Source organism: Panthera tigris, chromosome X, assembly GCF_018350195.1.
Source record: "Panthera tigris isolate Pti1 chromosome X, P.tigris_Pti1_mat1.1, whole genome shotgun sequence".
Classification (NCBI taxonomy): Eukaryota; Metazoa; Chordata; class Mammalia; order Carnivora; family Felidae; genus Panthera; species Panthera tigris.
The window spans coordinates 96,885,050-97,171,910 of record NC_056677.1 but is presented as its reverse complement, the minus strand read 5'-3'; the positions used below and the strand labels follow the sequence as shown (position 1 = coordinate 97,171,910).

Below are 286,861 nucleotides of genomic sequence, written 5' to 3'. Positions count from 1 at the left end.
TTTGAGGCCTTAGGGTCTTGCCATTACTTTCGGGTCCGCGCAACTCTTGTCCTTTAAGTTTTACCATTGTCTGAAAAACTATAGTGGTCCAATGTGGACCACCTAGGTTGGGGAAACTCCTGTAAGAGGCAGAGAGGAAACATTTGGGTTTGGGGAAGCTCACAGGTGAAATCGGGACCATTATGTAGGTACTTACATAACAAGACAAAAAACACATTTCCACAAATATTTGATTGTTGAAATTAAAAATATAATAGTAACTGGGGTGCCTGGGTGGCTCAGTGGGTTAAGCGGGTGGCTCAGTGGATTAAGCAGGTGACTCTTGATCACAGTTGAGGTCATGACCTCACAATTGGTGAGATCAAGCCCCAGGTCTGGCTCTGCTCAGAGCCTGCCTGGGATTCTCTCCCTCTCTCCCTTTCTCTCTGACCCTCCCCTGTTTGTGCACTCTCTCTCTCAAATAAATAAGCTTAAAAAATATAATAACAAATTGCATACAGTTTTTTTTTTTTATCATAAAGGCCTATTAATGAGAAGAACGGAGTTCTTTTGGGAGAATAACATTTTGTTTAATGGGGGTTCACAGTGTTGTAGAGTTACACCAGTGAGTCCCCATTCACAGATGCCTAGGACTCATGGCTTGCCCTAGTTCACGGTCTAGAGAGGCAGCAGACACTTGGACACCGATGACACAGGTGACAAGTGCTAAACCAGGGATAAACACAAAGTGCTATGGGAATACGGGAGAAAGAATGCTTAAGTGGCGAGGGCGAGGGGAAGAGATTGGGGCCTGAGAAAATGCTCGACAGGAAGCATTTCACCTGGATTCTGAAAGATCCTTAGATTACCTAGTAAGGAAGGGATAGCAAGGAAGGGATAAGGAGGGAGGTCACTGTAGGTAAAGGAAACAGCATCGATAGTACAAGAGATGTGTGTGTGTGTGTGTGTACCTGTCTAGGGAATGAAATGGCTCCAGCATGGGCAGAGTGGCAGAACACTGACACTGGGAGGGCCTGGCTTCCAGAGGTCTGGCTTCCAGAGGCCCTCTGTGGGCCACCCCGTCCCCTCTCACCTAGCACAGTGCCTCCCGGCCTCCTCACCTCCTACCCAAACTGATCAGCTGTATTCATTAAATCATGCATTTACACATCGATGTATTGGGTGCCTTCCAATGTACCAGGGCTGTGTCTCACTGGAACTCTCATTTGTACCTGTTCTGGTTTGACACATGAGACACAAAGACGGCGGACCTGTCCATGGTCCCCATCCCAGAGCCTCGCATCACTCCTGCGCCCCTCTAGGGGGTTTGGCTAAGACTTCTGGAAGCCAGGCCCTCCCAGTGTCGGTGTTCTGATATCTTTGCCAAGACTCTGTTTATACTCAGTCATATCCTCTCTGGTTGGCTCCTTTACTCATCAGCGCGGTCGAAACATGAGATGATGACCTACCATTGATCGTGAAGTCTCCGGTGAAGAAGTGGGCACCTGGAACCTCTTCTCTGCCCAGAGCAGAGGACCAGGGCACTAGGGATGCCATAGGGTGGGCTGCTGTTAATGAAAACCTAGGGCTATGAAATGACAGGAGTGAGGAGGACCCTGGAAGAGACGGCCCTTTTACGGTGGCAGCAAACCATCCCCCAGGTGGTCGGGGTTGGCTCTGAGTCTGCGAGGGGTGGGGGGTGGGGGAGAATAATTAACGCCAGCAAACAATGGAGACAGGAAAAAGCTGGGCAGATGTGCGTTCAGCAAATACCCAAAGCAAAGCTGGGGGAGAGTGTCCTCCCAGCTCCGACAATGAGGCTCTCTTCATGACAAGTACATGGCCCAAGAAGTCCTTGGGACAGTCTAGGGCCTCGGTCATCTTCCTGAGGCTTCCCGGGGGTGCAAACCCATCTAGGGAGTCAGAATCCCTATCTCTGACCCCTGTAGCTGGTGCCTGACCTCCATCTCTAGCCATCCACCCATGATGTCTGATCTTCTCCAAGCCAGGAAATTAGCACAACCCAGGATTTCAGATTTCCTTGGGGAAAGGTATCCTTTTTGCCCACTCAACTCCCCCTGTCGATCAACAGAAGTGGCCAAGTCCTTTCCATTGGCAGACCTGTCTCCAGGGTCAGGGTGGGACAGGGGGAAGGCCCCAAGGCCCCAACAGCTTGAAGGAGTCTCTATTTAATGTCAGGCATGGCAAGGGACACTCCCCGAAGACCAATCCAGAGGTTTCCTTTACAGCCTGGTCCAAAACTCACCGCCTCCAGGCGGCCTTCTTTTCTGTGTCTGCTCCCCGCCCCGCCCCACCCCCACAGCCTCTCCTGAATTACAGTGCCCCGTGTAGACACTGTTTAGCTCCCCTATGAAAGCACAGGCCGTTGAGGGGGAACGTCCGGACCTTCAAGTTTGTAACAGCCTTGGTGTCTTTGCACAGGCAGGTGTCTGACAAACGTTTGTTGACTGAATCCCAAGAGCTTTGTAGTCACTGCCACCATCAATGGCGTCTCTCTTCTACCTGCCGAGGGCTGGGCTGTCTGCAGAGGGCCTCACCCCCTCTTCCTTTCTCTGGATCCTCTCCCCCCATGGCCTCCCGTGAGGTTTCTGCCCTTGTGGCCGGTGTGGGGCCCGTAGGGCCGTGATGCTGGGTACAGTGAGGGGTTACGGCCCCCAGGACAGACCCTGCCCGCGCCCCACACAGGGAACGACTCTGCCTGTCACCGGCGTCCTCGTCCACCGTGTCACAGCCAGACTGGGCTGTGGGTGCTCGCCAAAGAGAAGCACCCGCACGGGAGTGCCGTCTCCCTACGGGAGCCTGAAGCCCTCAGGTGAAGGTGCTCCAGGCCAGCACCCTCTCTGTTCACAGAAGCCCTGGGAGGGGCAGGGGACCTCCAGGAGCGCCGGCCTCTGGGGACTAGACCTTGCCTCCCCCGTCCCAACGGGGGTCCTTGCACAGGCCTGTGACCTGAGCCCAGCCCCTGGGAGAGGGCTGGGATGTGGGGGCTCCTCCTTTCCCGTCAAGCAGGAACCGCTGCCCTGCCGGGCCCTGGTCCTGGGCGAGCTGACACGGCCGGAGGCTCTTCTCCACTCGAAGGCTCACCTGGCTTGTGGGGTTTATGTCTCACCCTCCCAGACTCAGTTGTCCTCCCTAAACTGAAGCTCATTCATCATCCTTGGTGATCCTAACATCCACATGGGCCACTTATTCTTCACCCTGGACTTTCACCTCCATGACTTCCTTATCTGGACTTTTCTACAACCTTACGTCACACATTCATCTCAGCGATACGATCCTACGCTAGCCTGTTTGTTTGTTTTTATCACCGGAAACTGCCATTGAAATGACTTCTACTCTAGTTCCAGTTTTTCAGTCCCGTCAGATACTTCTCCAGTCCGTTTTCCATCCCAGTCTCTCCCTCTTCGTGTGCCTACCATTTTCTCCGTTTGCCCCCTTACCCAGCGTAGCGTCCCCCCACTGGCTTTTGTTATAATCGCTCTTTGGTAGGCAGGATGTTGGCCCCTGCAAAGACGTCCACACCCTAATCCCTGGGAGCCTGGGACTATGCTAGATGACATGGCAAAGGGGAACTAAGGTTGCAGAAGTAATTAAGGTCGCTAGTATTGGAGGGCTCAGCGTGCTCCCTCTAGTAGATCCTGTGCACAGCAACCAGCGTGATTTTATAATATATAAGGGGTGCCCGGCTGGCTCAGTCAGTTAAGCGTCTGACTTCAGCTCAGGTCACGATCTCGCAGGTCGTGAGTTCGAGCCCCGCGCCAGACTCTGTGCTGTCAGCGCGGAGCCTGCTTCAGATCCTCTGTCCCCCTTCTCGCTCTGCCTCTCTCCTGGTTGTGCACTCTCTCTCTCTCAAAAGTAAATAAACATTAATAAAATTATGTGTGTGTGTGTGTGTGTGTGTGTGTATTTCCCAGATTCTTTCACTCCTGCTTAACTACCTTCACTGGCCTCGCGTGGATTAAATGAGATACTAACCCCTTATTCTACCCCATAAGGCCCTGCGTGATCTGGCCTCTGCCTGCCACTGGTGTCATGGTTTCTAGAACACACGAAATACTCTCCCGCACGTGCTGTTCCAGCTGCTTGACGTGGGCCGTGGGAAGAGTTGAAGCAGGGTCCTTACCCTCTAGTCCCACGTACGATGGCACGGCTTGCTTTCGACACAAGGGTACCCAGCTGAGTCCCATGGTGCCCTGAGGTGGAGCCCACGGTCTGCCCTTGGAGCTCTGTGCCCAGTTGTGGGGCCGTGACCGTCTGGAGGAAGAAGATCTCTCGACCCCCAAGTGCCAGTGAGCACTCAGCTCGGGTCAAAGTAGACATTGGCTTGCCTGTCGTTCTCCCCGCAAGCCCCGTGAGCGCAGGGCGGGTTTGTCTCCTGCAGTAACGTACGTCTCAGCTCTGGCTGCACAGTCGCTCACCGAGAGGTGGCAGTTGCTGAGACGGAAGGAAGGGCCGGAGGAGAGAATGTATGGGCAACACAGCCGCTCCTCGCCACCACTTCAAGGTCCCATTCAGTCTGGGTGGCTCCGAAGGACAGCCCAGGTGCAGTGTCGAGACGCTGCCACTGGGTGGAGAGGTGTGACCGTGTTTTGGAGCAGAGGCCGCGCTTTGGGGCAAGGCGGAGAAGACACGTTGGGTTTTTTGTGGTTTGGGGGTTTTGTGGCTGTTGTTCCATTTTTGTTTGTTTGGCCACTCGGACCTCAGATGTCATTACTCCTTCTGCCACGTTCACGATAAAAGGACACCCGCCTAAAGCTTCCCTCACCTCTCCTAAGCGCCCCCCACAAAGCTCAGCCACCATTTTCTCACCTCTGGTGGACCTCTTTCCCTTTCTCCCCCCCCCCCCAGCTTTATCGAGATACAATTGAAATATAACACTGTGCAATGTCAAGGCCTCCAATGCGATGATTTAATACACATATATATATTGTGAAATGATCACATTCATTCATGTTAACTAACAGTTAACACTACCAACATGCCACATAATTGCCACGTTTTCTAGGGAAAACCTTTAAGATATACTCTCTTAGCGACTTTCAAGCGGATAATGCAGGATTGTTTTTTGTTTGTTTATTTTAGAGCGAGAGAGAGCGGGGTGTGGGGAGAGGGGCAGAGGGAGAGAGAGAGAGAGAGAGGGAGAGAGAGAATCTTAAGCAGACTCCACGCTCAGCATGGAGCCCGATGCGGGGCTCAATCCCACGACCCTGGGATCATGACCTGAGCCAGAATCAAGGGTCAGACACTCAACCGACCGAGCCACCCAGGCGCCACTATAATGCATTATGGTTAACTCTGGTCACCGTGCTGTATATTGGATCCACAGAACGTATTCATCTTAAACTGAAAGCTTGTGCCCTTTGACCAACATCTTTCCATTTCCCCAGCCCCTCCCCCGGCTCCCCAGTAATCACCATTCGACTCGCTTGATGAGTTCAGCTTTTTTAGATTCCACACGTAAGTGAGCTCATACAGTCATTTGTCTCTCTCTGACTCATTTCACTTAGCATAATGCCCTTAAGAGCCATTCGTGTTGTCACAGCCGGGAGGATGTCCTTATTTTTTTTTTATGGCCAAATAATATTCCATTGTATATACACCACATTGTCTTTATCCACTCATCTGCCGATGGGCACTTAGTTATTTTCAGGTCTGAGCACGGGAGTGCAGATTGTCTTTGAGATGGTGATTTTACTTCTTCAGATATATACCCAGAAGTAGGATTGCTGGGTCACAGGGTAGTTCTCTTCTTAATTTTTTGACGAACCTCCATCCTGTTTTCCAGAGTGGCTGCACCAGTTTGCATTCCCACCAGCAACGCAAAAGGTTCCCCTTTCTCCGCATCCTCGCCAACATCCGTTGTTGCCTGAGCTGTGAATGTGAGCCATTCTGACGGGTGTGAGGTGATATCTCCTCGTGGTTTTGATTTGTATTTCTCTGATGATGGGTGATGTCGAGCATCTTTTCATGTGCCTGTTGGCCATTTGTATGTCTGCCCTGGAAAAATGTCGAGTCGGGTCCTCTGGCCACTTTTAAATTAGATTTTTCTTTCTGTTTTTATTGAGTTGTATGAGCTCCCTATGTATTTTGAATATTAACTCCTTACCAGATAGATGGTTTTCAAATGCTTTCTCCCATCCCAGACGGTTGCCTTGTCATTTCTCAATTGTTTCTTTTACCGTGCAGAAGCACAGACGCACTGAAAGGTTTGACGTGGTCCCACTTGTTGATTTTTGCTTTTGTCGTTTGTACTTTTGATTCATATCCAAAAGCTCATTGCCAAGACCAATGTCAAGGAGGGGATCTAATTTCATTCTTTGGCATGTGAATATCTAGTTTTCCTAATACAGTGAAACCTTGGTTTGCATGCGTAATTCATTCCGGAAACGTGCCTGTCATCCAGAGCACTTATATCAAAGTGAATTTCCCCATAAGAAATGATGGAAATTCAGATGATTCGTCTCACAACCCAAAAATATTCATATAAAAATGATTATACTTTTGGGATGAGCACTGGGTGTTGTATGGAAACCAATTTGACACTAAACTTCATTTATTGAAAAAAATGATTATAATACAGTAATGTAATACAGAATAATAAAGAAAATGCAAAATATAAGGAAAAATAAATTAACCTGCACTTTGAAAACTTTTGTGGCTGGTGTCAGGGAGACCAGAGAGAAGAGGTTTATTGTGTAGGACGACTTTCACAATCACTAACGGGATCACTGCTATCTATTGGCTCAATGGAATCTTGTTCCGCATGGGGGCCATTGTAGACGCTCGCACGGATGTTGACTACAGTACAGTGTTAATACTCTGGTCCTATGCTGTATTTAATGTAACTGGCAATAAGGCAGCAGAGGAAAGGGCTATATCTGCCGGCAGCCTGACCTAGAATGAAACAAAGCATTCCGATGCTTCCTCTTGTCTGGAGAAGCAAAGGACTGTCCAGAGGTGCTGTGAAGTGACAAAAAATACACTAGTGTGGGTTGTGGGCACCTTCCAGCGTTCTGAAAGATCACTGATTTCTGCCAAACACCGTGGCCTGAGACCGAGCATCTGAGCATGGGAGAGGATCACGCACCCACAATCCCACAGAGAGAGAGAAAGAGAGAGAAGAACCATTGGCTCAGCTGTGATCATGTGATCTTCGGCATCACATACTACTCACATCGCAAGACATTGTTCGTTTATCAAGTTAAAATTTATTAGAAATGTTTGCTCATCTTGCGGAACTCCCACAAGAGCAAGTTACTCGCGATGCAAGGTTTTACTGTAACTGTTGTCGAAAAAATTATCCTTTCCTGATTGAATATTCTCGGCTCCTTTGCCAAATATTATATGACCATATATGGGTGGGTTTATTTCCGGGTCTTGATTCTGTTCCGATGGTCTATGTGTCTCTTTTATGCCAGTACCATATTGTTCTGTTCACTGTGTGCAGTACAGTTTGAGATCGGGAAGTGCGATACCTACGGCTTCGCTTTTCTTTCTCAGGATTGCTTTGGCTCTCCGGGGTCTTTTACAGTTTCATGCGTATTATAGGATTGTTTATTCTGTTTCCGCGAAAAATGCTATTGGGCTCTTAATAGGATTGCATCGGATCTGTAGCCCCACTTTCCTTTCTCTCCTCTTTTACTGCTTGATCTTGTGTTCCTCTTTTCCTGGGAGCCACTCTGGGCCTTGGTTTCCCTACCTGTACAGTGAGGACCAGGATAGCCTCGTGAGAGTCTAAGGAGATACTACATGCCAAATCTCATTGATCTACCTTGGCATAGAGTACGTTCATAGACTTTCCTCTCTCTCCCTGCCCCTCCCCCACTCGCGCTCTTGTCTGTCTCCCTCCCTCAAAAATCAATAAACATTTTTAAAAAATTTAGAAAACGAATGCCTATTTTCAAGAACCTGTGTTCCGTAAAGTGGGTTATACGTGAGGAGTGTTAGGGGAGAAAACCACTCCCTGCCTGTTGCCGTCCATCATGAGCCAGCCTCTGACTATACCGGACGGGCACGGGGCAGAAGGGGTAACAGAAAGGGCTAGGAAGAGGCGTTTTGCCTTTATCTGCAAATGGAGATCATCGCAGTACTTACTTCACAGGCTTGTTGTGAGTATTAAATACAAAACCTTAGAGGGGAGCCTGGGACATCCGTGAGCTCTCAGCACAGAGTTCCCGCCCTCAAGGAACTGGAGGTTCAGTTGGAGAGGTTAAGACTCACGCGGTAAACGGCAATTAACAGATTGCGCGTCGTGTTGGGCCCTAAGCCATGGTAGTGAGCCAGACAGTCTCGGTAGAACCCGAAAGGGCCCACGAAATAGAGCAAACAACAAAGTCTTTGGCAGTGGAACGGTCAGAGATAGCTTCGTGGAAGAGGCAGGACTTGGGGTAGGCCAGACGGAAATGCCTGTGGGGTGGACAGGGAGGTCAGATTTATTTGAAATGCACGTAAAGAAGAGCTGGGGCACCCGGGGCGGGGGGGGCTCAGTCGGTTGAGCGTCCGACTGCGGCTCAGGCCACGACCTCGTGGTTCCTGACTCTGAGCCCCGAGTCAGGCTCTGTGCTGACAGCTCGGAGCCCGGAGCCTGCCTCAGATTCTGTCTTTGGCTCTCTCTGTCCCTCCCCTGCCCGCGCGCACTCTCTCTCGCTTTCAAAAATAACTAGACATTAAAAAATAAGTCAATAAAAATACTGAAAACACACTAAACTGAGAAAGAGGAGAGCATCTCTTGACATCCAGGAGCTAGCCTGATACGGTCAGCCAAGCCTCGGTGTTGCAAGGAGGCAACCCGGCACCAGCAGTGACCCTAAACTAGGGCTCGATGGGCTGTTGAGCATACAGAATTTCACAGGACACTCGTATCAGACCAGGCGCCTCTAGAACTATGATGGTTCAAGACAAAACTAACAAGACTACCCCTCAGTGTCTGAACCCAAACAAAATATGAGTACTGTCCAAACCACAGAAATGGCTGAATCTCTCTCTCCCCGCCCCTCCCCCCGTCTCTCTCAGATAACACGAGTGACCACTGCTCCTCTACCAATCGTGGCTTCTGCTTCGCTTACGTCTGCCCTCCCCCACCCCAGATAAAATGTACAGAAATAACAATAACAAATAATACCAATCACAGGATCGTTCTGCTTTCAGACAGCCCCCGGCCTAGAGTGAACCACCGTTGCCCTTGACCTTCGCCCAAGTCACCCAACCGAAGCTTGAATCCTAACACCATACGGCATATTGATACTTTTTCCTTTTTTTCTTTTTTTTCTTTTTTAGGGAGAGAGAGCACGAGCAGGGGAGAGGGGGCAGAGAGAGAGAGAGAGAGAGAGAGAGAATCCCAAGCAGGCTTCACACTTTAGCCGCAGGGCCAGCCTCGGGGCTCGACCCCACGACCCTGGGATCATGACCTGAGTCGAAATCAAGAGTCGGATGCTCAACCGACAGAGCCACCCAGGCGCGCAATACCTCTTCCTTGAGCTGCCTCATAGTTCTCCACGGTGTACGTTCTCTCTCACTGCAGCAAGAGACAAACCCAGGTCGATCTGGCTAGGGAACATCTGGCTAGGGTCGATCTGGCCAGGTCTGTGGCTAGGGCACATCGACATTATCGCTACCATGAGTGAGGGCTACGGGTGCAGACCTACCACCCCGTCGGAGTTCAGAAATGCCCACAAACAACCGAAGAAGCGTCTGAAACGAAAGCGGCCCCACCGCACGCGACACGGCGTGGTTAACGAAACGACAGGGACAGTCACAGGTGCTGCAGGGACAGAAGGGCAGAAAGACGGAAATGTTGGTAGCAACACATGACAACCGCATGATCCCCTGGGCCTAGTGCTTTCCTTTTATCCTGACCGTGCCCCAGTTCTATTCCTACACCAACACCCGGGACAGTGCCTTCCCACTTCCCAACAAGACATTCATCCGAGGCTGGGTTTTCTCTAATCGCTGGCTAAGGGCCCAGGGGAGATGGGGCCAAGCTTCAGGCTGGTTAAATACAGAGCCCAACGTGATTCTCTTCTGGTCTTAACATTAGGAGAAAATTGCAATTAACGTGCACGCAAGATCCCTCCTCTAGCTATTTTTTTAAAATGCTTTATAGGGACAGAGACATTATGTTTAAGCCCGTTTTAATTGTTTTGAGAGAGAGAGCGCGTGCGCGCCAGCGGGGGAGGGGCAGTGAGAGAATCCCAAGCGGGCTCCACGCCGTCAGCCCAGAGCCAGACTCGGGGCTCAAACTCACCAACTGGGAGATGGTGACCTGAGCCGAAATCAAGAGTCTAGGAAAGCTTTGTGGAGGAAGAAGCCGGGGCGGTAAAATACAATTTAGATCAAAGACTTTTGGGGCGGGGTGGTGAAGAAGAATGTTACGCTTTGATTTATTTTTAGTATAAAGAGAAGCGGGATAATTTTGAGGGGATCATACACTGCTCCCTTAGGACCTCTGGAACCAACCTGGGATGTGCTAGAAATGTCCCCTTTTAATTGCGATCCCAGCTCTCCTGGGAAATGTTGCCAAGCAGCTCTCTGCACATTTCATCAAATATCAGTTTTCTCACGTTTGGAAAAATCATAGACTCATAGAATCACAAGCATGTAAAGGCCTGCAAGGTGTGTGGTCATATGCTTATTTTTATTTATAACATTTCATATACTTTGTCCCCATGCGGTTCTCTGTGGTTTCATTTTTTCAATACATTATACGCAGGATTCCATACAGTGTGATTTTTAAAATGCCTTTCTGAGGACAGTGTAATTTTATTTTTCGGGGTGTTATTTCCTTTTTTTTAACGTTTATTTATTATTGAGAGACAGAGAGACACAGAGCATGAGCAGGGGAGGGGCAGAGAGAGAGGGAGACACAGAATCTGAAACAGCCTCCAGGCTCTGAGCTGTCAGCACAGAGCCCGACGTGGGGCTCGAACTCACAGACCAGAGATCATGACCTGAGCCGAAGTTGGACGCTCAACCGACTGAGCCACCCAGGCGCCCCTATTTCCTTTTTTGATTGAAGTATAATTAACATGCAATGTCATATTCGTTTCAGGTGTACCACCTATTGATTCAATAATTCTGTACCTTAGGGACCCTGGCGGGCTCAGCTGGTAAGAGAATGTGACTCTTGATCTCGAGGTTGTGAGTTTCAGCCCTACGTTGGGCACGGACATTACTTAAAAATAAAATCTTTAAAAATAAATAAATAAATCTACACATTACCCAGTGCTTACCACAATGAGGGCAGTCACCATCTGTCACCATACAACGTTATGACAATATTATCGACAATATTCCCTATGCTGTACTTTTCATCCCCACGACTTACTCTGTAACTTTGCTTTAGTTATACTAATGGCATATCTTAAGTGAAACAAAAGTGAAAACTTTTCTCTCCAGCTTGGCTGTTGCAATCATTTTTGTAGTTTTTTTTTTAAATTTTATTTAATTGTGATAAGAATTCAACACGGGATCTACCTTCTTCACTTGCTAAGTGTAGAATACGTTATTGTCAACTATAGGTTGATCTCTACAGTTTATTCACCTTACTTAGCGGAAACCTTATGCCCCTTGATTAGCAACTTCTCGATGTCCCCCTGCCCCCTGGCAACCACCATGCCCCTCTTTGTATGGAATTGACTATTTTAGATACCTCATATAAGTGGAATCATGCAGTGTCCGTCTTTGTGGCTGGTTTATTTCACTTAGCATAGTGTCCCGTAGGTTCATCCGTGTTGCTGCCTAATGCAGAATTTTTCTTTCTTTCTTTCTTTCTTTCTTTCTTTCTTTCTTTCTTCCTTTCTTTTTTTTGAGGCTGAATAGTGTTCCACTGTATGCTATATGCCACATTTTTTGGTTGTTGATCATTCACCCAGCCTCTGTGTTTTTACTATTAATGTCATTCTCGATCTATGTTTTTATCTTCAGTTTCTTGGGCTACAGTCCTCTTGAGAGAGAAAGGGAAGAGTTGTGTGTTTGTCAGTTCCAATATGTATGTCTAAATGGTCCCACAACATTTGAACGGCTTAACATGTCCGCCGCCTGTGAAAACCAGCTCCTATTTGGCTATGCAGTTAAGAGTTATTGGCTTTGTAAATGTATTGCTGGAAGGTGCATTAATTCCTACTGTTAGGGTTTTGCTTCTCCTGTAAGTATAGGACACTTATATTACGTTGTAGATGCGGCATGCTTCTCGTTTTCCTTTTCATTTTTTTCCTTTTTATTTATTATTTTGATGTTTATTCATTTTTGAGACAGAAAGAGCACAAGCAGGGGAGGGGCAGAGAGAGGGGGAGAGAGAATTTGAAGCAGGCTCTGCGCTGTGAACCCGCAAACCGTGAGATCATGACCTGAGCCAACATCACATGCTTAACTGATCGAGCCACCCAGGTGTACCCACCCCCTGCCGACCATTTTGCTTTTTCAAAGATTACAAATATATATGCAAAGAAAAAAGACTAGAAAAGGTAATGATGGTTTCTGGGTAGTGGGGCTGTGGGGAACTTTAATTTTCTTCTTTGTAAGTTCCAATTTTAACTTTCGAGAATGAGTATATATAACTTTGAAAATCAGAAAAATATATCATTAAGGGAAACTCCGTTTAATATACAGGGAAGAGCATATCACATAGTAAGTGTTGATTTATGCTTCCTGAAACTAAAAGATAAAATATTTCGCACATTTTATAGATTTTCCTTTCTTTGGTTGTAAAAGGTAGGGTCAAGTTCTATTTCTCTTTTTATGCATGTATATTTCATATTTGACTTTTTAACTTCATTTAACTTTAATGTCATTTCTTTTCAGTATGATACTCATCATGGGGTGTCATGAGGTGCCTGAGTGGCTCAGTCGGTTGAGCGTCCGACTTTGGCTCAGGTCACGATCTCACGGTTTGTGAGTTCGAGCCCCGCGTCGGGCTCTGTGCTGACAGCTCGGAGCCTGGAGCCCGTTTCATATTCTGTGTCTCCCCCTCTCTCTCTCTCTCTGTCCCTCCCCCACTTGTGCTCTGTCTCTCTGTGTCTCTCAAAAATAAATAAATGTAAAAGATAATAATGTTGGGGCACCGGGGTGGCTCAGTTGGTTAAGCGTCCGACTCTGGATTTTGGCTCAGGTCATGAGCCCCGCGTCAGGCTTTGCACTGACAGCGTGAAGCCTGCTTGGGATTCTCTCTCTTTGTCTCTCTTTGACCCTCCCCGCCTCAGGCTCCCTCTGTCTCTCTCACAAAATAAATAAACATTAAAAAAAAACAAGATTAGAATGTCAAGTGTTTGAAATACACTTAATGGTAATTATTAAACTGTGACATGGGAAGAACATTCCTGTATAAGACTGGGAAATTCTGTGCCCCAATTTGAGCCGTGAGAATTTTAACATTTTTAAAGCAAGTAACTCTGATTATAGCTATTAAACGTATTTTCTTTTAAAAATATTCTGTAACATTTGGATGCATCATCTTTTCAATTAATAACACAGTGATTTTTTTCCTAAAACTGGTTATAGTATTTCCTGAGTTACGAATAGATCACAGACCCACAATAACAAATTCAGATTCATGCTCCTGTACCAATTATCTCCGAAACTTCAAATTTAGATTCCTACTTGAACAGAAGCAGCCCATTCACTGTAGCAACAGTTACAGGAAGGTCTGTGTGCCGTGATTTTAGACACTTTTGAAATATGTTCAGTGTTCTTAGTATTATCTTTCTCCCATTAATGAGTTATTAACAGAAAGCCAGTTCTTTTCTTTTTAATTTTTTAATGTTTTTTTAAATTTATTTTTGAGAGAGAGAGAGAGAGAGAGAGAGACAGAGCATGAGCAAGGAAGAAGCAGGGAGAGGGGAGAGAGAGAGAATCCCAAGCAGGCTGCGTGCCAAAACAAAAACCAACAAACGATGGGGGCACGACGAAAGGACACCGGAGCCAATCTGAAAGAGTTTCCAGTGAACAAAGCTGGAACAAATAGGCAATGCTAGTATCGGATTATAACCCAAAGTATAAAATAAATATCTATGTGTCCCCACTGACAGAAACAAATGAGCGAATAAATAAATACATGTGAGAGGAGAGAGACAAATCTCCCGTGCAGAAGGGTTCCAAATAATGTATGTCGATCTTCTGCCCTTAGAGAGGTGGCACAAAGCTCCCCACTGTTCAAGTGTGGGCTGGGCATAGTGCTAGAGAGTGTCGTATGAAAAGGGAGGGTGGGGAAGGGTGAAGACAGCTGATAAACACTCCCTCCAGCCAGGTGACCGAAGTCAACGTCAACAGCGATAAGTTACGTTGATAGCGTGTACCCTTGATAGGATGTGATGAGAAGGGCACTTGACCTCTGTGGGTTTCCTCTCCCCACACCCTTTTATAAACTCATGTTAAAAAACACCAGATGTGGGGCGCCCTGGTGGCTCAGTCGGTTAAACATCCGACTCTTGATTTCGGGTCAGGTCATGATCTCTTGGTGCGTGAGTTCGAGCCCCTAGTCAGGCTCTGTGCTGACAGTGAAGAGCCTGAATGGGATTCTCTCTCTTCCTCTCTCTCTGCCCTTCCCTCTGCCCTCGAACAAACATTTGAAAAACAAAAACAAAAACAAATCAGATGTAAATCCAATGCAATTCCAACAAAATTTTTCCTTCAAAAGCTAATTGTAAAATTTGTACTAAAAAATAAAAGGCCAAGAGTAGCCAGGATAACACCAACTGATAATAATACTAATGATAAATGCAGGATTTACCACCCCCCATGATACCAAGACTTATTATAAAGCTATGGTTATTTTCAATTTTTTATTGAACACATTTGACGTAACGTTGTGTGGGGAAAAAAAAAAAAAACCCATCAGGGGCACCTGGGTGGCTCTTGGTTTCGGCTCAGGTCATGATCTACTGGTTTGTGAGTTCAAGCCCCACATCGGGCTCTGTGCCGACAGCACGGAGCCTGCTTGGGATTCTCTCTCTCCCTCTCTCTCTGTCCCTCCACCACTCCCCCCCCCCAACACACACACTCAAAATAAATAAACATTAAAAAATAATAATATGCCAATATTGGTTCTCTAATTGTCACACATGCCCCATACGAGTGTGCCATGGTAACAGTGGGAGAAATCTCTGTCCTCTGCAACATTTTCTCAACTCGGAAACCCTTCTAAAATTAAAAGTTTATTTAAATAATGAATTGTTTGTTTGGCACGTGCTTAGTTTTTAGTGTGGTTTAGGCATGGGGGGGAAACACGGTCATGAATGAAATGGACACACACAAAAAAATCCCTGCCTCATGAACCTGACATTCGAGTGGGGGCTGGGGAGACAACGAACAAATCATGTCCCATATTAGCTGACGGTAAGTGATATGGAGACACATAGGCAAAAGAGGTGTGGGTAATGGGGAGCTGAGATGTTTTAGACAGGCGGTCTGCTCTAAGGGAGTCTTCACCGAGGAAAGCATCACTATTAGGACAAAGGCATACCTTTTAGAAGGAAATTTTTTAAGGGCCAAAACATGGTAAATGATACAATCTCTCCTCCCCTCCATTAATCAGAACAGGGAGCCCGTAGGCATTTCAGTGCTTGGTTTCCCTACACTGTGCAAAGTGGGGTGTGTGTCTTCTACCCATTTGGGTTCTCTTTCCCCCAAGTTTGTGTGGGTACCAGGTAAGAGCAAAAGAGAATTGCACGAATACAAAGCAAGTTGCGATTACCTCAAACTATTTTAGGATTCTCTTCACTTTTATTTAATGGTGAGCTTAGGAAAGTAAGTAAATGTGCCTTCAACAGAACTAAAAAGATCGGATAACTCCTGAGCTGGCAAATCTGCTTTCACACCCCCTTTATTACTTTTTTTTTTTTTAGGGTTTATTTATTTTTGAGAGACAGAGAGACCATGAGTGGGGGGGGTGCAGAGAGAGACAGAGAGGGGACAGAAGATCCGAAGCAGGCTCCACACTGACAGCTGAGAGCCTGATGCGGGGCTCCGACTCCCGACCCCCGAGATCATGACCTGAGCCAAAGTCAGATGCTCAACCGACCGAGCCACGCAAGCGCCCCTGTCCCCTTTATTTCTAAGGACATCTGTGGCCTTATTTAAATATAGCTTTTGCCCTCAGTTGGCGAAAACATTCTTAGGCATAATCAGATCAAGCCAGTGATAATAAAATGGGCATTTTCTATTTCTGTATGTTATTCACGAAACGCAGAGTAACTCGATTAGATGGCTGGAGATCCGTGTCTTCTAAATTAAGAAGCCGCAGGCTCCAACGTATTAGTTTTCAAATTTTAGAAAAGGGACGACAGAAGGTCTAAAATAAATCAATAAACAAAATCAATCTGTGTAAGAGCACGTGAATACATAATCAAGGAAAAAAATAACCAGCCCCCATATCCTTGATGAGAATAAGACGCTTGAAAAGCGATGTGTTTGGAAATCAAGCAAGCCAATCTGTCAGTTCAGCACGGCCTCAAAGCATGCTGGGGCAGCTGGAAAGGCCCGTGTGCCCGTAGGAGGAGGCAGGCTCACCTACCTAGGAGGTGAGCGCTGGCACTCAGCCGTGTCTCACTGCAGGGTATTGCTACTTCTCTGTGCATTTCTGGGTCTGTTGTACCCTCTCTGTGTATGCCCGCCTTCACGTGTACCCACGAAGACTGTGGGCTCTTAATTCTTTATGACTTTGACATCTTGGTATCCTCTGGCACACAATAGATTCTCTTTCTCCTTCCTTCCTTCCTTCCTTCCTTCCAACTTTCTTTCCTTTCTCGGTCTCTCTCTCTCTCTGTTTCCAAATTACATACACGTATATATGTTTCATTAAATGGTAGTGAAAGGTAGAAGTCTTAGCATTCTGTGACCTTATGAGTAATGAAAGGCTAACAGCTCAGCAGGAATCCTGAGATGGCTATGAAAACTATTGAGCGGGGAGGACAGACTAAGATTAAGAACTAAAATTCGAGGGGCGCCTGGCTGGCTCAGTCAGTTAAGCATCCACCTTCGGCTCAAATGATGATCTCATGGGTTGTGAGTTTGAGCCCCACGTTGGGCTCTGTGCTGACAGGGTGGAGCCTGCTTGGGATTCTCTCTCTCTCTCTCTCTCTCTCTCTCTCTCTCTGCCTCTCCCCTGCTCTCATCTGCGTGAGCTCTCTCTCTCAAAATAAATAAACATTTAAAAAAAAATGAAAGTTCGAAAGTTTACACTAACTAAAAATTGTAGCGCTTCAAAGATAAAAGGGGATGGGGGAGAGAGCCAAATCAGAAGAGACTCTTAAAAACTGAGGATAAACTGAGGGTTGATGGGGGGTGGGGGGAGGGGAGGGTGGGTGAGGGGCATGGAGGAGGGCACCTGTTGGGATGAGCCCTGGGTGTTGTATGGAAACCAATTTGACAATAAATTTCATATTTTAAAAAAAAGAGCTGGGGGAAAAATCCTATGGGGGGGGGAGGCTCTTAGTTCAAGGTGAATTCCTTTCAACTCTGAATTGTCGGTGCCAGCTGCTGCCTGGCTGTGGCAAAGCAGACATGAGCCATGATCTGAAGGCATTTAAGTTTAATTATGGGCATAAGACACTGACCTATTACTACAAGTTAGAATGTCTGCTCATTGGGGCGTCTGGGTGGCCCAGTTGCTTAAGTGTCGGACTTCAGTTCAGGTCATGATCTTACGGCTCATGGGTTCGAGCCTCGGAGCCTGGAGCCTGCTTCGGATTCCGTGTCTCACTCTCTCTGCCCCTTTCCCACTCACGCTCTCTTTCTCTCAGAAATAAATAAATGTTGAAAAAAAAATTTTTTAAAAAGAATGTCCGTTGAGAAGCGAATGGAAATGAATTTCAGGAGCTGGGTGAGATTTCCATAGAGAAATGGGAGGGAGTCAGCTGAGATTGAACGAACGCACAGAAGGAGGAAAGTGCAGGTGATAATCGGGGTTTACTAAGATGTGGCTGGAGGCTGGGATATGTGTAGAACAGTGGTGAGAAGCAGGGCAGGTGGGAGGAGCCACGGGAGGCCTTTTAGAAAACATATTTATTTATGTATAATTCGCATGCCACACAATTCACCTGCTGCAAGTGTGCCATCGAGTGTTTTTATATCTACTGACTTGTGCATCCGTCAACACTTTCTCAGTTCTATAAGTTCTTTATGTATTCTGGCCACAAGTACCTTACCGGAAATACGATTTCCAAATATTTTCTCCCATTCTGTGGGTTGCTTTCCACCTTCTTTAAGATATCCTTTGAAGCACGAAATATTTTAATTATGGTGACATCCAATTGATCTATTGTTTCTTTGGTTGCCTGTGTATTTGGTGTCATACCTAATAAACCATTGCCTAACCAAGGTCACAAAGATTTATGCCTCTATATTTTTCTGACAGTTTTATAGTTTTAGCTATGACATTTAGATCTTGGATCCATTTTAAGCTAATGTTTATATATGGCGTGAGGTAAAGACTCAACTTCATTCTTTTTTTTTATTTTTAATGTGAAATTTATTGTCAAGTCGGTTTCCATGCAACATCCAGTGCTCGTCCCAACAGGTGCCCTCCTCAATACCCATCACCCACCCGCCCCTCCCTCTCACCCCCCATCAACCCTCAGTTTATCTTCAGTTTTTAAGAGTCTCTTATGGTTTGGCTCCCTCCCTCTCTTTTTTTTTTTTCCCTTCCCCTCCCCCATGGTCTTCTGTTAAGCTTCTCAGGATCCACATAAGAGTGAAAACATATGGTATCTGTCTTTCTCTGTAGGACTTATTTCACTTAGCTTAACACTCTCCAGTTCCACCCACATTGCTACAAAAGGCCATATTTCATTCTTTCTCATTGCCAAGTAGTATTCCATTGTGTATATAAACCACATCTTCTTTATCCACTCATCGGTTGATGGGCATTTAGGCTCTTTCCATAATTTGGCTATTGTTGAAAGTGCTGCTATGAACATTGGGGTACAAGTGCCCCTATGCATCAGCACTCCTGTATCCCTTGGGTAAATTCCTAGCAGTGCTATTGCTGAGTCATAGGGTAGATCTATTTTTAATGTTTTGAGGAACCTCCACACTGTTTTCCAGAGTGGCTGCACCAATTTGCATTCCCACCAACAGTGCAAGAGGGTTCCCGTTTCTCCACATTCTCCAGCATCTATAGTCTCCTGATTTGTTCATTTTAGCCACTCTGACTGGCATGAGGTGGTATCTCAGTGTGGTTTTGATTTGTATTCTTTTACATGTGGATATCCAGTTGTCCCAGCATCATTTGTTGAAGAGCATATTCTTGAATTATCTTGGTACCCTTGTCAACAATCAACTAACCATAGATGTATGAATTCATTTCTGGACTCCAATATAATAGAATTGTCTCCATTTTGTCTATATATATGTTAGTATCACACTGTATAGATTACTGTAGCTTAGTAGTGAGATTTGCAATTGGGAAGTGAGCATCTTCTGAATTGTTCTTCTTTTTCAAGATTGAGCTATCTAGGGTCCCTTGCCATTTCCATATGAATTTTAGAATCATATTGTCTATTTCTGTCCAAAAAAATACAGCCAGGATTTTGATAGAGATTGTCTTGAATCTGTAGATCAGTTTGGGAAGGATGCCACTGAACAATATGAAGTCTCCCAATCCGTGAACATAGGGTATCTTTCCATTTATTTAGGGTTTCTTTAGTTTCTTTCAGACATGTTTTGTAGTTCTCACTGTACAAGTCATATACCCCCTTGGTTAAAGGCACTCCTGAGTATTATATTATTTTTAATATAATTGTACATAGAATTATTTTCTTAATTTCATTTTTGGAACGCCCATTGCTAGTATAGAGAAATACAACTGATTTTTGCATGTTAATCTTAATTCTGCTGTGGAACGCTTTTGACTAGGTGCCTGACTTCTTACTATGTAACTCAGAAAGCATCGTATCAGACCTTAGTCTAGATAATCTCTAGGTTTCCTTCCACGTCCTGTGCTTCTACAGATAACGAGTTCTTGAAATCGGAACAGTCGAAGTGACGAGGAAGAAGTGTTTGTGAGAGAACTTTGGTTTTATTGTTTAAGAGATTTTCTGCACGTATCTCCTTTTTTCCACCCTCAGCACTGCTGCCTCAATCTCAGCCCTTATGATCTTTCCTTTGCAGTTGGAGTAACAGTGATTTTCTTTTTTTTTTTCCAATATATGAAATTTATTGTCAAATTGGTTTCCATACAACACCCAGTGCTCATCCCAAAAGGTGCCCTCCTCCATACCCATCACCCACCCTCCCCTCCCTCCCACCCCCCATCAACCCTCAGTTTGTTCTCAGTTTTTAAGAGTCTCTTATGCTTTGGCTCTCTCCCACTCTAACCTCTTTTTTTTTTTCCTTCCCCTCCCCCATGGGTTTCTGTTAAGTTTCTCAGGATCCACATAAGGGTGAAAACATATGGTATCTGTCTTTCTCTGTATGGCTTATTTCACTTAGCATCACACTCTCCAGTTCCATCCACGTTGCTACAAAGGGCCATATTTCATTCTTTCTCATTGCCACGTAGTACTCCATTGTGTATATAAACCACAATTTCTTTATCCATTCATCAGTTGATGGACATTTAGGCTCTTTCCATAATTTGGCTATTGTTGAGTGTGCTGCTATAAACATTGGGGTACAAGTGCCCCTATGCATCAGTACTCCTGTATCCCTTGGGTAAGTTCCTAGCAGTGCTATTGCTGGGTCATAGGGTAGATCTAGTTTTAATTTTCTGAGGAACCTCCACACTGCTTTCCAGAGTGGCCGCACCAGTTTGCATTCCCACCAACAGTGCAAGAGGGTTCCCGTTTCTCCACATCCTCTCCAGCATCTATAGTCTCCTGATTTGTTCATTTTGGCCACTCTGACTGGCGTGAGGCGATATCTGAGTGTGGTTTTGATTTGTATTTCCCTGATGAGGAGCGACGTTGAACATCTTTTCATGTGCCTGTTGGCCATCCGCATGTCTTCATCAGTGATTTTCTAACAATGATTTTCTAACGTTTCCAATCCTACTACCATCTCCTGCCCACTCAATACTCACACCAACACTAGAGTGATCTTTTTTTTAAAAAGTTTATTATTTATTTTGAGAGAAGGAGGCCAGCAGGGAGGGCACAGAGAGAGGGAGGGAGAGAGAGAGAGAGAGAGAGAGAGAGAGAGAATCCCAAGCAGGCTCTACACTGTCGGCATGGAGCCCAATGCGGGGCTCGAACTCACGAACCGTGACATCATGACCCGAGCTGAAATCGAGAGTTGGACGCTCAACTGACTGAACCACCCAGGCGCCCCTAGAGTGATCGTTTATAAATCTGATGTATCACCAAATCTAGTAACCACTCTCCATCATTTACCTTCTAGCAACATTCAACATGCTTGACCGTACTTTCCTTCATGAAACCCTCTCCTCACTTTACTCTGGAAAAGCACTCTCCTGATATTCTTTCTACTTCACCAACCCTTTCTTCTAAGTTTCTTTTGCAGGATCCCATTACTCTGCTCACTTTCTAAGTGTTGGAGTGCCCAGGGACTCTTGTTCTCCACAAATTCTCTCTAGCAATCTCCTCCAGTCCTATGGCTTTAAATCCTGCTGCTGCCGATGATTCTCAAAATTTTACCTCCAGAACTGACTTTTTTCCACGAACTCCAGACTTGTATATCTAGGTCTCCACTTGTATGGCATATCCCAAACCTAATATGTCCCAAACGGTAATTCTGATTCTCTTGGAGCTCCAATTCCCTTTTTAGTGCCAAGCTGCTCAAGCTAAAAGCCTAACGGTCATCCTTGTTCCCTTCCGTTGTTTTACCCCCACCTGCAATATCTTTGCAAGTGCTATTTTCTCTACCTTCAAAACATACCCCAAATCCATCCGCTTATCTCCATCTCAATGACTACCGCGTTAGGCCAAGCCACCATCATTTTCTTTTCCTTTCCTTTTTTGTTTTTTAGAACTTAAAATGCTTTTATTGTTTTTTATATTAAATATAATTTATCGTCAGATCGGTTTCCATACAACACCCAGTGCTCATCCCAACAGGTGCCCTCCTCCAGGCCCATCGCCCCCTTTCCCCTCTCCTCCACCCCCCATCCACCCTCAGTCTGTGCTCAGTATTTAAGTCTCTTATGGTTTGCCTCCCTCCCTCTCTGTAACTTTTTCCTTCCCCTTCCCCTCCCCCGTGGTCTTCTGTTAAGTTTCTCAGGATCCACATACGAGATATATATCTATACCTACATTGAGAGAGAACGAGAGAGATGATAGATTTCTTGCAACCAATTGGCTCACATGATCATGGAGGCTGACGAGACGCAAATCGGCAGGGTGAGTTGGCAAGGTGAAACCCCAGGAGAGCCAGTGGTATGTTTCCAGTCCGAAGGCAGGAGAAAACTGATGTCCTAGCTCACAGATAGGCAGGAAGAAGTCTTTCTTACTTAGGGGAAGGTCAACGTTTTCGGTCTATTCAGCCTTCAATCGGATAAGGCCCACCCACGTTAGGGAGGGCGATCTGCTTTACTCTATCCACTGATTCAAAATTTTTTAAATACTTATTTAGTTTTGAAAGAGAGAAAGAGACAGAGTGTGAGCAAAGGAGAGGCAGAGAGAGAGAGGGAGAGAAAGAATCTCAAGCAGGCTCCAGGCTCCGAGCCGTCAGCACAGAGCCCGACGCGGGGCTCGAACTCACAGACTGTGAGATCATGACTTGAGCCGAAGTCGGACGTTTAGCCTAGTGAGCCACCCAGGCGCCCCCTGTCCACTGTTGCAAATGTTAATCTCATCCAGAAACACCCCCACAGACACCCCGAGAATAATGTTTGATCAAATATCTGGGCACCCTGTGGTCCAGTCAAGTCGCCACATAAAGTTAACCATCACAAATGATAACTTGCATTTGTAAAATTTGTCATTTTTCAAGGAACATTCTCAAATTTCCCCACATTGCCTTGATAGCCACTCTGCATGTTGGAAAAGGAGGTCTTGAATCTAGGGAGAACTGAGCCTCCGAAAGGATTGCTGAGACTAGAGTCTAACTCTATAGACTACCAACTCCATCTGTTAGCTCAAACTCCACTTTGAAAGAACAGTGGAATGTCTACACGGTCTCACGGAAATAAGAGGGACTGAAGCGATCCAAATGGGTACCAAAGAAGGTATTCCCTAAATGACCAGACAGGTCCTCATAACCTGTACATTCTAGCATTGTCTCTCTCGTGGCTTTCGCCCGAATGTGGGATTAAATGAGTTGCTTCAAAGTGTTGCCTTACGGTTTACCTGGGTGACATAGAGGGCACCCAGTGCTTAACTGCAGAGGAGGAAGAGAGTGGGAGGTGTGTGTGAAGGAATTTGGGGGGGGGGTTGGAATAGGAAATAAAACAGAGGCTAGATCCATTACCTCAAGTGGCTTTCATTCAAGTGGCTTTACTGAAATTCAGTGGGAGGAGATTTATGAATAACTGGGAAGAACGAATGGAATACAAAGATGTGGCCTTTCCAAACGGTCCAGGATACCCTGTCTATTCAGTCAATGTGTTTTTTTTTTTAATGTTCATTTATTTGTTCATTTTGAGAGACAGCATGAGTGGGGGAGGGGCAGAGAGAGAGAGAGAGAGAGAGAGAATCCCAAGCGGGCTCTTCACTGTCGGCGCAGAGCCTGACGTGGGGCTCGAACTCATGATCTGTGAGATCACAAACTGAACCGAAATGAAGAGTCAGATGCTTAACCAACTGAGCCACCCAGGCGCCCTAATTCAGTCAACGTTTTAATTCTTTAATCTCTACCTTTCCGCTCTTAATTCCAACCTGTGCGTACCTGCTATGGCTCATCATGTTACCATTCCTAAACACGGTGTAGCGGTGAGTGTCGATGAGAGCATTCAGAAGGGGGAAGAACCTCCCAGAAAAAGACTTGTATGGTTTTTTTGTTTAATTTTTAAATGTTTTTATTTATTTTTGAGACAGAGACAGACAGAGCATGAGCAGGGGAGGGGCAGAGAGGGAGGGAGACACAGAATCCGAACCAGGCTCCAGGCTCTGAGTCTCTTATCTCTTCATCTATAAAATGGGGGAGGGGCGCCTGGGTAGCTCAGTGGGTTGAGCGACTGACATGTTCCGCTCAGGTCATGATCCCAAGGTTTGTGGAATCGAGCCCCGTGTCAGGCATGAAGCCTGCCTAAGATTCTCTCTCCCTCAGGATGCCTGGGTGGCTTAGGTCATGTTGTAATGGTTCAAGATTGAGCCCCCATCAGGCTCTGCGCTGACAGCACGGAGCCTGCTTCAGATTCTCTGTTCCCCTCCCTCTCTCTGCCGTTCCCCCTTCTCTCTCCCTCCCTCTGTCCCTCTCCCCTGCTTGTGCGAGTGGGCTCTCTCTCTCTAAAAAAATTAAAAAAAAATAGGGGCGCCTGGGTGGCTCAGTTAAACGTCTGACTTCAGCTCAGGTCATGATCTCACGGTCCGTGGGTTCGAGCCCCGCGTCGGGCTCTGTGCTGACAGCTCGGAGCCTGGAGCTGCTTCGGATTCCGTGTCTCCCTCTCTCTCTGCCCCTCCCCAGCTCACACTCTGTCTCTGTCTCTCTCTCTCTCTCAAAAGTAATTAAACATTTAAAAAAAAAATTTTTTTTAAATGAATAATAGCAAAATGGGGGAACTATAAGTCCCCACCTCTTAGCATTATGTGGTGGACAAAATATGATAATGCCCTTTAGTGCTGAGCACACGTCCTGGCACATGGGGAGTGGTCCGTAATATTAGCTGTTATTGTTTAAGGTCAAACAAATGCCATTGCAGAGGAAAGCAGCAGACTTCCAGTTATAAAATAAATCAGTCACGGGGATGAAACATAGAGCACAGGGAGCAGAGTCAATAACACTGCAATAATTTTGGATGGGGACGGCTCGCCGCGGCAAGCGCTGAGTAACGTATAGGAGTGTCGAATCACTAGGTTGTACACCTGAAACGAATGTGACGTTGTGTGCTAATTATATACTACATTTTAAGAACACGTCCGTGAGGTTATCAGAGGAAACCTGTACAGGCTCCCGAGCAGCCCTTTCCAGCCCTTGGCTGTCGTCTGCTATGAGAGGTGGCGGCCCGCAGGGCTCCTGCAGTAACCCTTCGGAGAAGGTTAGCACCTGTGCACCAGTGGTCATTTGGTCATTTGCCTGCCGCACGAGGCCACTGAGCCCACGCCTTATCCACACTTATGCGCCGCTCCTCTGCATTTGGAACACAAGGGGGTGCTTCAGAGGCGCCCACACAATAGTCCTTTGATGACTGATTCTGGGGCAATTAAAACATCCGCACTGATCTTGCCTTTGGCTGTGTGTGTGTGTGTGTGTGTGAACCAATACGGAAGCTTTGTTCCTGGGGGGCGGGGGGGTGGGGGGAAGCTGCCTTTGGAGGCTGGAAGCCTGTCAATTTCTTATGACTGCAATCTGGGATTGAAAGGCTATGGGACAAATTGGTCATCTTGCTTTGGGGGGGGGGGTATTAAAAGCACAACCAGCCCCGATATTGGCTTTCTGAACCTGCTGTGGGAAAGACTTAGCAACACTTCATGGAAACTCACTTGCAGACTTTTCTTTCTCTGGAGGAAAAAATGAATGAAGGAAAGCAAGAAAGAAAGAAAGGGAGAGAGGGAGAAAGAGAGAGAGAGAATGGGAGAAAGAAAGGAAGGAGGAAAGAAGGAAGGAAGGAAGAAGTTCAGTAAGAAATATCTTGATTCCTGTGCTATTTCCAGAGAAAGAAACTAGCAAAATAGCCTTCAACTTGAGGACTGGCCAGTTTCACAAGTTGAGTGTGTCAGAGAGAGAGAGAGAGAGAGAGAGAGACAGCCGAGCAGGGGGAGGGGCAAAGAGAGAGAGGGAGACCCAGAACCTGAAGCAGGCTCCAGGCTCCGAGCTGTCAACACAGAGCCTGACGCGGGGCTCGAACTCACGAACTGCGAGATCATGACCTGAGCTGAAGTCGGACGCTTAACTGACTGAGCCACCCAGATGCCCTTCAACACCATTTTTTCTAAATGGATTGGACAAACCATTCCATTAGCATAAGTGTGGAGAACCCTGGGATACGCTGGGATATCTCTGCCCTTATCAGAGGTCTCACAAGCAGAAGGTAGGTAAAGCCTAGGCCACTCCTTCCCATGCACAGGGGAGGGACGGAGAGAAGCCCATTTTCACGCATAGCTTTGTGGGATATGTGCCCTTTGATGTGATCTACACATGCTTAGGGTTGGTCCGTAGCTTTTTTTTAAAAAAAAAAAAATTATTTATTTTAAGAAATCTCTATACCCAACGTGGGGCTCGAACTCACGACCCTGAGATCAAGAGCTGCATGCTCTTCCTACTGAGCCAGCCAGGTGCCCTGGTCCTTAGTTTTTAAGGTGCAGAAACCAGATCGGGTCTCTGCCTCCTCTTCCAGGGTGATGAGATTCTGAAGAAATAATTCTCACTGACCAAGCTCATCACCGACGGGTTTCCAAAAAGATTTCCAAAATAATTTGGGGGAATGACTTAATAGTGACTCCCAATCTCTGGGTACTTACTAGGCGACCGGGACTCTGAACAAATGCTTCACAGGACCGATTTCATTTAAACTTCACAATAATCCCGTGGTATAGCATGAGGCACTGTCTTATCCCCTCATTGTGGGTAAGGAAATTAAGCCGCAGACGGAGGAAGTAATCTAACGATGGCAAATGACAGATCTGTGTGACTCCAAACCCGTTCTAGAAATTCATGTCATAAGAGGAATGGAAGACGCAGCCCCTTCCTCAAGTGACTAGGAGGAATGTGGGAGGAGATAAGGAAGAAGGTTTATAAGTGGAAAAGACAGCCTCTCTCCTACTGCCTATGACTCAGCTGCAGCTGTGACTCACAGAAGACTGAAGGTCACTGAGCAAGCTGGAAATGACCCTGGACTTCAGTATTAGAGCCAACGCCTGAGTGCGGTAGCTCTGTTAGCCGCGACTGATGCCTCTCACTGGCACTCCTACAAAGTTAACCATTTCTCAGTCTTCACCCCTACCTTCGCTCGGACAAATGTGATCACGGACAACACAGGAGGTGCCCGAGCGAGCGTGCTGTGTGCGGGGTGGGGAGGGCAGAGGCGGGTCCTGAGACGCAAGGGCAAGTTGGCAAAGACACAACTTCCCAGGGTCCGGGAAGTGGTCTCGGCCTCGGCGTGGTTGGCGAGACTGGGGACTCCGGCCCCTTTGATGGGGCTGATGTTGATCAGGTGACAGACTTTCCTCCCACAGGATGCTGAGGAAATAGAGTGTGTGTGTGTGCGTGTGTGTGTGCGCGCGTGCGCGTCTCCTTCATCGTATAACCCAGGCTGGAAACAAGTGTCTCTAAGTCCAATCCTGTTCTTATCAGCAGGAGCAAAATCAAACAGCTGCCTTATATAAGGCTCTGCAATTGCCCACGCTAAGCCAAAGCGGGTTGATTCATCTATTTACATCTGGTTTGCTGAGGTGTCGCCACGATAAAAGAAACTAATGGTGGGTATTCATTTCTAGAAGTCTCTGTATTAATCATCGAGGGTTTTTTTCCCCCCAAATGTCTATTTCTTTATTAATTTTTTTTAACTTTATTTATCTTAAGAGGGAGAGAGCACAAGCTGGAGAGGGGCAGAGAGAAGGAGAGACAGAATCCTAGGCAGGCTCCCTGCCATCAGCACAGAGCCTGATGGGGGGCTCAAACCCACCAACCGTGAGATCACGATCTGAGCCGAGATCAAGAGTCGGATGATTAACCGACTGCGTCACCCAGGTGCTCCTTTAACTTTTCTTTGAAGTTTATTTTTGAGAGAGAGCACGCGCGAGAACACGGGGGAGGAGCAGAGAGCGAGGGAGACACAGAATCCGAAGCAGGTTCCAGGCTCCGAGCTGTCCACACAGAGCCGGACGCGGGGCTCGAACCCATCAACCGCGAGATCGTGACCTGAGCCGAAGTTGGACGCTTCACCGACTGAGCCACCCAGGCGCCACAGTCATCGGTTTTCTACCTGACACTTGTAGGCCTAATGGGACCTTATGGCTGTTGTCACAGGTCGTGGAATGGGGGAGAATGAGGGCAGCAAGGGATGCGTCACTGGACAGATTAGCCCTTTTAACCTTGCTCAACCCTCAGGTCCCCTAGGTTTGGTTTTGGTTTGTGGGTTTTTTGTGTGCCTACCAGCTCCTACATCCTGGCCTTCCAGTGCTTTCTTGCCCACACGTGTCCTCATCTGCCTCCCTCACCTCGAAAACAAAGAGGCCCGCCCGACTCTTACCCGGGTAGCAGATCGTCAGGGAAAATCACCGAGTCCAACCAAGTAGCACCAGGCTTTCCAGACTCAAGCCTTAGCCCTTCTGCTTGCTCGGGATTTATTCTTCTGTTCTTTAGGGCACCCCTCCCGCCGCCCCCCATCCCGAAGACACACACACAGCACAAGATAATCCCAGTCCCCGCAGCCTTCCCCCAGTCGCAGGCCCTCCCAGCAGCAGGACGGGACGCACAGAGCCTCAGGCATTTGTAAATGCCTCCTCGCCTCCTCATTGGTGAGCGGCCTTAGCCTCCACTTATTCCAGTTAGAGAACCACTGGTCAGCCAATTCCCATAAGGCTCTTCTCTGACCTACTTGTACCTCGTAATGTAACGATTCCATAGGTTACAAGAGGTATGGCGGCCAGGGTGCTATAGAAACCTTTGCTTTACTGACCTTCCCCCCCACCCCCCCAGTAAAAAGAGTTTTGTTTTGGTTTTTTTTTTTAAGTTAAATTATTCCATGAGGGATTGGGTAAACTCTAAGGAGCATGTGCTCTCTAGCACTGGGGAATGCTCCAAAGTCTTCTATCCCAGACGCATTCGATTTGTCTCCCGGGTTTTTTGCGCTGTTTTGTATTTTTTACAGTTCTTCGGCCCCATACTCCCACTGAGTTCCCCAACAGGAGAAATAATCCAGGAATGACCCCTTCGCTGTACCTGCTGTTGCTCAAGGACTCACTTTCTTGTCGTGCCTGGACACTCCGCAGGCTGGAACGAGGCGAGGAAGGCCGAGGAACCGATCAGACGTGGCAAAGGAAGGTTGCAGGTAGCGGACATGGGACAAGCCTGAGGTCACGTGAAAAACCTCGCAGTTAAGGACTAGGCTCTCGGCCCAAGGGTTGAGGCCACAAAAGCTGCCCCTGTGTCTCAGCTTCCAAGTAATAGAGAATCAAAATTTACACAGAAATGATGTCATATTATGATTATCCATCAGTCCTCGAAGCTGAGTACAGGAAGGGCTGGATGGCGGGGTGGGGTGGGGGTGCATCCTGGGGCGGCTTTCGTTCCCAAGGGAAGCCAGACTGAGCCGGGCTCACAGCTCCCATCCTCCCAAGGGCCCCACTTAGGGCTGAACAGCGTCTGTGGAGCTTAGCGGCCTAGTCAAAGCATGAGTGGGCCCAAGGCTGAGGAATAAAAAAGAAGGACCCGAAAGAGGAGGACAAGGGGAAGGAGGGAAGGCAAAAGGAAAAAACATCTCACTCAGGGCGGGTGTTCCCCTTGGTAGCACCTTCCACGGCCGGAGCACTGCTCAAATTGCCTGAGTCCTGAGATCCTTGAGGCCACCTCCCTTCCAACTTTGTCCCTGACGCTTCGTCGTCGTATTTGTAGTCGAGTTACTCTCGGGATACGGATGTAGGCCTGAAATCATAGTGGTTTCCAGTCTCGATTAGAAGCCCCGGAAACCATCTTTAACCGATTAAGGGAGAAAATGTATTTATTTAAAGGTTCTAAGAAGCTCCCAGGGTCCCTGGGGGACCTAGGGAGCCAAGCCCAGGCCAGCGCCAGGTAGAATGACGACCAGCACGTGACAGAACTAGCCCGCTCGGGACAGCTGTCGCCGCTGGGCACCCAACATGACCACCTGCCCCCTAGACACCCTCATCACTGAACTGGAAACTCCACCTTGATGCCCGCCATTGCTGCAGCTAGCCAGGCCTTGCCTCCCACCAATATTCGTCCGTGGAGACTTCTCCAAGTCCCCCAAGAAGGCGGTTTGGAGTCTGGGAAGTAAAAGAGAGGGACCGAGTATACTTGCCAAGGTTGCCATGACAAAATAACACAGTCCTGAAGGCTGGAAGTCCAAGATCAAGGTCAGATTTCTCCTGCCTCTCTCCTTGGCTTGCAGACGGTTGCCTTCTCACTGCGACCTCACGTGGCCCTTCCTCTTACAAGGACACCGGTCAGATGGGATGGGTGCCACCTCTGACAGCCTCATTTTACTTTAATCACCTCTTTAGACGCCATATCTCCAAATACAGTCGCATCCGGAGGTACTGGGGGTGAGGCTTTGCACATACGAATTTTGCAGGGGACACAGTTCAGCCCACAACAGGAACAAATGTTTATTTCCCCAGGTCTGCTACCCTGCCTTGGGCACTATCGGCTTGACGTGGCGCTCGACTCTTCTCTACCAGTTCTCTACCGAGGTCCCAGCATGCTTTGCGGTGGCACGTCCCCAAATTAAGACACCCGGAGTTCGTAAACCTCCTGATCGTATGGTCTTCTAGATGAGCTATTAGATTCCAAATGGGCACATCTAATGGCACCTTGTTCCTGCACAAGTATCAACTCGTGCCCCAAGGACCAGATGGGCGAAGATATTTGGGAACGTTCGACTATCGTGTTCCTCAAGACAAGCTCTGGAGAAAATAATTCAGAATGTGGTCCCCACCACCCTTGAAAACGAGCCCAGTGTATATGCTCCACTGTTGATCTAAAAAGGCTGGGTACAGATGTCATGTTTTCATGATCAGAAATACGCTATTTCCTTCTCGCAATGTACTTTTAGGTCGACGAGGAATATTAACCCAAGAGTTACCTAGCTCTCATTTTGCCAGTGTCCGTAGTCCTGTTATGTAACTTGATAGCCCTTCATTTCCCCCCAATGCATGGCTGTCGGAAGACCTGACCTAGCTAAAACGCTGTTTGAAAAGAATCAAATGAGGCTATTTTGTTTACGAGCCCCCACATACACACCCCCGGGCTCAATCTGATGACCTCCTTTCCTTTAGCCAAGTAGACGGAACGTTCTATTCTTTAGCTCCACGGCTTTGGGGGTGGGAGAGGTCGGGAGACATGCTCCCAGCAGCGGAGGGGTGTTGAATGGGGGAAACCAGCGCATGACAGGACGCTAGTCAGACTAGGCTTTAAAAATGTATCAACGTGGCTTCCTGAGTTGTGGGGTTTTATATCTATCTATCTATCTATCTAATGTTTGTTTGTTTATTTATTTACTTTAGAGAGAGAGAGAGAGAGCACGAGCAGCAGGGAGGGGCAGAGGGAGAGAGAGACAAAATCCCAGGCAGGCTTCATGCTCAGCACAGAGCCCAACGCAGGGCACGATCGTGCGACCCTGGGATCATGACCTGAGCCGAAATCCAGGGTCAGACGCTTCTCTGAGCCACCCAGGCGCCCCGCTGAGTTGTGGGTTCTTTTAAAGAAAACTTCCTCTTGAACTATAGCTGACGTACAAGGTTATATTCGTTTGAGGTGTGCAACAGAGTGATTTGACGGTTGTACACATTGTGCGACGCTCGCCCAGGCAAGCGTGGTCTCCGTTGTGGGTTTTGTCTTTGTTGTGGCAAAGCTGAGATCTAGGGGAATCATAATCTAAATGCACATGTATGTTGAAAAGCCACAGTGAAATTCTTCGGGAGACTAAGGCACAGCCTATTTGTGGGAAATGCTGGGCCAGGCAGAGGCTTCGGGGGTTGGGGGTGGGGGTGCGGGGGGAGGGGAGCCGAGACCAAAAGAACGGAGAAGTGTCGCACAAGCCTCAGGAAAATAACAGCTAAAGGACCAAGGCAGGGAAACCGGTGGAAATAGGATTAGGGATCCGAGACAGGAGGGCTCCCGTGTAGTGACACAGGGACAGAGGCTTCCAGATGCATAAAACAGGAAGTGAATGTCCAATTGGTCGTAGTCTAGAGTCAGAGAAAGACTGTTTCCAAGAAGGGCCCAGGTCCGAAGCGAGAGAGCAAATAGGGCATGGCGGACGATGGACGCGAGCCAAGGGGCTGGGAGGCCCCCAGATATACGTGCCCATGTGTAGGGCTTTTAGCTGATTCGCAAAGGCAGAACAATTTATACACGTTTTCTCTTTACGCAGAGCGGCCCCGGGGAGATTTGCTGAGTCTCCGCATTTGTTTGTGTGCTAGATGATTCTAGCAACAGCCGACCCACCAGGGAGACTAAGTCAGAGGAAGGTGGGGGAGCGGTCCTCAAGCTTGTCAAACTGAGCAAGTTGGGAGTTTGGGTCAAGTACAGACTTAGCATATTGTCCTGATGTGCTAACCACCACCAGGTCACTAGAAAATGATGGGCTCTCGTGGTAAACTCGGTGGCCTCAAACAATTTTGGCTTAGAACTTCCTGTTAAAGACTGTGGACTTTAGTGCGTAGCAAGTTCTTATACAGAGAATACGCGAATGGACTTCCTTGGTTCGGAGGTCTGTGAACGGTATGCAAAGTGTATTCAAAATAGCGTGTGTGTGTGTGTGTGTGTGTGTGCGCGCGCGCTCAGGCCTGCGCCTTTTTCTAGACAGCAGATACATAATGTTCCACATTTTTGTGTGACACGATCGTGGTGACAACCCACTGAGGCGCAGCAATATAAAGAATGATGAGGGGCGCCTGGGTGGCTCAGTCCGTTAAGGTCCGACTTCGGCTCAGGTCATGATCTCACGGTCCGTGAGTTCGAGCCCCGCATCGGGCTCTGTGCTGACAGCTTGGAGCCTGGAACCCCTTCGGATTCTGTGTCTTTGTCTCTCTCTGCCCCTGCCCCACTCGTGCTCTCTCTCAAAACTAAATAAACATTAAAAAAATTAAAAAAAAAAAAAAAAAGAATGATGAAATAAGTTTCAACCATCTGCTCAGATGACCAGATGTCAGGACAACGTTGCCTTGGCCTGGAAGGTCCTTCAAGCTTGTGCTGCTTCTGTGGAAGCTAGAGTGAGAGCCAGAGCCCCGAAACCGAGTGGACTGACCATGAATTGAGGGACCCTCCACTCCCCGAAGCCTTACGTCGGAGCGCGATACACGGATGGGGCAGCTAAGAAAGCCATTCATCAAGGCCCTACACTCACGAAGGGCCTTGATGTGGCCGGTTATCTTGCAACAAGACTATTTTTCACACATTCACAGAGGTTCACCCACCGGACCAGCCAAAACCACTCATCCTTCAACGTAAAGCTCACGTTCCCTTTCCAGAGCATTTCGCGCAGAGCTCGGTACAAACGAATTGCTACGTAAATCCTGGGTTTATCTTGTAACTAGTAAAAATACACTGTATTAAATTTTTTTTTAACGTTTATTTATTTTTGAGACAGAGAGAGACAGAGCATGAACAGGGGAGGGGCAGAGAGAGAGGGAGACACAGAATCTGAAGCGGGCTCCAGGCTCTGAGCTGTCAGCACAGAGCCCGACGCGGGGCTCGAACTCACGGACCGTGAGATCATGACCTGAGCCGAAGTCGGACGCTTAACCGACCGAGCCACCCAGGCGCCCCAAAACTACACTGTATTAAACTGCTCTGTTTAGCTCTGCACTGTCAGCGCAAAGCTGGTCGAGGGGTGAGGCTCGATCCCACGAACCGTGAGATCGTGACCTGAGCCGAAGTCGGACGCTCAACCGCCTGAGCTGCCCAGGCGCCCCTCGTCTTAACCATCTTTGTGTAAAGTTCTGTAGTATTAGTGTAGTCACATTCTTGAATATTCACAACAGATCTCTAGAACTCTTCTCTGGCAAAACTGAAACTCTATCTTCATTGAACAACGCCCTATTTCTCTTGTGAATCGCAAAATTCCATTGCATTAAACTGCTCTGCATTAAATGTTTGTATTATCACAAATTCTGTGAACTTATCTTTGGCATTTCCTCGTTTGTTTTAGTACATTAGAAGGATCAGGGGTGCCTGGGTGGCTCAGTCGGTTAAGCGTCCCACTTCGGCTCAGGTCGTGATCTCGCGGTTCGTGAGTTCGAGCCCCGCCTCGGGCTTGGGTGCTGACAACTCAGAGCCTGAAGCCTGCTTCGGACTCTGGGTCTCCCTCTCTCCGCCCCTCCCCCGCTCACACTCTGCCTCTGAAAAATAAATAAAAATGTTTAAAAAAATTAATAGAAATACATTGGAAGGATCATACGATGGCAATGATCGGGGACTTTCTCAGCTTCTGTGATTTCCTCATGTAACAGTCAAGTTCAGCCTTACAGCTAAGCCCCTATGAGTGTCACCACGAAATGGACAGGGAGAAAGAACAAGCTGGTCAGAGAGAGCATGGGATGAGCCCAAGCTAAGCCATGGGAAGGGCCATGAGGACAGCTCTGATGGGAGACGGCTCCCTGCCATGGTGAGAAGTGAGAGTTCTGGAAGCAGACCAACTGCCTGCATTCATATCTCCCTCCAGTGCTCGATTGCTCGGTGCCTTTCAGCAAGTTCCTTAACCTCTCTGAGCCTCAGTTTCCTCGTCTATAAAATGAGGGCGGGGGCACTTGGGTAGGCTCGGTCGGGTAATTGTTCAACTTCAAGGTAGCTCAGGTCATGGTCGCATGGTTTGTGGGTTCCAGCCCCACAAATCGGGCTCTGCACTGACTGCTTGGGGTTCTCTCTTTCTCTCTCTCTCAAAATAAATAAATAAACTTAAAAATAAATAAATAAATAAATAAAACAAGGACGGTAATAGTACTTGCCTTATAGAACTGCTGTGAGTGGTAAGGTACATAGTAAGCACTCAATTTATATCAGCTGCTGCTATTATTATTATTATTAATCTTTGTGTAGTGGTGGTGGAAGGAAACTTCTCTAGCTGGGAGTTCCCGGCTGGGGACAAAATGTAAATCCATTTTGTCACGACCTCAGTGGGGTGAGTGGGATTCAGCTGCTTAATTCCACTGAAATCCTCGGCAAGAGGACTAGTTTCAGCCTTGTGGTTTGAAGGGGTGGGTGACCTTAGGCAGAAGCATAGGAGATCGTAGTCTGTCATGTATATTTCACCAGCCTCTGAAAAGTCGGGTCTAAAAAGTATCTCTCACTCGTATCTTCGTGGTGCCTCCAGAAGACTTCTGCTGAAAGAACAAACCACCTACGAGCCCAACCCAGAAATCTGGACTCCTGGCACTTCGCGCGTCCACGTGAATTTGTTTCCAGGATTGTTCTTTCCTGAAAACAGCTACTGGCGATGGAAGGAAGCGTAGAGAGGGAGGGAGGAGGGAAGGCCCAGAGCCGGCGGGGTGCTCGTAAAAATGTAGCCAACAGCGCTCCGGGAGGGGAGCCGTAATTTCTAGGGGGGTACAAATACTCCCACCCTGGCTGAGTGCTGCTACCAACCTGACGTCCCCGAACGTGGACTTGGGAAGGGTGCTCAGCGACATGCCATTATATGGCGTTTTGACCCTGCAGACGCAGTAGGACCTAAATAACTTCAAGAGCATAGCGTAAGAGGAAAAAGTAGTACGATAATCAGGATGTGACAAGCTTTGGGTATTCACTACTTTGCGTCTAATGTAATTTATTTCATTGTAAGTTTACACAACTTGCTCTTTAAATAAAGGCTGTGTTGAACGACTGGCTTGTAAAATTTCTGAAATCTTAGAAGTTGGCTCTCGTGACCGCCGATCGCTCTTTCTCTTCCTCCGGTCCAAACCCTGCGGGGGCTGCTGGGCTCGGCACCGGGAGTCAGGCTGTGCCGACAGGCCTCCCATGGCGGTTACGCGGAGAATCCCGACTCGGTCAGCCAGCCGGGCTCTCCTTTGCCCCAAAGCCTGCCGCGCAGGCCTCCCAGGAGACCAGCCGGTGGCCTCCATCAGGATAAAACAAAAGCGAGAGAAACTGGGCCCTGCTTCGCCGTCAAGCCTTCAGCCCCGTGCTCTGCTAGGCTGGGTTGCTCGCAATATTCCCTATGAGTGGCCAGTACTTTCCCTATGGGCCACCAGATATTTTCCCCTTGTTTCTTCTGCCTGGAATGTCCTCCAACCCCTTTCCATTCTTTCATCTGGAAAACTTCTTATCCTTCATGAGTCAGCTCCTGCACACCTCCTCCAGGAAGCCTTCCCTGAACCCCTCCCCGGGCAACATTAGGTCCTTTCCTCTGACGGGCCACCAATGGTCTGTGTGATGCTGTATGCTTCCCTCCCCAGGCTGTGAGCCCCTCGACGGCACGGACGGTGTTGCGCTCGTCTCTGCAGCCCCACGCCCAGCGTAGAATATGTGTCCCGTAAACACTTGCGCCCTTAATAAGTGAATGGATTGGAGGTATTACAGCCTGCGGAGGGGCCTGAACTAGGAACCGCCATGGCAGCTGAGCCTCTATTTTCCTGGCAGTTCCTACAGGTGGAAAGGCCTCCGGTGAACACCCCGGCATCTGAACTTGGAGGCGGACGCGAGCGCCAGAAGACTCTTTTCCCACTTTGCTGATTTATTTTTTGAACACGTGTTACAGTTTTTGTTTACCTCATGAATTAATGAGGGAGCCAGCAAGACGTCACGACCTGCTCCAAGGAAAACGCAAAGCACTTTTTCCCACCGTGAAAACTCCTTCGTCTGTGGCCTTCTAGCCCTGTACTGCTGATGGCCGACAAAACCCCTCCCCTTCGGGCATCTGGCCTCGGGCAGGAAGGACTGGGTTGAGAGCCTTCTTGGGGAAGCTGCTTCATTCAGGGGCTTTAAGAACATGGAGGAAAGATGGAGACAGACCAGGCACTGGATGAGATCATCGGACCTGAGCTGAAATCAAGAGTCAGACGCTCAGCCAACTGAGCCACCCAGGAGCCCCTATAGGAAGCCTTCTGATGTCCTGCCCCAGGAAGGCCATATTTGGACAAAGGAAAATGAGGAGAGGAAACCATTAATCACCTGCTAGGTCACATGTGTAGTAAGTGGCAGGGGGCAAGATTCTAACCTAAATAGTTTGACTCTAGGGTCTGTGTTCTCAGCCACTATACTTTACTAACATCTGATCCCCAAATCTGATTTCATTCGTGGCTGGGATATGGACCTCAACTCCTTCGTGATCGTCTAAATGGCTGCAAGTGGAGGGGTGTCTGAACTGGCAGACGTGCTTCTGGAGGATTCCTCTTGCCCAGCCTAAAGCAGCCTGACTCAGACCCACCGAACCCAAACTTCTGTGGGTGGGGTGGAAGTTTCTCCCAAGCAGCAGGTTGTGGGAGAGAAAAGCTCCTTGAGCGGAGAAGCAATCTGAAGAGAAGAGGCGAGGCAGTGGGGTGGTAGGGGTGGGGGGAACCACAGAGAGAGAGAGAGAGAGAGAGAGAGAGAGAATAATTCCCAAAGGGGCCTTACCAAATAGGATGTAGCTGCTTAAAAACAAAATTCTTTGGGGGCACCTGGGTGGCTCAGTCGGTTGAGCATCCAACTCTTGATTTTGGCTCAGGTCATGATCCCAGGGTCGTGGGATCGAGCCCCGTGTCGGGCTCCGTGCTGAGCGTGGAGGCTGCTTCAGAGTCTCTCTCTCTCCCTCTGCCCCTCTCCCCTGCTCACGTGCTCTTTCCCAAATAAATAATAAATCAATCCCTTGTTCTTCCCAGTGAAAGTTCCATGTCCAGGCCGCCCCCCATCCGAACATCCATGGGGTGAGGGGGGCAGCTGGGAGCGCTCCCTAGTGTGTAGAGCGTGGATCAAATATGTTGGCTACTGCCTCACGGACAACAATACCGGCTGAGGCCGGAAACTGAGCTACATTCCTTAAGGCCTCTGTCGGCTCTGAGATGTATGACTCTAGAAGTGTGGGGTTGCAGCATTTGAAGTTTCTCATTTCATTTTACCTTTTGAATCTCCAGATCTTTGTTTATACTTTGGTGACAGAATATTCCAAGCCGCCACGGGAGCGGGTAGGGTAGGGGGAAGAGGTAGCTGGGCAAGCCTTGTTGACAACTGGGGCACCCCTTGAGTGTGTGGTCACTAGGGAGACAGGCCTTCCATAGAGGAGGGCTCCAAAGCCAGAAGAGGGGCAGTCTTGGGGGGACTAGACTAGAATACTCTAGAACAGAGGAATCAAGGCCTGCCACTCTCCTCCTTGTGGCTCAGAAAGAGAAAGCAATTTGTGGAAGGCCACGAGGCCAGGGAGGAGGGAGGCCGGGCTCGGAATCCAGGCTGTCTGACCCCACAGTGTGCTCCCCACTGAAGGGCGGGGGGGGGGGGCGGGTAACGATGGCGTCTGCCTCGGGACTGAATAAGAACGCGCTCAACGCAGTGGCCGGCGCATAGCTCGCATTCAACAGATGGGAGCTGCTATGGCTGCTGCTTTGTTGTCATTATTATTGGAAGCTCCCCCCTGGGTAGCCACGAGCTGAGTCCCTCTCCTGGGTCTGTGCCACTGCATGATGGGTGACTCAGAGTAGCAGTTAAGAGTGTGGGCTCTGGAATCAGACTGCCCAGGGCTTAATCCATGTGACCAAAGGCAAGTCACATAACCGCCCTGTGCTGCAGTTAGTCACTTATAACATGGGAATAGGGGTCTACTTTGTAGATTATGGTGTAGAATGAAAAGCTAAATGTTAAAAAAAAACAAAAACAAAAACAAAAACAAAAACCAACTAGAAAAGGGCCTGGCATGCAGTGAACAGTCGGTGGACATTGGCTTTTGGATGCCCCAGGGTGGAAGAACAGGGCCCATGTTTCCCGAGCACATGCGGCGTCCCCCTTCGGGATGGGAGGCCAAATCCAGCCACTTTGAGAGGATGCGTGGAGTTCTGCCCAGAGGGAGGTGAAAAGATAGCAACTTCAGTCGCCACGATTAGCCATTTCCAAGTGAACGCATCCCTGCAGACGGCCTGCACAGAAGAGCTCGGTGCCGTGTGTGGGCACGATGTCCCCCCACCCCCCGCCAACCGTAACCGCTGGTCCTCTCATGTAAGAGCTCGTTTGGGCTTGTAGGAGGAGCAGAAAATGTATGCTGGGAGTGGCAACAGGTATCCCGATGGGCCAAAGGGGCAGTGATCCCTCCCCGTCCCCATGATTCTGCTGCATATTCCCGTAACGTTCCCTCTAAAATGTGAGAGAAGCAAGATTTTTAGAGCAAAGCTGGACTTAGGGCGAGCGGGCTATTTCAGGACTTAAAATTTTGTTGCGCTTGTGGCATCCAGAAATCGTTGAAGTTGACTTACGAGAAGGTAGGCAGAAAGGGTTCCTTGGGGCTTTCTAACGCAACAGCGACACTTGCTAATCCGTGTGTATAAAAGCGGACGGTAAACGTGGATGGCCAGTCAATGCGAGCAGAGGCCGAGATGGGGAAGTCAGCAACAGAAAACCGGAAAGGGGAGGAGAAAGGGGCTCAGAGATCCAGAGGCAGGGCTCCTTGGGGCCTGCACTCTCCTGCCTTGACCAGCGCATGCCTTCACGTGGGGCTGAACGCGGACAAGTCCAGCAGGGGCATTTCTGCATTACCTGGAAGAAGCCAACGTGGGCGGTACGGACACCGGCCCTTTCCCATCCCCCCTCAGCCCCTCCTGGGGATGATGAAGTCATGGGAGGAAGGGAAAGTTGAAATTATCTGGTAGCCTGTGGGTCTAGGCCATTTGCTCTTTCCTTCTCTTGCTCTGACCTCATTTTGAGACTGGGGGCTCCTTCCAGGGAGACATCTCTGGCCTGAGAGAACTCACAGGAGCGGAGCCAGGCTGGATCCCAGAGAGGAAGCAGAAAGTGTCAGCTTCGGCTTCGCTCAAGGCCTGCAGGGTGGTTCAGAGTCGTGCAGGCCTTCTGGGCAGGACCGCCTGGGAGGGGAGGGTGTGCCTCTGGCCGAGGTGGGCTTTGTCTCTCGACCACCAGAGAGTGGCGGCCTGGGCACACAAGTCCAACGGGGCCAGGCATTTCCTCTGGGACCTACTCGGTCAGGAGTTCTCATTTTTCTCAGTGACCCAAAGGACCCTGTTACACAAAGGCCAGGCCCAAGTGGAATTTGCTATCCTTTTATCTTAATTGTCCCGCTCCGCTTGGATTTTTTTCCCCCCCAGGGGCAGAACAGAACTTGTATAAAGTCACCGATGGCAGGAGACTACAACAGGTACTGAGAAGACGAGGCATTGCTGACTCTCTCTTGCTGGACTCCGCTCGGTCAGCACCGCTCCCTGCCCCCGTCAATTTTACCAGTGTTCCTGTCAAAAGGTTCACGCGTTGGGCCTGAGCTACAGCCCATCGTTGAGAAACAGTTTAACTGAAATAAAAACAACGTCATTTACTTTCACCAATGTTTTATAATGCCAAAGAAAACACAGTAGGTAGCGCGTTCCGCTGTAAGCAAACCCAACATCCGAATGGACTTAACAAGTAAACTAGGGGCGGATTATTGGCAAGATGCTTCGACAAAATTCTGTAAATAACAAGATTTTCTGGTGCATTTTTTAAAACCGTTTGTGGCAAGGTTTTCAGAACACATCAGTCACATTAATTAGCTCGCGCCGGCCTCACTGTCAAGTACATAAGAGCTTACTTAGTGTCTAAGTGCAAGGCTACTTGGACCAGAGGTCTTCCGGTCAAACGTATTATAAGCAACGGGAACGAGATCAAGTTAAATGGTCCGATAGCTTTCCTTTCTATTCGGCTTCCAAAACACGATACCTATTTGGGTAATCCTTGCCCTAAGGTTACGGGTAGAATTCTGTTAGATGCAAAGTGAGACAACGGGAAACATTCCTAATGAACACACAGCTTTCACAGAGACTGTCTATATCACATTGTTATGACAACGCAGAAGAGCTGAAATCTTGCTTTTGTACAGATTTGGAGGGAAGAAAACCCTAAAGAGAAACCAAGCATATAGAGGTAGTTGAACAGCAATATGGGGGGGAAGAAAAAGCATTATCTTAATTCCCCTTTCAGTTTATTACAGTGCAAGAGTAAAATGGCTGCTTAACAAACAACTGGAATAACAAATACACAGACACATTTGCCACTGTTTGAATGCCTTGCTTGATATTTTAATCCGGGCATTACTGAGGACTGCATACAATGATGGAACTAGTTTATCTCAGATAAGCCTATGATGCCACATTGACCTACTTGCTCTCCTTTTATTTTGTTGTTGTTGTCTATTGTTGCTGCTTTTACATTAGCTAAACGTTAGGCAACTTTTAACGTAACACATAAGCTACAGTGCCGCTTTGTAAACTTCTGTCAATCACATTTGCTGCGACAAGTTTTTAAACGGCTACAGAGTCATGAAGCGAAAGCTTTAAAATGACACCAGGAACAGAGATTACAGGCACTTCTCTCTCAAGGTGAACGTAGCGCGTTGCAAAATACCTATTTGTAAGCGAAAACGTCTTCATTCCGACTCTGGATGTGCTCCACCCAGATTATTAAACAGTTGGACAGCGGGAGCTATCATTCTAAGAGGAACTGAATGTGTACATCTTACATGACTCCATTTCCTTCTTTCTCTCTGCACTAAGGAAGGGCCCCAAGCTGTAGCCCCGTGCAGCTGGCTGCTTTTCAGAACTGTTTTCAATCGTCAATCAACCTCATCCCTCAGGCCCCAGATGGGCTGAAAGATCTATTCTTTTCCGCTATGGGGGCTGCCTTCCATTTGCATCCTTGCCCCAACCCCTCTGCTATGATTCTGCCTTGATAAAAGGAAACGGATGCAAAGTCAACATGTTGGGAACTCAAGGAACGAGTCCCTGAATAAAACTCCCATCTTGGAAATGGAGTTTGGCAAGGGGCACGCTGTCCCCAGTGGATTCTGGCCCATCAACAGCGTGCAGGCTGTGGACAGTACGAGACCTCTGGGTGCTGTGAGCCAGCCTCAGGAGCTCCGCGACTCCGACGGCCAGTCACAGGGGATTATCTGAGCCCAGGCCAGCCCCGCAGGCAGAGCTGGAAGCGCCACACACACGCAGCGACTCGACTGGCCCCACGGGGCGGGAAGCAGTCGGCTTTCAGAAAAGGCAAATTCTTGACATAGTCAGTTCTCTGCCCCCATTAAGTCAGGGGCAAGCACTCTTTTCTCCAGGTTGTCTATAGAAAATTAGCTTTATCCTTTTTCATTTTCTACATTTTGCTGGTTATTAGCTAGCAGTGGTAGTACAGTACAAAGCAGAAAGGCATAGTATCTGCCTGGTACCTAATGTGTACACACACACACACACACACACACACATATATACATATATATATATATACACACACACACACACAAACACATATACATACATATATATATATATATATATATACACACACATACACAGAAAAAATAATCTAGGTCATGATAGGAAAATTAACCAAATAAATGGCACTATCTACCAAGGGGGAAGTCTTGTACTTCTGGCCTAGATTTAGCTTTATGTCTCTTCTCCGTATTCTCTTCAAACCCAAGCTCTGCAGCAAAATCAATTCATAAGTGGCGAAAATGGCCACATTCAACTGACTGCCCCATTCAGGTACATCCCACAGAAAGCCAAGGCTTAGCCTTGCACCCTGCCTCCCACCACTGCTGAAACCAGAGCTTGCTATAAAATAACCCAAACGCGTATTTAGGCCACTGAACGTACAGGGGAACTCTGTTCCAGCCAAGATCTACGTTTGCTGGAGTTAGGTGCTCACTTACCGACATGGAACATTCTAGGATGTGGAACTTTATTTAAAGAAAAAAAAAATCAAACTTCCCTTTCTACCGAGAATAAGTAGAAATGTGTGTGAGGTAACTGAATTTTATTGAGCCTGCAGCTTCCATCTGAGCTGTGAGCTTCTGGGGAGCTTTGGTGACTCAGTTGCCATGCCTGTTTAATAAAATTACGTGCAACACAAACTGTTTCAAATGTTAAACATAGGCAAAGGAAGGGGTTCAACGTCAATCTTGGCTATGCTAGTAACTGCTTAACTGTGCTATCTGGACAAAGTATTTAACATCGCAGAACCTCAGCCTTCTCATCTGTGATATTGGGCGTGATAACTGATCTCACAGGGCTGCTGTGCAGAATAAGTGACTTAATGAGCTCACATATGTGAAATCGCCTGGCTCAGTACCTGGTACACAGCAGGTTCAAAATAAATTTGTTGGGCAGCATAAGGAAATCCCATGAACTAAGCACAGAAGTCAGACTGTGAAACCTGTTCACCCCGGCACGGCCAAGATTTTTAATACTTTTTGGAGAGCAAGGAGGGATGAGCTGGTTATTCTAATGGAGCTACAACTTAAGGCTTCCATTATATTGGGAATTCTAGACCTGCAGACAGCACTGCTTTTTAATCTTATTGGAACAGGGAAAACTGGCTGGCCCAGAAGCCTCCTTTGTCTCTGACCCTCATCTCTTCTCGAGTCTTTTCGTTTTCCCAAACAGACGTGGCTCCAAAAGGAATTAACTGTAAAGCATCAAGTTATGGTCCGAAAATCAGTGGTGGGGATCTCCCCAACCGAGTTTAAAGGGGCAGATACGGGTACTGCATGGAAAGGCAGTGTTTTATGCAAGTGTGGGCCCCTGATGATACTCCGTAACTATGAACAATCTAATCACAGCTATTATTTTTTGGATGTCTCCTAGGTGCTAGGCACTGTGCTAAGCGATTTACGTATGTTACCTCATATAATGTCCGTTAACATCCCCACACGGGGCATTGGTCACTACCCTTTGCTAGATGAGGAAACTGGGGCCCAGAAAAAGTTCAATCACAAGGGAAAACATCTACCAAGCGCAGATGTTTACGACCTTTCCTCTGCTGCATTTACACGAGACGACAGGAAACTATTTCACGAGGACTGTGCTCTGACCTTCTGGCTGGCTGGGCACCGAGCCGGAAGAGGAACGCTTAATTCCCTGCTCCCCGAGCCCTGCAGAGCTTGCTTGGGCAGTAACCACGCCTATACGTCCATTCTTTGCCGGCCCAGTCTGGCTGCGAACATCAAACCTGGTAACACAACACAACGCTCTGACAACCCAGCACCCATTTAGCAAGTTCAGAAGGGATCATCTGGTTTCAGCTTACGTGGATCACGTCATTCTCTCTCCTCCGTTTCTGGCTGCAGGTAGTGGGAAGAAGTCAGGTCGATTCCCTGAGGCACTCGCCTCTCCTCGAAGGAGTAGATGGGCTGCGCTGGGTCCGTCCAAGGATCACGTGGGGGGATAGTTTGCACGATGGTACAGATGCGTGATTCACTTCTCGCCTGCCCTAATCTCCTCACGCCGTCGTTGGGACACCCCCCCCCCACAGTCTTTTTCAGGTTCTCCTGGCACTGACAGAACCACACTAGCACTAAGCAAGCTAAACAAGGGCTCCCTCTTACATTCTTACCCACTGTTCTTCCCCTACGTTGAAATCTTTGGCCCGCGGCAGCTAGGAGGGAAGGCAGCGTTTAGCTAAAACCACGGGTTCGTCGCCTGTTTCCTTTAAAAAGATGTACAAACCCGAAAGACAGCGTGTCTGTGTTTTTAAGGGTTCTACTGTCTCTACTGGCTTCTTTCCGCCTTCAGTGACCGGCAGGCAGCCCTTCATCATGTGTTTTCATACGCGCCAGCCAGGTAACTAACCCTGGGGAGAAGGGAGAGACCCTTCTGACTAGATTGCTGAAAATAAACGCCTAAACCAGATCACTCACAAACGATGCCCCTCTGAGTCACCTCTTCATTCAAGAGCAATCATTCCTTCGGCCCTGCTGGGCGTCCCACCCAGAAAATGGATTGTTTTCCTTCACCCTGGCCTATTCCATAACGCCTGCCAAATCGCTTAGGTCTTTTGTATTGTTGGATTCCAAACGAAAGCAACATGGAACCCGTGACGAGCGGTGGTCTCAGCCTGATCCCGAACCTCCTTTACACATCCAATGGGACAGATACAAAAACGGTTCTCGAACCGGGATCAAACACAGCAGAATGTGGTTAAAGCAGAAACGGCACGTTGCTAGCACTGCTCCTTCCCCCTGGGTAGATGGCAAACCGCGTTAATAAATAAAGCAACTGGCTCTTCAGTAACGTACACTTAAACAGTTACAAACAGACAGGTAGAAAAAAGGGATACGGTGGTGCCAAAAAAATAAATTATGAAAACGGAAAGGATGAACATTCTTTTCTACACAATGCCGTATAAAACCCGAGCCATCTGGAATGAGAACCCAAGTCCGTGAAAATAACGCAGCAGCGTTACCAGAATGTGTGCTTCACATTTCAACTACACATTTATCTGTGCAAGAAAGAAAATGAAAGCAAAACCATTTTAAACTTCCAGAAAACTGGATGTCAAAAATCAAATGAATTTTTTTTTTTTTTCTGGGCTCTTAAACACCTCTGCTGAGCATGTAGTTGTGCAGCATGTCAAGAAGCATCTCCAGCCAGGAAGTTTCAAACAGGCCCCGTGCTTCTGGCCTTTCTACACGATTCCTCTCTGCTATCAACAGCAGGGAAATGCCTGTTTGATACTTCCTTCTGTTAAGATGTTATTGCAGTTAGATATATTTACAAGATGACTCCCCCAAGCCGGCAGGGAGGGTGGGGGCTTCTCCTCAGCGATCCACTCTCGCTAGTTTTGGTTCCGGGATATAAAGGCCAGGACTCGCCGAATCCCATTCAGTCTGTCCTTCAAGGACCTCATCGCTAGGAACGGGAGCTGAGCTCGGCTTTCCAGTGGAAGAACCGCTAATGTCCACCAGCACCAGGCTGGACCGTTCGGGCTCACCTACAACAGAGAAACACACGGCTTCACCCCACTCCCGCAGAAGTGAGATCGGCCTGCAGGTTTCCCAAGCTGCAAGGCAAACATCCCAGGCGGAACTGCTTCTGTGTCGGGCAGACGGCTAGTTACCCCCACGTCTACTTCCCCCCTTCTCTGAGCTGGGCATACAGCCACCCAGAAGACAGAGACTGCGCGGCAGCGAGGGGCGGCCACGAGACAAAGTTCCGGCTAATGAGATGTAAAGGGAAGGGACGTCCGAAACCTCAGGGCCATGCTCTGGGAAGGGGGCATGTGCCTACCGCCTCACTCTTTCTCTCTTGCCCCTAGCTGGCGCGCGAGCACGGTGGTGACCGGCCTTCTTCTATCAGGAAGACAGGGGTAACATTCTAAGGATGGTAGAGCTTTGTCATGAAGGAGACTGGGTCGCCGAATGATCTCATGGGACAGAGCTGCCCTAGCCCTCTACCTGGCTCAAGCTACGGCCATGTTTAGTAGTTGTTGAAGCAAACAGATCGGTGTCCTAACAGATACGCTACACTTCCCAGCCGGTGGGAGTCTGCGAGCTAGAGTACCCACTGCTCAGTCTGGTCCACTTCCAAGATTCTGTTCAGGTTCTCGGGACGGACACCTAACAGCATATGGGCCTTCGATTCCCATGATCCCTTGGGCTTGGCAGGTCTCTTAACGCCCTGTATTTCCCTGCTTCTGGCCGTAGGCAACACAGGCCACATACGCCGTGTCGCTGTACAAGGCCACAGCGAGCCTCTCCTCTGAAACCGGAGCCTGTGGCCCACAGCCCCAAAGCACAGCAACCCCCCTTTGCAAACATCCCAGTTTGAGAACACATTCATGTCAGAAATGTATCACGTCCCCAGGTTTCCTTCTAATGAGGAGCTTTCCCATCCCACAGGAATCCTTCACCGAAATTCTGTCTGTCAGCAGCTTCCCAGCCACACGTTTTAAGACACTGGTGACTTACTTCCTATGGAGCCTGAAACAATCACAACTTCCGGAGGGTTGGTTTAGGACTGTGGAGAACCACCTTCTGGTCAGACCACCTACACAGGGGATTATCTGCCTCCAAATGGGTTCACCTGGTTCTTCCCAAACCTTGCCATCTTCTTGGCTTCTCTGTGCCTATAGCTTCATTTGAATCCTTTTTTCCCCTCACTGTGATCTGTAACAGGCTCTCCCTCCTATTATTAGTTCTGAATATGAAACTGACATATTCTAAACTTTCTTTCCCAGGGCCATTAACAAAGATATTTAAGCTGATGTTAACACTTGTGGCTGCTTCTGAGAAGCCTCCTTCTGAGGCTTAGAACATTCTTATTAATGGCACCGCTGGGGCTGCAGCACTGACTGGATCAAACTGGATGATTTTTTTTTTTTTTTTTTTTTTTTTTTTGCGCAACTGCTGCCAAAGCAACGTGAGAACAGTTCTAATAAGAAAGGAAATGAACCAAGATTTCAACTTTCTGTGTCATCGAGCCCTTATGAATCACTCTGTGGCATCTGTGTTTTCTCTTATGAAAGCTGCTGTATCATTGCTGATCGTTACCTTCTGCCTGACTGAGGGAGAATGCTCTCCAGAAGGTGAAGGGGAACATTAAACTTGATCATGAGCTTGCTCAGAGCTCTGATGTAGTCCTGAGTCATAGTGGCCCAGAGCCAGGAGCTGGGTCACTGGGAAGCACTGACTGGCCTTGCTCCCTTCAACATTCACGATGCCTTTGCACGGAGGCAAAGGAGCCACCTTTGCGGTCTGGAGAGAGTGAGACATTTCAGCCCCTCAGGGAACAGACTGGTGTTCTGTAGCCACAGATGCAAGAGGAAGAGGGGACGTTAGAGACCGCCTCATCCACCTCCCTCATTCCAGAGCTGGGAGACAAGTTGGGAAAGGGGCGGGTCTTACCCAAGGCCACACAGCTAGAGCGGTAAGGATCAGTCTGTTGGCAGCGGAATCAGAACATACACATTCTTACTACTGTGACAGAGTCAGGAATGAGTGTAAGTAAAGAATCAAGGAAGTCACGGAGGTGATGATGTAGGGGAGCCAGCTCAGAATGCAGGAAGGGCGACGGCGGGCAAATACTTGACTAAGTTATCTCCAGCCTCGTCCTAGAGAGACAGTATTGTCCGATTTATCAGGAAACCAAAGTTGAGCTGGTGAAACTCAACTATCTCCACTTTCCTGAAGAGCTTCCGATCTGCAGCTTGATCTCTCAAGTGGGCCTGTCCCCCCAGGAAACAGACTTGACCCAGTAGCACCTAATCAACTGCTTTCTAGTGTAACTCGGCAAAGGGCAAATTTAAAGATTGGGTCTGTTTGCTCAGGACCTGCTCACCCCTGATGAGGACAATGACAAGGGTCTACATCTGCGGGGCTAAGCAGGGAGGGACCCAGAGATGAGAAGGTGCTGCGGTCTGGCAGCTGGAATCCTGTAAGGTGACTGGTGCCGTCTCCTAGCTCCTGCAGCAATGGGGGTGACGGTTATGAAATAGAAGCCTTTAGTCTCAGCTCCCGGGATACCCTTCTCTTAAACTGGGCCTTTGTGTGAATCTTGTCACCCCAACACATTACCACGGTGTGAATCTGGACTCCCACTGAAGGTTCTTTGGTGGATGGTGTCTATGTTCCCAATCTCTCACCTGACTTATGTCTCAAAGCCTGTCTGGGATCCAAGTTCCTACTGCTTTCCTTTATCACTCCAATTCTGACTTCAGATCCTTGAGTCTTACCCCTGATGCCCACTGCCCGGTGAAACAGTACCAGATTGGATCTATCTCCCCCTCTGCACTCGATCTGCTGAATGGCAACCATGCACCCACCCAATCCCAGACCCTGGGCTCTCTCATCTGGTGGGGGCAGCCCATTACAGAGAGACATTTTTATATACCTGAGGATCAGCATCTTTCTCTGGCATTGGACCAAAGTGATTGAGTATCCGATTCTTCAGAGAGGTTTTGAGCGAATGAAACCATGATGACGCTTGCTCATAGACACAGTTATGTAATCCCATGAGCTCAGCCTGATCCTCTCCTTGAACCTGAAAGTATCAAAGTGGAAATGAAGCACTCTGTCCCTTCTCCATCACTCCCAAAGCTTCTGCTGACACCAGACTCCCTTTGGGCATCCGGCCTGCGTCCCTAGGAAGGTTCGCCCACCCAGCTTTCTCCTGTGTGGTGTGTGAAAGGCTCCTCAGCCAGAGGGTGGGCTGTGTGTGACTACTGCTGAGTGCGGAGGAAGAAGAACGTTTCCGCCGGGCGCATCAGCTGAAACAGCGAGACAGACTGAAAACCAGAGATGCGAACTGGCCTGAGTGGAGGCGTGCTGTTGAGCTCGCTTATGCTAGCTTATGCCTCTCTCCTTTTCACGTTTCATATCTGCTTTCCCAGTGTCCACTGGGAAGAGGGACACAGGTGTGTCTGTTTCTCACTGTGTAAGTCTATTTCCTAAGTCCAATACCTTCATTCGTCGCCCGAACATTTACTAACCTTATCCTATGTGGTGAATGTAAATATAAACGAACGTGGGATTATTTACTTCTTGTTCTTCCAATTAGTCCAGAAAACCGAGGATGAACTGGACACGTTATCTTTCTCCTTGATGGGATGACGCGTTATAGGGAAGAACCCTTAGCCGGGTCGCGCATTTAAAAATACAAACGTACGTGTGAATCTACAATCATCTCAAAATGAAACGTTTGAAAACATAAACGAATTGATACATAAAATACGTGGGTGTAGATATCACTCCCGGATCTATCCCTTGGTATCTCTGGCAGAAACCAAACCCCTGGGCTGAACGGGCCCCAGGGTTGTTGATCTGGCCTGGCGTTTCTTATGCAGGAATACAACTCAGCAACTAAACAGGGGGAAAGCCAGGGCACGGGGTGCTCCTGGTGCCATCCTACAATCGAACGGCGAGCCGGCGGCATTCGATGTCGCTGCAGCCATTTGGTGAGAAATCCCAAGGCCCCCCGACAGCGCTGAGCAATTCTTCTGCAAACACCTTTGCCCGCCAAGCTACAGGGATAGCCTGGCCCTGGGATTCTTGGCACGGGCCACCCTCACCTTTTGGTCTTCAATGTATTCAATGTCGGCTGTATTGTAACCATCTCGCTGGCCCTGATGGAGGACCCTGAAGCGCCTCTTGCCTACGCTGTCCACCACCGAGCGGCCATCAGCAAAGAATTGAACATTTCTGATCTCTAGGATGCAGCCATATTCCGCAAACCTGCTTATCGGGAATGCGTAAGAAAGTAAATTTTTGGTGAGTTGTTTCTGCGGCCTGGCTCCCCAGCCGTTTCTGTAACCCCGGGCTGTGCCTCCAGGGACTTCTGCCTATTTGCCTGTCCCGGGGGCTACAGCTGCAACTACACCACAGGCAGCGCCTGTGCCAAGAAAAATCTTCCTGTAATAATGTAACTGCTCCCATTCATTGAGCATATACTGCGTGTGGTGTGCTCAGTGCTTTACGTGCATTAACGCACCAATCTTCCCAACACGCCCGCTATCATTGTACCCACTTTACCAACCAGGAAACCGAGTCGCAGAAAGGTTAAGTGACTTGCCCAAAGGCAAACTTGCTTCAGGGTTGGAGCCGGAACATGAACCCACGCACGGTGACTCCAGGTCCCGCGGTCTTACAGTAAAACAAGTTTTATGGTATATACCACTCGTTTAACAAAAGATTAATCCTTGGGGTTCCTTTAAATAGGCAGCCTGTTACATGGTAAACCAGGGGCCAGAGAGACCCCGGTCTCTATGGGTGCTCACGGTCGTGAGCTGGCTAAATCTCAGGAGCTGTGCCTCCCTATCTCCTGGGGGCACCCCAAATAAGCCCAAATCCCTCTCTACCCAACCTCCCTTTACTCACGTAGCTCCTCACTTACCCTTTGACAGGATCTCCAAGGCACATGCCAAACTGTCTTGTACCTGTTTCGATGCATCTACGGATCATCAGACGGTAACAAGGCTCAAAAATGTGCAGGGGACAAGGGACCGTGGGGTAGGCCATAGTGCACACGAAAATAGGCACGTTCTTGTTCAAGCTGTCAGGAAGAGCAAATGACAGATTTCTCAAAGCCGTGAAGCAGAACACAAAAAGGTTGGTCAAATGTCACTTTGTGGTTCCCCCACAGTAAGGCCAGGGGACCTCAGGTTTTGATGGCTGATTAAAAAAAAAAAAATACTGAGATGCAACCAACACTATGGGCTAAGTCCCATTACTGGTGCAGAGGTTAGCCTAAGAGCTAAGAGATTGAAACTGACATTCTGTACATTCCAATTTGGCTTAAAAAACGTCCTCTAGTACCTTCACATTGTGGGTGATAGTTAAACCTCATAGTTCTTTCTTCCTCTCGTGCCCTCTACTCAGAACAATCTCTTCAGGTGTCCTGCTGGCAGTAAAAGCGGACCCAGCTCTCCAGGGGGATGGTGGGAAAATCTCTGCAAGGTCTCATCAGCATTGCAAATTTGCAAAGCCCCCAGAAGGTCTGCTCGGCAGGCAGGCCCCGGCCCGGCCCGGCCCGGCCGGGAGGAGGAGGGAGCAACAAGAGAGGCAAGTGTCCTCTAGCCCAGTGACGTTCCCATGCGTCAGAATCACTGGGGGCCCTTAAATCCAGACAACTGGGCTGCATCGGCCCAGAGACACTGGGATATAAGCTCTGGAGCCGGGACCCAGGGGTCTACCCTTCGAGTGTCCATGAAGAAGCAGGCACACAGCCTGATGGGAAACCACGCCAATGGGGCCAGCTCCTCCTGGATCACTGTTCTCCTCTTTGATAAATCCAATACTGGAACTTATCAGTGGATACAAGACCATCTGCCCAAATCCCCCAGAGGATTCAGTTTAGGATTTCTTTAAAGAGAAATCCCTCTTGGCATATTCCAGTGTTTATTAATAAAGCATTAAATGATATTTGAGACAAGGGCTCAGAGAGACTCGCGGTGAATTTAAGAATCAGAAGTAAAAATAAAGATGCCCTGACTAGATCTACTGTAAGTCAATGAGAACAAGAGGATTTAGTTTCTAGCTTCTCAGGAAAACACAGCGTTCGAAGCGAGAGGCCCACTCAAACGAACCAGTGGCAGTTTAGAAATGTGCTCTACAGGGCGGGCAGAAAACCAGAGCAGCTTTTGCGATCGGGAACCCGGCCCCCAGAATGCTGCGAGGACCCTACCGGGGGGATCCGGAGGTGGGAGGGCAGCGGTATGAGACGCAGAAGTGAGAGAACGCCTCCTGCTGTTTCTGCTAGGTGGTCTGTCCTTCCAGCCAGGCAGAGAGCTTGGAGCCCGACAGCCACAAATGTGCATGGCAGAGGACGCGTGTAACAAGCAGCAGCCTTACTCTTTCCACGTATTGAGTGCTTCCTGTGCACTGGCTCATGTGATCTTCCACATGAGGTAAGGACTTAACTATTCCCAAGCTACAGATGAGGAAACTGAGGCCCAGAGAGGTCAAGTGACCTGCCTAAGGTCCTGAAGGATACTCGCTTTGTGGCAAAACTGGGTCACGAGCCCAGGTCTGGCTGACACCAAGGTTCTTAACCTCCCAACACTTTCTGAGGTTTCTGCAAACAACCTTCCGTGCGCTGTGTAAGTTCCCCTGATCTAGCTGCTTCGGTTTGCTCCTACCAGTGACACCCAGTTACTAGCGCCAAGACGTGACCTGGTCAGTGGTTTGGCTTATGCGTCTTCAGGGGCGTGCTGGCAACTGCCGAACAACTGGCTGTCGGCGGGTGGAAAGCTCCGGCTCATAGCGATTGCCAATTCCTATATCGTGTAGATACGCCCACCGAGGCCAACATCAAGCTACCAGCACGATATCGCTAAGTGAGCAGTTAGGGAGAAACGTGCACATTCAGTTCTACGAGCTGCTATGAGTGAAACTGAAAAGAGATGCATATACGTACTTAGAAAGTTCTTCCATTTCTTCCTCATAAAGCCGCCTGCGTTCCTTGAATTCTTCTGGCAGGAATTTAGCTATTAGCTCTTCCATTATGACATTTTTGCTATATTTTCTGGATGCCAAGCACTATAGAGGCAACAGGGCACCGAGACATTATGCAGCCATCAGAAAACCACAAAGCACTTCTCATGTAATCAGCAGAACAGCTGAATCAACCACACATTGAGAGTAATTTGGACCCACACATTAGCAGCTGGTAACATCATCATGCACGTATTCTCTGGATGTTACATGCGATTACTTTTGTAATTAGAAAAAAATACTTTAACAAGGGGAAAAGACCCGCATTGAAGTTTCAAAAGTTTAGCTTTCCCAAAACACTCAAGTTGAGATTATGTTCTTGTCAAAAAAGGGGGGAAACCCTTCCTTTTCCTTTTATTGGTCACTGCATTTACAAGCTGGCAAAAATGGTCTCCATCTGGGATATGCAGGAAGTCTGTGGTCTAAAGGTTCAGGGAACGAGAAAGCCACTGTCCATCACTGATCTTTTCCTGACCTGTCCCACCCCCGCCCCGCCCCGCCCCACCTCAATGCTTGGCTTCTGGATAAAGCCACTGTCCATCACTGATCTTTTCCTGACCTGTCCCACTCCCGCCCCGCCCCGCCCCACCTCAATGCTTGGCTTCTGGATATTGCCAGTCTAAATATTTTTCCCCCTCTAACTTTAGCTGAAAACAAAACAAAACAGCTAAATACTGGGGATTGTGTCTATTTGTTTTTTAAATATACCATCTGGGTATCACTGAAATTATGTTATAAACCATGAATTCAGAACCGAACTCAGGCCCAAGTGTCACTATTAGTATCCTCCCAAACACCCCTAACTAACTTCATGCATATCCAGGGATCCGTAGGTAGAGGGAATTGAGCTGTGTGAACCAGACCATGGGAGTTAAAACATCTGCGAATTGTTTGCTACGGACACTACCCACACAGACCCAGCAGGGGGAGCTCCTGAGTATAAAATTGCTGGTTCGAGACTATTTTTCCTTTCCCAGTATGGGCTGTGTGTGTCTATTCCGCAGTGAACGCGATTAGAGTAAAATATTTATCTCTCTTGGAAATGGTGTAAGTGCGACCCTGTGTGAACACGCAGAGATAGACGAGAATATTTTCTGGGACCCCACAGCATCTGCTTCTAGGATGCCTTCTCAGCCACTGCCATAGCCTGGCTGCAGAAGATCCACTGCTTTGCCCCGTCCCAGTCTTTGGAGAAAAGCAATGACTCGGGAGGTAGCTAATCCATGGAGGAGGTGACTCCCCCACTGATGCTAAAACAAAAACCCAGGACAGGCACACAGTAAAATGTTAATGGTGGTCTTCTCCAGGTGCTGAGCATACGGGTAGGTTTTTCTTCTTTCTGCTTATTTGGATGTTGGAGTGTTACCACAACACAGATGTATATTTAAGTATAAGGACCGTGGGCCTCTCCCCCACAATCAGGCCAGGAAAATCCCACCCCTTGATCGAGGCAAGGGATGGCAGGGACCCTCCCCTCCAACCCAATACACACCCCAGGGTCGTCCTGGATGATCATTTTACTCCATTCTCTTAGTTTAAACGTTCAGGTGTTGGGAAAACTCAACATGTGACTTCACTGGACCTACATTCACCTAGAGGGTGTCCTGCATCGCTGAGCTCTCCTCAGGGATGACAAGGGCCAAGGAACATTAACACTGGCTGTAATGTGTGCCACACAAGTCCTTGGGGGAGGGAAAGCAAGGTGGGTTCCCGGGCATTCCTGTGCTATAGGAAATTCCATTGGGCCCACCTGAAAAACGATGGTGGCAGTCCGTGTGGTTCATCTGAAAGGACTTGGAAGCCCCAGAGCTTTCCAAGTAGCTAAATATCTGCTAATAAGTACAGCAGCTCCGGGGGGGTGGGGGTGGGGGCGGGGCAAGGACCTCGCTGAAGGTCTGCGAGGTTTTTCTGGGGAGCTGGGAGTGATCTCTGCAAACCACAGAACAAACATGGATGATAAGAAGATTTCAGAGCTCCTCTAGTCCAATCCCAGAGAGGACAGAGGATTCACCCAAGATGGCAGTGAACCAGGTGCCATGATGGATGGGCTTAGCACCAGGATCCATGTCTACCATCGATTTAATACTTTTGTTTCCAACACAAATTAATTTCACTGTTGACAGTTCATAAAAAGCTGGATGTCGCCTCATTTTCCTGAAGGGCTTTGCAAAGAGGGGAGGGGTAGCCGTAAGACGGGAAAGATAGACAGGTGGCGTGAGAGGGTATTTTTCCCTAGCACAGTGCACTGGCTTAGGAGCGAACAGGACACCATTTTAGTATCCGATTCCAAATAATCTAACCTAATCAAGAAAGAAATAATATTTTACCTGTGAAAGACCATCTTTGCACAGCGGACACTTTGCATTGTGATCTAGGCATCTTTCAAGGCATTTTAAACAAAACGTATGGCCACAAGGTGTTGTGACTGGCTCGTAGAATAATCTGAAATTTAGGAATCAAGATGGAAGAAAAATGATGCAATCAGACAAAAAAAATAAAAGAGCTACTCAACGTTAAGGTTCTACAGTGTTATTCGGAAAATTCCGTGTGTATAAGGGTGGGGGAGGGTCCTTTCTTTTTTACCAGAATTCCCTGCAGTTGCTGTGCTTCAGAAAAGCATTTGCTTTTTATTTCTGAGCTGGATTTGAAAATAATGCATTTATCAACATTTCTGATATAGCTAGATCATTCTGTAACATTAGTTCTAGTCAGCCTCTTCCGACTGGCATCCAGATTGTTTTTCCCTGTCGGGTCTCAGAAAAAGCGAGATTAATGCCCAGAGGGTCTAAGTAGATTACATTCTAAAATATTTAGCCAACCTGCTCGCCTGAAGATATGTAAACACAGAGACAGATAAGCACACACACAGACACACACACCCCGTCTCACACATTTATTCATTTAAGTACCTTATATCATATACACAACGGAAAAAAGACTTGGCTTATTTGCTAACCTTCATTCCATTTTTACCTAAGCAATGTTTACTGCCTGAAGGATCCCGAAATTGTGCCTGCAACAAACACGTAGCTGCCTTTTGTATGAACGGACCATTTTCTTGGGAGCGGTAGAGTAATTCTGTTAGTGTGCTTACTGATGAACACATACATATAAACATATGTAGGTATGCACACATGCACTTCAATTAGATCCTATTTTAATCCCTTTACAGGAGCCGGATAATTTCAAAGCAACGTGGGGAACCTTTTTAAAAGCTGTTCTACCCATTCAGAGATTCACAGATTTGCTTTGCTTTTGGAAAAAGAAAGGCTCACCTGCAGCAGGACCACCGGGTGGGGGCAGCTGACGACGGTGGTTCAGAAGCGGGGCTGGCGCTCACCGAGAGGACAGACAAAAGGGAAAGACAGACGCCTGACCAGCCTGTTTTGACCTCACGAGTGTTCAGTTGCGAGGAAGAGGCCGCCAGCTGCACAGCCCCCTCGTGTGGCCGGGAGGTGTACCAACAGCCTGGCCCACACGGCCAGGCTGAGCAGAATCAAAATGTCAGAGCTGAAAAGTACTGGAGAGAAAAACCGAACCCACCGACCAGAATGAAACTGAGCTCCAGAGGGGACAAAGCGGCTCATCTGTTGGCACATGAAGGTCTATCCAACTTCCACTAGCAGTCGTGTGCTCTTTCTCTTAAAACCGCGACTCTCGACCCTATCGGTGTGTGAGAATCACCTGGGGTGCTTTTTCTTTAAACAGCTTTACTGATGTCTAATTGACGTGCCATAAACGGCACGTACTTACGGTGTACAACCTGATAAGTTTTAACATACGTACACACCTACGAAACTATCTCCGCAACCAAGGTCACGAACACACCCATCGCCCCCAGACATCTCCTCGTGTGCCTTTGTAAACCCTACCTCCTGCTCCTCCCCGTGTGCCCCACCATCACCTGCAGAACTTTGAAAAACTTACAGGTGCCAGGACCACGCCTGCAGAGGTTCGGGTCAGTCGGTCCAGGGCAAAGGCCAGGCATCAGGATTTTTTTTTTTTTTTCTTTTAAAGCTCCTTGGTGGTTTGAATGTGCAGCCAGGATTGCGAATGACTGTATTTCACAATCCTACTAATCTCCGCATGGGCAAATCCTCCGTACAGGTCTCCAAACCTAATTACCAAATCTACCAAGGAAAAGACTAGCAGCGGCTGGCACATTCCCCTCTTTCTTGATTTAAAAAAAAAAAAAATTCCAGTGGAATTTGAGGGGAAAGCATCTTGTGGGAGAGGAAAGAACAGTTTCTTAAGAGAAATCAATTTCGATTTAGCAAGCTCTCCACCAAACAGATTCTCGCTTGTCCGCTCAGCAAAAGTGCTCCGGGTGCCTACTGCGTGCTGACGCGGAGCTAGGCGCTGGCACGTGACAGGGACAGGGTGCACCGGACTTGTAGGAGGCGAGAGGACAGACGTCGAACAGGACGTCGGAAAGGTGAGGTTTCGCAAGTACACGCCTGTACGAATAAAACTTGCTAAAATGTTGAAATTAAGCCAATGAAGGTTTGGAGTAGGAGGGAGGCTTTTCATATATTCACTTTTCCTCCTTTTTGAATGTTTCAATCCTGTTTTAAGAAGCAGTTAATTTGCGCCGCCAGTTATTAAGTCGGCCAAAAACTAAAATTAATTTTCAAAAGCACTCTTTATGATGGAGGTCCTAACCAGCGTACTAAGGCGAGAAGAAAAATAGAGAAGTACGAGGACTAGGATGGAAAAAACCAAATCTGTCCCTATTCACGCACGGTGCGACGGTGGACTGGGAAAGTCTAAAGGGATCTGCAGGATGAGTCTTAGAATCCGTAAGAACTGCTAGTATGAGCAAGGATGTCAGTTACGTATACACACGCCCACAACTGTGTTCCATACACCAGCGAAGCGACATGAGAAAATACATTTTTAAACACGGTAACATTGACAACTGCTTTCAACAATCAAGCACCCGGGAATAAACCCAACAAAAGTTGTACGAGCCCTCTGTAGGGGAAAAACTATAAACGCCTCACTGAAAGGAAGCAGAGAAGACCTAGTCGAGTCCCGATGAAAATCCCGGCGGCTTATTTCACGCGTTTGTTTTTGCGGGACTTGACAAGTTGATTTCTAAACTGTGTGAGGCAAGGCAAAGGGTCAAGAGGATCCAGGACACCTCTACGAGCAGCAGTGTGGGAGGCCTTGCTCTACCAGACGTGAGACCTTATTATAAAGCAGCAGTGATGGAAACGGTGTAGGGCTAGCACGAGGACACATAGATCCGTAGATAGAATAGAAAGCCCAGGAAAAGACCCAGATCCAGATTCTTCATTTATGACAACTGTGGCACTTCAAAGCAGAGCGCGGGATTTTCAGTAGATAAATAGCATCCTCAATAAATGCTATTTGGGGTAGTGGGCTATCCATATGGGGAAATGGAAGTTGGACTGTCTGTCACACCGCGCGCAAAAAATCACTTCCATGTGGGCTGGAAAGAGGAACGTGAGACAGTAAAGCTTTTAGAAGATACAACAGAATACGTTTACGACCTCCGGGTAAAAGAAAAAAAGATTTTTAGGCAAGGTAGGCACCAAAAAAAAAAAAAAAAAAAAAAAAAGCAAACAAAACCCACTAACTATAAATGAAAGGATTGATCATTTTCATTAAAACCGAGAACTTGTAAGTTCATCCGAAGATGCCACTGAGAGAGCAGAGAGGCAAGCCGCAAGTGGCAGAAGGTATTTCCAGCACACGTGACTAACAGAGGCCTGGTATCTAGAACATACGTAGAGCTCCTATAAGTCCGTAAGAAAAAGAGAGAGAACCCACTCAAAAATGGGCAAAGATTTAAATGCACGAGCATACATAAAAACTGCTCATGGCAATGCTACCCGCAGTAACCCCAAACTAGAGACAGCCCAAATATCCCTCTACCATAGAACTGGTAAAGAAACTGTGCGGTAGGTTCATACAATGGGATGCTATACACTAATGAAAACAAACAAACTTCACCGATGCGCAGCGACATGAATAAATAAACCTTAATACTCTGGTAAAGAAGCCAGAACAAAAAGAAACAGGACAATTCGATTTATGTAAAGTTTTTTAGAAATAGGTAAAGCTAAATTACCCCACTTAGAGACGCATACATGGGTGGTAAAACTATTTTTAAACAGAGGAGACAAGGGGGAACCCAGGTGGCTCAGTCGGTTAAGCGTCCAACTCTTGATTTCAGCTCAGGTCACGACGTCACGGTTGGTGAGTTTGAGCCCCATGCCGGGCTCTGCGCTGGCAGTGCGGAGCCTACTTGGGATTCTCTCTCTCTCTCTCTCTCTCTCTCTCAAAATAAATAAATCAACTTAAAAAGATAAAAAGAAGAGACAAAAGTCAAGGTAGCGGTTTCGGTGGGCAGGGGGCAAGGAGTCGTGATTTGGAAGCGGCACACGGAAGGCTTCTGGGGTCCTGGCCGTGTTTTAGTTCTTGAACTGAGAAAGGCTGACTGAGTATCCTCTTTACAATATTTTGTTAAGAGAATACGTTTTTAATTTTTATGTACTTGTCCAAAGTGTTTATTTCACATTTTGCCATGTCTCTCAAAAGTGTGATTGGCAATAGGGCGCCTGGGTGGCTCGGTCGGTTGAGCGTCTGACTTCGGCTCAGGTCACGATCTCACGGTCCGTGAGTTCGAGCCCCTCATCGGGCTCTGTGCTGACAGCTCAGAGCCTGGAGCCTGTTTCAGATTCTGTGTCTCCCTCTCTCTCTGACCTTCCCCCGTTCATGCTCTGTCTCTCTCTGTCTCAAAAATAAATAAACGTTAAAAAAAAATTGGCAGGCTGATTTGGAAACCACTGCTGTGATCTACTAGAATGGCCAAACAAGAAAGTCTCACAACCCGCAGTAATCTGAATCCTATGAATCCGAATACTTGTTGTACATTAGTCGATGACGTTAATGGTGGCAACGACTGAGGAGTCTGTACCTGCAAAACTGTTTTTCCCAAGAATTTCAAAATTGGGCCTTTTGTCAAACAACGATATCGCTGGCTAGTTAACTGCAGTAAATCCTGACACTTCATGAGCAGATGGGTGAAACAGACACCGAAGGAAACGGCAACTCTTAGCAAGAACTGCGAGCAAAACGCCCTGATCGAGGGGTCACAGACAAGAATGCTGCCACAGATGTGGTATAATGATTGCCTTGAAATAACTCAAAGTTCAGATGCTTCGAATGTATCACCTTTCAGGACGCAATTCGCTTCTAGCTTCGGAGCTGCTCCGCTCCTCTAGAAAGGCCGGTGGAGTAAAGTGGCAAGGAACAGGTGGAGTAGATTTCACTTGCTATTCTGGGTGCCTGTCAAACTGTTTCTCATATAAATTAACTTTGTACATTGATAGGCGGTAACGAGGATTCGTTCCGCTCTACTATTGAGGAAATTAAGACTCAGGTTAGATGACTTGCCCAAGGTCACACAGCTAGGAAGCGGCAGGGCTTGGGAGGTACAGTCACATCTGATTCCCTCTGCACTCCGTGACACGGCTGTGAGCATGTGCACATCTGGAACAGACATCATCTATCCGTGTGTACCTGCACGTACTCACAATATAGTTTTCTCTGTCCCTCTCTGTCTCTCTCCCTCCCCTCTCTCCCCACTCCAGAGAGAGAGAGAACTCCATAGAGAGAGAGCTCGAAATAGGAATATACTCGAATTCCTCTCCCTTTGATTTGCCGCTTTAGGTAATGATTTCAGAAAACACGTCAGGGAGGCATTTGTAAATCAGAGTAGAGCCGGATTTTCTCACAAGAAAGCATTTTACATTGTCACAGCGGTGGAGTAAACAATAGTAATAATAAATGCTTTCAGTTAGATGTCAGCCCGGATAAAATGCTTGGCTTGTCTGGAAATAGCTATCTTTGCCCACCAGTTACATCCTTGTATTGTGTTCTTTTGGTGCTATCAAATGAGAGTGAAGAAGGAATAAGAAGGAGGGGGTGGAGAGAGGGAAAGAGAGAGAGAGAGAGAGAGGGAGGGAGGGAGGGCAGGAAGGAGAGAGACGGTGAGGGGGTGGGGAACCGGCTGCTTAACGCCCAGCTATTCGAGTGGCTAAAACGAGGTTAAATACAAAGTTTTCATTGCGATTGACAAAGAGGTCACTGGGCCATTAGGTAACTGGTTCAAAAATCACACATGCTTGCTCCACATCTCGAAATAGCCTTGTCACCCCAAAGGCGCTGTTCCACACCAGCCCCAGAGGTGCCCCCCCCCCCACCCCAGCGGCGAGAGGCTCCCACCTCCGTAGATCTCAAGGGAGGGGTTTCGGTCACTAAAGACTGAGGAGCAGAGTTCTGAGGCGTTGGAATTAGGAAGCAGCCTCCCTCGACGGAGCTCTCCCAATCCAGCCAGCGGGACTCGGAGATTATCAAGTGTCTCATTAACGCACGCTCCAGTTACCGTTCCATTCGTCTTTTCCGCCCCTTTCCCTGCGAGACACGGAAGCCGCTCCCGAGTGTCTCTCCAGAGCCAGGCCGGCTTCACGCTCCAACTTGTCTTCTACCGATGCGGTGCCGCGGGACTGGATTTCGTTCTAGAAACTTGCGCAGGAGGTGCAAATGTCTAGTTTCGTGAGCCAGCAGATGGTCTGAAGATATCTCAACCCTTAGCCGCCCTCTCCCCCTGCCAAAGACAAGTGAGGGTCGTGCTAGAACCCGGTACGGATCCCAATGACAATAAAAAGGGAAAAAAACACTAGGGGGTTGGAAGCAGGAAGTCTGTCAGGGCTGTGTTCAGACCAAGCCATGTCTGTGAAACAGCCTTGTCAACATCTGATTTCCGCCATGCAGACAAACCCTGCGGGAGGGGGAACTACGTGCTTCTGACCAAGGGCTAGGGCCTTCAGAGCCTCGAGGTCACAAACGCTCTCCGGACTTGGCAGGTTTCTCGGCACCCTAAAGCGGCTGGAGTCCCCCTATAACTTCCTAGGCCTATCCGACAGTTGCCCCCAGACAAAGATGGGCTTTTGTTCTGAAGCCTCACTCAGAGCAGAGGGGCAGGATAAGGGAAGTGATGGCTTTTAAACTCAGGGCGAGCAAACCAGAAGGGGGGCGTCTCATCCTCCTGGTGTTTATTTCTCGGAGCAAATTTCTAACCCTTCTCCGAAGCTCCCTGTTGAGATCGGGGACAAACAAGACGGAAGGGAGAGAGCGGAGGAACCAGAACAAAAGAACTCCAACCTCGGGGTTGTGAGTCCTCAGCGAAAACACAAACAGGACGAGTCTGTGTGTTTGGTTTTGCTGGCTTCGCTGGATGTCGGGAGGAGCGTGAAGAGGAGGGTGAGTCCGGCGAGGACTCGGGCTCTCTGAGCAAGCTGAACCAAGTCTGTCGAAGTCTGACACCCGGAAGACCGCGGCTCACATCGCAGGCTTAGAGCCTCGATGGCAAAGGCCCATTTCTCTGCTTGGCCAGGACCCGCCTACTGCTTTGTTGTGATGGGGAGAGGGAGATGGCAAAAGGGAACCGGTTACATAGCCCACCTCACTCTCGCCCCCTCCACCCAAACCTCCCGTATTATATCCAGAAGGCTCTCCTTGGGTGCTGCTGCGTTCCATCTGCCGAACTGGTCATTTTCAGGTCTGCCTGATCCCAGGAGCAAGTCTGACAACTCAATTTTTTTGACATGTTTATTTATTTTATTTTTTTTTATTTATTTATTTTTTAATTTATTGTTGGGACAGAGAGAGACAGAGCATGAACGGGGGAGGGGCAGAGAGAGAGGGAGACACAGAATCGGAAACAGGCTCCAGGCTCCGAGCCATCAGCCCAGAGCCTGACGCGGGGCTCGAACTCACGGACCGCGAGATCGTGACCTGGCTGAAGTCGGACGCTTAACCGACTGCGCCACCCAGGCGCCCCTGTTTATTTATTTTTGAGAGAGAGAGAGACGCAGAGAGTGAGTGGGGGGGGGCAGAGAGAGAGGAAGAGAGAGAGAGTCTGAAGCAGGCTCCGGGCTCCGAGCTGTCAGCACAGAGCCCGACGCGGGGCTCGAACTCACGAACGGTGAGATCAGACCTGAGCCGGAGTTGGACGCTTAACCGGCTGAGCCGCCCAGGCGCCCCGCAATTTTTTTTTTTAAGAGAGAAAAAGTACATGTCCAGGCAATGGCGGCCTTACTCGTTTGTATGCAAACAAGAAAAGTCCTTCCGAATACAAATGCACGTGATTGATATGGAAGGCATCGTGCTCGCAAAGGGCAAGAAAACATCTCAGGATCCTTGGTTGGCTGGATCCCAGTGTGTGGTAGACCACGAGATTTTTCTTGACATCTCTTGGGTCAACCATCTTAACAACTTTTGTGCAAATGTCTCAGTCTTCTTTTAATGCTATGTTGAAAAAAAAAAAACAACCCACATTTGAGAATCTACTGAATTCTGTGGACCTTGCTCTGGAAACACACACCCACCCACCCACCCACACACACACACATACCCACACACACACACACACACACACACACACACACATTTTTACATACAACTTGAGGCAATTCATAGATCTATTAGAATCCACACATAGAACTTCCTCAGGGGTCCGGGGGCCTAAAGTTGAAGAATTTCTGGCCTAGGGAAGAAGTTCCCATTTATGGAGTATTTACTCTATGTCAAGCACTATTCTAATAAGAGAACTGAGAGTCTCTCAATCATGACAATCTCACAGGGTAGGTAATACTCTTCCCTATTTACTGACGAGAAAACAGTGGCAGAGAAGATCACTTGCTCCAGGCCGAACAGCCAGTAAACGCCAGAGCCAGGGCTCAGGCCCACCCTGTCTGGCTTTGGAGCTCATCCTCTTAGCCACAAAGTCACAGCTGTGAAATGAAACAGATGGACGTAATTTTTTGCACGCAGACCATGCTTCTACCGGCTTCCTTTTTTTTTTTTGAGGGGAGGGGTGGGCAGGTGTGTGCATAACCTGCCCCCCCACTGGGTAGAGAAGAGATGCCAGGCCGAGTAGTACGTGCCTAGTACTAACACTGTTCGAAACAAAAACCAGTTGGGCCCTCTACTTGACTGCCAAAGAACAGGCCCATGGCATCGACATTAGCCCCTGAGCTTCGAGATCTTGATCGAGCAGTTGCGATTCGTTCCACGGTCAGGAACTCAACTACCTACGAGGTGCCAGGAAAGTAATGCAAATATGAGACACAGGCTGGTACTGTCAGGCGGCGGGGGGAGAGGGGAGCCATGGCCCAAGTGGAGAGCGTGTGTCCTGCCTCGGAGCATTCACATTTAACAACAACCAAAAAACTCCCGTGAAGGCCACACTAATGACATTCAGCCTGTGGCCATCAGTTTGCGACTCTGAGTGGACCGTTTCCTCCCCACTGTCTAGGTATTTCCCAGTCAGGAGTGCAGGGAATGTAATCTGTAAGCAAGGGACACAAGCCGGCCCGCGTGACAACCAACAGGGAGATTTTCATTTTGTTAGAACCATGCTTTTCTGTGCTAACCAACCAAACGGTAGGTCACTGGCTGAAAGGTCCAGAATCCCCCCAGAAAAAGCAGCTTCAGGCAGTAAGCGATAGTACCCTTCACATACCTCATACACAGGGAGCATTCAAGGTCAGATGCATCAAAGGACGGGAGTGGAGCACTGACCGCAGCTCTGGCCCCCTGGTCGGCGGGAGGATCTGTGATTCAGAAAGCAGCATGTCAGAGGCAGACCAAGCTGACTTGCACAGTCAGCACTTCTGAGGCAGAACCACCCCACTAGATTTTCAGCTTTCCACCCTCAGCGCCTCCCAGAGGGTTGATTCGGTGGCCACCCGAGCCACTGGGAGTGGGGTCCCCTGAGGGAGGCCCTGGTAGGTTTCCAGCAGGCCCACGGGAAGAGAGATGCGAACCAGGGAACGTCCGGGAGCCCTGGGGACTTCACTCCAATGCAACAGGCACCTCACCCTACAGAGGCAGCGGTTCCCTGGGCCGAGCGAGGCCTTCAAAGCCGACACCGAACCTCGGCACCGCCAGCCTCTCTCGGAAAGACGCCGGGCTGTGGCTGCTGCTTCTCAACTGCCTACCTGCGGGCGGCCAGCTGGGAAGGATGAGCGTGAAGCCTGATCACGCCTCCCTGCCCCTACATTCCTGGAACGGAGAGGAGGGTAGGGACAGGTTGGCCTGGAAGGCGACACCATCAAGGGTACGAGGTGTCACTACTCGATACGGGGCTTGACCTCAGGCCTCGGCTTTCCGTTATTAGCGAGCCCCGGCAGTATGCTAGCAAACCGTGCGCTCTCACAGAAGCTTCACCGTGACCTGAGGCGGCACAGCTAAGTGCCAGAGCCGGGCCGCACACCCAGAGCCCAGGGAGCCCGCGGAGCCCCTGGATGGAGGCTAAGGAACCCGCATATGCCGGTGAGCCCAGGCACCTCCTTCAAGCCCCTTGGTCCCTGGGTAGAGTCAGTACCTGGCTTTCTGGCTTTAGTAGGCACCTCTGGGTCTTGGGGTCCAAATTGACAACGTTTCCTTTTCTTTTCTTGGCATTTGCCAGCCTTGGCAGAGGCAGCATCCCCCTTCTCCTCCTGGTCTCCTGCCTGGCCTTTCCCGTTGCCTTCTTGCCCCTCCCCCTCTACTTTAACTGGGTTCTCCAGGCTGCTGCGGTCTCCCGCGGCCGCTGCTTCCTCCTGACTAGAGCAGTGTGGGAGCTCCCGGCTTTCCTGGACGAAGAAAGAGCCAAATGTCAGCACCAACTCGGGCCCAGGATCATCCTCTGACATCGCTACCCACCGGGGGCAGAGAGAAAACTGCACAGCCCTGATCATTTAGTGGACACCCAGCTTAAGGAGCAAAGGCATGCCTGGCCTGGGTGAAGTTGACGACCTTCCCTGGGCGAGGACAGAAGGGTATGTAGGGGACAGACTCCTTGGGCTGCGATAAAGGGGACAGATGCAGAGTGTGGCACCACCGGGCCCTCTCCTGGCCAAATCTTTCCCGTTACCACCTGAGGGAAACAAAGACAGGCGGTGAGGGCAGGTCCTGTCACTCGATCCTTCCTGTCGCTCTCGCTGCCCTTCCAGGCCATCTGCGAGCCCCACACCCAGCTCCAAAAGGACTTTCGCTAAGGCTCTGGCATAGGCCTGCAGGGTTACCACAGGTACCAGAGCCCCGTGTTATACGGGTCAAAAGAATCAGGGACAAACCACTCTTTCGACTGGTTTTTGGGCGAAAAGTGAAAAAGAGACAACTCATTTGGCAAAACGACCAATGATGTCTCTAGCCTTTTAAAGAATTTCCGTCCAGGAGGGCGTATTTGAAAATGGATCTAGAAATAAATCCAAACACCAGGGGGTGTTTGTGCAGATTCACCCGGAGAACCCTGAACCCTACTCTAAATCCACAGTCCGGGAGTCCAAATGCTCATGTGGGTTTTTTCCCCCTCCAACCCCCGAGCCACCCCCCACCCCCCGAAATCGGTAGATAGATGGGGAAATGGGGGGCGTCTGGTCGGGAGAGGTCAGTGAGCTTGATATGGGTTTTCTCAGTCTCTAACCTGGGGGGGTTCAGGGGTTCGAGCCCCAGGCATCCACATGGGAAGACACTGCTTTGCCAAGCAAAGCGTGTGTGGAAGCCGGATCCCCGCTCCCAGCTGGCTCACCCTGGAAAAGCCAGGGGTGTGATTTTCCTTCCTTTCTGTTCCAGCTGCAATGGGAAGCCACTCCAGACACTCCAGCTCCCGATTAGTGTTCTCAATCATGTAACAGTGATCTCAAACATTACTGAAATGCACTCGGGGTTCTCTGCTTCCAGGAGGTACTCAGTCCTGCTCCCCCTCTTTCTTCTTAAAGTCAGGCCCACCTGCATTTCGTTCCTTCTCCAGGGTGGGGACAGAAGCAGGGAAAATGGAAGGCCCCTGCCTGCCATGGAGATCACAGGGCTTCCGTACAGGGGAAGAACACACCGCCTGGATGGAGGGGAGACTGTTGCCTCAAGGTGCCTCGGTGCTCAGTGCTAAACTTTGCCTTCAAGTCTGGACCCCTGAGCCCCGGCTTCCGCCCACTTGCCCTCTGCTGGGAAAGCGAGGGCCTGGAGCCCATCTCTCTCTCGTTCTGTTCCCTCGTTTTCAAGGACAGGCGCAAATACCCATCTTTCTCCCAGGGACTTAACGCTTCCCAGATTGCTTCCCTCTTCCTGGCTACAAATACATACTGGAAGTCTACACATGTGTAAGACATTGCGAGGGAATATAAAACTACCTCCGCTTGGGGATCAAACGGAGTTGTCTTTGCACAAGGAACTCAGCTGGTGCTCAAAGACCAGCAGCTTGAACAAACAACAAAAAAAAGCAGGAAAGGAGGGGTTGTCAGGCCTCTTTCCAGGCTCCCCCCCCAAGCTGATAAAGCCACCCGGATTGAATGAATGGTTCCAGGGGAAGCAGGCCGATTCCTTTCTACTTCGGTCAAATCTCTCCCTCAGCTGGATCTGACCAAAAACTGAAAAATGACTGTAATAAGATTAAAAAACAAAAAACAAAAAACAAACCCACAAAAAACAACCCGGGGACCGTGCCTGAAATTCAGTTTTATCTGCAAGAAATATAGCCTCCTAGCAAAGAACACGGCCACCAGCGACTCCTTTTCTTCTTTCTCGGGAACCGAAGGAGAGGCAGGGCTCACTCCCACGTCTGCCCACACAACAGCCAAACGAAGCATCACGAGCGAGCTGGGCGAGTTGAGTTTTACCTGTGGCAACTTTGGTAGATTATGACTGGTGCCTTCAGTAGCCATTGACTCTACGTGTTCCTTTAATCTAGGGTGAGGTGCCAACAACTTCAGGATATCGGGAAAATGTTCCTGAGACTCCCCCGGGACTGATGGTGAAAAGAAACTAAGGAGAAGCTGTGACATAAAACAGAAGACTTCACTACTTGAGTTTTCTACAGGTGCTCGGGTGAGAGGGGGAGGGGTGGGAGGGGCAGGGGGCACAGCTTGTGGGGTGACACTCCAGGGAAGCAGCGTGGGACCGGAGACCCCAACACGCCCGGGCAAGGGGCCTCCCTTCGGCGTGCATCAGAACCAGGGAGCGTAAGAACTCTCCAGGCTCCGAGTTCCCACGCCTGGCTGCCCCAGGTCTCAAGTGCAGCCCAGGCATCTGGACTTCAAAAAGGCACCACGGCTGCCTTTGTCACCCCGGCCAGTTAAGAACCGTCACTCCCATGCTAGTGTTCCATAGAAATATCTACGGTGGGAATTCAAAACCTATCTAGGAGGAAAGAGACAGAGAGGTGAAGGCAGGCGAGAAACATCACTGGGCCTGCAGTCAGCTCCGTAGCACCACCATGGGCAGAAGTCTACAAACGTCCTCCAGGCTCCTGGATAGGTCTTTCCCCTGCCGGCCCGTTGCGCTCCCTCCTCCCCGGACCGTCCTCCTTGGATTTGCAATCCCTTCCACAGCAAAGTGGTGGGAATAGCAGAACCCAGCCTCTCCTCTCCCATTCCGGCCTCCGCTGTGGGGAGACTGTCAGGTAACTTCAAACACTGGAGGCAGGCAGGCTCCAGCCCGCGGCTGGTTTCCCTTGCAGATGGATACGGTGCGGGGCGGGGGGACGGGGCAGGTCCAAGACCCAGAACCCCCAGAAGGGACTGGGAGGCAAGGATGTGTGTTCTCGTGCGGACTGCCCGCATTCTTGCTTCAATCCTTCCCTGCGCCAGCACGGGTTACAGGCGGACACGTGTCTCTACCGTACGTAACACGGAACACGAGAAAGCGGGTCGCCTGGCTTCTAAAACACGTTGAAGTGCCTGCCACTGGGCAGCCGCTGTACTGCTCGGAGACCCACTTAAGGGCTGCTCCGTGCCCTTGCTCAGGAGAACAGGGTGTTTACCGATCAAGGGAGTCGGACCGAAATTCTGAGCAAACCCTGTCCAGGTTGATCTGTTCCCTTGCTGGCCCCCAGCAGGGCCTTCACCATGTCCCTTCGGATGTCAGCACTCTCCACACAGCCGAACCCTGCTCGGCCTCTGAGGCTGGCTCCAGTGCCACCACTCCAGCCTCCGGGACCTCACTTGTCCTTTCGTGCCCTCCGCTGCACCACGATCGAGCACCTGGTACTGACTACACAGTCTCTCGCCAGCCTCAGATGGTGTCGCACACCTACGTCTTTCTGACCAGATGGCCAGCTTTTGGAGGCACGTCACAGATGTCCGATACGTACTCATCACACCGGATGGAATGGAATTAAGACACTTATCCATCCCAGGGCCCAGGGAGAGGCCGAGGGTTCCAGCTGCTTGTGGGGAAACCCACTTCCCAGGTCTCGGTTGGTAAAGGAGGGAGGCGGGGAGGTACTCACAGTGCCCAGGGCCAAAAATGCCAGCTTTCAGAGGCCCCTCCTCCCCAGGAGCCAAAGCTGGCCTTTAGAAGCCCTCCTGAGCGGCCCAACAGGACCAACCCGCTTCTGAAGCAGTTTCCCTGGAATCCTCCCCCAAAGAGCACGATACTTGCTTGTCGTGCTGAGCATCAGGTGACGAACGCAACTGCTGAATCACTATATCGTACACCTGAAACTAACATAACACTATGTGTTAACTAACTGGAATTAAAACAAAAACTTAAAAAAAAAAAAAAAAGAGCAATGGTGCTCTCCGGTGGCAGCCACACAGCATCCAAAGGTACGAGGATTAGAGGGCAGAGCATGGAGGGGGGAGGGGGGCAAGGAGGCAGAGGAGAGAAATCGATGGAAACAAGGGAGAAACCGCGACTGCACTTCGCTTCTTACCTTTACTACCTAAGATCTCATTCTAGACCTTCCCAGCGGCTTTGGAAAACAAAAGTGGGGGTCAACGCTCAGGGAGAATGATCATTCCACGTGAATGAAAGTCAATTCCACCTCAGGGTCAGCCTTGGAAAGGCCCAAATGGGTCAAGAAGGGGCAAAAAAGCATCTGCAGGAAAAGCAAACACTAAAAAGAAACCTAGGCCTGTGAGTGTCTAAGGTCACTAATTACTGCCAAGTGAACCTGGACTGTCTTCGTCAAATCTGTAGCCCCGAAACTGGAACAATCCAGTAAATCAGAACTGCTGAGGGCCCTCAGTGTTCGTACACGGCTGCCGTGCCCTCATCACAGCCCGTGGAAATCCGCCTCTAAGTTCTCGCCCCAGCTTCAGAACTCCGGGACACTCATCATGGGCCTAGGCTCCCTTGTACAACACGTGCAGGATCGCGAGGTCCTTAAGGACCGAGGCTGTGGCTTCTGAGTCTTTGGGTCTCCAGCGAGGTGCTGTGCCAGAGCGAGATTCTTCTAACCAACCTTTGTCGATCCCCCCGCCCCCAGAACGGGACAGCCCTGTTGCTCCTCTCCCCTCCACCCCACCAGTGAGCGCCGAGAGGCCCGGTGTGTCTTCCTGGGACAGAAGAACGGTGGGCCGCCAGGAAGGCGGACTCTGGAAGCAGACGGAGCTGGGTTTGCCTGCCCTTTCACCAATCACGAGCTGCGTGGCCTCGGGGGAAAAAGACTCCCGGCCTTGGCTTCCTCACCTGTCCCATCTGTAACTTGGGATTAAATAACATCACCTACCCTCAAAGGGATGCTGTGGAGATGAAATCATATCTCCCACAGAAAGCCCCAGCACAGTGCCTGGTACACTGGGAATTGCTCGATAAACATTAGCTGTTATTGTTATTAGTCGTGCCATGGACGGCACTTAAGATTCGGGGAAGGGTCCACAGCTTGGAGCACATTCTCTGCCACCAGTGCTCTGCTCAAGAACACCCTGCCCGCTTTCCCAAACCAGGCCATGGCACCTTTCCAGGAAGAAATCTGTGTGGGGCAGAACCTCCAGAGCTCGGCTCCCCTAGTTCACTGATTTTGCTAAAGATTCCTTTCCCGAGCCTTCAGAAACCAGTCCTGTCCCTTGCTCCCTTTCTTCGTCCACGGCTCTGCCAAACCTCACCGGGGCGGGGGCACTGGAGACAGGTGGTGAACAGGGGGACGGGCACAAGGAGGGCAGAGGCGACCACTGTCTGTCAGCATCCAACTTCTAGGCCAGTTGGCCACACAGTCTGAAAGCACACTGCAGAACAGTAAGCACTGACGTCCATGAACTGAGGACCCTTGAGCCCTTCACCAGTGCAAACATCTCATGAATTAAACACACACACACACACACACACACACACACACACACCAGCCACATTCTCCTGGCACTCAAGCGTCGGAATGGCTGCTTGCATTATACCGTAATGGTCCCTGACTTACATCTGTGAGACAGTGTGTGTGTTCTATTTCTAGCAAAGGCTGAAGGCTAGAGTTCTGCATATAGCAGGGGAGATGGTGACCAACATTCCTGGTGAGGAGCTGGCTGTCCTGTGTGTCCGGTGAGGCCGTGACTCAGCCAAAGCAAAGTTCTACAACCGCAGGCAGCCCCACACCCCTGACCTCTGGTCAACAGCCAGAATCTCCAGAATCTTCCATCCCCCTGTTAACTTCTCTGGCTTGATTTGGTTTGGTGTGGTTTTCCCACTCACAGCTCAGACCCTGAGTTTAAGAAGCAAGAACATGCCTCAGAGCCTCCTACAAAAATGCAGGAACTGCTCAGACTGATTGCACACGCCAAGAGGACGGTGTGTTTCTAAGCAATCGATTGGCACTTGTGTCTCCTTCCTGCCCCCTTAACCAAGGGAGCCACCCACTGAGGGCCCTAAATGCCAGGGAGGGTAGTTCCCTCACTCCCTCCCTGGACAAGACAGACAAGTGGGAGCCCGCTGGGCAGCTGGATCTGATACCATCTCAACTCACCCTTTGGGCTTCAGATCTTGCTCTTTTGTTCTTTCCATCGAGGGACACACAATATAGAAACTCCCTTAGTGCTTCCTCCACCTTGCCTAAGGTGGCCAAGGCCTGTGCTTTTCTGAAGTGTGCCTGGAAGAAAACATCGGCATTCAATCCTGTTCTTATTTATCTATTGACTTCTTGACACTGGCTAAATGTTTCGTGAGTATTTGCTACTGTGTGAAGGGGCTTAGAAGGACTATCTCTTGTCGGGGCTCCTGGGTGGCTCAGTCGGTTAAGCATCTGACTTCGGCTCAGGTCATGATCTCATGGTTCCTGAGTTGGAGCCCCACATCGGGCAGAGCCTGCTTCGGATCCTCTGTCCCCCTCTCTCTCTGCCTCTCTCCTGCTTATTCTCTCTCTCTCAAAATAAGTAAATAAAAACTTAAAAAAAAAAAAAAAAAGAACCGCCTTATCTACAGTCCTATACATGTAGACAAATGGTCTGAAGCCCATTTTACAGAAAATAAAACTGAGACCCAGAAAAGTGACATGCCCAAAGTAACACAGAAGGCAAACTGTGGAATCAGGGTTTAAGTCTGGGTCCGACTGATACCAAAGTCCAATCTCTTAATCCCTGTGCCATACGACCTTCCTGCTGCCCCACTGTTGTATTGGAGGGATCACCAAATGCAGCAAGAACCCTCATCTTTTAAGCACCTACTAGCCAGCTTTTAAGACCCGTTCCAATATGCCTTTCTATTCACTAGCCCATCAAGCAGAGATCTAGTTCACATTTGGCTGCTGAGTGACCACCCATACTTGCTGATCATCTTTCAGAAGAGGCCCAAGGGAAGGGACATGGCCTCTCCAAGACGTCAAGGTAGTTAGTGGCAAAGCAACTAGAACCGTGGTCACGACGCCCAGAATGCTCTTCCCCATAAAGCAGATTTCCCTTCAGAGGGCCGACCAGGGACCAAGCAAATGCTTTCCGTCCTGTAGGCTCAGCTCACTTCTGTTCCCTCACCCCATCTTTAAAAAGTATAAAAAGTTTTAGGGCTCCTCGGGGTCCCCGCCCAACTGCCCTGGCAAAGAAACTCTAGAGGGAGCAGACGAGCATTCTGGGGGAAGAGGCAGGAACGAGAAAAGAGGTGGGAAGAGGGCTATACTCTCTCTGTGCCTTGGGACAGGTGGCCCTTGAAACTTGGCCGGGAGGGCATTGCTCCCGAGTCATCTAGGGTGCCCCTCGGGGGCCTGCTCCCCACTCCCTTGCCCCCATGGCTGACCCTGAGTCTAACTTAGAGAAGGAGATGATCCAGGTTGCAGCTGCTGGGCACTCCCAGCTTCCCCTAACATGCCTCTACAGGCCCTGGTGAGGTGCCCTCTGGCTCCAGCCTGGCTCCAGGCGCCGGCAGGGATCTGCCTTCTTGAGCAGTGGCCTCTGCTCCAATCCTCTCGGGGACCTCCCCCCGTGTCCCCCGCCCCACTCCTGGGGCCTAATTTCGGCTGATACTTGGGTATCGATGGCTTCCCTCGCTGCTCCTCCCAGCAGTGCTTACCAGGGGCCCCCTGGAGAAAGGCTTGCCTGACATTTCAGGGCGGATAGAGGCGATAAGTGTTGGGGGACTGGAGAGGCCTCTGGGACCCCTCCGATCATACCCAATAGCAACCCAGACACGCCACCTGTTCAGGGCAGCCAGCCCGGCCCACCGAGAGCGTTCCACAAGCAGGGTATGCTGAGTACCACTGCGCCTGGCTGGGTTGGCTGGAAAAGGGCTGCGGGAGATGCCCCTGCCCTAGGGGCACCGCACAGAGAAATGGCGGGAATGGGGCACCCGGGTGCTTCAGTTGGTGAAGCATCCGACTCTCGGTTTCGGCTCGGGTCACAACCTCCCAGTTTGTGAGTTCGAGACCGGCACGGGGTTCTGAGCTACCAGTGCAGAGCCAGCTTGGAATACTCTCTCTCCCTCTCTTTCTGCCCCTCCCCTGCTTGCTCGCGCTCTCTCTGAAAATAAACAAACTTCAAAAAAAAAAGAGAGAAAGAAAGAAAGAAAGGGTGGGAAATATGCAAATCGGGGTATGAGCTGGTTTTGAATGGTATGCATCCACTCAAATCTTCTCTCAGCCCCCAAGACAGTTCGTTCTCTGGCTTTGGCGCTCTGCTTACGCCAGCAGTTGGGGGGAAACGAAACTCCCGTTCACTGCTTCCGTCAACCCTGATTTCACTGAGGAAGTCACTTTTCCCAGTTCATCTCAAACGGTCCACCGCTTCTCAGCCCTGCTTCCCACCGCATCCCCTAGGGTGAGGGTGGGGGTGCAAGAAGCTGCAAGAGGACTCCTCTTACCCCCAGGCAGCTGGCTGACCTGCCCCTGCTGTGAAGTGTGAAATGCTCTCACCGAGGCTCCTTTGGGTCAAGACACCGGCGACTTTTAAAATCTGTTCCTTGGGAAAGAGAATATGCTACTCCACCCCCCACCCCACCCCCCACGAAAACCTTCTCATCAAAGAACATACGGGATTCACTCGGACCCTAATGGCTCCGTATGCACGTCCACAAATGCCTGAGCTGAGCGTCCTAGTTCCAGAAACAGTCTGATAAGCCACAGTTTTCCTGCCGTCAAAAGTCATCAGGTGTGGCAAAACCCAGGCTACAGTGATATGGACTGCATTACAGTCGCTTAGTGTGAATTCTCACGAATTCTCATCTAATGTACTGCAGAAATATTAGCGTGTGTGATCGCGGAGCGCTGTCCAGAGCTCGCCGAGGGAGCCACGTAGTATATGGTCTTTCTGCAATCAGAAACATTCTGGACTCTGAACGCTTCTGGCCCCACGGGATTCAGATAAGGGATCACAGATCAGGACCCGGCTAAGTTGGGGTTCGGAAGAAGGCGTCCCGGGGCTCGCGTCGAGACAGCACTGCACCAAGGCCGGGCAAGTGGTAGCGCTCCCAGCATGGCCCCTTGGCTGACCCTCACCACATCCCCAGGAGGCGATCAGGGTGACTAGTAATAGCTGCGCTTTGCCACCAAGGACACTTGGGGGCCAGAGAGTGAAGCGACTTCCCCACGGTCACTTGGCTTGCAAGCAGTAGAGCTCGGGCCTGAACCTAGTCTCCCAAACAAAATATTGACGTGTGGCTAAGGACCGGTCCTGAGGCCCGAGACGCAGAAAGTGATGCTTCGCATCCTAGAATCCTGAGAGATGCCTAACCCGGCTTTCTCCCTACCCATCCAATGTGACCCAGACGTTTAGGGCCACCAGCAGGCGATTATATTAAGGACTGGAAATGACACAACCAGCCAGCCATACTTGGCTCATGCTCCTCTCTACTGTCCCTGGAAAATGATGATTGGACACATAATGCTACGGGCCAGGCATCGTTCTAAGCACCCTACATGTATAAGCTCGTGTAATCCTCGCGATTAACCCTTTGAAGTGGGTGCTTTGAATATCCCCCTGTTGTACAGACGAGGAGAGAAGGCCCAGAGAGGTTAAGTAGCTTGCCCAGGCCACACGGCTGGTAAAAGTAGCAGAACTGGGACATAACAGAAACTCAGGTGGTCTGACCGCTAAGTCCATGCTCTGAAGAGTTCTGGACAAGTTCTGAACAGAGCCCAGGCTGCTTGGCAGGCCATCAGGTGAGTAAGTAAGCTGGGGAAGAATCCGGTTCCCTTGCAGACTCTTGAGTCACCCTTTGCCAAGGGACCCCCAGCTCCTTTGCAAAGCCTCTTCCCTGCTCTGCTTGAGCTCTAGTGACCCAAACTCCCAGGGAGGCAGCTCTTCCTGCCATTTCCTGTCTATAGTACAACCCATTCCCAGCCCTCCCATCCCACTCACCTTAAAACCCATTGGGCGGAGCTTACATGCTATTTCTGCATCATGCAGTGCGTCCTCGTGAGACTCCAAGGTGAAATAAATTTGAGACCGGTTGCTATAAAGCAAGTGGTCGTTTGGAGCTGCCAAAATGAGGGGGGGAAAAAAAAGCTCTCATTAATGGTCCCAGCACAAACACATAATTAAGTCCTGTATGAGGATGGATCTTAGCAAACGGCAAGTTATCTGGGAAGTTTGTTAAAAGTTAATGTATTCATTCTGAGAGAGTGTGAGTGGGGGAAGGGCGGGGGGGGGGGGGAAGAGAGAGAATCCCAAGAGACGCAGGGCTCGATCCCATGAACCGTGAGATCATGACTTGAGTCAAAATCAAGACACTCGACCGACCGGGCCACCCAGGCGCCCCTAGGATTTTTCTACGGGGGATCCCGATGTCCAGCCCGAATATTGCCCTGCCTGCCACACACCCCCAGCCGCTCTGGGTCTGAGCTTCCCCAACTAGGAAGAAGTCACGTTTGCTCCTCTCTCAGGTGGTTCCTTAGAGGGCCTGTGGGTGCATTAGTGGCTCTGACATAGAGGAAACCCTAGCCGCCCTCCTTCGTGGCTATGTACGGCTAACTGTAAGCCTGGCTTCGGAGTGAGGATCCCCACGAAGAAACAGGCCAGGGCAGGGAGAAGGGGAGGTGGCCAGATGTGACTCCCATCCTACCCACCAGAAAGGCAAGTCCAGGTTAGTCTTCTAGTGACATTAGCAACATCTCTGTCTACAAAGTCCCACACATACGAAATTTCTCTGAATGCACTTGCGAGGTTCCATCCTTTCTTTACAGATGGCCACATGTGCGTGAACGTAAACAAGGCTGCTGGGAATAAAGCAAGCTTGGTCCTCACTCACACTTTGAATCTTTTTTTTTTTTAACGTTTATTTATTTATTTTGAGAGAGAACACTAGCGGGGAAGGAGCAGTGAGAGAGAGAGAGAGAGGGAGAGAGAGAATCCCAAGCAGGCTCTGTGCTGTCAGTGCAGAGCCCAACATGGGGCTCGATCTCAGGACCCATGAGATCATGCTTAACAGACTGAGACACAGCCCCCGCGGGGGTGGTGGTGGACCCCCCGGCGGGGGGGGGGGGAGGACCCCCACAGAGCCCGATCTGGCAGCTGCAGCTGGAGCTCAGTCCCTGGGTCCAAGCAGGAGGTCCCTTAAACCCAGATCTCCAAGGGAGGTTTCATTCCTTTTATTTTAACGTTTATTTATTTATTTTGAGAGGCAGAGAGACAGAGAGAGGGAATCCTAAGCAGGCCCTGTACAGAGTCCAGACTCAGGGCTCGATCCCATGAACCGTGAGTCCTGACCTGAGCAGAAATCCAGAGTCAGATGCTTAACCGACTGAGCCACTCAGGCGCCCCTCTCTCACTAACACTTTGAATCACTAAACGCCAGGGCTGGACAGGCCTTTAGAGATCACCTGGCTCAACCAACCCATTCTTCAGAAGAGGAAAATCAAGCCCAGGGAGGGGAAGGCATCCGCTCCAAGTCATACGGCTAGTTAGACGCTGAAGCTTTGAAGCTAGGGTGGGGGGCATGTTTTCTTTTTCTGAAGGGTGTGCGGTACTTAGAAAAAACGAGACACTGGCCACCTCTCAGCACATGGATACTTGCCTGCTGGGGAGGCCCCTTAATAGGGTAAGGCTGTAGTATGTAAGTGATGAATCACTGAATTCTACTCCTGAAACCAATATTGCACTGTATGTGCTGTAACTAATTGGAATTTAGTTTTTGAAAAGTTTATTTATTTTCAGAGAGACACAGAGAGCACAAGCAGGGAAGGGGCAGAGAGAGAAGAGAGTGAGAATTCCAAGCAGGCTCCCGGTGGTCAGTGCACAGAGCCCAAAGTGGGGCTTGAACCCATGAAACTGTGAGATCCTGACCTGAGCGAAAATCAAGAGTCGGATGCTTAACCGACTCAGCCACCCAGGAGCCCCAACTAACTGGAATTTAAATAAAAATTTGAGGGGCACCTGGGTGGCTCAGTCGGTTAAGCATCTGAGTCTGGATTTCTGCTCAGGTCAGGACTCACGGTTCATGGGATCGAGCCCTGAGTCTGGACTCTGCACAGGGCCTGCTTAGGATTCCCTCTCTCTGTCTCTCTCTCAAAATAAATAAATAAGTAAATAAATAAAAGTTAAAATAAAAGGAATGAAACCTCCCTTGGAGATCTGGGTTTAAGGGACCTCCTGCTTGGACCCAGGGACGAGCTCCAGCTGCAGCTGCTGGGAGGGTTCTGTGGGGGTCCTTCCCCTGGGGGTCCACCCCCCCCCCCACGGGGGCCGTGCAGAGGGCTTGCCTGAGTGCTCTCTACTTGCTCTCAAGACGTTACAGAGTTTGCAGTCGACGCTTCCCTTTTGTTCTGCAGCACTCGCCAGCCCGGAGGAGACTCAAAGTGCGCTTTCCCAGGCCACAGGATATGCATGGGGGTGGGGGCGGGGGTCCCTCTCTCCCTCGGGTGCCAGCCTAGCCCAGCCAGCCCTCCGTTCCTCCTCCTCCTCCTCCCCCCCCCCCATTACCTGTTGCAATCTCGGGTGGAGATTCAACACGTGGAGACTCGAGCCCACCCCTCTCCTCCGCCCGTCGGGAGTCGGGCTCAGGGCACCCCCGGATCCCAGAGCCCTGCCTGCCCGGCCCTGCCGCCTCCTCCCCGGCACGCTTCGCCAGACACCGCGCCCCGCCGGCCGGCCGAGCTCCTGGCGGCCGGCCCGAGCTGGGCACTACCCGGCCCGCGGCTCTGCGGCCACTTCCTGGGTCCGGACACGGAGGGGACCGGGGCGAGCGGCGGGACGGGAGGAGGGGAGCCGCTTCGCGTGGGAGCTCTGGCGCCCGGCCGTGAGGCTTCCCACGTTGCCCTTGAAGCCGCTAAGCGCAGCCGCGGCTCCTCGGGCCGCGCGGCAGCGGGTCCGAGGCGTGCCCCCTCCGTAGCGGGCGCGCGGTCCCGGGGATCCCCGCGCAGTTGACGGCCGGGTCTCCCGCCGGGCCGACGGGATAGGGGTTCGCGGCGAGGGCGCGCGGGCTGCGGGCGGGGAGGGGGGGGCATCTATTTCGGCCGAGGATCCTGTGATAGGAAGCGGTGACAATGAGTCACAGGGCAGCGGGGCGCGAGCGCTCCCCTCCCCCCCGCACACGCTCGCGGGATGGTTTCCGAGGCGAGCGTGGCCCACTTCGGTTACCTCAGCCGTTACACAATCCCGCCCGCCCGCGCGGAGGAGGGGCCGCCCGGCCCGGGCCGCTCGCGGCCCTTATGCAACCAGTGCTCTCCTGACCTAATTCCACGCCGGACCCACCCCACCGGGAGCCGCGGCCCCGGAAGGGCCAACTCCCGCCGCGGCGGCCGCCCCGGGGCCGGGCGGGGAGCGGGGCGGCCGCGGGCGCCGAGCGAACGTCGCGGCCCCGGCGGGAGCGCGAGGAGGGTGCGAAGTTCCTCCGCCGGCAGGGGAGGGGCGGGCAGGTGTCCGAGGGACCCCGGCGTGCGGAGGGAGAGCGGGGCCGGGCGGCCGCGGCGGTCCCGCGCACGTGACAGAGGGCCAAAACCACGAGGGGACCAGCGAGGGAGACCCAGAAACAGGGACACCGAGCGAAAGCCGACTGGCAGGCGCAGGAATGAAAGCTACGAGGCGCCACGGAGAAAGACAAAGAGCGACAGAGACACGGGCAGGGACACAGAGTAAAAAAAAAACGATGCCTCGGTAGCGACCGAGGCAGAGTCAGAGACCGGACTCCAGACGCCCCCTCCCCCACCCCGGCCCGGGGGCCTCCGGCGCGGCCCGCCCCCCGTCGCGCCCCCCTCGGCCCCGCCCCCCGGCGCCCCCTCCCCTCGGGTCCTCCGAGCAACCCCCGCCCCGCCTCCCCGCCGCCCGGCCCCGCGGGGGGCTCACCTAGCCGAACCGCCTCGTTGTACTTGAGCAGCGCCGCCTCCACCTGGTGCTCGCGGTACAGCTGGTTGCCCTCGTGCCGGAGCTGCGACGCCCGCGCCGGGCCTGGGAACAACTTGCCCAGGAGGCCACTGAGCACCACGTTGACCCGCAGCGGCGGCGGCGGCGGCGGCGGCGGCGGCGGTGGCGCCGCGGGTGGCGGCTGCGGCGTCGTTGTCGTTGTCGTCGTTGTCGTCGTCGTCGTCGCCGCCGCCGCCTGCTGCCCGTCCCGCTGGGGGGCCGGGCGCGCCTTGCCGCCGGCCACCATCAAGGCCGGGAGCTTGACCCCGCACAGCGCACACCGCCGGTCGGCCGCCCGCCCGCGTTCCAGGCAGAGTTTACAAAAGGTGTGGCCGCACGACAAGGACACGGGGTCTGACAGAAAGCCGTGGCACTTCCGGCACTTGAAGCCGTCCCACACCTCGGTAGCCTCGGCGGCGGTTGGCGCCCCTGCCTCTTCGGCCGCCGCCTCGCGGCTCGCCGCACCGCTCCCGTCCGGGGGCGCCAGCGCCGGAGCCCCGCCTTGCGGGACTTTCTCCGCCAGGCACCGCACCAGCTGCTCCAGCTGCTCGGCCACCAGCTGCTGCCGTTCGGAGAGCTGGCGGTACACCTCGAGGGCTTCCCGGAGGCGCCCCCCAGACGCCAGGGCGTCAGCCTTCGTGAGCAGGACTTTGCACTCCGGCGTCGAAGTCTTAGGAGGCGGCCCCGACTCCCGCTCGGGCCCCGGCTCCGACTCCGGCCCCGGCTCCGGTCCCGACTCCGACTCCGGCCCCGGCTCCGGTCCCGACTCCAGCCCCGGCTCCGGCCCCGACTCCGGCCCCGGCCCCGGCCCCGGCTCCGGCTCCGGCTCCGGCCCCGACTCCGGCCACGACTCCGGCCACGACTCCGGCCCCGACTCCAGCCCCGGCTCGGGCCCCGACTCCGGCCCCGGCTCCGGAGCGTCTAAAGGTGCGGGGCCTTCTGTGGCCGCCTCCGGGTGGGGCTCCGTGTCTCCGCGGGCCGCCGATGCCGCCGGCTCCGCCAGTTCTAAGTTGTCGCTGCCGAGCTCGGCGGGCAAGCTCAGCATCTGTCCAGTCTGAAGTGAATCCATAGGGATAGAGAAGCAGGCGTGAGGGGACGAGGCGTCTAGGGGCCGGGGACTCGGAACAGAGAGCGAGGGCTGCTGGGAATCGGAGCTGCCTCTGCCGATCGGAGTGGCCTCAGCCGCGCGCTACCGCGCGCCGGTCGCTGCCGCGCCTCCACGAGCTCTCGGCCGGCCGCCGCGCGCCGCCTAATAACTGTCTTGTCTCAGCAAAGTGTTATATAAAACAGCACCACGTGACGCGCCGCCACGCCGCTCATTGGCCGGCGGCAGGGAAATTGTTACAAAACCAGACAGTTTTGTAACAGTGTTGCGCTTGCTTCTTTTGGCTTCGCTTTTCTTGGCTCGTTTTTGAGGTTGTTTGTGTTTACACTCCGCCTTATTTTTCCCCTCGCAGTGTGGTTCCTTTTCGGAAGAGAGGGAGGGAAAAAACCCAAAGTCTTGTCTCAGGCTTCTCGGTCTCCAAACCCTACCCCATCCCACCTCCAAACCCGCCAGCAAACAGGTCCCCTCTGCCGGCCGCGCGCTAGCGGGCCCCTCCCCCAACCCTTCGGTGGAGAAGCAGGTACCCCGAGGTGCGCAGTCCGCCAGGTCTGTGGAGACGCTGCAGGCTCTCGCGCCTACGGGCTACGGCTGAGGTCTGCGGAGGGAAGCGTGTTGGAAGGGTCCCCGGGAAGCCCACGCCCCTCACCTCCGTCCCGGCCGCGACTCGCGAGCCCTGGGAGCCCCGTCCCGGCTGCTGGCATTCGGGGTCCCTATCCGCCTTCTCGGGGAGCCACCCCCCCAAAGGGAGTGAGTGTGGACATCCGAGGCCGCTCGGTCCCCTGTGCTGGGAGCCACGCGGAGCAGCGCACCCGGCGGGCGCAGAAGTTGGGTGGCGCTCGCTGAGCGCCGAGGGACGCGCCGCCAGGAAGATGCGCTCGCCGGCCGAGGCCCGAGGGAGGCGCCCTGCGTGCCCCGCTCCTCGCCTCTCCCTTCGCTCAGCGCCGGAGACGCCCCGGGCCCCGGGGGTGGGTAGGGGGGTCCCGCCGGCCGGCCGGCCGGCCGGGCGCGGCCACGAGGACTCGGCCCTCCGGTGTCGGTGGGTACCCGGGGGGCGTGGGAGAACGGCCGGCGGGCCAGGAACGGAGAGCGCTCCTCCGGGGAAACTCGCGGCGGCCCGAGCTGCCTCGAGGTTCGCGGCTCCCGAGTGCCGAGTTCCGACCTCCGCGCGTCACGGGGTGGGGGCGCTGCGCGGGACGGGAGGGCTGCGCGCAGGCCGCGGGGCTCGGCTCACCGTGGCTAGGCGGCCCGTGGGGGCGCCGCGCTCACCTCCAGGAGGCCGGTGTGAGCCGCTCGGGCTCCCACCCTCACACTTCGGACGGGAGCCCCACGCACAAATAAACGGGCTTGGAGCCCTAAGGGAGTAACGCACTTCCCCCTCGGTCCCGCGGCGGCGAGCAGGGAGGCGGGGGCTGGGCTTGCCTCTGGCTAGGTCATCCTCCAGGGCCTGTGGGCTCCTGGGGCCGTGCAGGGGCGGAGCGCCGCCCCAGGGCCTGAACACCTGCAGTTGGCTCCTGCTGTGGCCGCTTCTTAGCTGAGTGACCTTGGGCAAATGACCTAAACCCTGGGAGGCGTCGCTCTGGGTTCTGAACAAATGCCAGGGATGATCTTGGTCGCGATCAAGTCATGTTTCAGAGCTGGGGACCACAGGCTCCGTCGGGGGCGTGTGTCTCTTTAGATCGTTAATCTCCCCATTGAGTCAACGCTAAGGTCCCAAAGGACGGGTCCCTTGTGGTGCTGCGATTTCTAGAGCTTCCCTCTGGCGAGACAGGCCTGGGGAGAGGGTCAGAGGGGAGAAGGGACACTGGGACAGAGGAGAAAGAGACCAAGAAAAGAAACCAAGGAACTCAGGATGTAGCCAGTAAGGCATAAGGCGCTCATAGGAAAACTTGGCTTGTAGCCCTGGCTTTGCCATGACTTGCTATGAGACTTTAGGCAAGTCCTCCACCGAGGCCTTAGTTTCTCCTGATCTCCAAGGCTCCTTGGAGCTCTCACCCTCAGTGGGTTCTAACCCAAGACTGGATTTCACGATACCAACTCAACTACTTAAGTGCAAGATTAGTCCAGATGCTGGGGTGGGGGTGGGGGGGCGTTGACCTGGACAAGGGGGTGAAGTCAGCAGTAGTAGTGAAAGGGCAGGGGTGGCTAGTCCGCTGTCCTGTTCATCAGGGTCAGGCCTGAGCTAGATTTGGAAGATCTGGAAGTCAGGGGACTGGCCAAGAAGGGAGGAGATGGCCATGCCAGGCAGTGGAGGAGAAGCTGGGGCTCCCTGTAACCTACTAAGGGAAGCTCTTTTTCACCCTTCGATTTCCCCAGCTGTTGAATGGGCCCACAGTCCATTCCGGTCTCCATAAGAAAACACTATAGATCGGGTGACTTATAAGAAACAAATTTATTTGTCACACTTCTGGAGGCTGAACAAGACCAAGATCAAGGCTCCAGCAGACTTAGTGTCTGGCGAGGGCTCCCTTCCTGGTTCGTAGACAGCCATATTCTGGCTGTGTCCTCAAACGGTGGAAGGTGAGGGATCCCTCCAGGATCTCTTTTATAAGGACACTAATTCCAGGGCCCCACTTCCAAATACCATCACAAGGGGGATTTGGTTTCAGCATATGAATGGGGAAGGGACCAACACTTTCAGTCTATAGCAGGGTCCCCAGCATTAATTCTCTGTCTGCCCCTTCTGATACCTGTGAGGAGGGACAGGCTGAGGGGCAGGTAATGAGATTTCTATGAAAGGGTCGTGAGATGAATCATGATGAAAACTTCTTAATTCAAGATCTTTATCCCTTTGACAAGTTTAATTTAAATTTTTTTTTTTTTTTAGAGAGAGAGCATGAGCGTGGGGGCGGGGGGGAGAGAGAGAGAGAGAGAGAGAGAGAGAGTCTTAAGCAGACTCCGAGCTGAGTGTGGAGCCCGAGGTGGGGCTCAATCCCATGACCTCGGGATCATGACCTGAGCCAAAATCAAGAGTCCAGCGCTCCACCAACTGAGCCATCCAGGCACCCCTGACAAATTTTAAAATCGATGTCGGTTACTGCCAATTGTCTTCCTGATGCAGAACTGAGATGTGCCTTGCTCCCTGGACCACCTTGACAAGTAAGTATCCCCTGGGTTGGTTTCCCTCCCTTGCCCATCGGGGTTGGAGGGATAAGAAGGCCAAGTCAGGCAGCAGGCAGGGGTCCTGCAGGCATGGGGGAGAGGTGCTCTCACCGGGTAGCCCCCTTGGCATCTGTGTGTGCCCAAAGTTGATTAGAAACTTGACCAGGAACGTTAATAGCTGCCAGGGTGATGCAGGGTGTGCTGGTGCAAAAAAAAAAAAAAAAAAAAAAAAGGGGGGGCAGCGCCATCTCACTGGCCAGACAGACTCCATGAGAGTTTTCCATTGTATTTGCAAATCACAGGACCGCCTGTAGGACAACACTTTGAAATGGGCTTCTATGGAATGCTGGAATTACCACAGTGGCTTTCTTTCCTTCTTTATTTAAAGTAAACAAATACGGGGCACCTGGGTGACTCATTCGGTTAAGCATCCGACTCTTGCTTTCGGCTCGGGTCATGATCTCAAGGTTCGTGAGTTTGAACCCCGCAACGGGCTCTCCGCTGACGGTGCGGAACGTGTCTGGGATTCTCTCTCTCCCTCTCTTTCTGCCCCTCCCCCACTCATGCTGTCCCACCCCCCCCCAAAACAAATAAATAAACTTAAAACACAAATAAATATTACCTCGATATACATTTGTGGACCAACTCAGAGGTCTCCTACTCAAAACTTCCTCCCCTCTGTTTTTACTAATTAGAGTTCCTAGAAGGAGGGGACAGAAGAGATTGACAACATGTTTTCAGATGCAAGTATTCCCTTTGGAGCCCCTGGTTCTCCAAACCTCCATTTATTTTGCTAGGCCCCACCCCCCACCCCCACCCACCCAGTGTGGCTAAGGTTAACCAGGAAGAAGAGGAAGGGTTGAGCTGCACCTCCTTTCCAACTGCCTACAGTGAGTTTTCCAACTGGGCGCTGGGAAACCTCTCTGGGGCCCAGAGGAGACAGCTGGCAGGCTCTTGCCCTAGCTCCCTCCACCAGGGCAGCACCGCACCCGTCCATCTGTCTGTCTGTTTCGTTGTGAGCTTTGGGTTAGAATTTCATTGAATAGAATTTTATTGAAGACAGGCTTTTCCGTCTTTAAAATAAAAAGTGTGAAAACCGTGGCAATGTCCACCTATTTTTACATATCTGCCGAGCATCTGCTCTATACCAGGCCCTGTTGTAGGCACTGGAGAGGTAGCAAAGCAGCACTGGGCTCCCGGGTACTCCCTTCACGCATCCAGCTCCCTAGACAGACTGGAAGGTTCCACGAGAGCAAGACTAGTGTCTCATATCTTTCACCTCCTCCTCAAAGGACAGTATTTGAACAGATCTTACTGAACGTGGCAGTGGACATTTTGGCCCTGGGTGGGAGAGTGCAGAGGGACAAGAGGACATCCACCCAGGAGGTCATGCCTTTGCCCTGGGTCACTCAGAGAGGAGACGGCGGGCACGCAGATAATTAAGAGTTGACTATACAACTCTACACACACACACACACACACACACACACACGCTACGCATGGAAGCTTGGCCAAAGCACGCACTTACTCTTTTCTTGAGTTTCTCCTTTGATAAACTGGGGGTGACCCATCAATTAGGCAGTCCTTACAGGGGAGAAAAAAGGCATCGCGGGCATCAATGGCACCGACAGGAAAAAGGCCCCTTGCAGATCCAGAGTAGCCAAAACCCAGAGCCAAAAACTGAAAGTGTAAAAACTTGACAGATCAGCCCTGGCTTCGCACACAAGGGAACTGAGGGCTAGCGGAAGCGGGTGACTTGCTGTGGGTCACGGTGGCAGTCTGCGGCACAGCCAGGATTGCAAGCGAGGGCTCCTGTCTCTTTGTCGAACCTTCTTTCCGTGTGAGCAGAAAGCTTCGAGACAGAACGTCTCCCCAGATGAGGAGGAAGCTACTTCGGGTTTCCGAATTACGACGATTTGCAGTTCAACAAATATTTATTGAACATACACTGGGTGCTTACTGGAGCTGGCATTTGTGGACAGTAGTAGAAGGATATGGCGCGATGCTTGTGCTCCCGTAGCTAACTGAGGAAACGGGAGGCAAAGGTTTAAGGAAAAGTAACCGGCGGTAGGTGAGATGCCAAAATCGGGGGATCAGTGAGTCTAAGCGGGAGCTCAAAGGAGACAGACTCCACTGCTTCCCAGCTCATTGAGAAGGTGCCCTTGAGCCCAGCTGGAGAGGATTTATTTAACCGGGGAAATTAAGGACCACCTCAATTCTCAACTCGAGGGGGTTCCCTTCACGGTAGGGGCCACACGGCTGGAGAAAAGGAGTAGAAATAAGCTGGGCTGGCCGAGGCCCAGGAATTTCTATTACCCATGTGATTCTGATGCTCAGCCAGGCTGGGGGGTCCATCCATGTAAAGGATAGTGCAGAATGGATTGGTCAGTGCACCCCAACCCTTCTCTCCCTGGCTCATCCCGAGTTTCTCTCCGGGGTGCTGGGTCACAATAATTCTTGCCTACATTCTACTGAAGGGAAACACTGAGGGCCCGGAGACTTCCAATGATGTGTTGTTCAAGGTCATTCAGCAAGTGGTGGGGGTCTCTGTTTTCCTGCCAACCGGTGGAAACAGAAAGATCACCAGATACCATCCCAAGGAAGATTCTGCTTCATTTCTCTGCAAGACAAATCAGACCCACTTGGTTGGCCAGAGTTGGTCGCCCAGGGTACAAAAAGGAGCAAGTCTCCGCGGCTGCCAGGTGTGTGGGCGAGCGAGGTGAGTGCCTGGGAGCTCGGAGTTCTAACTTTGCCGTGTGACTCAGCCCAAGCCACTTCCCCTCCCTCTTTGTGTGTCCTTCACCTATTAATAACGATGCCCCGCGTCACTGTTGGGCTTAGCTACCAGGGATGGAAAATGCACAGTGCAGTTAGTCGCGATGTGATTGCTGGGAACAGAAGGGACCCGCAGCCATCTGCCGACTGTTGCGAGTAAAATATGTGCTGACTGCCTTCGGAGTAGAGGTGTTTCCTTCCCAGAAACTTTCCTCCAGAAACGTTTTCATCTTGCGAACCCCAAACTCAGCACCCGTTAAAGAGCAGCCCACCCTTCCCGATGCTCTCCAGCCCCCGGTATCCACTATTCTACTCTCTGTCTCTTTGAATCCGACAACTCCAGATACTTCAGATCGGTGGAGTCATACAGTATTTGTCTTTTTCTGGCTGGCTGACTTCACTTAGTATCACGTCCTCAGTGTTCATTCGTGTTGTAGCCTGCGTCAGGATTTCTGTCCTTTCCACGTTTTGACTGTTGCAAACGGTACTGTTATACACGTGAGTATACAAATCTCCCTTCTAGACCCTGCTTTCACTTCTTTTGGATGTACACCCAGAAGGAGAATTGCTGGCTTGTGTGGCGACTGGCTGGTCATTCTCCTTCTACTTTTGTTGAGGAACCACCATATCGTTTCCCACGGTGGCTGGTACCGTTTCACCTTCCCGCCAGCAACACATAAGGGTTCCCGTTTCTCCATATCCTCGTCAACGCTTGTCATTCTCTGTTGTTTTCTTTTTATAAAAGCCATCCTCGTGGGTGTGAGGTGGCATCTCATTCTGGTTTTGATTTGCATTTCCCTGATGATGAGTGATTTGAGCACTTTTTCATATGCCAGTTGGCCATCCGGATGTCTTCTTCGGAGAAGTGTCTATTCAAGTCCTTTGCCCATTTTTTTTTTTTTTAGGTCGGGTCGTCTGTTGTTTTGTTGTTGAGTTTTAAGAGCTCTCTCTCTATTCAGGGTATTAATCCTTTATCAGATGTGTGAGTTGCAATTTTTTTCTCCCACTTCTCGCATTCTGTGGGTTGCTTTCCACTGTTGACAGTGTTCTTATCTGAAAACTTTGGCAGAACTGAGAGATGTTAGAATTAGGGTTTGAATCTTAAACTCAAAGCACCTGGATTCAAAATCTAGCTGTTTGATGTTGTGCAAGCGACTTAACCTCTTTGAGCCTGCCTTAGTTCTTCCATCTGAAAAATGGGTATGATGCTTATAATCGAACCTAGCTCATAAGATTACTATGATGATGTATAAACGAGATCGTATGTCTCAAATCTTACCACAGAACCTAGCCCAAGTTAAATACTCACTACGAGGTAGCCTTTATGGGCATTGGCTTCAAGAAGGAACCAGCATCCAACTCTGGCTCAGGTCACGGTCTCACGGTTTGTGAATTCGAGCCCCGAGTCAGGCCTCAGAGTCCGCCTCAGATCCTTCGTCCCGCTCCCGCTCCCCCCACCCTCCCGGCCACTCTCGGACCCTGCCCCACTCACGCTGTCTCTCGAAAAGATATAAACATTAAAAAAAAGAAGGAACCAGAATGATGTAATTGAAACGTGATATTCGTTATTATCAAATGGGTGAGTAGGCCAACAATATTAAATAACCAGCCCGAACACAGTAATGTTACGTAATATTTAACCCTTGTGTTGCAAGTTGCCATTTACAAAGCATTTAAACATTCATCATTCATTCGAAAGGCTCCTCTGGAAACAGGATGAAGAGTAAGACAGCCCTACAGAACTGAGTGGGAGAGACCAACATGGGAAAAGGCAGTTTTAATCAGGTGATGAGTGCTAAGACAGACGCACAGCGCGCTGATGGGCGCAGAGGAGGAGAGTTATGATCCGTGGAAGGCTTCTCAGGTGGGTAATATGGACACAAAATTCTGCAGGATTACAGGGCTGAGGGGAGGAAAGGGGCGCTGGAAGGGGCTGCGCATTCTAGAGGAAAAAACTACTGCAAAGCCTGGAGGTGAGTGAGGCCGGCTCATTAGGGAACCGCGACCAGTTTATCACGGCTGGAGCGTCAGTGAGTTTGAGCCCCACATGGGGCTCTCTGCTGCCAGCCCGCTTGGGATCCTGTCTTCCCCTCTCTGCCCCTTCCCCACTTGTGCACACGCTCTCGTGCTCTCTCAAAAACAAAATAAATATTACACACACACACACACACACACACGATGAGTAACAGAGAACGAGGAAGGCTCAATGATTTGTACAAGGTCCCAGAGACAGAATATGCTATTTGAGGAGTTCCTAGATCTTTACGTGTAAATCCCTTTTAAGGAATTCAAGTCTTGTTTTCCCATCGACCACTTTGCAGCACGTGATCATTTCAGAGGTACTTTATCTGAGTTTTTAGTTGGTTGCCACTGTACTTATGGCTTTGCACCCTTGAGCTTTAAGACATTCTTTTCCTTTCGTAGTACTTAGTGTTTAATGAGTAGTCTGGAAGCAAACCTTCTATCCCAGGGAAGCTCAAGTGAAGAGTCTGGGGCTCAGAAAGAATGAGCTGGATTCCTAGGCTCAGCCACTAATTAGCTATGGGATGGGGCAAGTCACTTTCTATAAACGCCTTATCTGAAAGCCCTGGGGAATAGAACAAACGCATGCTCACTCAAATTCAGTAACTTTATGAATCTCTTCTAAAATAAGTACACCTTCAGGGGGCCTGGGTGGCTCAGTCAGTTAAGCATCTGACTCTCGATCTCAGTTCAGGTCTTGATCTCAGGGTCATTAGTTCAAGCCCCATGTTGGGCTCCGCCTTGGGTATGTAGCCTACTTAAAAAATAAAATAGAATAGAATAGAATAAAATAGGGGCGCCTGGGTGGCGCAGTCGGTTAAGCGTCCGACTTCACCCAGGTCACGATCTCGCGGTCCGTGAGTTCAAGCCCCGCGTCAGGCTCTGGGCTGACGGCTCGGAGCCTGGAGCCTGTTTCCGATTCTGTGTCTCCCTCTCTCTGCCCCTCCCCCGTTCATGCTCTGTCTCTCTCTGTACCAAAAATAAATTAAAAAAAAAGTTGAAAAAAAAAATTTAAAAAAAATAAATAAATAAATAAAATAAAATAAAATAAAATAAAGGATACCTTAAAACTGTGAAATAACCACTCTCTCATGAATCTGTTTGGTAAGTTGGGTTTCTGACTCTGTAATATGCTCATAGTTATTACAAATTTTCCCTGAAACTCTACTGTTTGCTCACCAGGGAGTATGTATCTGCTCTGCAATTGCTGAGCGGAGTGTAATCAGACTTAACCGTCAACCAAGATACGTGGGTATGTTTGTATTTTTCTCAGACACTTGTAACTGCTAGGGTTTTTTTTTTCTTTTTTCTTTTTTTGGTGGGGTTGTGTGTGGGGGGGGGGGAGTACAATTCTCTAAGTTATGAAACCGGAAGGGAGAGAAAAAAATGAAAGAAGAAGGTGAATTTACACTTTCTGGAAAACCCACCACCTAATACGCCTTCTGGCATCATCCAAGTGTCTTCCTCTCTAGACCATGAACTAGGGTGAGCCACGAGTCTCAGGCACCTGTGAACCCACAGCCCCCAGCACAATTCCCAGTACATAGTAGGTGTTCAATACAAGCTCAGTGAGTGATTGAATGATGAGGGTCTGGAATATTTTGTCCTGTAACTTCAAGTGGACAGCCCAGTTTTTCGTGATCTCGGAAGATACTTGTCTTCCTATAAAAACCTGTCTCCCTGGGCGCATTTGATTTCTCAGTGGGCTTCCTTATTAGTCATTTCCTCATCGCAGGACTTCCATCAAACCCCCCAGGTCTGCCCTCTGGCCGGTACAATATCCCCCCTGTGCCTCCCCACTGCAAGACTCAGGCTTTTCTTACAGCCAAGGAACCTCTGCGGCCTTGTGTGCATTTTCACACACGCCCTGCGGAGACAACGTCCTGCCTTCAGTGCCCCACCCAGTCAGGGGTGCTGCCTGTGTTTTGAGACCCAAATTCTTCCTCCTCTGGGAAACCTTTCCTGAGAAGAGCCCCCGCACACCATGAACCCCTCCTGATCGTCCTGGCTGCAAGTGAAGTGAGCCATTTTATTATATAATAGGTAAATGGCCCAAGCCACAGAGATGTTCCACAGAGAGTGGAGCCTTTTTCCCCAAACAGATGGTGAGCCCCTTGTTGCCAGGGATGATGGCACCTGCTTCTCTGTCCCCAGGGAGTTCTCCCAAACAAGCCTCACACGTAGGTGTGCAATCAATGCTTGCTGGTTGAGGGGGAGGCAGAGAACCGATCCGGGCCTTTCGGGGATCCTCAGGTCACAGATATTTACATTGTCTATGATTGCTTAATTAACCGTCTGCCATCAAGTTGCCCCAGAAGCTGGACAGACAGGAAGCAATCCTGTCCCGACTTCAGATTAGATATCCGGAAGTCTCGGCTAGTCCTGACTCTGCCACTCACTAACGTGAACTTTGGCAAGCCAGTTAGCTGCGTTGGGCCTCGGTTTCCCCAATTAAAAAAAATAGGGAGACTGCTAACTTCTGGTTACGATGAGTAATAGGATTTGTATTTACCCTCCTGCATGAAACAACAACAAAAAAGACAATGTGAAGCAACAGTCTTCAAGACGCTAGGTATTGGGCAACACAGGACAGTGATCCCAGAGAGAAAATAAGCAAGACGAGCCCTATGAATGCGTCGGCTTATTTTTTTAACCACTCTGTTGAGATATAATTCACATACCATGCAATTCACCTGTTTAAAGTGTACAATTCAGAGACACCTGGGTGGCTCAGTCGGTTGAGCATCCAACTCGATTTCCGCTCAAGTCGTGATAGCAGGGTTGTAAGAGCGAGCCCCATGTTGGGCTCCATGCTGAGTGTGGAACCTGCTTGGGATTCTCTCTCTCTCTCTCTCTCTCTCTCTCTCTCTCTCTCTCTCCCTCCCTCTCCCTCCCTCTCCCCTGCTTGCACTCTTACTCTCTAAAATAAAACAAAATGAAATGTACAATTCAATGGTTTTTAGCATATTCACAGAATGTGCAACTTTCACCAATTTTAGAACATTTGAGCGCAGGGGAGGGGCAGAAGGAGAGGGACACACAGATTTCGGAGCAGGCTGCAGGCTCCGAGCTGTCAGCACAGAGCCCGACGTGGGGGCCTGAACTCACAAACCGAGAGGTCATGACCTGAGCCAAAGTCAGACATTAACCGACTGAGTCACCCAGGCGCCCCTCAAAGTGGCTGCATCCTTTTAAATACCCACCAACAATGTACAAGGGTTCTGATTTCTCCTCATCCTTGCCAATACTTGTTATTATCTGACTTTCTTTAGTACAGCCATTCTGGTGGGTACAAGGTGGCATGAAATTCATTGTGGTTTCGATTTGCATTTCTCTGATGACCACTGAGCAACTTTTCATGTGCTTATTGGCATTTCGTACATCTTCCCTGGGGAAATATCTCTTCATATTCTTGGCCCATTTTCAATTGGGTTATTTATATTTTTATCATTGAGTTGTAAGGATTCTTTATATAGTCTAGATACAGCTCCCTTATAAGACTGATGACTTGGAAATATTTCCTCCCATTCTGTGGGTTGTCTTTGTACTTTCATGAGTGTTCTAGGAAGCACAAAAGTATTTAATTTTGATGAGCCCAGTTTGTCTATTTTTGCCTTTTGCTGCTTATCCCTTTGGTGTAATAAATAAAAATCCTTTGCCAAATCTGAGGTCATGAGGATTTACCCTTATGTTTTCTTGTACGAGTTTTATAGTTATAGCTCCTATATTTAGGCTTTAAAATCCATTTTGAGTTGATGTTTGCATATGGTGTGGGGCATGGTCCAACTTCATCCTTTTACATGTGGTTATCCAGCTGTCTTAACACTATTTTTGAAAAGACTATTCTTTCACCATTCAATGATCTTGGCACTCTGGTCAAAAATCAGTTGACTACAGACACATGGTTTTATTTCTGGAATCTCCACTTTATTCCATTGATTTATATGTCTGTCCTCATGCCAGTACCACACTGTCTTGATTGCCATTGCTTTGTAGTAAATTATGAAGCCGGGAAGTGTGAATCCTCCTCCTTTGTTCTTCTTTTTCAAGATTGTTTTGGCTATTCTGGGTCACATGCAATTCCATATGAATTGTAGAATCAGCTCACCAATTTCTAAAGAGAAGCCAGCTGAGATTCTTACAGGAACTGCATTACACCCGTAGGGCATCTTGGGAAGTACTTCCATATTCACCATATTAAATCTTCCAGTCATGGGCATGGGATGTGTGCCCACTTATTTAGATCGTTAATTTCTTTCAACAGTGTCTTGACGTTTTCAGAGTATATAAGCGTTGGTCCTTTTCTTAACTTCACACCCAAGTAATTTATTCTTTTTGATCTTATTGTAAGTGAAATTGTTTTTTTAATCTCATTTTGGGATTGTTCATTGAAAATATACAGACATACAGTTGGTTATTGTATATCGATCTTGTGTCCTGCAACCTTGCTGAACTTTTTTACGAACACATAATGGTTGTGTGTGTGTGTGTGTGTGTGTGTATTCCTTAAGATTTTCTACATACAAGATCATGATGGGGCCCCTGGGTGGCTCAGTCGGTTAAGTGTCCAACTTCAGCTCAGGTCACGATCTCATGGTTTGTGAGTTCGAGTCCTGTGTGAGGCCCTGTGCTGAAAACTCAGAGCCTGGAGCCTGCTTCGGATTCTGTGTCTCCCTCTCTCTCTGCCCCTTCCCCGTTCATGCTCTGTCTCTCTCTGTCTCAAAAATAAATAAAACGTTAAAAAAAATTTAAAAAAAAGTTACTAATCAGTCTCTTCACTTATCATAGGTCTATTCACATTATTTTTTTCTTCGTCACTTTCAGTAGTTTGTGTTTGTCTAGGAATATGTCCATTTCATCTGTCTAATTTGTTGGCATAGAATTCCTTTATGTTTATGAAAGTTCATTTCTGATTCTAGAAATCTGAGTCTTCTGTATTTCTTTCCTGGTCAATCTAACTAAAGGTTTGTCAATTTTGTTGACAAAAGAAACAGCTTTTGGTTTCATCAATTTTTCTCTATTATTTTTCTATTCTCTCTCCCATTAATTTCCACTCTGATCTTTACTATTTCCTCGTGACTTGCTTTAGGGTGAGTTGGCCCTTCTTTTCCAATGTCTTAAGGTGGACGATTTGGCCCAATTTATTGACTTCAGGAAGTTTCCAAGATAGGACATGGGGAAGGGGAGCTGAGGCAGAGCCTGGCAGACCCCTGGAGTGGAGAGCACCAATCTGAGGGTTCAGGAAACCAAGTCAGGGAGAGTTTGTATATATTTGTCCTGCTTTTTAGTTGTTTGAAGTGAGAGGGTGAATACGGGCCCATTACTTGGTCAGAAATGGAAACTGTGCACATTCTTACAAAAAGCTTTATTTAAATCCCAGAATGGTCTTTCTAAAAATGGGAGGAAGGAAGGAAGGAAGGAAGGAAGGAAGGAAGGAAGGAAGAAAGATAGAGGGGCACTTGTGTGGCTCAGTCGGTTGAGCATCCAACTTCAGCTCAGGTCATGATCTCACAGCTCGTGAGTTCGAGCCCGCGTCAGGCTCAGAGCCTGGAGCCTGCTTCTGATTCTGTGCCTCCCTCTCTCTCTGCCCCTAACCCACTTGCATTCTGTCTCTGTCTCTCTCAAAAGTAAATAAACGTTAAGAAAGAAGAAAGAAAGAAAGAAAGAAAGAAAGAAAGAAAGAAAGGAAAAAAGAAAAGAAAAGAAAAGAAAAGAAAAGAAATAGAGGAGAGAGGAAAGAAAAGAAAGATAGGAGGGAAGGAAAGGAGGGAGGGAGAGGCAAGCATTTGACGTATTAGCATTGAGGCTGGCCAGTCAGGTGATCGAAGCCATCAGACACACAGGATTCCAAATTACAAGGAGAAAATATATTATTGAGATATAGCATGTATATACATAAGACTATTTTCTTAGATTTAAAGAGTCACTGGTGCAGGTGAATATATAATTGTTAATTTTCTCTTATTTTGCTCTGTAGCTAGGAAGAACAGAAGGAAAAGAATGGAGAAAAAAGAAAAAAAATCTGTTCTTCACTCTTTTTAGTTTGTTGTTGTTGTTGTTGTTGTTGTTGTTGTTTAGAAGCCCAGGGAAATTTTATCAACACTGGTATTTACTCCAAATCTCATCTCCCAAAAAGTGAGATCCACTAACATCTGACTTTTATCCTAAATTCTACACATATATTTGCCAGCATTCATTTAAGTTAGAAATAAAGGTCTGTTTTAAATGAATAAACTCGAATGTGGACTGATTCCTTGTTAGGTAAATAATAAGAAGTGAAATCTTTCCCGACATGATTTCTTTTGTTTTGGCCCCCCTTACCTTCTTCGAAAGCCATCACTTTCCATCATTGGGTAGGCCTCTTTTGAGTTCTTTTCTTGGTAGCCAATATGAATTAAAATGTCAAGTTGAAACAGTTTTTCTAAAGAGAGAGATGCACATCTAGCCTCTGGAATCTTCTCGCTAAATACGGGGTCCATGTATCAACAGCACCAGCAACACTTGAAAGCTTTGGAGAAACAGAGAATCCCAGGCCCTCCCTGGACCTTCGCAATCACATTTTAACAAGGTTCCCTGGTAATTCCTATGCACATTAAACTTTTAGACACATACTGCTGTAGAAAGCAAAATTATCAAAGGAAACCCAAATACATATATATTTGGGATATATTTGGGTTTCCTTTGATAATTTATATATGTGTGTGTACACATATATGCATCATATATGTATATAATATATAGTATCACATATATTATATAATATGTGTGTGCATGTATTTAGATAGGCATGCAAGGGGATGATGCATATAAATGTAGCATATATATAAAACCATATAAAGGAATGGCAGCACATTTAGGATAGTGGTTACCTCTTAGAAGGTGCATTTGTTATCATGTGGTATAACCAATTACCCCCAAACTTGGCTGCTTAAAACATACATTTTCTGGAATCCAGGCATGCCTTACCTGCGGCTTCTGCTTCAAGGTCTCTCGCGAGCACTGCAATCAGGTGTCAGCCAGGGTTGCAGTCTCATCTGAAGGCTCTACCGAGAGCATCTGCTTCCAAGTTCACTCACATCGTTCTTCGAAGGATTCAGTTTTTCACAGGCTGTTGGACTAAAGATTCAGTTCCTTATAAACTGTTGGCTAGAGGTCTCCCTTGACTTTCTGCCATGTGGATCTCCCAACAAACATCTCATAACATGGCAGCGGGCTTTATCAGAGCAAGTGAGAGGGCAAGAGAGAGTGCCAGCAGGATGGAAGGCAGGACCTTTTGGACCCTAATTACAGAAGTGACATCCCATCACCTTTGTCACATTCTAGTCATTAGAATCAAGTCCCTAAGTCCAGTCCACACTCAAGGGGAGGGCATGAATACCAGAAGATAGGGCTTGATGAGGGTCATCTTTGAAAGCTGTTAGTCAAAAGCAGAGGGTGTCGGGAAAAGAAGAGAATTCTAGGGTGTGGGTACACAGGGAGCTTTGAGTGTATTTGCGATGTTTGATTTCTTAAGCTGAGTGGTGGGCACTTGGGCATTTATTTTAGTGATTTATATACCTTTCTTAGGTCTGAAAGATTTCCTAATAAGGAAGAAAGAAAAAAAATTAAGAACGAGCAGGCCTAATCGTTGAATCTGTTTAAGAAAAAAAGGATGAAGGGATGGTTATTCGGCAAGGGGATGAAAGGGGCTCTGGGTGGCTCAGTCGGTTAAGCATCCAACTCTTGATTTCAGTTCAGGTCATGGTCTCACGGTCAGGAGATTGAGCCCCGTGCCCTGCTCCAAGCCCCGTGCCGAGCCCCACATAGGGCTCCGCACTGAGCATGGGGCCTGCTTAAGATTCTTTCTCCTGCCCCTGCCCCGCTCATTCATTCTCTCCCTCTCTCTCTCTGTCTCGCTCTGTCTCCCCTTCTCTCAAAAAAAAAAAAAAAAAAATTAAAAAGAAAAAAAAAGAAAAGGGGATGCGATCAGAGTAAGGGCCCAGGGGGTTGAGGGCTCATAGAATCATTTCTACTTTTAGTTAAGGCTTCCTAGATGCTCTAGTTTGCATTAATGCCTTCTTCTCCCATATTATATAGCAGCACATCTCATAATCTGTCTTACATGAATGTTGTGTAGGTGTGTATGTGTGCATTTGTCTACTCCCCTAGGGACTGTCAGGTTTTTATCAATTGTATGTATCTCCCTATCCTAGATCAGCCGGCACCGCGCTTTGCAAAGAATGGGTGCCAGATAAATGTTTTGCCAAAGCAAAGTGAATTTATTGCTTCCCCACCTCATTCTGACATTTGTGGTAACAGTTTAAGAGGCATTACAGCTTACTATTTATTAAGGCCAGAACCACAGGGTGAAACAGGAGGCATAAATCCCTTTGTCACCATACAGTTTTCAATTTTAAGTAAGGATTCATGAACTTCCTGGAGTAACTTCTACCCTCGCCCTTCAAAAGACTGAATTAGGACATCGAGGGACCAAAGCGCCATTCGTGGATATTTTAAAGTTGAGGGACCATGAAGGAGACATCGGAAAGTGGGACCATGGCCTGGAGAGGGGAGAATTAGGTGGGAATTTTCAACACAGAAAGGACCTGGGCCGCTCCGATGTAGCATCCTGACTGAAAGTGTCTGGGTCTGGGGGACCCATGGGAAAGCAGGCAGGGAGGCAAGAGGACCCACAAGGGTAGGGAGTCAGGATGCCCCGAGATCCTATGAAAGAACACCAGAAGTCAAACTGCCACTGAACTTAAGCAGCCATCGCAGCAGACTTAAAAAAAAAAAAAAAAAAAGATCCTGAAGTTAGAAGCACGATGGGGATTATAATAGCTGTAGTCGGTGAACATGTCATTTTCAGAACCCTGAGGAAGTCCCAGGCGAGGCTGGAAAGTCCAGGTGTCATTACTGGCGTCCAGAAAGGGTGCTAACCATACGCATGCTCGGAGGGCGCGCTTCCTTCCCAGCGCTGAGGACACTTTATGAGCTGCCCTACTCATGCTCCGCGCAAGCAGAATAAAGAGCTTCGCTTTGGGACAGCTGCGTGCTCGTTCTGTACAACTCAGAATGGTATCTTGCCCGTTCCCGAAATAGCGATTACAAACTTTAAGCAGGAAACTCACATACAGCACGTGGCTCCCGTCGCCGCCGCCATATTCGCTCTCCCTTTGTTCAGAAGACATGTCGGTGCCTCCATCCCAGGGCTCCACTGAAGAAAGAAATGGCCTTGTTAACTGGAGTGGAATGGGGAAAAAAGGGAATGGCATGGTAACCCCACCTCCTTCTTTTGTCAGAGCGGAACCTTTCGATACACACCGCACCCCTGGCTGGCCCCTTGGGCCCCGAAGGATACCAGCTGCCATATTGGAAGGGTCGCAGGCCCACGCTGTTCCTCTCTGCAATGACATGAGTTCCTCCCCAAATAATCTCTTGACGTCTTTGAACTTCTCAGAAGAGAGACCGAAGAGATAAGTAGAGGCCAAGTACACGCAGCTAAACCACAGCGTCTCATCTCTCGAGCCCCTTTTCACTTCGTGAAGCTTTTGCAGAATCCATAAAGCAGGGGCTTTTAAAGTACTTCTTGAAAGTTTTCAGAAACAGGAGTTGCCAAATGTTCAAAAATAATTTTGATGAATCACAATCGTGAAGAAACAGTTTTCTCTCTTTATTACAAAGTTATTTTTAAAGCGTTTCTTCATGAATCATGCAAAATAACTGATTGCAACACAAATTGTCGTCTTCATGACTATTTCCGAGAGAGGGAAACTCTAGTTTAAAAAAGGCAACCGGCATTTTCATTAGAAGAACTATTTTCTGCACAGTAAAAGAAATGATACAGTAATGAACCAACAGACTCCCCAAATGTAAATTATATCATCACTTGATATTACTATTCTTAAATTTTGATGCAATTCGAATCCACAGCAAAGCTCTAAATCATCCTGGCGAAATGGCAGATCCCTCCAGACTCTTCAATTCTCTCAGGATCAGAGCACCATTCTGTCTTAATTTTTGAAATTGGAACCAAAATGTTTTTAAGAGAGAGACATATTGATTATAAGGGTCTATGAATTCTCTGTCCAGACTGGTTTCTATTCAAAGTGAAGTGAGGAACACTGAATACTTTCACAGTCATTAACACCACATACCATTCCTTTGTTTAAAAAAAAAAAAAAAGTATTTTAGTAGAAGAGTGTTATCTCTAGTCGCAGGTCCTTCTGTTCTCATCACTACCGTGAATATCAAGCATCTGGTTGACTGACACTCATATTCTCGGGACACAGTGCTCTCTGAGTTGCATGGAGGGCGTTGGATGCTTATAGACGTGCACAGCGATGGTTATCGCTACTAGACTCCTCCCTGTATCCGATGTTTCTCCCACAGTGACAGTTGGCTCTATATTCTAAGCACTTTATGTGATTAACGCAATGACTCCTCACAATGACTCTATGTTGGAGATAACGATTTATCCCCATTTTACAAATGAGGAAACTGACGTACGAGCAGGTTGAGTAACTTGTCAGAGACTATACAGCTAAGTTTGTTGCAGAGCCGGGACTTGAACCCAAGTAGTCCAGCTCCGGAGAAATGCTCTGAACCTCTAAACGGTATGCTCTGCTCCCTAGAGCAGGCGTTCAGGAATTTTCAACACGAATAGTTATTTGTTTGATTTTTCTCTGACTGCATGTTGGACCCTAAACATCTAAATGAATGTAGATTTCAAAGCTATTGTCCTGGGAACCTTCAATTGCTCAAAACCTTTTGTGGTTCCTTCTTTGGAATAGTTTTCAGAGCCAGTTCATGATTCGCAGGAGAAAAGCAGTCAGCTCATTTTTTTTTTTTTAATGTGTATTTGTTTTTGAGACAGAGAGAGGCAGAGCATGAACAGGGGAGGGGCAGAGAGAGAGGGAGACACGGAATCTGAAACAGGCTCCAGGCTCTGAGCTGTCAGCACAGACCCCGACGCGGGGCTCGAACTCACGGACCGTGAGATCATGACCTGAGCTGAAGTCGGATGCCCAACCGACTGTGCCACCCAGGCGCCCCCACTGCTCGTTTTTAAATAAAGACGGTGTTATTCGGTTTGGCCAATACCTTATTTGCCCAACATGTTTCTGAATAACATGTTTTCCCGAAATCACATTCTCCATTAAAAGAAGAAAGATTTGCTACCGTTGAAGATAGTCCAAAACTGTGATGCAGGGATATTTTCAGTCAGCTAGCAGACATTTACTGAGCAAGATGTCAAACAAGGCATCTTCCCTACCTTCAGAGAGCCCTCGGCCAGGTAAGGGAGACAGACAAGCCAGTGCAATAAGAGCTCTGACAGATGGAAGCACGGGATCCTCAGGGTGCCCAGAAGAGGGGCATCAAACCCAGGCTTGGGGTGAAGGCCAGCTTCCTGAAGGAGGAGGTGAGGTCTGGTTTTAGTTGCAAAAGACAAGTAGCTGTGGCCACCCCACAAGAACAAGGGCACAGACTCTGAAGGTGGCTGTGCTAACTGGGAGATTTTATGTCCTTGATGAGTACACTCATACTCTCCCAAGTTTATTTTTAGAAGATGATAATTGTATTGTTTTATGTTCACACCTGGTACTCAAGTTGTGTTTGCCTTTATTTTTTTTTTAATGTTTATATTTACTTTTGAGAGAGAGACAGACAGACAGACAGAGACAGAGTATGAGCAGGGGAGGGGCAGAGACAGAGGGAGACACAGAATCCGAAGCAGGCTCCGGGCTCCGAGCGGTCAGCACAGAGCCCGACGCAGGGCCCGAACCCACGAACCGCGAGATCACGACCTGAGCCGAAGTCGGACGCCCAACCGACTGAGCCACCCAGGCGCCCCAAGTTGTGTTTGCCTTTAAATGAAACCTGGAAAGATCTGCTGATGGTAGTTTCAAAGTTGCCTCACTTTGGGGCGCCTGGGTGGCTCAGTTGGCTGAGCATCCGACTTTGGCTCAGGTCACGGTCTCAGGGTTCGTGAGTCAAGCCCCATACTGGGCTCGGTGCCGTCAGATCCTCTGTCCCTCTCTCCCTCGGCCCCTCCACCCCTCCTGGTGTGTGCTCTCGCTCTCTCAAAAAATAAATAAAACCTTCAAAAAAGGTTGCCTAACTTTATGTTTGAGTGTTGTTTGCTTTTGTAACTGAACCATTTGCAGGTCTCCAAGTTTCTCTGAAGAGTTTGGCTGATGGAGTAAACAGAAAACAAACCAATATACCAAGGAGGTCATTGTCAGAATCTATTTGTGTACGGGAAGTACGTGATGACCATTTGTTTGATAAATAAAGAAAGGAGTGAATCTTTAACGTTGATCCTCTGTAACCTAAACAAAATAGCTACTTTCCTTCATTTCCCGTGGGCCAAGATAGGACAGAGCAACCCATGCGTGGAGATGCCCTGGTAGAGGCTCATACTTTTCTCAATGTATCAATCTGGAGGACAGTGACTTTGAACCACCAATGGGAGATACAGCAATCTAAGAAGGAGCTGTTCCGTTTCTGTGGCTTATCTGCCCTCGAAAACCAAACTACCCCAGGCTCGTCCAAAAGGATCCCCAGAGAGGGAGAAAAGGGCTCGGGAGGTGGGGAAGTATCGTCCGACGCCTGTGGGCTCAGTGCTCAGCTATGGCGACAGACGGTGCGAAGTACGATACCCTCGTTGCGTGAAGGCCCTCTTCTCTGCGACCGTCATCCCCTAGGCGGCCCGACCGTAACTCTGTAGAATTGATGTGGATGGAGAGCAGGAACTGGAACACACAGCGAGGGAAGAACAGGATTTTCTGGGATTTGAGAGTGAAACGACCTTGGGTGGGAGGACACACGGGGCACTTGGGAGAAAGGAACAGTTGGCAGGCAAAGGGCACCAGAGACAACCGGATCTGTTGCCCGAATCTGTCTAGGGCCGGGCCCGCCGAGCTCAAAGAGTAGGGGCAAGAGATAGTAGGAAAGAAAAGATATCTGCCTGCCCCCCACTAATTTACTCATTTTGCACACCAAGTGTTTTGAGAACCGTGCTAGGGAGCTGACGGCTAATTCCAAGAGAATCCATTGAGACATCCCTCCCTGTGGTTCCATGCTACGCCGGGGCAGCCAAAAGTTGTCCCTCCCCCCATAACACGCCCTTTATTGACCCTACCAGGGTGCCTAAAGTGTATCCATTGCTTTCCCTGTTCCATGAGCTTTGGTTCCTTTTTCAGATAAACATTTGTTGAAAAAGAATCCCAAGAAAACGGGCCACGACACGGTGTGGCATTGACGGGGAGGTGAAAAAAAAAAAGACACTGTGGAAGGCTACGGCTCAGATGGATAGACCTAAGTATTTAGCGGGTGCGGATGAAGAAATGAGTGAAAGGAGAGGATAGCTTCCGAATGCCTGTTAGGTGTCAGGTGTGCTCAGATATCCTCCCCGAAACCTCTGGGTAGGAGGCATGACTCTCTTTCCATCTTTCCCTGGTGACATTCTGAGGATTAGAGATGAAGTCGTTTGCTTGTACAGCTAGTAAGTGACAGCTGAACTCATGTCATTGGGATTCGAAGTATTATCGCCATGCCGCCTCGATGATGAAACTGTCCGAATAAACGTATCGGTCAGGGTCTAACCAGGAGAAAAAGCTGCACGAGCTATTTGCTCAGGGGGGATTTTAATATAAATACCAATACTGTATAATCTTACTCATACGAGGTACCAGAATCGTCACGTTTATAGAGATGGAAAGGAAAATGGTGCTTGCCAGAGGCTGATGGGGGGGGGGGGGGAGTGGAGTTATTTAATGGGTATCGAGTTTCAGTTTTACAAGACGAAAACAGCTCTAGAGGTGGACAGAGATGATTAATGCCATGGGAACTGCACACTTAAAATGGCTTAGATGGCAAATTTGATGCTGTACGTATCTTACCACAATTTTTAAAAGTCAAAACAAAAGCGAAGACGAAATAAAGACATTGTAGACATATGAAAGGTTCAAAAAGTCATCACTGGCAGACCTGAACTGTAATAAATGTTGAGGGATATCCTTTAAGCAGAAGGGAAATGAAACCAGATGAAGATATGGATCTACACAAAGTAATACAGAATATTAGCTTGGTGACTAAATACATAAGATATATTTCCTATTTCTTAAATCTCTTTAAAAGATAATTGACTAGGGGGCACCTGGGTGGTTCAGTTGGTTGGGCGTCTGACTCTTGAATTTGGCTCAGGTCATGGTCCCAGAGTTATGGGATCGAGCTCTGTGCCCGGCTCTGTCTGTGCTCAGTGTGGAGCCTGCTTGGGACTCTCTCTCTCGACCCCTCTCCCCCTCTGCCCACCCCCCACCCCGCTCACACACCTGTTCTTTTTCTAAAAAAACAAAAAGATAATTGACTATAAACAAAACGAATAAAAATGTATTGTGAGCTTTACAACTTACGTATTAGGAAATTATATGGAAACTCTAGTAGAAAGATCAGGAGAGGGGAAATAGAGGCACACTATTGTAAAGGTTTTACATTATTTGTAAAGGGATAGACTATCACTTGAAGGTGGGCTGCGATAAATTATAAACTCCAAAGCAGCCACTAGGATTAAAAAACAAAGAATTACAGCCAAAAAGTCAACAAACGAGATAAAGACTAAAGCATCCAATCAATCTGACAGAGACAGAGAAAAAGGAACTACAGATGACACAGAGAGAAAACAAAAAGCAAGATGAAACATTTATACCCAATGGCATCAATAATCGCATTAAACGGAAGCGATCTAAGCAGCTGATACTCGTTTGCCACCACTGCTGTAACAAACTACCGCGCACTTAGTGGCTCACGACGACATAAATGACCCGACCGCTAGTTGTGCAGGTCAGCAATCTGACACGGGTCTCGTTGAGCTAAAATTAAGGCGTCAGCAGAGCCCCGTTCCTTCCGGAGGCTCTAGGGGAGAATCTGTTTCCTTGCCTTTTCCAGCTTCCAGAGGCCGCCTGCATTCCTTAGCTCGTGGCCCCTTCCTCAATATTCAAAGCACATCTCACCCAAACCTCTGCCCTGTCACTACACCTCCTTCCCACTCTGACCTTCTTGCCTTCCCCGTTTGTAGATGTCTGTGATTAGATGGGGCCCACCCCCATAATCCAGGATAATCTTCCCCTATCAAACTTCTCAATTTGTCACATCAGCAATGTCCCTTTTGCCATGTTAGGTAATATCTTACAGGTTCGCAGGATGAGAATATGGATATCTTTGGGGGGGGCATTACTATCTACCGTACCCCTCAACTGAAAAGACTGGCAGACTGGATAAAAAAGCAAGACCCAAGTGTATGCTGTTTCCAATACTCTTTATGCTCTAATACCCAGAACCTGTGAATATCACCTTATTTGGCAAGCGATACGATTTAGCGCAAGGATTTTGAGAAGAGGAGTTTATCCTGGGGAGTTCTAAATGCAACCCCACATATCCTTATAAGAGACACACAGAGGTAGACGCAGACACACAGAGAAAAGCAATATGGAGATAAAGCGCAGAAACAGATACACTCACAAGACAAAGAATGCTAAGAGACACTGGAAGCTGAAAGAGGCAAGGAACAGTTTCTCCCCTGGAGCCTTAGAAAGGAATGTGGTACTGTCTAACCTGGATTTTGGACTTCTCATCTCCCGAACTGTGGGAGACTAAATCTCTTGTTCTAAGCCACCACAATTTTGGTAATTTTTTTATGGCAGCCACAGTAAACTAATAAGCCTACCTAACTAATAGCCAGATACAGGAAAAACAGATGGCTACGTTAATAACAGACAAGTAGATTTCAGATCCAATGCTGTTACCTGGGAATGATAATAATAAAGGGGTCAATTCATCAGGAGGATATAACTATCTAAGGGTTTATGCCCCTAATAATAAAGCTTCAACATACATGGAGCAAAGAGTCCACTTGAGTCATACTACGTATGTATTCTGACATCAATGGAATTAAATTAGATTCTAGTAACAGAAAGATATCTGGACACTGCCCTAATATTTGGAAACTAAATGATAACACATTTATAAGTAACACCTGTGTCAAAGAAAAAATCAAAAGGGAAGTTGTAAAGTATTTTTAAGTGAATGAAAATGAAAACATATCAAATGTGTGAGATACCTCTAGAGCAGTACATCCAGGAAAGTTCAGAGCACTAAATGCATATGTAAGAAAAGAAGAAGGATTTCAGATCATTGACATCAGCTTCTACCGTAAGAAACTAGACAAAGTAGATCAAATTGAGCCCCAGGTAAGAAGAATCAGAAAGCAATGAAACAGAAAGCGGAAAATAAACAGAGAAATTCAAGGATCCTAAAAGTTGGTTCTTTCAGATAATGAGAAAGAAGACAGCAGAAGAGATTCTACAGATATTAAAAGGATAATGAAGAAATGTCAGGAATGGATTTATGTCAACAAATTTGAGGACTTAAGTGAAATGGACTAATCGCTTGAAAGACACAAACTACCAAAGCTCATTCATAGTTCTAAACCTATTACAGAAATTGAATTTGCAATTATAAAACTTCTCACAAAGTAAACTCCAGGCCCAGAGGTTTTCACTGGTGACGTCTACCAAAAACTTAAGGTAGAAATAATATCAATTTTACCCAAATTCTTCCAGAAAATTAAGGGCGGGAAATACTTCCCAATTTATCCCATGAAAACAGCATTACCTTGACACCAAAATAACATTATTTAAATAAAAATTAAATAAATAGGGGCACCTGGGTGGCTCAGTCGGTTAAATGTCTGACTCTTGATCTCAGCTCAGGTCATGAGCTCATGGTTTGTGAGTTCGAGCCCCACACCGGGCTCTGTGCTCACAGTGCAGAGCCTGCTTGGGATTCTCTCTCTCTCCCTCTTTCTCTGAGCTTCCCCTGCTCATGCTCTCCCTCTCTCGCTCTCTCAAAATAAATAAATAAACTTAAAAAACTTAAATAAGCTAAACTACATGCTAATATCCCTCATGTACATAGATACAAAAACCGGAAATAAAATTTTATAAAACGGAATCCAGCAATATGTAAAAAGAATAACACATCATGTGCAAGTGTGGCTTACATCAGGTACACAAAGTTGGTCTACATTAAAAAATAACTCAGTATAATTCACCATATTGGCAAAGCAACAAAGAAAAGCCAGAGGATCATCTCAATAGACACAGAAAAATCGTGTGACAAAATCCAACATCGATTACTGAAAATAACTCTGGGCAAACTAGGCATAGAAGGCAACTTCATCAACCTGATAAAGGACATCGACACAAGACCTCCACCTAACATCACACTTAATGGTGAAAGACCAAGTGCTTTCCTTAAAAGATCAGCAACCAGTCAAGGATGTCCCTTCTCACCCTTTATACTCAGCGCTCTACTAGAGGTTCTGGCTAGAGCCATTAGGCAAGAGAATGCAATAAAAGTCACTCAAATTGTAATGGAGGAAGTACAAGTTTGTTTACTTGCAGATAACCTGTTTGTATACAGAACATTGGTTGAAATCTAAAAAAAGTTCCTAGAACGAACACAAGAGTTTAGTAAAGTTATAGGCTACATCATTAAGATACAGATTTTTTTTTTGCAGCGAAAACTACGGTAATGAACAACTGAACCAACGAACAACTGAAATTTCAAAACGTCATTTACGATCGCATCCAAAATACTAAACGATTAAGGATTAATTGGACGAAAGAGGTGCAAAACCTGTACACCGAAACCTACAAAGTATTGCTGGGAGAAACTGAAGAGAATCTAAATAGAGATTCATACTCGATTCATGGTTCGGGCAGAGACTTCACGCTGTCTTCGTGTGAGTCAGTTCTTTTGAACAGCTTTATTGGCCCATTCACCTGTTTGTCCATTCACCCGTTGATGGACATTTGGCTGCTCTCCAGTTTTTGGCTATTGCAAATAAACCTTCCACGAACTTCCGTGTACAAGACTTTCTGTGGATGCAGGCTTTCTTTTCCCTTGGGTAAATATCTAGGAGAATAATGGCTAAGTCACTTCATAGGTGCAGGTGTAGCTTTTTAAAAACCACCAAGCTGTTTTATAACCATTTACGTTACCCCCAGCTGTGGGAGAGGGCTCCAGCTTATTGACTTCCTCAGCGACACGTGACGTGGCCGTTCTTTTTAATTTGAGACATTGTGCTTGCTGTGTAGTGTTATGTCGTTGTCGTTTAAAAGAATTTTTTTTTAATGTTTATTTATATTTGAGAGAGAGACACACACAGAGCGAGCAGGGGAGGGGCAGAGAGAGACGGAGACAGAATCTGAAACAGGCTCCAGGCTCTGAGCTCTGAGCTGTCAGCACAGAGCCCGGCGTGGGGCTTAAACCCATGAACCGCGAGATCATGACCTGAGCCAAAGTCGGCCGCTTGACCGACTGAGCCACCCAGGCACCCCTTTCATTGTGGTTTTAATTCGCATTTACGTAGTGACCAATGGTGTTGAACCTCTTTTCATGTGTTTTTGTGCCATTTGTACGTCTTCTTTGGTGAAACGTCTGTTCAGATCTTTTGGCCATTTTATATTGGTTGGGCTATTCATGTTCTTATTGGGCTTTTAGAGCATTTTTTATATTCTAGACACAAGTCTTTTATCAGATACATGCTTTGCAAATATTTTCTCCCAGTCTGCGAATTATCTTCTCATTGTCTTAACAGTGTCTTGGAAAGAGCCAAAGTTTTATATTTTCATGAAGTTTAATTGATCAATTGTTTTTAATGTATTGTGCTTTTGGTATCATATCTAAGAAATCATTGCGTCGCTCGAGGTCATGAAGGTTTTTCTCCCGTATTTTTTTGGAGGAGTTTTACAGCTTTAATTTTTATATTCAGTCCTATGATCCGTTTTGAGTTAATTTTGTGTATGGTGCAAGGTATGAATTCAAGTTGTTGTGTTGTATTTTTTCTGCAGAGAAATAGCCAATCGTTCCAGCACCATTTGCTGAAAAGGTTATTCTTTTTCCAATGAATTGCCTTTGTACCTTAGTGTGCATTTTACTGTATGCCAATGATATGCCAAAAAAACTGTTAAAAACGACTGACTCAACAAATCTATCCAACTGATTTTTGATTAAGGTGGAAAGCAACTCAACGGAATGCGAGGGAAGGCTAAGGCCTCACAGATCCAGCCAAGAGAGACACAATGAGCCACTTTTCGATTCAGTTCATTACTTGCATGGAGAACGAAAGGCAGAGTGGCCAAAGGTACCGGCAACCCCCGCTCCTTGTCCTGCATATCAAAAGGGACAACGCGGAAACGAAAGGTGCCTCCCATCCTCTTGTGTTCTGAGTGCATCACGAGGACTTCTGCTAAGACTCAGATAAACTGCAGGTCAGGCTTTTGCTTCTGTGGCCTAGGTCACCAGATGGCCATGGCAGGGCTGTTCCCCTCCACATAAAAGTCTCAGATCCTGATCCTTGAACAGGCTTCCCTGGGCAGAGCTATTCTGCACATGTCCGTTCGATTCCCTGCTAGAGAGAAACCACATCCTGTGTGGCTTCGGATGGGGAAGTCGATGCCTGATCTCTCGGAACTCTGTCCAATGCACATAGTTTTCCTATTGCTTTTGGCCTGTATCCTTTGCTGTAATAAACCTTAGCTGTGAGTAAAGCCTGCAATTGAGTCTTATGAGTCCATCCGGTGAACCATTGAATCTGGGTGGTCATGGGACCCCCCAAAACAGGTTCTTTTTCTCAATAAATGGTGCCAGGAAAATTGGAGATTCATAGGCAAAAGTATAATAATAAGCCTAGATTTAAACCTCATCCCTTCTTTTTTTAAATTTTTTTTTTAACGTTTATTTATTTTTGAGACAGAGAGAGACAGAGCATGAACGGGGGAGGGTCAGAGAGAGGGAGACACAGAATCCGAAACAGGCCCCGGGCTCTGAGCTGTCAGCACAGAGCCCGACGCGGGGCTCGAACTCACGGACCGCGAGATCATGACCTGAGCCGAAGTCGGCCGCTTAACCGACTGAGCCACCCAGGCGCCCCTAAACCTCATCCCTTCTATAAAAATTAACTCAAATTGGATCGTAGATTTAAATGGAAAATTATAACCTTTTAGAAGAAAACATAGCAGAAAATATTCATGATTCAGGATTAAGGAAAGAGTTCTTAGACTTGAAACCAAAAGCAATACATAAAAGAAAAAAATGGATTTTGCACTTCATCAAAATGAAAAACTTTTGCTCTGTGAAAGACCCTGTTAAGAGGATAAAAAGACAAGTTACAGACAAGGAGAACATATTTGCAAATTACATCTCTAACAAAGGATTTGTATCCAGAATACACGAAGAAGCCTCAAAACTCATCTGTAAGAAACCAACCACACGATTTTTACACGGGAAAGACGTGAACAGACACTTCACCAAAGATGATATACAGATGGCAAATAGATGCACGAAAACACGTTCAACGTCACCAGCCTTTAGGCAAATGCAAATTGGAGCCACAATGAGATGCTACTATAGACCAACTCGAATGGTTAAAATAAAGAACGCTGATAACACCAGATGCTGATAAAGATGCCAGTAAACGGGATCTCGCATCATTGTTGGTGAGAATGGAAAATGGTACAGCCATTCTGGAAATTGCTCTGGCAATTATGCACAGAGTTACCCTATGACCCAGCAATCACACTCCTGGGCATTGATCCCAGGGAAATAAAAATCTGTGCCCCCACAAAAAAACTGTACTCAAATGTTCACAGCAGCTTTTATTTGCATAGCCAACCATTGAAAACATACCAAATTGTCCTTCAATAGGTGAATAGTTTGGGGCGCCTGGGTGGCTCAGTCGGTCGAGCGTCCGACTCTCGATTTCGGCTCAGGTCAGGGTCGTGGAATCGTGCCAGGGTCGTGGGATCAAGTCCCACATCAGACTCTGCGCGGAGCATGGGGCTTAAGATCCTCTCTCTCCTTCTCCCCCTGCCGCTCCATCGCTCGCGCATGCGCACACGTGCACTCTCGCTCTCCCTCAAAAAAAAAAAAAAAATAGGTGAATAGTTAAACACATCGTGGTACATCCATACCATGGAATACCAATCAGCAATAAAAAGGCACAAACCACTGATACACTAAAAAACTTGGTTGGATCTTAAGTGTATTATGCTGAGTGGGAAAAAAAAAGCCAATTTCAAAATGTTATGAATTGTAAAGATGAGGAGCTCTGTTTGAAGTGACGGGACAGTTTTGTCTTTGACTGGGGTGGCAGTAGTTATACAAATCTATCCAAGTGATAAAATGCCATACAGTCACAGAGGCATACAAAAAACTTGGTGCGTGTTAACTGATGAAATCCAATGGAGACCTGTCGCCTGGGTCGCCATGCCGTGCCAATTAATTTTCCGATTTTGGTTGTGAAAGCTATACTTATGAGAGATGTCACCGGGGGGGGGGGGGGAAGCTGGATGGTAGGGGACGTGGAACCACCCTGTAGTATTTGTTGTGCAACTTCTTGTGAGTACACGATGATTTCGAAATAAAAAGTTATAAATCGGTACTCAGTTCAGTTACTGGCAAACTTTTAAGTATGTTGGGAACACCTCGAAAAATGTGAATCTACGTTTTGTTTTTTAAGTAGGTTTCACACCCAGCGCAGAGCCCATTGCGGGGCTTGAACTCACGACCCTGAGATCAAGACCTGAGCTGAGGTCAAGGGTTGGGTGCTCAACCAACCGAGCCACCCGGGCGCCGCTGAATCTACATTTTCTGACTGCAAATGTTATGAAATCTAAATACAGATCAAGCATTGCTGGTGAAAACTTATCATTCAAATTGAAATATGCCATTAAGTGTAAAATACACAGTTGATCTCAAAGAATTCGTATAAAAATATCTCAGAAGTAATTAAAAAATTTCATGTTTATTTATTTTTGAGACAGAGACAGAGCGCAAGCAGGGGAAGGGCAGAGAGAGAGGGAGACACAGAATCCGAAGCGGGCTCCGGGCTCCGAGCTGTCAGCACAGAGCCCGACGCGGGGCTCAGACCCAGAAACCGTGAGATCATATCGCTTCTCAGCCTTTTGGCTAAGATCAAGTGCAGAAACCGTGAGATCACGACCTGAGCCGAAGTCGACTGCTTAACCAACGGAGCCAGCCGGGTGCCCCTCAGTAATAATTTTTATAGTGCTTATACGTTGAAACGAAGCAGATGAGACATGTTGGGCTGCACACAATATATTACTGGAATTCATCTCACCATTTCTTTTCATGTTTTTAACATCGCTACTAAGAGAATTAAAGATCACTGTATGGGGGCGCCTGGGTGGCGCAGTCGGTTAAGCGTCCGACTTCAGCCAGGTCACGATCTCGCGGTCCGTGAGTTCGAGCCCCGCGTCAGGCTCTGGGCTGATGGCTCGGAGCCTGGAGCCTGTTTCCGATTCTGTGTCTCCCTCTCTCTCTGCCCCTCCCCCGTTCATGCTCTGTCTCTCTCTGTCCCAAAAAAAAAAAACAAAACAAAAAAAAAAAAACAAAAAACGTTGAAAAAAAAAAGATCACTGTATGATTCGCATTGTGATGTTTCTATTAGTGCTGCTCTAAGGGATCACACAGGTTAAAACTTCAGGAAGCAGCCGTCACTCCTCGGCTGGGGGTGAGGGTAGGAGGTAAGAGAAGACTTTGTAATTACTGAAACTTGGGGGAGGGCCTCCTTGGAGCTAAAGGTCAGACTTCTGAGGAGGCACCTGCTATCTGGTGCTGTGATCTCTTGACGTTCAGCGCGATGGTTCGAAATTCTCTGTGTATGTGCCCGCTGCTTCACCATGACAGTCTTAAAGCTTCGTAGTCTCTGAGGTCGCATGGTATGGTGGTTAGGTCCCGAAGCGATCACGTCACAAGTCCTCACCAGTGGAATGTTGGTGGACGGGCCGTGTGTGACCTTCAGGCCCATCTCAGAAGCTCACGTGCCTTCTCCACTCTTTCTCTTTTCCCATCTGTTGGCTGGTTGTCAGCCTCCAGGGCGACCTTGGGGGCCATATGCTACAAATGACAGAGCTGGTGTTACCTTAATGGGTACATAATTCTGCAGACACGGTGTCTTGGCTGCAAGGTGGAAGGGGGCATAGTATCCTCAGTTACCAGGAGATCGCCAAGGAGGGTTTTTTTTTTTTTTTTTAGTCCATTCATTTATTTTGAGAGAGCGCGAGAGCAGGGGAGGGGCAGAAAGAGAGAGAGAGAGAGACAGGATCCCAAGCAGGCTCCACGCTGTCAGCATGGAGCCCGACACGGGGCTCAAACTCACGAACCGTGAAACCATGACCTGAGCCGAAATCAGGAGTCAGACGCTTAACCAACGGAACCACCCAGGTGGCCCGCCAAGGAGGTTCTTAAATCCACCAGCAGGGACCTCACAAGTTCTTTTTTTTCTTTTTTAAGATTTTATTTTTAAGTACTCTCTACACCCAACACGGGGCTCGAACTTACCACCTCGAGATCAAGAGTCACACGTGCCACCGACTGAGCCAGCCAGGTGCCCCGAGCTCACAGATTCCTATCAAAACTCTACTCCCACATACACGCCACATTTTGTGTAAGAAGAAATATTTCTTTTACCTTTTGGACTCACAGATTCGCTGAAAAAAAAAATGGATACTCTTCTCTGAAAAGTCTTAGAGAGTTTATTCAAAATTGGAGAGTACTTAGCATTGATAATGCTTCTGGTATAATATTGCAATTAGAGTTATAATAACACGCTATTAACGGTGTTAAGAAAATCTGTCTGATTTTATGTAAAATACACGTTCATGGTGGGGGGGGGTGAGGTTGAATTCTAGTGCCTCTCTCGTCACTAGAATAAAGGTGTTTTCATTTTTCATATGCCAAATTATTAACAAAGGGTCTTCAGGCTCTGATTCGAGTCCCATGTTGACATACACACGTGAACTTCCGGCAAGAACTTCATTCAACCAAGGTGCCAAAGGGAATGGGCCTTAGAGATCAGTGTTAACACAAACGACACTCAGAATTCTCTCAGATACGTGGGGGCTGGATTCAAGGAGGTGACGGAAGTAGAATTTTTCTGGGTCAAAGAAAACAGCTGCTTTAAAGCCTTCCGTCCATTACAAGAGGAAGCCTGAAGCCTCTGCAACAAAGTCCTAAGATTTACTTAAATTCCTTTTTCGATTACTATCAAGTTTTACATTTCTACCGCTAAATTTTGAAATACCACGAAGGAACTGGTCAAATACATTCTTTTTTTAATTTTATTAAAAAAAAATTTTAGTGTTTATTTTTGAGAGAGACAGAGACAGAGTGTGAGCAGGGGAGGGGCAGAGACAGGGGGGAGACACAGAATCGGAAGCAGGCTCCAGGCTCCGGGCAGTCAGCCCAGAGCCCGACGTGGGGCTCGAACCCGCGCACCGCGAGATCACGACCCGGGCCGAAGTCGGACGCTCAACAGACTGAGCCACCCAGCCCCCACCCCCCGGCCAAATACATTCTTAGAAAGGTACCCGGCAACCCCTTGGGAAGCTCATGGTGAGTGTTGGCGAAAGGGGCCAGAGAGAATGGAACCCAGAGCCGTCCGTACTGGTGTGTAAGTACAGCAACAGTAAGATCTTACAGGACTTCACGATTCTGCTTCCCAACGAGAGAGATGCTTTGGAAGAGCAGGGAGGGTGGACGTCTTGAAGGGCGATTTGAAGGGCCCTTTCTCTTTCTCTCGGTCCGGCGTCTCTGGTAGCTGAGATGGGTGGTGACTGAGCGCGGGCTGCAGTGGCTTTGATGAGCAAGAACAGGCACCAGAAGGGCTCTGATCCGGTTACTAGGCTGCAGCAGGCATGCCAACCTCTCTTATAGAGAAGCCTGAAAACCTGAATTCCCTCTCTCCTCACTGATCCCACCAGACCGCAGATCTCTGCCATGCTCGCTTTCCTTCCACCTGCTTTCTCTCTCCTGACACTTCCCTCCGGAAGTGTTTACTGCGGTTAAAGGGGCGCTATGTACCTCCCCACCCCAATTCAAAGTTATCAGCTCTCCGTTCCCTCTTCCGAGGTAGGCTTGAAAGGGATGACAAACAGCTCTCATATACTGGAATCAAAATGTATAAGCTTATACAAAACAGTACCTAAGATAGCTTTATTTTTGTTAGCCTGTGTGTCAGAAGTAAAAAAAAAAGATTACAGGTGGTACCTACTGGTAGTTTACGGGGCCATCAAGTCACCCAGGGATCACGGGGGTTACGGCAAAGAGATGAAACCACTTATATCGGAGATCAGCTGCCAACCTCCAAACTATTGCCCTCAGGAGCTTTCCACTAACCCTAGAATTCTCACCAAAGGCGTCACTCTTAAGGGGCCTTCCGAAGAGATACTAATAGGTTTCCGGGTTCTTGGAGCAAGGCAGTGGCATAGTTCACATTTGGCTTTGGCACACTCCCTGCTCAACAGCTGGGGAGTGGTTTGGGCTCTCTGAACTTCTGTTTCTTCATTTGTTAAAAACACAATCTCTTCCAGGGGCGCCTGGGTGGCTCCGTCGGTTAAGCGTCCGACTCTTGATCGTGGCTCCGGTCACGGTCTCGTGGTTCGTGAGTTCGGGCCCCACATCGGGCTCTGCGCTGACGGCGCGGAGCCTGCTTGGGATTCTCTCTCTCTCCCTCTCTGCCCCTCTCCTGCTCCCTCTCAAAATAAATAAACTAAAAAAAAAAAAATCTCTTGTCTTCTCTGTACCCGACACCCGTTTCTTAACATCCCTGAGCAGCTGGTATTTATGACCCAGTAAGAAGGAGGCAGACAAGATGGTCTCTCTCCCATGGTGTCTACATTTCATTAATAGTCTCTCAGTAACTGACATTGGACGGACACTTGTAAGCTTTCACCTAATCCTCCCACTAGTGGTAGATTGACCATACGTCTATCCTTCTCTTACCTGACAAGCAAATGGTGTGAGAGAGATTTACATGTCCCCTCCGTTATGGGACAAATCAGCAGTCAAACCGGATCAGAAATCCTATCTCCTCACTCCCGGCCCGATACGCTTCCTGGAGGTGAACATTCCCAACCTCTGTGTTTCTGGACCCTCCATGTTTCTAACCACGTGGACAGAAAAAGGGAGGGGGGTTCCAGGCTCTGCCCTGAGCATAATACCACAGGCCTCACTCCTAGTTTCTTAGTCGCACGGTCTGCTCTGACTCATGTCCAACCAACCCTCTTCCACGACTCTGGAAGCCTTTACCATCTGAAGTCTACCAATTCTGGCCGGACACCTTCTCCAGGCAGCCCGTCTTGGCCAAACCCATACCCCAGTCATTATTCCCTTACATTAAATTCCTTTAGCACCTGAGAATCCAGAACCCTCAACTAGTTGGATGTGTGTGTGTGTGCACACACGTGTGTGTGTGTGTGTGTGCGCGCGTAGCGGTTCTATACACTTGATTTTAGGACAAAAAAGAGAAAAATGAAAACATACCAAACCATCAGAGGTTTAATCAAACTGCCAGATTTTAGGCTGTGACCAGGATTAATACAAATTCAGTTCCGTTTTCTTCAATTTGTCTCTCCATCTAAAATTCCGCGGGAATCACTGACGGTACCCAGCTCAGCCTAGAGGCTACACGAGATCCACATGGAAAAGACAATCAGAGGTTACTAGGCTGTCTTCTTTTAGGAAGGAAAGTGGGTTCCGATATTACAGAAAGATTGCCCAGCTGAACCCAAATGAGGTTTCTCCTTAGCCCCAAGTACACCAAAAAATTCTACTTGAGGAGCTTCCCAGCCCTAACCCTGGTGTTGCAGGCAGTTGTGAATTCCCTGAACGTGACATAGATGTCTATTTCAGCTTTTCAAGCAGTATCTTCTGCTGCTCCTGGGCACAAGAAGATGGGCATTTAATTGACCCCTGGGACGTTTTCGGCCACAACAACCCTAGCCAAAGGTGACTTGGCCAAGTCTGATGACTGTAAATTTTCATCCATTTGACAAGCGCAATGTATAGCAGAAAGGATCAAGGCCCTAGGAAATTTGCATGGGAATTTTCAGAACTGAAGAGGCCAGCCACCCATGAGAACGAATGGCCCTGGGGACTTCTGAAGCTCCTGTTCTAAGAAAATGAAATGAAATGGGGTTCTCTTTCATTCTGAAGGATGGTAAAATGGTTTAGGATGACGAGGCTCATTTGGAAGTGATGAGCTATCCCATTTGAGTCTTAGCTATATTAAAATAAACGGGAGCAAGGACCGACATGATATGCTTGTTACTTACATCGATTGAAGAGCTACAGGGCCATCTGCTCTTTGGAAGCAACACTCTTTTTTTTAAGTTTTTATTTATTTTAATAGAGAGAGAGAGCGCACGCACATAGGCAGGGAAGGGGCGGAGACAGAGAGAGAGAGAGGGAATCCCAAGCAGGTTCCACACTGTCGGCACAGAGCCCCGCATGGGGCTTGAACCCACAAACCGTGACATCGTGACCTGAGCCAAAACCAAGAGTCTGATGCTTGACCGACTGAGCCACCCAGGCACCCCTGGAGGTAACAGTCTTATGGGTGCCCTAACTACAGGGGACCATCTCCGAAGCGTTATCCGCTAAGTTATACTTTAGATATCTACGTCACTCTAGAGGACTTCCATAATTGTTCAGTCCAACAAATAGCTCTCAAGTGTCTATTTCCCAGGCACTATGCTAGTTGCTAGAGATGCGGAGGTAATAATAACTAGTTGTGAGAGTCAAATATTACCGAGAGTTTTTGCTGGTTTTGGTTTTACTGTGAGAGACCCTCTGCTAGGTGCTTTACATACGTCGTCTCATTTTATTCTTTCCATTACCCTACAGAGTATTCTTAGCCCCACTTTACCAATGTGGATAAGGGTAAATAATTTGTGTGAGGTCACACAGCTAGTACGTAACAGAGGTGGGGCTGAGCCCCAGGTGTATCTACCTGCATGATCTAACCACCATACCACACTGCCTCAGAGACTATTAAGCTTTAAGGCCCTCGTGGTGGGGGTGCCTGGGTGGCTCAGCCTTGACTAAGTGTCCGACTCTTGATTTCAGCTCAGGTCATGATCTCATGGCCCATGGGATCGAGCCCTGCGTCCGGCTCTGTGCTGACAGTGCAGAGCCTGCTTGGGATTCTCTCTCTCTCTCTCTCTCTCTGCCCCTCTCCCTCGCTCGCACTCATGTGCAGGCTCTCTCTCTCTCAACAATAAATAAATAAACATTAAAAAAAAGACCCTCACAGTGAAGCGGGGGACACACACACAAAGAAACAGTTGCAAACTTTTATGTTAAACGCTGAGACAGAGGTGGGCTTAGGGGGATGTGGGAATATAAAAGGGCCCTGGAGAAGCAGCACAGCACACGGATTTCTAAGAGCACAGACTCTGCAGCCAGATAGCCTGGGTTTGAAGTCTGGCTTTGCCACTTCCCAGTTATGTTCTGTGACCTTTGACAAGTTAAGCCTCTATGTGCCTCAGTTTCCTCATCTGAAAGGAGGGATAATAACAGGATCTAACTCACAGAGCTGTAATGAGGATTAAAAGTGCCTAGAATAGTTCCCGGCACATAATAAGCACTATGCACGTGTTAACATAAATAAGCTTTACTCTGAATGGGATTACAAGAAAGGCTTCTTGAAAGGCCCGATGCCGGGCTTGAGTCACAGAGGGTGAGTTAGAGGTAGCCAGGTGGAGGCAAGTGGGGGAGAGAGTGAGCCCAAACCGGCATCGAGGGTGGGGGCTAACTCCATTCAGCTGGTAATTCTAGACGGGAGTGTTAAGTCCAAAGAGGAAAGAGGTAGGGGAAAGATCTCGAAAGGCCTTCTATGTCACTTGAAGAAGTCTGGATTTTATTTCACGTGGACCAGGGAACCATGGAAGGGTTTTATGCAGTGGAACAATATAGACAGATGTACATGGGAGGGTAGATTTGTTGTATGGTCTAAAACTTACTTTAAAAATATTCAGCACAGGGTGCCTGGGTGGCTCAGTCAGTTAAGCGTCCGACTTCGGCTCAGGTCATGATCTCGTGGTTCATGAGTTCAAGCCCCACATCGGGCTGTGTGCTGACAGCCCAGAGCCTAAAGCCTGCTTCAGATTCTGTGTCTCCCTCACTCTGCCTCTCCCCCACTTGCGCTCTGTCTCTGTCTCTCAAAAATGAATAAAAACGTTTAAAAAATACTCAGCACAGGGGCACCGGGGTGGCTCAGTTGAGTGTCTGACTCTTGGTTTTGGCTCAGATCACGATCGCATGATTTGTGGGTTCAAGCCCCATGCTGGGTTCTGTGCTGACGGTGTGAGGCCTGCTTGGGATTCTCTGTCTCCCTCTCTCTCTCTCTCTCTGCCCCTTCTCTGCTCTCTCTCTCTCTCTCTCTCTCTAAAATAAAAACAAAATACTCAACATAGACATACATCTATGCATATACGTGTGTGTATACACGCACCCCAGGGACAGCTCGTATCTGAAGCACCCCAATGCGGAACACACGTCCGTGACCTGCCCTTTCATGAACGGGGCCTAAGAAACTGATGAGCCCAGAGCGGCATCTAAGCCCGGGAATCCACTGGGTCCTGCGTCCCGACGCCTAACGGATGGTTCCATCGCCTGATCGAACCACAAGTTTAGCTAAAATGCTACTACTGGAGAGGTTCCAAATGCGCTTCAGTGAGCCTTTCCTGCGTGGGGCTTAATGGATCTTATGAGGACAGGGTGGGGCACTATGTCTAACTACTAATAAATACATGCCCGGCAGAACTGGGTCGAGGTCCTGTTTTCACTAGAGTGTGCCGGCTGGTAGGGCGATGGGGCGTGGGGCGTGGGGTAAGGATGACAACCCACAGCCATCTCTAATCATTGGAAGCTACCGATATTCACTGAAAATCAGCGGCGATGTGAGAGGCTACATGGGCTTAAATCGATTTCCGGCAGGATTAAAGGAGGGCGAATACAGAGGCTGCTGCAAGGGTGGCTCGATCAATAAGCGATGAAATTTCTGAACTACAGCAGCGGCAGTGAGTAAGAAGAAAACAGAGTTGAGACACTGAAGAGGGAAAATCAGGACGTCTTGGTGATCCGTTGGACGGTAAGGTCCGGGAGCAGTTGTGACAACTTCTAGGTTTCTTCTTTGAGTGACTGGGCAGCCTTTGGTGACGCTCGCTGGGGTAGGGGACAATACAATAGCCAGAGGAAGAGGAAGGTTGGAGGCGGGGCAGGGACAAGCATTTTGGGATACACTGAGCTTAACATCAACATGGAGACGTCCAGCCAGCATTTGGATAATAAAAGTCTGAAGCTCGGGGTGGGGGGTGGGGGGCGGGGGGAAAGTCAGGGTTTGAAATATAGATGCGAAGCCATCAGCACATAGGGGCTAGAGAGCGGATGATCCCTCAGTTACCATAATACAAAGTCAGTAGATGATGTTTAAAAAGTATTTGCTGGGGCGCCTGGGTGGCCCAGTTGGTTAAGTGTCTGACTCTTAATCTTGGCTTACGTCATGATCTCACGGTTCATGGGATCAAGCCTTGCGTTGGGCTCTGTGCTGACAGTGCAGAGGCTAAAAAAGCAAATTTAGAATTACCATACGATCTAGCATTTCCATTTCTGGGTACACACTCCAAAGAAGGGAAAGCAGGGAATCAAACGGGTATTTGTACACTTACATTCATAGCAGCATGTTCATAATAGCCAAAAGGTGGAGACAACTCAAATGTCCATCAACGAATGAACAGAAGAACAGAATCTGGTGTGTGTGTGTGTGTGTGTGTGTGTGTGTGTGTGTGTGTGTGCATGGGCGACCGTGTGTGTATAAAATAGAATATCATTCGGCCTTAAAAAGGAATGAAAGTCTGATATCTGTTACAACATGGATGATCCCTGAAGACGTTATGCTAAGTGAAATAAGCCAGACAGGAAAGAACAAATATCGTAGGATTGCATTTAGAGGACTTTCCTGGAAGAGTCAAATTCACAGTGACAGAAACTAGCCTAGTGGTTAGCAGGGACTTGCAGGGAAGGGGATCGGAAGGCACTGGTTCATAGATAGGTACAGAATTTCAATTTGAGATGATGAGAAAGTTCTGGAGGTGGAAGGTGCGGATGGTGGCACAACGGTGTGAATGTCCTTTTTTTTTTTAATGTTTCTTTTGAGACAGAGAGACAGAGAGACGGAGAGAAGAGAGCAGGGAAGGGACATACAGAAAGGGTGAGAGAGAATCCCAAGCAGGCCCCGTGCTGTCAGCGCACAGCCTGACTCAGGGCTCGATCTCACAAACCATATGAAATCATGACCTGAGCCAAGATCAAGAGTCAGGGGCTTAACGTACTGAGCCACCCAGGAGCCACAACAGTGTGAATGTCCTTAATGCCACTAAACTGTACACTTAAAAATGGGTAAAATGGTAAATTTTGTACTGTGTATATTTTACCAATTTAATTAAAAAAAAAAAAAGAAATAGCATGTTTCTTTTAAACGTGCTATTTAAGATAATCATATTCTTTTAAATGACTGAGGGAAACACTGTAAGGAATACTTCAAGGAGTCACTGCTTCTGGGAAGTAGGAAAGGGGTAGGCACAGGGACTTTTGCTTATCATTAGAAACCTTTGGTACTCTTTTATTTATTTATTTTTAGCTCTATGCATGAATTACATTATAGAAATAAAAACGCTTTTTTAATGTCTTGTATTTATTTTTGAGAGCGAGAACACAAGCAGGGGAGAGGCGGAGAGAGAGGGGGGCACAGAGCCCAGTGCGGGGCTTGAACTCATGAACTGTGAGACCATGACCTGAGCCGAAGTCGGATGCTCAACTGACTGAGCCACCCCGGCGCCCCCAGAAATAAAAGCGTTTTAAACTGCAAAAAGAAGTGAATGAGATCACTCAGGGAGAGTTTGAGAAGTTAGAGGGAGAAGAGGTACCTCGGGATAAAGGTTGCAAGAAACGATATCATCCACTAAAATGAGGTACTAGAAAGGGCTGTTACCAGGCTCCAGGAGAATCACACAGGCACCTACTGCAGTAAAGCACCACGAGCAGCTCCCAGGATCTAGAAAGTTGTCTCCGTGCCCTCTCCTGGGCTCTCCCTCCACCACTCCCCTCTCCCCGCTGATCCCTCCCACAAAGTTTCCCCTCTCTCCCTCCTATGCTACTCCGTGTCTCTCTTAGGATCTCTTCCTCAGTTCTCTGGGAGTATCGGCTTGATTTCCCCACCCCCTTCTCTGCCCAGCAGTGTCTTCAGGTCACGTGCCCTCTCTCACATGGCCCGAATCATAGCTTCAGCCTCTGGGTCTACACAACTTCTCAGTGTTTTTTCCTCCCAGTCACCTTCCTCCGTCTCACTCCATTCCTAGGAGGGACAGAACAGACCCCTGCAGGTCAGGGATCCTCCCTCTGCTTACGTATCTATCCCTAGTCCCACCGGCTGTGTCTGGGGCTCTACCATCCCTTCCTGAGACACGATAGGTTGGGAAGTATTGCAATAAAGGAGATTTAACCCCAAATATAACTACTATCAAATAAAATCCTTGAGGAATACAGGAGTGGGACAACCAGAGAAGAAAAGCCACGAAGAGAGTTTGAAGCAGGTGAGTGGCTGGATGATGCCGCATGCTGCAGAGCAAGATTACTTAAAATACAGACTAACAGGGGAGCCTGAGTGGCTCAGTCGGTTGAGCGTCCGACTTCGGCTCAGGTCATGATCTCGCGGCCAGTGAGTTCGAGCCCCGCGTCGGGCTCTGTGCTGACAGCTCAGAGCCTGGAGCCTGCTTCGGATTCTGTGTCTCCCTCTCTCTCTGACCCTCCCCTGTTCATACTGTCTCTCTCTCTCTCTGTCTCAAAAATAAATAAACGTTAAAAAAATTTTAAAATACAGACTAACAGGCGTCCATTGAGTTTGGCATTGGGGTGAATGAAAACGAAGGAAGTAGAACATCAAGTATAGACTCTTCTTTCAGGGAGTGTGGCTGACCAGGGGGACAACGGGGGGAAAAAGATTTTTGTTTTTCATTAAAACAAAACAGACGTTTTGTGATGGTTACAAATGTAGCCGAGTATAAGGGAAGACGAAAGAATTGTTGGGCAGGTGAAAAGGTTGGCATTGAACTGGAGAAAGGATACATGACCCTCAAAGATAGGCAGAAAACCCTAAGAACTGCAGTTAATAGCTTTTCAATCCAGAGTGAGTCTTATTTTGCCATAGAGACCAATCCTGACTGTAGACCTTCTCTTTCTACAAGAAAAGAGGGCCAAGGGGCACCTGGGTGGCTCAGTCCATTGAGCGTTCGACTCTCGATTTTGGCTCAGGTCACTATCGCACATTTCACACGATGGAGCCCCGTGTCAGGCTCTGCACGGACAACGTGGAGCCGGCTTGGAATTCTCTCTCTCCTCTCTCTCTCTCTCTCGTCTCTCTCTGCACGCTCTCACTCTCTCTCGAAAATAAAGAAACTTTTAGGAAAGAAAAGAAAATATGTAACAGTAAAGTCATATATCCTGGAAAAAGGACGGGCAGAGGAATCATGAGGCCAGCTACCTTCCCCCCCGCCCCCCGGGCCTCTGTTTCCCCATATGTAAAAGTGAATGGGGCTGGCCCCTTCTATGGCTGCTTCAGTTGGAACGCTCTGTTACTCTTTGACTTCTGGTTTATATAGGCTTTTCTTGTGGCGGTATTAATACTCTTCCACGTTAATACAAACGGGTGGAAGCTGACCACATCGTTTTCAAGCTCCTGGTAAGAGGCAAAACTCCAAAGGACCGAGACAATCCCAAGATAAGGTCAACAAAAGCAAGTAGGAGGCAAAGGGAAAATGTGAGGGACCTCTGTCGATGTCGGTGCTCGGCTGTACAACAGTGAGACCGGGTTTCCTTGAGATCAAGTCAATGGCTCAAAAGTGGAACCTGCAAAGCGTCTTTTGTACTGCTCAAGTCAAGATGCACGCCCCAACCCTGCCAACTTTGGAGGAGATGGTGAGTATTTTCCTCTCCTCATAGCATCCCTCACAGTTGTCATAAGCATCGAGAATATTCTAATACATATAAAAGAAAGGGGGGGGTCACTGATGTTCTCAAGTGATGAGCTGTTCTTTTTTTTAATGTGTATTTATTTTGAGAGAGAGAAAGAGAGTGAGTGGGAGAAGGGCAGAGAGAGAGGGAGACAGAGAATCCCAAGCAGGCTCTGTGCTGCCAGCGCAGAGCCTGACGTGGGGCTCGATCTCACGAACCGTGAGGTCATGACCCGAGCTGACATCAAGGGTCGGACGCTTAACCAGCTGAGCCACCCAGGCGTCCCCAGTAACCTCCTATTCCTACCAAACCTTCAAAGCTTTCCTGAAGGGGCAATGAGACTAAGGACGCTGTGTCCTGCCCGCCTTCTTCCATCCTGCCAGCTAGGAACGATTCACCAGTGTTAACGCCTGGGTCCCTCACGGTTCTCCTGAAGCTCAAAAATACTTTGGTAAGAGTGGGACTGTGAATAGACCGTGCTGTCCTCTCCACAAAAAGCTGGTACAACTGATCTATGAGTGAGCCACATCCTTTCAGCTGTTTCGCAGGCCTGAAGATGGGATTATTCTGTACCGTCTAGACCCTCTCACGCTCTTGTGCCCAGGTGACCAGGGAGAGAGGTGAAAGCAGTGGTTAAGGAATTCACTTGTCCAGGGCGCCTGGTCGGCTCAGTCAGTTAAGTGTCCGACTTCGGCTCAGGTCATGATCTCAGGGTTCGTGGGTTCAGGCCCCACATTGGGCTCTCTGCTATTAGCACGGTCCCTCCTTGGGATTCTCTCTCTCTTTCCCCCTGCACCCCCACTCATGTGCTCTGTCTCTCTAAAATACAAATGAGGGGCGCCCGGGTGGCTCCGTCGGTTAAGCGTCCGACTTCGGCTCAGGTCATGATCTCACGGTTCGTGAGTTCGAGCCCCGCGTCAGGCTCTGTGCTGACAGCTCGGAGCCTGGATCCTGCTTCTGTTCTGTGTCTCCTTCTCTCTCTGTCCCTCCCCAACTTGTGCTCTGTCTCCCTATGTGTCTCAGAAAATAAATAAATGTAAAAAAAAAATTAAAAAATAAATAAAATACAAATGAACGTTTAAAAACGTAAGCACTGAACACCATAGGCAAAGGCTTCCACTTGGAGCACGGGTCAAGTTCTCGGTTTCTGCTTCACTCTGTGAAGCTGAGTCAGTCCCCTGAGCAGGGTCCGGGGGACCACACGCTGCCTTTCTGTTTCTCGTGGCGGGGCAGGTAGAGGCAGGCCCCGAGTTTGGACGACGGGGACCGCTCGGCTGCCAGCTTTTCCGGCAGATGGTATCACCACCATGAGATAAGTAGCGTGCCATCCCACAGGGGGAGCTGGGTAAAAAGCACGAGCAAGTGAAAATGGAAAATTAGATGTACGAAAACGTAGGGGAGGTTGCTGCCCAAGTTGGAAGCGTTCGTGCCTCGACACGAAAGGCTCCCGGCTCCCTGGCTCTGAAGGTGCCTTTGTTTCCCTTTTGCCATCCGCATTTGGGTCTCGGGTGCCTTAGTGGCTTCCTGCGTGCATTTCGCTTCTGCTCCTTCTCAGAAAGCACCTCTTTTGAGACTATTACTTTGCAAAGGTTTGGGGTATCTTTTCTTTTTAATGTTTATTTATTTATTTTTGAGGGGGGGGGCGGTGGGCAGAGAGAAAGAGAGAGAGAATCCCGAGCAGGCTCAGCGCTGTCAGCGCAGAGCCCGATGTGGGGGCTCGATCCCATGAACCATGAGATCGTGACCTGAGTCGAAATCAAGAGTCAGATGCTTAGCTGACTGAGCCACCCGGGCACCCCAAAGGTTTGGGATATCTTACCGCTCCGTTCTCCCGCACCCTGGGCCACACGTGAGCACACCTGCTTCGAGTAGGGGTGCCGCAGCCAGAACCCCCCACCCCCCGCCCCCCGGGAACAGCATCCATGCTTCTGCTGTCGACCTGTTGCCTCGCTTACTTAACCAAGGGCCGCTGTCATTATACGGCTTGAATCTGTAAGGAACCAAGGTGATAAGTGGTGCTTTTGTTGTCTTAAACATTCTTTGGATGCATTTAAGAGCCGCCTATATCCGCATAAAATAAGCAGCCTTCGGTTTTACGAGCCATTAAATTGAAGACGGGTTAATTCAAGCACAATTTACCAATTGACTAATTGCTGGGCATTGGCTAATGGACAGAAATTAGCTGCATCACTGGACACACGCGCTCTTGTTCCATTACTTGTACGTGTCTGTGTCGCGGGAAGGTTGTGGAAGAACGCTGGTGCAAAAGACCAAGGCTCTGGTTAACCCCGGGCAGAGGGGGAGCTCACTTTCCGGGAGCGGGCTGCAAGGGCTGTCCTGTTCCCCTCAGCTCTGGATAAATCTGGTCACCTGACACCGAACCTCTCCTCACACAGAAACCGGTTCCATTTACCCTCCACCTGAAGTCTGCCATAGCTGGCCAATGAGCTCCCTTCACGTATAGGACTTGAAGAGCGGCCTGCCTTTGGGGTGCCTGGGTGGCTCAGTCGGTTAAGCGTCCGACTTCAGCTCAGGTCATGATCTCGCGGTCCGCGAGTTCGAGCCCCGTGTCGGGCTCTGGGCTGATGGCTCAGAGCCTGGAGCCTGCTTCCGATTCTGTGTCTCCCTCTCTCTCTGCCCCTCCCCCGTTCATGCTCTGTCTCTCTCTGTCTCAAAAATAAATAAACTTAAAAAAAAAATTAAAAAAAAAAAAGAGCAGCCTGCCTTTGGGGAGAAGGATAAACTAAAGAATAAAGTTCTCCTGAGATCCGAAGGTGCCCCTCTCTCCTTAGCTTTGGCTCAATATACTGGATTCAAACACTTTTTTTTTTTTAAATTGGGGTTCAGAGCTTTCATTTAGTGTTTACTTGGCAGATAGATAAGACAGAAACGAACAAGGCGTCTAGCTTTCCAACTCAACAGTGGGGGCCCACGGAGGCAGGACCCAGGTACATTAGTGAAACAGGCAACATGTGTTCTCAGCATGCCCCCCTTGGAACATTTCCCCTGTTCTAGCCCAGCTCCCTGGGTCCCAGTACCTCCTGCTGCCACTTGGCCAGACAGGGTCATTCCCTGTCCCACCTCTAATTTAAGCTGGGGTTCCCATTCCTTAGCACTGAGCACCACTCCAGACCTGTCCTACACCCCAAATCAAAAAGTTTTCTTCTAATCTCTCAGGCCCCAACTTCATAATGGGGGATCCCCGTAAGTGACATGTTTGCATTTTTTGTAGAGAGGTGTTATGGAATTCGATAGCCTAGATGAGTGATTCTAATGGTAGAAATTTCAGCCATGACTAAACCTTAGTAAAAGACATGTCGGGGTACTCAGGAGGGCCGTTGAAGGACTCCCAAGACAGGTGTACTCACTCCTTTGTGTGGGACCGGCTCAAGAACCACATAGGAGCCCCAAGGCAAGAACCATATGCATGTCTAGAAGTTCACTGGTCACTGCTGTCCTGACGTGTTCCCCAAGTGGTGAGAGAAGTGATTTAAGAATAGTTCAGGGGCACCTGGGTGGCTCAGTCGGTTGAGCGTCTGACTCTGGATTTCAGCTCATGTCATGATCCCAGGGTCGTGGTCAAGCCCTGTGTCGGGCTCTGTGCTGAGCATGGATCTTAAGAGTCTCTCTCTCTCTCTCTCTCTCTCTCTCCCTCTCTCCACCCCCCCTTTCCTCTGCTTGCACACTCTCTCTCTCTAAAATAATAATTAAAAAAAAAACTGAATAGTTCAGATTCTCAGAGATGCTGCTTTCTGGCTTTAGAACTCTTGTAAAGCTGGTTTAGAAATTACCACCTACTTCTTGCCTCTCTACATTTTTCATCAGAAGAAATAGATTAAAAACTGGATAAGAGAAACATGTTAATCACTGTCAGTCACCAAAGGTGATTTAGTGGCACAGAAATTATATTGTTACTATACTATTACAGAGCCTGCTTAGAGAACGAATCTGAATAAAATCAGGGAGCAATTCTTAAACTTAAAAACGTGCTTGGGGCACCTGGGTGGCTCAGTCGGTTAAGCGTCTCACTTCGGCTCCGGTCATGGTCTCGAGGTTCGTGAGTTCGAGCCCCGCGTCGGGGCTCTGACAGCTCAGAGCCTGGAGCCCGCTATGGATTCTGTGTCTCCCTCTCTCTCTCTGCCCCTCCCCCACTCGCGCTCTGTCTCTCAAAAATAAACGTTAACAATTTTTTTAAAAATTAAAAATGTGCTTAAATGAACTACTGATAGATGCAACAGCATGCTGAATCTCAAGGACATTTGCTGAGTGAAAGAAGCCAGTTTCAAAGTTACCTACTGTGTGTTTCCATGCATATGACATTCTCAGAAGAAAAAGGAAAAAATGTAGCAATGGAGAAAGACATCAGTGGTTGCCAGGGTTTGGGGGGGGTGTATGACAACAAAAGGGTAGCTGTAGGGAGTTTTGGGGGATGAAACAACTGCTCTGTATCCCGATTTCAGTGTTGATTACATAAATCTATATATATGTTAAAATTCATAGAACCGTATAGACCAATAAGTCGACCTTCCTACATATTAACTTAAAAACTAAATTAAGGGACAATTACTTTTCCCATTGAAAAATCAGATTTACCCCCTAAAAAAAATCGTGATAAGTTCAAGATGCTCCAGGTCTGGGGGCAGCTGGGGGGGGGGGGGGCTCAGTCGGTTGAGTGTCTGACTCTTGATTTTGGCTCAGGTCATGATCCCAGGGTCATGGGACCGAGCCCCGCATCAGCCTCCGTGCTGAGCTAGGAGACTGCTTAAGATTCTCTCTCCCTCTCTGTCCCCCTTTACCCTCTCCCCCATTCGTGTCTTCTCTCAAAATAATTTTTTTTAAAAATATGCTCCAGATCTGAAGAACAGGCATAAAAAAGGGCTTTTGGGAAAAGATTATGGTAACCCTCTGAGCTCCTCCTAAGGAAGGTGTTGAATCCGAGGGGAAGGTAAAGCATGTGTTTGGAGGTGATGGCTAGCAGTGAAACGGGGTTTATAGCCAACCATCCACAGCCTCTCACTCCACCTCGAAGTTTCTCTTGTGGTCAGAGCCAGCTGACGGACTGGCTAGGGTTGGGGATGGCTTTTCACCACGTAGAGTTAACAGGCCCACTGAGGCCTCACATGTTGGCCCCACAAACAGATCAGGCCAGTGATTCGGCTTTTGGAAAGACTGGAGCGGGCACAGGTTGAGATACCGTATTTTGATTTCCTAGTGCTGCCCCCTGACACGAAGATGTAGACGACAAATGCTTGCTTTCTCGTGAAAGTGATTTTCCATTAAACGCGGTTACTGTGTGTGGTACCTGGGTGGCTTGGCCGGTTGAGCATCCGACTCGTGATTTCGGCTCAGGTCACGATCCCAGGGTTGTGGGATCGAGCCCCGTGTCTGAGTGTGGAGCCTGCTTAAGATTCTCTTTCCTCTGCTCGTGTTCCCTGTCTAATACTTAAAATAAAAAAATAAAATCAATTTGGTTACTGAGAATTTCCAGAAGGTGAACAGTATCTCTGTGGATTGTTAAGGCCCTCTAACGTGCTGCATACCCAGGTCTGGGGAGTCATTTTTTAAAAATACTTATCCAGTCTGGTAGCCAGATGGCCAATTAGTTTAATGCCTGCACAATGAGCCAGATTCCTTAATCCAGCTTCTGGCAACATATTCAAGGCCCTAATTTTCTGTCTTTATCTTTGTTTTAATTAAACTTTTTATTTTGAGATGATTGTAAATTCACATGCAATTGTAAGAAATAATACAGTGAGATCGTGTGTACCCTTTACTGAGTTTCCTTTAGTGGTAACGTCTTATAAAACTGGAGTAGAGGGGCGCCTGGGTGGCTCAGTCGGTTGAGCATCCGACTTCGGCTCAGGTCATGATCTCACAGTCCGTGAGTTCGAGCCCCGCGTCGGGCTCTGTGCTGACAGCTCGGAGCCTGGAGCCTGCTTCGGATTCTGTGACTCCCTCTCTCTCTGCCCCTCCCCTGCTCCTGCTCTGTCTCTCTCTCTGTCTCAAAAATAAATAAAACATTAAAAAAAAAATTAAAAAAAAAACTGGAGTAGAATATCACAGCCAAGATATAGACATCGCTATAATCCACTGATCTTGTGCAAATTTCCCTGGTTTTACTTGTAATAATTTGTAGGTGTCTCTGTATTTAGTTTCATGCAATTTTATCACAAGTGCATGTTCATGTACCCACCAACACAGTACCGAATTGTGCTATCACCAAAGGATCCTTCCCGTTACCATTTTCAGCCACACCCACCTCCTCTCTGCCCTATTCCCTAACCCCTGGCACTCACTCTCCACGTCCCCATGTCTTTTTGTCATTTCAAGAGTATTATATAAATAATCACATAGTATGTAACCTTCGAAGACTGGCTTTTTCTCACTCGGTGAAATTCCCAGGAGATCCATTCGAGTCATTGTGTGAACCATACCCCCATTTCTTTTATTGCTGAGGAGTATTCCATGACATAGATATACCACGTTTTACTTAACTATGAATCTGTCGAACAACACATGGATGAGATATCCGGTTTCTTGACATCCTCGCCAGCATTTGGTGTTGTCGTTATTTTTTATTTTAGCCATTCTGATGGGTGTGTGGTAATATCTCATGGTGGTTTTGATTTGCATTCTCCTGCTGGCTGGTGATGCTGAACATCTTTTCATGGATCGTTTGCCATCTGCACATCCTCTTCAGTGAAACGTCCGTTCATCTCTTTTGCCCATTTTCTAATTGTATGGAGTGTTGAGAACCCTTTATATATTCTAGATACAAATCCTCGGTCAGATATGCAGTTTGCAAATATTTTTTTTTAGTCTGTAGCTTGATCTTTTAGAGAGCAACTTTTTTCATTTTGATGAACTTCAATTAGATGTTTCCTTTTATGTGTCATGTTTATGGTGTTAAGCCTAAGAACTCCTTGCCGAACACTAGATCATGATTTTTCTCCTGTGTTTTTTTCCTACAAGTTTTATAGTTTGACCCTTTAAGTGTGTGATCCATTCTGAGTTCCTTTTTTGTATAAAGTGTGATGATTAGGTCAAAGTTCATTTTTATTTCTTTTTTTCCCTTTTCCCTTTTTTTTTCTTTTTTCTTTTCTTTTCTTTCTTTCTTTCTTTCTTTGCCTATGGAAGTCAATTGCTCTCACATTATTTGTTGAAAAGGCTACCCCTTCTTCACTCGATTGCTTTTATACCTTTATCGAAATTCAGTTGAACAAATTGGGTTTATTTCTGGGTGCTCTATTCTGTTCCATTGATCTATATGTCTACCCTCCACTATTGTCTTGATTACTGTAGCTATATAGTAAGCCTTTACATTGGAAAGAGTGATTCCACCCCCACCCCCAGGTTATTCTTTACAAACATCATTTTAGCTACTCTAAGTCCTTTGTCTTTCAATATACATTTTATAATAATCTTATCTATGCCTATAAAAATCCTTGCTGGGATTTTGATAGGGATTTCATTAACCTATATATAAATTTGGGGAAAACTGATATCTTTACTATGTTGAGTCTTCTAATCCATGGATACAGTAAGTCTCTCAAATTATTGTCTTCTTTGGGTTCTTTCCTCAGTGTTTTATAACTTTCAGCATATAGATGAAACATGTTAAGTTTGATACCTAAGAATTTCATTTTCTTTGAAGCAATTATAAATAGTATTGTGTTTTTTATCTAGATTTCCACATTGTTAGTATATAGAAGCATGATTGATTTTTGTGTATTGATCTTGCGTCCTATGACCTTGCTGAATTCAATTATTAGTTCTAGAAGGGGTTTTTTTTTTTTTTTAGAACCCCTGTGATTTTTTTTTTTTATGTAGACAACCAAGTCCTATGCAAATAGAGACAGTTTCACTTGATTCTTTCCAATCTGGATGTCTTTTATTTCCTTTTCTTGCCGTGTTGTGCTGGCTAGAACTTCCAGTATAATGTCGAATAGAAATGATAAGAGCAGACACGCTTGCCTTATTTCAGCCTTAAGAGGCAAAGTATTCTGCTTTTACCATCAAGTATAATGTTAGTGGTAAGTTTTTTATAGATGGTTTTTATGAGGTTAAGGAAGCTCCCCTCTCTTCCTAGCGTACTGAGTTTTTGTCATGGTTGTTGAATTTTGTCTAATGTTCTATTCTGTGTCAAGTGATATGGTCATATGATTTTTTCTTTAGTTTAGTGATATGATGGTCTACACTGAATGATTTAAAAATAGTGAGCCAGCCTTACATACTTGGAATAAATCCCATTTGATCATGGTATATAATTCTGTTATACATTGTTGGATGCATTTTGCTCATAAGCCTTTGTTGAGGAATCTTGTGTCCAAATTTATGAGGGACACTGGCCTGTAGTTTGCTTTTGCTTTTTCTTTCTTTCTTTCTTTCTTTCTTTCTTTTCTTGTACTGTCATTGTCTGGTTTTGATATCCATCTGGGACTCAGATGATATAAGTGTTGGATCTTTTGATATTTCATTAAAAAGAATTTTGTTTTAACATTTATTTAGTTTTGAAAGACAGAGAGAGACAGAGTGAGAGGGGGGGAGGGGCAGAGAAAGGGAAACACGGAATCCAAAACAGGCTCCAGGCTCTGAGCTGTCAGCACAGAGCTTGATGTGGGGCTCAAACTCACAAACCGTGAGAGCATTACCTAAGCCGAAGCCGGATGCTTAACCAACTGATCCACCCAGGCGCCCCAAATCTTTTATTTCTCACAAGTCTCTGAGGCTCTATTTTTTTTACCAGTCTATTTTCTCTCTGTTGTTCACACTGAGTGAATGCTATTGATATGTCCTCAAGTTCACTGATTCTATCCTCTGTCGTCTCACTATACTATGGACCCACTAAGTTGTTTTCTTTTTTTAATTTCTGTTACTGTAAGTTTTTGGTTTTATAATTTCCACTTAGCGCTTTTTTTCTATAATTTATATTTCTTTGTTGTGATTTTCCATTTTTTCCTTTGTTTCAAGAGACTTTGCAATTGTTTACTGGAGCATTTTTGTGATGGCTGCTTTACAATTCTTGTCAGATAATTCTAATATTTGATTCATCTCCCTATTGATGTCAGCTGATTGTCTTTTCTTATTCAAGTCCTGATTTTCTAGTCCTTGGCATGAGAGGAGATTTTTCATTGCATTTTGGCTATTATGTCAGGAGACTACTTAAATCTTTTTGCGGGGACGGGGCGGGGGAACACCTAGGTCAGGCTCAGTCAGTAAAGTGTCTGACTTCAGCCCAGGTCATGATCTCACAGTTCGTGGGATTGAACCCCACATCGGGCTCTGTGCTGACAGCTCTGAGCCCGGAGCCTGCTTCAGATTCTGTGTCTCCCTCTCTCTCTGCCCCTCCCTTGCTCGTGCTGTGTCTCTCTGTCTCTCAAAAATAAATATACGTTTAAAAAAATTAAACTTTTTTTAAATGTTTATTTATTTTTGAGAGAGAGAGGGAGACAGAGAATCCTAAGCAGCCTCTACGCCATCAGCCTAGAGCCCAACGTGGGGCTCGAACTCACGAACCCTGAGATCATGACCTGAGACGAAATCAGGAGTCTGCCGCTGAACCGACTGAGCCACCCAGGTGCCCCAGGAGACTATTTAAATCTTTTGTTTTAGTAAGTGGTCACTCCCTTTAGGTTTAGCGTGCAGGTCCTGGCCTACTTTTGTAGGCTGTGATTTCAACGACCATTTACTTGCAGAGCCTCTGCGATGCTATTTTGGTCCCCTTGTTAATGTGGCGCTGACGGGGCCCCCCGCTGGTCTGCACCGGTGCCGCCTAAGGGAGCAGAAGGTGTTCCACCAGGCTGGGTGGCCTGAGGCTGGCAGGTGGAGGGAGTGAGTCTCCAGTCTGCGGGAACAGCTAAGCTTCCCTGGTTTTGCTTGCTCTGGTGGAACCCGCAGCCCTTGCCGGTGCCATAAGCCATCCTGGTACCTCTCCTTCCTGGGCCAGAGGACTCGTGGTGGTCGGATTTGCCCTTGATGACGATGCCCTGGCTGCACAGTGCCTCGTGGCAAGGGAGGGGAGCCCCGCGTGGCGGGAGAGGAGGGCGTGTCCCCCCCGGCTCTTTCGTGTCAGCGGGGCTCCCCGCTGGATTCCCTTTGCTGGGGTTGCCGGGGGCCCACGGGGCCCACGGGGCCCACGCGGATTGGCGCATCCAATCCGGAGGAAGAAGCTGCCTACTGGGAAATGCGGGGGCCCGGCTCCCCTCCTTCTGCTGGGTGGGGAGTCAAAAGGCGCCCTGCTGCTACGATGTCTCCCGGTCCTGGGGTCCCTGACCATTCTGCCTTCCTCTTTACACCTTTGGGAATTCTTCTTTGGTTGCCTCTCCAATCATTTCTAGCACCTGCAGCTCTACTTGGCGGGGAGGAGCGAGGAGAAATGAGACTATGCCGTCTTGTCCAGCCTGAAAATAGAAGACCGTTTTTACTCTGGTTTCTGCTGCTGCTTCTCCCAGGAATGACTCAGGCTTTCAGCTGCCACCCTTTCCTGGGCGAAGAGAAGCTCTGGGGGCTTTGCCTTGGTTGATATATCACGCTTCCAGGTGTTCTGGGGGTCTGTGTGTGGGAAAGAGAGAGAAGAAAGGCTGGCAGAGAGCAGCCCTGAAACAGAGTGGGGCGAATGCTGTGGCGGGGCACGGAGTTAGCTTGGGGGGTCGGTCTTGCCTGAAAGATACTCCTGTGCCACTATTATTCATACGACCCTACTGTGAGACGTCAGAACAACCACACTTTGGTATTTCCTGGCAGGACGGAGGCAGAAAATAAGATTTTTTAAATTTATTTATTTATTTGCTTATTTATTTATTTAAAATCTTAATGACTTTGAGGTAGGCAAAGTCTTTTCATGTTATTTATTTATTTTATTATTTATTTTTTGGAGACAGAGAGAGAGAGCACTGGGAGAGGGGTAGAGGGAGAGAGAGACACAGAGAGAGACAGAGAATCTTAATCAAAATTTGGTATTTCCTGACAGGACAGAGGCAGAAAATAATATCTATCTATCTATCTATCTATCTACCCATTTATTTATTTATTTATTTATTTATTTATTTATTTTCTTCATGACCTTGGGTTAGGCAAAGTCTTTTTATTTTATTATTATTATTATTATTATTTTATTATTATTATTATTATTATTATTATTTTAGAGAGAGAGCATGCAAGCAAGCAGGGAAGAGGGGCAGAGGGAGAGACAGAGAATCTTGAGCAGGCTCCATTCTCGGTGCAGAGCTCAATCCTGATGCAGGGCTCAGTCCCACGATTGATCCTGGGATCATGACCGGAGCCGAAATGTAGAGTCGAACGCTCAACCGATTGAGCCACCCAGGCGTCCCAGAAAAGAAGATTCTCAAACACGCTCCTCCCTTTGTGTAAAACCTTGGGACATCCGCGTACATGATCCCCCCCACACACACACACCGGAAAATGTCCATGCCCTAATCCTTGGGATGGATGAATATGTCACCTTACATAGTAAAAGGCACTTTTCAGGGGCAGTGAAGTTAAGGATATTGAGATGGGGAGAATGTCCTGAATTATCCTGGTGGGCCCGATCTAACGACAGACTTCATATAAGAGAGAAGCAGGAGAGTACGAGTCAGAGAAGGTGATGAGCCTGTGGAAGCAGACTGAGGTCAGAGAGTGTGAAAGAGAATCTAAAGATGCTCTGTGCTGGTTTTGAAGATGGACGGGGTGGGGCATGAGCCAAGGAATGCAGGCGGCCTCCAGAAGCTGGAAAATGGCTGCTTTTAGACTTCGGAGCTCCAGAACCGTTAAGGTAATAGATTCGTGTTGTTTTAAGCCATAAAGTTTGCAGTAATTTGTTATAGCAACAACAGAAAACTACTATACTGACAGTGGACAAGTGACATGATCAGGGATGGGAAGCTGGGGGCTATTGTAGGATAGGGAGGAGCGTGGCCTCCGCTCAAAACATGAGACTCTCCAGTCCGGGAAGGCGAAACCTGACAGGAGACTGGCTCAAAGACTAGGCCACCGCTGTCTGATAGAACCATCCGTGATGATGGAAACGTGCTATATCTGCGCTCTCCAGGATGGAAGCCCCTCGCCACAGGGGACTGCCAAGAACTTGAAATGTGGCCAGTGCTACTGAGGCCCTGAATTTGTAATTTGATTTACTCATTTAATTCATATTTAAGTTGTAAAAGCCACACGCAGCCAGTGGTGACGATATTAAACAGAGTGGGTCCCCACCATGGAAAAGAGTGTGGATAAGGGGGAACACACACTTATTCCTTAACGTCCTCAGTGCCGGAAATCTAGCCTGCCCCAAATAGCTTAGATCAAATTAAAGAGCCACCGATTCTTCTCTGGAGATCAGATTTCTCATAACCTCTGCCATAATGTAACCACAAACCTACAAGAGGAAGAAAAAGCATCGAAACGGCATATAAAATTGCTATCGTGAAACCCATAAACTTCACAGGAGATGCAGGGTGTCCAGTCCTCGGTCAAGAAACCGTATATTAGAAGAACCTACAGTAAGCTCTGACATCGCAGTCTCCGACACCAAAAAGTAAAGATGGAAGTTGAGGCAGATAGGATTTCAAAAGCACAGAGATCTGGGACCCATTTAATAGAGAAAGACATATTCTTACATGCCTCAGAGGTCCAGGGCAAAAGCAGATGGTCACAATGCACACTCTGAGTCATAAGACAAAGTTATATTCTGTTCTGAATCAGCCGTTTGAGAATGCAAAGCAGTGAATGATGTAATCTTAGGGAGGGAGGGAGGGAGGAAGGAAGGAAGGAAGGAAGGAAAGGAAGGAAGGAAGGAAGGAAGGAAGGAAGGAAGGAAGGAAGGAAGGAAAGGAAAGGAAGAAGGAAGGAAGGAAGGAAGAAAGAAAGGAAGGAAGAAAGAAAAGGGAGGGAAGGAAGGAAGGAGGGAACAAAGAAAAGAAAGAAAGAAAGAAAGAAAGAAAGAAAGAAAGAAAGAGAAAGAAAGAAAAAAAGAAAGAAAGAAAGAGAGAGAGAGAGAGAGAAAGAAGGAAGGAAGGAAGGGGGGAAGGGGGGAAGGGGGGAAGGGAAGAAGGGAGGGAGGGAAGGAGGAAGGAAGGAAGGAAGGAAGGAAGGAAGGAAGGAAGGAAATCAACAGAGAAAATGGGTAAATGCAAAACAAGACAAAAAACTAGCTCTCCACTCTCATGCAAAACCTACACTCCAGCTTCTTGTCACTGTCACTTACCAGGACTGATCTGTGCCAGGGCCGATCACTCACTTCAAGTACTCACTTACCATTACCATCAACACCGTTCCTCACCTTATCCTTCTAAGTCACCTGCCATACAACTTCCAAATCGGGATCGGTGCGATCATCCACCACCACCGTTTCTCTTTCCAGGCTGTCGGGCCCTGCGGGGAGGAAATAACACAGTGGTATAGGCAGGATCATCTTGAAAAGAAGGATCTCTGTGAAATATCACGTAGCTTTTAAATGTACAAGAAATCTGTATGGAAATACGGAAATAAGCCATATTGGCATATTGGCATATTTCCGTATTTGGAATACGGAAATATGGAAAACTATTCAAGGCCCATTAAATAAAAAAGCAAGTGACAATGGGGCGCTTGGGTGGTTCTGTCGGTTGAGCGTCTGACTTTGGCTCAGGTCGCTGCTGTCAGTCTGGAGCCTGCTTCGGATCCTCTGTCCCCCTTTCTCTCTGCCTGTCCCTCGCTCACGCTCTCTCTCTCAAATAAGTAAACCTTTAAAAAAAAAAAAAAGTAAGTGATAGCAAACCGCCCAGTGGGGATGGAAAATGGTACAGTGACTTTGGAAAACCGCCTGGCAGCTGCTCAGAGTGTCAAACATAGACGATTCCGTTCCCAGGAATATACTCAAGAGACGTGAAAATACGTGTCCACATAAACACTTGGAATTGAACATTCATAACAACATCCTTCATAACGGCCAACAGGGGGAACAACCCATCATCCACCCACCGCTGAATGGCTAAACACAATGCGGTCTTATCCATACAGTGAAATATTACGTGGCAATAAAAAGAATGAAGTTGTGATTTACAGTACAACATAAATGAACCCTGAAAACACCATGCGAAGTGAAAGAGGCCGGTCGCAAAAGACGTGTTCTATGCTTCCATTTATATTAAAGCCCGGAACAGGCAAATCCGTAAAAACAGAAAGGAGATCGGTGCTTGCTTAGGGTTGGGGGCGAGGAGTCTGGTGACAGGCAGGGAGAGTGAGAAGATTCAGGGCTTCTTCTTGAGATGATGAAAATGTTCTAAAAATGGACTATGGTGGTGGTTGCACATATCTGGGAAGATACTAAAAAACCATACACTTTTCTATGCGCGAATTGTACGTTATGTGGATTATAGCTCAAGAAAGCTGTTGTTTTAAAAAAAAAAAAGCAAGGGGTAGAATAAATGCATGTACTCTGAGCTCATTTATATTAAAACCACAAAACTACATATGCATGTAATATAAACATTTGTGAATGTATGTAAATATACAGAAGAGGATTTGGAAGGCTACCCGCCCATCTGCTAGCACGGGTTACTTCTGGAGAGGGAAGCGGGACTGCCTTCTGTAACATCACACTTCCCTGTTTCTCCTCCCACCACTCCCGTTGTTTCTTCAACTTGCTTTTCTAAGCAGTCCTTCCTCTGCCCACCCCTTTGGAATCTCATTTCACTCTTCAGGCTCTCCCCGAAGCCACGCTAACGAAGACCGTATGTTCCCCGTGGCTTCGACAACCTCCATCCAGGCCCTGACCCATTCGGTCCACAGGTACCCACTGAGCACCTGCCGGGGCCTGTGCTAGGACCTTTGGCTGCCTCCCCTCCTTCAGCTGCCATCCCTCACCCAGCAAATTCCACCGGTCTCCTCAATTAACGTATTCCTCTCTCTTTCCTTCTCTCCTTGTCCTCGGCCTCCTCCGGCCTCCCGTGTAACCCGAGCCACCACTGTCTCTCCTGGATCAGCGCAAGTCTCCTCCCTGGCCTCCCTGCCCACACAGGCCATTCTCCACACGGCAGCCAGAGCCAACTTTTAAATATTTAAATCATGCCATATCTGGCTCCCTGCTTCAAAACTCTCCAAGAGCTTTCAGTTGTACTGAGTATAACATCTAAGCTCTTTACTCTGACCGAGTAAGATAGAGCCTTTGTCTGAATCTCTAATCTTATGTCATCATGCTATCCTTGTTCGCTATGCTCCTAGAATTTGTTTCCTCTTTTTTTTTTTTTTAAGTTTATTTATTTTGAGAGAGAGCGAGGCGGGGAGGGGCAGAGAGTGTCCGTGCAGAGCCCCATGCGGGGCTCAAACTCATATGAACCACGAGATGAGCCGAAGTCGGATGCTTAACCGACTGAGCCACCCAGGTGCCCCGATTTTGTTCTCTCTTGAGAGCCTTTGCATTTGCAAAGTGCAAAACTGATCCACATCTCTGCTCCAATGTCAGCTCCTCCGAGAGGCCTTCCCTGGCCATCTTGACTAAGTAGGGCCCCGACCCCGGTCAGTGTCTCATCACATCACCCTGTTTTATTATCTCCCTTACTATCAATCTGGAATTCTTTCATTTATTGGTTTGCTTGTTTATTGTGTGCCTTCCCCACCAGTCAAAGATAAACTCCATGAGAGAGGTGACTCTATCTGCCTGGTCCCTACTGAATCCCTAGCGTTCAACACAGGACCCGGCAGGTGCTCAGTGGGTATCTGTGGAACGAATGGGCCAGGGTCTGGATGGAGGTTGCTGAAGCCACGGGGAACGTATGGTCTTAGTTAGCGTCACTTCAGGGAGAGCCTGGAGAGTGAAATGAGATTCTAAAGGGGTAGGCAGAGGAAGGACTGCCTACAAAAGCGAGCTGAAGAAACAACCAGAGCGTTTGACCCCCAGGTTGTTAGCTTAAGCAACTAGACAGACGGTGGGTACCATTCACTGAGAATGTAAGACTAGGGGAGGGGTGAGTGGGGGTGGGGACTGATTCAAGAACTGAGTTTTAGAAACGGTAAATGTGACACGTGCATTAGTTATCCAACTGGGAATCCTAAGTAGCTGGCTGCATATAGAAGTCTAGACCGGGGCGCCTGGGTGGTTCAGTTGGTTGAGCATCTGACTCTTGATTTCAATTCAGATCATCTGACTCTTGGTTTCAATTCAGATCATGATCCCAGAATGGTGGGATCGAGCCCCGCATGGGGCTCCATAGAACCTGCTTAAGATTCTTTCTTTCTCCCTCTGCCCCTCTCCCTCTCTCTCTCAAATAAATAAAATGGAAAAAAAAAACTAAGAAAAAAAAAAGAAGTCTAGACCTTAGTGAGGTGGTGAGTGCTAGAGAGATTGAAAATTGAAATTCATCAGCCTAAAGGACTGAGAGCAGTGGAGATAACCTCAGAAGAAAGTGGAGAATGGGCGGAGAAAATGAGGGTCTGATGCAGAGTTTAAGATCTCCTGCATTTTTTTTTAAGTTTATTTATTTTTGAGAGAGCGCGAGCAGGGGAGGGACAGAGAGAGAGGGGGACAGAGGATCCGAAGCAGGCTCCGTGCCGACAGCAGCAAGCCCGGCGAGGGGCTCGAACCCACGAACCTCGAGATCGTGACCTGAGCCGAAGCAGGACACTCAACCGACTGAGCCACCCAGGTGTCCCAAGATCTCCTGCATTCACACCTCCAGTCCCAACCTCTTTCTTCCATGAGTTCCAGAGCCACTACCACACCACCTTATATTCACCCAACATGTCCTGAAATGACTGCATAGACTCTCTCTCCAAAAGTGGTCCTCCTTCCGTATCCTCTACCACTTATTCGTCAGCTGATCGGGTCTCTTCTTAACATCTACGGGGCCGTTCCCCACCTTTCTGTCCCTGCAATACTTACTTCACCTCCTCAATCTCATCATCTGCTACCTGGAACTCTACAATCATCTCTTGGTCGCTATGTCTGCCGCCGACCTTGCCCCCCACTGCCGCCACTGGGGTCCTTTTAAAGCGCCTTGATTGTGGTACTTCCCTAGTTAAACCCCCTTGAGGGTTTCCTGTTGTTCAAAATAAAGTACAAATTCCTTTTTTTTTTTTTTTTTTTTTTTTAGTTTATTTGAGAGAGAGAGAGAGAGAGAGAGAGTGCACGGGAGGGGCAGAGAGAGACAGGGAAAGAGAGAATCCCAAGCAGGTTCCACACTGCCCATGCAGAGCCCGTCGTGGGGCTTGAACCCATGAACTTCAAGATCTTGACCTGAACCAAAACCCAGAGTCGGACGCTTAACCAAAGGAGTCACCCAGGCGCCCCTAAAGTACAAATGTCTAAGCCCAAAACGTAAAAGGTTTTCAGGACCTGCTCCCTACTGACCTTTCCGACCTTATCTTCCATTTACTCCCTTGGCCTTGTATCCGAGCCTTACCGATCTATCAGTGGCCTTCACTCCTCTAGACCCACGATCCTTGTTTCTGTCCGCAAACATGTACTTGCCATGCACCCCCACTGCCACCTGTTCTCCAGTTCCATGGAGCTTCCAGACTGCTCTCCAACCAAGCCAACTTGATCTCTTCTTTCTTGATTCCCCCTCAGCGGCCTGTGCACACTCCATCTTTATCGTCGGTGACACCGTATTGGATTTAGACGTTTGTGTGTCTTTCCCTCTCTGCTAGCCTGCAAGCATAATGAGGGCAGGGAGGGCACTTACTCATCTCGGTTTTTCTAGCGCCTGACACAGTCTCTAGCATATCGTGATCACATCAGCCAATCTTTATCAAGTGCTCATTAGCGCCAAGTAATTCCGGAAGCGCTTTGCACGTATTGGTTCTTTACAGCAGCCCTAAAGACGGGTACTATCATGATGCCCAACTGACAAATCTGGATATAGCGACAGAGAGGTGAAGTAACTTGCCCAAGGCCACACAGCTAGTAAGTAGCAGATACAAGCGCAGGGTCTGTGCCTGTAATCACCCGCCTCTCAGTACGGATTCAGGAAAGGCCCGTTCAATGAATGGGGGAATTGGGAATGTGGGGCATATGACTTTTTTCATGTTGTTACCCTGACCTTGCCTATTTCATCTTTTCTTTCATTTTAAAATCTCATTTCGTTCAAAGCTCAGACACAATAAAGTCCTGAAATCAAATAACGGATCTTCTGCTGTGGCGCTCCAGGGAGTCAAGGAGGGCAAACGCCATTATCCTCATACCCCTAGGCATGAGCAAGGGAGGTTGATTTATTGGCGTTCTGTGACTAGGGCCAAAGCACAGGAAAATAAGGTAGGAGTAAACCTCATAACACCCTGCCACCGAAAACATCATAAAAGCGACCATTTCCTGAGCGCTCCAGGGACGCCAGGCACTTCGTTTAGAGTCCTACGTGGATGGGCTCATTTCATCTTGCCAACAGCCCCTCTGTGATGTCGGCGCTGTTGTGATCTCCATCTCACGGATGGGAAAATAAGCCCCGGGAGGGTAGGTGACTCGCCCAAGGTTGCAGGGGTGGTAAATGGCAACGCAGCACTCGGCCGGCACCGTCCAACGGCATGCAGTCTGCGCCATGAACCACGGTGACAGACGACTTCCGCTCGCCTGGGCCAACCGTGACTCCAGAGCTGCCCCTCCCCCATCAGATAACCGCTGGCCACGTGTGCCTCGGTGCATCTGAATTAATTAAAGGCAAATGAAACCTCAAACTCAGTTCCTTGGTCACGCTAGTCACGTCTCAAGTCCTCAAAAGCCCCGTGCGGCTAATGAGCACCCTGTTGGAGAACACGGACGAAGACCATCTCCCTCAAGACAGAAAGTCTTCTAGGACGGTGATGGGCTACAGCGTGCTCTCTCTGATGCGGCAGCTCCACAAGCTTCTCCCGGGTTCCGAAGCCTTCTCTCCACTCTGCCAGTTGGGCTCCTCTCCCTTCGGAGCCCTGGGGAATCTCTGAGATGTACGGGAAGGTAAGAACTTTCAGTACCGTCCCCTCCATCGTGCGACTCCTTGGCAACATCGCCCTTTCCACCCGCTGCCCACGATTCGTCCTCGTGCCCCGGCCCGTCTGCCCCCTTCTCTCTCTGCTTCTGGGCATGCAGAGGTCCTGTGGTTATTCGTTCTCATTCTGCCCCCAACGCAGATGATTGGGTGGGGGCCACACACTTCACAGCCACAAGTGCGGAAGGTCCCCCAGAAGCAGAGATCCCGGACTGCTGTCCGCAGCCCCGCCCTCCAGAGGGGAGGGCGCACCCCAACTCTGGTCCGGCTGGCCTGAGAGCAGCTGGCCGCCGAGGTGCAGCCTCGGGGGGCCGCTGTGACTCCAATGTGATTTGGGGGCTAGTAAAAGAGACCTGGAGCCCTTTTTAAAATCCCGAGTTACCCGATGCAGATGAAATGTGGTAGGATGCGAGAGGGCAGGCGGGTTATGATCTGCTCTGCACATAGGGATGGGTGGAGAAGAAAGGAGACAGAGCACCCCAGGGATAGCAGAGCTAACGAAGACTCACTCACTCACCCACGGTCGTGGAGAACGACATGGCAGGTTCTTAAAGCCAGCCGAAAATCCGAAAGGCACTCTGGAATACATTACGTGACCTATCCACGCCCTTCCTCTGAATCCCAGGAGACTTATGCCTCTAATTCACTTTTCTCAGCTTGACATTAAAATGGGTAAATATTAGGGCGCCCGTGGCTCAGTCGGTGAAGCGTGCGACTCTTGATTTCGGCTCAGGTCATGATCTCACGGTTCGTGGGTTTGAGCCCCGCATCCGGCTCTGTGGCGACAGCGCTCAGCCTGCTTGGGATTCTCTCTCTCTCCCTCTCTCTCTCTCTGTGCCCCTTCCCCACTCATGCTTTTTTTCTCTCTCAAAATAAACATTCAAAATATATTTTAAAAAATAAGTATATAAATAAAATGGGTAGATATTTACCAAGCTGATTCTAACTGATGGCTAGAGGAGGTGGGCAAGCGCGTGTAGACTGAGAAGGGTAGAGACAGCCTGGAATGATCGATTCGCCATGGAAAATCTTAATGTAGGTATTTGAGAGTCAACCATACACCAAAGAGGGATTCTGCCTGTCCAGGCAGCTAAAGAGTTGAGCCAGCCAAAACTTTTCTTGGAGGCCCACACCAAAGGTGTGTTAAATAGTCCAGTCTGGGGTCTCAAGCTAGATATCTCTCAGTCCATACTGCATCCAGCCACGTGGTATGAGGTGGCCAAAGTCAGAGGCGCCCCGCAGATTTCCAAAGGATTCTGATGCAGAAGCAACTTTCAGTCTGGTCCGTGCCACTTGACAATGAGCCGCGGCAGGGAAACGAAGGCTGGGAAGGCTCTGCCCCCATCCCTGTGACGTGCGGGCCATGCTACCTCTGAAAACACGGCTGTAAAACGGGGACAGTAAGCAACATTCAGGGTTCTGATTCAGTCGTGCTTGCGGTGGTGATAGCAGAGTGATGATGGAGCATGCAAAGCACTAGGGGCCAGAAGACAGAATCAATGTTCCTGAAAGCCAGAGTACTCGCTGGAGACGTTTATTGGTTTCTGTCTTCCCTCTGAAGGGGAGAAAGTAGGTCAGCACACTCAAAGAACTGTGACCAGGAACAGTGGGTCTGAGAGGGAGTCACTCGCTGAGCCCTGCCAAGATGAAACAGTTGGAGACACGCCTTTCATTTTAGGGCATTTGGCTGAGGTCACTTGGCTTTGGGGGAAACTCGGGCTGCCGATCCCCTGGTGGGTATTCTCCGCAGGTCCCAGGAGCTGGGTGCAAGGGGAGGCTCGCATTTTAAAAAAACCAACATCTAAATGGTTGGCAAGCACAGGAATGTTTATGAGCAAACTGTGTGCCTACTTTGGCTCTCAGACAAGGTGGACAAGGCTCGGGGCAGCCTGGCTAAATATAGACGGCACAGGGGGGCCTGAGAAGCAGGAGAGCTGGGTTTCATTTCCAGGTCTCTCCGTTAACCTTGGGGCACACTCCCTGGGTCCCTTCCTTTCATACGCTGACTCGTCCTTAGTAAGGCAGGGCTATGGAGTAAGTGTTCCCGGGCCTAGAGAACAGTTCCCACTGTCTGCCATGTTTTCTCGCCTCACCTTCCCTCGAAAGATCCGAGTCCGGGGAAGAGACTGGTTGTGACCAGGTAGAAGGCGGAAGAGGCGATATGCTTGTGGCAACAGTACGCGGCCACGGTGACCCACTGGGAGCCACGAGTCCTCCTGGACTAACCAAGGGGGTTGCCTAACCAGAGCCAGAGGGAGGCTAGCCCTCCTCCGAACTGGTCACGGAGCCCGAGAGGCCGAGCCCAAGGAAGCGACTGTGTACTTCCTGCGTCAACACCCTGGGCCCCGCTCCCGTGCCTGGACACTTGGCACTACGAGTCAGTGCGTCCCTGTGTGGCGGGAGCTACCATCTTCTTCCGATTGTAATACTGACGAGTGTTTATTTTACGAAGTTAGATCACAGAGGAGACTATAAAGTAGAAAAATAAAAATCACTACACCCCCACCACCTAAATATTACCACTACGAACAGCCTAGATGTAAGCTAAAGTAATCAGGCCCGGATTCGGGCCCCGGCGCTCTTGCTTACTCACAGTGTGACCTTGGATGAGTTATATAAACTTTCGGAACCTCAGTTTTCTTGTCTGCAAAATGGCATCATACTCCTCACCGGTGGTCAAGTATTGCGAGGATGACAGAACCCAGGTAAAGAGGGCTAGGAGTCCCCGGCAAATAGTAAGCGACCGATACCTGTTGGCCGTCATCATCATTGTCATTATTTTACGTGCCTGTGTTCAAAACCGTCACACGGATGCATCGTATTTCATTTGGGAATCGTTCGACTTCCCGACTGGCAAGCGCGTCTATTGTTTCAAAGCTGCGGCAAGAACATCCATCCTCGTACATATATCGTCTCGAACGTCTCTGATCGAGCCCTCAACATAAACTTCCCAGAACTGAGTTTACGGGGTAAAAAAGAAAGCAGGAAAATTTTTCAGGCCCGTGTTACAGACCACAAAGTGGCCCGCTGGCAAGACCGTACTCTATGTTGCTCCCAGCGGGGCACACAAGTGCCCATCTCTTCATACTTCCGTCAACACTGAGTAATAACGTCTTTTCGAATCTTTGCCAATTTGATAAGGGGAAAATGGTGTTGTTTTCACTCACAGGACTTGGATTAAAAGAAATGACACGCGTCGTAAGCTAGCCCTCTATTAAACTTATACAGGAATTCACTTGTTCGACGGCAAAATCTGTGACAAAGTCTTAGGAGATCCTGAAATGAAAACGCACGGGGACATGTGCATAAAAAGAATTCACATCTGAGGGGCGCCTGGGCGGCTCAGTCGGTTAAGCGTCAACTCTTGATTTCCGCTCGGGTCATGATGTCACAGTTCATAGGTTTGAGAGCCCTACGCTGGGCTTTGCACTGATAGCATGGAGCCTGCTTGGGATTCTCTCCCTCTCTCTCTGTCAAAATAAATAAATAAACTTAAAAAAAAAGAATTCACGTTTAAGTAGTTGATATACTCATTTTTTCCACCATTTTTAATTGCAAAATAGAACTTACGGAAAACCGCAGATCTTGATCGCGTGTTATGAAGTAAATCCCTTTTTTATTATCGTCTACGTCAAGAAATAGAACTTTGCCAGCTGCCTCAGAAGCCTGACACGTATATTCCAATCCTAAAATTAATCGCAAAGCTGTATTTTATGATAATCTCTTCCTTGCTTTTGTTTATGGTTCTGTATCACCCAAGTTACAACTTTCAACACTGCAGTTTAGTTTTGCCTTTTTAAAATATTTTAAGTCTCTTTCACTTAGGAACTGGTACACTTGTAATCAAAATTACACTGTATTATAACAGCATATAACTTAAAGAAGCAGATGCTCACTTTTTTAAATGGTGCTTTACAAACGCATAAAAATATATACGATTTTCCCCAGGCATATGAGTAAATAAATTATTCTGCCTCGAGTTTAACATGCCACTTTGATACAGTTACATGTGTTGGTTCCATTTTGGAGCAATATCTCCAATGTCTGTATAATTCTAACATTTTCCATTCAAGCTTAAATGTCAGTTATAAGTCAGGATTCTGATTTTCAACCTTTTTTTTTTCCTTCAACCGACTGATAGATCAGAGTTCTTAGTTGCAAACTACAGAATCCCCTCTGACTAGTTTAAGCAGAACAGAAAAGTCTCAAACAATATCAGTCCACAGGATCTTTCTTTTTTTAAGTTTTATTTATTTATTTGGAGAGACGAAGAAAGAGAGAGAGACCGCATGAGCGGAGGAGGGGCAGAGAGAGAGAGGGAGAGAGAGAATCCCAAGCAGGCGGGACGGGGGGGGGGGGGGGAGGGGCTTGAACCTACGAACTGTGAGATCATGACCTGAGCCGAGATCAAGAGTCAGACGCTTAACCGACGGAGCCACCCAGGCGACCCCACAGGACCTCTTGAGACCCACCCAGCCAGGCTCTGAAGAACCATGGTGCAAGAATAGCTGTGGGTGCTACTCTGGCAAAAACAGCACTGCCTCTACCCTGGGTAAGACATCAGCGCCCCTGATCTTTCTCTTCCATTTGGGATTGCCAGGCTGCCGGTATCTCCCCTCAAACAGCCCCTGCAAGCCCATCAAAGAGAACACTGGGTGGGGGAGACTTCAGCTGCGTGAGGCTTGCCCCTCCGTGACCAGTTTCTCCCGTCCAGGGCGCAGACATGTCCTAGGTTGGACATCAGGAAGCACAGAAAAGTGTTCTATACGTTTTGCTTTGTCCTACTCAACTCTTTAGTAGAACGTGAGCCTCTAAGGATAGAGACCGGCTCGTAATCACATACTGGTGATGGATTAATTTTCTATTACATTCGTCAACAAGTATTTCTGAATCCTTACTCTGGATCTGGCACAGTGCCAGGTGCGAGAGCTACCACCGAGGGCAAGATTTAAAAAGGCTCTTCTCTCATGAGCTTACATTCTAGGCAGTGTTGTGTGACAACGAATGCATAAGCAAATAAATAATTCTGATTTCTGATGAGTGGAGGGGCAAGACTGCCTTAGATAAGGTGGGCAGAGAAGGTCTCCATTAGGGACTAAAGTCTGAATTTGGGGGCGCCTGGTGGCTCAAGCCGGTTAAGCATCCGACTTTGGTTCAGGTCATGATCTCACGGTTCGTGAGTTCAAGCCTAGCGTTGGGCTCTGTGTTGACTGTGTGAAGCCTGCTTGGGATTCTCTCTTGCGCTCTCCTTCTGTCTCTCCCTCCCCCGCCCCCCCCCCCCAAAAATTAATAAAATGAAATAAAACATTTTTTAAAAAGGTTTGAATTTTAACCCAAGTATGTTGAGAAGCCATCCGAGGCTGTGAATACTACACAGTGATATATCGGGTGAAAAAAAAAAAAAAGGTTGAAAATACATCTGGAAGGATCACTCTGAGTGGTGAGTAGGGAGGACAGGCCATCGGGGAGACAGAAACATTTAGAAGGTGAGTAATCCAGATGGAAGTCGATGGTGGTGCAGACCGGGGTGGTCGAGAGAATGAGAGATGGTCACGCTTGGGATGCGCCTCAAAGTCAAAATCCACAGGAACGGCCGACTGGCCACGGGAGGTGAGCGGAAGAGAATCAAGGGCAACAGCCAGATTCGGGCTCTCGAGCAACAGCGTGAGTGAGGCCAACCGCTACGGAGACGGGGAAGAGAGGGGAAAGGGAGGGACCGGAGCTCGCATTTTGCCACGCTGAGGTGCCGGCCTTTACGGGACGGGACACGGCAAGTAGATAGTGAAGTGTATGCGAGTCTTGAGGTCAGAGGAGAGGGTCGGGTCTGGTGCTACTCCGTGCTAAGAGGACACGCCCAGAGGATACGAGAAATGTGTAAGACACAGTTGAGAAGCAAAAGTCACGCGGAAGATCTAGTTGGTTACTCCTTGCATGTCCCCAGGTGAGCCTGGACTCAGGATGGACCCTGGGCCTCCCCTGGGAATATGGCCCTCAGAAGGTTCTTTATGTCCCTGATTGAGGAGATTGTTTTCTATGTTCAGAGCAATGGGGTGCGTTGTACCAGCTCATCGGGACCTCTCAGAATTGTCTATCAAGATTCAAGCTGTACCCGGTTTCGATGTTGGAATCCTGAGTTTGGTTCCGCAAAAGCCCTAGACCGAGGGGCTCGAGCGGGCTCTCCTGGGCAGAGACATGTCACAGGTGTCCCTGTGGTTTGCTTCTACTTGCTAAGGACCTGCTTAGGTTTTAGCCAGAGGGGAGAAAGGGACGGGCACGAAGCAAACAGGATGACAGAGTTCAGTCAGCCTGAGGCTAGGGACCAAGCCTTTATTCATCTGTGTGTGCCGCAAAGAGGGCTGGGTAAGCGGGAGGTCCTCAATGCAAGTTTGCTGAACTTAGTGGAAGAGGTGGGACTGGCTGGATGGGCAGGATTCTGCATAAGCTTAGAGGAGAAGGAGGGCATGCCAGATGGAGAAAACAACTCGATGTAGGCCCCAAAGCAAGAACAGGCAGGGTTTGTTTGTGGAAAGCTGCCCTCTCAGTCTCCCTACTCCACAATGCCCGGCTCAGTCACCAAGCAGTGGGCATTTAACACAGTCTGCCACTTGCCGGGCATCCCTGTCCCAGCTTGCTGCCACGCCCTTCTCGGGCGCTCCCCTGCTTGTTTTCTGGGCAGCGCTAAGGGCGAGAGGTGACGGCACGGCATACTCCTCCCGCACCCACCCGGTCACTTGCGAGGGCGCACGCTGAGGCTGAGCGGTCTAGCTCCGGACCTCACCGCGTCGTGGACGGTTGGCCGGCCTCGCCTCCCTGCGATTCCGTGATTAGGATTCCAGATGGGACTACGCCAACTATTCATCCTCAATCCCTTACGTCGGTTCCAAAGGCAAAACTCCCAGCGCTTACGCTCGTCTAAACAGCCTTTCCTTAGTCACAGGGCAGCCTCCAAGAGAAATCCATCAAGGAAAAGAGGAGACGCTCTCGGGGATGAACCAAAAGCTTTCTGTCTGTATGAGCAGGAACGAGAACGGGAGGTTTCGTGCCTGGGCCTCAGGGATCATCCGACGTAACCATCGCCCCCTCCCGCACTGGCAGGTGCCTGAGAGATTTGTGTCCGATCACGCGGCAGCCCGTGGCCGATGCAGGACCAGAACCGAGTTTTCCCGGTTCCCGGCCCAGTGCTCTAGCACGTTTTGGTGCCCTACTCGCTCCGACCGCCGGCAAGAATCGTCCCCAAAGAAGGTGGGTGCAGTACATTTCCCAGTGAGCAACCATCCCTCCGTGAAGCACGTGAAGGGCCGGGACAGGGAAGGGTGGCAAGAGGCCGAGCCAAGGCATTACAATTACCAGGGCTGAGCGAGACACGTTCCTGACTGCTTTATGGGCTCCGCAGCCGCACTGCACCTTTGCTTTGAGCCAAGTCGAGCGTGCTCTGTGTCGTGGGATGGGGGCTCAGGGAGAAGAGCGAACAAAACAGACCTTCCTGCTGCAAAAGTGTGAGGCCGCACTACGAAATGACCAGCAAAGGCGGGGGCGGGGGCAGGGGCAACCACTGCTACAAGTGGCAGCCGCAGAAAGCCCTGGCCCAACCGGCATCGCCTCCCACCCCGAGACCTGCCAGTTCACAGCAGCTGGTCAGAGAGTTCACGGCCATGCGAACGGGACAGGCTTGCCAGGGTGCATTCTGCACCCCAGCCTCTGTGCCCTGCCCGGGTTTCTGACTCAGAGCGGGTGACGAATGGGCTGGGCCGGTTCGTCAGCACGGGGAACCCAGGCACCGGCGAGCTGCCAGGGACTTCTTTTGGGATTGAAGTCACTTCCTGTATGGGACCCCCAAGCACTCGGCTGCACCCCCACACAGCTCAGGCTTCCTGGGGGGATCACAGGCGGGGTGAAGAAATGTGAGCAAAATCTGACAGGCAGCGGGCAGCGGAGGGAGCCCACATGGGGTCTGAAATGTGACACCTCTCCTTCCAAGCACCAAATCAGAGAATCAATGAATTCAGCATGCAGATCACATTCCTCCCCAGTGCCGGCACCTCTCTCACAGAATGAGTGTTAGTTTCGGTCCCTCACATGGCTTTGAATCTTTACTAGGGGAAAAAAAAAAAAAGCATTATAATGCCATTACAGTAAATACCTCCTAAGTCTGGTTTAGGTGAGGTATTGGCAGAGTTAGAAATAATTGGATTTGAGCAGATAAGGGAATCTTATCCTTCAAACATCCAAACTTTGAAACAGTATTTTTGATGACATGAGATATACGTGTATATACTGCAGGATTGATTCCCACATTTCTTAACTCACTCAAATCTTTCTCCAGCTAACTCAGGGAAATCAGAAGCAACATCCTTTATTATGCTCTACCTTTTTGTTTCTCTGTCTCTTTTCAGGATATTGGGCCTCGGGCAGGCGCTTCCCCCATCCTTTTGTCTGAGCCTGTTTCCCCCCACCATCCCTCACTCCAACATTGTAATCTGTATGGCTAGGAAACCAGATTACAAAGCTCTTTGGGGCTAGGTCGTGATTATAAACAAGGCCCTAGAGAAGGGCCCGGGGAATAAAATTTGTGGCTTTGGTGCTATCTTTGTGTGCTTAAGGGAGTTTGTAGCTATTTCCTCCTTCCAGAATCGGGGAACAGAAGGTGCCAGAAGCCTGGCCTAGGGTTAAGTGCTGTGCTACTGAATATCTGCCTGGGATCAGGCCAGGCCTCAAAATTCCCTGTCCCCATACCAACCCCCTGGCTCAGACAGCTCTGAGTGACAGAAAATTGGGAAGAATAGCTAAGAATAAACACGAGGCCATGCCAGATTCTTCTTTCGGCAGATGAAGTGCTGACAAAGCAGGGGCAGCGCTAGCTTTGGGAAGTCTGCTCTGACCTCCGACAGAGGAGCCTCTCTGCCTTATTCCCAGAGCTGTGAAGCGCTGAGGACATTAAAAAGGTGATTTCTCGTGTTCAGGCAGATCTTTAGGGGAACCCAATGACATTTTTTAAAAAATGCACTGATCGGGGCACCTGGGCGGTTCAGTCGGTTAAGCGTCCGACTTCGGTTGAGGTCATGAGCTCGCAGTTCAGGAGTTCGAGGCCCGCGTCAGGCTCTGTGCTGACAGCTCAGAGCCTGGAGCCTGCTTTGGATTCTGGGTCTCCTTCTCTCTGTCCCTCGCCTGCTTGTTCTCTTTCTCGCTCCCTCCCTCCCTCCCTCCCTCTCTTTCTCTCTCCCTTTCTCTCTGAAAAATAAATGTTTTCAAAAATGCACTGATCAATTTTTAAGTGCACAGTACTCTATTGTTAACTAGCAGTATGTTGTAAAGCAGGTATCTGGAATGTACTCATCTTATCTTGTATAACTGTAACCTTATACCCCTTGAACAACAACATTCCATATCTATCCCTGTCCCCTCAATCCCTGGGAACCGCCACCCTACTGTCTACTTGTATAACTTTGACTATTTTAGGCACCTCCTATAAGGGGAATTGTGCAGTATTTCAAGGAAGCTAGGAGGAGAATGATGAAGAAGCCATGGGTTCAACCTTCAAGCAAAAAACAAAAAAAAAGTGATATGCACTTATCAGAAGCAAGCTGAACAAGGTGAATTCTGAAGTTTCTTAACTGTAGCAAAACTCGGGATCTTTGAGGTCTTTCTTAAAAATCTTAGGAGAAAAGCAGCACGTGCAAGTTACAATGTAACAGCAATAGCCATCATGTGTTCCATATTTTTATAAGTCAGAAACCACTTTCAGGGTCATCGCTTCATTTGACAAGCTGCAGAGAAAGCCATTCTCCCTCCCATCCTCAGCCATTACTTACTTTGGGAAGCAACCCTTGAAAACTTACATTATTGACAGGTGCATATCGCCACTGTGTCCACAACCTCCACAGGCAAGAATTACCATGGGGTGTTGTGGGGGGAGCTGGGCCAGCCCCCGAAGGCCCAGATACGCACAAGATAAAAAAGGAGGGGGGGATTGCCTAGATGCTGGGGTTCCTGCCTTCTGGGGAATTCTAACCCCAGAGTTCTGCCTCTGCCAGACCATTAACCCCCACAGGATGTAGAGAAGTCTCCCGCAGCCTGTCCAGTATCATCGCTAGCCCGGGATGGAAGTAAAAATACAGAATCCACAGATCGTCATTATTTTGGTTTGGACGTCAACCAACTAGCGGGATGATGATAACGGAAAAGTTATTTATCATCTCTGAACCCTGATTTGACATTTGTAAAACAGGGGTGGTAAAACTCACCCCTACCTAGTTTCCAGATATTTGGAGAGTTAAGCATCCAAATAAATGAAATATTACAATGCAATATTTTAGTTTTCAAGGTGAATCCCTTAGAAGTCCTTGGAATGATCACCTCCGTCTGGGAGATTCTTTTTTTTTTTTTTTTTTTAAAGTCTGAGAGATTGTAACATTGGGGCACCTGGGTGGCTCAGTCGGTTGTGTGAAATAAATTTAAATGGGAAACTCCGGCCCAAGTGACTGTTGCATGTGGATCTTAGAAACCCTTTAGCCAGAACGAATTTGGCAGTGATTCTATAAGGGCATATGTGACTTACATTTAAGAACGGACTCTTTGGGCGAGTCTCCTCCAGATTCAAGAAAACAAGACCCACACAGAGTAGGGCAACGAAGCCAAAGAGGCAGAGCGAAAACGAATCATCATAACTTCTTTCAGATACAGCCCTTCCCAACCCCTGCACCTCCTTACATCTCTGCCCCTCCAACCCCTTCTTAACCAACCAGCCGATCAGCCAGCCGGCCACCGTGTGGACAGCTGACCCGTACCCGGTTTAGGGCCCACCTGTCAGAAAAGTGGAGCCGCGGTTCTGGCAGATCTACACTCCGTGGGTTGATCTACGCGGACTCCGGCCCCTCTTTTCCTACGGAAGACACTAAAGGCAGTAAGAGCAGATGATATCCTTAATTTGCTCATGCCTGAGATTCGGAGGGAAAACAACGACAGGAGTGAATTGTTATAAGGGCTGGGCAACCATAGTCACCAAGTACGCCAGGATTTACACACACACACACACACACACACACACACACACACAGAAACTCTAGTATACCCTAATGGTTATGGTTCAATTAAACACTGAGTCAGGGAGTCAGGTCAGGAACAGTCACCCACTTTCTACCTCTCAGGGTCTTGTGGGAATTTGGCCTTCACTTCTAGGGAGAAATCTGCAAATGGCTCCACGAAGTCATTGTCCTCCTGGGAGAAGGACCACCTTGGGTGGGGAGACCTTGGCTCTGGGAGGGGCGCAAGTTCCCTCTCTCAGTGATACGCAGGGACACTGAGGGAGTCTGCTCGCTCAATCTTGTCAGAGCATTCGCCGTCAGCTCATTTCTGCTGAATCAACCCTGGGGCATTGGGACCACCACAGGCACTGAGAGCTGCCCGGCCCATGTGAGAACAACTTCACAAAGAACAATCCTCAGGCTTTCTTATCAAACGCCGCCACGGATGGCTCCACTCAGAACCAGAACCTGGGACTCGTGCTAAAGGTATTTGGCCTGGAGACAACTCTTCGGTTCGCATACATCGTGACTCTTGGGAACAGAAGCAGAAGGGCGAATGTGTGTTTCATGGTCAGTAACAAGGGAGGGAAAGTACCGTAACTGACAAATGGGGGAGTACTGCCTGTCCTGTCTCCTCCCGTAGATGAAACAAGCACTCTCTATCTCACAAAAAAGGTGGTTTGGTGCTTGCAGTCCAGTCTGTTACAGAATTAGAAAATCAGCATCTCACACACATTCCCGGAGAGTGGGATGGGGAGGCGACGGCCAGTTGGTCCCCAGGGAATGTAGCGAAGGCTGTCGGTAGCCGCCAAATATACCAGGTATGCCTCTCCATGCCCCAGTCTCTCTTGCAGGTAGGTTGGGGCAAGGGGATTAGTTCCGGCCACTGAAATGTGCACGGAAGTGATACGTGTCCCTTGTGGGATGAGGCAGTTAAGGTAGGTGGGCTTCTGGCTGTCTTTTTTCTCTGCCATGGTGCCCTTGGAGGTCATGTGTTCCAGATGGCATTGCTGCATGATAGAAAAGGGCCAACCAGTCCACGTCAAACTTTATTCATGTGCTATTTGTTACTGCGTCAGAGTCTTGCCCATCCTGACTATTACAGGAGGCAAGGCAGCAGCCCATCCAGAAGACCGGAGACTTTAGTGCAAGAAACTAACCTGGCCACACTCACAAACTCTATGAGGATGACTGGGTTCCACATTTCCTGACACTTTCTTCAACAAAATGCTATCTCTGAGGGAGCGTGGTTTGTCCCAAGACAGTAACTTCAAGGGTAAAAGGCCGCCTCTCCTAAGACACATGTCTCCGAAACATCACAAACCACCCACAATTCATTCAAGAGCTCATGAAATCTCTTCCTAGGCGCCCATCACCTCCTGCTACTTCCCGTTTTAGGACCGTCACTGGACACAGAGCTGGTTTAGAGCCTCTGTATCAGAACTTCCTCATAAATTCGGGTTCCCATAAAACCAAAATGAGAGAAAAGTAAAAAAGAAGACACAGCCAAATTTCTCTCTATCGAGATCTTCTCAATTCCTTGAGGGCCCTGGCTCAATCCAGTTGTAAAGTTCAGCATAGAAAGAAAAGAAACTTCCCTCATTCACGGTTTCGAAAATGTCTAGATCTCAGTGAGCCAGCACGACCAGCATAGGACTGGAGGCACAACGCTTTAAAGCGTGAACCAAAAGAGCCAGGGACAAGGTTGGCTTGGTACTCTTCACAAAGAAGGGAAGACATCTGGACTATCTTTTGCCATAACCAGCAGAAAGCCCTACCTTTCAGAACATCTACTCGCTGAGATGACAGGGACCCCATATCTGACTGCTTATTGCAAATGACCAAAATATGGTCTTAAAAAGCATTTCTTTCAAAGGCAGGTCACATTACCAGTACAAGTTTGCAAAGCCATACATAGGCATTTTATTTCCTTGAACTAGGACTTAATGAAAACTTTGATGTATTCAACCCCTGTTGAACGAAAAGGCCTGTCTGGTGGTCAGGAGCACGCAAAAGCCACGGCCTGGGCATCGTCTATGAGCCTGCCCCTCACTCTGAAGCTAGAATCTGGTTCCATTGGGAGGAGGTGGCCAGAAAAGTCCCTACTCTCTGACCCAGAAGGCCTCTTCTGAGCATTGCCCAATGCTCTGTTATACAACATGCAAAATAAATAATCAACTTTAAAAGTCAGGCAGCCAAAGCTCTGCTCAAATAATAAGCCCTTTTACAAGCTTCTTATCACCTGCCAGAATCAGCTCCAGAGGAACACCAGGAACTCTCAATTCTATTGTTCTCGTTAACTACTTGGGGGAAACGGACAGACTTCAACGGCTCTAGTGGTTTTCTGAGAGACAGAATCATAAAGGTTTTTCATCCACCAGCACCCTGTCCTCGCTCTCAGTAATTTAGTTATGGCTCCCATCCGACTGTCTCTGAGAGGTCTCCATTACCAGTGCGAGCTAGAAAGGGGTCCTGGCCTTTTCATAGAAAACATACCCCTCTTTACTTTCCCTCTCGCCTGACTGTTGGGGTGAGAAAGGGAAGAACATAACTGCCGACCTTTTCAGAAAATTCGTCGGGAGGGAGTGAAAGGGCAGGACGGAGGCATCTCAGGTGCCCTCCTCTGCCTGTGAAAGCTCTCTCTGGCTTAACTAAAAAAGGAAAGACAAGCTCTGCTCAAGGAAAACTTCAAAAATCATGTTTGGTGCACAGCATGATGATACGATGAGGATACACTGTTGTTAACCCAGAATGGTCTCTCTGGGTTGGAGAACACAGGATGGAATCTCTCTTTTTTTTTTTTCTTTTTAAGTTTATTTCTTTATTTTGAGAGGGGGGAGGGGCAGAGAGAGGGAGAGAGAAAGAATTCCAAGCAGGCTCTGCACTCTCAGCGCGGAGCCCGACACAGGGCTCGAACTCACAAACTGTGAGATCGTGACCTGAGCCGAAACCAGGAACTGGATGCTCAACCGACTGAGCCACCCAGGCACCCGAGGATGGGATCTCTTGTGAAGGGGTCTTGTTAAGGGAATGTGGTAAGAAAAATCTGCAATAAAACTCATTTCTGATGGCCCATAAAAGGGATTTTCGTATCTATTAGGACATGAGTATTCCAGGACCCTCAGCCCACAGATGCAAAGCTCAGGATGTACCTTCTATATAAACCTTACTACCCTCCCTCTACCCCTCGCTGATCCCTCTTTCAAAATCGGCGTGTCTCTATACCTAGCCTCTACACATACTGCCTTGCCCGCACTTGTGTCCTTCGCTCGCTTACGGGTTTTCCGAGAGCAGGGACCAAGCGTTATTGATCTCTGCATCGCTACTGTCTAGCACGGTCCCTGAAAATCATAGGTGTTCGTTAAATCACTGAATTAACAATAAGATTAATAGTAAATATAGCGAATACTTGAGTGTTCAGTAACTCTGTTTAAATTGCCCGTATTTTTTTCTCATTTTCCAGCCGAGGAAGCTGAGGCACTGATAGGTTAAGAAGCTAATACGTGGCCAAGCAACCACATAAACTATGTGACGAGGCTCTGGAACGCTCTTCCTTCTTGGCCACTACGTGGACTAGTACACGGGAATAAGTGAGATGCTAAAAGGGGTACACACATATGAAACCATTGAACATGAACTGAAATTCATCTGATTTCGAAGCCTGGCGTATTCCCACAAAAACTTACTAAACGCCTAGCATTCTGTGCCGAACCCGCTGCTAAGAATTAGTGGTACAAAGATAACGTATGGTCGCATTCCTCAAGAAGAGAGACAAATAACAAAAGCTCGCTGAGCATTTACTACGTGCACTGTTCTAGGTACTTCACGCGTATTCGCTTCTTGTCTTTTACTTGTTTTTGAAAGAGAGAGAAAGCACGAGCAGGGGAGGGGCAGAGAGAGGGAGACAGAGGAGCCAAAGCAGGCTGTCACTCGGGGCTCGAACCCACGAGCCATGAGATCATGACCTGAGCCGAAGTCGGACGCTTGACCGACTGAGCCTCCCAGGCGCCCCGCATTAGCTTCTTTAATCTTTACAGAACCTCAACAAGGGTAGCGCTATTATTACTAAATCGAGACAAAGTAGATGAGAGACTGAGGCCCAAAGAGGTCAAGCAACTTGCAAGAACCACCATTTGAACCCAAGCGGCCTAGCTCCAGAGCCCGTGCGCTTACCCACCACTCCTCTGCCCCCTGCCTCTTCCATTTACAACCATGCACGACTCCAGTTCAATGAAATATGGGCGCCACGACACAGGAAAAGTTCTATGGAAACTCTGAGAAGGAAGTGATTCATTTTGCCCGGGGGCGGGGGGGGAGCTCCAAGAAGGCTCTGCGGAACCAGGGATGCTTGAGCTGGGCCTTGAAGACATGAGAAGAGGAAAGAAATGAGAATGCGAACAGCACACGGAGACCAGTGAAACCTCTCTGTTTCCGAAGCCATCACGAACTAAAACACAAAGCTAAGCACTGAGCCCGGCTCTACCCCACCTTCTGGTGCCGAGGTGACTTCTCAGCGAGGAACAGGGGAATAACTCGTGGAACTGTGGCCTGGATGCTTAAGTCCGTTTTCCCACTTGGTTGGAACTCTGCCCTGGGGTTTAGTCGTCCTCAAAGTATCGGTAGGAATCTCTTTTCCTCTTCCTTCCGTGCAATAGATCATGTGTCCGGAAGGGGGCCCACAGGCTCACTTTAGTGTAACTGAAGCCAGACCCTCCAAGGTTGGCAAAGGAGGCTGGAATCACCACGTGGGCAACTTAGAACAGCCAGATCTCACGGCTCCGATTTTTTTGTCCCACACGTGGAGATATTCTCTCCTTTGTTAACCGTGGGGGTTCTAAGTCTGGTTTCATTAAAGGCTTTCCAGGGGCTTCCTCAGAGTCTGTTCTACTCAAATCCGCTGGCAACTTCCATTCCCTCAGCCTCTAGCTTCTCTGAGGACTACTGGCTACTATGCCAAGAAATGCAGGCGAATGAGGACAAGTAAACCCCGACAACCAGTGGGCACTCTGGGGGCAAACGTCCAACCATTCTTCCCATTCTGAACACCTCTGCTAAATATCCCACACTCCGTACCATTTGCTGCTCCCTTTCTCCACTCTTTCTTTTTTTAATGTTTTTATTTATTTTTCAAGAGAGACATTGACAGAGTGTGAGCAGAGGAGGGGCAGAGAGAGAGAGAGACAGAGAGGAAGACACAGAGTCTGAAGTAGGTCTAGGCTCTGAGCTGTCCGCACAGAGCCCGACGCAGGGCTGGAACTAGTGAACCGCGAGATCATGACCTGAGCCGAAGTCGGACGCTCAACCGACTGAGCCACCCAGGCGCCCCATCTCCACTCTTCTTTACAGCAAAACTCTTTAACAGACGTGTCTACGTTCCCTGTGTACAATTTTTCTCCTCCCCGTCTCTCTTGAACCCACTCCACTCAAGCTTCTGTCCACCGAAATGGCTTTTGTCAAGGTCCCGAGCGATCTCTATGTCGTTAAAGTCGATCGAGAATTCTCAGCCCTCCTCTTGCGTGGCCGACCAGAAATACTTTTGACAGTTGATGGTTCCCTCTTCCCTGAAGCACCTTCTTCACTTGACTTCCACGACACCGTTCTCTTCCGGTTTTCCTTCCACTGTAGAGGCCACATCTTGTCAGTCGTCTTTGCTTGTCCTCATTGTCCCCCTAACCTCTAAATGTGGGAGTGTCCTAGGGCTGGGTCCTTGGTCCCCTTCTCTTAACTGCTCTCCTGGTCTTCTCGTGTCTCTTCATCATCCATCTCAGGGCTTTAAATACTATCTAGGGGCTTCTGGGTGGCTCATTCGGTTGAGCGTCCAACTCTTGAATTCAGCTCGGGTCATGATCCTAGGGTTATGGGATCGAGCCCCTGCTTGGGATTCTCTCTCCCTCCCTCTGCCCCTCTCCCCATTTGCATGCTCTCTCTCTCTCTCTCTTTCTCTCTCTCTCGTATGAGTGCCAGGCTTGCATGTCCCACAGCTTACTCAGTATCTCCATTTAAATGTCTAACTGGCATCTCAAGTTCAACATATCCAAAACGTAACTTCTGATATATCCCCAAGCCTGTTCTTCCCACGGTGTTGTTTTTTCAATTTAAACTGAAAAAAAAAAAAAAAAAAACCCCAGTTCATCCATTTCTCCTACCCTGACCCCATGCCTCTGGCCACCACCAATCTGTTCTCTGTATCTGTGAGCTTAGTTTTTGTTTTGGGGGTTTTCGTTTTTTTAGATTCCATATATAAGTGACATCATATGGTATTTGTCTTATTTCATTTAGCATAATGCCCTCAAGGTCCATCCACGCTGTTGCCAACGGCAAGATTTTATTCTTTCCTATGGCTGGACGATATATGTTCGTATTATATATACATACACACACAAATTTCTTTATCCATTCATCCACCGACGGGCACCACCATATCTTGGCTATTGTAAATACTGCTGAAATGAACACGGGGTGCATTTGCCTTTTCAAGTTAGTGTTTTCATGCTCTTTGGATAAATACCCAAAAGTGGATTTGCTGTGTTAATTTTTTGAGGGAATCTCCATACTGTTTTTCATATCAGCCGCGCCAATCTGCATTCCCGCCAACCATGGACAAGGGTTCCCTTCTCCCCACATCCTCCCCCATACTTGTTATTTCTTGTGTTTTTAATGCTAGCCCTTCTGACAAGCGTGAGGTGACATCTCGTTGTGGTTTTGATCTGCACTTCCCCGATGACGAGTGATGTGGACCATCTTTACATATACCTGTGGGGCATCTGTATGTCCTCTGTGGAAACATGTCTATTCAGATCTAATGGCAGTTTTTATTTTTTGTAATTCTTTTTAAAAATATTTTTTGGAGAGAGAGAGAGCACACAAGTGGGGGGGGCAGAGAGAGAGGAGAGCGAGAGACCCCCCCCCCCAAGCAGGCTCTGTGTTGACACAGGGCTCAATCTCACAAACTCTGAGATCATGACCTGAGCCGAAATCAAGAGCCAGATGCTCAACCAATTGAGCCACCCAGGTACCCATAATGGCAATTTTTAATTAGATTGTTTGGTTTTTGCTACTGAGTTGTATGAGTTCTTTGTATATATTTGGGATATTAGTCCTTATCAGATATGTGATTTGTACATATTTTCTCCCATTCAGTAGATCGCCTTTTCATTTTGCTAATGGTTTCCTTTGCTGTGCAGACGCTTTTCCGTTTGATGAAGTCCCCCTTGTTTCTTTTTGCTTTCATTGCTCTTCGTCTGGGTGCCTGGTGAAAAAAAATCATCACCAAGACCTACGACAAGGAGCTACTACCTGTGTTTTCTTCCAGGAGTTTTATGGTTTCAGGTCTCACATTCGTCTTTAATCCATTTTGAGTTCATTTGCGTGTCTGGTATAAGAGTGGCCAGGTTTCATTCTTTTGCATGTGGCTGTCCAGTTTTCCCATCACCATTTATTGAAGAGATACGCTTTTCCCATTGGATATTCTTGCCTCCTTTGCCGTATATTAATTGAACATACATGTGTGGGTTTTCATCTGGGCTCTTGACCCTGCTCCACTGATCTATATGTCTGTTTTTATGCCAGTACCATACCGTTTCAATTACTACAGCTTTACAGTATAGTAATATAGCAATCGGGGGGCACGAGGCCTCCAGTTTTGTTCTTCCTTCTCAAGACTGCTTCGGCTATATGGGTTTTTTGGGGGTTTTTTTTTTTGCAATTCCATACAAATTTTAGAATTATTTGTCCTAGTTCTTTGAAAAATGCCATTGGAATTCTAATAGGGATTAGACTGACCCTCTAGATTGCTTTGAGTGGTATAGACATTTTAAAAATGTTAATTCTCCCAATACATGAGCATGGAATATCTTTCCATTTGCTTGTGTCTTCAATTTCTTTCAAAATCCAAATTCTCCTTGAAAATTTTTTTTTAATTTTTTAACGTTTATTTATTTTAGAGACATAGAGAGACAGAGCATGAGTGGAGGAGGGACAGAGAGAGAGGGAGACACAGAATCGGGAGCAGGCTCCAGGCTCTGAGCCATCAGCCCAGAGCCCGACGCGGGGCTCGAACTCACAGACCGTGAGATCGTGACCTGAGCTGAAGTCGGACGCTTAACCGACTGAGCCACCCAGGCGCCCCACCTTGAAAAATTTTTTAACGTGTACTTATTTTTTAGAGAAAGAGTGAAACAGGCAGAGCATGAGCGGGGAAGGGGCAGAGAGAGAGAGAGAGGGAGGCACAGAATGTGAGGCCAGCGCCAGGCTCCGAGCGGTCAGCACAGAGCCCGACACGGGGCTCCAACCCACGAGCTGCGAGATCATGACCTGAGCCGAAGACGGCCGCTCAACCGACTGAGCCCCCCAGGCGCCCCTCAAAATCTAACTTCTGATATACTTCCAGCCTTGTTCTTGGTAGGTTAGACTTTGAGGGGCGCCTTGGGAGCAGCTCGAACAAAACTGCTGTTACACAACTCCAGAGGGCGCCAGCCACACTTCATTCAGTGCCACTGATGTTATGCAACGTGGTGACCCTGTTTCCCTCGAGTCCTCTTTCTCCAGCATCCTACATCTAATCTCTTAGCAGGTTCGGTTGGCTCTACCTGCAAAATATATCCAAGAATCCAACAACTTCTCTCCAGTTCCACTGCCAGCAGCCTGGTCCAAGCTTATCCCCTGATAACTTATTATCCAAAAAAAAAAAAAACAAAAACCCACAAACCAACCAACCAACCACGAGAGCAATCCTTTTTAAATGTGTCAAACCACACCACTCCTCTCCCCAATGCTTCCCATCTCGCTCAAAGACAAAGTCAAAATTCTTACAATGGCCTATAAGACCATGAATTGGTGTTTTTTTTTCCTCTTTGGCATTTATCTATCTCTATCTATCCTGTGTATTGTATGTACTCATCTCATTTATTGTCTATTGCCCCCAGATGAACACAAGCTTCATGGGTCAGGAACTCGGTCTGTTTTGTTCACCGATGAAGCCTCAGTATCTACAATAATACCTGACGCAAAATGGACACTCAGTACATATTTGTAGATGAAATAAATGAAGTGGGTTAGGAAGGGGGAAATCTCTACGCACAGGCCAGCATCCTACCAAAACACAATATAACAAGTGAAATGCTATTTGAGTAGCCAGCTAGGGCTGGGACCAAGTCAAATCCCAAGAGATGCTCAGTTCCTATTTCCTACTGTTTGTGTTTCCACTGTTTTGCTATTTTACCTGATGAAGTCTCCTTTCCTCTGCTTCCTAAAGAAAAAGAAATTCGCCTATAGGTGGGAAGGAGCGCCCCCTGGTGGAAGCCAGCCTACAAAGCAATGGAAAAGAAAATCCTAGAGCAACAGTCTCTTAAGTTATAAAGGAGGGTCACTGGGGACAAAAGGACTCCAACATTTCACAGAAAAAGTCCTCAGTAGAAATAAGGGAAACTAAAGATTAGATTCAAAGTATATGGTGGAACTTACTAACTTATTTTACTGCTGAAATTCTTCTCCAATCTGAAAACGAGAAAAAAAAAAATCCACCGAAAGCTGAACAACATAAATACCGACTCCCAAGGAATTTTTAATCTGGTAGAGGATGTAAGTCATGAATACAAACAAGTACAAAGCAATGGGTATGACTGTGAATGAGAGAATGGGGGCCAAATAAGAGGAATAAATTAAGAGCTATGACTTACCCAGGAAAGAGAAGGCTAACTTTGGTGCCGAGTAAATCCAGGAAGACAACTTGGAGGGGGTGGTTCTTGAGCTGAGCCTTGAAAGACAGACAAAATTTTATTTTTATTGATTTTTTAAAAGACATTTTATCTTATTTTTATTTTTTTTAAGTTTATTTATTTATTCTGAGACAGAGAGAGAGAGAATATGAATGGGGGAGGAGCAGAGAGAGAGGGAGAGAGAATCCTGAGCAGGCTCTGCACCTCACAGTGTAGACCCTGATGCGGGGATCGATCCCACAAACTGTGAGATCATGATCTGAGCCAAAATCAAGAGTCGGATGCTTAACCGACTGAGCCACCTAGGCACCCTGACAAAATTTTAATAAGAGAGTATTCCAGGTAAAAACCTGAATGTAGGGAAGGGTATATCATGTGGAAACCCAAGCAGGCCAACAGGGCTCTGCACATGTCACAATTTGGGTGACAACACAACTGAAACCCCTCCTTGAAAAGAACAGAGATTCAAGGGGTACCTGGGTGGCTCAGTCGGTTAAGCGTCCGACTTCGGCTCAGGTCATGACCTCGCGGTTTGTGGGTTCGAGCCCCGCGTCAGGCTCTGTGCTGACAGCTCAGAGCCTGGAGCCTGCTTCGGATTCTGTGTCTCCCTCTCTCTCTGCCCCTCCCCTGTTCACACTCTGTCTGTCTGTCTCTCTCTCTCTCTCAAAAATAAACACTAAAAAAAAAATTAAAACAAAAAAGAGCAGAGATTCTCAAGAGAAAAGTCGTTGCCAGAGGCAAACACAGGAAGGAACCAAAGAAGTTCCCCTCCCCCTGCCACTTTCCTCGTTTTCCCTTGGATGAGAGGAACACTACTCAAAACTATGGGGAAGAAGAAGATAAAATGCAAAGTCTATGATAAATTCTCCAGCTTACATACCAGAGGATTCTGAATCCACAATATCGAATGAAGATACTTACAGACATCGTGGGGTCTATTCTGTCCTGTATCTTATCTAACGGTAAAATGAAGTGGTACTCCCTCCATTCCCTCCTGTGCAATGACCTTCCCACGGAGATGCCAAAACGCATCCTGGATCCATCCAGCCTTCTCCGTCTCAACCGTCATCCCCCTAGTCTGAGCCACGATCCTCTCTCCCCCAGTCCAGGGCAACAGCCGCCTGACTGGTCTCCCTACTTAGTCACTGGCACCTTCTATAAGCCGCGCCCGCACACCGCAGTCAGATCACCCAGGGATATCTTGGGATGAGGTAAACTCACATTTCATTTTCAACTTTTCCTTTTGAAATGTTACAGACTTACCCATCCCCCCAAAAAGTTGCAACAACAGTCCGAAGAGTCAGCTCACCCAGATTGCTCAAGTATTAACATCTTATATAACCACAGTACACTGTTATAAATCAAGAAATTAATGTTCATGCAGTACTATAATCAATAGGCAGGATTTTATTTTCTCCATTTGCCCCAACAATGTCCTTTTTCTGGTCGGGGATCACATATGTTTTCTTTGACGCCTTTAATCTAGAAGAGTTCCTTGGTCTTTTTTTTTTTTTTTTTTGTCTTTAATTACCATGATACTTTTGAAAAGCACCCGCTGGTTTCAGTTTGGGGTTTATCTGATGGTTCATCGTGTCTCCATTTCAGTTACGTGTTTTGCCCAGAACACTACAGATATGATACTGTGTCCTTCTCAGTGCATCCTACCAAGAGGCACATGGTAGAAGTTTGTTCAATTACTGGTGATGTTAACTTTGACCAGTTGGTTAGGGTAGTCTGCCCAGTTTCTCCCCAGTGGCGTTCCTATTTTGCCCTTTGTAATGAGTAAGCATTTTGTGGGGAGATGTTGAAAAACTATATAAATACACTGTTTCCATCATACTTTTGTCCATTAATTTTAATATTCTTCGACGATTACTTGCCTGAAATGGTTATTACTGTGGTGCTTGCCGAGTAAGTTTCTATTTTCATTATTCTTGTTACACTTTATTAATTGGAATGCTATTGTAAACAAGTGCTTTTCCTTCTCCCTCAGTTATTTACTTATTCAGTTATTTCTTCATATTCGTGTGGACTCACGGATTCTTATTTTACTCTATGGCTTATAATCCATTACTATCATTAATCATCTTGTTGCTTACATTGTCACAGATTTCGGCATTGGAAACCCCCTCAAATGGACTCCTGCATCCTTTCTAACACATCCCCATGGCCCTTCTTACTTTCTGGCGACGGAAGACATTCCAAGCTCATCTAATAGTCTCCTTGTCCCAGCCCAGGAATCAGCCGTTTCTACAAGAGTTCTGGTTCCTTTCATTTGGAGAGTGCTACTCTATATATACATCATATATATATATATATATATATATATATATATATATACATCATATATATATATATACATCTATATATATATATCATATATACACAATATATATATCAGTACATATATGATATATAATACTATAGTATTACTATAGTAAATACTAATATATATAGTATATCATACTAATATATATATGATATATATATTAGAGAGCACATGTGAGTTGGGGAGAAGAGCAGAGAGAGAATCCTTTTTTTTTTTATTTATTTTTTTTGGGGGGGGGGGACAGAGAGAGACAGAGCATGAACGGGGGAGGGGCAGAGAGAGAGGGAGACACAGAATCGGAAACAGGCTCCAGGCTCCGAGCCATCATCCCAGAGCCCGACGCGAGGCTCGAACTCACAGACCGCGAGATTGTGACCTGGCTGAAGTCGGACGCTTAACCGACTGCGCCACCCAGGCGCCCCGAGCAGAGAGAGAATCTTAAGCAGGCTCCACACTCAGCATGGAGCCAGACGCGGGGCTCGATCCCATGATCTGGGATCCAGATCTGAGCCAAAATCACGAGTTGAACAATCAACCAATGGAGCCATCCAGGAGCCCCTAGAGAATGCTATTTTATTTTTTTTAAGTTTATTTTTTTGTTTTTGAGAGAGAGAGAGAGAGAGAAATGGAGAGGGAGGGGCAGAGAGAGAGAGAGGGAGACAAAGAATCCCAAGCAGGCTCTTTGCTGACAGCGCAGAGCCCGACACGGGGCTCGAACTTACCAACCCTAAGATCATGAGCTGAGCCGAAATCAAGAGTCAGACACTTAACCGACTGAGCCACCCAGGCGCCCCAAGAATGCGGTTTTAAAACCGAGATCTGAATGTCTAGTGTGCCCATTGGTATTGTGGTATCATTGCTTCTAAGCCTCCTCGGCAGACAAAGCTAGGAACCATATGTATATATACAAACAACTCTATCTATTTCCATATCTATCTCCGCGTGAGTGTGTGGTGTGGGTGTGCGCATGTAAAACACCGTATTCATAGTGATACCTCTGATCACTGCCAGTCTCCTGTCTCTTCTTATGTGTAACTCCTTCCTCTAAAAGCATAAAGTCTGGCTCTCCTTATTCACAATGTATTCTTTGCTCAATACTAGAATATACATAAAGTAGATTCAGAATCGCTAACCCATACCCCTGTGGAAAACACACCTACTGGGGCGCCTGGGTGGCGCAGTCGGTTAAGCGTCCGGCTTCAGCCAGGTCACGATCTCGCGGTCCGTGAGTTCGAGCCCCGCGTCGGGCTCTGGGCTGATGGCTCGGAGCCTGGAGCCTGTTTCCGATTCTGTGTCTCCCTCTCTCTCTGCCCCTCCCCCATTCATGCTCTGTCTCTCTCTGTCCCAAAAATAAATAAAAAACGTTGAAAAAAAAAAAACACACCTACTATCTAGAGTACAGTATTTACTTACGGTTTTGGGGTGATTTTTTTTTTTTTTGTCTTGAGCCTTAGAACAGCGGCTCTCGAAGTGTGGTCCCTGAACCAGCATCATTAGCTGCATCTGAGGACTTGTTGGAAATGCAAATTCTTGAGGTATCTTGGGTGGCTCAGCCGGCTGAGCATCCAACTTCGGCTCAGGTCATGATCTCGCATTTGTGGGCTCGATCCCCCCATCAGGCTGTGTGCTGGCAGCTGGGAGCCTGCAGCCTGCTTTGGATTCTGTGTCTCCCCCCCGTCTCTGCCCCTCCCCTGCTCACGCTCTCTGTCTCTCAAAAAATAAAATGAAACGTTAAAAAAAAATTTTTTTTAAAAAGAAATGTAAATTCTTGAGCTCCACCCTGGGCCTACGGAATTAGAAATGCTGGAGGTGGAGATCGTCGCCCAGAGCTCTTCAACAAGCTCCCCGGGTGACTCTGACGCACCCCAAAGTTTGAGAACGACTACTGTAGAGCACATAGTCAAAATACTCTTTTCCGAAGTTATTTAGTGCATCAGTCTGCTCGGGTTGACAAAACTAAATAGCCCAGATGGGTGACGTAAACAGGAGAAATTTATTTCTCACAGTTCTCTAGGCTAGAAGTCCAAGATCCAGGGGTCAGCAAGGTCTGTTTCTCCTGAGGACTCTCTCCTTGGCTTGCAGATGGCCGCCTTCTCACTGCGTCCTCACACGAATTTTTCTCTGTGCATATCCTGCAATCCCTTCCTTTTCCTATAGAGACTGGTCATATTGGATTAGGGCCCCACCCTTATGACTTCACTTAATGTTACTTACAACCTTTTTTAATGTTTATTTCTTTATTTTGAGAGAGAGAGAGAGAGAGAGAGAGAGCGAGCAGGGGAGGGACAGAGAGAGAGGGAGAGAGAATTACAAGTAGACTCCGTGCTGTCACCGCAGAGCCCGACATGGGGCTCGATCTCGCGAACTGTGAGATCGTGACCTGAGCCAAAATCAAGACTCGAACACTCAACCGACTGAGCCACCCAGGCGCCCCTAATGTTAATTACACCCTTAAAGGCCCTACTGGCAAATACCGTCACACTGAAGGTTAGCGCTTCAACACATGAATTTTGAGGGGACACATTTCAGCCCATAACACTCGGGTTAGTTATTTTCGCCCACTCCTTCATTACGTCTGTTATTCATTTGTAATACAGTTAGTTCCTTTGTTTCTATTCATATTCCATTTTGGGTTCCCTTGTCACCCACCCTCCCTCCCTCCCTTCCTTTTTAGTATGTGAAACATTAACATAGTCCTAGAAATCAGAACTCAATACACAAGAACAGTTCCCATCCCTCCTACCTCATTCCCTGCCCTTTCTACCCTCTTCCCATCCACCCCTGCCAATCCCCAACCGCATTACTTTTTGGTGTATCTTTCCACACAAGGGGTATTGGTTTTCCATGGCTCCTGTAACAAGTCACCACAAATTCGGGGGCTCAGAATGCCATAAATGTATTCGATTACCGTTTTGAAGGTCCGAAGTCCAGAATGAGATTCACGAGGCTAAAACTGCAGGCGTCAGCAGGGCTGTGTTCTTTCTGGGGGCTTTACGGGAGAATCTAACCCCTTGTCTTTCCAGCCTCCATGCGCTGCCTGCATTCCTCGGCTATGGACCCTTCTTCCACCTTCTGGCCAGCAACACGGCATCTTCAGACCTCTCTGTGAGCCCTGCTACCATCTGCAAACCTCTGTCCTCTGAGCCCCTCCCGTCTTCCTCTTACAAGGACCCTTGCAATCCTACCGGACCGCCAGGGGAATGCCCTCAGGTCTCCATCCTTAACTTAATCACAGTTGCGAGGTCCCTTCTGTCACGTAAATCCGGGCACTCAGTTCTGGGGCTTAGTATGTGAACACCTTTGGGGGAGGCCATCATTCTCCCACACAGATATTTGCTTAAGTTTTTAAAAACGCAGAGTGACAGATCTTGGAATTCGCCTTCTTACAATCATGGAACAGCTGCCCTCTCTTCTTTGAATGAGCCCCACCTCTTCACCCTCTGGCCTCCTTTGCCTCTTTCCATCTCCTGGACTCTGCCAAATCCTTTACGGCTTCAAGCCTTTGCACTTACTCTTTCTCCGCCTAGAATATTCTTTCTCCAGCTCCTCTCACGGTTGGCTCATTCTTCCAGGCTCCTCTCAAATGTCACCTCTTCAAAGGAGTTCTCCTGGATCGCCACATAGGTGACAGCCCGTCTCGGTAACTGTGGTTTGGCCTATGTATTTTCTTTACGTTGAGCACAGTCCGTAATAGATTCTGTACCAGTTTGTAAACTGGCCCATCTCTCTCACTAGAATGTAATCTCCGCGAGGGCGGAGACTGTGGATATCCCTGTATATCCGTAATATCTGGCACAGTACTGGGCACACAGTAGGCACTCCATAAGTGTTGACGGGATGGGTGAATGCGACTCCAGTTCGGGGGCCCAATGTAGGATAAGTGCGTTGCTGGTCTATATAGACTAAACGTAACAACCTGTTACCGTACCCTGCTGCTGGGGGCTTTCACAATTCCCAGTCCAGCGCGATATCCTATACGTCATTCATTCATTAAGTGTTCGCTGAATAGCTAATACCCACACACAACACTACGGGGGGCAACTATTGCTATTGTCCCCATTTTACCGACGAGAAAACTGAGGCTCAGCGCAGTCGCGTGGCCAAGGACACGCGGCTAGGAAGCTACCATATGCTAGGCTTCAGGCCGGGCTCAGGGGCTATACCAGAGAGTGCGTGCACATGGTCCTTGCCTTCTCTGGGGGAGAATCCGAGAAGGAATCCGTGCTTACGGGGTAGGGTGCTAAGTGTTACGAAAAAGGCCTGCCAGGGTGCTGTGGGAGCACTGGCGTGGGACGGTGAAATCAGGGTGAGGAGTCAGAGTGGGCTTCTGGGAGGAGGAGGCATTTGAACCAAACGTGAAGACGGAGATCTTAGCTAGATCAACGGAAGACCGACTAGCCAGCTGTGATAGGGCTCACAGGCTATCGTTCACCTCGCTGACACGTCCGTTTTCCTGCGGTCTGGCCTTCACCTCAGCCTTGCAGGATGAGAAACCCAATACTGTAAGTAACCTAGAATTATCCAGAATTGGGAATACTGGCACACGCTAATCCAGCTCAGGAGAGAACGAGGTTTGTAAATCAGAGCATACGTTTGTTCATGTAACGCGGAGGCGGGCATTCCCTCCACAGGCCTGTGTACGGAGGCGGTCTCCCAGCCAGCCTAGAACAGGGCTCCACACGCTTTTTCTTTCAAGGGCCAGGCAGTAAATATGTTTCGTTTTCGGGGTGATATGGTCTCTGCACCCCTACCCCACCGTGCCATTGCGGGGCAATAAAGCAGTGATAGATACCACATAGACAAATCAGTGGGCCCGTGTTCCGATGAGACTTTATTTACCAAAATAGGTGGCAGGGTTTATGGACCCCTGGCCTAGAATAAGAGAAGCAGTTACAAGATTGAAATACTGAATCACATCGATGCGTCCGCTGATACAGGAGAGATAAACCTACCTCTGGTATCAGATTGGGCACGTTCTCTCCAAAACAGTGCTTCGATGGACACTGCCATCATTTGCCTCTCTAGCCCTCTGTTACCTGCAGGGGGAAAGAGCAGCCTCCATTTTTACTAGACGTTTCCCCCATAAAAAGTGACAGATCCGGCAACGTGAACCCTTATAAGAGGCATGTCAATTCCATGAAGAGAGAGAGATGATTTTTTTCAATTAGACAGAATCTTGTATTTTTACAAAAGCGGTAAATGTCCAAGGTAGAAAATTAGAAAAGATACGAAAATAGAAACATTATATTCCCACCACCCAGAAATGACCACTATTAAGAGCTTAGTATAGGGGTGCCTGGGTGGCTCAGTCGGTTGAGCGGCCGACTCTTGATTTCAGCTCAGGTCATGATCTCACAATCATGAGATCGAGCCTTGCATAGAGCTCGGCGCTGGGCGTGAAGCCTGCTTAGGGTTCTCTCTCTCTCTCTCTCTCTCTCTCTCTCTCTCTCCCTCTCCCTCTCCCTCTGCCTCTCCCCCACTTGCACTCTTTCTCTCTCTAAAAAAAACTTTAAAAAAAAAACAAATTAGGGGGCGCCTGGGTGGTTCAGCAAGTTAAGCGTCAGGTCACCATCTCGCGGTTCGTGGGTTCGAGCCCAGCATCGGGCTCTCTGCTGACAGCTGGGAGCCTGGAGCCTGCTTCAGATTCTGGGTCTCTGCCCCTCCCCCGCTTGTGCTCTTTCTCTCTCTCAAAAATAAATTTAAAAAATTTTTTTAATTTTTATTTAAAAATCAACAGTTTAACATTTCAACACTGAAATTAGACAAAAATAAACATTAAACGTTATTTTTCATGTTTTTACTTTAAAAAATTCTTTTAATGTTTATTTATTTTTGAGAGAGAGAAAGAGCACAGGCGCAGGAGGGCCAGAGAGAGAGAGACACAGAATGTGAAGCAGCCTCCAGGCCCTGAGCCGTCAGCTCAGAGCCCGATCTGGGGCTCGAACCTACGAGCCATGAGATCATGACCTGAGCCGAAGTCGGACGCTTAACCGACTGAGCCACCCAGGCGCCCCACCCCCCCAAAAATTTTTCTTAATAAAAATAAAAAATAAAAAAAAAGACCTTACTATATATATCCTTCCAGATCAAGAATTCCTCCAAGTTTACATAATACGTATACGCACTTTCTACCAAAATGAGATAATGCGTGTACATATGCTTTCTGCTTTTTTCAGTTAATCACCTCTACCATTTCGTGTTAGTCAATTTTCACCTCATCTAATACCCATCCATAGTCAAATTTCCCGACTTTTCCCCAAGTGTCCTATAACGCTAGCTTGTTCAAATCAGGATCCAATCTCAGACCACACATTGCATCTTAAGCCTCTTTTCATTTGGAATAGTATCCTTTTTCAGGACAGGGGTTTTCCTTCCTGCTGTATCCCCAATGCCTTTAACAGTTCTTGATACACGATAGTAGCTCAATAGATGTTTACATAATTATTTTTTAATGTTTATGTATATATTTTGAGAGAGAGAGAGAGACAGAGAGAGAGAGAGAGCGCGCGCAGGGGAGGGGTAGAGAGAGAGGGAGGCAGAGAATCCCAAGCAGTCTCTGCACTGTAAGCATGGAGCCCAAGGTGGGGCTCGAACTCAGGAACCGTGAGATCCTGACTTGAGCCGAAATCAAGAATCAGGCTCTTAACCAACTAAGCCACCCAGGTGCCCTAATAACTAACTAATGAATACAAAACTTGGGGGAATGGGGGTTTCACCCTAGAGCTTATCTCACCCACCCATCACCCTTTATCTCCATTTTACAGATAACAAAAATCAGGACCAGAGAAGTGAAGCAACTTCCAGAGGTCACCCAGCAAGTATGTGGCAATTGCTTTCCGTTTCGCTGTTTACTCTATTAAACCAAGGGCTGTCAAACTTTTTCTGTGAAGAGCAGAAAATAAATATTTTAGGCTTTATAATACAATATGATAAAAATATAATAATTGCACGGTTTTGTAATACAGGTCTACTGATGGAAAAAATGGAATAGAAGAAAAATATTTTGTTTAATTGTGGTTGAAAGTTCATGTTCCCATGATCAGACTGATTGTAAATGTTCATCTGATAAAACGTTCTTAGCTCGTGGGTCATAGTTGGCCAATCTATGTCTTATACTACGCGGCTTGTCTGTGATTTGGCTTTTTCCTTGTACGTTTGAGTGAAAGTAACATCCTTTTTTTTTTTCTTTTTTTCTTAATATAATTTATTGTCAAATTGGCTTACAACATCCTTTTTAACTAACAGTTAGAATTGGGTTCTGGCCGGGGCGCCTGGGTGGCTCGGTCGGTTGAGCGTCTGACTTTGGCTCAGGTCATGATCTCACAGTTTGAGTACTCCCTAAAGTACTAACTACTTTAGTAGTACTAACTACTAAAGTACCAATGAGGACAACTCCCTAGCCATTCCTTTAAAATGCATGATCTTGTCTTGCTTCAGTTACCCTAGTACCTGTTGGTAATGCCTGCCTTCTGTGGTTAAACTTGCAAGAAGGTAGGTTGCCTTATGACCGTGGCTTTCATAATTAACCCTGTGTTACTATTTAATGTGGCTGACCAATTTAGAAATCAGTGCAGGGCGCCTGGGTGGCTCAGTCAGTTGAGCAACCGACTTCGGCTCAGGTCATGGTCTCAAGGTTTGTGGGTTCAAGCCCCGCGTCAGGCTCTGTGCTGACAGCCTGCCTGTGCTCAGTTCCATCAGAGCAGGTAACACGCGGTACTATGATTATGTTCCTCTGTCTCCCTCTTGGAGGCATGAGCTCCTTGCACGGATGGGTTATGTATTATTCATTTCAGCAACTCGATTTGTTAACATTGAAAAAGCCAGTCATTAAAGCAAAGTGAAACTAGTTAAGCAAATAACCACTCGGTCTAGGCAAACGAACATCACAGTGAGGTACGAAACGAAAGACAAAACAAGTGTTGGTGAGGAGACAGAGAAACTGGAACCTTCATAATTTACCAATAGCAACATTAAATGGTGCAGACACTTTGGAAAAGAGTCCGGAAGTTCCTAAAAATAAAAAAGTTTAAACATAGAGTTGCCATAGAGGACCCAGAAATTCCACTCCTACCCCAGGGAATGGGTGCACATGGTCCTTGCCTTCTCTAGTGGAGAGTCAGAGAATGAATTCAAATTCATTCGCAGGGCAGTGTGCAAAGTGTTGTGATAGAGGTCGGCAAAGGGCGTTAAGGGGAACACCAGCAAAGAAAGGGTAGCGAAAGCAAGAGAATTGAAAACACATGTCCACACAAATGTTCTCAATTATTGCATCACTCTTAATACCCAAAAAATGAAAGCAACCCAATTGTCCATTGACTGATAAATGGAGAAACAAATGTGATATAGCCACACCATTGAATATTATTCAGCTATAGAAAGGAATTACATGCTGGTAAGTGCTACAACCCAGATGAAAACATCACGCTGGGTGAAAGAAGCCAGTCCCCAAAGACCACATAGTGTATGATTCCATTCATAGGAACTGTCCAGAAAAAGCAACTATATAGAGCCAGAAGAGGGATAAATGGTTGCTTAGGGCTAGAGGTCGGAGGGGAGATGAACTGCAGACAGCTTTATGGGAATTTGCTCCGGGGTGGCTGGGGATGAAAATACTCTAAAACCAGAATGTGCTGACAGGTGCGCAACTCTGCCAATTTACTAAAAATAATTGTACACTTAAAATGAGTGACGTTTCCAGGCGCCTGGGTGGCTCAGTCGGTTAAGCGGCCGACTTCAGCTCAGGTCACGATCTCGCGGTCCGTGAGTTCGAGCCCCGCCTCGGGCTCTGGGCTGATGGCTCAGAGCCTGGAGCCTGCTTCCGATTCTGTGTCTCCCGCTCTCTCTGACCCTCCCCCGTTCATGCTCTGTCTCTCCCTGTCTCAAAAATAAATAAAACGTTAAAAAAATTTTTTTAAAAAAATGAGTGAAGTTTCTAGCGTGCAAAGAGTAACGCTCTTTTGAAAACCCCTCAATCTATCACATTATTGAGTGAATGTCCCATCGAGGCATATCCGTGAAAATGTCGATTTTCGGGGCGGGGGTGATTTGCTCAGTGCTTATTGGGCAAGGAGGTCCCGCCAGAGCAGCCAAATGATCCAAACTCGCCCCCCACCCCCGGCGCTGGGCGCGCTCCCATGGGGTCCTCCAGGGGACAGCGCGTCCCTCCAAGGGCGGCGGGGAGGTGCGACGGGATGTGACAGCACCTCTCCGAGCTAGGGGAAAGCCTGGCACCGAGCCCCCCCCCCCTTTGCCTTGCGGGGAGGGCCAAACCGGCCACAAAGCCGGAGTGAGGGGTCTCCTGGTGCCCGGGAAACTCACGCGGCTGCTCGTCAGCGTCCCCGGGAGGTTACAGGTCAGGGAGCCCGGACCGGAGTCGCCGTCGCCGCCGCACCACCCCCGAGTGGCCCGCGCGGAGCGTTAGGAGAAGGCGGGGGGGGGGACGGGAAGCAGGCCGAGCGCGCCCGCAGCCGGCGGGGGCCACAGGGCGGACGCCGGGACCCGGGACCCGGCGCGCGGTTGTGCGGTCACGTGGCCCCCGCCCCTCTGCGCCCGAGGTTGTGGCGCACAGCGCCCCCTGGTGACCAGCGGCGGGCACGGCCGCGGGGACCGGCGCGGGCCGGCTTCCGGTGCACCAGGCAGCCCAGGTGAGGCCTCTGCGGGGGAGGGTGGGGGAGGGGTGGCATTGATCGCCCCCCCCCGCCCCCCCGGCGATGCAGGACGCCGAGGGGAGCCCACCCAGACCCAAACTGGCGTCTCTGAAGGCCTTTGCCTTCCACCCTGCCCTCCTTCTCCCCAGGGACCCCGAAGAGGGCTGAGGGGCCCAATGATTGTCTTGAACCTGGACCTCAGCTCCCTTCTGCAAAAATGGAACAGAATAAGGCAGGTTGGTTGAAGGTGGGCCTTTCTTGATGCTCCTGAAAAGAATGTATTTGCAGGTGCTTGGATGTGAGCTCATTACCTCCCTGAGCCTCAGTTTCCTCCTCTATAAAATAGGGATAATAATAGCTTGAGGAGGTGTTTGGGAGGACTAAATAAAAGAATCCACCTGTTAAAAATAAGACAGCCATCCCGCAATGGAGTCGCTTATGCTAAGCTTGGAGGGGGGGGGGAGGGTGGTTGTGTCACCAAACCCAGACTTAATTTGGGCTTCAGCCTCTCCCAGAAATGGAATCCTAAAGCAGTGGGGAATCACCTGGTCAGTACCCGTGAAGTAGCCAGGCCAACCTGCCATCCCCTAAAGGAAAGCGACCTCCCGACATCCAGTCCACTTTTTGCTAGTGTCTTTCTTGTTCCTGCTCCCTTCCGTGTAAAAAAAAAAAAGCCTTTCATTTTGTACAGCTCCTCCAAGCTTCTTTCTGTCTGCTAGATGGAATGCTGCCCAAACGGTGAATCGTTAAAGAAAGCCAGTAAGATCTTTAAAATTTCCTCAGTTGAATTTTGGGTTTTAACATACCTAACAGGTTCGGCAGACTGGTGAAAAGCTAGTTATGTAAATTGTTCCTCCGGGCTTAGCAAACACCTAAGAATAGGGGTCATTTTTTCTCGAGATTCAGGGAAACAGAAGAATTTCACCACCACAAAATAAACACATACCTAAGGTGAGTTGTTCATAAAAATGGTAAATATATGAGAATTAAGACAGTCTGCTGCCACACTCAGCCTCGACCCTGAGAAAACCGCACGGGTACTGGATACATCAACAGGACTTGGCTAGTCCGCTGTCTTCATGTGAATTTCTTTCCCAGGACGGTCCTATCCAGGCAAAAGTTTCTTCATTACAGGAACTTTCCCAGAGTACCGTCAACTCTGCAGCGGAAAAGCAGCAACAGTTTGCACTGTTCAAATCCTTCCCTTTTCTCAAAATCCTCCCTTGCTGCAACAGTCCGAGCCTGTTGACATCATGATCCTTATCCAATCGTAATCAAGTCTCTGTGTTGAAAGACCCTCTCTGCCTTAAATCAAACCTGCATTTCTCAGTAAATTCTGACCTTTCCTTTCCTCCCTGAAACGCTATCAAAACTTTGGGAGGTGGGGTTCTCCCAGACCAAGGTAAGGAATGCATTCCGCTTTGTCAAATCCACAGGTAGTGTTGGTGATATTTCAGGAGTCAGCATTTGACAGCCTCCATCCCCGAGCCCCGCAGAGATCCCCTGGGGAAGCTGGGACCTCCTCACTAGAGCTCAAGACCTTCAGCTGGAATCACTGTGCTCCTCTGAGGCCTCTTAAACTTCCTGTTCGGGGCTCTTCTGACCACAAAGGTGGGGTGTGTAGGTTTCACGCCCTTTGAAGCTCTGATCCCTTTCCTGAGCCCCAGTTGCTAAGGTTGCTAATCCTGGCGTCGTCACATCATCCCCCATGAGAAGCCAGTTCTCTCCACGGGCACTCCACCATCCTGTAGGTAAGCTTGAAGTCTCTCCTTCCATTCAAATCTTCGAAGAGAGTGCCCAAAAGAGTTTTATCATTTTCTTACTGTTTCAGATTTTATAATAATGTCTGTCCCTTGTTATTTGCAGAAGTTTCCACCAGTTAATTCTAATTAATTCATCGCTTTTCCTAGGACAACATTCCTACTTACTACAACGAATGCTCAGTATTTGTCAGGCAGTAACAACAGTGTTTATTGCTTGTAGGGTTTTTTTTTTTTTGTATGTTTTTACACTTGCTTAGACTTTACTGCCCCCCCCCACACACACTCCTCTTCTTACAAGCCAGCTTTAATTTCTGTTCTTGAAATTATTCCATTTATCATTAGAAAAAGATCAAAACCATTGTAGCTATGAATGTGTAAAACTATACAAAGAGCATAACCTCAATAAAGTAAATTATGTATGTACGTACACTCACAGAGTAGGAAACACATTTTAAAAATTTTTAATGTTTATTAATTTTTGAGAGACAGAGAGGGAGGGAGTAGGGGAGGGGTAGAGAGAGAAGGAGACACAGAATCCGAAGCAGGCTCCAGGCTCTGAACTGTCAGCACAGAGCCCGACGCGGGGCTCGAACTCACAGACCGCGAGATCATGACCTGAGCCAAAGCCAGACGCTCATCCGACTGAGCCACCCAGGCGCCCCTAGAAAAACATTTTAAAAGAAATATGCCAGGGGCCCCTGGGTGGCTCAGTTGGTTAAGCATCCGACTCTTGGTTTCGGCGTGGGTCGTGATCTCCCGGGTTCGTGAGTTCGAGCCCCGCATCGGGCTCTGCACTGAGGGTGAGGAGCCTGCCTGGGATTCTCTCTCTCCCCCTCTCTCTCTCTGCCCCTCCTATGCTCTCTCTCAAAATAAATAAACTAAAAAAAAAAAAGGAATATGCCAAAAGATTCAATGCTTACCTATACTTTATTTGCTATTTCTGTATATTTTAATAGCTATTTAAATCTTAACCATTCAAAATCTTTTACATACTCTTGTGTCGTTCTGAACATCCTACTTTTATAACAACTCAAATTATTTAATAAATAAAATAGTTTTACAAAACATTCTGGCCGGCAGTGAAGGAAAAAGTTTGTATGTCGTCTCTTAAGTGTCAGGTATGAATGATACCAAAGAGATTTTATTTTATTTTTTTTAATTTTTTTCAATGTTTTTTTTTTGAGAGAGAGAGAGAGAGCATGAGCAGGGGAGGGACAGAGAGAGAGGGAGACACAGAATCTGAAGCAGGCTCCAGGCTCCGAGCTGTCAGCACAGAGCCGGACTCGGGGCTCGAACCCACGGACCGTGAGATCATGACCTGAGCCGAAGTCAGTTGCTTAACCAACTGAGCTACCCAGGTGCCCCCAAAAGATTCTATTTTCAATTATGTTTTCTTGAGCTAAATTAGATCTTGGTTTATCCAGGATATTTAAAATCAACCTTCATCGGGGCACCTGGCTGGCTCAGTTGAAGGAGCATGCAACTCTTGATCTGGGGGTCATGAGTTTGAACCCCATGTTGGGTGTAGAGATTACTAAAAAAAAAAAAAGGAAATAAACTTAAAAAAATGTAATCACCCCTCATCACGTTCCCTCTAATAAAATTTAAGTTCTTTTTTTTAATGTTGATTTATTTATTTGGGGAGGGGGTGCACGAGCAGGGGAGGGGCAGAGAAATAAAATCCCAAGCAGGCTCACAAACCGTGACATCACAACCTGAGCCAAAATCAAGAGTCACAGGCTTAACTGACTCACCCAGGAGCCCCAAAATTTAAGTTCTTTTACTTCCAAATTCTCAGACAGCTGTAACCTCTGCTTAACGGACAGGAAACTGGTCAAATATTTGTATCTGCCTATCACCCCTGCCCCGATAACCGGTCTTCCACTGTGATACAGTTTTTCTCAATAATGTCAGTACTTTTCCTTGAAATATATGATGGGAAGTTCACAGGCTTTGGTTCCGGGCTTACCATCTGTTTACTGCTATATAGCCTTATCCTGTGGTGATCTCTTACTGAGACTCATTTATATCCTCTAAAATGAGGTTAGTAATTCTTACTGTATTATTGACATGTTTGACACATAACAATTGAAAATATATTCATTGTTATTGTGATTACTCTTGATTATCCTTTATTATAAGGAAAATAGCAAACAGTACCCCGAACATTCATATTTTACAGGGCAGTTGGGTTATTTATTTATTTATTTATTTATTTTGAAAGAGAGACAGAGAGCAGGGAAGGGGCAGAGAGAGGGAGGGTGGGAGCGGAGCCCGATGCAGGGCTCAAACTCAGGAACCGTGAGATCAAGACCTGAGCCGAAACCACGAGTTGGGCGCTCGACCAACTGAGCCACCCAGGCGCCCCCGGGGCAGCTGTTTTTTAATATTTGCAGATGCACATGGAGTGACGGGGAATCTGAAACACCAAACCTAAGGTCTGACGATGCCACAGAGATGAAGCCACAAAGAAACCCATCTCTCACTTTCGGCCCCTGCTAGGACTGGACAGTCCAGCTAATAAGCCACAGCCCGGGTGGGGGGAGAGAGAAGCAAGCAACCGATCTCGAATGTCTCCCAGGTTTCTTATCCCATCCATTAGGCAGATGGTGATTCAGCGACGGGCACCGTTCTCTCCCTGACTGTCTCTTCCCCGGCAGCAGTGGTTCCAGGAGGGCAGAAAGAACAAAGGCGGCCACTCCGTGCACGCCTACTGTGTGCCAGGCGCGTCGTTCCAGCTACATTCCAGCTACGAACACGTGATGAGAGGCAGTGTTCTAGCTGGGGAGGCACCAGTGAACTAAGCAAGCTAAAACGCTTTTGAGTTTATACTCTAGCGAGGAGAGACAGGACTAAATAACTGATAGAATACATCAGTAAATTATGTAGCATGGAAGACAGGCATGTGATGGGGAAATAGAGCAGGGAAGGGGTATGAGGGTGCTGGTGGCCAGGTGTGTCGCCTTTAATGGGCCTCACTGAGGAGGTGCCATTTGAACGTGATGAGGGATCGAGGCACGGGGACATCTGAAGGGCCAGTACCAACCGCCAGAGCAAACACATGACGTGGGAGCGTGCCCGGATTCTGTACCAAGATACCCAAACAACACTGCCAGGCACCAGGGTTATTATAAGCCTCGAGGGGAGGGCAGATCATTATACTAGCAATTACGGCAAAATGCTAAGTGCTATCTAAGATATAAAGAATGACCTTGAGTGGAGTCAGGGAAAGCTGACCCAAGGGAGTGCCGGGGGAAATGGTGTTAGAAGTTGGACACGAGTTTTGCCAGATGAAGAGGCCTGATGGGACAACACGTTGGGAGTCAAAGATGACACAGATGACCTAGCCGACTGGTGATCTTTGAAAGCGCTTCCCCAGAGGGGCCACACTTCATTTGTCCGGTCAGGCCCGAGGATGTGAAGGCACACCCGGACTTCCAGATGCCCGGCATTGCAGTCCAAGGGAGGAGCCTAATTTCTTCAGCCAAACCTTACTCCTGGTCTTTCCACCGGTGTGCAGCTTTCCCACTATTACCCAAAAAGGCTAGGGTAAACATCTTGGTTCATAACCTTTGTTACACTTGTTCAGTTATTATCTTAGCGTCAGTTTCAGGAAGTTAGACTGCCCCATTCAAGGGTTTTTGTATTTCCACCTTTGATACATTTCCCACTTGGCCTTCCAGAAAGAATGTGTCAATTCTCCGCCCCACCAGCGGGTGTAGGAGAGAGACTCTCTTTGCCCACATCCTTACCAACAGGTTGTTATTTTTAGTATCTTATCCCAGAAATTGGATATAAAAATAAATACGAGGAGAAGATGGTTTCAGGCTCTTAGAAGGAAGTTTCCTGAACTGATCATTTTTTTTCTGTCTTGTTTAATAAAAGAAACGAGACTGAGGCCGTCCTACTGTGCAGTTTCAATCATGAATATGATGGTCCAGAAATGGAAACTCACTGGTGTGCCTGGGGGGCTCAGTCGGTTGAGCGTCCGACTCTTGATTTTGGCTCAGGTCACGATCCCAGTGTCGTGGGATCGAGCCCCACATCGGCCCTGCGCTGAGCATGGAACCTGCTTAAGATTCTCTCTCTCCCTCTGCCCCTCTCCCCCACCCCGACTCGTGCTCTTTCTATCGGAAGGAAGAAAGAAAGAAAAGAAAAGAAAAGAAAGAAAAAAGAAAGGAAGGAAGGAAGAAATGGAAAAGAAATCCAACCTCAGGATGCGGCCAACAGAATGATCAGATCATTTGTACCCATTACCTTGGGAAGGACTCCTCCAGCTTAGGAAAGATTTCTGGCTCTGGGGAGGGGCAGATCAATTCCATTCCAGCTCCAGCCCTTACAAGCTGTCTGATCTTAGGCAAGTGACTATAACCGGGTTGGGCCTCAACGTCCTGGTCTGTAAGATAGGGGCAGTGGACAGAGTCCCTACCTGTAGGAGTGCTTGCGAGAGACCGTGTGTAAGAAGTTGTGAGTTCTGGTCTGAGATGAGAGGCTGCGGCTGGAGAGCCATGCATCCTGTCAACGGGAGGCCTGAGACCGGCCCTGCTCCCTTTTATGATGCCCCTGAGATACCCGGTAGTGACAGGATTTCAGGGTCACCCGGATTGTAAAGGACTCCTCCGACCTCAGTCATGTCCCCTTCCCACCACCCACTGGGGAGCCTCTGTGGCCCTCTGGGATGAGCTCCCCCCACCACCCCCCACCCCCGCCTGCTGCTCAGGGGAGCAGCTTGGGTAGAGGAAGGCATGGCTGGTCTCAAGCAATCTCCAAGGATCGCATGCCTCTGACAGGTAGGGAAAGAAGACGTTCCCCGGGGAACAAGTAAAACTAGAAGTCCATCTCGACATTCAATAAGCGCTCCCTTATCCCCCCCATGTCATCACCATCATCATCACTAAACTCTCAGGCATTTCAGACTGTCACCTTGCCGGATCAACACTAAGTAAGCCCTGTCTGCATGGCCCCGACAGCCTTTCATATCCCACCCACCCCCGCCCCGCCCCGCCCAGCAGAGCAAAGCATTCTAGCAGAGTACGAGCAGCTACCGGATGTTGAGGGCCGACCCCCGGCCCGGCCCTGTGCTAGTGACTCCTACACAGGGCACACCTGGGAAAGGCAGGTCGTCTTCTCCTGAGTATACGAACCTCCGTTTACTCACAGGTCCTACGCAGCCGATCACAGCTGCGCGGAGTTGTGATCACAGGCCGGCTGAGACCTTTAAGAAGCAAGTGCCCCTGACCCCCGGAGTCTGACCTCAGGCTCCCCCACCAAGTACCTGCAAGCCCCTCCTCTGTCTGAAAGGCGCGCTAATGGTAATGCCTACTTTAGGGGGTTAACAAGAGGATTAAAAGAGCTAATGCATTTAAAGGACTTCGGTAAGCTCTTCATAAATCACGGTTGTCGGGATTTTTATTTTTATGACTATGGTGGAGGGATCAAGGAGAGGACGAAGATTCGGCCAAGGAGACTGAGAAGTGGCACCAACCACAAGATCGGGGAGGGGGGAGCCGCGAGAAAAGGGTGTCATGGAAACCAAAGGGAGAGAATGCCAAGAAGGAGGGAGATCTAACACAAAAGGGCACTCAGAGGCCGGTTTCTTCTGACAAGACAAAAAGAGCAATTTTCATCTCTTAGCGACCGATGAGAATAAAGGCAGAAAGGAAGAAAATTAGCCTCTAGCTTTCTTTTTTGTTTTTAAGTTTTCCTTTAAATTCCGGTGAGTTAGCACACGGTGTAACATTAGTTTCAGGTTTACGATATAGTGAGTGATTCCACACGTCCATGCGTCACCCGGTGCTCATCGGGACAAGTGCATTCTTAATGCCCGTCACCTATTCCCCCCCTCCCCCACCCCCGCCGTCCCCCGCCCTTCTGGTAACCATCAGTTTGTTCCCTATAGTTGAGTCTGTTTCTTGGTTTGCCTCTACTCTCTGTCTCTTTCCCCCTCCCTTTGTTCCTTTGCTTTGTTTCTTCAATTTCACATAGGAGTGAAATCATATGGTATTTGTCTTTCTCTGGCTTATTTTACTTAGCGTTAGACTCTCTAGCTCCATCCGTATCAATGCGAATTAGCCTATAGCTTCAAGTGAAGCCTTTTGTAGACCAACCTCATCAAGCCGATCAGAATGCCCAGGTGTCATTTCCATGTCTTCTAATCAGGGAAAATATGTATCTCTTGGCTTTTCTTTAAATGAAACAGACAAAAAGAAATGTCAGGCTACATCAGGTGGGTGAAATGAAAATGTAGACAATCTCAAATTTACACGGCAGAGGGGAGGGGCGGGGAAGGGAGGAAAACAGGTCGGATCACAGAACAGGTTTTCAAAGCAGAGGTCTACACCGGACCCCCACCCTGACTCCAGTGTAAAGGAGGGTCGCGAAATGGGCCGAATGTATGGATTTTTCTTTCCGTCTTTCTATTCTGCCTGGTGCCAGAAAGAAATTACGACAGCACGAGCTGTGTCTTTGGACAAATATTCAACAAGTGTTTATAGAGTGAAGTCAGCGGGGGCCGGGGGGGGGGGGGGCGGGAACGATCCAGAGGTGGAGTGATATTCTAATCTAGGTAGAGACCTCCCAAGGGGTGATTTAGGGAGGCATAGCAAGGAATTAAGGGTTAAAAATCTACATACACTGTGAAGTGGTTTTGCGGGGCCTGAGTGGAGCTGCCACTTGCCTGGGGTCGGGAGGGGGTCCTCTTCGGCTTGGGAGAGATAGGGGTGACTTTCCCAGAGGTGCCCCAGAGGGATGCAAGGAGGGGGCCCTCTCCTGGTCAGTTGTCAGCTAAAGGGTCCCGAGGCAGAGAGGCTCTCCCAGTCTCCTTCTGCACATGAGGGTTAAGAAAGCTGAGGCTGAAGGCAAATTCGGGGTGTGAGGCGTGGGGTGGGGGAGGGGTGATGGCAGAGCACGGAAGGCTGAGCCTCCGACCCTCACCACCATCACCACCACCACTGCCGAGAGGGGAGCGTGGGTGGTTGGAGTGGAGGGTTTTAGGGTCAGATTGTGAGGTCATTGATGGGGCAGGAGGGAGAGGCCTGGGAGGGGCTGAGGGGCTCTTTCTGGAAAGAGAAGTACTTCAAGGCAGGCTCTGAGTACGGCAGCCCAGGGAAGGCTGCCGTGGCTTCTCCTGCTCCCTCGGGGCCTCAGCCCACAGCCCTGTGTCCCTACGGAGCTCGTCATCCCCACTGAGCTGTCTTCAACCGCCAGCCTAATGAAAACCCCAGTACCTCTCCCTGGGCCCCTAACCTCCCCTCCGCCCCTGCTAGGACGGCACAGCCCAGAGTTCTGTAGGATCCCCTGGAACCTGCGATTCCCGCCAGGCTTCCTGTGGCTGTCAGCTCCCTGTGTCTTCCTGGTCATCGTGCCCTCACCCACTGTCCCCTGTGCTTCTCTCTGCCCCCCCCCTCCCGCCCCACGCACCATCTCCCACTGCCGCAAACGCTACCCTCTCAGCTCTGTGAAGTCCCTACTTCCTGTACGACCAACTCCCCCGGGTCCTCGGATCTGCGCATTCACTTCCCTCTCGGCACATAGCCCTCAATGCAATCATGCCCCCCCCCCCCGCCCCGCCTCGTCCTGCTCACAGAAATAGGGACGCACGCACCTACGCAAAACACAGGGACCCGCAGGGGCTGAGGTCACCCTCCAATATGAGAGGATGAGATGGGGGGGGGGCCAGGCCAGCTTCCTGGAGGGTCCGCCCCTTCTTTCCCTCCCCCGTGAGTGCCCTCCACTCACTAAAATGCTGTATGGGGCCTCTCGGCTTTCTGATGGCCGGGTTCCTGCAGGTGCCCGGCTGCTAGATGACTTCTCATCCCTCCCCAGCGAGTCTCAATTCTTGGGGTGAGGAGGGGGTTAGCTTGGAGTCCTCGGGCGCCCTGGTCCTTCAGCAAATCACTTCAGGGCTGATGGGGGAGGCTCTGACGCTCCGGGCGCTGGGCTCTGCTCTCTCCTTTCCTTCACCGGGGAGTGAGGCTGGGGGGGGGGGGGGTGGGGTGGTGGTGAGGAGAGGGTGGCGTCAGGCCACAGGAGACATTCCCGGTTGTGACCCGGGATGTCCACAAGTAGCAGCAGCAACAGCAATCCCAGGGATGCACCCAGAGGAAGAAGCGCTCTTCCTCAAAGTGACCAGGAATGGTGCCCCTGGGAGCCCTATTTTGGGGCTAGTACCTCAGCACCGGACTCCTTTGAATCCAGTAGAGGAGAAAGCGCCGCCCCACTGCTATCCAACTAGCGGGCACCGTAGCCTGGCTGGTCTGACCCGAGGGGCAGGCCCGTTGTAAGGGGCTCCGTCCATCTACCTTTGGGAACGGTTTCAGCCCTCTCTTCTTCCTTCTTCCCTTTTCCCTTCCCTCTGCAAATTGAGGTCGATAAAAACCCCACCTCGGGGTACAAACCCATCCCTTTATAGCTTTCTGCTATGTTGCTCCTTTTCCCTTTACCTCTCCCTAAAATAGTAACAGAGACATTAAAATCGATGCTGATAAATATTTATTGACATAGAAAGAAGCCCACGACATATATCATTTGGTGAAAAAATACGGACTATAGAACAGCACTTCTATTGACCATTTTTATCTATACATACATCTATCTGGGTACACAGGTATAGGGAAGTATCTAGAAGGACGTCCATCAAAGGGATGACGACGGTTAGATCGGGGTGGAGAGCTGGGGGTAACTTGTACTTTACTTTCTTGTACTTTTCTTTATTGTTTGAAGATTTAACAATGAATGGTGCCACTTTCACAAAGAGAACAGAGCCAGCGAGGAAATGAGCGCACAAAGAAAACAGGCCCTTAGGCAGGGGGGCTGGGGAAGCAAGGACAGAGGTCAGGCTGTCTCCCTCCACTGTGCTGGTATTCAAGACCCTCTCTACTCCACTCCCAAAGGAAAGCTGCTTTGTGGATTCATGCATTTAGAAGCGCCCCTCCCCAGTTGTCCCATTGCTGGACTCAGAATATGGGTTAGGGTTCATGTAAGGCTAGGGGACACCAGCTCACTGCAGCTCAGAAGGGTCATCTTGTTGGCCAGGGGCCTCTCTGGGTCCCTCCTCCTCTGTATGGGTCAGCTCCTGCAGGGTGATGATCAGATTCTCAAACACCTGGGCCCGGCTGCTGTCATTGTCACAGGTTTCCTTTGAGTGGCCCTCCTCGCCGCAGTAGGAGCAGCGGATTGTGTGTTTTCGCTTCCTGGTTCTACGCAGGTGCCTAGAACCATCATTCTTATGCCCAGAACCCCCGCTGGTGGAAGGAGACTGAGCCCGGGAACTGCTAGGGGAATCGATGACTAGCACTTGGTCCCGAGGTCTGGCCCTGCGTCTGGGGAGCGGAGAAGCCGTGAATGACAGTGGAGGGTCCTGAGACTCCACCAGGATCACATCCTCATCTGAGTCATCGAGGGCATCATCTATCTCTATCACGTTGCAGTCGGGACTGCCGACCACTATCTGCGGGGAGCCCTGAAATGCCATCAGGCTGGTGGCCCTCTCCACCAGTGACTCAGATCTTTTGGGCTGTTTCTGTTTAAGGAAAGTGTCATCCCAATCCTCTTCCTCCCTGACCATCTTGATCAACTCGAGGAAATTGGGGAGGCGCTCCTGCTCATTTGCATACATCCTGAGAAGATGCTTCAGCCTAAAGCGCAGGTCCCCGTTCAGCTCGGCCCCTAAAAGGAGCTGGTGCAGGCGGGTCTGGTTTGCGTCTTTCTGAGCTATGATCCCCGCCTGAATAGCATTTTGGAGCTGCACCTCTAAACGGATCACATAAAGGGAGGCTTTCTCCCCTTGCGCCTGCAGGGTGTTAAAAAATTTACCGTGAGCCGACATACTGCTTTCGGATTCTCCAAACACCAATTTCATGGCACGCAAGAAATCGGCCACACTTAGATTGGGGTTGGCCGCCTGCAGCAAAAGCATGACCTCCCTGGCGGGGCCTCGAAGCGTTTTCAGCAAGCGCTTGAGCTTCTCCTCCTCAGACATATTCCAATCCGGCAGGGCCCCATTGACTTGGATGAGCCAGTTTTCAAAGGTTTCTTCCCCCTGGGCTGGCACCACCCTCCCCGAGAACAACTTCATATTTCTCTCTGCCACGCTGGCCATTAAAGGGCCGAGGCTTCTCCCCAGGGACCTCAGCATAGAATGGGCCCAGGGCGGCAAGGGTGCGTTCTGCCGCCGGCTATTACCCATGCGCGCAACGATGCTAGCCATGACTGATGACGATCGGGGTGTCCGAATGGAACAAGACGCTCAGGCTTTGTGGGTTAGCCTAATGTGCAGGCGTGCTGGGGGGACTCTCCTATCTCAGTAGGGGCTGTAAAGAAGAAAAAAAACAAACAAACCGGGTAGTAGTTAATAAGGGAATTGGCTGCAGTTGTATTACTCTCTCCCTTCCTGCATATCCTGCAGTGCATTTTATATCTGCCCACCTCCCTAAAAATATCTTCTGGGAGACTGGCGATTACAACCTCACGGAGCCAGCCGGTGTCTCGGTGTAAGCAGGGTGCTTTTTACGGCCACATCCAGCCAGTCGTCCAGGAGGGAGGGCAACTGTTGCTTCTAATTCTAAGTGTAATCGTGTGTACGGAAGCTGATATTGGCCTCTCAAAATAGAGCACAGTGGTCACAGATTTGTCGGAATCCATAAGATCTCGTTAACCTCTTGGTCTCAGATCCCAACCACACCCCCTTCTGAAAGTCCCCCCGCCCCACCCCCGCCCGGGTTATGTCTCAGATTCTTACAGGAGCGCAGGAACGGGTGCGCGCGCGCCTTTATTTCACTTCCAGCTTCTGCAACCGGTGGCCTCCGCGAGAAAGCTCGTCTCCAGGCTAACAGCCGATCTCTGTCCACCGGGGGGGTCGCCGATCCGAGACCTCCGGGCGTCAAGATTGCGCCGCCGCCGCGGAGGGCAGGGAAGGGAAGGGTCAGGAGCAGCCTCCTCGCTCATCCCGCTCCCTCCACCCCCGCCACCCACCCCCCTCCCCGCTGCCTCCGCTGTGGGTAGGCGGAAAATTCCCTCTCCCACCTTCTGAGCACAAGCCAAAGCCACCCACCCCCGCCCCATTACATGTCCCCCGGGAAGTGGTCGGCCTACCAGCTTCTGCAATCAGCCGCACAGAATTCAAGTTCGGATTCGGCTTTGATGGCCTGCCACGGAGATAGGGAATAGGAGTTGAACACGCACACCCACACAGCCCTCTCCAGAAGAGATGAAGGGATGCAAAGGGGGTTCAAGGCGGACAGCTTGCCATCCTTCCCTCCCCCCACCCCGACCCTTCGTCCCCCCTCCCCGAAAAGGCCCCGCCGCTCAATCCAGGCAAATCCCACCCATTAGGCGACATCCAGCGCAACCCCACCTCCTCCCTCAGCGCTGCCGGTCCACGGGCGTGCTCCTCCCCCCGCCTCGCCGTCCCCGGTTCCCCCAGGCTGGGAGCCACCCGGGACCGGTGCCCCTCCTCTCTCGGCCGCCGGGCAATCGCGCCCCCCTTTCTTTACCTGTGCTCGGCTCGGTGGGCTGCGGACCCTCGGGCCTTGCCAGCTGCGGATGCCGCCTTCCGGTCTCCGCGGCCCCGCGAGGGAAGAGGACGGGCACGTCCCCGGCCGCTTAAGCGACCCGGAGCTGCCCGCGGAGCTGCTCCGCACGGCGCCCCCCGCCACCAGCGAGGGGTAGCTGAGTCCAGACAGCACGGTTCCCACGGCAGCCGCCGCTGCTTTTATCCTCGGCCCACGGAGACAAAAGAGCGTGACGAGCGAGCCGGCGCGGCCAATCAGCGGGGCGCGGGGGCGGGTCCCCGCGCGGTCTCGAGCCGGATGCAAATGTACGCCCGAGGGGGGCGGGGTGAGGCGGGCAGAAGGGCCGGCGGGCGTCCAAGGCCGCTTCGGTGCCTGGACTGGAAGAGTTTGCGACTCTTGCCCGCTTCTCCCTCTTTTCGCTCTTGGCTCAACTCCGCGCCTTGGGGCCGGCGCATTAAACACCGAATGGGATCGAAATCAAATACACAATAAAAGCGGCTCACCTTTGTTTAGGGGGAAGGGAGAAAAAAAAAAAAAAAAAAAAGCATCAGCGCTTGCTCTGTGCAAATAGACTTACACAATTCTTTTACTGTGAAGGAGGTGGTAGCGTGTCCATGTCACAGGGAAGGCACTCGGGCATCCGGGCCCTTAACCAGTACTCACTAAGGTATGGGTGCAAGTCTGGCTGCATGAGAATCATTTGGGGGGGTGGGGGAGGAGGGAGCTGGTTAGAAATGCAGATTCCCGGGCCCCGCTTCCGGGGGATTCTGATCGACTAGGACAAGAGCTGGGTGTGATTTTTGGTAAGTCGCTGTAGTTCATCCCGAGAGGATGTAGGAGGATGGTGAATTAGTAAATGGACCTGCCTCCAACGTATCTGTTTATAGCATATCTTGGGTGAAATGCAGCTCCAGAGCGGACGCTCCTACCTGGGGTCCACGGTCTGCCTGAAATTGGATGCAAAGATTCTGGACTCTGTAGGAAGCTGAATAATGGCCACCCAAATATACCAAGTCCCAATCCCTGGAACCTGCAGATGTTAACCTTGTATAAAGCAAGAGTCTTTGCAGATGTGGTTAGATTAAGGATCTCGCCGTCAGGAGATGCTCCAGGAGTATCTGAGTGGGCCCTCGATGCAATCTCGCGTCCTTGTAAGACAGAAGAAGAGGGCGAGCTGACGCAAACAGAAGAGGAGAAGGTGATGTTGAAGACTGATGCAGGGATTGGAGTGGCGTGGCCACAGGCAAAAGTGCCCGCAGCCACCGGAAACCGGAAGACGCAAAGAACAGAGCACAGCCCTGCCCACACCTTGAATTGAGCCCAGAGAAACTGATGCTGAACTTCTGGTCTCCAGAACCATCGGCGTATAAATTGTTTTACGCCCCTGAGTTGGTGGCAATTAGTTAGGGCGGCCACGAGAAACTAATACAGACTCTATATTTCTCGGAGTCCAGAGCTTTGCACATGTTTAGATGGGCCTGTGGTCCGGTAATGGTTAAAAACCACCCCCTCCAACCTTTCTCCATTTAAGATCTTTCTCCTTCATTTTGTACTTGAGGAAGAAGTATGAGGACTAACACCCAACGCAACTCGACTAGACCCCGCCCCCCGCCCCCGAGCCACAGCTCTCTGCCGGTGATGGAGCTCTTCCATTTCTCAACCCGAGGACAGCATTCTAGGTCGCCCTTCTGTGAGCTCTTGAGTGGACCCCTCCCTTGCCGGGTTGGGCATCACTGGCCTCAGAGAAGGAGCAACTCCGTGAAAGGGAGTCTGTCCGGAGTGAATGGGTCGGAAGTCAGTGGCTCCACGTACGAGACTGCTGGGGCTGCCGTAACCGAGGGCCACAGAGCCGGTGGCTCAAACAGGGGACATTTATTTCCTCACAGGTCTGGAGGCTAGGAATCCAGATCAAGGTGCGCACAGGATTGGTGTCCCCTGAGGTCCCTCCCCTTGGCTTGCAGACAGCTGCACTTTTGCTGCCTCTTCACAGGGTCTGTGTGTGCCTGCTCCCACCTTCAAATGTCCTCTTCTTCTAAGGACCCCAGTCAGATTGGACTAGGACCCACTCTGACAGCTTCATCCTGACTCAGCCACCTGTCTTACGGGCCCATCTCCACCTACAGTTACGTCCTGGGGTACCGGAGGCCAGGGCTCCCGCACGTGTGCTCTGGAGGGGACACAATTCAGCCCGTAACACCCTCGTTCCCCTTATTCTGGAACAGCACGGCTCCTTTCCCCACTTGGGACTTTTCGGGGGCCAGGGTGCTGGGGGCATGCGTTGCACGAGTGGACGGCCCACGCACAAAGCAGTTGCTGTTGCTTTTTCGTGACTGGTGATGGCTGGAAGTGAGTGAACAGTGGGGTGCCCTTCAAGCTACTGTTGGGTTCCTCTTTGGCACTCAAGGTACTTCACCTGCTCCTTTCTGCTTTTTTTTTTTTAAGTTTCTTTATTTATTTTGAGAGAGAGAGAGGGAGAGAACATGGGCAAAGTGGGATCATGACCTGAGCCGAAATCAAGAGTCGGATGCTTAACCGGCTGAGAGCCACCCAGGCCCCCGCCCCCCCCCCCCCACTCCTGCCCTTTCTGTTCTCTTCTTTCCAACCTTAGTATTTAGAATTCCTCAAAGTATAGAATCCAGATTTGGAGGCGAAGCACCTTCCGTCTCAGGGTTGTGGCCTGTCTCTTGTGGACGGGATAGAGTAGGATGGGGTGATAGAGGTGGGGAGAAGGCAGGCTGGTCACCTTGCAGACCCAGGGCTGAGGCCAGCAGTAGCTTATGGGCTAACTGCACACTCTTCCTTTGGCCCCCCAGTACCACGACATCTGCCCCTGGCCTCTCAGCAGATTCTTTTTCCGAATTTGAAGGGTTTCATCACCAAGTCAGGTGATCTGCAGCCGGCCCTGGCGGCGTCAGAAAAGACAAAGACTAGACCTCAGAGCTCTACAAGATTGCTGAAAAGAAACGGAGTGTGTGGGGGGTGGCCGGATGGCTTGGTCGGTTGAGCCCCCAAGTCTTGGTTTTGGTCTCGCGGTTCGTGGGATCGAGCCCCGCATCTGGCTGCACGCTGACAGCGTGGAGCCTGCTTGGGATTCTCTCTCTCCCCCTCTCCCTGCCCCTCTCTCCCTGTCTCAAATAGATAGATAAACATTAAAAAAAAAAAAAAAAGAAATGGATTGCGTACCAGGTGCCTGGGTTGGGTCCTGAGAACAAAAAGAGGGTCTTTCCATGCAGACCTGGGAGGAGAGTGGCTAAGCTGGCTCCAGTCGGTTATTGAACATCCCTTACCTCTGGCTGCATGTTTTGGGGTGTCGGGGGCCACTTCCAATGGCAAAGATTCAGGCTCTGGTGGCTCTAAGGGGGGCCGCATTTTATTTTCCAATTGCAAAAGCATAAACTTCAGAAAAGTTGATGGTTAGGAACTAAAACTTTCGGTTGAACCAATAATAGCTACCTTTGGTTGCTTTGCTCCTCTCTGTCAGGAATTTTCCATCCATTATCTCACTTAAGCCTCTCCAGCAGCCCTGTTGAAATAGACATTGTTCTCCCATCGAAGTAGCTGAGGGCTTACAGACACTTCACGCTCGAGCTCTTTGGCTCATCAGAAGCCAAAGCCCGGATGCGGGACGCTTATGAAAGACCCCTCCCCAGCCTAAGCTGAGACCCCGAGGGCGGCATCTTTCATGGAAATACTCAACGAGAGGGTGATAGCAAGATATTTTTAGGCAAAGAAAAACTAAGAGAGATTGCCACCGGCAGACTGCCCTAATGGAGATTCTAAAGGATGTACTTCAGGGGGAAAATTATCTTAGAAGAAGGAAACGCAGGACGGAATGGAGAGCAGGGAAAGTACGTGGGCAATATGAGTGAACACGGATGGAAGAAGGACTCACACAAACGTCCATTCTGTTTTTTAAAAAAGAAACTTGCAAGGACCTTACGATAAGAAAAGACGTCAGAAGCAGCGTAAATGGAGTTCAAGTTTTCTAAGGGCCTTGTATCACATCGGAAGCGACTTAGGTACTTACATCTAGACTTTTATCAAAGGTAATTATGTATGTAGGCAATAATAGGATGTAATTATTAAAATAACAGCAACAGGATGTAAATCTTCAAGCTAGCGGAGATGGAAAAGAACCGAAAAATTTTTTAAAATTCCTTTTAAGTCAATTCTTTTTAAATCAAGAAAGAAGAGGCAAAAGAAACTCAGGGGGAACCAATGCAAGCACAAAATAAAATGGTAGCTTGAAACCCCAATATATCAATGATTTTATTAAATGTTTATGAGCTAAGGGGCGCCTGGGTGGCTCAGTCGGTTAAGCGTCTGACTGCGGCTCAGGTCACGATCTCGCGGTCCTCGAGTTCGAGCCCCGCGTCGGGCTCTGTGCTGACCGCTCGGAGCCTGGAGCCTGTTTCAGATTCTGCGTCTCCCTCTCTCTCTGACCCTCCCCCGTTCATGCTCTGTCTCTCTCTGTCTCAAAAAGAAGCAAACGTTAAAAAATTTTTTTTTTAATAAATAAATGTTTATGAGCTAAACGCTCCAGTATTATCAAGTAGGATGAATAAGTACGTCTGTATGCTGTTTGAGAGAGACAAATTCAAAATATAAGGATACAGATAGGTTGACCATAAAAAGATGGGGAGAGCTAAGTCACCCGAATAATGACATAAGCGATAGAACACTTGTATAGAGATATTCAAACAAAATACACTTAAAAAGCGAACAGCATGATTCGAGATGTAGAAGGACATTTCCTAATGATAAAAGACTCAATTCACCAGGAATGATTATGCATTTATAACAAAACCTCAAAATATATAAAGGAGAAGTTAACTTACTAAAAGGAGAAATAGACAAATACAATAATGCGAGTGGGAGGTCTCCCCCACCCCGTACTTCATCCAAGAGACATAAAAAGGGTCTCCAAGGATATAGAATTTTTGAACAACGTAATCAATAACTTGAGCTTACAGCCATTGTATAGAACACTGCAACCAACAACCACAGAATACACATGCACAAGGTTGATGAAACGTGACCATGTCCCAAGCCGGAAAGCAAGCCACATTTCAAAAAGTTGGAATCTGATCATAATGCAAAGAAGTTACAAATCAATAATTACAAAAGACAACGGAAAAAGCTGGGTATTAGAAAAGCAATAGTGGAGTCACAGAACATTTGTAGTTGAACAACAGTGAAAAGACATTGAAACTGCTTCGGATGCAGCCAAAGTAGTGCTTAGAAGGAAAAAGTGTCTTTTAGCAATGATGAAAGGCCAAAAGCTAATGAGTTAAGTATCCACTTGCAGATATTAAAAAGCAAACAAGAGGGGCACTGGGGTGGCTCAGTCGGTTGAGCGTCCGACTTCAGCTCCGGTCACGATCTTGCAGTTTGCGGGTTCGAGCCCCGCGCCGCCAGGCTCGCTGCTGTCAGCGCAGAGCCCTCTTTGGATCCTCTGCCTCCCTCTCTCTGCCCGTCCCCCGCTTACACTCTCTCTCAAAAATAAATAAGGAGAGGGGCGCCTGGGTGGCGCAGTCGGTTAAGCGTCCGACTTCAGCCAGGTCACGATCTCGCGGTCCGTGAGTTCGAGCCCCGCGTCGGGCTCTGGGCTGATGGCTCGGAGCCTGGAGCCTGTTTCCGATTCTGTGTCTCCCTCTCTCTCTGCCCCTCCCCCGTTCATGCTCTGTCTCTCTCTGTCCCAAAAATAAATAAAAAACGTTGAAAAAAAAATTAAAATAAATAAATAAATAAATAAATAAATAAGGAGAAGGTCGCTGGAACCTCCAACGTGTAGCCAGATAGAAACACAGGTAACAGCCTGGGCTTGAGACTGGCATCTGAGGTGGGGGTGGGGGACTGTCCCGCAAGGCTAAGCCCTTTAACTATGGCGTCTGATGCCACCTCCGGGTAGACAGTGTCAGAATTAAGTTGAATTCTCTGACACCTTGGTGGTATCTGAGAATTGTTTGGTGTTCACTGGGGGATCAGCCCCCACCCCAAGTTAGAATTGGGTCTAGCAACCCTAAGAGATGGGGGTTCTAGCCAGGGAAATTAGGGCAGAAAAAAGCAATTAGCAACATCCACATTGGGAACAAGTAACATGATCTCTATTTGTGGATGATATGCTTTTGTATATAGAAAAGCCTACAGAAGCCACTGGAAAACCAGTGGAATAGATTAATTCAGCGTGGTTGTAAGACACAAGATCGATATACAAAACTCAGTTGTATTTCTATACGCTAGCAATGAACAATCCAAATATGAAATGAAGAAATCCATTTATAGTAACTTCAAAAAAGAACATATTTATGAATAAATTTTAAAAGTGTGAGACTCCCACCATGAAAACCACGCATTATCACTGAAAGAAATGAAAGATCTAAATAAATGGAAAGATACGTTATTTTCACAAATCGGAAGACTTCATGTTGCTAAGATAGCGACCTACAGATTGATCTACAAATTCACCGTGATCCGTATCATAATCTTGGTTGGCTTCTTGGTAGAAATTGACAAGCTGGTGGTAAAAGTCACGTGGAAATGCAGGGGACCCAGGATAGCCAAACAATCTTGAAAAAGAAGAGCTTGAAGATTAACCCTTCGCAGTTTCAAAACTTATGAAAAGCTACAGAATCAAGACTGTGTGGTACTTGCATGAGAAGAGATATACAGATCAGAATAGAATAGAAGTGAGAGTCCAAAAATAAGTCCTGCCATGTACAGTCAATTTTCGACACAAGGGTGCCAGACCGTTCCTTCAGGGGGGGGAGAACAGTCTGTGCAACAAATGACACGGGGACAGTTGTGTGTCCAAATACAAAATAATGAAGTTGGACCCCCATGTAATGTACGTACCATGTACAAAAATTAGTACAAACTATGGGGCGCCTGGTTGGCTCGGTCAGAAGAGCACGAGACTCTCTATCTCGGGGATGCGACTTAGAGCCCCACATTGGATGTAGAGATTACTGAGATAAATCAAACTTAAAAAAAATAATACGAGGGGCACCCGGGTGGCCCAGTCAGTTAAGGGAGCATCTGACTTCGGCTCAGGTCATGATCTCACGGTTCGGGAGTTCAAGCCCCACATCGGGCTCTCTGTTGTCAGTGCAGAGCCGGCTTCTGATCCTCTGTCTCCCCCTCTCTCGCTCTTTCCCTGCTCATACTCTGTCTCTCAAAAATAAATAAACGTTTTGAGACACACAAAAAATAAGCAAAACATTAATACAAAGTAGATAATGGAAAAAAACCAAAAATGAAATACAAGAGCTAAAATTTAAAAGCTCTTAGAAGAAATCATAGTTGAAATAAATATTTGTGACCTTGACTTAGGCAGAAACTTCTAAGACATGAAAGCACAGGCAAGAAGAGAAAGCATGGATAAGTAGACTTTGGTACGTCAAAGGACACTACCGGGAAAGGGGAAAGACAATCCGCAGAGCGAGAGACAATACATGCAAACTGTATATCTGATAAGGGACTTATATCTAGAATAAATAAAATGCCTTTATAATTCAATAACAAAAAGGCAAAGAATCCAATTAGAAATGGGCAAAGGATCTGAACAGACATTTCTCTAGGGAAGGTACAGAAATGGCCAATAAGCACATGAAAAGATGCTCAACATCATTGGCCATCAGGAAATGCCAATGGAAACCATAATGAGAGACCACCCTATACCTACCAAGATGTCTATAATAAAGAAGACAGACAATGACAGATGTTGGCAAGGATATGGGGTGGAGTGCTCAAATATCGCTGGTGGGAATGTAAAATGATACAGTCACTTTGGAAACCAGTCAGGAATTTCCTCAACAGGTTGAATACAGAATTACCATACCGTGCAATAATCGCACACCTCAGTGAATACCCAAGAGAAACGGAAACATATATCCACATCGAAACTTGTACCCAAATGTCCATAGCACCATTAGAAGCAATAGCCAAAAAGCGGAAACAACCCAAATGCCCATTAATGGATGGATGGATAAAAGGAATAAAGTACTGATCCACGGATGAACCTTGGAAACATCATATGAAGTAAGAGAAGCCAGTCACCCAAGGCCACATATCGTGCGGTTCCATTCACAGGAGTTATTCAGAATAGCCAAGTCCAAGGAGACAGAAAGTAGACTAATGGTTTCCAGGGGCTGGGGAGGGGAGGGAGGAGAGGAAAGGGGGTGACTGCTAACGGGTACAGGGTTTCATTTCGGGCTGATGGAAATGTCGGAAAATCGATTGTGACAATGATTGTACAGCTCTGAAAATATTTTAAAAGCCACTGAATTGTCTACCTTAAAAGGATGAATTGTATGGGTGTGCGGCGTATCACAATAAAGTTGTCTTTGTTTCATTTTTTCATTGTCATTTATTTGTCTTTATTATTTAGTTACTTTTTTTTTTTTTTTTTCAACTAGGCTCCACGCCCAACATGGGGCTTGAACTCACGGCACTGAGGTCAGGAGCTGCACGTTCTGACTGAGCCAGCCAGGCGCCCCCTACATTTTTATTTCTTTTCTTGTCTTTTTTTTTTTTTTACATTGCTTTAACATCTGTGTTTTTAAAAATCATAAGTGGCTTACATTTGCTTTTATTATTGAAGGTATAGGTGACGCACAAGACTCTATGGGTTTCAGGTGCACAACATAGTGATTCGATAATTCTACACGGTACTCAGTGCTCACCACTAGGGCGGTCCCCGTCTGTCACCATCCAGATGTTATTACAATACTGTTGGCCGTCTTCCCTGTGCCGTGCTCTTCAACTCCATGACTTGTTTATTTTATAACCGGAAGTTGGTAGCTCTGAGCCCCCTTCGCCTATTTTGCCCATCCCCCCACCCCTCCCCGCCCGCAGCCCGCAGCCACCAGTTTGTTCTCGGTGTTTAAGAGCCCATTTGGTTGTTTGCCTGTTTTTGTTTTTTAGATTCCACAGAGAGGTGAAACCGTACGGCATTTGCCTTCCTCGGACTTCTTTCACTTTGCACAGCGCCCTCTAGGTCCATCCGTGTTGTCACAAATGGCACGACCTCATTGTTTTTCAACTTTTTTTTTTTTTTATTTTTTTATTTTTGGGACAGAGAGAGACAGAGCATGAACGGGGGAGGGGCAGAGAGAGAGGGAGACACAGAATCGGAAACAGGCTCCAGGCTCCGAGCCATCAGCCCAGAGCCCGACGCGGGGCTCGAACTCACGGACCGCGAGATCGTGACCTGGCTGAAGTCGGACGCTTAACCGACTGCGCCACCCAGGCGCCCCACGACCTCATTGTTTTTAATGGCTGAGTGGTATTCCATCGTGCGTGGAGAAAACGGAGCCCTCGCGCGCTGTGGATGGGAAGGCAAATGGGAGTAACCACCGGGGAAGACGGTATGAAGGCTCCTCTGCCAATTAGAAATAGAGCTACCACATGATCCAGCAATTCCACCTCTGGGTATTTAGCCACAGACAATGAAAACGCTAATCTGAAAAAGAGAGTTGCACCCCTGTGTTCAATGCAGCACCATTTACAATAACCAAGATAGGAAAGCAACCCAAGTGTGCGTCCACAGATGAATAAAGAATATGTAGTGTGTGTGCATACACCTATATGTATATATTTATATAATGTGTGTGTGTGTATATATAATGCGTATATAAAGTATATATATATATATATAATGGAATATTAATCAGCCATTAATAAGCTGGGTTTTTTTTCAAAGCTGGGGTTTTTTTAATTCTTTTTTTTAATGTTTATTTTTGAGAGAGAGAGAGAGAGAGAGAGGCATGGGGGAGGGGCAGAGAGAGAGAGAGAGAGGGAGAGAGAGGATCCGAAGCAGCCTCCGTGCTGACAGCAGAGAGCCCAATGTGGGGCCAAAGTCAGATGTAAGAAGTCGGTTTTTAAAAAAGAAGGTTGGGGCGCCTGGGTGGCTCGGTCGGTTGGGCGTCCGACTTCAGCTCAGGTCATGATCTCACGGTCCGTGAGTTCGAGCCCCGCGTCGGGCTCTGTGCTGACAGCCCGGAGCCTGTTTCAGATTCTGTGTCTCCCTCTCTCTCTGACGCTCCCCCATTCATGCTCTGTCTCTCTCTGTCTCAAAAATAAATAAGCGTTAAAAAAAATTAAAAAAGAAGATTTATGGCAGGGCTCTGGGCGGCTCAGTCGGTTGAGCGTCTGACTTCGGCTCCTGTCTTGATCTCACGGCTCATGAGTGAGTTCGAGCCCCACATCGGGCTCACTGCCATCAACACAGAGCCCGCTTCGGATCTTCTGTACCCGCCCCCCTCTCTGCCCCTTCCCTGCTTGTGCTCTCTCTCTCTCTCTCAAAAATTAATAAATCTTTAAAAAAAAAATGTATGGCCCAGATCCATTCACACAAAGCTCAAACACAGGGGAGACTGTCAAAAGTATTTCTGGTATTTCAGAAAGCAAGGAGAGCTTACCAGAAAAGTCAGGGTGGTGGTTACCCCTGGGGAAAGAGAGCAGTTTTGAATGAAAAGAGGCCTGCAGAGGGCTTCTGTGGTGCCCCTCAGGCTCCGCCGGACCAGTTAGCTTCCATTTGGGCGTCTGTCACTGAGTTCTCAGTTTCTTAATCCTCCTGTGCCTCAGTTTTCACACCTGTAAACAGAGTGTATCATTGCATCCGGCTCCGATGTTACTGTGAAGGTTAAGGGCAGTGATCCTTGTAAAGTCTGAGTCTCTGTTGCATGCCTGTTTTTGTTCTGTTTTCCATGTGTTGTCGCTCCATGAAATGATCAAAATTGCATTTTAAAACCTCCTGTTTAAGACCTCAAGGCGTGTTAGTCTTGCTCAGACTGGTTCTGCCTCCTCCGCCCAAAAGAGGTGGAGGGGAATAAATATTTATTGACCGTTCCAAAGTCCCAGGCATCGGGTCAAGGGCTTCGCATCCGCTTTACACACTCCCTTAATCTTCCACCCTAGCCCGTGGGCCGCTATGTTTAATACAGACGGGCACTCAGAGAGGTTAAGAAAGGAGCCTAAGGTAACACAGCTTAGGTGAGGTCACGTTTTGAAAACAGGTCCATCTAACTCCAAAGCCTAGCTATCTAAGCTATAAGGCACATCCTATTACAGAAACTGCCTTGGTTCCTGTTGGGACCTCTGTTCTCGGGACTCTTCTAGGCACAACCCAAACCCAAGCTCAACTGTGTGTGTGGCAAAGGTCCTGGGATCAATGCGGGCGAGAGCAGAGGCAGGGGTGCCGCTGGGGCTCTGGGACCTGGGACAGTCCCCGGCTTTGTGATGAGCGGGCTAAAGACGCCTACCATTGACCGGTTCCAACCTGCACCAAGGGACCGAGGCTATCCCAGTTCTTTCATAGTTACATCACCGGGACACAGCAGCTGTCATTCAAATCCAGGTAATCTCTTTTCAACGCGCTGTGACATTTAAGGGAACAGATGGAACAACTTGTCAAATGCTTGTCCGAGGCTGTTCACCTGGGCTCACAAATCCTTCCCCTCGGCCAACAGATTTTTCATAAAGGAGTGCTAATCTCTCTGGCTTACTGCCCTCTGCATCCCTATGACCTTAGATGCTGGGGCCATTGGCTAGGCTCAGAACCTGCTTGTGGGCTCCCTCCTACTACCATCTCTATTCTTCCTTTACAATTCTATCCCAGGCAGAAAGAATAGAACTTCTTGTTGATTACCCCTGGTCTCCCCCAAGTGCCCCCAAGTTCCATGAGAGCCGGTGGAAGGGACTATCTCTTCTGCTGTATCCACAGTGCCCCGCTCTCGGCCTGGCCCAAAGCAGATGCTCAATCAATCTTTGTCGAAGGATGAATGAATGAACGAACGAACCAACGGACGAACAAGTGAGTGAAAGAGAAAAGTAGCATCAGATAAATGTGATCATTGTTCTCAAAGCCTTTCAAGAGCTCTCCTATGGAAGAGGGAAGATTTTTTTAATTAACTTTTTGTTTTGAAGTAATTTCAGCATTACGGAATAGTTGCCAGACTACTACGTAGAATCCTCCCACGCCGTCTATCCAGATTCCACCAGTTTTGAATATTTTGGGACTCTCTCACTACTTACACACTAATGTTCTTTTTTTCGGAACCACTTGCAGAACTGTTGCATATATCATTCCACTCTTCTTCTTCGCACTTCAGTGGGTAATTTCCAAGGACAAGGACATTCTCAGAGATAGCCCACAGCACAGTGATCAAATTCAGGAATTTTAACAGTGATACACTATTGCACTGTAGCGTCCTGTTCCATTGTTGCCAATTGTGTGGGAAACTTTCTCTGTTCGCTTCCGTTCCCGCGGTGCAGAAGGATTAACAAGTAGATAGATCCGCGAGGAGTATGATTTTTGACTCTAGAATGGAAAGATTGATCTAAAAAGTGAGAATTGGCTATCAGTGAATGAAATGACATACCCCCAATAATAGAGAACCCCCTGCTGCTGGGGGTATTTAGGCAGAGACTAGATTACCTGTCAGGAATGAGGGAAGACGAGATCCCCTAGGAAGAGGGGCTGCAGAATAGCTGCGTGTGTCCCTCCGCAAACCAGGTAACTTACATGAAACATACTTGGCTTTTTTTTTTTTTTTTTTCACTTACCACTTCAGGGTTGGCTTTTTGAGTGGCTGGAGTAGCTGGTTTTTTTCCATGGCAGGGTGTCAAAGCAACCTCAGTGTTCCATCCACCTGAAAGTTCTATGAACAGGTCAGCCCCGAAATAATAACACTAACGTGTATTTTGTGCTTACTCTGAGTCAGGCACTGGTTTAGAGTGCTTTGCAAGTGTGAACTCCATTATGTCTCCAAAAAACCCAAGGATGTAGCTGCTATCATTATCCCTATTTTACTGATGAGGAATCTGAAGTTCGAGTAGGTTTTGACATCTTACTCTGGTTCAGATCTAATGTTCTGATCTGAATATTTAAGACATTATGTTCCAGTTCAAGTGAGTGTACGTGGAGATTTTTAAAATTGGCTCAATTCTTAGAACCTAGTACTTTAAGACTTCAAGAATATTAGTATTTCTTTATCTACTTGTATGTATTCCTTTCCAAAAAGGGGAGGCTAATTTGGAATTTGGTGGGGGGGGGTCTCTATTTCTGTTTCCCAACTTTCTGATTGTTGTTTTTTTAAAGTTTATTTGTTTGTTTTGAGAGAGAGAGAGCAAGAAAGAGAGAGAGAGAGAGAGAGAGAGAGCACAAGCAGGGGAGGGGCAGAGAGAGACGAGAAAGAGAATCCCAAGCAGGCTCTGAGTTATCAGCACAGAGACTGATGCGGGGCTCAAACCCACAAATCGTGAGATCATGACCTGAGCCGAAATCAGGAGTTGGACACTTAACCACTGAGCCACCCAGGCACCCCTGACTATTGCTATTGTAATTTTTATTTTTATTTCAGACACATACTTGTCACTTTAATTGACATGCCGACTCCAGATTCCAGACTGTCCCAGGGACTGTCTGTATAAAGCTGTTGAATCTCCCTACTGCGCTAGCATTCCAGAAGACACAGGAGCCAGAATGATGGCTCCTTCTTTCCTAAGCCTTGTGGAGTTCATATTTTTCAGAATATTTACCTCCTGGCTAATTCCCACTAATCCTTCAAATTTCAGCTTAAATATCGCATCCTTGGAAAAGCTTTTGCTACCTACCCTTCAAGACTTGGTCAGATTCCCCTGCTACCCGCTCCCACCGCATCATCAACCTTTCCCTCAGAGCAGTGATCACATTTCATACGATTGTTTTCTGTTTTTACAGTTAGACTGTCATACAATCGTTTTGACGGGCCGCATCTGTGTTTCTCCCTAACGTAGCCTCAGTGTTTAGCACGCCGTGGCCACTCGATAAATGTTTCTCGAAGGAATGAATGAAAAGACGAAGACCCGGTTCCACTCCGGAAAAGGAGGTTGGCAAAAGAAAACATCAATGAGTAAGCGGTGCCCCTGGAGGCAAAAAGGAAGCTGTTCTAGTATCCAGAGTCAAAGCCAACCAGTGACTCAGTCAAAACAAGGGATTTGGTGGGCCCAGCAGGGAGTTGTGGTCCAAGCCAGAACCTTGGTCGGTAGCTATAGGACAGCAGCAGCAGCAGGAAAGATCTCAATTCAGCGCTAGGATGCCATAGCTGACCAGAAGTAGTCTGCTGTCAAGGGTTAAACCCTTCTGGAAAGACAGGGTACTAGAAAACACGTGCCCCTATAGTTTTCTTCATCAGGGGCAGAGAAATAGAGGCAGGCTAAAAAGACTTCAAGGAAGACCTACAAAAGGGTTTTGAGAGGAGGGGTTTCACTGGCGCCAAAATAATGTCCCCTGTCACTAAGTGGCATTCACAAAGCTGCCATTACCATTTCCACACGCAGCCCCCAGATGGCGGCACTGTATCACTCTTAAGCTGCAAGTTGCCGGTAAGCGCTCTCTCTACCCTGACGTCTTGCTTGCCATCCCACGACTGCCCCGTGGCAAGCTCGGATTTGGAGTTTCTTCACCCTGTGCCAAGAGGCTTACAATGTGTCTTCTTCTGGGGGTGACGCCATTGGTCTTTCCCAAGTGGCCGGCTCCCACGGCCCTGACTCTTGAAGCTTGCCTCTCGTTGCCACCCCGGGCGCCCTCCAACCCTGTTGGAAATCATGACCCAATGGTTCCCTCCAACAATCCATAGTCAGCATGTCCAAGATGGAATCCATATTTCTCATCCACCCCATCCCGCACCCCCCACTCAAGCCTTTGCTTCTCTACAGCACCTTGAACATCTCCCGTCCGTTCACAAAGTCCTGGTGAGTCCACCGCTAAAATAGTTCAGACCTGAGCTCTCCTCGCCAATGTTTCTGGCACAGGAGATCCTCACCACCTCTCAGCTAAGCTCCTAACTCATCTGCTTATCTCCACCATCTTCCTCCCACGATCCATGCTGCCGCCGCCATCTGTGACTTTACGCAAACTCCTCCCAGGACAAGGATGCTCCCCTTTCTTAATCTGTTCACGTTCTCCCGACACTTCAAGCTTCAGATCAACTAACCCCTTCCTCAAAAGCTTTTTCTGGGTCTCCTCCCAGCCCCAACATCCCTGCCTACGGCACTTTATTTGGACCTCCTTTTATAGCTCTAATTTTTCACACTCTGCCTTGAAGATCATTCGTTACTTATATACACGACCATCTCCCTCCATCCCTTAGCCCAGGAGGGCAGCTATGGGGCACAAATCCTTCAGGTTACCCCCCGACCAGTACCCAATGAGAGATCTACCCACTAATGGATCTTCTGGAATGAAGGAATAAACACGTGGAATAGCGCAGACCCTCGCAGCAGGAATGCGGCTCCCAGACTCCACAGTTCAATTCAGTCAGCTTTGTTTCACTCCAATGTACCTACTATATCCTGCTGGTGACGGTCACGTGGTGTAGACCAAAATTTCCCAATGCTATTCAGGACAGCAACTTACCAAAGACTGCATGACTAAGCGTACACTCAGCAGGTTGAAGGAGCACGTACTTAACCACACATAATTTTCCTTCCCCTGCCCCTCAGACTCAGAAGCTTATTTTTCCACCCTGCTTTCCAATTCCCAGTACATTTACAAATACCAGAAACGGGTCGCACCATTTTGGCCCAAGTTAATCCATGCTGAAGGGCCCTTTCAATAAGACACTTCCAACGTGCTTATACTGGCCCTGATTCTGAGGGGGGGGGGGAAATGGCACAACACGGACAGGCTTTCTATTGCCATTTGCATAAACATTCTCTACACATATTAAAAGTTGGCGTTTGGTTGTGTGGGGGTGGGGCGGGGTGTGTGTGTGTGTGTGTGTGTGTGTAGGGTTTTTCTTTCCCCCAGGGAAACCTGGGTGTTGGTTGCGTAAGAACTTCTGAATTTCAAGGCCAACCTTGAGTTTTCACTTCTTTCATAGATGACTTACTGTCCCTTGTAAAAACTTTCCAGAGTTCCGTGGAACACAGTTACACTAGTGTTTAGTCACAGCAGCCTGAAAGGGGGGAAAAACTACTGTGTGAGGACAGGGCCATATTCACGACTAGACGCCAAAGCAGAGAGGGTTTGAGGGCCAAACAATCATTAGCTCCCGAATCCTTGCCCCCTGTACATAACAAAGCATCGGCATTCAAAAATTGACCATGAGCCTCGCCGGATCCCGATTCGAACACGTTATAGAAACAACAACAACAACAACAACAACAACAACAACTTGAGACGGTTGGGGAAGTGTAAACACCGACCGGATATCTGATAGTATTAGGCAATTATTGTTAATTTTTTAAGGTATGATGATGGCGTTGTGGTTTATTGATTGATTTTCACTACGTAATGTTTTCTTATCTTACCTTTTTGGAAATGATCTAGATAGTCAAGAATTTAACTTTTTTTTTTTTTTTTAAAGTAGGCTTCGCACCCAGCATGGGGGCCAACCCGGGGCTTGAACTCATGACCCTGAGATCAAGACCTGAGCTGAGATCAAGTTGTCAGGTGCTGAACTGACTGAGCCACCCAGGTGCTCCTCAATGAATTTAAATTTACTCGTCATTTCACTTGGCAAAACTTTAAAGATTTTGGAAGCTATTTACAAGTTTGCCTATAAACCTTTTAATCTTATTTACACGTGTTTAACTTACTTCTTCCTAACAATTACATGTAGACTATCCACAAAACTTCATGAGGCAGTGGACAAAGTCGATCATCATTTTAAGGTTTTTTTTTTCCTGACAAATTTGCAACAGAGATAACAGGAACTTAAGTGATTTTCAGTAAACAGGGGCAGGATAAAAGTTCTATATTTAATCCTGATAACTCTAAATTTTTTTTTATGCTTATTTTTGAGAGAGACAGAGACAAAGTGTGAGCAGGGGAGGGGCAGAGAGAAAGGGAGACGGAATCCAGAACAGGCTCCAGGCTCTGAGCTGTCAGCACAGAGCCTGATGCGGGGCTCGAACCCACGAACCCACGAGATCACGATCTGAGCCGAAGTCGGATGCTTAACCGACTGAGCCACCCAGGTGCCCCGTAATCCTGATAACTCTAAAGACATGTCCATTTTAATTAAACCAACAACCTTAAATAAGCTTTGATAATGTGTATTTTCCATGTTGTAGTGTTTTTGTTTTTTTTGAGATTTTATTTTTCTGTAATCTCTACATTTCACATGGGGCTTGAACTCACAACCTGAGGTCATGTTGGCCTTTCTTGATCACAAGAGCACGGATGAAATGGTCAAATGTCTTATAAGGAGGCAGAGGTCAGAAGGAAGAGGAAATGAGGCAGGGCGAGTCTGAAAAGAGAGGAAGTTAGGAAAGGCCTGGAACATGGACTCTTGCCAGACTGGACAAGCCACTGCCCGCCAGTGAGAGAGCCCTGCAGCTGGTAGCTGCTGGAGACAGAAGCCTACAAGAAAGTAGTAGGGGGGCCAGAGCGGCTCAGTCGGTTAAGCATCCGACTTCGGCTCAGGTCGTGATCTCCCAGTTTGTAAGTTTGAGCCCCTCAGGCTCCTGGAATTCTCTTGGAATTCTCTCTCTTTCCCTCTCTCTCTCTGCCCCTCCTCTGCTCTCTCTCTCTCTCTTACTCTCTCAAAATAAATAAATAAATAAACAAACGTTAAAAAAAAAAGTAGTAGACTTGGAAGGGGAAAGGTATCTTGTCTACGCATGCAGGTGGGGGCTCGTGTGGGACGCAGCCGCAACATCAAAGCTGTAAAGCAAAAAAGCGAACTCACGTCTTCGGTAGGGCTACCCTGGTCTCCCTTCTAGTGCTTTTGGAGATGTCGTGGACATAAGACATTCGGTGTTCATTCTTAGTCCAGTTCTCGAGTCAAACAATAACTCATAGGATCACCCTCCGGTTTGCTCTGCAATTTTCAAATCTATTAAATCTTAGGTCAGCTGCTAGTTTTCTACATCTGCTTCCATTCTTTTCTAAAAACAACCCCAAGGGGCGCCTGGGGGGCTCAGTCGGTTAAGCGTCCGACTTTAAGCGTCCGACTTCAGCTCAGGTCACGATCTTCCGGTCCGTGGGTTGGAGCCCCACGCCGGGCTCTGTGCGGACAGCTCGGAGCCCGGAGCCTGCATTGGATTCTGGGTCTCCCTCTCTCCCTGTGCCCGCCCCACCCCCCCGACACTCACACACACACACACACACACACACACACACACTCTCTCTCAAAAATAAATAAACATGAGAAAAATTTTAAAAGTAAACAACCCCAAATTGCCATTGTATTGATTGTTAATATTAGACCTGAAGGGCCCCTGTGGATCGCTTACTCCTTTTCTCACAGGTGACAAACGGAGACAAAGAAAAGGGAAGTGACTGGTCCAGCATCGCACAGCACAGGCTGGCATGAGATCCGACTGGTTGGTGCCCGTGTCGTATAGGTTTTTTTTTTTTAAGTTTATTTATTTTTTGAGAAAGAGAGAGAGAGAGAGCAGGGGAGGGGCAGAGAGGGAGAGAGGGAGAGAATCCCAAGCAGACTTCACGCTGTCAGCCCAGAGCCCATTGCGGGGCTCGAACTCCCAAACCGTGAGATCATGACCTGAGCCGAAATCAAGAGTCAGACGCTTAACCGACTGAGCCACCCGGGCGCCCCTATGTCATACAGTTTGAATGTCACTCCTGGTTGAAAGAAAACGATCAACTAAATAGAGCGAACCTAGATTGCTCCTGGCTCATGTACCTTCTTCCTCTATAATTCTAGGTCTAGTCTCCACGGGGCCCCTGTGTACAGACTACGCAGCTCTCGGGTGTAAAGCTCACAGTTAAGCCAGGCCTCCCCTCGGGGCTGAGGTTTGTCAATTGCCCGTAAGCCTCCCCAGCGCCCCCACCTCACCTTAATCCTCATACATTGTTTACACGGCACTCGCATCGGGAGAAAATGGTTTGTTTGGGCTCCAAGCCAACCCATTTTACTGCCAAGGAGCAGCTATCCAGCATTATTTTTCCAGTTTTCATCTACCCCAGGGGAAGGAAGGAAAGGAGGGAGGGGAAGGAAGGAAGGGAGGGAGGGAGGAATAAAAGAAGGGAGGGTAGGATGGATGGATAGGCAGATGATCGATGGATGATAGATATTAGATAGATAGATAGGGAGGAACCACGTTTGATTTTAAGTGTTTTTAGAAGCACAAAAAGAGTTCAGATTCTAAGTCTAACATTCTAAGATTCAAATGTAGAACTCTTTTTCTAAAAGCAGGGCGATTGGAAAACGTCACACAGCTACCACAATTCTGTACAATGAGGGTAAATAGTGTAATATGATGTTGTAAACGCCAGACGCTTTGCGGCCGCCAGAATGATCATTTTCACACAAGAGGTGGGGGAAGGAGGGGCGCCTGGCCGGCTCAGTCGGCGGAGCGTGCAACTCTTGATCCCACGGTCGTGAGTTCAAGCCCCGCGTGGGGTGTAGAGATTACTTAAAAATAAATCTCTCAAAAAAAAAAAAAAAAAAAAAAGGAGAAGGAAATGGTGCCAGAACAGCCGCATGTGCTTTATAAAAAGCCACCGTTTATTAAAGTTCGCTTTCTATGATTTATTTCATCCACACCTCACAATACCGTTTGAGGTAGGTTCTCTTAACACCCTTTTACAAGATCAGAGCTGAGGCTCAGGTAGCCCGAGTTAAGGAAACTTCCCCCAAAGTGGAACCAAACGATGATTGAGTGGAACGTGAGAGAAAGACATGAAACTTAAAGAATTCATCCAGGACATCCACTATCCCGCTCACAGCAGTTCTAGGAATCAAGAAAATAGAAAGGGAGATTATTACGTGAGAAATCACACAAGGTGACGTGTCCAACATGAAGGACAAGTTGTGAGACTCAAAAGGCTCACCAAAGTCCAGCTCAGGGAATGGCAGGATATGTGGAAGAAGGCTTAGCACTGTTACATTTTAAAGCGCTAGAGACCGAAAGAAAACGCTTAAAGCTTGCGGAGAAAGACGAGGTACGCACAGAAAATTGGAAATCGATCGGGGAATCAGACCTTTCAAAAGCAGCACTGGAAAGAAGCAAGAGAACATAGTGGAATGTGGTTTTCAACGTTCTGAAAGGAAATGGCTTCTATTATGTTTTAATGTTTATTTTTGAGAGGGGGGTGCAGAGAGAGAGAGAGAGAGAGAGGGAGACACCGAATCCGAAGCAGGCTCCAGGCTCCGAGCCGTCGGCACAGAGCCCGACGCGGGGCTCGAACGCACGGACCGCGAGATCGTGACCTGAGCCGAAGTTGGCCGCTTAACCGACTGAGCCACCCAGGCGCCCCTGAAAGGAAATTGTTTTTAATTAGAAATTAGTCACCTAGGGCAAATTTTAATCATATGCGAAGATGTATTCAGACACGGAAGGGTTTTATGAAAATTACCTCCCGTGCAACCTTTCTGAGGAAGTTAGCGCAGGGTGTAGTCCAGCGAAACCCGGGGCGTAACGCAAGAAAGAGGGCAAAATGAAATGTAGGAAACAGAGTCTAGCAAAGAAGAGAAGCAAAGGAGGACGGCTGGGTGGCAGGCTGGGAGGGCAGACATTCCAGAATGGATCAGGAGGGCAGCAAACTCCATGAGGACTGCCTCCATGAAGAAAGAAATGGAACTCATCAGTTACTTATTTTTCTTAAGTTGATTTATTTATTTTGAGAGAGAGAGCATGAGGGAGGCCTAGAGGGAGAGGGCGGGAGAGAGAGAGAGAGAGAGAGAGAGAGAGAGAGAGAGAGAGAGAATCCCAAGCAGGCTGCTCACTATCAGTGCAGGGTCCAAGGCGGGACTCGAACCCACAAACTGTGAGATTGTGACCTGAGCCGAAATCAACAGTCTGACACTTGACTGAGCCCCCAAGGCGCCCCTCATCGATTACTTATTATATGTGACCATGCTCAATGGAGTTTTGTGGTTCTATCAGCAAGTCTGGTTGGGGCTGATCTCATGACAGGTGCATAGAAAAACAGATCAAGCCAAAAAAGAGACAATTGGGGAAAAAGAAAAGAAAGAAAATACAATTTAATGGTACTCCACATGGATCAAGTGTGCACCATTATACACTATGATGCAAATATTGATTATTTGAACCAAATTGTTTATATGTATGGGAGAGAAGTGTGAGTACGTATGGGGGGGGGGGGACACAGAAGAAAGCTAGTTCCTCACGTTCCGTTGCAGAGATTCCGAAATCGGTAATTTCTAAACCTAAATAAAAACAAGAAATATCCCGAAGTATTAGGGCGTTATTCAGAAGAGTTATATACCCAAAGAACCCACCAAAACTTGTAGAGGCAGCTGAAGACAACACAAACGTATGATCTCATACTTCTGTGGGTCAGAAGTCCAACACTGTTGGACTGAATTTTCTGCTCCGGGTCTCGTAAGGCTGAAGTCATGTAGTTGGCCAGCCTGGGCTCCTATCTGGAGGCGCTGGGGGAGATTCTGCTTCCAGGCTCCTTCGCCTTGCTGGCAGGATCTAGTTCCTTCTAACACTTCCGAAGGGCCCCTACTGTCCTCCAGCCAGCAGCGGCACTTTGAGTGAGTTCTTTCTGTGCTTTGAATCTGTCCTCCTTTTCTGCTTCCAGCCAGAGAAATTTCTCTGCGTTTAAGGGCTCAAGTGATTAGGTTGGGCCCACCCAGATTATACAGGATAATCTTCCCATTCGAGCATCTATAATCCTATTTTTTTAATGTTTATTTTTGAGAGAGAGAGAGAGCAGGAGAGGGGCAGAGAGAGAGGGAGACATAGAATCCAATGCAGGCTCCAGGCTCTGAGCTGTCAGCGCGGAGCCCGACGCGGGGCTCGAACCCAAGAACTGTGAGGTCATGACCTGAGTTGAAGTCAGACCCTCAGTCGCCTGAGCCACCGGGGCGCCCCGAAAATCTATAATCTTGATCACATTTGCAAAGTCCCTTTCGCCACGTAACAGAACATTTTCACGGGCTCCAGGGATAAGGGGGAGGGTGTCTTTTCTGGGAGCAGGAATCAGGGGTCAGGAGTGGTAGGGCAGGGGCCTGCTTGTTTGTTTTTTATAAGCCCTGTGGTATTCTTTGACTTTTTCGCTTAAGTGCGTGTTGCATTTTGACCGAATGAAACCCCAAAAGTTTAATTCCGTAGCCAAATTTGTGAGTATCGAATTCCAAGGGACCCTATGTTAGGTCGCGTATCAAATGTAGTCACTAGGCACGCGATCGGTATTACACAAAATCCATTTTTGTGTTTCTAGGCAAAATGACGTAAGATCTGCAACACGTGTTAAGGAGTATTTGTTGGGCGCAGTCGTGGCGGGGGCCCTTGTGAAAATTCTGCTTTGGACGGGCCACCGGGCTCATCCGGTGGCCCACCTCCTGCGTTCTTACCGTTGTGTTAAAGGACCCGCTCTGGTTATTACTGGCAGCTGCTGCTCGTGGCTAGCTACTTCCTGTAGCAACGGTAGGTGACTGTAAATGTAGTCCCTTGGTATGTAAAACCAGCCATTATCTTAGTTTGTGTCGGCTGTCACAGTAGAGCTAACCTAGTCCGACCTGCCCATTTTACAGATGAGAACACGGATGCCCGGGGAGACGAAGGGGCCCTGCCCACGGCGTTGCTAGCGTCCGCAGCAAAGACCCTCACTCCGCAAGTCACGTTGCTCTGTGCGAAGCAGCCTCCCCCCAACTGACCACCTGAAGCTCAGCCAAAACTTACTCACTTCTAAGTTCCTAGCGCCTCGTCCGTTGCCTAGCACCTAGGTGAATGAACGCGCAGGTGAATCTTAAGATGCTGTGAAAATGGCCAAGATTTTAAGATGCTCGCGTGAATGATTTAAATTCTCCAACGGCTTCCGTTTGCCAGGCCACCTTGGCCACAGTTTGCAACAAAATGTTTCTTCCTTATTTTTTTTTCAAGTTTATTTATTTTTGAGAGAGAGCGCGTGAGCAGGGGAGGGGCAGAGAGAGAGGGAGAGAGAGAGAGAGAGAATCCCAAGCAGGCTCCGCAGTGCCAGCTTGGAGCCCCATGCAGGGCTCAAGACCCATGACGTGAGCCCAAATCAGGAGTCGGACGCTCGACTGACTGAGCCACCCAGGCGCCCCCGAGTGTTTCTTCTTTAGGCAGCTGCCTTCTCAGGACAAATAAATATATCACTGGCCGTCTTATACGGGCTCTAACCTTGGGCCGACTTGGTTAAGTGTCTCAGTCACTTACTAGCTGTGTGACCTTGCATCTACACAACTCAATTTATGTCTGGCTCCTCATCTATAGACTGAAGATAATAATGGCCACCTCCCTCAAGGGACTCACATGGGAATTTAGTGCAATAAAACACGTAACTTGGCACGCATTTAGCCGCTCAGTAACCATTTTCTTTTTATGTAATTTTTTATACCTAATAACTGTTGAAAACTAGCAGAGAAATATTTTTCTGTTGCTAATAGTAAACTAATAGTATGGCCATTAGGAAAGAGTGTTAAAGGCCAGAGAATCTTCAGGAAGAACTCCTCTGGGGATTCATGTCAAAAATGGGGGAGCACGTCCAAATGTCAACACAACTCCCTTCCTTAAAGCAAAAGCATGCCAAGATTGAGCTGCAGTATTTACGAAGAACTGTATTGCTTGATCTAATCATCCGGGTTTCAAAGAAGAGTCTCTGAGATAAGTGTTCTGGTTTCCTTGTTTTCTTCTAAAACGCCTAATACTCTAAGAGCATAATGTGTTACTCATGTGAGCACAGAGTCATGCTTGTAAAAGAGGAGGACCCGACGGAAAATTACTCTGGAAATCAAATGTGCTTCGATCATTCCGGCTCCTCTCCTCCTGAGACAAGGTGAACATGTTTATGGCTGCAAACATTTGTTTTCCACAGATCGCACACAGATATAAAACCCCAAGTGTCCGCACTCAAATGTTTCGTGTCAGAATATTCAGTACGCTGATGTAGGAAGCAGCGAAGCTTTCTTGTTTAAAACAAAACAAAGCGTACCCGGAGATAGATTTCCAGAATGTTCTTGCATCATTCTAGACAGTTACAGAAATAACCTCACCAACATCAGCAGCCCCTACCCACACCCTCGGCTTGGGGTTTTGTAAAGATTCAGGGTAATTAATAAATGCGGTCTGCCCAAAGACTCACTCTTAGAGCTTAACAGTGTTAAATAACAGAAATTCTACCAAGTCCGCTTTAAAGCTCTAACTGGCTTTGTTATTCGAATCATGAACTGAGCGTAGAGAGGAGTTCCAAAGGGCTATTGAAAAGGAAAGGCTTTTAAAGGTAGAGAGGGAGTGGAAAAAAAGGAAATTAATAGCAAGGAAATCCGTGGTTTTAGGCAAGGTGTCCATGCTGAGGGGAACGGGAAAATTCCTAGTGCTGACCAGAAAACTCCACGTTGACTGGTTACAGGCTAGATTCTTGGAGGCTGCGACTGCAGTTAGGTTAGGGATTAGATCTTGTTTTACTGACTTGGGGCCATAATCTAAGTGACACCATTTTGGGCCTGTGGTTTTCTTCTGAACGACACACATGAGAGAAAAAACCCTCCACGACGTTCAAACCATCTTGCTGTCGTTCCAGAAAATTTGAGACTATGTTACCATCTCTTAAGAGGACAGCTATTGAAAACGGATGTTCTTGCTCTCGAATCTGACCTGCTAATGTGGCTAATTTCTAACTAGAAATTATACATATAATTTATACCATCAGAGTCTCCTTTGTGTGTGTGTGTGTGTGTGTGTGCGCGCGCACGCACGCACGTGCATTTGGATTTTGTTTTTCTTTTCCTACAGGTTTCTGCCACTGCTTGGGGGGTCACAATTAGGATGGGGACAACAGACATTCTCTCTCCGGGGTGGGATGACATAATGGGCAGCATTCCAGAGTGGCTCCCGGGGTTCTGAGGTGTTGGTGAAGGTCACACCCTTGACTCCGGTGACGCGCCGCTCTGCGGGGAGGTGTTGGTGTCACGGTAGCCCTGCTTCACCACGAACCACCGGGTTGTGTACGTCAGGATGGAGACCTGCGACAGCCGGTAGAGCAGGCCCCCTTCTTGTTCTTGGCAATGACCTGTTTTTCCGTCCTGGGGTTGGACGACGGCTGGTGGAGCCCCTCTTCAGCTGCCAGCCCCATGATGCCGCCTCCCCGGCGCCTGTGGCACCAGCTGCCACACTCTTGTCACGTGGGGAGCCACTCCCCCTCCCGGGCCTCCTACCTCCGCTTCGCAGCAGCCCAAAGGGTGCATTTCCCTTAATTATCAGAACTACGATTTATCAAATACTTCTGTCCCTTTAGGTTCCGCTTGCACAGGCTGTGCTCGTAGTAAACTGAGTGCATGCTCTTATCAGAAAACATAGGTGTTCCTTAAAAAAAGGTTGGGGGGGGGTGGGGCGCCTGGGTGGCTCAGTCTGTTGAGCGTCCGACTTCGGCTCAGGTCATGATCTCACGGCTGGTGAGTTCGAGCCCCGCGTCGGGCTCTGTGCTGACAGCTCGGGAGCCTGGAGCCTGCTTCGGATTCTGCGTCTCCCTCTCTCTCTCTGCCCCTCCCCTGCCTCACGCTCTGCCTCGCTCTCAAAAATAAACAAACATTAAAAAAAGAAAAAGAAAGAAAACACAGGCATCCCGAGAACAGCAGGGAAGCTTGCGAGAAATGGCTGCAAGACAAAAATCACTGTCTTCGTTTTTTTTTTTTTCCACAACATCTATTCTTTTAACTCCGATTTTTCCGTCACGCGCTCCTTACGACACGTTACCCCAAAATGAGACCACAGGAGAACACGTGGGTGACATACAAAAAGACAATATTTATTTCACTCAAGCTTTCCTATTAAGAAGTTAAACAAGATGACCCCGAGTTTGAAGGCATTACCAAAAAATATTCTTCACGTTGTTTCACGTATCCCTCCAGTGCCCAGATAAAGGAACAACTTAATGAAAGAATAAGAATGACCATCCTTACAGTGGGTTTACTTAGGTCTGTGGAGAAAAACAATCCATAGAGTTGAGGCATCAGACAGCAAACGAACCTACCAGTTTCCTACAGGTGATGGAAATCCCACTGACGAATTACAGTCTCCCACGCGCTCCCAGACCTGGGGGTCGCTTTTCCGTAATTATAGAACGGCCCTGGCTAGTCCCGGAACTCGCTGCCCCCTTTTCCCTCGACTATCTTACGGCGAAAAGAGGAGAATGGCGCCGGATACAGCTTCCCCGCTTCCAGGCTGTGACCGTCAACACCGGCAGCCCCTCGGTGACTCGTAATACCAAGGCGTCCCCCTGGCTGCCATCTACATAGAAAACCAGGGGAAAAAATGGCTCTCGGGGAGGCGTTTAGTGGGTGTGTTGCTTTCTAGAAACTGCAAAAGACTTGCCGAGGAAATAATCTCGCTCCTACACGGGGAAACCAAGTGTCCTTGCCAGAGAACCTGAGAACGAAGTGGGGACATCTACTACGCCCACCCCAATGTGACCTCCAAAAAAAAAAAAAAAAAAAAAAGGCAGCCCAGGGAGGAAACCCGTTGACATCTACCCTCGGCGAGGGATTTCCTCAGAAAGGCCGGGCACATCCCTCCTCCACCCCAGCCAGGGCCGGCAGGCTGCCACTCTCGCCCAAACCTGCGGCGAGCGGGCATCTCCCACCGGAGCGGCGCCGGTCACGACGCCTGGGCCGCATCCAACAGGTGGATGTCTGCAGAACTTGTGGTCGTTGGGCTTTCAAGTTCCTACCAGGAATCTGAGTCCGTGTGCCTGAGGTGAGAAACACTGGGGGGCGGGGGGGGGAGGGCGAGGGGGACCCCTCAGTTCCACGCTTCGTTAAACCTGGAGGAAAGAGGAGGAGCAGAGGGGAACGTCTCTGTGCATGTGTTGTAGGGCTGGGTGCCGGTGGAGCCCTCACTTGGTAGGCCAAAAAAACCCCAAACAAAAATGGATACAAATGTTGGAGCCTCAGAAGCTATCGATATAAGATGCAAAACCTACTCGTAACCACTTGGGGCAGCACGGGGGAAGGGGAAGACGGGACTCTCCTCTCCTGAAGCGAACGGCGAAGTTCTTTTTTTTTTTCCTTTCTTTTTTTAATGTTTATTTATTTTTGAGAGAGACAGAGACAGAATGCGAGTGGGTTAGGGGCAGAGAGAGAGGGAGACACAGAACGCGAAGCAGGCTCCAGGGTCCGAGCCGTCAGCGCACAGCCCGACGCGAGGCTCGAACTCACCAGCTGTGAGATCACGACCTGAGCCGAAGTCGGACGCTCGACCGACCCAGCCACCCAGGCGCCCCTACGAACAGCGAAGTTCTAAGTGAGGAGAATACCTCCTTTCTGCTTAGAAAAATGCATAGAGAAATAGTAAGCGCTGAAAACCTTCAAACGAACGCAGACTCATGCAAGAAGTTCCATACAAAACATGCAAGAATCAGTCATTGCTTCTTAGTCGCCTCACGCTTTACCTGAGGTGCAGAGTCCTCCCTGCTCTTCTAGGTGTGCTGAGCAGCTTTATATTCTAATTGCTAGCGAAAGGGGACAGAAGGACACGACGGCGGGAACGGGGGGGCCGATGGGGCAGGGGAAACGGGTACGGGAACCGGGGAGCCGAAAGCTCTGGAAAATGACTGGTGGAGATAGAGGGGTCAGAAGAGAGGCGTCTCAACTGGACCGTCAACCCTTTGAGTGGTGCCTCCCACCCGGGGGCCTAGCACGATCTGGACACGGGCAGAGTATTTGACTGGAGTAGCAGAGGTGAAGAAGAAACAAGACGCCACGAGAGATGGCACGGGGCAGATCCCAACGCCCAATAAGGCATTCGACCTCCACTGCCCTTAAAAGCCTGCCACGGCTCTGAAAGGCTCTTGCTGTCGTGGCCACGCTTGTGGCCAACACTGACGCCCGGGCCTTCCAAAGCGGGGCAAGCTGCTGCTCAGGGGGCTGATGAGTCCGGACTGCTAAGGGTTTACAGAGCCACAAACACGCCGTGAGATCCCGAACAACGGATAATAGGTTTCATCAATTTCGTTTGTGACAGATTCCATCAAGTTCGTTTGGTAGATGCTCGCCGTGACTCAAGTCTGGCATTAGCGCCTGCATCCAGAATGAGTTCCCCCCCCCCCCGCCCCCACATAAAATGCATCGGTGTGGTGGGACACAAAGCGTACAAAGCAGGCACAGAACCCTCAGAAGTCGTCACAACTCTGGATAAGATGACCTCTACCGCCATCACCGCTGTTTGCTTTGCCCCCTACTTTGAAGCCTTCGCGAGGGAGGTCTGCTTTTCTAATTCAACGACAATGACTCCGCTCTCTTCGCCAAAGAGCCCCTTGTGTTTAGTTTCTCAGTGCACGACTTGACATGAAGACCGTGGCTCTTACCAGCTGCCTGTTTTTAAATGGCCCAGTAGTTTCGCTTTCCATTTAACACGTTCCCAGATAACAAGCGGAGAGTGGGATGAATCGTCACGTCGAAGGGTAAAATAAATTAGCCCCGTCACTGAGAGGCTCTCTTCAGGTTTTCTATCAGCACAACAGAGTCAGTTTCTTCTTTGGTTTGCTTCTCATAGATGTCGTACTTCTTCCAGTGCTGGAAGGGAAGAAAACACACACACGATGACTCTTCTAAACAATGTTCTCTCCCTGAGGACTCCCAGCCAGGGCCTAATTTTAGGTTTGCGTGCATGGAACCATGAGTGTATGCCTTCCTGTTACGGTTTTGATTTTTTTTTTTTTTTTTTTTGACCTAAGGATCTTCGTCTGTTTGAACAATGAAACGAAACAATCAGGAATTAACATGCGAGGTGGGGGGAGAGCGTGGGATCGTGACGCAGCGTTTAAGAGCTATGTCAGAGGAAAAGAAAAAAAAGAGCTATCTCAGGAGATACATTTGGGCATCTTCGAAACTGGAAACCGAGTCTCTTGAAGAAGAATAGGGTGGCAGTGCTTTTCCTTACTTTAACTGTCACTTCCTTTATTTTCTTACTACCCAAATGTGTCCTCTGTTCCAGAGATAGAATAGGCTCCAAATGTCAACCAGCATCTAGGCCAATGGCGGTATATAAAATGTCCCCCAAAAAGTCTTACCGCAGTTACAACTTTGTAAAGACCCTATATTAACAGTTTCACGTGACAGCATTTGCTAGAACCAGGAATTATGCGTAAGGTGAGCTCATCTTGAGCTCAATGTTAAGTGTGTCTCTTATGGTAAAAGCCAAGATCCTGGCCTTTGCCTTCTTTACTTATAACTCAAGGGAAAGGGTGGAACCTGAGCTCAGTCCCCTCATCTGTAAAATAAAGTCACTAGACGAAACCCGGTGTCTATGCAAACTATGGCGTAAGAGCAGAATCCAGCAGGCTATTTTTGTAAATAAAGTTTTATTGGAACCCAGCCACGCCTATCGGCTTCTGTACTGTCCGTGGCCGCTTTCATGCTACTGCGGCGGAGGCGAGTTGCCGTGACGAGGACTGAAGGGCTCGGTAAGTCAAACATATTGACTATCTAGCTCTTCACAGAAAGCATATGGAGGGAAGAGTTGAGAAACGATGCTTAAAATTTCCAACTTCTTCTAAATTATTTAACCCTCACAGCCCTAGTAGAAGGGCTAAAATAAAAAATACTGACAATTCCAAGTGCTGCCACAGACACGGAGTAACGAGGTCCCTCATCTATTGTTGGCGGCAATGTCAAAGAGTACAGCCACTATGGAAGACAGTCTGATGGCGTCTTAGAAAACGAAGCGTACACTTACCGCATGACCCAGAAATCCCACTCTCAGGTATCCCCCCAAGAGAAAAGGGAACATCGATCTACACGCAGACCTCTACATGAATGTTTACAGTAGCCTTTGCTCATAAAAGCCCCAAAGTGGAACCGAGCCCAACGCCCTTGAACAAGTGAGTGGCTAAATCAACCGTGGTACAGCGCTACAATGGAATGTCGCTCAGCAACAAAAGGAAGTAAACTGCTGACACATGCAACAACGTGGATGTCTCTTAGATGCATTATGCCTAGTGAAACAAGCCAGACTCGAAAATGTAGGTATTTGATGATTCCAGTTGGAGGACATTCTGGAAAAGGTAAAAATTTAGGGACAGAAAGCAGATCAGTGGTTGCAAGGGTAGAGGGTCAGGAGCGAGGGGGTTGACTACTAAGGGGCATGAGGGAACTTTGCAGAGGACAATGAAGACGTTCCGTATCTTGACGGGAGCAGTGGCTACAAAAGTGCATACACTTGCTAAAACTCCTCTAACCGTAGGCTCAAGGAGTAAATTTTATTTGGCGTGAATCAAATCAACAAACCGGGAGTTTTGAAAACATGAGATGCAGAGACTTCAAATAAAAAAAAAAAAACAATCTGAAAAAAATTCCATGACCTTGAAATAATGGCTTATTCAATAAATGGCACTGAGACAACTGGCTAAGCATTTGAAAAATAAAGTTAAGCCCTACTTGACGGCCCACGTGCGTAAATTCCCTGTGGATTAAAGACCTAAATGTAAAAAACAAAATCAAGTAAGTTCTAGAAAAATACACTGGGCAACAACTACATAAGTCTGAGATACAAAGAGGCTTCCTACACATAGAAAATAAAGATCTGCATGCACAAAAAAGAAAAAAAACTTCCGTACATCGTTAATCACCCTAAATTCCATACAAAGGCAATCAGATGACAAGCAAAGGATTAGTAGCTGATAGACCCAAAGAGCTTCACAAACTACAAGGTTTCCAAAAGATGAATATGGAAGGGAAAAAAATGGACAATGGACAAGAATTTCACAACAGAATTACTTCAAGCCGATGGACATACCAGAAAATATGAAAGTTGATACATAAAATTAAAACAAGATGCCCTTTGGGGAGCCTGAGTCAGTTGAGTGTCAGACTCTGAATTTCAGCTCAGGTCATGATCCCGGGGTCCTGGCATCGAGCCCCGCATGGGGCTTCGTGCTTCGAGCGTGGAGCCTGCTTAAGATTCTCTCTCCGTCTCTCTGCTCCTCTCCCCTGCTCTCACCCGCTCTCTCAAAAAAAGAAAAAAATCTTAAAACAAGATGCCCTTTTCTCATTTGTCAGTTGGCAAGATTTTTTTTTTTTTTAGATTAGATACACTCACGCTAGCAAAGGCGTGGCAAAACCACCACTGAGACACCACGGAGACACTGAGACAGGGTATATAAGTTGGTACAACCGACTTGTCATCTACGCTTCTTGTGAACGATTTCAGAGTATGTGTTCTAGCACTCCCCTTTCCTTAACACGAGGGAATCAGACTCTACATCTGAAACCAGGGTGTTTCATTTGACAACATATATTACATATTTTTATATATCAGTAAAACAGATCTACCTCATTTTCTTTGCCCTGTGCATAATATTTCATTGCCTGAATGCACCATAATTTATCGAAACAGTAACCGTAATAGATATTTACCCTGCATATCCTTTCTGGATGATAATGTGCCAATATTAATCACAGAGTTTAAGAAGTGTAATCTCCTTTGATCCGGCAATCTTACTTACAACAATTTATCCCCTCAAAATAATAAAACATATATGCTAATATAGCTGTGAAATGATCCCTATGATAATGACGTTTAGACGTCATCTAAATGCCCAGTAATAGGGACTTGGTTAGGTACGTTATGATATAGTCACACGATGGAATACTATTTAGCCATTAAAAAGTATATTATAGGCCAAGGTTGGCAAACTTTTTCTGTCAATGGCCAGATGATAAATATTTTCAGCTTTGAGTCTCTGTCCCAATAACTCACTCTGCTATTACAGCACGACAACAGCCATAGATGACATGTAAATGAACAGGTATGGCTGGGTTCCAACAAAACGTTCAGGGACACTGACATTTGAATTTCAAATAGTTTTCATGTACTAAGATGTAGTATTCTTCTTCGGACCTTTTCAACCCCTTAAAAGTATAACAACCACTCTTAGCTTGCAGGCTGTAGACAAACAAGCAGCAGACGGGATTTGGCCCGTGGTCTGTAGTTTACAGAGGATTTCTGGGAGAAATGCAGTGGTCGGCGGCATAGCTTCTGAATCTCCGCAGACGCCACCATAAAGAACACAGCAGGAAACAGAAGTCGGGTAAGTAGAGAGCAAAACTCGGACCCACAGACACAATCTACAACAAAACCGGGACAAAATGATGCCCCCCCCATGGACCCTGAGATATGAATGGTTAGAACAGATCAGAGCCAGCGACAAGAGCACAGTGGAATCCGTCATGGGGGAGGATGGGGAGGGGAACCAGCAGGACATTTGACAGATACGAGGACTCTAAAATAACCCGGACACCAGCAAGCTAATTTATGAACAGCAAGTGAGCCCGGCACGGGTCTGCCCTTTCGAATAGTGACTGGGTACGAGGAGTCCATGGTATAGCCTGGGAGCTGCCCGGCCCTTATGAACTCTTGAAATCACCCCAAGCTCCCTCCCCGGGCAAAGGGCCACTCTGAGGAGCCACCAGTGCACACAGACTCCACACTGGCCAGGACAGAGACAAGAGAGATCAAACAGAAAATCCAGGTAGAAGTAGAGGAGGCAGGGGGCGCCTGGGTGGCTCAGTCGGTTGAGCTCAGGTTCATGATCTCGCAGTTCATGGGTTCTGGGTTTGAGCCCCACGACAGGCTCTGTGCTGACAGCTCAGAGCCTGGACCCTTCTATGGATTCTGTGTGTGTGTGTGTCTCTCTCTCTCTGGCCTTCCCCCACTTGTACTCTCTCTCTTTCTCTCTCAAAAATAAATTTCAAAAAACATTACAAAAAAAAGTAGGGGAGGCAAGACAAGGTGGGGGAGATTTCGGTAAGAAATTCACTATATTCTGAACAATTGTAAAAAGTGCTAGAAGATGGAACTCCATAGCCATGAAACCGGGGAAAAAAGAAAACTATCCTAAATCAAGCCTCCTTCTAAAACATCAGGGAAATGAATTTCATGTAAAAATCAGCAACAGAATAAAATCCTGGCAGAATTAAAACATGCAAGAATGTCCCCTCAAATTACATGAAATTATAGTCCAATATTTTAAAGCTAGCTCACATATATTAAGAAAAAGTTATATGATATGAAAATAATGTACATGATGTGAAAGAACATAAACATTTAGAATAAGAACAACTCAGAAATGACCTGTTAAGATTCAGGAAAGAATGAGAAGGAAAAGAAAATCATTTCAGAAATGAAGATTAAGCTAAAAGGAACACGGGGTAAATGAACACAACAGATAATACCTCAAGAGAAACAGCAGATGAAAAGCAGGGGTTTTTTTTAACTAAAAAAAAAATGAGGGGGCACCCGGGTGGCTCAGTCGGTTAAGCGTCCAATTCTTGATCTCAGCTCAGGTCATGATCTCAAGGTTCGGGAGTTCGAGCCCCGAGTCGGGCCCTGCACTGATGGTGCGGAGCGTGCTTGGGATTCTGTCTCTCCTTCTCTCTGCACCTCCCCTGCTTGTGCTCTCTCTCTCTCTCTCCCTCCCGAGATAAACAAATAAACTCAAGAAAAAATTTTTTTAAAAAATGAGAGGCCCCTGGCTAGCTCAGTCAGAAGAGCATGTGACTCTTGATTTCGGGGTTGTAAATTCGAGCCCCGTGTCGGGTGTAGACATTTAAAAAACACGAAGGCAGGTAAAGATTATTCAAGAGGATGTAACAAATACAGAAGATGGGCAAAGAAAAGGGAACACAATAACTGAAATCCAGAAGTGGAGACATGTTTACTGAAATTAAAAAAAGAACGACATCTGAAACTACATACTGAAAGGGGCACACCATATCCCTCAGAGAATCAGGCCAGGCTGACCAACACCACCACCAAGGCACGTTCTGGCAAAATTACTGGACATTGAAAAAAAAAAAAAAAACTTTTGACAACCAGACAGAAAAGACCAAGTGTTTGTTTGTTTTTAAGTAAGCTCGACAGCCACCGTGGGGCCCGAACTCACAACCCCGAGATCGAGAGTCGCACGCTCCACCGACTGACTGAGCCAGCCAGGTGCCCCAAGACCAAGTGTTTTAACGCAGAGAGAAAATTATATTGTCAGCCGACTTCGACATTCTATGCCAGAAGAAAGTGGATGCCATATTTAAGATACCCGAGGCAAGAACATGTGAGCCATGGACTTTGTATCTAGCTAAACTGACTTTCAATGATTAATGCAGCAAAGTCCATCAATGTGCAAATAATTCAGGAAACGTTGGTCCCCTGAATCCTCCCTGAGAAAACTTTTAGAGCTTCCAACCACCAAAGTGACTGGGGAGACATGAACATAAAGACCAGTAGTGAGCAGAAATACCCCCACGGAACGAAGACCAAACGTAGGCTATAGGGGACACACCGTAGTATGTAAGTTACATGCACTGACAATGCAGACACTGGACAGCTTTCGAAACAGACAGACAGAGGGGAGGACACAGGGAAAAACTGCCCTTTTTAGTGATCACTGAAACTTATTTTATAATTTGTCAAATGCTCAGAAATTCCTTCAGTTGCACCTGCTACTTTCTCATCTGTTAAATTCAAATAAAATTAAATATGAGCATGTCGTTAAAACATATCATATGGTTGGCTAAGAGTCTAGACTGGAGAATCAGGATGCCTGGGTTCGGGTCCCACTTCTGACACGTGCTCGTTAAGTTTGGATCCTAGCTCTGCTGTGTCCTCGCAATGTGATCTGGAGCGAGCCACACATTACCACCACCCGCCCCCCCTTCCCTCCCCCCCCCCCCCCCCCCCTGCCATGGTACCTCACCGTCCTCATCCGTGTACTGGAGAGAATACCAACTGCAAGAAGGGATCAAACTAACGAGGGAAGTGCTTAGAAGAGTGTCTGCTACAAAGCAGAAGTTCAGTAAGTACAAGCCATTATTACTGTCGTCATTATTACCCCACTGACCAATAAAAGTTCCATTTCTCTATGTTGTTCCCACAACATTCAAGAGGGTTCTGTCTGGGTCACAGGATGAAGAGTGATTTTTAGCCTTTTCTCTTTTGGTCTTGTGTATTTCTCATGTCTCTGTAATGAATACATATTTCTTTTAAAAGGAAAAATATTTTCATTTTTAAAAAATGCGTGCTGAACATCACACCTTCATTGGTTTCTAGTCATTAGACCCAATGGGTTAGCTGTGGTGGACAGGAAGAAAACCAATTTATTTTAACAAAGTGAACAGCGCAGAAGAGATGGCTTCCAAGAAGACATTCATTTTTTCGATTGCCTTTTTTCGTTCCTAAAACTTGGACTATTCTCATTTCCACCCATTATCAGCATCATGGCCTTTTCCTGAGGACTGCTTCTATGAATATGTCTATGTAAGAAAAGGGAACAAATGCTCTGACCTGTTGTTCAATTTCGTAAATTATATGCCAGTCTCATTTCAAAATTACTTGTAGAAAAAAAACTGAACCCACAAAATTACCAGTCCATAATTCAGCTCACACTGCCAATTTTTTAAAACAAGGTAATCAACAACAGAATAATGGCCAAATATGAAAAACATCGTAGATGGAAAACAAATCAGTGTTTGGGAAGAAAACATGACCGGCTTTTGGTTGTTAGTCGTCCAATTCTAGAAAAGGCAGCACGCTATACAGGCTTTTATATTTTAAAGAAAAAAATGTCATGGCACAGTGGAATGCTAAATCCCAATTTAAGAAGACTTTCAAGATTTGGTTATTTCCCACAGTGAACTTTCCATAGAAGTGAAGTGGGCCTCAAGGCCACCTAAGCACCATGCAAAACACTGGCCTCTTGTAGGAATACAAGTCGACAGATTACATGCCCCAGTCTTCTGCAGATCAACGTTCACAAAGAAAGTGGAACAATATGAATTGTGGATCGCCATGCCTCGAAAATCGCTGCAGCTTAAAACAGACCCAGTTGAGGGGCGCCTGGCTGGCTCAGTCAGTAGAGCGTGCGGCTCTTGATCTCGGGGTTGTGAGTTCGAGTCCCACGTTGGGGGTAGAGATTACTTAAAAGCGGCGGGCGGGGGGCGACCGAGTGGCTCAGTTGGTTGAGCGTCCTACTCTTGATTTCAGCTCAGGTCATGATCTCTCGGTCGTGAGATCGAGCCCTTTGTCGGGCTCTGCAATGAGTGTGGAGCCTAATTGGGACTCTCATTCTCTCTCTGTCTCAAAATAAATAAACATTAAAAGAAAAAAAAAGAACCAGTTGAATGTGGTGTGAAGGGAACTAATTTGGTACCATTTGATGGACCCAAACCCCGCTTCACAATGAAAATGAAAGGGAAAGAATGAAAGGCGTATCTGCCTTCCTAGCAGAAACAGAATTTCAGAACAACCAAAAAGCCTTGGAGTACTAAGGGCCAGCTCATAAATGTAGTTTCGATGATAGGAAAATCATCATTTCACGACGCCTGCTGAAATCATTGATTTGATCGATGAGACCAAGCGGCACAAAAAAGCATCAGCTGAAGAGCTGACAGGGTGCTAACTTAGCACCACGAGGACTATCTCCAGGCGGCACGGGGCTGGAAATCAGTGTAAATGGCTGGAGGGGACACCCCGTCAGCACCTTAAACACAGCGCTCAATCCCAGCCTCCCTAACGGTGGGAGGACTGGATACTACCTGTCTCCCAACAAGTGGAAAAGTTTTACAATGGACTGTTACACGAGAGTAAAGAACGGATCACTTTGAAAGCGCAGCCATGCTATTTTGGTTACGTTCCTGGTTTTTCTTTTCTTCCTCTTCCTCGTCTTTTTTTTTTTTTTTTTTGCATTCCTTGTTTTTAAAGATACACACTGAAGTGGAAAAAAAAAAAAACACAAAAACCAACAACTCAGCAGCATTTGGAAGTCAACTCCAAGTTATGGAGCCGCTTTCCAATCAGGAATGTTAAACTGGCACGGTACTGAAAACATAATTGGTTTCCAAGAAGCGGGGGAAGAATAGATCATTTTTTACGGGTGAAAAAGAAAGGCAGAGGCAGGAGGAGAAGCAATTCCCTCCGCACAGCCCCCTGCCCCCAGACATGGCCCGCAGCCCAATTAGTCACAAAGAAAAAGGCAAGCAGCAGAGCAACAGGAAGAAACGCTGTTGGCCACAGCGTTACCATGGGGACAAGCAAAACACTGTCAAAACAGTGGAAACCTTAAGGAAAACTATACGGAGGATTTCATTTATTTGCGGCCACACCCACGTAAGTTTCTGAAAAGAACCACTATAGGTGGTGTAGCGTGGAAGACGAGCGTTTAGAAAGGGCATGGCTTATTTTTCAGGCTCAGGAGACACCAACTTTGGGCTACGATGGCTTCAGGTTCAGGTTCTGCAATGGCCTGTCTGTATGACAGTCCTGGAGAAAGGTCTCTCAGGCGCCCACTGCCCCCTTCTCTAAAATGAAGGGGTAGGACTAGCATCTAAGAGTTTTAAAAACTGACAATTAAAGGTAAATAATTCAGGGCGCTCAGATGGCTCAGTCGGTTGAGCGTCCGACGTCGGCTCAGGTCACGATCTCGAGGTTCGTGAGTTCGAGCCCCGCATCGGGCTCTGGGCTGACAGCTCAGAGCCTGGAGCCCGTTTTGGATTCTGTGTCTCCCTCTCTCTGGCCCTCCCCTTCTCACACTCTGTGTGTGTGTGTGTCTCTCTCTCAAAAATAAATAAACATTAAAAAAAAAAAGATAAATAATTCAACATGTAAAACATCCACCTTACTGGATGACCCCTAGGGCCATGTTCATTCTATAATTCGATAATTCTAGAAGTAAAAGGCTCATCTTTCTGCTGCATATACAGTTCAATTGATAAGGCTTGGTGCCGTGCAGAGAAAAGATGATTCATTTGCTTAAAAAGAAAACATGAAAATTTGTTCCATTCCCCTTTCCCCTGTCTGGCATTTGTATTACACTTTTAGTTTTAAACCCTGATTTCATTTAATGGTCTGCAACCACCACAAACAAAAACATCTTATGCTTTTAGCGGTCCATCTTGTCAGCGTATCCGCCTCGCTAAATTATAGAATTCTCTGACTCATCGGGATAACATATTATCCTCTACACAGCAAATTGAAAAAAAGCAATTTTCCCATCTCTGAGACAGATAATTGATCTGATTTCGCTGTCGATGTTACTGCCGTTCACTCTATCACTCAGGCTCGAAACCTTGAGATTATCTTTACTCCGTACCTTTCATCGCCCACAGAGTCCCCAAGGTGTAATGAGTCGCCTTCAATAATGTCTCTTGCGTCAATCTCCCCTGCTACCACCTAAGTTCAAGTCCCTATTATCTCTCAAACTCAGATGGCCAAAATATTCTCTTTTCCCTTAATAACTTGTACAGGGCTTCTTTTATTACAAAAGTAATATGTGCTCGTGATAGGCAATCTGGAAATTTCAGAAAGGTAGAGAATAACATCAATTATCCACGCGGTCCTTCTGCCCAGATGATCATTTTGACTCCTTTCTTTCCACTCACTGTTCTATGCGTACATTCGTGTGGTTTTATAAAAGTTAGGATTGTAATGTACTATGCAGTTATGATGTTTCTTACTCTTGTACCAGGAGCAGTTCGCTGTGACATCAAATGCTTTGAAAACCTAACCTGGTTTTTCACTAATTCTCCATTGTGGGTGTCTCACTGGCTTCTAAAGTCTTCGTGTTAGAGACAGACGCTGCACTGACCATCCCGGTGCCATTGTTGGATTATCTCCTCATCCTAAAAGTATAATTGTAAGATCACAGATTCTTGTTACGTGTTCCCAAGTTGCCCTCCACAAAGTGCGTGAGAAGTGCCAGGCCCCCACCCCCACCGTCCCACTTGCTGGCATGGGCTACTATCACTCTTTACAAACTTATTGGGCCGGAAATTTATCTTATCGATGCTCGGGCTGTATGTCCTGTATGTATTCGTGAGTCCAAACGCGTGTTCACAGATACTGGGCGTTCGTACCGCGGCACTTGGGCTCGTCTTCGTTCTGCTGAGAGGGGTAGCAAACTCAAAGGTGTTTCAGGGGTCTGGCACGTGAGTTACCTCAACATGTGAAACCACGGCGGGAACCGGGAACGAGAGGGCCAGAGATGAACTGGAAGAGTGTGCGCCATGCCAAATGGAAAGATTTTAAATACGCCACGCTGGCCAAACAAAGCGTGTATGTGGCAAGTTCAGGACTGGGTTCCCAGGTGGCTCCCATGGCTACCCCTCTAATCCATTCCCTCCAGATTGATGTCAGAATCGTACTCCTTTTACCTCCCCATGTGAGGCCAGCCGGAATGCGACTCCAAACCTTTTTCTCGGAGCTCCCCTACCCCAACCCTCTCTATCAAACGGAACTCTCAGAAGGTAGTGAGGTTCCTGGGGACAAACACTCTATCTTACAAGAGGCAATGCAGCAGAGTGGAAAGAGAGAGAGAGAGAGAGACAACTCCAGGATCAGACAGTTCTGGGTCAAATCCCACCTTACTACCTACTAGCTGTGTGACTGCAGTCAAGTGACTTAGCCTCACTGAGGCTTCGTCTCCTCATCTGTACTAAAACAAGAAAACGGCACTACAGCACCTACACCAAAGGACGGTTACGAGCATGGAAGAAGGGAATAGAAGCAAAGCACCGAATAAATACACTGTATGACGTAGTAGCCTTTCCATGACTGCTTAGAGGCGCTCATGTACCCGCACAGACCTCAACCTCCTTCCTAAGGAAAATAGCCATGACAGCATTTTCCTTTCCTTTTATTTGAGAGACAGAGAGAGAGAGAGCAGGCATGCGAGTGGGGGAGACGGGCAGAGGGAGAGAGACAGAATCCCGAGCGGGCTCCACACTCAGTGCCCAGCCCGACACAGGGCTCGATCCCATGACCCCGGGATCATGACCTGAGCCGAAATCAAGAGTTGGACGCTAGGGGCGCCTGGGTGGCTCAGTCAGTTGGTTGATTGACCGGCTCAGGTCATGATCTTGCAGTTCGTGGGTTCGAGCCCCGTGCCGGGCTCTGTGCTGACAGCTCGGAGCCTGGAGCCTGGAGCCTGCTTCGGATTCTGTGTCTCCCTCCCTCTCTCTCTCAAATAAATAAACATTCAAAAAAACAAAAAGAGTTGAACGCTCAACCAACTGAGCCACCCAGGCGCCCCAGAACAGTGTTCTTCAAAGTGTCTCCACAAACTATCTTGCCAGAACAGGAATCACCTGTGAGCTCCCGTTCACTACGCAGATTCCCGGGACCCATCCCAGACCTCCTGAATCGGACTTTCTGGAGGCGGGGTCCGGGGGCCCCTATTCTCACAAGGGTTTCAGTTGGTCGTGACTCAACTAAAGACGAAGAACCAGTGGTTGCCATATTCACCTGAGTTACACTTGACTTCTGCCTCACGGTGCCCCACCCTCAGGGTCTGGCAGTATGACCATGCCTTGATGAAAGACTGATCCAGAAGAATCCTCCTCTGAAAGCAAATCAGCATCCCTGCCTTCCTTCCTGAGCTGTATATCATCGCTGCTATTGTGAATCACTTGCTATTAAGAGAATTGTTTGGGGAGGGGTGCCTGGCTGACTCAGTTGGTTCGGCGTGTGACTCCTGCTCTCAGGGTCATGGGTTTAAGCCCCTTGTTGGGGGTAGAGCTTACTTAAAAAAGAAACCGTCTGGAGATGCACAAGAATGGGAAAGCATCCACAGTAATACTAATCGCTAACGCTTACTAAGCACCAGTAATGGTACCGGGCATGTTAAGCAGTCTGTATGTATTAAATTAATCTAAACCACAGAACGACACCAAGAGGCGGGCGGTATCATTACCTTCATGTTACAAATGAGAAAACTGAGGCACAGAGAGGTTAGGGAAGTTACCTAAGGTCAGACAGATGGTAAATGAGATTTGAATCCAGACAATGTGACTCCAGAGCCCAGGCTATCATGTACTATGCTGTACGATTTCACTAAATTAACTGCCCTGGGCCTGATATTACTAATTTAAGATATATGTAATAATGCTGATATTTATTCCATTTAGTGTCCTTATTATTTTCTTTGGGTGAATGTACTTATCGGAGAAACCTGAAACTCTTCGGTTCCCCTGGGGTCTTCGCTTTTCTAGCCACAAATTCCAGCATGAGAGTCTGCAGCAAACGAACTGTAACAGTTGGGGTGAGTTTGTCTTTGGAGGCCAGCTTTCCAGGCACCAACATGAACAAAATCTATGTCCATGTTTACCCTATCTTTCTATTTCCCCAAATCACCAAGAGGCAGAAACCCTGCCCTTTGCACTGGTTTCATCTGGAAGGCTCCTCTCACTGAGGGTTTGGACTGAACAGATTCCCTACCCCAGAGAGAACAAAGCCCAGCGATATGAGCTGGGCAAAGTATCCCGAGGACTTCTCAAATGGTCTGCGTAGTCTGAGATACAAAATTGTTTAACTTATTTTTAAAAATTTTTAACTGTTTCTTATTGAGAGACAGAGCATGAGCAGGGGAGGGGCAGAGAGAGGGGGAAACACAGAATCCAAAGCCGGCTCCACGCTTCGAGCGGTCAACACAGAGCCCGACGCGGGGCTCGAACTCACAAACTGTGAGATCACGACCTGAGCCGAAGTCGGACGCTCAACCGACTGAGCCGCCCAGGCGCCCCTTATTTTTTATTTTAAGTGGGCTCTATGCCCAATGTGGGGTTCAAACTCATGGCCCTGAGATCAAGAAGTGCATGCCCCAACAGACTGAGCCAGCTGTGTACTGTGAGATGCAACATTTTAAATCACCTCTTCTTTAATCTTTTAGGTAAAATGTAGTTTAAAATAATCAATTTTGCATTTTCTTTTAGAGAGAGAGACAGCAAGAGAGTGTGTGCAAGTGGGGGAGAGGCAGAGGGAGAAGGAGAGAGAGAATCTTGAGAATCTTAATCCACACCCAGCACAGAGCCCGATGCAGGGCTTGATCTCATGACCGGGAAATCATGACCCGAGCTGAAATTAAGAGTCGGACACAACTGACTGAGCTACCCAAGTGCCCCAAAATAACCAATTTTGAAATAAAGTACTGATACATATTTCAACACGGATGAACCACATTATGCGAAGTGAAAGAAGCCAGACACAAAAGGACAAATATTGTAGGATTCCACTTACACGAGGTACCCAGAATAGGCAAACTCATAGAGACAGAAAGTAGAAAAGAGGTGGCCAGCTCCTGGGGGGAATGGGAAGTCCGCGTTTAACGGGCACGGTTTCTATCTGGGATGATGAAAGAGTTCTGGAGATAGCGATAATGGTTGCACGACACTGTTGAATGTACTCAATGCCATTGAGACGTACACTTAAAAAGGGTCAAAACGGCACATTTTCTGGGTTTGTTTTTGTTTTTGTTTTTTACAAATCCCACAGCCTCCGAACAAAACCCAGTTTTGAACTTCATGGAATCAGTGCTTACCAGGCTGTCATCATTCTGGTCTCCAAACATTTCTTTAAAAATCTTGCCAGGATCAGGAATTGGAGGGAATATAATGATCTTGAGCCTTTAAGAAAACAGAGACATTTTTTGATCAAATCTTCCAGTCCACAGAAACGTCCCATTTAAATAAAGGCACTTTATTTTTTTTTTTTCAACGTTTATTTATTTTTGAGACAGAGAGAGACAGAGCATGAACAGGGGAGGGGCAGAGAGAGAGAGGGAGACACAGAATCCGAAACAGGCTGCAGGCTCCGAGCGGTCAGCACAGAGCCCGACGCGGGGCTCGAACTCACGGGCCGCGAGATCATGACCTGAGCCGAAGTCGGAGGCCCAACCGACCAAGCCACCCAGACGCCCCTAAATAAAGGCACTTTAAAAGAAGGCTTGGACAAAAGATATGGTGCACTAGTCATCTTTAGTGATAAAGCAGCCGTGAATAAAATTCCAAAAGAAGCTCAGAAACCCATGTCCTTACAGCACCCAAGTATGGGTGCAACAAGGGGGCCGTCAGGATAAACACACTGCTCATACTCTTACCGTTAAAAAAAATTTTTTTTTACGTTTATTTAGTTTTGAGAGACAGAGTCAGTCAGAGCACAAGTGGGGGAGGTGTAGAGAGAGAAGGAGACACAGAATCCCATGCAGGCTCTAGGCTCCGAGCAAGCCTTCGGCACAGAGCCCGACGCAGGGCTCGAACCCACGAACTGCGAGATCGTGACCTGAGTCGAAGTCGGTCACCCAACCGACTGGGCCACCCAGGCGCCCCACTCTCATCGTTTTTAAAACTATTTTCCAGCTTGGGGCACCTGGGTGGCTAACTGGGTGAGGCGTCTGACTCTTGATTTCGACTCAGGTCATGATCTCGTGGTTCATGAGACTGAGCCCCGCGTCAGCACGGAGGCTGCTTGCCCGCTCGCTCGCCACCCCCCGCCCCCGCAAGATAAATTTGAAAAAAACCACAAATGTTTTCTCCAGCTTAAATGAGATCTATTCAAGGGAAAAAAATTGTACACGTGTGAGGTGAACAACATGATGTTGTACGTTATGAAACGGTGACCACGATCAAGCAAATTAACACACCCATCACCTCACACGGTTATGACTGTGCGTGCGTGGGTGTGTGCGCGCGTGCGTGAGCTGTCCCCTATAATTGAATAACGGTGCTTTACTCATCATAGGCCAGATGGGGGCTCATTGCTTATAATTTCAAAAAAAAAAAAAATCTTCCGAGAACAGGGTTCATTCCTCTTTTTACTTTCTTCTTTTCTCCTCTCCCCATCTTTATGCCTCAGACTACCCTTTGGTGGCCCCACCTCATCTCCCAGGCTCTGAACATCGGCGTGGCCCAGGGCTCTGTCTCTCGCCCTCTGGCCCTCTCACTGTACGAGCGCTCTCTTCCAGTCTTAGGGCTTCGGGTCCAGTTACACGCCGAGGGCTCCCCAGATTCCATCTCCGGCCCAGACCTCCCCCCGAAACTCCAGATTCATCGCACGACTACCCCTGTGACATCCCTACTTGGGTGTCTAACGGCCATCTGGAACTGACATTCCAAACTGAGTCTTCCCCTTTGCCCCAGGGCCAGCGCTCCGCACAATCTTCTCCCTCTCAGCCGACGGCTCCAGCGTTCACCCAAACCTGAGCTCTCCGTGAACCCTCAGTTTCCCTCGGGCCTCACGGGCAAGCGGCCATCAGCAAGCGCTCTCAGCTCTACCTTCCGAATGCGTCCCACCTCTGACCGCGTCTTACTACCGCCATCACTAACCTCCTAGGCCAGGCTTCCCACGTCTTTACCCCCCAAAAGGCGGCAGCACCTTCTGACCAGCCCACCCGCTTCCGTTCCTGCCCGAGCCAGCTCTTCATTCGGCAATGTCGGTGACCTTTCATGACAGTAAAATCAGGGCGGGTTCCTTTCCCCGCTTAACACTCTGCAACGATTCCCCCTCATGCTGAGGACGAAATCTCAATTCCCCCGCCACGGCCCACGTGATCTGGCTCCGCCAACCTCTCCAGCCTCATCTGGCGCTCGCCCCTTGCGCGCACCGAGTGCCGTCTCTCTACCGACCAGAGAGAGACAACTTGGTGAAGTTCTCTTTCCCACAGCTTTAAAGTAGCAGCTTGCCCTGCATTAATACTGGACGGGTCATTGAATGCGTCACGCCAAGACTTCATTCCAAGCGCTACCGCCTTTGGCCGTATTAGGCATCTGAAAGAGCAGGGTGAACACGGGGCCTGTCGATGATCCCAAACACACGCGAAGGGAACGGTGCCGGAGCGGGGCCGCGGGAAATTAACGCGACACCTTCCTCCCCAGAAAATGGGCACGGTAATCCCTCTGGGCCGCGCCATACTACCAAAAGCCGTTGATAGCCAAAGTGCTCCTAATACGTGGGGCGAGCACCAAACGCTCTCACGAACAGTAGGAACTGGAGAGGAAGGGCCAACAGAAGCCGCCAAGCCGACCGGGGCGGCCGCCTCACCTTTTGAGATAAAGCAGGAGGACTATGATGGCACCCGCAACGATGACCGGGGTGGCGAGCAGCATGGTTATATAGAATGTGGGGTCGGCGTTCTCACCTGGCAAACGGAAAGCAAACAAAAAGACATGAGAAATCAAACCCTTTTGGGGGCGGGGGGGGAAACAACAAGCAACCGTTGGATCAAACTAGCGAGATCGCAGCTTTCTCTGCACTCTACCCCAACCTGTTTTCCAACTCTTCAATTCTATTTTTAAGGTTTTTTAATGCTTATTTATTTCTCAGAGAGAGAGACAGAGAGACAGAGAGACAGAGAGAGAGAGAGAGAGAGAGAGAGAGAGAGAGACTGTGAGCAGGGGAGGGGCAGAGACAGAGGGAGACACAGAATCCGAAGCAGGCTCCAGGCTCCGAGCTGTCAGCACAGAGCCGGATGCGGGGCTCGAACTCACTGACCGCGAGATCATGACCGGAGCTGAAGTCGGACGCTTAACCGGCTGAGCCACCCGGGCGCCCCCAAAACGCTTCAATGATCTCATCTTCCGTTCCCTTAGCAGCGAAAAACAAAGTCCTGCTCTAGTGCCCAACATGCCACAGATGAAAAGACACCTTGAGGGTTGTCTGAAGCCAGGGTATCTTAACTAGTTCCAGACACTATTCACAATGCTATTACACCTGTTAGAAAGATCATGTCATTAACAGTGACTCTCTCTTCTTGTTGGTCACTTAACCACTACTAGAACACCTAAGGCACTCCTAACTACCACTACTACTATTTTTAACTGAGCATCTGCTACATACGTGATACCACCCGGAGTGCCTCGATGTGTTTCTATGTATGCTATGGAGAGAGACGATGGTGTCTCCTGTTTATACAGATGAGAAGGATAAGGCTCAGAGAGGGTTAGTGGCTCGTTCAGAAGGGTTTAGTAAGTCAGGCCTCAAATCCGGCACTGTCCAAGTTCCAAAGCTTCTCGGTCACTTGAGAAGTTGACTTGCTACGCTTCACACGCAGAATGTCATGTCTGCTTACGTGCTCATCTTTTCCACGAGGGCATGACCACCTAGGAAGCATCGTCAGGGCCTAGCATCCCTGTGTTAGCCTCTAAGATGGCCCCAAATGATCCCTGCCTCCTGATACTCACGTCCTTATGTAACCTCCTCCCCTCGAGGGTGGGCCGGACTGACTGACTTGCCTGTAAAGAACTGAACGGCAGCGTTCATGTCATTTCCAAGATTAGGTTACAAAAGACTGGTTTCCACACCGGGTGTCCTCTCACACACTCTTGCTTGAGTCACTTGCTTGAGCAAGCCAGTCGCCGTTTCATGAGGCATGAAATGCCTGCCTGCATGAAAGGCCCAAAGGGCAAGAAACTGAGGGAGGCCTCTGCAGGAGCTCCCTAGGGCTGCTGGAGTGAATCGCCACACATCGGTTGGCTTAAAACGATAGACGTGTGTTCTCTCACAGTTCCGAAGGCTAGACGCCCAAAAGCAATCCGCAGGGACGTGCTCCCTCTGAAGGCTCTGGAGACGAATCCCTCCTTGCCTCCTCCTAGCTTCTGGTGGCTCCCGGGAACCCTTGGGGTTCCTTGGCTATACCTGCATCACTCCATCGTCTGCCCCCATCCTCACAGGGCCTTCTTCCCTGGGTGGGGGGGGTCTCTTCGTGTTTCTGTGTATCCTCTCTCATAATGATACTGGTCATCAGATGCAGGGTCTACTTTAATGGTGTGACCTCATCTTAACCTGATCACATCTGCAAAAACCATTTCCAAATAAAGTCACATTCACAGGTATAGGAGTTGGGAGCCGAACGTATCTTTTTGAGGGAGATGATTCAACCTGCTACAGCCCCCATCCAACAGCCAGCAAGGAACAGAGGCTTTCCGACGACCACATAAGTGAGCTTGGAAGTGGGTTTCCCAGCCCCAATCAAGCCTTCAGATGAGACTGCAGTCCCACCCAACAGCTTGACTGTAACCTCATGAGAGAACCTGGGCCAGAGGCACTGAGCCACGCTGTGCCCAGATTCCTGACCCACAGGAACTGTGAGATGCTAAATGTGTTTTCTAAGCCACCAAATTTTGAGATTCTTTGTTATGCAACAATAGATAAGGAATACAACCATGCCTGGCACCTAGCTTGTTCAGTCCCTCAATTAGTAGGGAACCGATTACCTCAATAACCTGTCTCTCTGACTGTCAGAGAGCTATTAGAAAGTTCTTCCGGTGGTCCTATTTTGCCCCAAGGAGCCACAAAAGAAAATAACCTATCTCCTCTTCTACTTAAAATTCAGCAATCAGGACTCCTCACCCCCAGGCTTGCTTCATCCAACCACTTGTCCCTAAGTTTTGCAATTCTTCAACATCCCGATGACCCTCTCAATGATAGGTTCCAGTCTGCCAATGAAGCTCCTACAACGTGGCGCCCAGAATAGAACACTGCACGCTTCTGATGGGGCCAGGACACTGTGTCCCACCCTGTAGTATCCCCTTGTTCTGGGTGCTACACTATCACTGCGGCCTGTGGCTACACACTGGGGGTATTTAAGGATCCAACGCTGAGTCACTCCTACACTCCACCCCACAACACACACACACACATCCATGAAGCGTAGCTCTTTCTACGGGCGCCTGGGTGGCTCAGTCAGTTAAGCGTCCGACTTCGGCTCAGGTCACGATCTCACGGTTGGTGGGTTCGAACCCCACGTCAGGCCCCGTGCTGACAGCCCGGAGCCCGGAGCCTGCTTCGGGTTCTGTGTCCCCCTCTCTCTCTGCCCCTCCCCCCACTCACGCTCTGTCTCTCTCTCTCTCCCCAAATATGAATAAAAATAAAAATTTTTTTTTTTAAAAAAACAGCACAGCTCTTTCCAATCCTGTTCTTGGGCCTGACACCCAGTTTGCTCAGGCACTCCGTTAATACACGAAACTGTTGTCTTCAAACCCGGATACGGTTTGATCTCTATCAAACGCCATCAAGGTCACTGTTCTACTCTTGATTCTGTCACTAGCCCACAGGGTGGTCCTCTAGCAAGGCACGAGCTATGGACTTCATCATGCCCGCCTCCCGGTATGTTGTTCAGGTTGTTAAAAACATAGAGACCGGACAGGAGAGAGAGAGTGACGCCTTTTGGATTGTGGGTTTTCAAAGAGCTGCGCGGTGTGAGTTAAACCTGGGTGATTTGGCTGTAATCGAACAGCAAATGCAGTGCGATTGCAGCTTCCCCTGGAGGATGTCGGGAATGCGGTGCCGCCCCCTCCCCCAGTCTATCTTCCGCTTCGGCCCCTCGCTGGTTTCCGTGGCGCGCGAGGTCCCGTCCCCTCACCTATGCTCATCGCCTGGCTCCAGTTGCTCCACAGCCTGTCGTCCTCGTAGCACAGCTTATTCGTCCTCACCCGGATTCTCACTGTGTTCAGAGTGTCGGGGAGGATGCCGGGGACCATGAAGCAAATTGTACCCTGAGAGGGGAGACAAACACACACGAGGCATGTTACCGGGCGGCTCTCCTTTTCTGCTTCTGAATCCCGCGGAAATAGAATTCTCTGCCAAATTCTGTACGCGATCAAGACTTGGATGGCGGCCCCCATGATCTGACTTTAGCTCCTCAAATGAAACTTGGCAATAACCCGCAAAACAAAGGAGTTTCTTTTGCTCAGAGCAGTTACCGTTGAGGCTACAGTCACCCCGCCCCACCCCCAGTCACTCTGTGAGCTTAAACCCAAAGAGCGAAAGTTGAATTTACTGACCTCCAGGTTTCCCTCAAATTCTGAATTCTGACACTTGGCTTCTTCAACCTGGAAGATATATAAAAAAACAAATACATTCAAAAAGAATTAAAAGACCCCACCGCATCATTTCACCATTTCTAACAAGGTTTCCTTTCATCCCATCTGAAGGGGACCAGGTGCCGTGAAAGGCTAGTTTTGTTTTGTTTTAATAAGATGCGTTGGATCAATTATATACACATACAGGAAAAAAAAAAACCTCTTGACCCCTACCTCACAGTATTTACAAAGTCAATTCCAAATGGACCGCACATCTAAATGTGAAAGTTAAAATAAACTGAACAAACAAATACATAAATACAGCGAGATTTTAGAAGAAAACGTAGAACATCTTCATGACCTTGAAGCAGGAAAAGATTTCTTAAATAAAACCGCACAATAGTAACCCTAAAGGAAAAATTGTTATAAAGTCATCTGTATCAAAATTCCAAACTTCTTCTGTTCATCCAAAGATATCCTATTCAGGAAATTTGAAAAGTGACGCATCGAGTGAGAGAAGATGCCCGCAATCGCTGACAAAGAACTTGCATACGTACCTATTTATAATATATACTTATATTTATATGTAACACACCCACACACATATACGTATAGCCCACCAACTAACGAGGAAGACGCAGACAACCCCACAGAAAAACTGGCAAAAGATTTGAGCAGGCGTTTCACAAGAGGGTATTCCAAATTGCCAACGAACATGTGCAAAAGCGCTCAGCTTCATTAATCATCGGGGAAATGCGAATTAAATCCACAAGCTAATGACACACACACGCCTATCGGACAACACCGAGTGCTGATGAGGATGGGAAGCATCTAGCGTCCTCCGCTTCTGCTCTTCATGGTGTAAATGGGCACAACCATTTGGGAACAGTCTGATCATCACTTAGAGACCATCATATATAACCCTCTGACCCACACAGGCTCGACAGAAACGTACGCACGTGCGCACCAAGAGACAAATACGCAAATGTTCATGAAAACCCTATTCATAAAACTCCCAACCGGAAACTATCCAAATATGCCCCAAAGGGAGAATGGATAAATCAAATGTGATAATACCGACACGACAGAACCAATGCAGTGAGAACGAAATTCCTAAACGGAACGCTGGGTGAAAGAAGGCAGACGCGCACAAAAAGCAAATGCTGGAGAATTCGTTCATACGAGGCTTCAAAGAGGCAACAGAGGCGCCCGGGGGGCTCAGTCAGGCACCCGACCCCTGGTTTTGGCTCAGGTCACGATCTCACAGTTCATGAGATCGAGCCCCGCATCGGGCTCTGCGCTAACAGCGTGGAGCCTGCTTGGGATCCTTTCTCCCTCTCCCTCTGCCCCTCCCCTGCTCACTTGTTCTCTCTCAAAATCAATAAATAAACTTTAAAAACAAATAAATAAAAATAAACAGAGGCAACAAAACTAATCTATGGGATCAGAAGTCAGGGTAACAGTCATGCTTTGGGAGAGTCGCTAAAAGGGGTCACGATGGGGCTTCTGGGGTGCTGGTTACATAAGTGAAAAATCAGTTGCAAAAATCACTTGTGAAAACTCATTGTGTGATTTTTCTATAGGATCCTCTACATCAATTAAAAGTTTAAAAAAAAAAACCAGTCTCCCTTGCTGAGAGTATGGTGTCAAAAACGACTGAGTCAGAGAAAACAAAGTATGATGCAAAATTCTCTTCCACACAATTTAAATCACTTGCTGTCTGACGTAGACAGATCAGTTCCTAAAATGCAAATATTTCGAAAGTGGAGTGAAAAATGAATAGTGAAAACCTGTTGCTTAGTATTAGTAGTCTACTTCTGGCCAACAGGTTATACGAAAAGATGTTCGACATCATTAATCATCAGGGAAATGAAAATCAAAACCACGATTAGGCATCCTCTTATACCTATTAGAATGGCCAACATCAAAGACAAGAAATAACCAGTGTTGGTGAGGATGTGGAGAAAGGGGAACGCTCGTGCGTTGCCGGTGGGAATGCAAACTGGGGCGGCCACTGTGGAAAACGGTATGGAGGTTTCTCAAGACGTTAAAAATAGAATTGCCCTATGATCCAATAATCACGCTACCCAAAAGGAACAAAAACACTAATTCAAAGGGGTACGTGCACCCCTATGTTTACTGCAGCATTATTTACCATAGCCAAGATATGCAAAGTGTCCACCCGTAGATGAATAAAGAAGACGTGGTATATATATATGATGGAATATCATCCAGGCGTGAGAAAGAAGGAAAAATCCTGCCATTTGTGACAACATGGATGAAACTCAGGGGGCACTATGCTAAGCAAAATAAGTCAGAGAAAGACAAATACCGTATGACCTCACGTATATGTGGAATCTAAAAAAGTTGAGTTCAGGGGCACCTGGGTGGCTCAGTGGGTTACGCATCTGACTTTGGCTCAGGTCACGATCTCACGGTTCATGGATTCAAGCCCCACGTCGGGCTCTGTGCCGACAGCTCGGAGCCTGGAGCCTGCTTCGGATTCTGTGTCTCCCTCTCTCTCTGCCTTTCCCCTGCTCACTCTCTGTCTCTCTCTCAAAATAAATAAACATTAAAAAGTTAAAAAAAATTGTTTTTAAAGTTGAGTTCGTAGAGGCTAAAAGTGGAATGGTGGCAGAAGGGGCTGAGGGACAAGGGGGGAACGGGGTGGTGTTGGTGAAAGGGTACAAGCTTTTAGTTATAAGTTCTGGGGATCTAATGTACAGAATGGTGATTGTAGTTAATAATACCGTATTGTATAGTTGAAATTTGCTAAGAGAGTAGATCTTAAGCGTTCTCACTACTTAAAAAAAGGTAACGGTGGGGGCACCTGGGTGGCTCGGTTGGTTAAGCATCCGACTCTTGATTTTGGCTCAGGACATGATCTCATGGTCATGAGATCGAGCACCACATCAGGATCCACGCTGAGCACAGAGCCTGCTTAGGATTCTCTCTCTCTCTCTCTCTCTCTCTCAACCACCCCCCCCACCTTCTTCATGCATGCACACATGCATGCTTTCTCTCTCAAGGTAAATAAATAAACATTAAAACAAAGGTAACTGTGTGAAGTGATGGATGTGTTAATTAACTTGATTGTGGTAATCATTTCACAAGATATACGCATATGAAGTTATCGTGTTGTACACCTTGAAAGTAATCACACTTGGGGCGCCTGGGTGGCTCAGTCAGTTAAGCGGCTGACTTCGGCTCAGGTCATGATCTCGCGGTCCGTGAGTTCGAGCCCCGCGTCGGGCTCTGTGCTGACCGCTCGGAGCCTGGAGCCTGTTTCACATTCTGTGTCTCCCTCTCTCTGAACCTCCCCCATTCATGCTCTGGCTCTCTCTGCCTCAAAAATAAATAAACGTTAAAAAAAATTAAAAAAAAAAAAAAGAAAGTAATCACACTGTACAACCCAAATATATATACTTTTTACTTGTCCATCATACCTCAACAAAGCTGGAAGAAACAGTCAACTTTTATCAAAGAGACGCTTAAACACGAGACAAAAACCAGAGCACAGAGCTATGATTTTTGACCGTGCATGTTATTCACTAAATGGTTCCCTGCAGCGTTTGTGATGAGCTGGAAGGCCGGCTGAGTGATGGAGAGTTGTCCTATCGCTACCTTTTCCAGGGCAGTGAAGAGGCCACTTGGGAATCAGAGACCTGCTGGGGAATCACAAGTGTCAACTACCACTTGATGGATCGGGTTGCAGGTTCGTGTCTCCCTCCTCATGACCATCTCCCAGATATATATGGATTCCAAACATCAGCAAATCACGGCGCAAATGGAAGGTTCTGGGCTCTTGTTCAAATGTAAATTCCCTTGCATAGTTTATGGGCTGCTCAGATAACCCTGTGGGAGAAGGAAGACAAGGGCACAGAGGACCAAGCAGAGAGTTTGGGGAGAAGGGGGGTGGTTAAACAAGAGTCATTCTTTGCTTTGTGATTCTGTCATGAGTTACTTCTGCCCACAGCCCCCATGTGATGGCACCAGCTCATGTCCCAGCCTACTTCCCCCTCTTAACTAGAACACCAGGCGAAATAATTCCTCAAAAAGGCTCGCAAAAAACAGGGCGGGGGGGGGGGGCGGGGGGAAGGGTCCAACCAGAGGAGCTCAAAATCAGTGAGCGTACAAAAAGCTGATGACATTCTGGGAGAGGAAGCAGCTGGTGAACATCTGCCAGGGGAAAGAATGTTCGGCTCAAATGTGTAAACAGAGTTAATTCCAAATAGGCTACAGTTCTGATTTAGGAGGACAAATTCCATAGCATGTACACGCTCTTCAGTTCAAAAGTTTGTAAAAAAGATTAACTCAGTTCGACAATAATTTATTAAGTGATGACCGTGCACATGGTGTTAATCCCAAATATTCTCAAAGTTTAATACATCAGGACCAACCTTTGACTACATAAAGACCAACTGATCAGCTGTGTGGCCTGTAGCAAGTTACTTACCCTCTCTGAGCCTTAGTTTCCCAATAAAATATAGATTAAAATAGAACCACTTCACAGACTGTTCTATGCTACTGTATAAGAAGCATCTAGAAGAGTAGCTTTGTAGCATATCATGAACACTTAACAGGTGATGGGTATTGAGGAGGGCACCTTTTGGGATGAGCACTGGGTATTGTATGGAAACCAATTTGACAGTAAATTTCATATATTAAAAAATAAAAAAATAAAAAAAAACAAAAAAAAAAACAAGGGATGGCTGTTACTATTAAGAGGAAGTACTGAGGTGGTCCCCAGTGCTTACCAGCACAAGCTTTGGGGTCAGATCACATTTGCTCCTCTGTGAAATGGGGACAAAATGATAGGACCTAGATCGTCAGGGTAACCGTGAGGATTACAAGAAAGGGTTGAGATAATGTGTCCATTAAGATGCCTACCACAGGGGGGCCCGGGTGGCTCAGTCAGTTGAGCCGCCGACTCTTGATGTCTGCTCACGTCGTGAGCCCGGGGTCGTGGGATCGAGCCCCGCATCGGGCTCCACGCTGAGCGTGGAGAATCCCTGCTCGGGATCAGGATTTTCTCTCTCTCTCTCCCTCTGTCCCTGTCCACCCCCCACTCGCATGCTCGCTCTCTCGGTCTCTCTCTCCAGAAAACATTTAAAAAATAAAATAAAATGCCTAGCACATAGTAATCGCTCGATCTGTGCTAGCCACTGTTAGCGGGAGCGGCACAAAGTAAACACCCCCGAAGTCCTCCCTGCAGGAGCTTTTATTTTTAGTCAAGAGAAAAGGCTCAAACATGTGATCGGGGTAACTCGCAGGACACAATTCGGTGCCAAATGAGTAATACGAGCAGCATGTGTCTCAGGATTTCAGACAGAAGGGAGCAGGAGAGGCTGGAGTAGTCAAGTATGCTTCAGTGCTCTGACAAGCTGACTCCGCCGTAAATCCAAGCCTCACCTTCTCCCCACTTGGAAGCCCTTTGCTCTTTCCCTTTGCAGCACGGTATGGGGACACCACTCTCTGGTACGGATAATGGTGATTCTATTTCGGCAAACAGATTCACCTGCAGATGCCCAGAGACGCTCCGGTCAGCTGCGGACCCGGCCAGTCCCTCTGGAGTTACAGCCTGTCAACAGTGGCTTATTTTAGTAAGTATTTTGAAACTCCCACGATGAGCCAAAACAACTGGACCAAAGCATGTGCCCACGTGCGAGATGCCGGGGTCCTTTAAAAGCCAATACGAAACACTCGGGCTCCAACCTCTGAAATGCGAATGCACACGCCCCCCGCCCCCCCCCCCACCCCCCCCACCGCCGGCAGGTGGCACACCAGCCACGGCCCGGCCCCTGTGGTGTTGCGGCGCCACCTCATGGAAACTACACTCCTCGGGGGCCAGGGTATTTGAATCTGGGCAAAATTTCCCAATTTTGTTGTTGTTGTTGTTTTGGTTTCCTAAATGTATTTGTTTAAATTCAAGTTAGGCTTCGGGAGTAGAATTTAGCGATTCATCACTCACACAGAAGCCCCGGTGCTCATCCCAACGAGCGCCCTCCTTAAGGCCCGTTGCCCGTTTAGCCCATCCCCCACCCACGTCCCTCCAGCAACGCTTCGTTTGTTCTCTGTATTTAAGCCTCTTATGGTTTGCCTCCGTCAAATTTAATAAACGAACCCCCACCGTGCCTGTGGTCCAAACAAAAATGTTTAAGGCCCAAGTGTGTGACCTCTCCCGTAAAGCGGAAGAATGGGACGGACGCCCTGAGGTTACACCACATCCTGTTATGGCCGGTGGCCCACGGGGACCTCTAATTAGTATGTTTTGTATTAGCTTCCCAGGAGCGTAAACGTACATACGCCAACAAATACGGACTCCTCAAAGTGGAATACCTTAGTTGCCACAAACTCCAAGAAAAGGGAACGGCCATACCAGAGCCTCGAAGTATCTACCCAATCTGACCCCGGCCTCCCGCTTACGCATCTTTTCCTACTGTATTTTGGCCACCCGAGTCTCCTCTCTGTGTCTCACACAGGCCAAGCCCATTCCTGCCTCAGAGTCTTTGTACTGGCTGTTCCCCCCACCCCCAGATCTTCCCATGGCTAGCCCCTGCCCGTCATTCTGGTCTCATCTCCAATGTCATCACTTCAGATGACTGCCCAACCTCATATTCCCTCAGGCTCGCCTGTCATGCCACTACATGACCTATTTAATTATCTTCACAGCCTTCGTGCTCTGAAATCAGCTTGCTCATTTACATACTCATTTTCCAGTAGGGAGGTTTCATGGGAAAAAAAGACCTTCGCGTCAGGGTCACGTGCACACAAAACAGCGCCCGGCACGTGGTAGATATGTACTGAAAATGCGTTCAGCACATGAATCAACGAATGGCTTGAATCTGACGGCCAGTGCCACTACCATAGACCCTCAAAGCTCCCACCACGCCCTATTTCAGACGAGAAAGTTCATTACCGTCATCATCAGGTGACAAATCTAAGAGCTGCATTTCACTGACGTTTCAGTATATTACCCTGTAAGAAACTCGAGTGACAGAAAAATAGCCAAGTTACGTCAACTAGCTAAGAAAAACTTACGTAGAAAATATCATGCGTCTCTGTTTGGCTGTTGTTGACTTCTACTTGATAAGATAAGCATCTGCTATAAAAATTCTGTGGATTCTTCCATTGCACGTACAAGTTACCATTTTGGAAGAAGAGCCGTTTAATATGTGGGGGATCAGGTTTCACTGAAAGACAGAAATAGCAGCATACAGATTAGCTTCCAGGGTTCATTTTGATGAGGTTCATCCACGGGTAGAGATAATGAAGGTCACAATGAATGCAGAAGGCTTATTTTCAGCTGCCTAGCCAAATGGATCTAACGAACATCTTCGGGGTGTCTGGAAGATGACGTGAACTCTGACCTGCATCCGGTTAGAACACGGATGGGGCATAATCAGGACATCTAGCTGTGACAGAGAATAAAGAAAAGAAGCCCTTAGGTCCACATGTGCATCCACCTAATGGATAACGGGGGGCACCGGGCACAAGGGGTGTCCCCAGGCGCCACTCACTTGCGCAAAGACCCCAATTAAAACATCAGCCTAGTCTCTGTCACACGCCACGGCACGGATGAACCTCAAGGACCGTGAAATAAGTGAAATAAGTGAAATACGCCCATCACAAACACTGTAGGATTCCACCCAGAAGAGGTACCTAAAGGAGTCAAAATCATAGAAAATAGAAAGCTGGTTACCAAGGGCTGGGGGAGGGGAAATCAGTGTTTAGTGGGCATCGAGTTTCAGTTCTAAAAAGATCTGAGAAAGTTCTAGAGATCCGTTGCATGCCAATGTGAATATACTTGACACCTCTGAACCGTATAGTCAAAAACGGTTACGACGGGAGGGGTGCCTGGGTGGCTGAGTCAGTTAACCGACCGACTCTTGCTTTCAGCTCAGGTCATAATCTCACGGTTCATGGGTTCGAGCCCTGAATCCGGCTCTACGCTGATGGTTCGGGGCCTGCTTGGGATTCTCTCTCTGCCCTCCCCCCACACTCACTTTCTCTCTCTCTCTCTCTCTCTCTCAAAATAAATAAACTTTAAAAGCAAGTATTTTTAAAAAATGGTTACGATGGGAAATTTAATGTTATATGATTATAGCCACAATTAAAAATAAAGTAAACAAAGGGGGCATCTGGGTGGCTCAGTTGGTTGAGTGTCCGACTTTGGCTCAGGTCATGATCTTGTGGTTCACAAGTTCGAGCCCCGCGTCAGGCTCTGTACTGACAACTCAGAGCCTGGAGCCTGCTTTGGATTCTGTGTCTCCCTCTCTCTCTGCCCCTTCCCTGCTCGTGCTCTCTCTCTCTCTCTCTAAAATAAACATTAAATTTTTTTTTAAATAAAGTAAAAAAATTAGCCTAGTCCATTTACTTTTTAATGAGTCAACTATGCTTAAGACTAAGCAACAGAAAAGAATTCGGATGAGGGGGTGCCTGGGTGGCTGAGTCAGTTTAGAGTCCGACTCCTGATCTCAGCTCGGGTCACGATCTCCCAGTTCATGAGCTTGAGCCCCACATCAGGCTCCACGCTGACAGTGCGGAGCCTGCTTGGGATTCTCTCTGCCTCCTTCTATCTCTTTGCCCCTCCCCCACTTGCACGTGCTTTCTCTCTCTCTCAAAAATAAAAAGAAGAAGAAGACGACGACAAAGAAGAAGAAGACGAAGAAGAGGAGGAGGAAGAGAATGGACAATGACAGAAAACAACTTGAAGCTATCGTCTTCCAGCTGCGGAGGATCTCCCTTTTTGGCACCACTAATCTCCAGGAAGAAGGGTAGGAAAACGAGCTTTGAAAGGTCCATCAAGGACAGTCGGCCAAGCGAGGGGCAGGACAGAGAAGGGCTCAGATTATCCCACTTGGCAGGTTACCATGACCTCACTCCCCTGGCCTTCGGTCCACTAGTAGAATTCACCTCCACGACTATCTGAAGGAGTGGTAAATAGTGTTCCAGTCGCAGACTTGGGAACCTGGTCAGTGCATGGTTATCTGCTGATATATTTTCTGTATCTCTCTCAGCCAGAATCTGAGCTCCCTGTTGGGACCTTGCAACACATAAATACACATGATGCTTACGGTAGCCTGCTTTAGGGGCTTACAGAACACGGATATACCTCACATCATTTGGAACTCATGACAATCCTTTGAGGTCAGAGGGACTCTCCAGGAAACGCTGAAAGAGAGTGTATATGCTCTGTCCGATGTGAAGACCTAGGACCTCAAGCAGACATTTTGTTTTCAACTCGAGGCCTCTTTCTAACGGGCCAACGCTCGGCTGCTTTGGTTGTTCTGACTGGTGGCTGCCTGTGCTGCCCAGCACATCAGCTGGTTTGAGTATCACTTCTGGTCACTCCTCCTCCAGTCCAGTCCTTTTTTCAACTAAGAGACTCTCAAGTATCATAAGTAAAAGAAGAGATTTTTTTTTTACGTTTATTTATTTTGAAATGGGGGGGGGTGGAGAGGGGCAGAGAGAGAGAGAGAGAGAGAGAGAGAGGGAGAGAGAAAATCTCAAGCTGACGGTGCAGAGCCCGACACGGGGCTCGATCCCACGAACTGCGAGATCACGACTCGAGCCGAAAGCAAGAGTTGGACACTTAACGGACTGCGCCACCCAGGTACCCCTAAAAGAGAACGGATCTTAAAAGACAGAGAGCCTGTATCCGATCTCGGTTCTACAGCTAACTGTGTGCTCTAAGTCTGAACACACTCAGAAGCAAATAAGAACAAAACATGTGACACACGGGCTCAAGAACCATTAGAATTTGCAAGCCTGCTTCTTTTAAAAAAACTCAAATAAAGGTATACATAAATGCAATCCTTTTTTCTGGGAAAATCCTAAAACCAGAATCGTCACTTTTTAGTATCTGTATTGATTGTTCAAAAGACGTAATGCTTTCTATCCACACTGTCGTACGGGACTTCTAAAACTTACCATGAGAAGTTAAAGGCACTATATTGAAGGATGGTCTAATTTTCCCCGCATTATCCTTGACCACTATTTGGACGCTGTGTTGTTCAAAACTGGAATCCTTCAAATTAGTCAAAGCAAAGGAACAACCAATGTGTTGACCTTCTCTATAGATGTTTTCACATTGAAGAATTTTCCCCAGGCTGCTGTGCCTGCAAGATACAAGGAGACAACCTTCTGGATTATTTGTAACAAGGTATTCAGGAAACAAAGGCAGACATTTGTTTGCTTTTCAGTGACTGAAGAGGACCACGAAAAGCAGTATTTGCAATATGGAAAGATAGCTTTTCCTAAAACCCTGTTTTATAATGTGGCTCTGTTTCATACTCTAGGAGGAAACGAAGGTTCCTTTTCGATGAACACTTGTTTGTTTTTTTAAGTAAGCTCTACACTCAACGTAGGGCTCGAACTCACAACCCCGACATCAAGAGTCACATGCTCTACCGACTGAAGCAGCCAGGCGCCCCGACCCCGGCTACTTTCAATAGCTATGGAGCCCTGCCTCCTTTCCCTCGTCCGTATGAGGGATGTTCCGAGGCCAGGATGAGAAGTTGTATGCTTCTTGAAAATGTCTCACGTGCTGAATTCCGTGGCTCTCCTCTGGCCCTTCTGTCTGCCTGCCTTGTTTTCTTGGCTTCTCCTCCCCCTTCTCTCTTCTCAGAGGGTTCACATCCAGTCCTCGGCCCTGTGCACATTCCTTTCTACTGCTTACGCCCTCATCCATCTTTCCCCGGTTTACCATTTCAATTCCTCAACTAGACTTTCTACACTGGGGATTCCTTGGAGCCAGTCCCAGATTTTTAACTGCTCCATTTGTGTGTTCCACTCCGGCGTCAAAGCCAACGTCCTTATGCCCTCTCTTCCCTGCTAAATTGCCTTTCTTCTAACCTTCCCCGTTCCCATCAGTCAGAGCTCGTTTTCTCTGGGCTCCTAGATTACAGCCTTTGAGATCACCCTTTCCCCCCTCCGTCCCCCCCTCTTTTCCCTATATTCTATCACCAAATTCTGTCATTTCTTCCTCCACAAAGCTTCTTGGAGTCTCTCCTGCGACATTCCTGTGACCCTCACCTTGTCTCACGCCCTAATCACTTCAGGCTTCCTGCCTTTTTCAGACTGACCCCCCTGACCTTTGTCATTAGTGCCTTCCAATCACTGCCAGGTGAACGTTCCGGAATACAGTGGTTTTCTAAGTGTCTTACTCCACCACGTAGCTTTCAGTGCCTTTGTAACCAGGTCTGCTGGCGTCTCATTTCCCATTTCGAACCTCTACACATACCTCTCCCCGTTGATCACCAGCATCTAGCACAGCGCAGGCACACAGAAGACACTCATTACACTTTTCTGTCTAGGCTATCCAAGGATTCTCTCTTGTACTACCTGGCAGAAGACAGAGTCAAGCCTGACGTCAGCCACAATGGGAGTCGTGCAAAGGTTTCCACAGAAAGGAAGACAGATTTAAAAACGAACCAGGAGTAACGAGTCCCAAACTCTTGACTTGTTACCTCAGAATCACCTGCAGCCGTATACAATGAAGATTCCTCAAGCCCTCTCCTGAGATTCCTACTTAGCGGGTGTGGCCCAGGGCCCAGGAGTGAGCACTCTGACAGCATGTCTCCAGGGGATTCTGCTGCAAATCAGGTTTTCTAAAACTCAGATCCACTCTCATAAAGAGAGTCAACTGATCTTTGACAAGGGAGTAAAAGCACTACAACGGGGGCAAAGACAGTCTCTTCAGCAAACGGTGCTGGAACAACAAGATGTCCACGTGCCAAGAAGCGAATCCTGACCCGCTCCTTACGCCATTCACGAAACCAACCTCACGATGGATCACAAACCTAAATGTAAGGTGCAAACTTACAAAACTCTTAGGAGATAACACTGGGGAAAACCTAGATGAGCTGGGGTGTGGCGGCGACTTTTTTGGATATAACACCAAAGATGTGATCTATATAAAAGAAATAATCACCCAGATTTCACTCAAATCAAAAATTGCTGGGGCACCTAGGTGGCTCAGTCGCTTAAGCATCTGACTTTGGTTCGGGTCATGATCTCACAGTTCCTGAGTCTGAGCCCCGCGCTGGGCTCTGTGCTGACAGCTCAGAGCCTGGAGCCTGCTCGCACTCTGTCTGTCTCTCCCACAAAAATAAACAAACATCAAAAAAAAATTTCTGCCCTGTAAAAATGAATAGCAAGAGAGTAAGAAAAAGAAGCCACAGACTCGGAGAAAATGTTTGCAAAAGACATGTCTATCTTATAAAGGATAGTTCTCTAAAATATGCAAAGAATTCAGGGTGCCTGGCTGGCTCCATCAGAAGAGCATGTGACTCTTGATCTCGGGGTCATGAGTTTGAGCCCCCATGTTGGGTGTAGAGATTACTTAAATAAAAACTAAATAAATTAAAAAAATATATATATATACAAAGAATTTTTTTGAGAGAGAGAGAAAGAGAGAGTGCAAGCAGGGGAGAGGGGCAGAGGGAGAGAGAGAGAAAAGATCTTCAGCGGGCTTCCCGCTCATGGAGCCTGATGCAGGGCTTGATCCCATGACCCTGGGATCATGCCCTGAGCCAAAATCAGGAGTCGGACATTCAAGCAACTGAGCCACCCAGGCGCCCCAAGAGTTCTTAAGATAATAAGAAAACAACCCAGTTACAAAATGAGCTAAAGACTTTCATAGGCACCGCACCAAAGAAGATTTAACAGATGGCAAAGAAGCCTATGGAAAGACGTCCCACATCATATGTCATCTGGGAAATGCAAATTAAAGCAACAAGATATCACTACACACCTATTAGCATGGCCAAAATCCGGAGCACTGACAACATCAAATGCTGGGGATGGTATGGAGCAATAGGAACTCTCATTCACTGCTGGGGGGAATGCAAAATGGTACAGCCGCTTTGGGACACAGTTTGGTGGCTTCGTCCAAAACTAAACCTACTCTTCCTATGTGATCAGCAACTGGGCTCCTTGGTATTTACCTAAAGGAGTCGAAAACGTACGTCAGTGCAAAACACTGCACACAAACGTTTATAGCAGCTTTATTCATAACTGCCAGAATTCAGAAGCAACTAAGACACCCTTCAGCAGGCGAACGGAGAAATAAACCGTGGTGCATCCGCACGACGGGATGTTATTCAGCATGAAAAAAAAAAAAGAGGTATCACGCCATGAAAAGACATGGAGGAAACTTAAATGTGTATTAACTAAGTGAAAGAAGCCAATGTGAAAAGGCTACATGCCGTATGATTCCAACTCTACGACATCCTGGAAAAGGCACAATTACGGAGACAATGAAAAGATCAGCGGCTGCAGGCGTTGCAGAGGGAAAGATGAATAAACAGGCAGAGGACGGGGGATTTTTTTAGGACAATGAAAATACTCTGCATGATATTATAACGATAGATACATGTCATGATACATTTGTCCGAACCCACAGAATATACAACACCAAAAGTGAGCCTGAAGGTAAAGTATGGACTTTGAGTGATCAGGATGTATCAGTGCAGGTTCATCAACTGTAACAAACATGTATCTCTCTGGTGGGGGGGGGGGGGAGGGGACGGATGTTGATGATGGGGGAGGTTATGAATTGTGAGGGCAGCGGGTATTCGGAAAATCTCTATCTTCCCCTCAACTTGGTTACAAGCCTAAAACTTCTCTACAAAAAAAAAAAAAAAAAAGTCTTTAAAAACAAATCCCCAAACTCAGATCTAATGTATTTTATTCCCTCAAACGCTATGCAAAGAAATATTTAAATACCTAAAATGCTCTTGCCCCTTAAGAGACAGTACATAAAGTTTTTCTCCTGGTCGTAGGCCTCTGTAGTTCATGAATGAACACAGCCTTAAAAACTAAGTTAGTGCCGCGGCTAGTTTTTAGCTCAGACAGGCCTGGAATGTTTTCTGCCCACACCCAGAAACAGAAACTGAAGAAACTTATGAGACTTTTGTTACATAACTAAAAAAAAAAAATATATATATATATATATATATATATGCAGAAAATTAATTTTTTTTCATCTCATGAAAGGAACTTCTCTAGTGGTTAATCTTTAAGATTCTTTTCTCACTTCTGTACCCCAAGTGTTTCACATACTCTCATGGATCCCAGATAGGAAATTAAAAAAAAAAAATCGGTTGTAATTTAGAAAAAAGAACAAAAGGGGAAATATTGGCTTTCGAATAGACAACTTTTGGGGGCTTCTTGTGAAATATCAGATAAGAACCTGAGCTAGAAGGCACTCAGGTGCTTCCTGCTAAAATTCACACACGGAAACTCTCCATGGACTCACACTATAGGGATAAGGAGGAAATGGACAAATTTAAAGACTATTTCCCCAACTCTGAAGATGATTAATGTGGTACAAAATTCCCTAAAATTCACTGGCAGAGCTAGTCTGTAGCTATTGAGGTCAGGCTCCGTGTAATGCCAGACTAGCCCTGCAGGACCCGAAGTCACAGCCCTGGAGTTTCAAAGTGATTCTCCATCTCCTAACTGGGGATTAGGGAAACCATCTCTGACTGCTTGACATGATTTAAACTGGTACCTAAACCAATTCCAAGCACTTGATAGCAAACGAGCCATGCATCTGCCTTTCTTTTGTGGTTTTGGTTGGGAAGGATCCCTCTAGGGGAGGGCAGGGGAGGAGGAGGTAAGAACTAGCTCCTGATTCTTCCAAGTGGTGGAAGAAGCCAGCAGTGTGTACTGGCTACACCTGCAAGGGAGCGCGGATGAATAATAAAATGATGATGGGGGAGGTTACGAATTGTGAGGTTATGAATTGTGAGCTACAATGTAGCTCCCACGGATGAATAATAAAAACACCATGTAGCTCCCTCGCACGGAGTGTTCACTCGGTGTGTGTTAGCAGTGAGGTACAGCTCCAAACGCTTTTCACACAGTAACAGCCCTTACAACAACCTTAAGAGGCAGCACTAGTGTGACTGTGCCCATTTAACAGATTATAAAACTGAGGCTTAGAGACAGGGGGCCTGCCCCAAATCACACTGCTAGCATAGAAGAGGGCTAAGATTTAAACCCAGGCAGTGTGGCTCCAGAAAAGAATAAGCTGCGGGGTGCTGAGGGCAGAAGGATATAGACTCTGTACCAGCACTGTCCAGCAGAATTTCCCGGGATTATGGAAATGTTCGCTATCTGTGCTGTCCAAGGCAGGAGCCACTAGCCACGTGGGAAACTGACTGGTAAGACTGAGCAACTGAAGTTTTCATTCGACAGGTCTTTAATTAATTTAAATTGGTATGTAAATAGTCACAGGTGAGTTGTGGCTTCCGTGTTAGCACAGGTCACATATACTGGAGAAGGAGTCCACTCTGATGACCCATGGTGGGAATACGTATAACAAGAGTGGTATCCCTGATACCTGTCCCCTCAGGTACCAGTCAACCACCACTCTCTTCAGATGGCTTCCTGAGCCACCTCCTAGGGTTGTAGATTATACTCTGCACAGAGGCGGCAACTGAGGGCTGAGAGTCAGCCCAAGCACTCTCTGCTGCCGGCTTTGGCAAGATGCTGCAGCGGCCCAGAGGAAGGGAAACGCTTCAACCCAGAGGAAGAAGAATGCTTTTTCAAAATCGGTGGGTCCAATTTTTTGTAATTTATTCACCCAGAGGGGGTGCTGGTTTTGCAGTCTGCAAGAAGACTTGTTTTGTGCCAGTGCATGCCTCAAGGCACTTCCCGCTCTTCCTCTTATAGGAACTCCCAGGACAGGGGCGCCTGGGTGGCTCAGTCGGTTAAGCGTCCGACTCTTCCTTTCGGCTCAGGTCACGATCTCAGTTTCATGAGTTCGAGCCCTAGGTCGGGCTCTGCACTGGCAGCGAGGAGCCCACTTGGGATTCCTCTCTCTCTCTCCCTCTCTCTCTCTTTCTGCCCCTCCACTGCTCTCTCTCAAAATAAATAAACTTAAAAAAAAAAAAAAACCTTAAAAAAAAAAAGAACCCCTAGGATGTGGCCTCCGTTAACCTCTAGCACACCTTGACTCCTATAACCCAGTTATAACTGGGCTTCCTGCACTGTGCTTCCTGCACAGTCGGCCATGGAATGAGATACAGCTTTAAGACTTTTCCTTCCTTCCTCTGAACCTTCTATAGACACAGACTCTTTTAAGGTTTTCCCTGTGATTTTTCCCATAACAACTCCTGGGAAAGCAAGGAGTTAACAGCATAAGAAACACAAGGATGCTACCAACTTCTAAGACTGTAGTAACAGCTCTCCCCAGATTGCACTGCAACATTGTCAGAGGCAGTCTTTCTTTCTTTTTCTTTTCTTTTCTTTTCTTTCCTTCTTTCTTTCTTTCTTTCCTTCCTTCCTTTCCTTCTCTTTCCTTCCTTCTTTCTTTCTTTCCTTTCTTTCTTTTCTTTCTTTCTTTCCTTCCTTGTTTCTTTCCTTTCTTTCTTTCTTTCTTTCTTTCCTTTTCTTTCTTTCTTTCTTTCTCTCTCTTTCTCTTTCTTTCTTTCTTTCTTTCTTTCTTTCTTTCTTTCTTTCTTTCTTTCTTTCTTTCTTTCTTTCTTTCTTTCTTTCTTTCTTTCTTTCTTTCTTTTCTTTCTCCCGTGCATGGAGCCTAATGCAGGGCTTAAACTCACAACCCTGAGATCAAGACCTGAAGTTGAGATCAAGAGTCGGATGCTTAACCGACTGAGCCACCCAGGTGCCCCGCAGGCTTAGTTCTCTGACCCCTTCACTAGCAATTCTTTGGGGAGTCCGATCTACTCAATGCTTGTCTCTTTTAACTCCTGAACTAAAATGCTCCTGGAGTTGCTTACCCATCCTAAGCCTTCCTGCCAATCCCAAATGTTCTCTAAGCTTCCTTGGATGGTACCACGCATTTAAAACTTATTTCTGGAGCACCTGCCGTGTGTCAGCCACTGAGGGTAACAAAACACAGCCGCTCTCAAGGGAGATAAGTAAACAGGAAGTGACAACACATTGTGCTGAGTTCTATGTCGCAGGAAAATGCAAGGTACCATGGGACATGACGACTCGGCACGTATCTAGACTTCGGAGGCCAAGGGAGGCTTTCTGTGAAGGAAGCGGTGTGTTAGCTGAGATTAGGGCAAAGCAGAGGGGAAAGGACAAAAGGCTGGGCTGGGAGGGGATGCAGGGTGCTTCCCCTGTTGTGCTGGAGTGTCTGAAGGGTCTGTTTGAGGAACCGAAAGGAGCTCGGCCCAGGCCGGCAGGCAGGATGCAAGAGGCTGGAGGTGCGCAGGGGAGAGAGGAGGCTGAGGCCAGGAAGGAGCGCGGTCAGAAAGGGCTTTGTCCGTAGTGCTGAGGAGTGTGGGCCTTATGGCAAAGCCACCGGGCCGCCGCTGCCGGGCTTTTTTTTTTTTTTTAATTTTTTTTTAACGTTTATTTATTTTTGAGACAGAGAGAGACAGAGCATGAACAGGGGAGGGGCAGAGAGAGAGAGGGAGACACAGAATCAGAAGCAGGCTCCAGGCTCTGAGCCATCAGCCCAGAGCCCAACGCGGGGCTCGAACTCACGGACCGTGAGATCGTGACCTGAGCTGAAGTCGGATGCTTAACCGACTGAGCCACCCAGGCGCCCCTGCCGGGCTTTGATGAAAGCAGAAACGAGTGCCACAAGCGGGCAAGTAAAACTACAATGCCTCACACGAGAACTGTTGATCTCGGAGGAAAGAAAGACACCCTCAAGACTAAACCACACCGCATCAGTGCCATCTGGCCTCACATGCAGTGCTTCTCAACGCTGTCAGGAGTGCCCTGTGAGCCGGCAGAGGTGGGGAGGGGGGAGGTGAATGCAAGTCCCCGGGGCCTCCCTGGAAGGTCCTGGCCAAACGGTCCTGTGATTTTCTGCATTCTAGTCCACGAGACACAGAGTGCCCGGAGATACCAAAAATAGTTCCCATCAAGTCATCGGGCCAAATGGACATTCCGGGAGCCAGCCCCGTGTTTATGCTATAGTTTCAGAAGTCCCGGACACGGCCCTCCACACCCCATTGTGTCAGAAGCAGTCTGAATGAAGGACCGAAAGGGGGACAGGGCCATGTGGAGAGCACACAGCCAATGCAAGATCTCTGGCGTCCGTAGCCTGGTATCACAGTGACTAAACACACCCCTTCCTGAACACTCCTCCCCAGAGCCCGGCCCCGGAGAGCCCCCCACCATCTGTGCAGTCCACCCCCTTCATCAAAGCCTCCCCAGCCTTGCTCCGCTGCCACCCCAAGATCCACACTAGCTTCTAAAATGAGTTTGTGCCTCCGCTAGCCTTCATCATACACGTATTTTTATACACGTAACTGCGCCGGGTGATGTCTCCCCCTCCACATCTCAAACTTCACGAGCAAAGAGCCACGTTTCTTATCTCCGCTGCCTATTCAGTGCTGTAGCCACAATGTGTGCCAAATAAAGTTTTATTGCACTGAACTGTTTAACCTGGTCCTTTCTGCCTTGTTCTGTTGCTAATAATTCTAGGCTCTAAAGGAAAGGAAGTGCTTAAAGTTGAATTTAGAAATTTAACAAATTTTGCAGATGTGCTCACAAACTTCAGATAGAAGTTATTTTGGGGGGAGCTAACCTACTTTTTTTTTTAAAGCTGTTTTCCGGGCACCTGGGTGGTTCAGTCAGTTGAGCGTCCGACTCTTGATTTCCGCCCCTGGCCGTGGGATCAGGCCTGGGTCCGGCTCCACGCCGAGTGTGGAGCTTGCTTAAGATTCTCCCTTTTGTTCTCTGCCCCTCTCCCCCACCACTCACACCCTCTCTCTAAAGACAAAAACAGGGGCGCCTGGGTGGCTCAGTCGGTTGGGCGGCCGACTTCGGCTCAGGTCATGATCTCGCGGTCCGTGAGTTCAAGCCCCCCGTCGGGCTCTGTGCTGACCGCTCAGGGCCTGGAGCCTGCTTCGGATTCTGTGTCTCCCTCTCTCTGACCCTCCCCCATTCATGTTCGGTCTCTGTCTGTCTCAAAAATAAATAAATGTTAAAAAAAAATTATAAAGACAAAAACAAACAAAAATGGTTGTTTTCTTATTGCTTCCTTAATTTTTTTTTTTATCGACGTATACTTTACATACAATGTTACAATAGTTTCAGGTGTTGAGCCAACCTATTTTTTATCCCTGGGCATGATATCATTTTCCTTTTGAAAGGTAGACACCCATCATTCACACATTGCTGGTAGGAATGCAAACTGGTACAGCCACTCTAGAAAATAGTTTGGCAGTTTTTATAACACCAAATATGTAATTACCATATGACCCAGCAATTGCACTCTTGGGCATTTACTCCAGAGATACAAAAAGTTGTGTTCACATAAAAACCTGAGCATGAGAATTTATAGCAGTTTTATTCATAACTGCAAAAAATTAGAAACGATGGAGATATCCTTCAGGGATTAAATGTTTAAACAAACTGGCACCTCCATACCATGAAATTTAAAAAAATGAACTATTGGTACACAAAACAATTTGGAGGGACCTCAAGGGTATTATGCAGAGTTTAAAAAAAAAAAAGTCACCCTCAAACAGTCATATGCTCTAAGAGTCTATTCCAGTAACATTCTTTTTTTTTAATGTTTATTTATTGATTTTGAGAGAGAAAGAATGAGCGGGGGAGGGGCAGAGAGAGAGAGAGGGAAAGAGAATCTCAAGCAGGCTCCACGCTTTCAGCGCAGAGCCCGACGTGGAGCTCGGTCTCACAAACCGTGAGATCATGAGCTGAGCCAAAACCAAGAGTTGGACGTCCAACCAACTGAGCCACCCAGGTGCCTCTATTCCAGTAACATTCTTGAAATGACAAAATTATAGAGATAGAGAACAGATTAGTAGTTGCCAGAGGTCAGAGACTTGGGGGAAAGTAATGCAGGGTGAGGGGGTGCAGAAAGGAGTAGGGTATGGCTATACAATGGCAACTCAGGGGATCCTTGTGGTTATGGAACTATTCTATATTTACACATGTGATAAAATTGCATAGGACTACACACACACACACACACACACACACACACGGTTGCATGTGACACAGGTGAAATTTGAATTAGGTGGGTGGATTGTACCCACAGCAACTTTCTGGGTTTGATATTGCATTCTGCTTACAGACAGATAAACGGTACACTGGGATCTCCCTGTGCGTTTTTTTTTGCAACATCCTCGGGATCTACAATTTTTAAAGATATTTTTAGAAAGTAGACACCAAAAGCAGATGCATTTTCTACTGAAGCATACTGCCCCCCTCTTGGGTCTGTGAAAAGAATAGCAATAAAGAAGATGTGATTGTTGGGGCGCCTGGGTGGCTCAGTCGGTTAAGCGTCCGACTTCGGCTCAGGTCATGATCTCACGGTCCGCGAGTTTGAGCCCCACGTCGGTCTCTGTGCCGACAGCTCAGAGCCTGGAGCCTGCTTCAGATTCTGTGTCTCCCTCTCTCTCTGCCCCTCCCCTGTTCATGCTCTGTCTCTCTCTGTCTCAAAAATAAATAAACATTAAAAAAATTTTTTTAAAAAGATGTGATTGTTGAATCACTGTGTTGTACACCTGAAGCTAATAGAACATTGTATTTTAATTATACCTCAATTAAAAACAATGATAAATAAAGCCAAAAAAACAGGTTGTTCTTTTTCAGTTTTGGTTTTTTGTTTGTTTTAAATGTTTATGTATTTATTTTGGGTGAGACAGAGTCCAAATGGGGGAGGGGCAAGAGAGGGATGCAAAGAGAGAGACGGATACAGAGAGAGAGAGAGAGAGAGAGAGAGAGAGAGAGAGAATCCCAAGCAGACTGTATGTTGTCAGCACAGAGCCCGACGTAGGGCTCGAACTCACGAACCGTGAGATCGTGATGTGGGCCGAGATCAAGAGTCGGACGCTCGACCGACTGAGCCACCCAGGGGCCCCTCGGTTTCGGTTTTTAATTAGGTTAGAGCCCAGTGCTCTCCAAACAAAAGCGATCCATTCCTCCCCCGCAAGTCTCCTGCGCACACTCACCAGTAGTAGAGAGTATAGTTGGTGTCGGGACTTGTGTTCCTTCCAGGGAGCCAAGTACACTTCATGTAGCTCAGGTTGTGCCAAACGCATTGGAGCTCAGTCACAGCAGACTCAGGATCACCTGCAATATCCAGCCAAGGGTTTAGGCTCCTTCTTTCCCCGCCAGGCAAACCTGCCAATCCCTCTGGGGCATGGGGGACGGTGAGAGTGTCTTCCCAGAAAGCCAATCCCTAATCTCTCATGCCATTTTACCCACAAGGCACCCAGGATGGAGAAAACCCAAATCTGACTCGCTCAAAACTCTCTCTCTCACCTCCAGATACCGAGGAAATAGCTTTACCCTCCCTGCGGGACCCTAACTTTGTAGCCCTAACTGGAGAGAGAGTCTAAAGGTCAAATAGTGTTTCAATCGTAGGAAGTGAGTACGGAATTCCTAAATGAAAGCGAAAATACAAACGACCCATATATACCTACCTGTCTTTCAAGAAAACAAGTCTACTGAGTCACCATCACCTTCCTGTCTTTTGACCCCTACTAACACATCTTGTTTTAAAGACTAAACAAGCATTCCTCCTGAAGCAACTTGGGGAAAAGTTAAGCATAACATCACTCTTGGTAGTTGTTGGCTGTGGATTATGACTTTACGAGCCCTATCGTCTTTATCATCTGAAATCTCGACCTTTATAAAGCGTTTGGAGTTAGGGCATCATGTCACCAAGTTAAACGCCTCTGTTTAAAATGCAAACTTGCTATCCCTTGGGATTCTTGAAGGGGTACTGGACTGAGCTGTCGTCAACTGTTTTACTGGCACAGTACGATGTAGGCTTTTTCAGATTATTCCTTAAACTCCCAAAGAAATGAGAAAAGGGGAGCTAAGTCATTTTAAACCATGTTTCCAGCCTCATGGCAGTACTGAATTTTATCCTTTTACAAAGAGGACTTCATATACTTTTGATAGGTGCAAGGCAGGGAGAGAGGATGGTCTGGAGACCGGGCCACATAGCGCTAAGGTCCGGTGGTGGGAGAGGCAACCCTCCAAACAAGGGGCAACGTGACATTAATAGATAGTACGTACACAGGATTTGCTTTTGCCAGGCCCTACTCTAACTACCTCACCTCGAGTGACTTACATCAGCCTTTCAAAGGTCCTGGCAGGAAGTACTGTCATCATCCCCATTTTACAGATGAGGAAAGTGAAGGCGGGAGGGGCTAAGTGACCTGCCGAAGGTCACACGGCTACTGGTTGGCAGAGCTGAGACTTCAACTTGGACATCTGCTCTCTGGCAGCCCTGCTCTTAATCAGTATACACCCCTCCCTCCGTGCGAGCCAAGAGCCAGAAGAATCTGGGTGATGGGCGGGAAGGGAACTGGGGGCCAATGACCGACCTGACTACGTGACAGCTGTGCCCAGGGCTGGTCTTGAACTGGAGCAGGGCCCGCGGGCCCCTTTTCCTTTTCTAACACCTTTCCCCAAATACGTCCCGTTTATCAAGCTAATCTTTCTAAAGAGGAAGACAGTATTTTGGCTTTTTCAAGGTACTGGACCTGTAATCTAAAGACCTAGGGCAACTCACTCAGTTCCCCTCTTCCTCATGGAATGGGTCCTGGTAACTTGCTCACATCACAAGACAAGCTGGGGCTCCTGGGTGACGCAGTCGGTTAAGCATCTGACTCGATTTCAGCCCAGGTCATGATCTCACGGTTGTGAGACTGAGCCCCGCTTCAGTCTCCACGCTGGGCATGGAACCTGCTTAAGATTCTCTCTCTCCCTCTCCCTCTGTTCCTCGCCTACTTGCAGGCTCGCTCTCCCTACCAAAAAAAAAATTAAAAAAAAAAAAACACAACAAGCTTATGAGGCTTAATTTAGGGGAGGGGTGTATATGTGTGTATATCACATTCCAAATTACTTATTTTTGAGAGGGGTGGGAGGGGCAGAGAGAGAGGGAGACAGAGGATCCAAAGCGAGCTCTGCGCTGACAGCAACGAGCCCAATGCAGGGCTCGAACTCACGAACCATGAGATCGTGGCCTGAGCCGAAGCCAGACGCTCAACTGACTGAGCCACCCAGACACACCCGTATTCCGAATTATTAAGTGCTGTGTAACTACCAGGCATTTACTCAAGTTGTGAGCACTTCAAAAGCAGGGACATTCTCATATTTATCATTGTGTTGTCAGCACCTAGCACAATGCCTGGAGCTTATCAGACTCAGCAAGTATCTGAAAATTGAATGAATTAATGAACACCGAACATGGGCATATGGATAATCTGGATTTATGCTCTAAATACCACCAAACAGTGCTTTCAGCTGTTACCTTCAGGGGGCGGGGTGCATTTTTCCACCAAAATGCTAGGATTGTCACTTTCATTGGTGCTACACTGGGATCCCACTTGCAGACAAATCCTCTCGTTCAGGGGCACTTCTTTTGAACGATGGGTTTCAGGAGCAATTTTCTAAGGTTAGGAAGTTTTAAAAAGGCGTTACTGTAGCAAATACACAGAAATACACTCAGCTAATAAAACATTGGCATGTTCAAATGTGTAAAAAAAAATGGAAAGTTATCGGATGGCATAAAACAGTGACTTTCAACCTGGGGTGATTTTGCTTCCCCCGCCACCCCCCCCTCCGCCGAGGACTTTTGATAAAGTCTAAGAATATTTTTGGTCACCGGAACGTAGGAGGGGGCTGCCACTGGCGTCTAGTAGGCAGCGGCCAAGGATGCTGCTCAACATGGGACAAGGCACAGGACAGCCTTCCCTCCCCTTACGACAAAGAATTATCCCGCACCAAATCTCAGCAGTGCCACGGCTGAGAAACCCCAGTACAGATAAAAGACAATTTCCTACATTTTAAATGTACAAACATTATGACATTTACCTATAAACCTACTAGGCTAACACATCAACTGTCTAAAAGCAACTTTAAAGGAAACACAATAAGATGATCAATACTCCATTCCTAACCAGATGCAGTATCATGATCAAGATCAAGGTGAAAAACTGCTTTAAGAATCCAGTGACCCTGGTCACCTCTGAGGGCAGGAAGTAAAGGAGGGCCTGGGGACCACAGAGAGACTTTTCATTAAACATCTTCCTGCACTGTTTGGCCATTTTTAAAAAATCTTATTTATTTTTGAGAGAGAGGCAGAGACAGAGACAGAGCGTGAGCGGGGGAGGGGCAGAGAGAGAGGGAGACACAGAATCCGAAACAGGCTCCAGGCTCCGAGCGGTCAGCACAGAGCCAGACACGGGAGCACGAACCCACAGACCGCGAGATCATGACCTGAGCCGAAGTCGGACGTTTAACCGACTGAGCCACCCCGGTGCCCCATGTCTGACCATTGTGACTACCTCACACCCGCACAGAAATGTCAAGGGTTGTTCAGAGAACCACACCCTCATTCTGAAGAGTAGATGACCGTTCCTGACAGCATACAGATATAAATCACAAGTCTGGTGGTTAGGATTTAGAATGAGGAGATTAGAGGGCTCTTTAGGAAATTAACATTTCCCAAACTGACAGAGTTGGAATAATTCTGAAGCTGCTTTTAATCAGGGCTCCAAGGAGCTTCCTGTTTTGCAATAGTTTCTGACTCAAGTTGGAGATAGCACTTCCTTTCATATACGTGCTGCCGGCCCTGAAGTGAAAACCTTGTCACGGCTGCCTCTGTCTGCCATCCTAAAGAGCTGCTCTGCCATTTCAGAGGCCGGCTGCCAGCTGAGTGTAAGGACAACTGTGAGATGCCCCCGAAAGCAAGACGTTAAGGGTGCCCTCTGAGAGGGAGCTGGTAAATCAACAATTAATGAATCACAGCAAAGACAGGAAAAACATCACATCAGAGACTGAAGGGCTTTAGGCCCAGGCACAACAGCACCCTGAAAAGGGACTTACCTGGTCAGCCCTGAGGAAACAAAGAAAAAGAAAGGTGTGTGAGCAACCTTCTGGCCGGCAGAAGGTTCTGGGGGGGGGATCTAGCTCCACGGACACTATTTCTGGGCCACCGGCAAAGCTCTGCCTTTCTGCAGTGGGACCTCCAGCCGCTCTTAGCCAAATACATTTTCACAACTCATTTCTGATCCTTCACAAGAAACCGACTCACCATTTGGCTTTCTGTGGCGGTGCTGCCTACAGGGATGGAACACGCCGGTTATGCCAGCACAAAGCTTTCTGGAATTTTTTTTTTTCCCCCGAGAGAGCTCTCACGGCAAAGGAAGGAATCGGCCCTCGAGAGTGGACTGCGTGCCGAGGAGGTGAGGGCTCTCGGCCCGTGAAAGCGGAGACCGGCCCCGGGACCGTGGGCAGGGAGGCGCGAAGGCCCCGGGATGCAAATGTCACCCACCTCCCAGTCTCACCAAGCACCAGTCCCATGTAGCTCGAGGTAAGTTAATATGCAATTGGCACGAAAGAAGTAGAAATCCCAACTGTCAACGACCGCCAAGTCCAGCACACCTTTATCAGACAAGGAACTAAACCCCTTCCAGCAGATCTTGATGAGGTACGTGCGATGGCTCCCACGTGACTTTCGGCCAGCTGCGGTGACTCATTCCACGGGTAGCTGCTGTATGACACGAGGCTCCACCCCTCAGGGAATCTGGGCTCCTTTGAAAATGTATCAAAATCCAAGGCCAGAGTCCTGAAGTGATCCCTCCCCCTCAGGACCAACGTTCATTTGGCCAGATCACACCTTTCCCAATTCCAGATTCCTTTCTCAGTAGGAAAAGCGCGCCGGCCTCGGCTTTTGCCTCTCTGGATGCCTGGATGGCACAACAGCTCTTTAATTTATTCACCTAGTGAGACTTGCCTATCTCTTGGTGATGAAAGATACCTAATCTGATGCCAAAGCACATAAATCAACGTTCTTTTAACAACAACCAGCCAAAAAAACAAAAAACAAAACCTGATGCCAGATCCTTCTTCGACTCACCGGACTGGGAAACTAGGAGATATTGCTACAACAATGGTGGAGGGCAGCCACTTAAAACTAATCTTGTATTAAAAAAAAAAAAAAAATCGTGTATGAATCCCTGTCTCTTGTGTTCATGGCCCTCCAATCTGAAGACTGAAAGTGACCTCAAGGGTTTATCTCATTTAGCAACGTAAGACCTCCAGACGGTCTCACAAGCCCCCCTAACATGTACAAACTATCCTAAAGCCACTACTGCGATCTGCTTCAAAGCGTATACCAGACAATCTGATGATCTTAATGCTTTGTCCAAAGGATGGGAAGGGGAAAGGGAAACCACTCCTGCCATTCGTTCTCAGCCTCAGGACCGAAAAACTTCAAAAGGTCACATGGGAAATCTCCCATCATTGATTAGAAGAGATAATCCGTGTTTCTCACAACTGTGGCACTGACAGCACCAACGGTCAGAGGTCAGGTGGCTGGAATATAAATGAGCAGGCCTCAGGCAGAGGTCACTCTTCATGGTTTCCATCTGGTCTCCCCAGGGGCAAAATGGAGGGTGATGTTAGGTTGAACCATATGACCTATAAAAGCAACAATTTCATGTGATTCGACGTAACAAGAAAAAGAAGAGGAAAAAGGGACGATTATGGAACATGAGCTCGGGGCCCGGTGCATTGCGAACATCCTCTCCTCTAACGCACGGGCCGCTGACGTCGGGTGGGTCCCACCCCGGCATTTTACAAACAAGGAAATGAAGGCTCGGGGAGGTTAAGTGACCTGCCCAGGGTCACACGCCTTGACAGGGGAAGAGACACACCGTCAAACCCAATCCTCTCTGATTCCACTGCCTCCTACGGTCGCTTGCAAGTGTCAGTTTCTGTATCTCTCCTGTGGAGTCGGCCCCATTTCCAGGCTACGATACCACCGTGTCTACCCGACCGACCCTCGAGCGTGCTTGGCTGGCTAACGAACGTGGACCTGTTAGAAGAAAAGGTGACCTCTCCTCGTTTTCAACGCGATACTTAGGCGAAGCCCTTAAATAAGGTCTCTTCTGTGATTTCGCAGGGGCTGAAGTACTGAGAGTTGCCCCTAAGAATCCAAATGCCTGATGGCCCCTCCTTAGGAACAAGAGGAAGCCGACAGAGCGGAAGGGGAACTCAACTCCTGAGCTCAACTTCTGCATTGAGGGCATCTCCTTTTTGTCGGCTTGCTTTTTTTTTTTTTCTTTCTCTTTTTTCATTGAAGTATAGTTGACGTACTAGTTTCAGGTGCGCAAAACAGGGATGCGACGTTTATGTCCCTTACTCAGCGGTCCCCCTGACGGTAGGTCTGGTCACCATCTGTCACCGCACAAACTTCTTGGAATATTGTTGGCTGTCTTCCCGACGCCGTGGTCTTTGCTGTCATGGCTTATTTATTTTATAACTGAAAGCTTGTACGGCTTAATCCCCTACACCTACTTTGCCCATTCGTCCCCTGCAACCATCAGCTTGTCCTCTGTGCCCGTGAATCGGTTTCTGTCTTGTTTTGTGTGTTCGTTTGTTTTTTTTTCGAGTCCACGTGAGTGGAATCACAGGGTATTTGTCTTTGGCCCATCGGCGTTGTCACGGATGGCAACATTTCTTTCTGTTTTATGGCCGAGTCACATGATGCTGTATAAATATACCACATCTTCTTCATCACTTCATCTTCCCTACCGTGACCATTGTGAGTAATGCTGCAATAAACGTAGGGGTGCACCGGGGCGCCTGGGTGGCTCGGTCGGTGAATCGTCCGACTTCGGCTCAGGTCATGATCTCACGGTCCGTGAGTTCGAGCCCCGCGTCGGGCTCTGGGCTGACAGCTCGGAGCCTGGAGCCTGTTTCGGATTCTGTGTCTCCCTCTCTCTCTGCTCCTCCCCTGTTCATGCTCTGTCTCTCTCTGTCTCAAAAATAAATAAACGTTAAAAAAAAAAACAAAGTAGGGGGTGCATGTATCTTTTTGAATTAGTGTCTCCATTTTCTTCAGATGAATACCCAGAAGTGGAACTGCTGGACCATAGGGCAGTTCTCTTTTTAATTTCTTGAGGAACCTCCATATTGTTTTCCAGAACTTACAGTCCCACCAACAGTGCAGGAGGGTTCCCTTCTCTCCACATGGTCACCAACACTTGATATTTCTGGTCCTTTTTTTTTTTTTTTTTTAAGATTTTGTCTTTAAGTAATCGCTACACCCAATGTGGGGCTCAAACTTAGAACCCTGAGATCAAGAGTCGCATGCTCTACTGACTGAGCCAGCCAGGCACCCAGATATTTCTTGTCCTTTTGATACTAGCCATCCTGACAAGTATGAAGCAATAGATCTAATTGTGGTTTTGATTTGCATTCCCTGACGATGAGTGATGTTGAGCATCTTTTCATGTGTCTGTTGGCCATCTGGATGTCTTCTTTGGAAAAAATGTCTATTCGGGTCTAGAGGACCTCTTTTTTTTTTAATGTTAGAGTGTGTGTGTAAGTGGGGGAGAGGGACAGAGGGACAGACGGAGAGAATCCCAGTCAGGCTCCGTGCTCAGCATGGAGTCCGTCCTGGGGCTCGAGCCCATGACCCTGGGAACATGACCTGAGCTGAAATCAAGAGTGGGACGTTCATCCGACTGAGCCACCCAGAGGACCTCTTAAAATGCAAATATTTCTGGGGTGCCTGGGTGGCTCAGTCGGTTAAGCATCCGATTCTGGATTTCGGCTCCGGTCATGATCTCAGGGTCACGATCTCACGGTCTTGAGGTGGAGCCCCACGTCAGGCTCCACGCTAGGCATGGAGCCTGCTTAAAGACTTTCCTCTCTCTCTAAAAAAAAAAAAAAAAAAAAAAAAAAAGCAAATACCCTGAGTAGCCTCAATTCTCTATCAATGGACACCTAACCCGTAATTAACACCCCAGCAGAAAAGGGGGAAGAAAGGCAGATTAGTAAGTTTCCCTCAAGAGGAAGAGCCTGTTTCATCCTTGCTTTATTAAGCTTTCACATACATGATTTTCCGTGTCCCAGAAGGCCAGAGAAGAGAGTAGAGCCACACTTTTACACAGCAGGAAACTAAGGCTCAGAGAGGTTCAAGAACTTACCCCAGGCCACAGGGATCGCTGAGTGGCCACCAACTAGAGCCTAGTTCTCCTGACTCCCCCTGCTGCCAGGCTGCATGAACATGATGATTCCACGGTTCGCTGATCCAAAGCACTGTCCCTAGTAACAACTTCTCCCATTCAGCCTTCTCATAGTCCCTGACAAATTCAACCCCAACCACCCTGACCTCTCCCCTCACTGAAAGAAGGTATAAAGATACAAAATAGTTTTGAACAGCTGATCTGATGCTTTGAAGAATCTGTCAGTTAGAAGGGGCTACAAGACGATAGGGCCCAAGAGAAAACTCCACTGGACAAGACTACTGTAAAGAATCTGAAAATTATCCAATCTTGTTAACAAAAATTCACTTATATCAGTTGACTACATCTGACTGGAAAGGCTGAAAGTTCCCCTCATTTTTCCTCAGGCATCGGGAAACCTAGCCAACCCTATCTGCCACTGATGTCTCAGTTTTTCACTTTCCATATGGCCGATTACTTTTGTGTCACATAGTTCTTACATACCTGCGTGCATGTCATTAGCAAGACGGTAAATGTGAAAACTCCCTGAGAAACTGGAAGTGTTCTATACATGCAGGCAGGAACACAGGAAGAAATGCTAACGCCATGATTTGTTGAGAGCCCAGTAGATAAAGATACCTAGTATTTCCCAACAGAGTATCTCATTGCATTTCATTATCAAATAATGAGCCAACATTTTCAAATGTTCAAACGCTCGATTTTTGTCAACAGTCATTTTCCCAGGTAAAATTTAGACGCAACCCAAGACAAAATTCCCACTTCGAAGTGAGGTTAGAATTCAGTTTATTCTTGGCTCCGGTTCAAAGTGTTCACTTTGCCTCGTCAATGCAATACCTTCCAGAAAACTTACCTTATCCTGTTTGTTGTCAAAATGACTAAAATACCGTAAGGTGCAATTCGGGCTGGTTCCCTCAGGAGGGTCCCATGTCCAGATGACCGTGCAGAGGTTTTCAACAGAAACGCTCAAATTTGTCACAGGCGGCTGAGTTTCTGTTCAAATGAAGCACAAGGAGTACATTTATCAGCACTGGCCAGGGTTTTTAGTGGGTCATTTGATCCATTCCTCCAAGTCCTAGAGGCCAAGAATAGGACGACTGAGAGAACAACAGCTCCCGGGTATCGAGCCAGGCACCGTTCTAAGTCCTCTCCACATACTAATGCACCGAATCCTCACGACCACCTTACGAGACAGGGACGAGGAGCCTCATCTTGAAGATGAAGTGACCGAGGTCAAGGACACTGAGTCACTTGCCCCACGTCCCCTAGCTCGTCAATGGCAGAGCTGGGATACAACCCAGGAAGTGTGGCTCCGGGGCCACGTTCTTAACTACTTGCTCTAGTGTGGACACAGGGAAGAGTGCAGCCTGAAATTTCTGTTTTCCTCCCGCAGGAATTCGGGGCTCCCTCTGCTCGGGATCTACAGCTCACTCGGTGCAGACACGTCAATCTCGGCAGCTCCGCGGGTGGGTCTCAGCAGCGTGTCTTTAATCATGCTTGCTAACGTGACCCGGGAACTGTGTTTTATAACTTTTCCAAAGAAGTACCGAGAAAGATTTAACAGTGCCTGTCATTCCTCTGAGGTCTGACACTAAACAGCTGGGACTGTAGCTCTGACTAATCTGAAGAGGGAAGAAGAGAGGGAAACTGAACCAGTGTCTTAAAAATGTGTTTCATTTGGAGAAAACCCACCACTGCCTCCACCAAATACTTAGTGACTCTATCGTTTTGGACCCAGCTCTATCACCAGGGAAAAGAGTTTTAAAGCTTCTGCCAAAAACGGGGAAAGACACAGAGTGGGGCAAAGGAAACACCATTTCAAACTTTGCCGAGAGCTTCTGAGACCAGGACTACCAAAATCATCCCCCGGGAACCGGATGACAGAACCTCTCTTCTACCTTTGCCACTTTTCTATAAATTGAAAATTGTTCCAAAATAAAGTTTATTAAACTCATTAAAGAAAAAACAATCCCGGGGTGGGTGGATGGCTCAGTCAGTTAAGCGTCTTAGCTTCAGCTCAGGTCATGATCTCCCGGTTCGTGGGCGCGAGCCCCGCATCAGGCTCCGCTCCGCACTGGTGGCGAAGAGTCTGCGTGGGATTCTCTCTCTCCCTCTCTCTCTCTCTCTGCCCCTTCCCCACTTGCACTCGCGTGCGTTCTCTCTCTCACACACACAAAATAAAATAAACCTTTAAAAAATAATAAAACAAATAAAGAAATGAATCCTCCCAAATTGCCCCAAGTTGCAAACTCAGTCCTTATTGATTGCTTACGGGACACCGTTGTCTTTAATTCACCCATCCACAGAGCTCTATTTTATACTCTATGCCAACACGCTGGAGTGCACTGGGCCTCTTACATAATCCGTAAATACTTTATGCCATCACCTTCCTCTTCAACTGAACAAAAGATTCCTTTGGTCCCCAAACATCAGCCCCACAGGCACTACATAGCTGGCATTTCCCCAAAGGCTCTGGACTCTGGATATTCATTCCCTCTCCCGACTCTTCTACCATCAGTGTTTCCCGCAAGGGTGACCAAAAGGCCCAAGTGTGGGGACGCGCAGCCCGCGGCAGGACCAGCGGAGGCAGAAAATTCCCGCTGCACTGAGTTAAAACCCAGCTAGCGTCCGGAAGCATCGACGGCTCAGGCAACAGTGCTGGCGTCGGGATTCTAAGCAACTACCGGCGTGTACGGAGGTTTCATTTTGGCCTTTCTAACGCCACATCAGCACCCGTGAAGACAAATCATTTCTCAGCTCTAGAGCCTCTAATAAGAACTCCGTTCCTCCCGAAGACTACGATCTACTCTAGGCTTATCTGCTGTATTCCGCACTTTCCAGAAACACCCGGCAGAAAACTTCCTGACGCCCTACCTTCCTACTCCCACGCAAACATTAAAGCCCCGGTAATAAAAAAAATATTACCTATTTATGGTAATGTAATAAATCACGCCTCAATTTTCAAGGCAATTTAAGACCTTTTAGAATCTATTTTCGGGGGTGCCTGGGTGGCTCAGTTGGTTAAGCGCCCGACTCTTGGTTTTGGCTCAGGTCATGATCTTGTGGTTTTGTGGGTTCGAGCCCCGCATCGGGCTCTGCACTGGCAGCACGGACCCTGCTGGGGATTCTCTGTCTCCCTCTCTCTCTGCCTCTAGCCGACTCGTGCTGTCTCTCTCAAAATAAATCAATAAACTTTTTAAAAAAATCTGTTTTTTAACCTCGGTATTTTAATAGAACAATAGCCTGCACTATTTCCAATCTCTCAGATGGGTTTATTTTTCCCCCCATCTGTTAAGTGTCCTTTAGTCAAATCTTCTAATTGGTTTGCATTTTAGGCTACTTGTGGCTATCTGCCATCCCTTTTTTTCTCCCTAATGGTTCCTTCCATTTCTCTTGAGGTTTTTCCACTTCCTATACTTTAAAAATACACACACACACACACGCACACACACTCTCTCTCTCTCAGTCATCCTGAAACTTAAAATACAATCTCCAAACATTTAAATATACATGGATACATGTGTATGTAGGTATAACACACGGAGATACGTACGTAAATAACTGGTGACTGTACTTCTCGTACAGATCTCTAATAGCTCCTCATATGTAAGACATGATATAATTTCAGTACAGCGTAGGATTATGAGCATGGACTCTGGAGCCAGACTGCCTGAGTTCCCATCCCAGCTCTGCTACAGACTGGCTGGCAAGTTCCTTACCCTCTCTGTGCTCCAGGTTTCTTACCTATAGCATGAGGATGATCAAGAATGACCTATCACAAAAGGGCGATTTTGAGGATGAAATGAGTTAATACAGATAAAATGCTCAGAACGGAGCCTGGCACAGAGCAAGTGTTATATAAACGTCAGCAATCTACTTGCTCTCTTTTTGAAGAAACAAAACAGTTCTAAACAGGTGCTTCGGGGGGCGCCTGGGTGGCTCAGTTGGTTAAGTGTCCGACTCTTGATTTCAGCTCAGGTCATGATCCCGGGGTCGTGGGATCGAGCCCCGCGGGCTCCGCAATGAGCGTGGAGCCTGCTTAAGATTCATTCTCCTTCCCTGTGGCCCTCTCCCCCCACTCATGCTCTCTCTCTCTCTCTCTCTTTAAAATAAAATAAAATAAAATAAAATAAAATAAAATAAAATAAAATAAAATAAAATAGCTGCTTTGGGGGGCGCCTGGGTGGCTCACTCGGTTAAGCATCTCACTTCGGCTCAGGTCATGATCTCGTGGTTCATGAGTTGGAGCCCCGCGTCAGGCTCTGTGCTGACAGCTCAGAGCCTGGAGCCTGCTTCAGATTCCGTGTCTCCCTCTCTCTCTCTGCCCCTCCCCTGCTCACACTCTGTCTCTCTCTTTCAAAAATGATTAAACTTAAAAAAAAAAAATAGTTGCTTTGGCTGTCTGTGAAAGGGATACGTGCCCACCGCCTGTAAGACAGAACGGGCATTTAATTCCAACCGTTCCTCAGAGGTTGATCCCTGGCTTCAGAAAGGGGAATGGGAAGGAGGGACTCAAGTAGCTACCCCCAACTAAACTTCAACCCTCAAGAGAGTCTGTACGGTCACCTCGCACAAGATTCCATTCTACTTAGAAACTGAGACGGTCAATGCTCTAATAGGGCATGTTGCTTAGATAATAGTTTTTGCTCTCTCCTATTCAATCACAGGAGATGGCAGAGGCCTGCATGTTTCGGGAAAAGTTAAGGAAATCACAACAGTCATATATGAGTCACCGCCTCCTTCCCTTACATCTACTCAGTCATCAACGTCTGTCCATTTTCTCTTGCAACATCTCTTTTAATCATCCCAATCATACCAATGTGCTCTTCTGGGCCTGCGAGACAGGCTGACACCAGTAAGTCATGGCCCTGGACAGGAGGCATTCACCACACATCTTTCTTTCTTTCTTTTTGTTTAAATCTTACTTATTTTGAGAGCGAGAGACAGAGACAGAGAGAGAGAGCGCATGAGCAGGGGAGGAGCAGAGAGAAGGAGAGAGCAAATCCCGAGCAGGCTTCGTGCTGTCAGCACAGAGCCCGACACGGGGCTCGAACTTGCAAACTGTGAGATCATGACCTGAGCCGAAATCAAGGGTCAGACGCTTAACCGACTGAACCACACAGGCGCCCCCACAACACATCTTTCTAGTGGACAACTTCAACCCTAGAGTCCTGCCCAGCTTTACGCTCCAGCGAGTCCTGTCACCCGGTCAAGTCTCCCTGCTTGCTTCTCCTCTGGTGTCATTTCCCTCACGCTGTGCCCCACTCCAGGCCCTCATGGGCAAATGAAACTCTTCTGCCTGGACTGACTCTGCCAACACACCCTCCTGCCAAGCCGGGCTGCTTGCTGCCCACAAGGGAGCACCGTCTCACCCTCATTTCTGGGTCTCTCCTCTGGCTATTCTGCCCTGACTGGGAAGAACTTCTCCACCTACTCAAATTCCACCCATCCTGAAGGTCTAGCTCAAGTTTTACCTCTTCCCCACAACTACCAGTCCTCACAGCTTCCCCTCTTCTGAACGCCTACAGTGTTTATTATTTGGACCACACGGTCTGGCAATTAGAAAGCGAGTCTCCAATATACGATCAATCACTTCAAAGCAAATGACCTGTCCATCTGTTCATGGGTCCCAACCAATCCTACCTGCTACTCTGGGAGGTGGCCAGCTCCTCTCCCAGCCAAGGACTCCCCTCCCTTCTACAGAGGGAGGCAATGAATACAGGGGTCAGGGCATGACCTCTGGAGTCAGGCTGCCCAGATTGGACGCCTAGCTCCACTCTACCACCCACAAGACTTGGAGCAAGACTCTTAGCCTCACTGTGCCCAGCTACCTTATATCCAAAATGGAACTAACGGCAACACCTATAGGATAGGTTTTGTGTAAAGATTAAATGAAACAACACAAATGGAAGACTCAGAACGCCGCCTGGCATAAAGAATATTAAACACTATATAAATGCTAGTTGTTGTTATTAAGACATGCCAGCATGTGGACTAAGCAGACTAAATTAAGCTTGTAACCTAATGATTTTATGAACACAGAAGATTAGAGCTGGAAGAGCCCTTAGAACTTACAGGTGAGGCACCTGGGTGGCTCAGTTGGTTGAGCGTCCAACTCTTTTAAAAAAAAAAGCTTTTTAATGTTTATTTATTCTTGAGAGAGACAGAGACAGAGACAGAGTGTGAGCAGGGGTGGGACAGAGAGAGAGGGAGACACAGAATCCAATGCAGGCTCCAGGCTCTGAGCTGCCAGCACAGAGCCCGACACGGGGCTCGAACCCACGAACCATGAGATCATGGCCTGAGCCGAAGTCAGATGCTTAACTGACTGAGCCACCCAGGCACCCTGAGCGTCTGACTCTTGATACTGGCCCAGGCTGCGATCTCATGGTTCGTGCGATTGAGCCCTGTGTCGAGCTCTGAGTTAACAGCCACGGAGCCTGCTTGGGATTCTCTCTCTCTCTCTCTCTCTCTCTCTCTCTCTCTCGACCCCTCCCCCGCACTCTGTCTCTCTCTCAAAATAAATAAACATTAAAAAAAAAAAAAAAGAACTTACAGATGAGAAAACTGCCACACAAGAAAAGGGAAATGATGAACCCAGAGTCCCACAGCTGAGAGATGTCAGACCACTAAAACTCAAGTCCCCTCCTTCTTTTTTTCTTCACCGTATCTCATTGAAATTTTATCAATATTTCTTTTTTTTTTTTTTAAGTCATCTCTATACCCAGCATGGGGCTTGAACTCACAACCCTGAGATCAAGAGTCACATGCTCCACTGATGGAGCCCAGCCAGAGGCCCCGCAATTTTATCAATATTTCTAATGGGAAAAAAGTTTCTATATTCTAAGTAACCAAAGTTACCAAAGAACTGCTGAGACAAAACTGATTAAGTTGGGGGTTGCCGGTATTGCCTAGAAGGCCAGCTGTTGTTTCAGGTGCGTGTGGGAGGCCGCAGGAGGCAGGGTGTTGGAGCAGGACCATAAACATCAGGAGACTAAGGAGACAGGTGACCCTAAATAAGTCCCTTGCCTTCTCTGGATTTCATTTCCCCACAGGATATGGGAATCCGATGTTCCCAACTGAACTACACTCCACGGTTGTCCGCTAACCTCCAGAGCTCGGCCCAGTGCTAAACAAGGCAGACGCTTGAATAATTATTAACCGAAAACTTCCAACCTGCCTCCGGCCTCCGCTTTAAATGCCACCTTTTCAAGTAAGGCCTTCCCACTTCACCCTGTTTATAATGGCAAACCCCTTCTCCGCTTCGTTTTTCTTCATTGTACTCAGCGCCGTCCCACACACCTGATATGTTACTTTTCCCTCCTCTCTGACTCTGCCAAGAGCCTAGAAGCTGTACAGGGCAGGGGCTGGCTCCGTCTATTTCACTCACCGCTGCATCCGCAGCCCCGAGAACCCTGGCACGGAGCTGAGTGCATACGTTTTGTTGACTGAATCAATAAGGGGCATCAAGATTTCCTAATCAACGTTTCAACTTGGGTTTCAAAGCACAACACACTGATGGAAATGCAATCAGCAAATTGTGGGTGTTTGTGTCAATATGGTAATAAGACCTCTCCGATGTGGTCACCCAACGCGCCCAGGAGGCCGCTCAAGCCAGGAGCTGTCCGTGAAAAAGTCATCAGCCCCCAGCTTTTCACAGTGTAACCCCGCCGGGCCGATTAACGAAAAGTTGCCACACGGGGTGAGGGCTACATGCGACCCCTCTGTAGTATCTCTGCAACTCGTCTGTAAGCCGACAATCGTTTCCAAACGTAAAGGTTAGTAAAGAAAACAAAAAGGCATCCACCCGGATGCTGCTCCCGGTTTCCCAACGGATTTCTTGAACGCCGGGGAGGCGGGGGCCCTCGCGTCTTTCTTCTACGAGGACCGGGGTCTCCAGGAGTTCCCTTCAACTCCCACCGCCTCACTCACAAGGAGCCCCGGCGCGACCCCGGCTCGCCCCGGCCTCGGTCGCCGTCCGCGCGGCTTCCTGGCCCCTCATCCCTCCCGGACGACCTCGCGGGTCCTGACCCGCCGCCCTCCGGCGCCGCGGGCTTGTTTCCGTCCGGCGCCCGGGCGCCGGGCTCTTCCCGACGGCGCGAGGGAAGTACGGCGGCGAGTCGTCGTCCTGCCCCGCCGCCGCCGCCGCCACCGCCTGCGACCCGGGAACGCCCCCGTCGCTCCCGGGTCCCCAACCTCAAACCGGGCGCCGGAGGCTGCGGTCGCCCGGCGTCGTGAGGACCGCCCCCCCCCCAACCCCCCGGCGCCCTCCCTCGCCGCAGCCCTCGACCCCTGTCCGCCGCGACCCCAGCCGCCCCCTCGGCCGCCGCCCCGGGCCCGCGGCCGCACTCACCGGTGGGCGCGGCGCCCCCGCCGCCGCCGCCGCCGCCGGCGCAGAGCAGCAGCGCCCACAGCCCGCAGAGCCGCGCCGGCCGCTCCATGCAGCCCCTCTCCTCGGAGCCCGGCCGGGCTGCGGGCTCGGGCAGTCTCCGCCTCCTTCGCTCCCTCTCCCACTTCCCGGCTCCGCCGCCCTGGAGGCTGGGGGCCGGCGCAGACCGGAAAGGCCGCCCCGCCCACCCGCCGCAGGTAACCCGAGCCGCGAGCCGCGGGCGCGGGCGGAGGGGGCGGGGCGCCGGGGCCCCCTCCCCCCGCCTCCCGCGCCTCCCGCGCCTCGCGCCTCGCGCCGCACCTGGCCCCGCCGCCGCCCCGCGTCCCCCCCCTCCCGGAGCCCCGGCTCGGCTCGGGCCGCGCTGAACTTCCTCGACCGCGTCGCGGCCCGGCCCGGGCGCCCGCCGGTCCCGCCCTCCCCCCCTCCGCGCGCGGGAGGCAGCCCCGGTCGGCGTCGCCGCTCCGTGCGGACCTGCGGGGCCTGGGTCGTGGCGGGGCCGGGACGAGGGCCACCTACGGGAAGCAGCCTCGGCCCGGGAGTCGGGAGGCGCGGCTGCCAATCGTCGGCCTCTGAGCCCTAGTTTCCTAAACTCTGACTCCAGGCTTAGTAATCCCAACCCCACCTCCCACGGTGGACTGGGCTCCAAGTGCACAGCGGGGACTTCGCAGGGGCGTGCTTGGTGAATAGGCCGAAAGGTGTATCGGGAAGCTGGTAACACATAATGTGGCGTCGGGGTTGGGGGAGAGCAAAAGTTTTCATGTGAAGGACAGTGCCATACTATGTACAGTTCTTGCATTTTAAAAGCGCACATGCAACTTTCTACCTAATTCTTTTTTACCGGTTTAGGCCGAAGGACACACTGAATACAGAAAGTGGGTGACCGTGAAGGTCAATGAGGCTGGGGATGGAGGAAAATGGGAACCCTTGTTACTTTCCTATTGCTGCTGTAACACATTACCATAAATTCAGTGACTTAGCACAGTTTTATTAGCGTTCTGGAAGTCAGAAGTCTCACTGGGCCAAACTCAAGGCGTGAGCAGAGCTGTGTTCCTTTGGGGGTTCCGAGAGAGATTCCGGTTTAAAAAAATTTTTTTTAATGTTTATGTATTTTTGAGAGAGAGACCCCGACAGAACCGAGCGGGGGAAGGGCAGAGAGAGAGGGAGACACAGAATCCGATGCAGGCTCCAGGCTCTGAGCTGTCAGCACAGAGCTGGATGCGGGCTCGAACGCACAAATGGAGAGATCACGACTGAGCCACCCAGGCACCCTAAGAGATTCTGTTTTTAGCTTCTAGAGACTTCCCAGTTTCCTTGGTTTGTTGCTGCACCACTCAGGCCACTGCTTTCCTTGTCTCCTCTCCTCTGATTCTGACCCTCCTGCCTCGTTTTTTCATTTATAAAAACCCTTGTGATTAGATTGGACGTACCAGATCATCCCTGATAAATCTCCCCGTCTGAAAATCCTTTATTTAATCACATCTGCAAAGTCACTTTTGCCTTATAAGGTTACATAGTCACAGTTGTCTGGGACTGGGGCATGGTCATCTTTGGGGAGGGGCATTGTTCTCTCACCACCCCCCTCCAAAAGGGTCGCATCTGGATGGATGATGAGACCTAACCTAGGTGTATATTCTGGTTGAATTAAGCCAATGTTGAATTAAGCCAATGTATGCACCTGAGATCTGTTGCAAGAAATACAGAGCAATAACAATGCTGATAACACACCTAGTCTAGACCCTACCCAAAAGGCATGGGGATGTTTTAACGTATCTGAAACAAAGGCCTTACTCTTAGATTTGTGGCCCTCGAGTTCCATAAATAATTACTGGCCTTTCAGGCCCTGTGGTAGCCACTAATTAAAAGCAGGCCCTGCCAACAAAGAGCTGCAACCGGTGTGTGTGTGGGGGGGCTATTGTAAAGGCAAAAGCAAGGAGCTGTGGGACACAAAGAAGGGGTCGCCCTCTGGGAGAGAAGAGACAAAGGAGGCTTCCAGAAGGCAGGCCTGCCTGCACAGAATCTTGCAATACTAAGTCTTGCGCTCAAGGTTCAGAATAAGTCCTTGTGTTATTGAACGACATAATGTTTAGGAAAACACTTTGTGAACTATCGAAGCTGGTAGAACTGAGAGATGTTACCGTTTTTTCTAAATCCCCCTGCAAATAGGACAGCCACTCTCTAACCTAAGACCCCCCCCCCATCACCACACACATGCACTTGTTGACATTTGCTATAAACATTATACAATAAGTTTATAATAACATTTCCAAAGTGATTATGTCATCTGCCTTTTAAGAAGTCTCCACTTGGAACTGGAACCCCTGGACGCTGGCTTCGTGCCACCGTGGGCACTGTCTGGCATAGTTTGAGTGAGTGCTTAATGAAATGAGCAGTACTGGCAGCAAATGATTAGAAAAATAAGGGTCACGATTTGTCATTAGCCTCCAGAAACGTCCCTGTGACTTAGACATTGTGAGGCAAAAGACAAAGAAAGGGCAGTGGTGCGGCCATAATGGTACTGGCCTCCTGACCACAAATACGAGTGTTCTAGCCAATTCTACTTCCTCTCTACCCTAAACTTGAAGCAATGTTTTTTTTTTTTTTTTAAATGGTTTGGGGGGCGCCTGGGTGACTCAGTCGGTTAAGCATCCGCCTCTTGGTTTCAGCTCAGGTTATGGTCTCACGGTTTGTGGGTTCGAGCCCCGTGTCAGGCTCTGTGCTGACAGCTGAGAGCCTGCAGCCTGCTTCAGATTCTGTGTCTCCCTCTTCTCTGCCCCTCCCCCGCTCACGCTCTGTCTCTCAAAAATAAACTGAAAAAAAATTTTTTTTTTAATGTTTTGAAGGGGGTGGTGAGGCTTAGGAATGCTGCTTCTTCAACATCAATGTTTTATTTGTAATTTCTGTGTACTTTTGCTCAAAAAGCATCTTAGACTGAATTAGGCCACTGCTCTGCTCTGCAGGAGGATGAGGACAAGATGAGGACTTTTCAGGAACTGCCACAACCAGCTCTTATTTGGGCTTTGTGTAATCAAAGTCATAATGAGTCAACATCACGTTTAGCTCTAGTCCTTAATTCTTTGAGCCCTGATGATTCGGCTAATCGCCTTTCTTTTCACCGTGGCCTGACGTGACTGGAGTTCTGGGCTGATCTATGTACCTCGGCCACTCCAGCTGGCTTTTGGGGTCTTTGCCCTTTTCCCTAAGGCTTTCCCCTTTTTTTGTAAGTGGAGTCAGAAAAGGGCACAGGCCAGGAAATATCTGGGGGGAAAGAATGATGTTCCTCTTGCCACGGTCAGGTCTCCTTCCAGCCAGTTAGAAACGGCCTCCTGAGTTTCTAAAGGACACAGACACCAGCATACATACCAAGGGCTTAGCTACGAATTCTGGCCCCTTAGGTAAAAATCTCACAAAAGGTCTTCCACCTTTTATCAGGCAAAACCCGAACAGATGCTCACAGCCACTGCAGGGCAAAGAAAAATAGGAAATAGCAAATAGGGAACTTCCCTTCTTCTGACATTAGTGTGCCAGTTCCCAATCGAGGTTGGTTTTTCCTCCCCAGGGGACGATTGGCAATGTCTGGAGATATTTTTGGTGGTCACGCTTTGGGCTGGGGGGGGGGGAAGGGGGGGCGTGCTATGGGCATCTAGTGGGTAGAGGTGAGGGATGCTGCTGAACATCCCTGCCATGCAGGGGACCATCCACCTCCCCCCAACCAAAAAAAAAAGAATTATCCAGTTCGAAATGACAATAGTACCAAAGTCCAGAAATCCTGAGCTAGCAGACTCTTTGTTTCTTTTGTTCTTGGCTCCTATCCACCCATTGTCCTCATGCCCACCACCAATTAGTGAGAGGTTAATGCTAAAAGTACTTGTCCTTGATACCTCCCTTTCCTGTATCTAGTGCGTGTGGTTTTCCCCGCCCTGCCTCCAGCCGTGCAGTCGCTGATCTCACAAAACATCTCTCGGGTCTATTCTCCTCCTTCCTCCCCTCCACTGTTCTCATCAGGTCCTTATTGCCTCTCCCTTGTGCTATTGCAAGGGTCTGCAAATCTCCCCTCTGCGACCCAGATCTTCCCAGTGTGCGAATCTGATCATTTCACCACAGAGAACGTAAAGATGAAAGTGACATGGTCAGTGTCGTGCTCGCAACGTCTGGGTTTCATCGACTTGAAGGTTCTTGCTCTTCGGCAAGTCGTTTCCTTTTTAAATTTTTGTTTTGAGAGAGAGAGAGAGATGGCAAAAGTGAGCGAGGGACAGAGAGAGAATCCCACGAGGGGCAGACGGGGGTGGGAGGCGGAGTGGGGGTAGAGAAGCAGGGCTCACCCAGGCCTCGTATTTTACCAGAAGCAGGGCTCGAGCTCACCCAAAGCGAGGATCGAGCTCACGAACGGTGAGATCGTGACCTGAGCCGAATCGGACACTTAATGACCCAGCCACCCAGGCGCCCAGTAAGTGTTTTTCTCCTACAGGTTTGGTGAAGCTCACCCAAGAGAGTGCTTGTTTGCACAAGGGGCCTGTGACAGGATCCTTTGGGTTTTAGCCTGAGGCAGAGAGGTGTGGTGCTGGGACGTCTGCCTGGGTCAAAGTCCCGAAGCCCATCCACGTCCAGGTCTCCGAACGTTACAGTGGCTATTAAACGGACTCTTGGATTCAACAAGGCACCCATCTGCTCAGAACCGTCCACTGACCTCCACGCCCCTTCCCTATCCCCCCTTTCTAACCTCCTCTTCCACTGCTCAGCCCAATGCAAGCTTCTCTGGCCACACTCACCTCTCAGCTATTCCTCGCATGAGCCAAGCGCACTCCTGCCTCAGGGCCTTTGCCCTGTCTATTTCCTCTGCTGTTTGCTCCAGCCTCCCCGGATAGCCACAGTCTTACTCCATCATTTCATTTAGGTGGCTCCCTGAGGCCTGCTCTGGCCACCGCGTGGAAAATTGCAAGCCCCACCGACACTCACTTCTAGCCCCCTTTCTGGGTCATTCTGCCCCGTTACACCGGAAGGTAAGCTTCGTGTTTTCTGATTTGTTCCCAGCTGTATCCCCAGCACTGAGAACTATGCCTGACACGTAGTTCATACACAATAAAGATGGGAATAAATAGACAAATGAAGAAATCACACTGTGCCAAGTGCTCTCAGGGATCCCAATCAACCAACCAACCAACAAAACGCAACCATTCTTGCCGTTGACCTTGGGAGATTCCCAGTCTCAGGTGTGGACAGGTATAGAAGACAATTAAGGAAAACGCAACAAACAAACAAATGTAAATGGCAAACATGTTCGTTTGTGAAACGGGTCTCAGAGAAAGGCAAGACAGGCCAGTGTGGCGGGAACTGCTTTTGAAGACTTCTTGGACTAGATGGGAATTGAACTAGGCCTTGAAGGATGACCAGAACTTGAGAGAGACAAACAGGAAGACAGAGAGACAGAAAGAGAAAGAGAAAGAGAAATGAGTGAACAGCATTTTATGGCTGGATCTTATCCGCAATAAGGAGCCACGGAACACTTTTACGAGCAAGGTGGTGACATTGTGAAGGTGATATTCGGGAGGGGTGCCTGGGTGGCTCAGTCGGTTAAGCGTCCACCTTCGGCTCAGGTCGGGATCTTGTGGTTGGTGGGATGGAGCCCCGCGTCGGGCTCTGTGCTGACAGCTCAGAGCCTGGAGCCTGCTTCGGATTCTGGGTCTCCCTCTCTCTCTGCCCCTCCCCCACCTGTCCTCTCTCTCCCTCTCTCATATATAAATAAACATTAAACAATTTTTTTAAGTTGAAACATATCTTGAAAAAGTGATACTTGGGAGATCTGGTTTTCTTGAATTATGAAAACTTCTCTAATTCTTGCCTGGAGGCAAGAAGGCTGGAGAAAGACTGAGGGGGTGGCACTCGGGGACAGGGCCGGCCGCCAGGCCAACTTCGGGCTCCTCCACCAAACCCCAGGGGCCGTGAGGTTGGTTCTTCCCTGGGCCCCACTCCTCTGTGAAAGAGCATGCCCTTGAGGTCTGGCAGCCCGTTCTTTCTTGCGCCCCTTCAAAGCGTGCGATATCCCCTCCAGTCACTCCCTTCAGGCTGCAAGCTCTTCCTCTCTGGCCTCGGCCCTGTTCTGCTTTCCGACCCTTCGGTGTCCGAAAGAGGAAGAAGAGCCTCCCTGCGTCAGCATCCAGGGCCCCACCTCTGGCTTTGGGTTTGGGGTGTTTTCACTGCTGCCACTACCCCAGCATCTCAGCCAGGACCCCCCACGACCTTTCACTGCACCCTCTCCCCCAACCTTGCGCCTAACCCAACTTAGGCCCTGCCCCCTACCCCGGCCCACAGCCACCATCTGTCTAATTTTTGCACGCTGTCGAGGGCAGCCTTTATTTTATTTTATTTTATTTTATTTTATTTTTTAATTTTTAAAGCATTTGTTAAGTGTATTTATTTCTATTGAGAGAGAGAGAGGGAGAGGGAGAGTTGGGGAGGAGTAGGGAGAGAGGGAGGGAGGGAATCCCAAGCAGACCCCGCGATGCCAACACAGAGCCCGATGCAGGGCTCAAACTCACGAACCATGAGACAGTGACCTGAGCCAAAAGCAGCAGTCAGACGCTTAACCGACTGAGCTACCCAGGCGCCCCAAGGGGCAACCCTTTTTTAAAAAAAAAAAATTTTTTTTTTAACGTTTATTTATTTTTGATAGAGAGAGACAGAGCACAAGTGGGGGAGGGGCAGAGAGAGAAGGAGACACAGAATCCGAAGCAGGCTCCAGGTTCCAGGCTCTGAGCTGTCAGCACAGAGCCTGACACGGGGCTCGAACTCACAAACCGCGAGATCATGACCCGAACCAAAGTCGGACGCTTAACCGACTGAGCCACCCAGACGCCCCTAAGGGGCAGCCCTTTAATTGCATCACCACTTAGCTACCCTTAGTGTCTGTCTCTCCCATCTCAGCCTCAAGACTCCTCGGTTTAAAGATTCAAATGCTTCATTTGCATGTTAGTTCTCTGCACCTTCTTGCCCTGGAAAGTCTCCATTGTTCATTTGCCTGAAGCATGTGGGATAAACAATATTTACATCTGAACCTAGAAACCTCCAGTCCCTCTGGCCTCTTAGCCACCCCCTCGTTCACAAAGCGCCTGGGTGGCTCAGTTGGTTGAGCATCTGACTTCTGCTCAGGTCATGATCTCGCGGGTTCCTGAGTTCGAGGCCCGCGTCGGGCTCTGTGCTGACAGCCTGGAGCCTGGTAGGATTCTGTGTCCCCCTCTCTCTACCTCTCGGAGGAGGCCATTCGCATAGCTGTGACGCAGTGCAGAGGAATCAACGCTCAGAAGTCAGTTTGCCTTTCTACCTGTCATTTCCCTAAAGAAGCAAGGAACTGAGGCCTCAGGGTTCACTTGGAAAACACTGGGCTTGGCAGGGGCAGGGGGAGTGGGAACAGCAAAAACTCCTCCTTGGTCCCGAACTGGCCGATCTCTCCCACGTCCCTTCACCTGGATCGCCTTTTCCGATTGTGCCGTTTGGAACCAGACCCCTGCGTGGCTGCAGCCCTCCCCACTTGGTGGCACCCCCAGGGCTGAGCCGGCGTGTGTGCGCTCGGGGGGCTGTGTGCACTCTGTGCTAAGAACCAAAGCCCAGCCTCGCCGCCACTTCTCAGCCACAGAAGCGAAGGCCAGTCGTTTCAACTTCTCTGCGGCCTCAGTTTCCAGGACGGTACCACTCCTTGCAAATTTGACGAGGTTTGCTTTGTGACCCGGTGTATCGTTTACTTCCGTAAATGTCCGCGTTTGAGGATGAGCGTTTGAGGACAATGTATACGGTTGACTCTTGAACAATGTGGGGCTTAGGCGCGCCATCCCCGGGGGCGGTTGAAAAATCTGCAGATAAGTTTTGACTCCTCCCCCCACACTTAGCCTACTCCCCCCAAATAGCCTACTGTTGATATGACGCCTTCCCAATAACATCAGCAATCAATTAGCACACATTTTGTACGTTTTATGTATTATATACTGTCTTCTTACAATAAAGGAAGCTAGAGAAAAGAAAATCTTTGTAGGAAAATCATAAGGAAGAGAAAATACGTTCACAGTACTCTGCCGTATTAATTGAAAAATTCCGCGCACAAATGGACCCGCGCAGCTCAAACCTGTTCTGTTCCAGCAGCAACTGTATTCTCAAATTATTAGTGTTCTACCTGTGTCCGTTAAGTCAAATTTGTGAATCCTGTTGGTCACATTAATATTCTTGCTCTTTTTTTTGCCCGTTGGACCTATCAGTTGCTGAGAGACCAGTTAAAATCTCCCATTACGGGGGCGCCTGGGTGGCTCAGTCGGTTAAGCGTCCGACTCGGCTCAGGTCACGATCTCGCGATCCGTGAGTTCGAGCCCCGCGTCGGGCTCTGGGCTGATAGCTCAGAGCCTGGAGCCTGCTTCCGATTCTGTGTCTGTCTCTCTCTCTGCCCCTCCCCCATTCATGCTCTGTCTCTCTCTGTCTCAAAAATAAATAAAAACGTTAAAAAAAAAAAGCACACAAAATCTCCCATTACGATACCATGATGGGCAGATTTCTCAAATTCTCTGTAGAGAGTAGTTCTAATACATTTACGCTTCTTTCTACCACCTGATTTTGTGCCATTTGTGCCGCTTTTTTCTGTTTCTTTTTGTCCTTTCCTCTCTTGACTTCTTTCCAATGTTGTGGGGCCCTTGGGAGTCTGTTTCTCATCACAAGAGCCTGTTGTGCGTTCGGGGTTTAGTTGTAAGGGTTCAACGAGATGAAGAAGCTCACACCAAATGTTAATCCAGTGCCTAACATATAGTAAACACTAATAAATGGGAACTATTATTAGAAGGTTCTAGTACTCTTTCATCTTTGGGGTTCCCTCGTCTCTTACGGTTCCGCTTCTATTGTTCTCCTTTCTGCTGACATTGTCCTATTTGCTCTCAGTCCGCTTTCTTTCATTTCTCCTTTACTACCATTCGGTTTCCTGTTTCCTCTTACTTTTTCATCCCCAGGCTTCTCTGTGTGCAAGACGCAATGGCGAAGCCCCTCCGGGAAGCGAGTCACTGTGGAGGGGCGTGGTGGCACAGCGGGGTCAGGAGGCAAGACAGCACTGCCTTGTCCCCTGATGCCCGTTCCACAGGGTGACAGAGGCACCGCCCGGCACGAAGCGAACCCTACGTGTCACTCTAGGTTGGCCACGGTACAATTGGGTCAGCTGGGCTCATTGGCGTCTGTGAAACGGGTACAAAGCCATAGAACTCACCACTTCGGGTGAACAGTCTCATTCCTCAGTGCCTTCGCCTGTAGAATCCAGCTGGGGCCCAGGAGCACTGCTGTCGGAACATGGGTGTCGCCTCACTAGGAGTTTGTGTATGTACAAACCAGAACCTGGAAAGAGGAACCATTTGCGCTTGAACACATTGCGGTCAGAGGAACATTTTGTCATCATCGTTGTGACAGAGGTGCAACTAAAGTTAGCAAGCTGTGGATTTGTTTGCGCGCGCGCGTGCGTGTACGTGTGTGTGTGTGTGTGTGTGTGCGCGCGCACGGCTGTATGATGCTTGGAGAAAGCAACCCATAGATGTTTCCGAAAAGCAAAAACTCCCCAGACCAAAAAAAGAAGCCCTCTTCTGATGTGGTCTTTGCCCTGGCCATCCCTTACTCCTGTTACTTCAGAGTTTTGCTTTTTCTGTGTCCTTCGTAGCATGACAGTCTCTCAAGATAGATTGTGTCACCGGAGGAACATTGGCCCTTGGTGGAGTTTTGGGTGTTTTTCTCTTCTCTGGTGGTTTCCACACTTGGATTGAAATACACAGGGGTGTCGGACTTCCATATTTTACGTGGGCCTCGCTCAACTATAATCTTTGATAGCAATTGAACAGATGCTTTGCCTTTTCACAGGAAATTTTAAAGAGATGCTGTTGATATTTTTGAAATCTCTTTCATGCAAAAGTGCCATTTCCACTTCCAATGTAGAGGAAATGCGATACATTCCTGGCTGTTGGCATTTATGATCCCCAAATGCCTCTCTATGATTCAGAAGTTCTAAAAAAAAAAAAAAACCAAATGATATATAACATACTGGGTCTGTCTTCGTGAAAACAGGAAACAGGAAAACTTAATTTCTTGTAAGCCGCAGAAAGGATATGGAGTAGAAGGTGAGATAAACATATGCTGGGGGTAGAGGTGCAAAGTGGGAAAAGGAATAGAGATATGAGAGAGAGAAAGAGAGGGAGGGAGGGAGAGAGAGTCTTCCAATTTGAGTAGTCAGATAAATATTTGATTGAAGTGACTTTTTTTTTTAACGTTTTATTTATTTTTGAGACAGGGAGAGACAGAGCATGAACAGGGGGGGGTCAGAGAGAGGGAGACACAGAATCCGAAACAGGCTCCAGGCTCTGAGCGGTCAGCACAGAGCCCGACGCAGGGTTTGAACTCACGGACCGTGAGATCATGACCCGAGCCGAAGTCGGCTGCTTAACCCACTGAGCCACCCAGGCACCCCTGATTGAAGTGACTTTGAGTGAGTTTTACTTCCCCTAGTATGCTCCAGACCAGGGACTCTCTAAATGTTTACTCTTAGGACCCCTTTAAACTCTTAAAAATTATCAAGAACCCAGGGCGCCTGGGTGGCTCAGTCGGTTAAGCGCCCAACTTCAGCTCAGGTCATGATCTCACGATTCATGGGTTCGAGCCCCACATCAGGCTCTCTGCTGTCAGCACAGAGCCCGCTTCCGATCTTCTGTCCCCCTGTCTGCCCCTCCCCTCCATGCACACACATGCGATCTCTCAAAAATAAATAGACATTAAAAAAGATTATCAAGAACTGTAAGCTCTGCCTCAGAGTTTACTTCCTGGGGAGCCTAACCTGTGACAAGTGTCCAGCACAGCGCTTATGACATTTGTGTTTAAATTTTTTTTTTTTACGTTTATTTATTTTTGAGACAGAGAGAGACAGAGCATGAACGGGGGAGGGTCAGAGAGAGAGAGGGAGACACAGAATCTGAAACAGGCTCCAGGCTCTGAGCTGTCAGCACAGAGCCTGACGCGGGGCTTGAACTCACAAACCGCAAGACCATGACCTGAGCCGAAGTCGGATGCTTAACCGACTGAGCCACCCAGGTGCCCCTGACATTTGTGTTTAAACTATGGAAGGAACTAGTTTCCTCAGTTACAGGTATACTTGACCTTGAACAAACTACATCTAATAGCTTTTAGACACACGTGGGGATTATTCATTTTGTTAACAGATTTTTTAAATCGTTTAAGGTCTTTCTCGATCCTAGGATTTATTAAAAACTAAGGTGTAATAATTAGGGAAATGCAAATCAAAACCTCAATGAGATGCCACTTCACAGCCATTCAGATGGCTATTATTTTTTAAACAACAGGGAAAAGGGGGGCCTGGGTGGCCCAGTTGGTTCAGCGTCCAACATCCGACTCTCTTCGGCACAGGTCATGATCCCAGGGTCGTGTGATTGGTGGAATGGAATGTTAATCAGTCTTAAAAAGGAAGGCAATTCGGACACGTGCTACGACGGTGTTGAACGTCGAAGATATTACGCTAAGTGGAATAAGCCAGCGACAAAAGGACAAAGATTGTATTATTCCTCTCCTAGGAGGTCTCTAGAATGGTCAGGTTCATAGAGACAGGAAATAGACACGTGGTTGCCAGGGCTGGGGGAGGGGGAAATGGGGAGTCATTGCTTCACGCATACAGTTTCAGTTTGGGATGATGAGAAAGTTCTGGAGATGGAGGGCGGTGGTGGTGGCACAACTGTGCGAATGCCCTTAATGCCACTGATCTGTACACTTAAAACAGTTAAAAGGAACCAAAAAAGAAAGAAAGAAAGAAAGAACGAAAGAAAATGGTTTAAATGGAAAACGTTAGGTTATGTGTATTTTAGCACAATAGAACAATGGAAACGAGTTTTAAGGTATAAATGTCTGAAATCTTGCAATACACTAGTTAAAGGTTGCTTAAAAGAGTTAATGAATCATTCCTTCTTATTGCCAAATAAAAGTTCATTGCATGGATTATACCACCTTGAAAACATGAGGCTCAGCGAAAGGAGCCAGTCATTCAGTAGGCTCCGCCCCCAACGTGGGGCTTGAACTCACAACCCTGAGATCAAGAATCACATGCTCTACCCACTGAGTCAGCCAGGTGCCCCTGAATTCAATTTAAATGACTGAATTACATCTCAATAAGGTGGGTGCTCACAAAAAGGTTAATGAAAACCGAAATAATAGACAGCCTCTCTTGAGGAATATCTTTCCGAACTGACCCAGGAAATTAAACTTTGATGCCTCGGTGTGGAAAAGTTCATGGGTTTTCTTGTATTTCCCTTTGATCATCCAGTAAATATTTATCGAAAACTTGTGGGCAAATAACACTATTGAAGGTACAGAGCGATCCCCAAAAAAATTGTTTTAAAATATTGTGCCTGCATAGATCGATGGGACAGAATAGAGAGCCCAGAAATAAATCCATGCTTACATGGTCGGTTAATCTTTGATAAAGGAGACAAGAATATACAATGGGGATAAAGACAGTCTCTTCAATAAATGGTGCTGGGAAAACGGGACAGCTCCATGCAAAAGACTGAAACTGGACCACTTTCTCATACCATACACAAACATAAACTCAAAATGGATCAAATACTTAAATGTAAGACTTGGAACCATAAAACTCCTAAAAGAAAACCTACGCAGTAATCTCTTGGACGTCGGCCTTAGTGATATTTTTCTGGATTTGTCTCCTGAGGCAAGGGAAACAAAAGGAAAAATAAACTATTGGGCCTACATCAAACTGAAAAGCTTTTGCATAGCAAAAGAAGCCATCGACAAAACGAAAAGGCAACCTACTGAAGGGGAGAAGATATTTGCAAATCATATATCTGATAAGGGGTTAATATCTAAAATCTTATAAAGAACTCATGTAACCCAACACCAAAAAACCCACAAATACCTGATTAAAAATGGGCAGAGGACCTGAATAGGCATTTTTCCAAAGAAGACATACGGGTGGCCAACAGACACACGAAAAGATGTTCCACATCACTGTTCACGGGGGAAGTACAAATCAAAACCACAATGCGATGTTACCTCACACCTGTCAGAATGGTTAGTATTAAAAAGGCAAGAAAGAAGTGTTGGCAAGGATGTAGAGGAAAGGAAATCTTGGTGACTGTTGGTGGGAATGTAAGCGGGTGCCACCACCATGGAAATCAGAATGGGGGCTCCTAAAAAATTAAGGATCAAAATGCCACATGACCCAGTAATTCCACTTCTGGGTATTTACCCAAAGAAAACAAAAACACTAATTTGAAAAGATTATGCGCCCCTATATTTATTGCAGTATTATTCACAATAGGCAAGACATACAAGCCACCTAAGTGTCCGTTGGTCAATGAATGGATAAAGAAGATGTAGCGTGTATATGTACCCACACACACCCACACACCAGAATATTCTTTTTTGTTTGTTTAGTTTTGAGACAATGCGAGAGACAGAGTGCAAGCAGCGGAGGGGCAGACAGAGGGAGACACAGAATCCGAAGCGGGCTCCGGGCTCCGAGCTGTCCGCCCAGAGCCCGACGCGGGGCTCGAACTCACGAACCGCGAGATCATGACCTGAGCCGAAGTCGGACGCTTAACCGACTGAGCCACCCAGGCGCCCCCACACCGGAATATTCTTCCTCAACCATAAAAAAGAATAAAATCTTGCCATTCGCGACAACGTGCCTGGACCCGGTACACTATCTGAAATAAGACAGAAAAACACAAGACTTCCCTTACACGTGGAATCTAAAACACAAAACAGGTGAACAAACAAGCAACAAACAGAAAGAGATTCGTACATGTAGAGAACAAACCAGGCGTTGCCAGAGGGGAGGGAGGTAAGGGGATGGGTGAAGGGGATTAGGAGGTACGAACTTCCAGTTATGGAAGAAATCAGTCATGGGGATGAAAAGTACCACATAAGGAATGAAGTCAGTAACACTGCAATAACTTTGTATGGTGACAGGTGGTAACTACCCTTAGGGTAGTGAGCATTTTGTAATGTATATAATCATCG

At 48.2% G+C, this 286,861-nt stretch overlaps 4 protein-coding genes and 2 long non-coding RNA genes across 16 annotated transcripts in view; all 6 read right to left on the bottom strand.

Annotated features, from left to right (window-relative positions):
- LOC122235503 (glycine-rich cell wall structural protein-like) overlaps positions 1-2 on the bottom strand; it is a 4,483-nt gene extending 4,481 nt beyond the window's left edge. The window contains exon 1 of the mRNA XM_042975160.1: positions 1-2. This exon is cut by the window's left edge and continues 2,051 nt beyond it. The gene's annotated coding sequence lies outside the window, so the exon portion shown is untranslated.
- A 28,700-nt stretch (positions 3-28,702) lies between these two features.
- LONRF3 (LON peptidase N-terminal domain and ring finger 3) lies at positions 28,703-80,410 on the bottom strand. 8 transcript variants are annotated; one of them, XM_042975244.1, is made up of 13 exons: positions 79,078-79,888; positions 75,157-75,275; positions 71,343-71,465; positions 67,288-67,443; positions 65,016-65,265; positions 64,152-64,242; positions 54,922-55,036; positions 52,518-52,639; positions 50,496-50,654; positions 49,675-49,837; positions 48,498-48,647; positions 29,470-29,628; positions 28,703-29,055 (listed from the first exon to the last, which is right to left on the bottom strand). In XM_042975244.1, the coding sequence occupies exons 1-12, from the start codon at positions 79,379-79,381 to the stop codon at positions 29,470-29,472; spliced, it is 1,911 nt and encodes a 636-aa protein (XP_042831178.1). In that variant the 5' UTR covers positions 79,382-79,888; the 3' UTR covers positions 28,703-29,055. The 8 variants fall into 8 exon arrangements, 7 of the variants coding, with proteins under 7 accessions (XP_042831178.1, XP_042831180.1, XP_042831177.1 ...); XM_042975243.1 differs by lacking the exon at positions 28,703-29,055 and having other exon boundaries at positions 29,338-29,628; XM_042975249.1 differs by lacking the exons at positions 28,703-29,055; positions 29,470-29,628; positions 67,288-67,443 and adding exons at positions 39,912-45,600; positions 80,066-80,410 and having other exon boundaries at positions 79,078-79,870.
- A 54,806-nt stretch (positions 80,411-135,216) lies between these two features.
- On the bottom strand, positions 135,217-173,426 carry LOC102968604. Its single transcript, XR_006213492.1, has 3 exons — positions 173,370-173,426; positions 161,684-161,760; positions 135,217-135,421 (listed from the first exon to the last, which is right to left on the bottom strand). It is a non-coding gene; the product is annotated as an uncharacterized LOC102968604 (long non-coding RNA).
- Positions 173,427-183,934: 10,508 nt separating this feature from the next.
- On the bottom strand, positions 183,935-187,203 carry ZCCHC12 (zinc finger CCHC-type containing 12). 2 transcript variants are annotated; one of them, XM_042975051.1, is made up of 4 exons: positions 186,954-187,203; positions 186,553-186,605; positions 186,200-186,331; positions 183,935-185,771 (listed from the first exon to the last, which is right to left on the bottom strand). In XM_042975051.1, the coding sequence occupies exon 4, from the start codon at positions 185,666-185,668 to the stop codon at positions 184,460-184,462; it is 1,209 nt and encodes a 402-aa protein (XP_042830985.1). In that variant the 5' UTR covers positions 185,669-185,771; positions 186,200-186,331; positions 186,553-186,605; positions 186,954-187,203; the 3' UTR covers positions 183,935-184,459. The 2 variants fall into 2 exon arrangements, with proteins under 2 accessions (XP_042830985.1, XP_042830986.1); XM_042975052.1 differs by lacking the exons at positions 186,553-186,605; positions 186,954-187,203 and having other exon boundaries at positions 186,200-186,405.
- An 8,306-nt stretch (positions 187,204-195,509) lies between these two features.
- On the bottom strand, positions 195,510-200,104 carry LOC122235457. 2 transcript variants are annotated; one of them, XR_006213539.1, is made up of 5 exons: positions 199,539-200,104; positions 199,008-199,312; positions 197,393-197,567; positions 196,234-196,296; positions 195,510-195,999 (listed from the first exon to the last, which is right to left on the bottom strand). It is a non-coding gene; the product is annotated as an uncharacterized LOC122235457 (long non-coding RNA). The 2 variants fall into 2 exon arrangements; XR_006213540.1 differs by having other exon boundaries at positions 199,008-199,293.
- Positions 200,105-214,832: 14,728 nt separating this feature from the next.
- On the bottom strand, positions 214,833-282,136 carry IL13RA1 (interleukin 13 receptor subunit alpha 1). Of its 2 annotated transcripts, none has more exons than XM_042975234.1 (11): positions 282,045-282,136; positions 265,283-265,422; positions 258,705-258,843; positions 256,390-256,510; positions 245,405-245,592; positions 242,513-242,664; positions 235,454-235,501; positions 235,033-235,165; positions 231,714-231,810; positions 229,216-229,300; positions 214,833-215,428 (listed from the first exon to the last, which is right to left on the bottom strand). In XM_042975234.1, the coding sequence occupies exons 1-11, from the start codon at positions 282,064-282,066 to the stop codon at positions 215,336-215,338; spliced, it is 1,218 nt and encodes a 405-aa protein (XP_042831168.1). In that variant the 5' UTR covers positions 282,067-282,136; the 3' UTR covers positions 214,833-215,335. The 2 variants fall into 2 exon arrangements, with proteins under 2 accessions (XP_042831168.1, XP_042831166.1); XM_042975232.1 differs by lacking the exon at positions 282,045-282,136 and adding an exon at positions 272,783-272,928.
- Positions 282,137-286,861: the final 4,725 nt, after the last annotated feature.

What these genes read in the sequence shown, in the direction of transcription:
- ZCCHC12 (XM_042975051.1), bottom strand. Translation starts at nt 185,668, where the DNA reads ATGGCTAGCATCGTTGCGCGCATGGGTAATAGCCGGCGGCAGAACGCA.
- LONRF3 (XM_042975249.1), bottom strand. Translation starts at nt 80,203, where the DNA reads ATGGATTCACTTCAGACTGGACAGATGCTGAGCTTGCCCGCCGAGCTC. An exon ending in CAACGAGGCGGTTCGGCTAG is followed by an intron (nt 75,276 to 79,077) that starts GTGAGCCCCCCG and finishes TCATTTTGGCAG; the next exon opens with CTCCAAACGACCACTTGCTT. An exon ending in TCCGCCCAATGGGTTTTAAG is followed by an intron (nt 71,466 to 75,156) that starts GTGAGTGGGATG and finishes GTTTTCTTCCAG; the next exon opens with GCACACTTCAGAAAAGCACA.
- IL13RA1 (XM_042975232.1), bottom strand. Translation starts at nt 272,870, where the DNA reads ATGGAGCGGCCGGCGCGGCTCTGCGGGCTGTGGGCGCTGCTGCTCTGC. An exon ending in AGACGCATGATATTTTCTAC is followed by an intron (nt 235,502 to 242,512) that starts GTAAGTTTTTCT and finishes TATATCTTCCAG; the next exon opens with GTTGAAGAAGCCAAGTGTCA. An exon ending in AATTTGAGGGAAACCTGGAG is followed by an intron (nt 235,166 to 235,453) that starts GTCAGTAAATTC and finishes CTCCCCTCTCAG; the next exon opens with GGTACAATTTGCTTCATGGT.